Source organism: Mastacembelus armatus, chromosome 6 (genome assembly GCF_900324485.2).
Source record: "Mastacembelus armatus chromosome 6, fMasArm1.2, whole genome shotgun sequence".
In the NCBI taxonomy this organism is placed as follows: Eukaryota; Metazoa; Chordata; class Actinopteri; order Synbranchiformes; family Mastacembelidae; genus Mastacembelus; species Mastacembelus armatus.
Genome location: NC_046638.1, coordinates 18681093 through 18950078, shown reverse-complemented (window position 1 = coordinate 18950078; position 268986 = coordinate 18681093). Strand labels below are relative to the sequence as shown.

The window sequence follows — 268986 nt, the reverse complement described above, 5'->3', positions numbered from 1 at the left end:
GTGTGTGTGTGTGTGTGCGTGCGTGCGTGCGTGCGCGTGCGTGTGTGTGTGTGTGTGTGTGTGTGTGTGTGTGTGTGTGTGTGTGTGTGTGTGTGTGTGTGTGTGTGTGTGAGTGTGAGTGTGGCACACCTCAGGAAATGAATACACTGGGTGGTTGTCTGTCATGCACACCATAAATCTTCTCTTCAGCACTACAGCATTCTATATTTGGCTTTTAGCCTCCACACCAGCCTACTGACAAGTGTGTATAGTGTAATATGTGTTTGGAAAATGTCTCCTGAAAAGTTTTAAGCTAAACTTATGCATGTGATTCCCAGAACTCAGACTTAGAGTTTCAATGCCAGAGGTCCCTCAAATGTCAGCACAGACATGCTGGAAGCCTCCAACATGGGTTCTGACTAAATGCTGGCAAAACTCTCTGTATTCTGATTCCCTGTTTGAATTTTATCCACACATATCCCAGCTACCAAGTCAACACACTCATGCTTGTGTGTGCAATCTTGCATGGGTGGTGATGTGTACTTGTGCAGGTGTACAATGCTAAGCATTAAAAAGGAGTCAGAGACACAACCCAGACCCACATCTCCCCAGAATGGCCACCTCTGAGGATTTACAGAGCTCTATTAACAGACAAACCCTAGAGACCTTCTGAATACACTATTTTGTGTGTTTTCTGGCAGCTGGGGCCTACACATCCCACGATAGGCTGTTTTTTGACATCTATGCAGACAGAAAGTATTTTGTCTTCCTTCTGCCCTCATTGATGTGGAGAGGCAGAACTGCAGTGTCCTCTGAGCTGGAACAGGCCAATGTGTGAGAGGAATAATATGCATGATTGTGCATAAGGCATACATGTGTGTCTGGTAGCCAAGAGGGGAAGCAGGTGTGGCATGTGCATCAGGATTGATTAGTTCCAGAGAGAGAGACAAGATGTGAAGGTCCTGCAAAGTACTGACAACAAGTTCTTCTCCAGACGTATTTCCATTCACATCACATGGACCACTTGCATGCAACGGGCGAAAGGACTCTGTGGGACAATATTTTTATGTCAGTTGTGTGCAATCCAGTGTGGGCTTAAGAACTCCTTCAGGCAGTACTGGCTGCCACCAGAAGATCAACATCATGCTGTTGAAGGATCGAGAGGAGTTACTCATTTGAACCATAGACGGATGATGGGGGACGCTTATTAAATAAGGCTAAGGATCATTGTCTTTCTCATATGAAAACTATTTCCTGTTATGTTAAATTGATGTGCTAAGAACAAAAGTGATCCTTCTGATACTCCTTAATTGCTTGACTGCCCATTGAGGCAAATTTGTGAAGTTCTGCCTTTTTTATTAATGTGGTTTCTGATTCACTCAGACTCAATGTCGCCCAACCTTCCTCGGGATCCTGGTGCAACATCCACTGATGGACACTCCTATGTTCAAACATGGTGTTTGTTATGACAAGCTGTGACTAGCACAGAAGTCCAACAACAAAGCACAATTTAGGTTCAAATCGGGGAGGCCGTTCATTCCAATCACGCTGGTCCAAGTTTTGCTGTCATTGCGTTGAAGTCCCCCAGCAGAATGATGGAGTCCGTAGTTGGAGCACCTTCCAGCACCTTTCCTAGGAAAACTCCAGCACATGGTGGCAAAGCTGGAGAGCTACAAGCAAACCCACATCAGTCTGCTGCCTCTCACTGCAGGCAACTCCAGAGTAGAAGAGGGTCCGGCCCGAACCTGGTGGTGGACACCGAAATTAAGGAATGCCATTAAGCTGAAGAAGGAGTCCTATCGAGATGTTGGCTTGCGGGACTCCTGAGGCAGTTGAGATGTACCGGCAAGCCAAGTGTGCTGCGGTGGTAGCGGAGGGAAAATCTCATGTCTGGGAAGAGTTTGGAGAGGCCATGGAGGAGGACTATTGGTCAGCCTGGAGGAAATTCTGGCAAACTGTCTGGCGACTCAGGAGGGGGAAACATATGCCAAGTTTACAGTGTTTACAGTGAAGGTAGGGAGCTGTTGACCTCAAATGGCGACATTTTCGGGTGGTGGAAGGAATACTTTGAGGATCTCCTCAATCCCACTGGAGGAAACAGAGGCTGAGGACTCTGAGGTTGAGCCATCCATGACCTGGGCTGAAGTCACAGAGGTGGTTCAGAGGCTCTGGGAGTGGATGAGATCCACCCTGAGAATCTTAAGTCACTGGATGTTGTTGGGCTGTCTTGGCTGACATGCCTCTGCAACATCACGTGGTGACTGGAGCTAGTACGTCTGGATTGGCAGACAAGGGTGATGGTCCCTCTTTTCAAGAAGTGGGACTGAAGGGTGTGTTTCAACCATAGGAGGATCACATTCCTCAGCCTCCTTGGGAAAGTCGATGCCAGGGTACTGAAGAGGAGAATTTAGCCGATAGTGGAACGCTACGTGTCTAGGGAGAAGGACGTACTGTATCTCTCCTTAGACCACTGCTCTGGATAAAGTGGCAGGAACTGAATGGATGGATGAACGTTTTTTCTGATTGCTTTTAGATGTTTGAAAAGTCTTTAGATCAAAAGGATTTTCATTTAACTCTTCACAGCTCATAGAAATAGAGACACTATATATGAAAGCTGATAAGAAGTTTTTACTTTTCCTGAAGTAGAAAATGTAAATCTTTTGGGTACACATTGGGAATCAATTTGAGACACAGGCGTAATGCTGAGACAACACAGCACTGACTTGTGAATCTTGATCTTGAATCTAGTCCATCTAGTAAAGTAAGTGAGGTGCCTGGCAATAGAGCTTGTTTCCATGTTTTTAACCAATAAACCTTTAAGATATCAGTCTTTGTGTTTGTAAGCTGTATGCAACTCTTACTGTTTAGACTGGTTATATTCAACATATATGAGTTTCACCTCAGAAAGTAATTTAATGAAATTTAACTGTGCGAGGTCTTCACGCTCAAATCCAACTAAGTGTGTGTTACTTACTTTGACTGATGGCAGCCAAACACTTCTCACGAGTTCTGCTCCTTTTGTACTGTATGTACTTTATCATCGTATACGTGCAGTTAATATACACTGGGGGATTATTTGCATGTTATTTATCATCTTTTGTGTTTTCACATTGTTCTGCTGCGCTTCAGCAGCAGGGAGTCTTTCCAAGAGAAGTCTGCCGCCAAGTCAAACTGTATTGTCATCTTGATTTGCCACATGATGTAAGTGTTTCTGATAGAACTGAGTTTACTCATGCTCCAAACCACAACAATCTTTCCAGTCATCTGTTCTGTGAAGGCTGCACTCACAACACACAATGAGATAAGCAGAGAGCCTGTAAAAGTAATGTGAGCCAAACTTCAGCAATGAAAGAGTCTAGTGAAGTGTGGAGATCAATGTATTTCATGTATTTGTGAGCTGAATTATACAAAATCCCAGATTTACTTTACAGTCTATGCAAACAAATCTTCATTTTCAGCTAATAAATCATAATCTGACTGTTTTAAACTTTTGCTGCTCCCAGATCCTTTTCAATGGGTGATGACCATTCGGTGGTGTCCAATATGTGCTAATCTACATATTCTTTTCAATGCCAGTTGCCAGGGGATTTCTGATCCTACATTGGTTCTGATACTACGTTTGTGGATGTTTCCCATCTGTCCAGTGCTGTCATCCCTCCCCTGTTACATAATCTGTGTAAACCTCCAACCATGATGGATTATTGAGCCAAGCATTACAAAATATACACAATCTTAATACAAACATACATCAGCTTTAATCAAGACAGTCTGACGTGATTGACAAATGACAGGTTTTAGTCATATGACTTAAACCACCTGTGATGGACTGGCAGTCTGTCCAGGGTGTACCCCTGCCTTTCACCAAAAGAGAGCTGGGATAGGCTCCAGCAGATCCCTGTGACCCTAAATAGGAATAAGTGGGAATAGATAATGGATGATGGATTTGGATTTGGCAGAAAGAATTTTTTTTATTACAAAGCAAAAGAGAAAAACTAGAATGAGTGTAGACAAAAAGTATACTGTCAGTGTCAGAAGAAATACTAATTATGCTTCACACTTTTATCTCTTGGAGCCTGTCTATCTTATTGTTATGGGAGTGGGAAATTTTCACTGAACTGCAAACAGAAAATTGTCTTCCCACAAAATGTTTGTATTTACAATAATTAGTGTTTACAATGTGATTGAAATTTACAGTTTAAGTCTTGTAGCGTCTGTGATTCCTTAAATATACATTGAGGTGGCTTTTTTTCAGTGGTGTTTTTCTAGTTACAGTACATTATTACTTTATGTAAAAGAGGCTATACAGTATTCTCTTCAGGCTAGCATGACCAGAGTTAGTTGTTAACTGCAGTTTTGATTCTATCTCAACTTAAAAATCCATACCACTTATTTTTTCAGCCTTGCCTTGCTGTCTTAGTGTATTTTATTTATCTGAAAATGTAAGATATTGGACAGATTGTTTTCGACTGCAAAATCATTAATGCAGTAAGGAACGTACATGTGAGGATTGTGGCTACCTCTGCTGTTTCCAACCATCTGTTACAGAATCAATCAATACCTTCATGACAGCTGCAGCCATTTCTTTAAAGCAGCCACAGCTATATTCTTGTTCATAATCACTTAATGTACTTATCTCACTCCATAAGAGCATGTCTATTGCAGATTGTGACCTGTGTACTGATGCGTTCAGTTGTTTAAAAATGCTCCACTTCACTGTAGATATTTCTTAAAAGTGCTCTTGTCAGATGAATTTTTTTCTACTCAGGCCAGTTTCCACAGAAGATCAATGTACCATACTGTAGCAGCAGACCCCCTCACATAATATCTTGTACAAACTGTCACCAGCCTACATATGTGGTATGACAGAACAGACATCCCTTATGTTACCCTTCAACTGAAATAAAGATGCATTTTACAAAGAGTGTGTCTCAGTTTCTCACTCTTGATTAGGCTCATTATCTTGTTAAAGGAGGTTCTTGCTGTTTTTTTCCAAAAGTGCCATCATTCAGCTTTTTCTTGGCTGGACCCCCTAGCGCAGAGTTGACCAGCTTGTTATTTATCCTTAGCTCAGTGTGAATGGCTGATAAAGGTCCTCAGAGACCCATTAGAGTAGGCAACCTGTCCTTTTCAACTGCTGCCACCATTCATCATGCAAATCTAGAACACAGACGCCACACTCAAGTCTGCTTTACTATACCCTTGCGTCAAAATCCAGTAAAAAGTCTGCTGCTAACTACTCTGGACACTTCCTTTAAAAAAAAATTCCCATAATAACAGAAATGGGACACCAGTGGGTGACCTGGGAAGGAGCAGCAGGTCTCATATCAGTAGGGTTTGGTTAGCCAGCTTTGACACCCCTCTTAGTCCTGCCCCATATCTGTTCTCTCTGTGGTAGCTTACCCAAGTAGCTGGGTCTGGACAGGCAGTGGGCTGCTGTATGTTATTCTACCCTTGACTCTGGTGTAGTAGGTAATTTGCAAATAGGCTTCAGGATGCTAAGCACAACGGTCCCAGCCTAGAGGCCCCTGACAGGTCGGATATGAATTCCATTGGAAAATCTCTCAAAGCTGCGGTTTGGACATGACCAGTGGGTCTGACTGAGCTCCAGAAGTGTCCTGGGGCCTGTTTATTCTTATACCAACAGTATGCTTTCCCATTTTGATACTTTTTCAAATGTAAAATTCACTTGTGCTGATAATTATGTCTATGTTTACCACAGAAATTATGCTGAGAACAATAGAAACAATCCTTTAACATGAAGGCTTTTAAGGACATGCTATGCAGATTTTTTTTTTTTTTTTTTTTTTTTTTGATACATGTTAAAGCTAAAATTGATCTCTTGTGCTCTCATTTTTACCATCAACATTTTTTTGTCTTGGATTCAACTCCTATGACAGACTGTTGATAAGGCTTTTGGGTCTGGTCCTTTAAAGGTATGAGCAGGCACAAACCATTTAAAGCTAAAAATGTTGGCAAATGAAATTAAATAGCCTGCCTATGTTTCAATTTGTTACAGCCGTGAAGTATTTAATTCACTCAGTGCTGTTAAAGTAATTAACAGACATGACGACATTTTGACTTATTGTTTGCCAAGATGTGTCTGTGTTTTTCATCTGTTTATGCAACCTAAATGCAGCCTCACACACACGTATGGAGTCTCTCTACTCACACGCACGTGTCTTCTGTTAAAAATCCCTTTTCCCCCTTAACCCAGAGGCTTTTTGCAAATTGGCTCTTTTTCAAACAATGCCGATAGCTCCATTACATGCCTGATTGTAATTGATGCCTTTGATTGTGTCAGGCTTTGCCATCCATAGCCAGGCAAGTAGCTAGAGGCCACAGACCTTCGTCTGTGAAGAGAAATCCCAAGAAACAGCACGGACTGCTGGTTCTGTTATGTATCAAACCAGAAAGAGCAGAAAACGGACAAAGTTTCCATTGATACCAACAACACAACAAAATTGCTGTTGATGCTGTTCATTTGTAGCGAGACAGTAAGACTGATGAAGAAAAGCATTGTAAGCATCCTTTCAGTTTTGCAGTAAAATGCATGTACAGTACAGTACTCAATCAGACATGAGTTTTCAGAAATACAGAGTACTGTGCACAGGTTTTAGGCACTAAAAATACACAGGGGGTGATTTTAATATAAATTACATAAATTGTGTATTCATTCATAAATGAACTTCATACCAAATGCAATGAATGGAACCATACCTAAATCTAATCAGTATTTGCAGCATTCCCCTTTGCCCTTACTTTGCCCGGTACTTTGCAGCACCGTGGAGAACTTGCTGCAGGTCTTCTGTAGGTTCAGGCTGTCTAAGTGTTTCTGTCTCTTCGTTTGATCCCAGACTGACTCCACAATGGCCAGATCTGCTGCAGGAGTCCTCGTTCTTCTTTCCTCTGAGAATAGTTCTTCATGAACTCTAGTGGGTTCTTTATGGACTTGTTGTCATGCACACTGGGCTGCACAATGAAGCTGGGATCAATCTGATACCTGATGGTGTTGTGTGACAAGTATCTAAAGAGCCGAAAACGTCTGGAGAGTACTGTGTCCAGAAGTATACTGCATAGTATATATATAGAAGTATATATACTGTGTGTCTGTATATTTAGATATATAGGGTCCCAGGGATCTGCTGGAGCCTATCCCAGCTCTCTCTGGGTGAAAGACAGTGGTCCACCCTGGACAGGTCACCAGTCCATCACAGGGCCACATAGAGACAAACAACCTCACACACTCACACTCACTCCTATGGGCAATTTAGAGTCACCAATCAACCTGACATACATGTTTTTGGACTGTGGGAGGAAACCAGAGTACCTGGAGAAAACCCACACAAGCACAGGGAGAACATGCAAACTCCACACAAAAAGGTCCTTGACAGGTTGCGAACCCAGGCCCTTCTTGCTGTGAGGCAACAGTGCTAACGACTCAGCCACCATGCTGCCCTATAATTTAAATATTTTAGATAAAATGTAAAATTGTTGTCAATCAAAACACGTAGTTTGGACAACCAAGTATTAGATTAAACTGTTTTGCAGCAATAATAGCTGAGGGATTCTGCTGTTACTCTGGATGCCAGACAGACACTTTTTTCCCCCTTTGGAGTAACTTTATATTTTTCTGTCACCAGCCTTTTGGTTACAAAACAATGACGGTTTTTCTTTCATCATGTCAAGTCATCAAACGATTATTCCATTCTGCTGGACAAAAGCTAAACAGGAGATCTGGAAGCCATCAGAACATGTGTATATATTTGGCAAAACAATAAAAAAGTATAAAATGGAACTGAGGGAAATGGTAGTTAACCCCTTGCTATTGCAGCCACTGGGCCTTCACTTTTAAACCAGTTAGATTTCTTCATTAGCTTGAACCACGGAACTTTACCGAGCTTTGATGGCTTTTGATGATGAGAGTTGAAAACTTGGTGAGTGTGTGCACCACCGTGACCAGCGTCTTCCAGTCTCTACTTTCACACTTGTCAAGCATGTATAAAATTACATTTATGTGCATTTGAGTTTGTTTTCAGTGTTGGAAACGTTTTGTTCAACTGTTGTTATGAGATCCAGCACAACACTGAGCCTTAGGTACATTTTCCAGGTATATCACATGAGCACATGAAGCTGAAAATAATGTAGTAACTGGGATGTATTTTTGGTCAGCATAAGCGTTTATTATTTTTTTATTGGTTACAATTACGAGCTTGCATGTGGGTTCGGTCACAGATGATAAGTTAAGATCTTAGAGTAAAGAATAACTTAAATAAATAACTTCCAACTTATTTAATGTCACGTTTACACTACAACAAAACCTTTGGGCAGCAGGACCATGACAGTTTAGAAATTTCTAAACTACAAGAAACAAACTGAATCAGATTTTCATTGATCACTCAAACTAATTCTAATTGTGCTAAATTCAGACACTTTTGAATCACAGCTGTTATATAAAAGTTATCCATTCAAGCTGATGTGAGTGTGTGTATATGTGTGTTAGAAATGTTCAGGAAATTAATTAGGAGGATTTAGATGAATTCAACCTTCCCAAGGGCATGTTAACCCAAAGCATTACTGGTCACACACATGGAAGTGGATTTCCTCTCGATTTGCAGGACAAACACAGAAATAGCCTGTTTCTTAGCAGGTCACACAGGAGGTCAGACATGGTTTGTGTTAAACCTGCTTTATTATTGCCTTCTGTTTTGGTGAAACAATAATGATAAAGAGGTGATAAAAATGTTGTCGTAATAATGATGAAAAATTTAAGCAATGAAGATGAAACTGAAACAGATGTGTTTTTTTTTCTCTGAACAGTTTATACACTGTTTTCTGTTTTGAACCACTCCAAAAATTGAATCCTGTTTCGATGTAATTTGCTTACAATGTTTAAGCAGCAAATGAGTTTCAGACATTCTGACAGCAGGATATAAACTGAGGACTTTTGATCTGACTTTGTTTTAAAGCTCTAATACAATCTGGGTGTATAAGCATTTTATTCATCAGACACATGTTTAACCCAGACCAAAAAGTTCTGCTATAGTTAGAAACATATTCATCTTTTTAGCATCTAGCCAGTGTCCACTCAACGTGTTCACTATGTCCCCCTAAAAGAAGCATAATAACAGCAATGTGTATCAAAGATGCTTCTTTTTAGGTTTTTTCTCATCACACGACACCACATAAACCACAACATCTTTCAGATCAAAATCTTATACTACTACAATTTATGGTGTAAATCTTTGGCAGATATTGTGAATAAGATATTGTGGTATTCCTACACTGAAATACTACAATGAGCTGCTAGTTGTTCAAGGGATGGATGCCCAAAATGTTAGCAGTGTAAAGTAGTAACAACAAAATCATCATATGTCCAATCCATGTTTGACAAAACAGTTAGGAGTTGCTGCTGCTGTGATTCCCAGGATCACTTGTGTTTTTTGGCCATAGGAAACTTAGACTGCCTACTGAATTTACAAGCAGTTAAATTTTAGAGTGATCATTTTTTTAATTATTTGAACCTTTTTCAACACTCCAAGCCATCCAACAACTGGACAAAGAGTTTCATTGTTTGAGTGCTGCTTTGTTATGGTCCCAGGTACGGTGTGACTCACAGAGTAGCTCTTTGTGTGATGGACACCTGGAAGAAATACTAAAGGAGGCTAGAGGTGGTGCAGAGGCGGTACTGCTCTGTGATTCACAGACTGTTTCTCCTTCTTTCTTCTGTATGATTTTCTAGCTGGTTTATAGCTCTGGACATTATACTGGACAGTAGCAATATTGGACAGTATGTAAACATTAATTATGTGAAACCACAGTGGTCACGCAAATAATTTAAATTTGTATCAATAAGAAATGACAGCTATGCCATCACTTGCATCCAGTAGTCCTATATGATGTAAGTGGCACTCTGGTTGCCAGACCCCTGACCTGACAACAATGTCCAATGAACCGCACAGAGTTAAAAATGTTACCCCCGCAATTACATGTTCACCACAATTTCCTGAAATTCCCAGGAGATCATAAATCACTGTTTGGTCAGTCAACTAAAACACTTGTGGTAATAAAACATCAACAGCAAATGACCCTTCAAATGAACATCTGTGGGCCATATTGGACTTCCCAATTAGCTCCAAGTGCAGGAAAGGTGCATGTGATTCACAGCTGATTAGAAGAAAAGGGACAGGGGAGATGAAAAACATCAGATTTTATATTCTGCCACAGTGGGAGCAGGGTGCCCCACCTTTCTTAAGGATGATTTGATAATAGTTGCTGAAAGAAGATAGAGTTTTTATGTTTCCCCTGCTCTGTTGCTGTTGTGTCAAGGTGGTTAACATAGTGACCTTTTGTTCAGACACCAGGTGCTAGTAGCATAATGCACCTGAATTGCTTGCAAGTTTGATATTCTTGTCTGGCAATAAGATTGGAAGAATAGATTCAAAACTTTATTTCACAAACACTAGCTACATATGAGTGGTATGTGTGCATACTTTCATGGAAACAAAACACTGCAATCAGTAAAGCGTGATCCAAACCATCTTCCGTTTACGATCCAACTCAAATGGTTCAAATTTTGTAGAAAAGATTATAGAGTAAATCTGTAAGGTAAACATAAGCATTCAGCAGAGCCTGCCTCCTCCATTCTGGCAAATGTGAACACATGGTTTTTTCAGGGGGGATAAGTCCTGTAGATGACAAGAAGAAGGAGTGAGATGTGTAAGAGGGAAAGACACCAATACATTATATTTATCATTCATCATCTTTTTCCAATATTGTTTTTAAGGTTTTCTTCACGATATCCATCTTTCCTCATCAGCCTGCCAACTTGTCAGCCCCCTCTGCTGGGGCTTCATGTGAGCCAGAGATTATCCAAGACAAATTTATCAATCACAGCAAGATTATCCAACTAGTGAGCAAAGCAAGCCTCGGAAAAAATCTAGGTAGAACTCTGAAGACCTTTGATTTGGACGACTAATGAAGTTTGGGCTCATTTTAATGTTTAGCACTGGGCCAACACAGGTAGCAGCTGGAGTGCAGATCTTTTCCAAAATATAGATTTTACCATGTAATCATCCCTTCTGATCACAAAATAGGTTTTTCTTGGCACCATACATGAAGTGAATTACATTAACTTTCTGGTCAAAATTTGAATTCCTAATAGTTTGTTTACACACAAGAAATGTGAGCTTGAGCTTTGTTTATGTATTGCATTGGCGTCTTAACATTTTGCCAGATGTTGGAGCACTCTGAGTTCAGGTCTGGGGGGTAAATTTAAAGGGGGGAGTGGTTTTGGAACCCAGGCAAAATTTTCATCCATTACATTTAACAGTAAACAAGTGAAATATATTTTGAAGTAAACATGGAAGTAGATGGTAATAATTGTTCTTTAATATGGAAGTGAACATAAGAGAAGAGATTTTTTCTGTTTGACTCCAAGCAATATGGGTCTTAGAGTCTTTTTTGATAACAGTCGGAGAATATAGTAGTTCAACCCCCAGATCTGATGATTATCAAGCATGACTTACACTATCGCCCAGACTGCTGTCTACAGCATACGGCTCTTTACATAAATCAAATCTATGAGTTATGAGTCAGTGTAATCCTCACTTACCAAACGCACTTGTCTGCGCTATACTAAATGACATCATCAAGAATTTTACACATCACCATCTGTGTTTTATCATAAGCATCTTCTCTCTAGATAACTCCTTTCACTGCTCATAAGTTTTTCGATAAACAATCCCAAAGGTCGGAAAAGGGAGGGAAAAACAGGAACGCATGACAAAGAAAATCTGGTTTGGTAATCAGCTTTAACAGATGTCCACAGCTCTTTACCAGCAAAGAATGGCATTTGGGAAATAAATGCAGCTTATCACCTAAAAGGCCCCCAGTGGGCAAGATGCTCCATTTGTTATGAACATGAAAAAAATGCAGACAACCACTCATCCATCATGCCATTGTATGACAGCACAGCCAGTGGTCACACAGTATATGCAGACGTGAGAGATATTCATGTTTCATCACTGCGATATTTGCCTTGGGTTTAGCCTCCAATGGGCAGCAGGTTGATCAGTAAAAGGATCAGCTACATGTAAGGCATTGATGAGTCTCTATGGCAAACTTTGCCCTGTAGCTGAACAACATTTTCAGATAATACCTGAACATCACAGAGCAGAGAGTGACTGGTAAGTTGGCCATGTCTCCTTTAAAGCAGGTTTAAGAAATTTGGTACAGAATTCATGTTCCCTCAGAACGAACTGATGCAACTTTGGTGACTCTCCATTTAATTTCATCATGCGACACAACCTCAGCTAAAATGTGGTGTGCTGGCTAGCGAATGTTTCTAATGCTAATGGTACTTGCCTACTAATAGGTTCTCCAACCTAAATAACAATATGTGTCGCTCCTACAACCCACTGGACCTTTGTTGGCTTGTTTATAGGCCTACATAAAAACTTGAGCTCAGCAAAACCATTTAACAAAACAAACAAAAACAAAACCATTTAACTGTGTACAAAGCAGAATTTTTAACTGAGGTTTTACTTTTTCATTTTTATGTTCAAAATAATATTTTATATCTAATATCAAAATATATAAAAATATATTCAGATTTTTTTAAATCTTACAGTTCACTGTTATCTTTCATGAGTGTGTTCAAAATTAAGTTATTTTTGCCACTATGTGAAGCATGATGAGGCGCCAGTTTACAGTAATGTAGAAAGTACATGATGTGTAAAGCTGTACAGTACATTGGTTCGTTTCCTATTAAAAAAAAAATGAATGGAACTTTGAATCAAAAATGACTTATTGTCCTTACATTTCTATATATGGGTTTCAGGGATGTTTTTTTTTTTCTTGCCCAGACCTGTGTTGCTAACTGGCAAAGATCATAATACTCATGTCATATCATTCATCACAGAATTTACCATCCAACACAAGCATAGCTGAAGCTTTTAGCATGTTTGGTTTTCTCTGAGACCACATTCCCGTGTGGGCATTGTTCATTATACATATAATACATTTGAAATTAAACCAAACGTCTCTCCTCTCTCTTGTGTATGAGTCTTTGCAGAAAGCCATGTAGCTTTTACATCACTGAGAAAGGTCAGAGAATCATTTTCACTGCAGATCAAGAACAGAAAGCCACAGAAAGCTAGAAATCTTCCATGTTCGTTTAAAATTAACTGTGGTGCAGCTGGCCATTGCAACACTTGTTGCATTTTTTATCATTCATGAAAAATAAATAGACATGACAACAATGCTGAACATCCCTGTGAAGTACATAGAAATGTGTATAGTTTATATTAGGGCAGTCAAAAGATAATTAATTACTCTTTCAAAATCTTAACCTGCATTAAAATAAAATAAATTAACACCATTTACATCTTGTAAACTATTCTCATTCAAGTCACATATTGCCATGACTCTTACACTGCTGCTCAATGTCTTCAACCATGCAGGAAATGGACCCAGTAATTGCTTTTGAATGAGACCATTTGTGCTTCCATGAATAACCAGTTTTCAACCACGTTATATTAATACTTTTGGCTTGTTTTCTTCTGGGAGTCACATTTTAAGCTGTGAACTGTTGAGTAGTTTTGCCATGATAATTAGCTACAACATTTTCTTCATTTCAGTACTGTGTTGATTTACCCCAGAGAAGAAACTTTTTTTCAACTTACTCTTTGACTATGTTGCGTATGTCTGAAAACAAAAATCTTAAAGGGTTGACATTAGAGAAGATTGATGTCATTCTCACATCTCTGATGTAAATATAATGTTACAACCAGCAGCCATTAAACTTAGCTTAGCATTGGCTTGTTCACAACCTCCTGTAAAACCACAACCTGCTGTTTTACACTTTTTGTTTTTGTACGAATTAAACAGAAGAAATAAATCAGAAACAATAATTGGTAAAGAGACTCACTAGCTGTTTCATTCTGTTTTTATTTTTTATGCTAAGCTTAGATAACTTATAACTGCTGTAGCTACATATTTTATCATGGAGACAGAAGAATGGTTTCAATCTCCTTATCTCTCTTAACTCAGACTGAAAACAGGTGGAAACTTTGTGCCAATACTAAATCCACCAACTAGTGTCTCCAAAGTTTAACAGTCAGTACATTATAAATAATCTGTATAAAGTGTAAAAACCATAGGTCATTGTTTCATCAGTGGTTATGTGTCAGACTAATGTTAGCCCTTGTTTCTGGCCTTATAGCTGCTGGTGTTAACTTCATTTCTACTGTTCAGATCTACCTTTCAACAAAAACGCAACTATGCATATTTCATTTTCTTCTTTACAATGCACTAGGTGTAATCAGAACAATATCATATGGTGATTTGAAAATGCTTTAATAGTGTTCATTTTACACATACTCCTTTGTTCCTTGAATGCAACTGACACTGCCTGTTGTGAATCATGTTCTGCCCACTCACTAGGATTCTCTCTGTGTTAAAATAAAGAGCCAGCTTTCACACTTGTCATTCCTTTGCTAATTCAAGATCAGCCTTACACTCCTAATTACTCACTCATTCATCCTCTTCACATCGTCTTTCATCCAGTTTGTTTCGCGGCACCAGCGGCCAGGAATGCTGGGACAGTGTCCTCATTATAAGGAGACAGCAGTTTGGGAATAGTTCTTCAAACACAAGTTTGGTAGCTGCTTTATTTGCAGAGATACAATCGACCTTGGAGTGTCCCTGTGGGGGAAACTGAAAAGCTGAGTTAGGCGGCTGAGTGTGGGAAGAAAAGTGTAATAACTTTCACCTGAATGCCTCCACTCTAGCAAACACCATGGGTTTGTCATTCACAGGCGTCAGACCCCCCAGTATTCAGAGAAGGAGGCCTGCAGGGCTCTAGCACTAATGAGGCAGCAGGCATTTCTCTGGGTCGTTACAAACCACCATGTGTGGAGTCTTTCTCTTGCCTAGAAGCTGCACCCTCTACCAGCCACTATTTCTCAGAGTAAAAGGGATTCACAATTAATGATGCAATTATGCTAATGGGGTTGCCAGGCTGCTTGTTTGCCTCCCCTCCTACTAAGTATCAATCCCATTAAAGAATGGCAAACTGAAAGCGTCACTGCTCAGGTTCAGAGTGTACATTCACAGATGAATCCAAGGTTTTCTGAGGAATGGAAAGCAGTGTAAACCAGAACAGAGCTTATTATGGTACATAGACTTGACAAGTTTAGAGAATTTTCTTGAGATCCAATCAAGTTTTAGCCACAAAGTGCTTCATCTAATAAATGTGAAGATGACAGAATCTCTGTTGCTGCAGCCACAGGATATTGTACCCTAGCTATTCTGGCATGAATGCGCATTTTCCAACCTGTGTGATTCTCAGCAGACTATATGGACGCCCACTTGGCCGTTGAAAAAGCTCCTAAAATGACATGCCAGCATGAAGGGTTTAGTGACAAATGGTCATTTAAAAAAAGAGAGCTGTAATTGTCTGTAATTGAAGTTGCCATAACAGTGGCCACATTGGAAAACACAAGAATGTAACCCATATTTTCACTGGCATGTCTACTGTCACGTAATTAAAAATTAGGGTGTTTCTTATGTTTCCATTTAAAGCCTATGCATAATTTAATTCTGTGTCATCCTAACCTTCAGAAATAGCAACAGAACCAGCAGCTCAATCAAACTGAAATTTGCTTAAGATGAAGGATCCATCTGCCTGTATCCTCAATTGGTCCACTTTGTCTCTTGCAGTGGGCTGCAGGTATTGGAAATGTCTCATTCATATATAATATACATAGACATTTCTGAAGCTGTAACATTTCACATTTTAAGTTTAGTTACTGTTACCATATAGATAGATAGATAGATAGATAGATAGATAGATAGATAGATAGATAGATAGATAGATAGATAGATAGATAGATAGATAGATAGATAGATAGATAGATAGATAGATAGATAGATAGATAGATAGATAGATAGATCGATAGATAGATGATGTGTTCAGCTCACTACCATGAGATGTATTCTTTTGATATTGTTTGTTTCTTGGCTTTAGAATCATCTCAATTGTTTGATTGCCAAAACACTCACAGCTTGGAGACACGCAACTAGTGCCAAGCTTCTAATCACACCTTCTAATCAGGCAAATGATCAACAAATTCATTAAACACCTCAGCTGAAATGCTTTTTGTCAAGGCATACTTTTCAAGTGGATACAACATGAAGCTGATTGTAATGCACTAAAAGGAAATGATTATTTAAGCATCTTTGACAACATGCCACCCAGAGAATAAACAACTCACACTGCAGCCAAATCTCTTAACTATAATCCATTAACATGATGATAATGCTGCAGGGTGATTGTGTTCCAATTACTGCAGCACTGCTGTAAATTGCTACACCTGCAAGTCACAGTGTAATCATATTACTTCATATGCCAAGCTCTTTCTCCTCCTTATTTCATCAGAGACAAACTGTATTTGTGGGCATGAAGGCATTCATGTGATTGTTTTGCTCCACTGTGCACCAGTGAGTAAAGGTTAATTATATCAGCAATGCACAAAGAAGTCCTGTGTGTGTTAGAAGATAAAATGTCAAATTAAAAGGCTTTGCTTCTAACTGATATAATCCCTTGTAGTATGTGCATTTTGCACTATAAGTGTGTCAACTTATGATTTTATTGCATTTTGATACAAACTGTTATTTAATTTTCTCTTATTGCCAGGCTCCAGTGAGTCTGACTAACAATAACTGTCACATTATACAACCTCTAAAACCAAACTACACAACCTGAACAATAACTACCCAGAGTCGAACAATCAGTCAGTGGAAGAAATGAATACTAACTAATGGTAGACAATCCTGTCTGTCTTTGCAAAAGCTTGTAAATGTGTGGGGAAGTCTGCTGACGGGTTCCCAGGAGATTTCCAGCCCATGAACAATACCATGGCTGCCTGAGTGTTTGCACTTGTCAGTCACCTGCCAGATGACGACAGAGACAGACCAGCCAACAACAGCTTGAGTCAACTCCAGACTGTGATTAGAGATCAGTCATACAGCCTCCGGCCTCCACACTCTACGTGACAGCAAAGTAACTTATGTGAAGGTGTTACAAAAGTGAAAAGAGTTGTAACATTCGTAATGTTTTTGTGGATAAACCTTTTTTGTATTACCATAGACATGCAGGACAACTTTATCTGGAACATGTTTTAGCATCTGATAATCATTAGGTGCATATTTTAATTGTCCACATGTTTATGTTAGTTCCATTTGCTATAATTAATCATATTACACTTTGTTTTTTTCATATTGCAAGCATAGGTAATGAAGTGAAAATAACCATGTTGAAATCATAATAATCATAATATTTTTTTAAGTGGACTACAGCAGCACTGAGCACATTTCAGAGAAGGTGTTCCTGACATTCAGGGCTCACAGACTCTGCATGTTTCCTCACATAATGACATTTCATTTGTGTGACATGTTGGAAGTGGAAAATGTAACACAGCACTTGCACAGACAATTAATGTTGACAGTGAAATGTAGAATATTTGGGTAAGCTTCAACAGATGGAAAGAGTTTGCTGGGATACAAGGTGTCGTAATTTATGTTAGAATGAAGCTTCTATTAATGGTTACGTTTCTTTATCAAAGTGACTTGACAAAGAAAATACAAATTAAATGTTTTTTTCACACAGCAAGATGATGATAATGTCTGAGGCTAAAGCTAATGATACATTTTATCAAGTTGACATTAAACCGCTGATACGGCATATAGTATTTTGGCAGGTAAAATCAAATTTACCCCCTGCAGCAAGCAAATTCCATTGACACTCTATTGTCACTCACTGACAAAACTAAAATATATCAATAGAAAACTTAATACAAGTCCACAAAATACAGATGCATTTTCTTTTTCTATTTTCAAATACAGAATAATGTAAATGTATGTTTTGTTTCTTATTTGCTTATCAAAATAAATCAACTAAAGATAAAATTGTATTTATTTTCAATAACAACACGTGTGCACATTGTATGGCAAACCATGTAATAGTTACTGAGACAGAGGATTAGTTGGCTTCATCCACTGGATACCACAAATGTCTATAAGAAAAAGAACAATTAAAATCCATCCAACAGTTGTTGGTGTATTTTAGCCTGGACCAAAGTGGTGGACCGACTATCTGACTAAGTCATGTTACCATGCCTGGAGCTGTGCCATTAGCACGGCTGCAAAACACCATAAACAGTAACTGCACTCATGCAACAGAGCACTTATTCATTCAACCACAAAAACTCCATTTTCCTCTCCTTAAAGTGCCCTTCATTGTATCATGTACATGCCAGGCACTGCACAATGACATGGTTGGATAAAAATTTCACTTGACAGGGGATGAAAGACTTTATTCTACCATTACAACCCTTCAACTCAGTAGCTTGTCATCTGAATCCATCCACAGCAATTTCTAGAATATATAAAATACACATTTTCAGTCTATATTTACATCTATATTTAGATGGGGATGAAATCTCCCTCAGGATGTCTGCTCCCCATAGCAGTGGAATGATATATTAGAAAAGTGCCCTTTTCAGTTATTGTCTTTCTTTTTCACATCTACATATTTCTGCCCTAACAGGATTTTTTTTCACCACCTAATTTACATTTCAGTGGCAGTTCTAGCAGAAAGAATAACAAGGAGCTTTCAAAGCCTTTGCCCAGGGCTTCTATTCAGATGTGGTCCACTGTTTGACAGATGAAACACTGGTCAGTCCCCAGTTCATTCCCCATTTCTATTGTATTAACAGTGCACCGCTTAAATTTAGAGTAAATTGCAATGAAAGGATAATTGCTGTCTGTGATGCAGTGATGAGTTTTTACTCAACTTGCCTTTGTCATTAGACAGGAAAAACTGGTCTTCCTAGCTGTAAACCAGAGTTTAAATGGGCCATACTAAAAATGGTTATTATCTAGTAATAAAAGTAAGTATTTATCTAGTAATAAAATGCATATAAAATGTAAGCTTTCTTTTGGTTCTCACTGTAAATGCTGATCCTAAAGTCTTATGAAGCCAGCAGCAACAGGTGGCTCCATAAACAAGTATAAATCGTTCCCACAGTGGAGTTTATCACCATGTGTCCAGAGTAAATGAGTGGCCCCTGCCTATCCCATCAAATCCTGCCCCCCTCACAATATGACATTTCAGTCATGTCCTCCATAACAAAATGTCAGCCTGGGTGCTGTATCCCGGGCCATTAATCTCCTTAATTGAATAAAGATGAAGAGAAACCACTGTGATGAGAAAGGCCAAAAGAGTGTCTGGGGTGTGGTTTAATGAGTTGGGTGATTTATGGCAGAGGATAACACCCCATTTAGGACTGTGTGGGTGGCGCATCACAGGACAGCTCCCAAAAGTGTCCTTTTCCACTGTTCTCCCTTTAGTACTTAGGGCTAACACCCCTGCGTTGTAAATTTCAAGCTGACAAGAGACAGAAAGTGTGAAAAGTCCAGTTTTACCTGAATGAAAATGAAGAAAAGAGGGACAGAGCAGAACAGTTAAGGAAAGGAAAGCCAGGGACACAAAAAGAAGGGGAAAGAAAATGAGCAGGACCAAAAGGAAAAGGAATAGAAGTGGACAGCAAAGGAAAGGAAAGAGAATTGACAGGAAAGGACATTCAAGGGACACCACAAGAAAGGAAAAGAAAAAGAAATGGACAGGAAAGGAGAGGAAAGAAAATGAGCTGAGACAAAAGGGCTGCAGGTTGCCAGGTCAGTACTTACGGGGCCTGTTCTGTTGAACGCAGCATTAACTTGACAAATTAAAGGCAAACGTTTGAGGAATATAGTCTGTTTCAAGGCTCATTAGTGTACAATTACAATTGTTTCATATAACTAGTGTAAGGCACTTAGCTGCTGGAGTAGCTACTGTAAATATGTTGTTTGATTAATACTTCAGCACAGAGTCCTTTCTTGCCTCCTGTCTTATTTTATATATATATATTTTTTTTTTTTCATGTAGATTATTAAAAAGGAGTTACTTTAAACTACTTTAAAACTGCTACAATCTGCAGTTCATGGAAATCAAACATGCACATTGCAATTTTTAAAAGGCTCCTTTCTCTTATCCCGCCGTACATTTCAAAGGGAGACTAATGACATTCACAGACACAGTGTGATTACATGGCATGTTAACGCTCCCGAAGACAAAGTCATGTCTCAGGCCTAGAAGGGAAATTTATTTTACAGCAGGGGCAGCCAGACACAGATGTTAACGGAATCACAGCCACCACCATGTCCACATGCTGGTAAGTCATGGCATGTAGGTGCACAGTGACACTGCGCCATCACCTGTCAGGTCGTAATGAAGGAAAGGGTTAAACCTGTACGTAGACACACATATGAAGCTGAACAGACACACGACGGTATCATAGAGCACAGACACAGAGGCCAAGCTTCCTCCTTGTCATTTGTACACTGTATTCACACTGCAATCTATCACACAAAATGCAGTGACTGCAGGTTGGTGATTAATGAGCTTCTCAACATGCCTGAGCCTCTGAGCCTGCAGGTGCTATCACAGAAAGCATGAGGGTGTAATATTAGATTCTCAAATACAGCAGAAAGTCTTCTGTCAGTGCTTTACTGAAGTATTTTAAAACAAGCCCCTGGCTGGCTGTGTGGGCCCTTTTCAATATCTGTGAATTTGCCATTAATTCATTTATTGCTCCCATCATTTCAACCTCAAGACATCTGGCTCAGCTAGAGAAGCTGAATGTACAAGAATGTGTTGAAACAGAGCCATGTTGTTCACCATCCACACTCTAATATGTATGAAATTCAGTAAAATTCAAGTAAATGCAGGCAGCTCCTACATAGAAAACTGATGCCAGCATTGAGGATCAAGGACCCAGGATTAAGCAGGGGTTGGGTTTGGCAGAGAGGAAACCAGCAAAACCTGTGACATTGAGCAAGAAGAGAGCAAGGCACTGTTGCTGGATGATGCATTAAAAGCATTGTCATCTTATGTTGGAAGTTAGAAAGAAGAGGATAAAACGTTGCTTTACCGAAGACCAAGATGACTGGATGAAAACAAATGAAGCAAACCACCTACATAGCCATATGATCCGCATTATAACTCTCATGTGTTTCATGACAAAAGAAAAAAAAAAAGTCAGTGAAGCTTTAGATTCACAAAGATCTTACTGGGATTCTCCAGCAGAGTAATTGCCCCTCAGTAGCAGCTCTTTCCAGCATCTGGGAGCTCCCACTCTGCCACCGGGCCCCTTATTACCACATTTACATAAAAGGAACCATACATGAGTGACTGTGGGTGAGGAGAGAAAGGCACGGGCACCATAGAGGATTTATTGAATTTTCTGAAGCATGTTATTGCCATAAGCATATATAGCTTGTGCTGTCTTCATGTAATATCTTAAAAGGTGATTTGTGTCTTCTTGTAGAGTATACTACTGCATAAATATTAAATTATACTCTCTTGGAGAATTGCATTTTCATGCTAGTGACAGTTAAGTTTGCATATTCTGCATTTCACATCTCTGAAATGCTGAAACAGCCACAGTTGAGCCAAAGAGGGCCAATTTTACTGTCTTTGATTATCTCCTGTTAGAATTTAACTGTACCCTGATGCTGACCATTGTATTTAACAGTAGGCAATAATTAATAATTAATAAGTAAAGTTAAAGCTTTGCAAAAACATGGGAAATGAAAGTCCTTGTTTTCTAAGTGGAGCTGTTAAATTCATAGCCTTAGTGTGGTGCTGTATAACGGTGACCTGGTCTATGTAAATACCCAGCCTCCAGCTCTTCTTCTCTATATGACTTTTCTCTTGAATTCAAAAGAAACAGTTGACTAGAGTAACAGATTGTGCAGTAGCTCTCTGCCTTTGTAATAAATAATTTAAACCAACCATGTCAATTTAGAAAAGAGAGGAAAAGATCCACAGAAGGTCATTATTTACATTTATTGCCCCTGGTACTGTATAACAGTGACTCCACAGACACCACCACAACCATCATTGCATCTGGCTGCACTGACTAAAGCTGAACCTTCCAGGCTGTATTAAGTCACTCACTTTTAATCCTGATGTACTTCATCTAAAACAGAAACAAAACATAAAAGCCTTCTCCCTTTTTCACATTATAAGGATTTTTTTTTTTTAGACAGAATGGTGTTGGTTTTACCCTCAGTTGTACTTTTTTTGTCTGTTAATAGACAATATGTGTCCACCTGCTGGCATAAATGAGAAATGCATCATTAAATCTGGAGTTATATACAGTAGCTCATTACTGTACCAAACGTGAGACATATCACTCACATCATGGGGACCGATTATCCGATCTTCACACCCTCCGATCCCCCCTCTTAAAAAGAGGGACCACCACCTCAGTCTGCCATTCCAGGGGTACTGTCCCCGATTGCCACGCAGTGTTGTACAGACGTGTCAGCCATGACAGCCCAACAACATCCAGAGACTTGAGGTACTCGGGGTGGATATCATCCATCAAGCAACTCCGGAGTAGAAGAGAGTCCAGCCCCTCTCAAGGAGTTAGGTTCCAGAGCCCAGGCTGTGTGTGGAGGCAAGCCTGACTATCTCTAGTCAGTACCGCTCAAACTCCCGCACAAGCTCAGGCTCCTTCCCCCTCGGTGAGGTGACATTCCGTGTCCCTAGAGCCAGTTTCATTGTCCAGGGTTCAGGTCGTTGAGGTCCCCACCTTCGACTACTGCCCGATCCACATAGCACCAGCCCCTTACGGATCCTCCTGTGGGTGGTGGGCCCACAGAAGGGTGGCCCCACGTCACTCTTTCGGGCTTTGCCTGGCTGGGCCCCATGGGGGGAGACCCAGCCACCAGGCGCTCGCCAATGGGCCCCAACCTCAGGCCTGACTTCAGGGTGGGGCCCGGCACTGGGTAACGTCACGATCCTTGCTGTTCTCTTCATAAGGGGTGTTTGAACCGTTCTTGGTCAATCAGGCAGCTGCAGCTAATCCAGAATGCTGCTGCCAGAGTCCTTACAAACACCAAGAAACTGGACCATATCACACCAGTTCTTAGATCTGGTAATCACTTAGATCACTACACTGGCTTCCCGTTAGTCAAAGGATAGATTTTAAAATCTTATTGCTAGTTTATAAAGAACTAAATGGTTGTGGACCAAAATATATTCAAGATGTATTAGTTCCTTATGAGGTTTCCAGACCCCTCAGGTCATCTGGGACAGGTCTACTGTGTGTTCCCAGAACCAGAACCAAACAAAGTGAAGCAGCATTCAGTCACTATGCTCCTCACTTGTGGAACAAACTTCCTGAACACCTGAGGTCTGCTCAAACTGTCAACTCATTCAAATCTGGACTGAAAACTCTGTTGTTTACTGCTGCCTTCGAATAATTGTTCATCTTTGTTTTCTTAATGTGCTTTTATGTTTTATTTTAATTTACTTTACTTGATTTAAATTTATTTTACGTTAAATGTCTTTATTTTTAAATGCTCTTTTCAATGCTTTTAATGTAATTATATGCCTTGTAAAGCACTTTGAATTGCGTAGTGTATGAAAGGTGCTATACAAATAAATTTGCCTTTGCATTGGCCTTTGGTCTGGTCCGTCAACTAGGACCTGTTTGCCTTGGGAGTCCCTGCCAGGGGCATATAGCCCCGGACAACATAGCTCCTAGGATCATTCAGGCACATAAAACCACTCCAGCGGTGGTTCAGGGAGGGATTTATTTTTCAGAATCCAGTTGTATTTTTCTGAGACCAATTGTATTTTTCTGAGACCAGACATATTTTTCCAGACAAGATGTATTTTTCAGGACCAGATGTATTTTAAAGTTTTGATGTTTCACCCATGAAGGGAGCCAGCATCCAAACGCGCAGAAAAATTCTATGATGAAGTTTGACACTTTGTGTGATTTCCTGGGGGAGTGCACATAATTACCTGGCTCTCCTCAGATTATTTCCATTTGAACAGTGCAAAGCGGGATCACATTAGCTATTATGAGGTGAGACAGGAGAAACTGCACTGCTCCTTACTTTTATATGGATTACATAAAAAGAAATGATTTGTTTTCAACTTAAATTGTTTCATTTAAAAGAAGACATTTCAAGCTTTCTATGCATATATTTCTCATGTCTTTGAGGCAAGTATTTGCTGAGATTCAGGTTGTTGTCTGTGAAGAGAGATGACAGAGAAGACAGATAGCGCACCTAGTCTGCTTTCTTTATTTTTCAGTAGCACAGCACATTGTTTTTATTGAAATCACATTTCTAAACCATTCAGAAAGGGCTGATCCCACGAGGACTGTCCCAGTCATGGGGCTCTCCCCTTAATTACTTTTCTTGCATATTTCTAGCACATTAAATAATTGTGAATTCTGCCCTACTTTCATGACCTTGTAAAAGTCAAATAAATGCAATAAAAGCACCTTACACTATAGCAGCGGCACTCCAACAGAATTTTGTTGCTTCAAACACTACTCTGCGTCTGTAAATAAGAAGCACTGTCAGCAAATATTGGATTTATTCACATGGATGTTACATGACTATAAAGTATAGAGATAGAGAGCAAACACACCATCTGTTTGGCAGTAAATGGACAGCAAAAATATTCAAGGCAATGACATGGATACTGCTGCTCTTCCAGACATAAACTCTTTTGCCTAATGATTAAAAGTACTGGCCAATTTTGAGGTTTTCTAATCAAACTAAACTCTGACTCTTACATGTGTTAGAATATTAATCTGACTTTTGGTTTTAGTTCCACTGCACATCAAGGAAAAGCCCTAATACTAGATGCTTAATGTGGTAAGCTCATCTGAAGTCTCCATGCTTGTCCCTGGACATCATGTTTATTGAAGAATAGGTTTTGAAATATTAGAAACAGTCAGATAATCACTCAGTCACGGTAACCAAAGACTCCAGTATGACAGGCTGTGATGAAAGGCATAACCCCAGTTTCCACTTATACCCATCCATCAATATGTTATGATTCATAATGCTATAACCTGGTTCTTGTTACTCTTCTTTTGCTTATTCTCTTTCTCATACACTCACACGCAAACACTCTCATGACTACCCACTTACTGTAAAAGGTAGACATTAGTGTTTTCTTCTTGTTGAGTCATCACCTATTAAATTGTGTATTAGTACATAGAGAAAAACACTGACTTTTTTTTGTTTTGTTTTTGTCCCAGATAAACCAATACAGACTATTCCACTAAATTATAGATCTAGTCATTCATTCTCGAATTATGGAACTACTGAAGTTTTTTAACTGAGCAAAGTTTTAGGTAATATATTCCAAAAATAGAGAGAAACCTTTCCCTGCTTTATAACTGTGTATCAATATACTTCAGTATCCCATAAGAGGTAAAGTAAACATAGTTGGTGGATTAAAAAGAAAACTCCCCGAGGATAAATATGAAGACAGATTCCTTTTATATCTTGTGTGTCATAACACAACCAGGACACCTTCCTCTCAGCCTGCACTTCTCATAGATAACGTCCAGTCAAAAATTATTACAATGCTCTAGTTAGCAAAGCCACTGAAGAGATGAGGGACCAGCTGTCAGTGCTCACAGGGCACTGGGAAAATCAATCATTTGATGCAAGGAAGAGGAAAAGACTAAGGGCAGGGATAAGACAAAGACCTTTTGTTCCAACAAATTCTAGACATGTTCCCAGGTTTTCCAGTGATACCAGAAATGTAAAGACTGCTGTCTAGTATAATAAGACTTCAAGGAAGAACAGGAAAAAGTACATACAGAACATAAATGCATGAATGCAATGAATGAATGTAAACACATTTTCCAACAATTGTCTGTGCAGTCATGTAGTGGTGAGTTTATCTGCCAGGGTTGTAGCTATGTTACTACATAATATATTGGAGTGGAGGAGAACTGATTTTGAGCTCAATACATTGCAATGCATCCAATTGTTGTAAAACCATCCACAGCAAATGTGCTGATTAGTCAGAATAAGAGGGACTGGGATTCCTTTCTGACATGTTTTCAAATTGATCATCACAATTAAATTTCATTTTCATATTAATCTTTTCACTTTATCCCCTTTTATCAGGAGAAATATCCAAGCCTAAATAACTTCACTGGTCCAGTAAGGAAATTTTTGGTGAACTAATGTTTTAAAGGGAAGTTAAGGTTCCAATAACTTAGATCTAGTACATTTCTCTTTCACATTCTTAGTTTTAAACTTTTTATCATCTGTACATATCATAAATATGTATTTCTTGGCTATTTTCAATCAACCCAGTAGTCCCATTGGGCTTACATTTACAAAGGCAAGGTATAAACTCAAATCCAAGACATGTTTTATGGAAACCCTTTGGACCAAACACAAAAAACCTCTCCACAGCACTTAAAAACCAATTTCTTAGCATCCAACTAATGTCTGAGACATTCCACAATGGCCATGTGGTTAAAAACATCCTAAAGGAGTTCTCAGGGTGAGAACAGAGTGGAAGATGTTAAATCTTATTCCTCCACTATAATTCACGTATGACACACAGAGGACAAAAAGAGAGAGGTTAACCTCTTGAAAACAAGCCTCTTCCTGGCCACAAGAATGCAAAAGAGCAGTGTGTTTCCAATTATATGAAACCAGCTCAATCATAGGTTGCTTCATTTAGCTGCCTGTCTCCTTTTCAATGAATCCGTATAGAATATAAAACATGTCTTTGTTTTCCCACTGCTAATCAGACAGCCGCAGAGACTTGTCACAGGTTTCTAATTTTCTGATCATTTTGGATGTGGATTACTGGATTTTCATGCAAAAATAGTTTTCTTCCCTCAAGGCAAAATGTCACAGTATCAATTATAAAACCTGTGCTACAATATTACTGCATATTTTGGTAGCAAGACAGAGAATAATGTCAGTAAGACGGCTTATTGGTAAGGATCTAACATCTTGTAGACACCAAAAATAAATTACAATGTTTACAATTATTACAACATATTTCTGCATCATCCAAAAACAAGCACGGAGGACCAGCAAATGGTAAGGGATGTACAGGGATGGAGTGTGGTGGTTTTTCCTTGGTGACAAAATTTATTTCTTAAAGTTCTCTGGATTGTGGTTTACCAAACCTCCCAAAAGACACATAAGTCCAACAAATCTTTCCCAGGCTCCCTGAGTGCCAGATACCGATTTATTTAATTATTTCCCATATGAAGGACCTAGCAAGCACAATGTGTGTTATTATGCTCATCCACTGAGTGCTGGTTTTCACGTTGTGCCCCCTGCACTCAAGTTTTTCAGACTCCTTAATTTCCCCCGGGTCTCTTGTACATGGCTGTCAGTTTGACTCTGGCTCATAGTTGGGAAAGTGGCCACCTTCTCCTAGGCAGACATTTCATACCCCGCTTGCATTGGCTTGGAGACAGCAGTCTCCCAGTTCCCAGTCAAGTTTCCTGCACTCCATGGAGGGGCCAGTTTGGTGTGCAGCCTGGGAATAGAGAAGCTGGAGTGGGCACAGAGAGGAGGGAGCAGAGGCCGAGGAAAGAAGAAGGGGGCACATTTGAAAGGATATTTCCTTTCACGTCTTCCGCTCTTCTCATTTTCTCCTCATTATCAAGATGTCTGGGGCCAGACCTCCAGTTTGATCCAGCTGAGGTGAGAGATAAGATACAGAGCAAAGACAAAAAACTGGAAGTAGCAGTTCATCATTTTAAGATGAGGGGAAAATGCCTGTTCCTTTTCTGATGTCCTCCACCAGGAGGGGTTAACAAACAAGCTATTTATTAATCTGCCCATCTTTTTTTCTAAACCTCCACTCGAACAATCCCCACTTCTTCATCAGCAGCTTATTCATCTTCACATCTTAGCGTGTGTTGCACCTCCTAAACTTCAGCTGCCATGCTATTAACACAGGCCCACACTGGCCTCTGTACCTCCCCTTCCACACTCCCACATCCTTGAACGCAGATAGAGGTTTATCTGATGTTTAATTTACAGTGTGAACTGCAACTATACATCTACCAGCAGGCTACTGTCCTACACCAGGCCACAGCCTCTGCTGGCAGCCTTTGATGAGTGGTACAGCCATGGCCAGCACTTTTACAGCCTGCCAAAATAGTTTTGCAGACAGTATAATTGTGCTATAGGCAAAAAAATGTGTTAGGCTGCTGAGAGGCTGATTGGTTCCTCTGCTACAAGAATTCACAGCACAATGGGTTCATGTACAAATAAGAGACATTCCAGGCAACTGCATGCATCACTACAGAAGCAATCTGTCTTGCCACAGGTTCTTTCTGAGCTGTGATGAACATGATTTGATTTCAGTTCAAACTCACCTAAAGACATTTAGTATGTTCCATTATTATTTGTAAAGCAAGTTGTAAGATGTTAACATAAGTGAAGATTAATACTACCCTAAGATTTTTAAAAATCCATTATCAGTTTGCACAGCTATAATTATTCCTATGCAAACTGCACCTACCAATAGGCCACTACATGCATGCAAATAAAATTAGGCCTCCAGTGGCCACAGTAATTATAACAGGGGCAATAGTCACCTTCAGTGTTGTCAAATAAAGTGCAGCTCTGTTTGATTTTCTGAAGTCTAACAGAGTAGTGAGGCTGGAGGCATCGTTTCCTGTGAAGCCAGTGTGCTTTCTGTATATAAGTGCTCTGCATGGGAATACTGGACTCTGCCACTACCGATAAGAACTACTCACCCTGAATATGACTAAACTGAGTGGTGATTAAAGAATAAATGTCAACCGGTTAATCAAAACTGGGGTTCAATTTTACCGAAATCTTAGGGATTATAACTTTAAATTACTTCTGGGATTTTTGCTTGTCTGTGAATTAAAGGAGCAACAGTAGCAGGTAAGAAGTGTGCTGCAAAATCTGACATTGCAAACACTGTGCACTGACTTTTAAAGTGGAGTCACTGTGTGCTTTCCCTTGGCAATGGTTTTCTTGCATTTAGAACATAAGCCTCAGCGCTCTGCATTTACCACTGTGTATGAAAATGGATTGTATGTTAAATCAAAAATGACTCTCAGGAAAACACCAAGGAGAACCTGCTGACAGCCCACATATAGGCAAATAAAGACTTTATTGATGTAGTCCCCTTTACAGTCTACTTTGAGCCTTTAAAAGGGGCTTTTCTCTCTGGGCAACATTAATGAGCTTTACTAAACTCTACTACTTCCCTTATAGCTGAGAAACTCACATCATTAAATATATGTGATTATTTAAACCTGATGGGGAGTGTGGATAGTGTAATGGTGTTTGGGGTGGATGCCATCAGCCGTAAGACTACATTGTTCTGATGCAGTGGACTGTATATTAGTCTGTGAGACATTGATGTATGATAGCAGCATTTCTCCTAAATGCTGAGGTGTGTGTGTTTACTGTGATCATAAACAATATTTCTGCAGCCAGTCCTGTTTCCCCTTCACTGTAAGTCACTCTCATAGGTGCTGACATTTGTCCCTGAATATACACAAGTGGAAAAATTCATTGGGTCATATTGAAGCAGCACAAGCAACTTTGAGATGTGATATTTTGCAAATGGCATAGCGACCGAACAGCAAAGAGGAGAGAGAGAGAGTCATAGTCATTATACTGCCATGACCTCTGAGGGCAGAGGCAGGAAGAAAGCCAGCAGACACAGCACCAATCTGGAACAGAAGTTTTTTTGTTTGTTTGTCTTTAAACCAGCTACAGATAATGAGGTCCATTGTTCCATGCAAGAATGAGAAGGATAAAATGATCTTTGAAAATCTCTGCATACTTTATTATAACTGCTAATATTCAGGTATTTTATCTGTTATGATAATCCATGCAGCAATTCCACAAAGTGTATTATGTGGTCTATATTTACTGAGGTATAAGGTATATGAAAGAGGTCACTCTCCCACCATTGCATGTCCACAGGGAATATGTAAATATGCAGAAAGTACAATACTGCAAAATTCATGCCAGACCTTGAGTAAACTTCACTATAAAAATAAAACAAAATTCTTACACTGCAGCCGGATCCCTATTTGTATCACATAATGGTTCCTGAAAACAGGAAATGAAATGAAAATTTGGAAATGTCATTGCCTTTTACTATAATTGCATTTTTAAACATTACAATCACACGCATTATGAATTCCAACAGTAGAGAGTCATTGTAAATGCCTTGAAAACATCCAATTGGTTCATGAACTGAAAGTCTGTTTTTTATTGCCTGCAGTTGAGAGTAAATGAATGTAAACTGGTTGCATCTCCCATAACACAAGAACCAAGTCATTAATTGTGGTGAAGCTTCACTGGAAGGACTGACTGGAAAATGAAGGAAGGGACAGAAAAGGGAGAGCTGGACGGGTGAAGGAGAGAGGGGGGAGGGGGCAGGATGCAGTCTGAAGAGGGAAAACACTTTAGTTTAATTAAGACTAATGTGCATTGAGTAAGGCTCATGATGTTTAGGGAGGACTGGTGTGGAGAGTTCAGCCTAGCAGAAGAACATCACATTAAAAGTTTCACAGCAGATGAGGCATGGCCTAATGTAGCAAAATATTTGTTACCTGCAGTGTTGACCATGATCCACATCCAGCAGGAAAGCAAGGTCAGCAACTGTACTGTTAGACAAACAAGACTTAAGAACACATACTCATATTCTTGAAAGAAATGTACTTCTAATAAATACACTTAGGTAACACATTAGGCCTGCATTCAGCAACAAAAGCATTTACTTTATGTACAAATGTAAGTTTGGCCTGAGCTGTTCCAGTAAAATAATCTAACTTAGGAGAAAGGGTCATGCTGGATGTAGGGTGAGACTACATCGTTATTAAACACAGCAATTGTTATAATGATATAATGACTTCAAATTGTAATAGATGTGCACAACATTAGGCTCTAAGTGAAGCCAACACAAACTAAAGTCAAAATCCTTGTGAAAATCATCTACAAATAGCTGTTCCAACAGGAATATCCTCATAATGATCAACTGCTCTGAGAATGTACTTGCTTTTCTTTTGTCTTGATTGCAGTATTACAGAGAACCAGTATGTGATAAAGGTACTGGATCAGATTCAAACCATTGTTAGATTCTCCTCTCCGTGACCCTGACTGACCCTGACAGTACACAATTTTCCTGTCACCTCTAAATTAATACCAATATGAATGTAGGTAACTTACTGTGAAGTATGTGGATCATAAACGAAATAAGGAGCTCAGCAAGAAAAATGTGTTGACCGGTCGTGTTTGTTTAGGATGGATCCAGCACTAATCTCAGAGGATTCTGTCTCAACAGCCTAAAATTTCAGCCTCATATAGCAATATTTTTATGCTTATTAATATCTGTTTTCTAAAGCGGGAAGGAAAGGCAATGTCACTAATTTTCCAATTAATTGTTTTAATTAGTCTGATATTCTCCCATCTATTGTCAGTTATTATGTCAAATTTGCTCAGTCGGTTCAGTCCACTTCATCCAGACTGAATAGACTCAACATGCTACTAGACGAATTGCCACTATGAAATCTTGTACAGATAATCTTCATGCCCAGAGAATAAATCCTAACAGCTTTAATGATTAGTGACAATCAAATATCTGCAAAACTAATAGCATTCTCTTAACTTCAGCTGTACTTCTTGTATCTGATGTTTTGTCCTAAACATAAACTAACACACCAAGACAATAAACACTGTACCATCAGCAGCTTAGTATTGTCACTGTGAGTGTGCTAGTATGGATATGTATCTTGTATCTCACAGGAGTATTGTGGCCTAAATGCCTAAAGGAGTAATGTTGCATCACAAAACTTCAGCTGAGAGTCAAAAGTACTTGAATAATTATCTGTGCTTTAGTGATGGTAACACTGTTTAGCAGCAGATATATGGTCAATAACCACATGTACACAGACTTTAAGTTTTCAATTGCTTTTCCTGTAATGTGCTTCTGACCAGCTCTGTCTCCAGTGTATTGAGGTTTTAGCACACAGACAAAAGACAAGCCTTGTTGGTTTACAAATGTGGCAAACTTTCATTCCTTTATTTATTTATTTTCTTTCCCACTCCTTTCATGGTTACAAGGGTCTGGACTCTGTCCCAGTAAGGACTTGGTGGGAAGTCAGGTTGTGTTGCAAAATTTGAAGTAAGCAGTGTGAAGATTGGATTTTATTACAGTCTGTGTCTAAACAGAGTGAAACTTACTTAACTACTTCCTCCAGATTGCTTTTATTTTGTACATTTCTGCAGCAATTTAAATATGCATATTTGATACCTCAAACAGGAAGCTGGCACTGACCCAATCTGCTCAAGACATTTGTTGTTGTTGTTATTCATACAGTGTCTCATTTAAAATCCCTTTCAAATATGAAAAGATAGGAAACTACTAGTGTGAGAAAGTGCAAGAAAAGCATGGTTCAGGTGATGCAGGGTGAATTTCAGCAGAGTTTGATTTATGAGATTGTAATCCATGACACATATCCACATGTGTAAACACACGCAAACGTACACACATACTCATGAGCTGCTGGGATGCAATCCAGACAAGCTGTGGAGCCCAAACAGCTGCTCTCACATATCACCTTTCATTACCACACCAAAAGACTAGCTCCCCGGACCAGCCGACATCCATGTAGATACAATCAGAGAGGAAATGTCACGGTTCCAGTCACATTGTTAATTGAGCTCACTAAAACAAATACCTGTAGAGTCAGTGATACTGTGTAGTGATGCTCGACTCCCACCTTGGTAATAATAATAACAATAATAATGAAATAAAAGGCAGATGAAATAAAACATAATGGCATTGTGTATAGTTCTCAAACAGACAAACATGCTATAATTGGCTTTATTTAATTTTTATCTACATACGCAGTGAATTTTAATAACATGTAATCTTACTGCAAGATTACTGCAAGTTAGATACTCCCAACTTCATATTATATTGTATTATATTTTGAAATCATTATCCTAAGTATTCTACCCACTTAAAATTCCACTGCTTAAAATGGTTTTCTAAGTGTATTCAGTAATGACATTCTGCAGCAGATGAGGCCATTACTCAAAGAAATTATTTCTTTTTATGTTTTTTCTTTGTTTTGTTTTGTTCTGTTTTGGTTTTTTTTTTTGAGTAAAGTTTCAGTTGTGAAGAATGCACTGTTCTTCTTAACCATTGATTTCAAATACATGCTATGATTAGATGATTAGAAATTACTTATTATCCATGTCTGAAGCTCCATGTCTGGAGCTCCAGTTAAAATCTAAACTGAGTTTGCAGGCTTATGAAAATATTTTTGTTGTCTTTTTGTTTCACTAATCACTGTGGATGTCTTTCCCACTGAGTCAGCATTGATCTGCTCCCTGTCAGCACTCCAAGACAGCAGTGGTGGTGTAACTAGAGGTCAGAGATCCTGTTTTCACGATCACTGTGTTGCTCATATCCTCTTTTCTACCCTTGACAAAATTAGTCACAGTGCTGACCATTCGGCTTTTGCACCTACTGGGAGACTCATTGTCCATGATGTCCATTAAAAGATCTATTATGATGCATAGTACAATGTTGTTGCCTTACTAAGTCATGTTGTTTTAATATGCATACTGCACAGCATATGCGAATGAGCTGAGTAGGAAAAGAGGTGAGAGTGAAGGCTGAATGTGCAGCACTTTGCTCCCTGAGGCTGTGAAATTTAGCGGGTGACTCAAGGCAGTTATTTTCAGTAAGTACACTAAAACGCTTAATACCTGCTTATAAACTGAACCAAACTCCCCTTTTACTGCGTGACAGTGAGTCTGACCACAGAAGGAATGAGCCACACACCCGACATTCCCCTAGACACAAACGCTGTTTTGATTGAAGCTGTATTGCATGTGATGGTGGAATTATCCTTAAGACGGCACAAATCTGATTTCAGTAAAACAGTGCATCCTGCCACAAGGTCAGTGTAGTCATCCAAAGGCACCATTTTTATGATTAGTCATCCATCTTGAAAGGCTTTGGTGAAGCTGTAGATGTGGTCTTTTTTTGCATCATTGTTTACAGTATGTGCAATCCACAGAAATCTAGAATGTACAAAATACTGCACTTTTTAGAGTAAAATGTACTCTAATGTATGCACTTATTGCTGTATTTTTGTGTATGTTTTGTGTTTTTATGTTGTGTGCTTGCTATTTTATGTGTCTGTGTACTCTGGTATATTGAAACTCAAACTCAAGCATTGGTATGTCTGCTACAACGTGTTTAAGATGCACGTTTATCTTTATTGTGACTGCAATTATTCTGTTATCACGTAAACATAAGTATATAGTTTTGCCATAAAACTGTCCATATCTTCTTTTTAGAATGATGACAGCAGTAAATTTTGTAATGATTTTAGTAAGAATGAAAACATCCAAAGTCAGTGAATTGAAAGCATAAATCAGCACATTATCTCCCAGTGAAGTCCAACAAGCATACCAGCAAACAGGAACTTAAAATATGAGTGCAGCACAAACCTCATCACTCTTGCGGCATTAGATCTGGATCCCTGTGTTTAGCACTGCCTGGGTCTATGATTTCATTACAGAGGCTTGATTCAATACTAAGAACTCAGATGACTTCAGGTCAATTTCTCAGTGACACCACTGCAGGCAACACCATCAATCACCTACAACTAACCTTCATCTCTTCTCCCCTGTATATGCTGCAGCTCTATCTGTCCTGTTCACTGTTACACACACTATGAGTGTCTTTTCCTCCAGCTTGTCTAATACATACCACTCACTCCAGCATAAAGCATCCTCACCAAGCGTACAGCTGTGAAAACAATTGTCTCATACTTATTTTCAAACTATATTGGCTTAAAATTGTTTCATGTTTGAGCTTTGAGCTCGAATGGTATCAGTATATATACAGAATGGATGATCAAGATGCCATCTTATATACCATGGGTGGCTGTAAAAGAAAGAAAGTCATCACATTGACAAGATAAGGCTTCTCCTTTAAAAGCCCAAGGTCAAACAATAGCTTGATGATGGTGCTAATGAAAAATTGATTGCCAGAGTTTTTACAGACATGGCAATCCATCAAGTTCTTGTCGAGACATTTCATTCAAAACCACCAATTGGGACTTCATGGTGGCACTAGATGAAAAGTTAGGGAAGTCAGTAGGATTTATCACCTGAGAACAATGGATGTCGGGATCTAGCCATCTACCCAGTAGGTTTCAATCTGGATCAAAGTCGTGAACCAACCAAGATTAGTATTTTCATCCTATAGAGCCATGTTACTACCATGGCCAAAACAGAGGAAAGTGGAAAAGAAAAGGAAGAGAGAATTCAGGATCAGAGTGACAGAGTGGGAGGAAGAAAATAAAAGCTGAAGGGGACCTAATCTCCATCAGCTTGTGAAAGAGCTTGTATAGAAAATCAGTAGCCTTAATTATAACGTCAATGGAATCTGGGTCCATTATGATATAAGTTCAATGGCAAATAAACAGAAGCGACACACACCTCAGTCCCATATAGTCTGACTTGTGTATGTGCTTGTGTGTGGATGCCTCCGCAAGTTTATGTTTACTCACCAGTCTGACAGAAGCTTATGTTTTCCCCGTCTTTTCTTTGTACAATTTTGTTCTATGGGCCATAAATTGTTACAAGAATGATTTTCTTTTTTGATCACCAGACCCACTTCCCCACTCTCTGTAGGATCTGCAGTTGTAACTGATGTAATGGCCTTAAATTACAAAAGTCTTTGCAGTCTTTTGTCCAGACTTTGAGCCATTACTGCAGGTGGAGCAAGTGGTACCAACCCTTCAGATGGATCGAGGTGAAGCAGTTGCAAACTAAAATAACCTGTATACTACTAAAAAAATGACATTTGTCATTGCCCTGCATCTGTGCATTTTCCTTTTGATCTAACGTGAGGAGGTTGACAGTGGATGGTCAGTGTCAAGGTCAAGGCAGCAGAGCGAAAGCAGGAAAAACACTAGGAGCTAAAGAGGAAGAGGAAGTAAGAAAAGAAGCAAAACACTTGCATAAGATTTGTGTAAGGAACTTTTGTGGATTTGGCTGATGATTTGCAGGCGCACATAGAATATTCTAAAATTGCTCACACACACAGATGCATGCACAAATTCAAACAAAGACCCTGAGAAGTGAAGGCGAGTGATAAGGGGCACATTCAGGGCCTTGCCACTTCACAGCTCATCTGTCGTCCTCAGAGATAAGAGGAGGTTCCAGGTGTGATGAGTCCAGAATCTGAAGCCCACTGTGTCTCTGTTTGCTGGCTAGGCATTAAAGATTAAAATCTTTCAATAACCAATTTGAGTGAAACAGGCAACAATAACTCAAAACTAGGTATTGAAAGATTTGCAGTTTTTTGTGTAAACATTCAGAAATGTAATAGTTGGAAATATGGAATTCATTCAATCTAATGATATGAAAGTAAATAAGTAAATATTATATAAATATGGAAAAATTTGAATCCAAACTTAAAAAGTTTCCATATGCACATTTAAAATTGAGTATTGAGTACTGTCAAAATAAAACTAAAGCCAAGAAAAGTTTAGATATAATCTTTATAAGCAAAATCCCTTCTGTATTTACAGTACAATGAAACCAAATGTGAATTGACTTATAGAATTGTGAGTCCTGGATGTCCATATTGCAGCTTTCAGAAAAGAAGAGACTACTTTGTGTATACAGAAAATGCTATTCAAGTTTCATGTTTCTACCATCTGCAATTTATTTCCACAAAGAAGTGTTTATCTTTTTGCTTTCGACCATCAGAGCACTTAGATTTACTGTCATCATTCTGAAACAATGCAGTTTCTGTTTTTATGTCCTGATAGGGCTGAATATTTGCTGCAACCTAAACCTAAAGTGCAAGAACACAGGTCATTTGTCATTGTGCAGTAATTGTATTCAGTCCAGAGTCCATCGTCTGTCCTATTCCCAAACTGCTATTTTTGGTTGTGATTTGGATGCAGTCTGTCCCTGAAAGTCACGTTCAGACTGCAGTCTGTCGGGATTTCGAACTTCTCGATGCAGATAATTACAGTCATGGCTATGCTCTTATGCTCTGTGTCTATGAGGAACAGATGGACAACGGCCTCAACAGTCAAACTCAGTCATGTGTTACTGTGCCAACCAGAGACATGGTCGAAGAGTGTGTCCCAGAAGTCAGAGATGTTGAGGAATCAGTATCACTTCAAAAATGGGGTGGTTGACTGGATCATAAACTTGGTTTGGCCTGACGACAGCAGCATAAAACACAACTTTGTAATGCAAGATCATCTGTGAGCAACCCGTGATGTTTGAACTGCTCTGCCAAAAGTGTGTGTATCTCCAGAACCTGGCACAGACAATGATGATGTCTCAAATACAAAGTTTATATTAATAATATTTTGTTATATGTTGGAAGGTGTTTAAGTTTCACTGCTTTCCTCACTAAAGCAGAATTTTACCAGACAACCTATAGGCACCAAAATTAGACCTAAAATCAGAATGATTTCTGCTCACATTAAATATTAATTAAAGAATTAAATATTAAATAGTAAAGAAACTTGAAGAAACTTATCTACATCATGCTGAGGCTGCCCACAGTAATCTTTAGTTAATAAACATAAATGCTGCCATCTAGTGTATAATTATAGCTACTACAAATATTATGACAGATTTTTGGGGCTGTGTTGCAATACTCTTGTATTTTACATGCCACACGCGTTTTTATCATAGCTTGAATTTGTGATCTGAATTTCTGTCCACATATCCCTGGGGCATGCATTTCCCATAATGCTTCTTTTTATGGGCTCATCCAGCCTCATAATCACAATCATCTTGTCAACTCAACATCCTCAGTTCACCTTCTACAATATACAGTGATGGCCTTTGGGATGGAAGCTTTCCACACAGACTAATGCCCACTGTGCTGTAATGTGTATTTGATGATGCTGTTATCTGTTCTTGCAGCTGGCCTGACCATGTTGCCAACCTAAAGAGTGATTTTGATCACCTAGCATCTGCATACCTCACTCTCAACCAGACAAAGAGGGAATTCAGCAAGACTACTGTCACGTAACTTTGTAAGGTGGAAAGGACATGTTCATCCTGTCCGTGCCAATGTAACAGCTATTGTTACCTCTTCCGTGCCTACTCCCAGATCTGAGTTGTGTTGGTTTCTAGGAATGACTAGACTATCACAGAAAACTACCAATTTGTGCAGCCAAAAGCAACAGTGTGTCTGGACTGACAACTGCCAGCATGTTTGTGAATATGCAAAGCTTTGCTGTAAAATGTTCTGTGCTTCCAGATCTTTCATGGCTCTTTGAGGTGGAGGTAGGTGACGGCGACATAGGGTGCTGGGTGCTGAAGCAGTTCTCATCCAGAACAATGCAAAGGGAGTAAGTTATCTTGTCTGCTCCTTTTCTCACAAGCATTAAACAAGTAACTTAACGAATGAAAAGGAAACCCCGAGCACATCTGTCATGAATGTACAACACCAACCCATCTAATCTAATGAAGGGTGTTATATTGCCCCATAGGGGGAAGTTAGACTTGGATTACTGTGTGTTGTGCTGATCCTGTAGACTCTGCTCCTGGTTTTCCCTCCTTCTACCATTATTAGCTGATACCTGATCACCTGTAGCTTATTGTGATCCACCAGCAAATTAAGTCTTTTAGCTGAACTATTATTTGACTCTTTGCCATGAGGTTCTGTAGGGTAGAGCTGCTAATTTGTGTTTAGCTCCTTTTTTCCATTTTTTTTTTCTGAAGTCAGAGTCAGGCTCTAAGTTTCTTTTTGTTTTCAGGTCTCTCTGAACATTGGCTTTTTTCTAGTTCAAGGCTGTTTGATTTGTTGTTTGGGCCAAGGCTCCTCTTAAAGTTAATTTCAGTTGTCATGCTAAATAAAAAAAAGAGGAAATGTAAAAACAGAACAAAATGAGTCCTGATATTTCTTCAACTAATTTTATGTTACTCCACTCTCCCCTAGGTTGAACTGGGGTTATAACTGTCACACAAAACTGACTTTCTGTTGTTGCCCTTGTTATTTGTGGTGTTGTAGCTACAGAGGTTTCTCTTCTTGTTGTTTTTTATGTTTTAGTTTCGTAGACATTTTGACTTGTCATAGTAGGAAAAGGGTGTAACGTATTATGCATAATTAGTGATGACGCTGTTCCATTGGCATGCACTAAACGATGTAAGTCAGCCACGTCCACGTACGTGTATAAAGGCCTAACACAGGCACACCAAATGACCAGCAGCCATAATTACCATCATTATTTAGATCTGTGTGGCATGTTGAAGTGTCTGCTATGTGTCAGAGATTGGGGATACAAGCTGAATTGCCACAGACCTTAACCTATTCCTTATCAGTAGAGAGATTAGTTTTTCGAAGGAATCCATATCAGTGTTAAATTATTATTTTAAACAGTATTGAACATTTAGGATCGATGACTAATGTGTAAGCAGCATTTCACCCATTTTGAATGTTATCACACCATTCAGTGGTTATCACTTAGCTGTTTCATGTGGATTAGTAGGACCCTATTCTACTTCCTAGTCAGCTCAGTATCGTTGTCATGGTCAAAATGATCAGCGCAGAATGTGCCAGGTTTGGGGAATGTTCATGGTTTGGGTTAAAATAATGACTTTCTAAAGTAGCAACACTGACTATTACTTTGAAACAAGCAATGAACAGCTGTCACTGGTTTGAAAGCTATGTGGTTCAGCCTTTGCTTTATTATGTCTTTGTTCCAAGTCATTATTGGCTTGTGTTACTGTGTTAATGTCATCTTCAAAATGATTTGAAAGAGAACAAGCAGGATCAGTCCACTTTTTTTTGACACAGATTGTTTTTAAAACTCAAGATATCTCCGTAAGATGAGTCACATTTCAGACCTATGTGGACACTTTTTTTTTCCTGTTGTGTAACAACCATTGTCAGTCCACAGGCATGTCCTGTCCTTCTGACTTAGATTTTTCTCTTCAGCACTGCCAGTTTGATTTTTTTTAAGGAATGGTTTCAAGTGTGATATCCAATGTGCAGGCGCAGCCATCATCAGATATGATTTTTTGTTCTATATGTCAAGCCATGCTGTCCATCCTGAATACTGCCTCAGGATGACTGACCAGTTTATACTTAATTTTCCATGTTACTTGATCAAAAAGAGAAATTTAATCATAACATAGAGATCTATCCATCTCTAAGCCGCTCACTAAGTACACCAATTTAAGAAAGGAAATTATATGGAGCACAGCCTAAAATAACATGTTTGTTTTATTTGCTGGTAGAAAGAGTAATATGTTTGAGCTGTAATTCTTGGAGGTTTTGCAGAGGCCACAGTTCTTTTGCCAGCTTTAGCATTTTTCCTGTATTTCCTCTGCTCCAGCACGACAGCCACATCTCTCCAACTGTGACTGCAACAGAAACACATTTACCTTCTGTGAGAGCTAGAAGTATTGAAATGACACCTGAAAATAAAACTGAAATAAATAAAAATGTTAATGAAAAAAAACAATGTTAAAACAACTAAAAATGATTTTATATGGTGCACTACAGGTAACTGTCCCTCATCTTGTGGAAAAGGTGAATGTAATGGAAGTCTATGGTTTCTGTATATTTATTTTTCTGTCCAGCGCTCAGGGTGCATATAACTAGAAATAATCACTGAGCTGGGTTTCACATTCAAGCAGTATGGACTTTCCACATTTGTCCTCCTGAGGAACACAAATTATGTTGTTACTGGTGGTCATCCTGGCACCATCATGTGCACAGGGACCGTACTGCTGGTAAAAACAGAACAATCTTATGTTATTTACACAAACAGAGTTGTTATAAGGGCAATACACATCATCTCAAGCATATCCATTTCATCAAGCCATAAACAGAAACAAGATAAATAATATGACCTTCAACAGTTCTTTAAAAGCAAGCAACAATAATTGTGTTTGACAGACACATGTTCCATATAACAAGGAGGTTAAAATGACAGTGACAGATCACTAAACTGAGGCGAAGAATAATAACTATGTATGCTGTACATGATTACATGGTTTCCAGGGTTGCAATTGAGCATTATAATCATTCAAATTCAAAAAGATTATGGTGGAATAAACTGAAAAGCAATGGATGTGATGCTTCGACTACTGAGGTTACACAGGTACAGAATTGTTAAGTAATCACATGGAGGAAAAAGCTTTTTAAGACAATGAGGAGAAGACACAAATGAAAAAGATATTTGATGTGACAAAGATTATGCAAAAACGAAGAGGACAAAGACAGTAAAATGTTATTGGCATGAAAAAGTTAAACTCGAGAGTGGAGGAATGCTGTAAAAATGAAACCTGATGATCATTAAAATGCTGCCTGTGAGGAACACAGAGAGAGAGAAAGAGAGAGAGAGACAGCTCAGATGTGTATGGGAGGGTGACAGTAAGAACACAGTCCTGAAGACAGATGGAGTCAGAGAACTCAAATGTTAAAGAAGGGGTAAGGTGTCATTTTGTTCAAGAAGGAGAAGGAAAGAAATGCAACTGATGAGCACAATGGCAGCTCAAAGGTAGAGGCACAATAGTGGGAGAACTTGAGCAGAGTGTTGCACTGTAGTTACATCCACTAACAGTGTGACAGTGAATGAGCCACCATGCTGCACTGGAGGATAGTCGTTGTTCTTTTCTACTGCTGCATCAAAACAGGTTTTGCGCAATATCGAACTAAAGGTAGGACTTGGATCTTTTCATGCAAAATGGAATGAAAACTACGGTATATGACAAAGAATGTTGAGATTGCCTCATTTTTAACGAATATGAACATATTTAGGGTAATACTATTAAACAGAATAATCAGACTGTTTTATGTGTCGGTCTGTATATAAATATATACTATATGTATATAGTATATAAATATATAATGACTATATAAATTCTATCCATCCAAATTCTAAGCCTAACTTTTTATACCACAGTTAAATGAATCTTTGCCATACTGTCATATTAAATCAGCAGAGTCATCATCTTTTATTTTATTTTTTATTTTGTTTTTACTGAAAAAAAACACTAGATTGAATCTGTTATGTGTTTTGGACAAGGAAACTTACAAATGTATTTTTTTTATCTGGGAGCTCCTAGGCATTACTGCTCCATTAACACAGGTACAGGTCTGTGTGGAGGACTAGCACCCTTGTACTGTATTAAGAATACAGTAACACCATATAGCTTAATACAATAGAGTATAATGTCAAAATCACAATAGACAATAATCACCAATTATGTATTTATGGGTTAAATAGCTGTTGAGTTGTAGCACATTTCACTTCTCATCTAGCTACAGCAGCTGGTTCAGATGTTATCTGCACCTGTTTCTAATAGAGAAAACAGCGGCTAGGGTCCAAAGCTATCTGAGAGAGGAAACTCATATTCTCAAGTCAATGGAAAGCATACTGCTGAGATATTCAGACCAGCCTGGGTAGGGGAATTCTTTATGTCTGATGAAGTGTGACATTTTGTGATTTGATAAATGTTTTTGGTTTTTATCACACACTTAAAAAACACTGCAGAGAGAGAGTGAAACTAAAATGCATTAATGGCTACAGTACAATAAGTCTGATGGTTACAATTTTTGGTTTTGGTTACACACACTTGTCCACACACATACCAACTGAGACTGAAATCCGAGTAGAATTTAGGAACACTTCATTGTAAAAAGTAGGAACGATCAAAAGTACATACTTTAGTTGGCCTTTTTCATTCCTTTTAGACAAGGGACAGCTGGCAAATGTAAGCTTTGTGTGTGCACAGCACAGACTTAAGGGCACCATATGATCTAAAATCATCTTAATTATTTTGTACTTTTTGGAATGACAGCACCACTTATGATACATCAGTAGAATATGGGTCATTAGTGCAAACTTTTTACTGATTACAGCCTGGCTCAAATAGTTTCCCCTCAAATATACCGAGATGTCCACAACTAGATTCCTGCATGGTAGCACAAATGCTGAAATGGTCAATATTTTGGACCAGCTATGGATCGAATTTGAATTTCATCAGCAAAAAACAAAAAAAAACAAACCATTATTTAATCAACATTGGTGCCTAGAACTTCTCCTGATGTCATATGAAATGCAAACTGCCTCAAATTATATACATTAATTAAACAAGCCAGAAAATGTTGGAGATACTGTATTGTAAGTGAAAATACTCAGGTCGGTCCATCTATCAGCTTTACTAACAGCACAAGGAAAGCAAAGCTAGCTTATCTGATGGTTGGGCTGAATTGGCCAACAACAGACATCAATGTTCCTCCACTGACTTTAGTGATCGGCTGCCTGTTTTTTTTTTGGTGTCACCAGCTGGTCAAAGAATCTTCTTCTTATGTAATATTTTAACATATACATCATAAACAAGTTAGGGCAAAGGTTTTCTTTGACAGCACGAGATCTGCTGTAGGCTAACACCCTGGGCTAACCTGTGCTTGTGAAAGTGGTGTGAAGTCTGCATGTCAAAATCATCTGGAGCTTGTTGTATAATCCACATGTTACTCCGCCTTTGATTCGTTTGCTGCCTTTGAAGTTTGAGGTCATGTCTCATCCACTGCAAATAGAAGTCATCTGTAAGGTCAGAGATCACCGGTTTGGAAAGGCACAGTGTGCAGATAATTTTAGGATGACTTGGTGCAGGCCAGATGAACCTGGATGTCATATGTGCCAGAATGTCAGCACCCCAGTGAAACCTGTATTTCATGGTACCTGACAGTCTAGAGTTTGTAATTCGCTTGTCACAAGGAATCACACTTCAAGAGGTTTTTTGAGTCCAGAACAATAAATCAGGACAGGAGGCAAAACCATGTGGTTTATGATAATCAAAACTTTCTGTTTGTCCTTGCTTTCCTGCCACCTGTCTTTCTCATTGCCTCTCTCTGTACCTACTAGCCTTGTGTCCAGCTGCAAGAAGAATAAAAAGAGGAGCAGCAACTGTGGACAACCCCACTTTTCATAAATCCTTTGATGATGCTCATCTTTTATTTGAAGTGAGCAAAAATATATCCATAAATATAAATATTCTTAACCAAAAAACTGGGTAAACATCATGAATAACTGACTATTGATTCATTTCTTGCTTTCATTCTAACAAACAGATTCTTCTGGCTGGCGTAGACTTTGAGGCTAGTGGAGAGTTTGTAGTTAAAGATGCTGAGCTGGCTTCCCTTCGCAAGACAAGAAACCTGAAGGTCATCTGTGAGGAGACCATCCCCAGGAAGATAACAGACATATTTCAGCTCATCTCAGACCTTTCGAATCGCACTACTCATCTGGGTCAGCAACATTTTGAGCGCACTTTGCTGACCTTGGTGTACACTGCCCAGGAAATGGTCAAATCCACGACTGAACACCAAAAAGCTGTATGGGCAGAGTCTTTTGTAAGCTTGTATAAAGCCATCAAGCATGACCTGACAATGTGAAACTGAACAGGTACAGGTTTTACAATATAATGACTCCATGTTGAAGTTAGGAATTCAAGAAAAAAAAACTTTAGAAACAAATATAATTTGAGTGAGTCACCCAAGTATATAGACATCATCTCCTTCATCCTTGTAGGCTGCAAGGCCTGTCGAGAACTTTGGCCACAAATAGGTAATATGCCTATGCTAACAATGAAACAATGAAAATACTGACTATCACAACAGAAGTTAATTTGAACATGAGGTATAAATGCAGAATGCAACACTAAACAATGGATCTACTTACATTCACTTGTGTTTTTAGTGTTTGTTCACCTAGCCGATGCGTGTGATTGCATTTTAAGACTGAAAACTAAACATGAAGCTTTAAACAAAATAAATCATCAAATACACTCAACAGTGTTAGGCCCTGTGAAAAAGTTACTGCATGAAAAAAAAAAAAAAACTCTTGGTACCTTGCTAAGTATGTCCAACCAATTATACCCAAGATGTGTAAGGTCACTCCCAAAAGATCACATAAAATATTTCACTTCATGTTGTTACAGTACAATGTCCAAATTGAGCTGCCTCTGATGGTAGATATATGTATATATTCTTTTTTTCTTGTCTTTTCTTTTTTTGTATAATCCCCTAAAAGTGGACTATGTACACAACTCACAGAGCAACTCCAATAATGATTTGTGCAGGTTCTGGGTGTCCTAATGGCTGCTTAGGCTCCAAGGAATTAGCATCTGCTCTGGAGCTGTCCAAAGGTCTGGGCACACCAGAAGGGCAGAATGGTATATACCGGAGCCAAGAGGAAGAAGACAAGTAAGAGCTGATGCCAAAGGGAAGGCTGTATACTTCTCCACTCTCCACTGTGTTGCTGGAGTCATCCTCGAGAGCCATGTTCCAGGCAAGAATACCTCGTTCATGCTTTGATCCTGTGGGACATGTGTTAAATGTGTTAATCCACATATAACTAGTATTGCTTTGTAAAGGCAGGGCATAATCCATCCTGTTTTCAAGTTGCTTTCTGACTTATCTTGTTTGTTTGTTTCCCACAAAGCTTGGGAGTGCTGTATAATATTCCACAGATACAGTACTTTTTTCCTTAAATAGTATTCGTTTCCACTCCTTTCAGTTTTATTTTCTCCAAAAAATAGAGATCTCAGAAGTATTTTGAAGTTAAAGTAGAAATTCACTGTTATGTCCATTACTCAAACACAAACACTCTGGCCAAGATGGACTGCTCCTTACACTACTGTGATAATCACCTTACACACAACAGTCCGTCACTGGCCCCTCTGTATTTTGTCCTGTGTTATCTCTTTACTTGGCATTTTAGATCTCTGCTCAATTTGCTGTACCAAGATAATGTATCTCATATTTTTCCAGTCTGATTTTCTATATTGACACTGATATGGATACTTAAACTATTTAAACACAATAATTAAATCGATGCAATAATAAGTCAATTAAATGGAAAACTACCTGGGATGGTGTTGTCCAGTATGAATCCAAAGAAACCTCCTACAAACATGCTGGTTGTCAGAAGAACCTGCAGCACCTGATCGAGTTCAACCACACCTGAATGCAACACAATAATCAGAAGACAGTATAATAATATAGTGCATTTTATGGAAATGTACAGACTATACAGCACATATAATGAGTTTGTATACATGTACCTGTAGCAATAGCTCTGGGGTTCTTTATGATCCAGTTAGGAATGACAAGACCAGAGAACATGGAGAACCCAAAAATAAATATGTTTCGAGATGAATTCATATCTGCATACTGAAAAAGTAAGGGAAAAAAGTATGGACGGATACATGAATAAGACTTTAGTGCTTTAGTATTTAGGTTAACATAAGAGCATTCTGTGAAAATTGTTGTTTTATACCTGAAGATTGGAAACTCCTGCTGCAGAAATGACGCCAAACATAACCATGAACATCCCTCCCATCACAGGCGATGGGATAGTGGTGAATATAGCGCCCACTTTACCAAATATACCCATGGCAACCATCAGGACTCCACTGGCTACTATCACCATGCGACTGCCAACCTGCAAAAAAACCAAACAAAAAAAAAAACTTAAACTAAAAACTTAAAATTATCTTCTGTTTAACCTACATAACTAAAGATTATCTTACCTTAGTAATACCCAGAGCTCCAACATTCTCGCTGTATGACGTGGTGCCATTTCCTGTACCCCAGGCTCCAGCCAGTAGACAGCCCAGTCCCTCAATACCAATACCCCTGTTGATGGCATGTTTAGGGGGAGGCGGAGCCCCAGATAGCCTGGCACATGCATGGTAGTCCCCCACAGACTCAATCATGGAGGAAATCACGCCTGCGAGGATGCCAACCACACCTGCTAGACTCACAGTTGGTATCCCCCACTGGCCTACAATCAAATTCAAACTCAAGGAATAAAATAGCCTGGAATCCATTTTTATTCACATTTTAATCACTGAAAAGTAATTTCAGCTTTCTCACAGACTCTTACCTGGGTATGGAAAATGGAACCAGGGAGCTTCGCCCATAACGTCTCCCTTTAAATCAGTGCGAGCCAGATAACCATACTGGTCCGGTTCAGCAGGAAGTACATTGTAGGTTGTCAAAATATAGCAGATAAGCCAAGACAAAGTGATTCCAAGCAGAACCTGAAGAGACATTAAAAATTGCTTGTTTAATTGTTCTAAACAATAAATGATTATTAAATAATCATATTTTGTTCCCAGTGACGACTTGTTTAATACATACAGGGAGAATCTGAAATACGTAGACACGGGATGTGTGCACTTTTTTATCCTTGCTGTATGTAGGAAAGGGCATAGCTATGTGACGGAGGTACTGTGAGAACAGGATGATCAGTGCTGTGGTCCTGTGTGAAACAGGAAGAAGGTAATTAAAACATGCTTGTACTATAGGAGTGGGTGAATCTGATTTAACAGAACCTACAGGACATATTTAACTGTCTAAAATCACAGGAGCTGCATTTCATACATGCAACATAATTGGAAAGTTAATATCTATACATCCATTAATCACTGCAATCCATTATTTAAAATCCCCTAATGGAAAACTTGAACTAGACTATAATTAAATTTATTTTTGTTCACTGTAGCACAAAAATCCCTGTTTACCCACATGGCAGAGATGCCCCAGTGGTTGCCAGCACTGCTGCCAGCTGAGTCAAACAGTGACAGTCCAATGAGAGAGATGGTGGGAGCAATGGTGAGAGGTCCAATGAAGCGCATGAAGAGTCCAATGAGGCCAGAGAAGCCAACAAACATTTGGAAGAGTGAGCCCACCATGACTGATCCCTGGAGCTAAAGACAGACAAAATGGAAAAGATTGCAGGATTTCTAATTACCAAAAATGCATCATATGCAAATTAGACGCTGGCTGGAAAATTGGTTTTGTGCCAATGGTAATTTCAAGGCTAAAAACTAAATTTCTTATAAAGCTTTCTGGCTTCACATGGTTCTAGTTTTTATATACTTAATGAATTAGATATTGTTTTTCTATAGTCTAATATATTTAGCATCAGAATAAATTTACTATTTATTAAAATAGTAGTCAACAGTGGTCTCCTTTCTATGGGCTACAAACAATGTTTTACAGTATGTTAATCCCATCAAGCCCACTAGCACACAATCTAAAATGCATTACATAGCTAATGGTGAGCACTGATAAATTAAATGGTGTTTCACAATTGACATGGTAAATTAGGTTAATGAGCAATTTACATGTGAGCTACACTGACAGAGAAAAATCTATTCCTTGTACATTCAAACAGTCAGTATTTAAGATCAATGGATCTAACTTTGACACAATGAAAGCACCTAGTGAGACAACCTGAGTTACAATAACAGTGTTTATTCATGGCTAACGTGTCAACAGGCTGGAGAACGAGCTCATGCTACCATGAAACCTGCACACATAACATCACCCTTTCACGTCAATGAGCAAGTATTGTCTCAGCACAGGCACCACGACTGACTGAAAAGGTCATTTGAAACATTTTTTAAAAATGTTTTCTGAACACAACATTGCCACACAGAATAGTTAAGCCCAGTCTGTGCACATATCTTATGATCTTCCAGTACTTACTGTAATATCTCCTTGTTAGAGACTGCAAAACTAAAACACACTGCTGGTTTCAAATATGAAGGCTAGCCATTCAGGAAAGGATAACCCCATGATCCACAAATGGTGCACCAGCTACTTTTATCAAGCACACAAAGGCATCATGTTGCTGTTCGCAAATAAAAAAAAGTATCACTGTATATTACTGATCAAACACATTCAATCACTGAAAACTTTGTATAGCACCTTTCATACAGGTCAGTGCATTTCAAAGTGTTTTACAGAAAATGACAACTAAAACATGAGGGAATAAAACACAAGTGGAAACATCACCACTGTCAGCTGCTCTCCTCAGGGAGACTGTTCCTACTGTTGAGAGCATAAATACTCAAAGCTGCCTCACAAAAAGTTTCTGTCCTGCACTTTGAAACAAGTAAAAGAGTGTCTGTACTGGCTGCAGAAGCAAGTTAGACAAGTATGCTAGTTCAAGACTACAAAATGCTTTCAAAACAAGTCAAATAATTTAACTCAATATGGAAACAAACGGTCAACCGGTGTGAGGACTTTGTTCTTCTGAACCTGGTGATCACTCAAGCAGGTCTGAATCTATTGTGATGGATTTATTATTGTTTTTTTAGGTGGACCAGATAAGAGACCATTACAGTAGTCCAGTTTGCTTGATATATAAGTGAACAATAGTCTGTGTGTCACGTCAAGAGAGAAATGGACGCACTGGAGTAGATAAAAAGCATATTTGATGACAAAGCACCTATGAGCTTTAAAATCCAGCTCAGAAGTGGGATTTTTTTTTAGTAAGAGTTTCAACCATCCTTTAAGGTTCAAAACTTTATGCACAAAAATAGCATCCTAAGCAGAAACTATTCTTGTTCTGTGAACCAGCATTAAGTGAGTTAACCTGTAAGCTGTCATTGGAAAGTTCAGAGGGTTTACTTACGGCTCTCATTCGACTCTGCCACACCTCTATGAACTCTGTGGAGGAGGTGTTGACTAAGCTTGCATTTTGGGTCCAAGTGGGACATGTCCACTCTGGCATGGACAGCATTGCCATGGAGGGAGCCAGCAGTGTGAATGTACCACCTTGGAGAATAGGCAGCCTGGAAATAAAAAAGGCAAAGATTTATTTGAAGATGAGCAGGGAGATGGAAAATAGACAGGGGTCCTTGTAGGCAGATATGTAGACATAATGAGATTTTGCAGATAGACATATACATATATATATATATATATAGATAGATAGACATATAGATATTACATCAACTATAGGCAATTATCATTTTCTAAAAATTAAGGACAAGACAGAACTTTCTAGTGAAACATGATCAACTGTCTCTCACAGAAAGGTCGAAAGGTATTTTCGGGGAAAACGTAGAAATTCAAGAAAAGAGTAGACACATATCTAGTGAGTATCTTTTGACAGCAGTATAGCATTTTTCCATCCTGAGGAATACCAAAAAATACTGTATTTCTTGTAGTTTCTCTGGAGCAGCATGTAATAAACATGACGACTGTTTTCCTCACAGCTGACCTCTAGGTATTTGGAGAGAGACAAAAGAACATCAGTGGTACTAAGACAGGGGAAAGTGGATTTAGCAAGAACTAGATTCCAGACATAATAAGATGGAAATTCTTTCCCTAATCCCACTGTGACGCCACTATTCAGCCAAGCTGAATCTGCACAAGCATAGTGCAAGTTCAGAGCTGCAGAACATGGTTTGAGTTTCTCCAAAACATACGCAGCCATTACATCAGCTCAAGTCCTCTGTGTGTATGTCGTACTTATGTTACTCACTGTGAGAGAGGGGTCATTTCACAGAGACTTTTCTGGTGTTAACATTAGATTGTGGCATATTGTAATGTGTCAAGACTACAAAAATGATGTAAAATTACAGTACAAGGTACAGTATAGTGCAGGGTAAAGCTCAGTACTGTTGAAGCCCTCCAGTCATGGCTCAAAATACCTTAACATTTGCCAAGCATCTTAATGTAAAGCCATTCACAACTTACTTCTCTGATAATCCCTTCAAAGCTGTTCCTATTAACACAGTCAAATATTCTATTGTTCATGGCTAATCTGACTTTGGCAGGCCTCACAGCTCAAAAGACGTTAAGAAGGAAAGCTGAGAGGTTGTTCTGTTCTGGTTGTTCAATGAGAAGGAGCAGTGTTCAACTTCATTGCAACCTGGTGGATTTCTGTGACATAGCACAAACCAACACAAAATGAAAAAAAGCTTATCCATGGAATTAAGGTATATTATCCCTTGATGGATAACTTATTAACTACAACCATCTGTAATCAAACCAAATTTTATCTCCTCTGAATCCCACAAGCATGTTTTTTTCTTACCGTACGCCAAAGATAACTTGCAACAGAGTGCAAATGCCAGAGACAAAGAAGATGGTACTGATGAGGTGGCTCTGTGTGAGGGCATCATTCTGCAGACACAGCCCCTGAGACAAGATCAAGGGGATGGCAATGATCCCTCCAAATGCAGTCAAACAGTGCTGAGGGGTGGAACAATGGAAAGAGGTTAATTTATTGTAATCTGTGTATCATAAACAGTACAGAATAAATGCTTAACATGACATTTTACGCATTCAGGGAATATTCTACCTTAGATAGAGGGCAGTGTCACCTAAAAACAAACTGATCTTTACATTTTTGTACACGACTGAACTTGTGAAGCGCAGAGTGGACTACACATACACTTGGAATGACTCACACTAGATGATGTAAAAAAGGTAAAAGGATATAAAAGAGAAACGTGTATACTGTACATGCAAATATGATGCTAAATCAGAATTTCTGAGGAAACTCTGTGTGATCACAGACAAACTCTTACTGCAATCTCAGCTGTATCTAAAGCAATTTTCAGAGCCAAGCCTACATAAATGAAGCCACATTTAAGCGTCTGTGAAGGAAACATCAGATAGAAGCTCTCATGTGATACTGTGGTCACGTTTCAATTGTTATGTAACATCAGGAGCTAGACTACATGAGTTTTTAAGAAGTAAGTGGAGGCTCATTCTCAAGCCCTTCGCTGACGTACCTGGATGCCAAGGATAATGCACAGGTACCAAGGAGGTACATCTGTCACACAATATGCCAGCTTGTTGCTGTCATCATCCATGGATGAGTCTAGTTCTTCTCTTTTCTTTTTGTCAGGTAGATCACAGAAGCGTCCTTCAATCTTTATCCGATCAGACAGAAAGGCAGACAGGTCAGTTAATGCATGTCGAAGGATGACATGCTGCAAAAAATCTGTATGCCTTTGGGGTAATATCAAAATATCAGCATAACTTTGGAGCCTGTATAACTCTAACCCTAAAATAGTTAGAATTATAAGGACAGTCTTTAGTACTTCTTCCTATTTACTTTGCAAAAGTAATTTATCGTTTATATTTAAGATTTTGAACGGAAGCATATAAAAAAGGAAAGTTTCAGATTCTGCTTCTCTGACTAAACAGAGTATCACTTAACATTTCAGTAATGTGATTTTAAGCATAGAGGATCTGGAATGTAAACAAGTATATGTATCCATGACAATACTTTGCTTACACATCTAGCTGGTGTCAAATATTAACTGACCATAACATCTAGTTTGTACTGTGGTACTCATAGACAAAGTCGTCCTGCATGTTTGCATATGTAGTTTAGAGATCAGTGGAGAGATAAATTACAAAGTAATATTATTAATGTTTATATTATGTTTCTGTTTACGCTCACAAAATCTAGAAGCAAATCATTGTATCATATGTATTTATACTTTAAATAACTGGAAGTTGCTTTATTAAACAAGTAAAGTATGCCAATGTTGCATGAAGAAAGTAGAATTTATACTCACTGCAAATGCATAGTTGTCAAGACCATTACTTTCCCTTTCTGAAACCATCTCTCAGGTGGTGGTCTTCTGAGAAGGAAGGAAAAAAGTGAAAAAACATTAGTCGGAGGGGAGGGAACACACCGAGAGAGCAATGGAGCACCTGACTAAAAAGGGAGAGAGTCGGGAGTAATGGTGTAGTACTAATGGGCTGCTGTGGGCAGTGTGGTAGGAAGGAGCAGAGTTCAGATACAAAACTCTTGCGCTTGTTGATTGAAATAAGCCCCACCAGCAGCTCATGTGAACCCAATTACAACAGAAAAAGCAGCTGACCAACCAGCATCTGGCAGTCACGAAAAAGAGCATGCAATTTTTTTTCTCTTTCTCTCAAACACACTGTCTTTGCTGTCTTCATAACTCAAGGCCTTTAGGAAGCCAGAAATAATACAACAATGACATGTCCTTAGAGTGGGGTACAGCTATCCTTGGCCAGGAGAACAAGATCCTCCAAGGCCACTGATTGTGCTGGTCTGGTTTTACAGCCACAGTCAAATTTCTGTAGTCAAAGATACTGAATTGTTCAAAGCTAGGCCGCAGGGCATAGTTCATTATTCATATGTTGCCCTTACCAAAAAGTTTTCCCCCTTTAATTTTAACAAAAAATATTTGCTTTGATAGAGAATAGACCTCCAGGACTATCACATGTTCCCATCATGTGCTTTAAAGCCATTTGATGATGGATAAATGTTACCTAAATGTTAACTTAATTTACTAATTTACTGTATATGGTATTAGACTATATTAAATTATTAGTCTAAATTAAGAGTTTGATAGCAGCCCATGTCCACTTAATTAAGGACTAGTGCAGTGGAGGAGGCTGAGAGACTCACACTGTTGGCATCAGCATGTGGGGGTATTTTCACATCCTCTGTCACAAGATTGTTAATCTACATCTTTTCTTGTTCTCACACTGGCAGCTGCATGACACCAGGAGCAAGAAATACCAAATTATAGACTTTTAAAACGACAACAAATAAAAACCAAAAGCTCAAATACAAATACAGTCACAATGACTGCTTCTCCTAGCACCTATCTCACATAGCAACCATACTCATACTATTATTTAGGAATATTCATTATAGTTTTGAAAATGTGACAAAAATAAAGAAAACTTGAAAAATAAATTGGATTCAAAGTCTCCCAGTAAACTTTAGCATTCTTTAAACCTGTGTACCAACCTAGTAGGACTAATGTTAGACTTGAACAATGTTATGGATTGAGATTTTCATTGCACGTGTCTAAAACAAACTCTGTGGCTGAGCAAAACATTAACATAGTGTCACATTACTAACATGCTATGGATAAGCAAGTTTAGCACTAAATAAAATTACAAAAGAAAAAGCAGCTGACCAACCAAATAAAAAAAGACAGTTTAGGCTGATGGAAATGTATTTTTTGATGCAAGCTTTTTAGCCATAAACCAAAGTACTGTACAAATTAAAATTTAGGCTTGAAATTGGTGCTAGACATAAAAAAAATGTAAAAAAAAAAATTTAAAAAAAAAACACCCACAAACAAACCACAGGTAGAGGTGAAACCAAGGTGTAAAGTCAGAGAACTTCAACATGTCTGGCGGAAAATTAAAATTAGAGACTGATCATTATTTTGAATATTACGTTATTCCAATAACTGTTTCAGGCAAGTGATTCAATAGCCCAAGAAGAATCAATAATTCAAATAGTAGGAATGAGAGTTAGAAAAAAATGACCCAACAGTATAAGGAATAGGAGAAGGAAATTGAACTCACATGAAACAGCGTATGAGCACTGGGACATCATGCGGTCTATATAAAATCTATCACATCAGATGGTGAAGCACTGGAATTGGAGCCAGTATTCATTTATAAAGGTGAACGTTGGCCAGAATATTATTACAAATATTCATGTGTATGTTATCTGAACCATGCTTAGGATGGGTTTTATCTTTACAATGAGTAGTAACACTGGTGCTAATAAGCAATAAACCCACTGTTGTCATCTGCTCATTACAGTTTGCTTATATTAAAGCTCTGACTACCTGACCAGGAATGGATGTCCAGTCGCCCATGCAAGAAAGAATGAAAGCTATCCTTTCCTGCTTTCCACTGTTGATTGTGCCCTTCCTACCTGAGTCTATGGGAAACTGTATGGCCTCCTTTGTTAAATGCGTGTCCAGTAGTATTATTATTATCATAGCAAGATAGTTCCATGTTGCATTATTTCACTTGCTTTGTGCTGCAACAATACAAGAGACCAACTTTGTTTCAGTACCAACTTTTTTTGTCAGAATTAATTATATTATATTGTGATATGTTTGCCAAGATAAGACAGTCACTTTGAGTGACACATGGGGATATTGAGATCATTCCAAGGATGTTAAAGGCACTGTGCTTAAATAATTCATTGTGAACCAGACTGTAAAGCATGAAAAAATCTGACCTCAGACTCTGACTCTACACTGTCATCTCTCAGCAATCAGGTAGGTGGGTAGCATGACACACTGAACTAGCCTAGGTTTAACTACACACTATAAATGCATTTAAATAATGCATTTAAATATCACTGGAACAGCAAAACGATACAAAATTGTTTAATATCCCTCAAAAACAATGAAGTTATTATACTTAGAGAAGCATGCTGGGAAGTCCCAAGGGGAAGCAACGTGGGAGACTGTAAAGTGCATAAAAACTGCCTGTGTCAGAATGCTTGAATTTGATTTCTTCATATCCACTTTCATTCCGTCATGCGGTTCTGCTAATTTTACAGAATGTTCAGCTTTGAAAGCATTTAAACATGAAATTATGATAAGATCAGCCTTGTCTGCATGCTTGTTGATGATAGAAAGAGAAACGTTTATTCATAAAATAGATTCATTCAGCATCACATACAGGGTAACGTTATACTGTGTGGATTTATGTGTGCACATATAAGTGCACGTGTGGCTGTGGCAGTGATATATTACTACTGCAAGGTTGAGTGTATCCATGTCCTCTCTTTACCACTAGATGGAAAGATACTGAACACATACGTCATTATCTCCCAACTCACCACAAGGAGTCACTAACACTTTGTTTTCCTAGTGCGTCTAAAAGGTGAACAAAAGTGCAAGAGAATACTGAGGCGAAAGTGATAAGGTCTTACAATAAATCAGGTGATAAGAAAGAGAAGCAGCAATTTACATATGTTTTAAGGTCAAATGTTGTCCAGGGTGTTAATTAAGCTACAGAGCCACACAGACTCTGTCTGACCCTGGCCTTACGGTGCTTGTTAAACCTGAACACAATAAAACCTCAGAACAAAATGTTACAGCTGAGTTCTGCTAAACTGTGTGTGTACATCTTTATAAGGACCATTTTGAGCATGATTCTCTAAGGACATTTTGTTCGGTCCTCACTTAAACTCCTGTTTGAGGGGTTTAGTTATGAAGGTTAAGTTTGAGGTAGGAGTTTTAGAGAATGCATTCTGTCAGTGAGTGTAATCACAAATATAGAAGTGTGTGTATGTATGTGTGTATGTATGTATGCGTGTGTGTGTGTGTGTGTGTGTGTGTGATAAGAGCAGAAAATAATATCAGGAGTATAAGTTTACGTATTTACTATGAGCACACATTAAATTAGTAGTTTTCCAGGGACACTGAGGAAAAAAGCCTTACCATGAATGGATGCTAGTTTTCCTAGAATTACACTGACTACAGGTGGCTCCTCCCTGTGATGACCATGTGATGCAGGTCAAACACAGGCTGGCAGAATAGGTAGGACAACATTATTGTCCCCACCCCTGGGAGAGTAGAGTGTAACATAGAGACCAGTAACAAAAAGAAGTCAATTTTTTTTGTTTTAGCCTGAGGGCTGCTCATATGAGTAGAATTGTAGAAAAATAGAAGACACTGAAGATGTTGTGAGTATGTATGATAATACATGATAATAACGTGTATGCTATAAGGGGATTGCTGCTGAAACACTTTGCTGATGGAAGAGGCTAAATTACTGGAAATGTGGAATAGAGGAGACACAGAAAAAGACTCCTGTATGGATCAAGCAAGGGAATCTCGGTCATGCAAAAAATTAACTCATTCAATTGAAGAGATACTGAGGAGGCCCACATGTATCAGAAATGAGAAGAGAGTTCATCGTAACTGGTCTGTAATCAAAGAAAACACTGGAGTATCTAACCAGCATTTAGGTGCAGGTATGTTTTTTTAACTTTTATTTTTAAGCTCTTCTAAGAGAAGCTTCTGTATCAGAGTAGAACTTTCTCTTCGTCCCAGAAACTCCACAAAGCAGACTACAGGAAGAGGCTCCAAAATCCACCACAAACAGCATGAGTGAGTATTATACATACTATACATTTAAAGGAGAAGATAAATAAAGAAAATTAACTTAAATTGTTAAATATATATTTTCTTATAATGAAGATGACAGTGGAAATCATTTATTTATAGGTCAGAGAAAAAAGAGGCAAACAAGGATCACATTCACACCATTCCAGGTGCAAGAGCTGGAGAAAGTCTTCCAGCAGACTCACTACCCAGACGTTAACACCAGAGACCAGTTAGCCTCGCATCTGCACCTCAGTGATGGCCGAATACAGGTAGACCATAAATACAGCTCGTCATTAGTGAAAATTAACTGGAGCTACGGGTGTAATTGTGATGTTTACAGTAGTTTCCAGTGTGAATTCATGAATGACTTTGTGTGTGTGATTTTATCAACTTGTAAAAAAGCCAGAATATTATAAAGTGGCAATATTCAACAATAAAAAATTATTCAGAAGATGCACAACAGAAATTAAGAGGTATTTTTAAACATGTACCATAATTTTACTCCTTCTACAACAAACAGTTATCACATACACTGGCATTATTTTGCAGCTGATTAAATTTTGCTTATAACTCTAACTAAAAGAGTCCCTCAGGTTGTTAGAAGTTCAATGAATGTTCTCAAACAATAGACTGATTAAACTAAACAGTCATAATTGTCTTGGGTATACAAAGAGTTGCTTTGACCCAGTGTTATATTACTGTTGGATTACATGTCAAACTTAAAATATGGTTGGTAAATGTCACTAGGACATTGTTTTCTAAAATGGAACAACAGATTTGTGGCAGTGTCAAGGTCATACATGAGGCTCTTGTGTCTAATGCTACAATGAAGACAATAATATTTTAGTTTGAGCAAAATAATAATAGTTTAAAAAATGCACTCACACTGGGTCAAAACAACCTGTTGATACCGGATAAAGTTACCCCAGTACTGTTACTGTGCCAGTTATTTTTAGCATACAGAATGATTTATTCTCAATATAAAGAGACATGAATAGATATTTGTTTACTGCATATTGCTAATATTATTCCCATCCAATTAAATTTAATAATGTTCATTTGTGCTTCAGATCTGGTTCCAGAACCGTAGAGCCAAATGGAGGAAGGCCGAAACACTGAAGGACATAGAGCTGATGAACAGACGACACATTCAACCAGCCAGCCATCATCTGCTTTATTATGAGGTAACAAGCCACTAATGTAACTATCAAATGAGACCTTTAAAAAACATCTAGCTGAATTGGACTTTATGTGGCAATCTGCACTCAAAACCAGTGCACTCTCTCTTAATCTTGTCACAAATACAAAAAAAGACTGATTGGACCAGTTATCTAATCAAAAGTGATAATATTGTCTGACTATCACAGGTTAAAGTAGGGATTTCTTTGACATAACGTCTCATCAGTGTGCACTCTGTCTGCTCTTACAGGAGCCCCAGCTGCAGGCTGTATGCTGGCTGCCGTGCTGCTCACCCAAATTCTTTCAATCAAGGCTTTACCTCAGAGTGACATCAACACCGGCCGTGCAGATCAACACACATTCCCCAGATCACAGGACTCTGTATTTTGCCCCTCTGGGGACAGAAAGATAGCACCTTCAGTTTTCTTCTTAATGATGACATTAAGCTGCTAAAATTTTGTTTTTGATTAATCTGATAAAGGATCATAAAACAGAAGTGGAGATTTACAGAACTAATGTAGACTGTAATCCTGAAACCCATAATAATATTGTATTTTATGATTTATCTTAAATTGTCAAAATGTGTTGTATATACTGTTGTCCACCTAAGATAAATCTTATATGTATTTACCAATAATTTTGACATTTATGATAAAGACCTTATTGAGACCACTCTGTTGCCCTGTGATCGTCTTCACACGTATTTAGTTCAAGGTTTGAGAACACTCGGTCCTGCTGCATGCTTCTTGGTAAAGAGCCGTGTGTGTGCTGTGTTGCTGTGCGGGACAGAATTTAGACTTTTTCATGACACCACTCTTTCTTGTCAGAGATAAGATATAGCGTTGCCATAAACAGTTCATCTGTTTGACTTCTTGACAAACCCATCCTTATCTTAATTTGGCCTTGTAAATCAAGGTTATTGGAAGGTTAGCTGGGCAATATTAGAGAACTTGTCAAATTGGATCAAAGGGGAAATACAACCTGAAGTTATATAATTAATAGAAATTAGGGCTTTAAAAATAAGTATCCTAAAAGATTTCAGTGAAATGAATACAGAAACGGTGTATATTATGTTTCATTCATTTTCATTTACTTGTTAAACATTACATACTATACATATTAGGCTATTGTAAAAGTAATCACACATTTCCTAGTAATCATGTGGTGAGTTGTGCTTTGACTGTCTTCCATTCACCTTTAAACCTGTTTTGTGACAGTTATATTCTTCTGTAAAAAACAATGACATCAACTGCTCGCTTCTTTATTTCTTTTCCAAGGCAGCAAAGGCCATTATACAAATAATTACCAATTACAAGAAAGATGACTAATCATCATTTTTACTATCAATATCATAACCTATTTGATAGCACCTTAAATGATTACATTTAACAAGCCCCTGATCATGGTTAAACTTTTCACCCCACTCATATCTACTTTACTGCATGTGTTTGCTGTAAGATAAACTCTAGTCCTGGCTGCTGGGGTGGGAAAAAATAGTTGGTTAGAGGACATCAAACAAAAGAACCTTCACTGTGCTTGTTTAGTTTTTATATTGCAACTACAAATTGCCACCTACACAGAATTTGACTTTTCACCTCATAAATATGTTTGCAAACCGATGATGATATAAACTAAAATGGGACAATTTCCTTGTACATTTAACTTTTATTACATGGTAGACCGTGCAGTACAGTACCTATCAGTGTCCTGATAGGTACTTATTTTGGACAAAGATGATGATAGATGACATCATCTTTTAAGATGACATGATACAGGTTGCTTTTAAACAGGTACATTGTGACATATAAAGTTTGTAAAGATAGATAGATAGATAGATAGATAGATAGATAGATAGATAGATAGATAGATAGATAGATAGATAGATAGATAGATAGATAGATAGATAGATAGGCCTATACTAGAGACGCTATATCCCAAAGTGGCCAACAGGTGGCGCCGTTGCACCCATGAATAAGCAGAAATGATGCTCCCTGTTTTGCTGAGTGTAATAGACGAGACAACACTGACCTGATTTTCATCAATCAGCTTTTGCTGTTGTTTTATCTGCTATTAGGTGCTGATTGTTTTTCTGTTGATGCTAACATAAATATTATTATCTTTATTTTATATTTTCGTTGCTGCCTGCGCTGGCTCTCAGGAGAGAGGGCGGATATCTAGCATCTCCCCCGCCTCTGTGCCACTGCCCAAAGCGCTGGAACCGAGCACCGACAGGGGACAGACAGAGACACAGAGAGACAGAGGGGCGATGGCCGCTGATGGAGGTTGCGGGGAATCCGTGGATCAGTACCGGGCCGAGGTGGAGCGGCTCACCCAGGAATTGTCCGAGGCGAACCGCGAGAAGATCAGAGCTGCAGAGTGCGGTCTGGTCGTCCTGGAAGAGAACCAGGCGCTGAAGCAGAAGTATGCAGATCTGGAGACCGAGCAAGAGACTCTCAGGAAGGAGTTGGAGCAATTGCAGGAGGTAGGTGCACCGGGTTGTTGCTTTCTAACGCTGTGCGAGGCAAACGCACTGCAGTCAGGTGTGTGCGATCAGCTGCATCAGCCCAGTCAACACATACCACGAGGGATGCTTTGTTTATTGTGTTCATACAGTTCTTATCAATTTCCATATTTCCAAATACTGAATATACTATCAGACCACTTTCTTATAAAGAAAAGTTTTCTGTGTGATCACTTATATCTTTTAAAAATGGGCAGTATTTTTGAAATTGTGCCAGGAGTATGGAAATGTATGAGCAAAACAACATGGGGGATCACATGTTAGTGGGTGTCAACCTGTGTAACACCCAGTAGTTGGGCAGTGTGTACTGGTAGGGGGAGCAAAATGAGCAGCAGTTTAACATCAGTTAAATGTAATTGAATTGACAGTCCTCCTAGTGGTATGACAACGTCTATAGGTTTCCTGTATGAATAAGTTATACTCTTTTAAAAAGTGAATAATTCATGCTGTTTTGTCTATTGAAGCTATAGGGAATAGCACTGGTATTGCAAGGTCAGGATTCTGCAAGACTACAAAAACATCCCACTCCACCTTCCACAGCAATGTAGCCTATTGTTTCAAGAGTCCTTGCTTGTATGTGTATGGCACCAGTCATTACACACAGGAAACTGTCAGGGGATTCTGGGTCTTTCAGTGTTTTGCCAAGATATATTCTTTTTTTTAAAGAATCTCCTTAGTAATTGGATCTTCAGAGTTGTTCACTACAGTTTGTGGTGTGGCTCAGTTGTCTATTGATTTCAGTACTAAGATAAGGATTTCTATAAAGAATGCAAAGACAAAAGGACATCAAGACTGTGAGGATACAGGTTCTTAGATTAGACACACACATTTAGTCATGTTCTACAATAGTGTATTGCTTTTGTTATTTTGTGCAACTTTCAAAAGTCTACATTCAGACACTTTATGGTAAAGTGTTTGTGGAATCAACCATAATAAAGATTGTTGAATGTGGTTTTACTGTCAGTCATAAATGCATACAACAACAAGAGGTGGATGCTGACAGTGTTTCAAGGTCATTTACAGAGATGCTACACCCAAAGGACCAGGAGAAGGGGGAGCTGAAGGCTGTGTGTGTGTGTGTGTGTGTGTGTGTGTGTGCGTGCGTGTGCGTGTGTGTGCATGCGCACGTGCGTGTGTGTGTTTGAGTTCTAATTATGGGTGTACATCTGTCAGTTTAGTGTTAAGTCTTAATTTCACTCAGCTAATGAAAATGTTTTTAAACGTGTATCAGAGCTCCAAAGAAAGTTAACTAGCAACTATTTTTATAATGGATTTAAACACATTTTCAGACAAAATGCCAAATATTTAATGAATGACTTCAGTTCCCTGAATGTATGGATTTCATGATTTTCATAATCATACATTATAGTGAATTCACTTTAGGGTTTGGTCTGTTAGCTTATAGAAGACATGGAATTATTTTGGGTTTACAGATATTGTAACGGGCATTGTTCATTGTTATCAACAGATAATCAACCATCCAATTAATCAAGTCAGTAACTGGCAGTTTAGTGGTTAGTTTACAGTTCGGGTCTATACAACATTCTTAGGCCTCAGAAAATCCTGTTCCTCCTATCCTTTCTAAACTATTTCATTCTTACCCTCAAACAAATCAGACCTCTTTTGACTCCAGCTGCCATTTAGCTCGTATGGTAATGAAACACAGAAACAGGAACCATCTAGGCTGCATTTATCCCTACATGTATGAAAAAGATTTCATATAGAAATGAGACAGTGCCCTTTACAAAACAAGAAACAAAACATGACAAGACGGAACATTAAAAGTATAGTCATACCAGAGGTGTTTCTTGCACAGCTGGCTCATCATACATTGAATCAAAAAAAAAAAAAAATCATGACAGCTTATTTGGATTGCAACACTTGCCATGTAACATTATGCATTTGTGATTACATCTCCCACGCACTTTGCCACAGCCGATCGTTCCTGTGCTTGACTAGTTGAAACATTTGTTTTGACTCTCATGTACAATCAGAATGATCTTGGTGCCGCTCGCTAAGATGAAGAGACAGCCTGCGACTGCCGACATCAGAGCACTGTCTAGCTGATATCACACAGTTATGGATTATTGAATTATGGGTGGTGTGGCAGATGATGGGGGAAAATAGGATAAGACAGAGAAGAGAAAGAAGCAGAAAGATAAGGATGCTAGCTATGTAGAAGAGGGATCGAGTCATAGCTCATAAAAGATATCAGTATAACTCAGTAAAAAGTGCAGCGACACTGGTCTTTGTATTGATCTGTCAATGGTTAAAATCCACATCCTTTGTGTTGCTTCCTCACCTTCCTGCTTGTCTGCCAGTCTGTCTGCCTTCGCTCTTGCCTTAGAGAGCAGACATTCTCTGGAGGTGTTATGACTCTGACAGTTCCTATCACTTTGCAAACTTTTATGACTAAAAAATCTAAATGGCAAAGTGCAAACCTGCAGCTACAATAATGTCATATCTTCTCCCTCCATACATATGACATGTGCATCATAAAAGGGCAGGGAGAATGGAAATTGTAATAGCTTCTGGGACTGAGTTACCTGAGCAATTCTCAATGGTTGGTTATTCCAACAGAAACTCTCAAGACCAAAAACCTATTACAGAGTTTCATTTATTTGAAAAGAAACTGTATCTTCTGTTGCACTCAGTCACTAAGTTTACTGAAGATTTCTCAAAATTCTCAAACTATAAAAATAACAATTTTATGCCTAAACCCTGTATTTGTTATTGAGTTATTTATTATTATTATTATCATTATTATTATTGTTAACTGTACTGTAGATATCCAGTAGAGTATATTCTATTGTGTTTGCAGGTATGTATGCACAAGCAAGCCAGATTTGCATGGGTTTTCCTACTGTGGTTGCTAATGTTCTGTGGTCACACATATGTCCCACATGCTCTGATCCTCGACCCTCAGTCCAGTCCCAGCTGGTGGAGAACAGCTGACTCTGTTTGAACTACGCTCATATAGACGCAGACTGTACACGCTCAACTCACAGACTGCACATATGTGAAGAATTCACGGAGGACAGCGGTCCCTCAGCTGGACCCATATGGCCCTGTTGTACCAAACTCAGCATTTGTGTCTGTATCTGGGTGCAATATCTACCAGGTTATATCTCTTATAAAACCTGATGATATGACAGCAGAGGGCCATTGTGATTGCACAAAATTTTGTCCACTATTAACAATTATTTTTTATCAATCTTATCTACTAATTTTAATAAAGCAAGAATTTGGCCTAAAACTAGAATATGAAGTCAGTGAATCACTAAAAAGTACCAGTCACAATTTGCAATAACAAAAGAGAGTATTTGACCATACGTTTAAACCTTAAATAGTTTTATTTGAGCAGGTCCTGACATTTAAAAGCATGAGACCAGTTTATGTTTGCTTGCATAAACATTTAAATAATTCCTAAAATGGCTCCCATACAAATTCCAAAGATGTGACAAAAATCATTAAGACCATTTTCTAAAACTACAAAAAAAAAACGATAATATTTCTGTGACATGAAATGGCTTTCTCCTGATAATTACAACTTTTCCTGTATCATTTGTGCAATACATTGTTCAGACAAAGCTGTATAACTCACCTTGCTGTCTGCAGGGCCCAAGCAGAAACAGGAAGCTAACAGGGTGTTTTGGCACTTAGAGCAGAAGAGTCTTGTCTTCCTTAGTAGGGTCCTCTCCTCTCCTGTATATATTTTCCATTCACCCAGCTCTTTCACTCAGCCTCCCTTTCCATCTTTTGCGTTGTCTCCCAGACTAATGTATGTGTGCATGTATGTTATGTTTTTGTAAAGCTGCCTAAGCAGTGACCATTAACCTGTGGCTTTTTTGTGGTGTCTCCAGGCAGATCAACCTCAGATAGACCACACAGTTAGAGACCGATGGAGGAGGATGTTATCACTGCAGATTTAGAAGTTCTCTGTTTAATATCTCTGCAATATCCTGTCTAAAGAGAAATGTGAAAAATAAGTTGAGATACTGATGTGAGATACTGTCAGAACTCATCTTTTCAGATTTATTATATTGTTGACAAACTCTCTTAAATTACAGAATGATTGACATGTGTGATAGTTGGGAACAGGCAGTTCATAGGTCAGTTCTGTTCTCAAGGCTTCAGGCTGAGGAAAATGCCATCTGAGATCTGCATCAAATTCTTCTGCTTAAACTTGAAATACCTAAAAAGAAAGACTCTGTCATGACTCATCAGGTCAGAGAAACCTTTCCACTTGTAGAAAGAACATAACAGGCTGTGCATCCTTTTTCAGCTGTAAAACCTCAAGACTATTTTGTGTTTTTTAAAGTTTCCTGCAGCGGTGTAGACCAACTTTCTCCTTCACACTGTTCTCTCTAGTTTCTACACACATTCAGCTCACAGGGCAAAGCCTTTGACATGAAATCAGCTGCCAAGGTGAGTTGCCAATGACTTCTTGTCATTATGTTAAAGGAATGATTGACTTAAAATAGAAATGTGCCCCATAGTTAGATGAAAAGATAAATACTGCAATTGAAAACAGGACAACACTCCAAATATATGTCATTTGTTTCACAGGTGCCATGTTGAAACAAATTAAAGTATATATATTTATTGGTGTGCTGTCCTGGATTGTCCTGAATTATGAAGCTCACTTGAAGGACCTGTTCAATATCATGCTGTGTGCCATACAGCAAAAGAACAGCACAGGCTGTATATGTTGAAGTGATAAGCAACATTATCAAAAATGTTCTCCCTAAGTGTCACATCTGTGTCTTGCCTGCAAATGTACAGCAGCAAGGCATTTGAACCTGCCCTAAATATCTGTCTGAATTTATACCAGACTGTCTTACTCTATACAAAAAAAAAAAACAATGCAATGAAAAGAACATCAAAAATTTTATAACATTTTTACAGTCCCCTGGTGTGTTTGACCTGGGTTCATATCCAGAGTCAACAACCATCCCCCTCCTCATTTCCCATGGTTCTCCCACCATCCCCTGTTAACACACACCCCCCCCCCCCCCCCCCCCCCCCCCCCCCCCCCGGAGTGAAGTGGGCATTACATATTGATTTCTGATGCGTGTGATAAAGATATATTATGTCCGGGCTAAGGTGTGCTCTATTGTGTCTAGTGTAAAGTGCATTGTAAAAAAAACAGTGCATGTTGGTGAAATACACAGATTTGCTGTAATTTCCTCAAAGTGGATGACACAGAACAGTTGTTGAATCAGTCTTAAATGAAACTGTGTTTTGGCACCCTCTGGTGTCAGATCCAGCTAAATCTGTTTTAACAACCCTTAAGACACTCAGGATAACTCAGGAATATTTTCTTTCACAGTGATTGTGGTTATCCCAAAGTAGCCTTTAATTCATCATTGTATTGTTCATTCAACTTAAATAACCTTTCCAGGGAGCAGGGTATGCTGCACTGATGATAATAAATATGCTGCAAGTTAGGTGTTGACCAGTGACCCCAGCAGCATGCTCAGAGATGCACTGAGCATGTAGATAAGGACATGTCTGCCTTTGTGATTGGCCTCTGGTGTGTTATATGAGGGTGGTGGTGTGTGTGTGTGTGTGTGTGTGGACCTTGTATGGCCTTTTTCCGCTACTGTGTGTGTGTATAGCGAGAGTCGTGGGTGTGGATGTTGTGATTAAAACCAGAGAGGGAGAGGCGGTGGTGCTGGTGAGTGACTCAAATGCATTTGTCCTTTCTTTAGTCCCCATGTTTGAAATCGCATGATCCTCATATGAAAGGCCTTAATAAAGCTGTTCTCTCTGCAGAAACCCTCCAGGCTTGCCCAGCCCTGCATAGATCATGTTTTTCAGAAAGCTTCTTTTTGCTGCAGTGAAATACAGTAGTTGGTAAGAGGAAAGAGGGAACTGGACTCCCCTGCCTGCATGCTGCTGTATTGATTAGTCGTCTACTTTAGCTGTGTGTGCAGCAAACACCAAATGCGTAGCATAAAAGCAGCATATCTTCTCACAAGTAAAACCTTTGTGTTTGCTCACCCAAAGATCTAAATTTTGCAAACTTAAGAACCATGTTTGCACCATCTGTTGTCTGCCTTTATTGTTACTGTTCACATGAATTGAATATATATTTTTCAAAGTCAGTAATTCAGAGTATCACAGACTTCAGTTATTCTGCTTTGGTTGTTTTTAGACAAAGCACTTTAGCTTCAGCTACAGTCATGTCTGTATGCAGAGGGAGGGAAAGCCTTCTATCTAGATGACCAGAGGCCATTATATCCAGCAATGATGTAGAGCATGAAAAAGCATGATTATCTGAAATTCCTGCCCATCCTCTCTCTCATCACAGTTACAGTGCATACACACACACACACACACACACACACACACAATGGCATGCAGGAGCACATGCACACCCAAACATGCACTTGTAACAGGCATGTGATGTAGAATCAGGGTCAGAAGGTCTGTCTTTGTCAATTTTATACAGTTATATAATGTATAGACTCACTCGGGTATTAAATCATCCCCTAGTTAACCCATTTAATTAACCTTCTCTTATATCACAACAGAGCTGATGTCGATTTAGGTAATCAAGGAGCTAAGTGGATGAACTCATATACAGTACACTGTTGTGGGCCTTTTGGAAGGTTCATAAAAAACAAAACCTTAAAAAAGAACATAATAGATTAGGGGTGGGTGGTTAGCACTGTCCCCTCACAGCAAGAAGGTTTCAGGTTCAAACCAGGGGCCTTTCTGTGTGTTTCTGTGTGCCTGTGTGGGTTTTCTCTGGGTACTCCAGCTTCCTCCCACAGTCCAAACACATGCAGGGTAGGGTAACTGCCCAAACGTGTGAATGTGAGTGTTTGTCTCCCTCTCTATGTGTCAGTCCTGTGATAGACTGGTGATCTGTCCAGGATGTACTCTGCTCAATGTCAGCTGGAATTGGCTCCAAGCAAATATGAGAAATGTGAAAGAATAAAAATGGCCAACAAAGAAGCCCATGGTGCCCGTCGATGGCCATGTCCTGTCTATCAGTTGGACCTCTGCTGTAGTTTATTTACATACATTCATACTCTTCTGCAAGCCCTGGACTCCTCCTATAGAGTAACTACCAAGTCCAGATTTTAAATTAAACAGTAAAATATGTGAACCTCTTAAATACTCTGACTGACATAATGTAATGACATTGTTCAACTAAATGTATACATTTTTATTTGACAAGAAAGACATGGAATTGTGGTCATAAAAAAATAACTGCTTGTACATGCATACTGTATTTGTGTCGTATGAAGGGTTACCACTGAAATCACCTTGTGAGTAGCCTGTTTCAACAGCAGTGTGCCCAATAATTTCCAAGGATTCCCACAGGTCTGCAGGCTTGGCATGGATGCTCTTTGGACACAAAAGTACTGAGTCACCCAGAGGCCCCACGTGTCAACACCAAGAGGGGCACTGTGTACAGATGAGCCTTTCCATGGTAGCCTCTGTTAGTCTGGCTTGGCTGAGTCCTCTTTATCAGGAGAGAGCCACTGCGGAGAGAGGAGACAATGTTATCTGTTTATTCTGTCTCCTGTTGGTCTGTCTCCCTTTTTTCCTCCCTCTCTCTCTCTCTCTCTCTCTCTTTCTAATGTGCCACTGGCTGCCCCTCTGAGTGTTTGCTGGCACTGGCAAAAAATGCCAGTCAACCAGTGAGCTTTTAAACACCTCTGTCTTTTTATTTTTAAGTGTCATCCTCATAAATCCTGGTTGTCTTTTCTAAATGATTATTTTTTCTTTAGTATTAGGTCCCTTATCCCATGGATTATTTCTTCTAGTTAGTCAACTAAAGGGATGAAGGACTGTAGGAATAAGGGAGAGAGGTAGTGCGTAGGAAAGAGCAGACAGGGTGGGTTGATCTCTATGCTCTCTACAGTAGCGCTCTCATTCTTCTTTTCCCCAGGCAAGTTCCCAAACACCCAAATGACTGAGAAGACTCAGTGCTTCATTAGGAAACATAATAAGAATGTTCTGTTGTCATTTAGGAGGATTATGATAGAGGGACAAGGAGGGCTTCTGTACAGGAGTGACTAAAAATATTAGAAAAAAATGTGTCCAATGAGGGATTAGGAGAGGAAAACATGAAAGCCTTAAAGATTAGAGGAATTTAGTCAAATAGCCCATTTCTATTGGTATGATAAACCTAAGGAATCATGAACACTGAAATATTTCACTACATTATGTTTATTGTGCTGTACCAGTTTTCATGAACATCTAATCCTCTGCAAATCAATGTTTCTGCTTTTTTCTGGTTGTACTGTGAAGCAGAGGATCTGCCTGGGATGAAGCTTCAACTATGTCATTCATGTCATTGTCATATTCACATTCACATTCACACAGTTACGGCTGCACACACAAACATATGTTGCACAATTATACACTTTGGTCTGGAGTACTTCCTTGAAGTGGTATTTGGCTGTGGTTCGCATACCATGAATAAGTGCAAAAGCCTGCAACACTGAGGACTTTCTTTATTTCTCTTGTCCCCTATCTCTTCCTCCTTTCTCTTCCATCTTTCCTTTTTTGTTTGTCTGTGTTGAGACACTCATAAAGCACTCTGCTCTGAATTATAGCCTCCTCTCCTCCTTCTCGCTCACTGAATTTTTTTTATTTTCCATTCATGCCCTATGGCTTTTGAACTCAAAACAATGGCAGGAGTTGGGGATGAATGCCAGTGAAGTACATGTACCAGCATGCACCTGTAGCCATATGTGTTTTATGCATTTGTATGCTGGACTGACATAAAGGATAGGCTGTGTGTTTTTGTGGTCAACTTGCTCATAATCTCCTTGAGGTCACATTAACAAGCAGAGTGAAAGCTGCACACAACATAGTCACAGCTGGTAGAGTTTGTGCAATTTGTTCCAATGGGGTTTCCTACTGTGTGCCCCACTCCGAACATAGCTTACTATTAATGGAAAAGCATAAAATTGTATCCTCCTAATGACTGTAGATGATAAGCTGAGGAGAAACTTTAGAAGTTACAAAGAAAAATTCAGTGTACACTTCATCTGGACATAAGTGATGGACATGCGGGGAAAGAATCCAAGTATCTGTCTTATCGTGAACAGACTTGAACCAAATTGAATCACTTTAAGAAACAACACATTTTAGTAAACACAGTGTGTCCTCTGGCAGCCCTTTCATCTCCACACAGCATGAACTATGCACATTGTGCTGGTGAGAAAGCGACAGATGAGACACTATTGTGGATTTCTTGTTACTGACATGGATTTTCCACTACAAAGCACATTCAGGCATTTTCAGCTGTTATCCTTCATTTTTCTCCTGAGTGTCAGTAGAATAGCATATTGTTATCAAAGAGTAATAGGCTTCAGTGCTCTAACAAGCATTTCATCGAGGGGGGACAGAAAGCAGGGCAATTCAAAATCACCGTCTTTGCTATCTAAACATTCATACCGCGCTGGCTTAATGTTTATGTGGACAGTAATTCATGAATAGAAAAGCTTTACTGAGTGGGGAAAGGGGATTTAAATGGTGCAGTAGAGCATGTTTGGGCAATCAACATAATAATAAACTGTAAACATTCCTGTTGATTCAGTAGTATTCATGGCTTAAAGTACATGAACATATTCACAAAAGCAATGCTTGTAATGTAGCTTCTAATTTGAATTTTTTCCCTCATTTTCAACGTATAATTATGTAATTTCACCCTCCTGATGGACGATAAAGTATTTCTAATTATGTCATTGCTTGTAGTCATTTGTTCTGATTGTTATTTGTTAGTGTGACTGACCTCCATTCTCACTGGGCTATGATTACCCAGATTCCCCTTGCTTGTGGAAATGTGCTTGTGTGTTTCTCTTGACTTGGCAGTTTTCCCTGTGGCTGGGATGCACATAGGGACACTTGTGTGTCCTTGGTGAAGGGTGAAATATGCTGGGGAAGTGTTTCTCATGATTGGAGCTGCATGGCTCAACATGGGTGTGGCTTTTAAGTACATCAGAGTTACTTTGAGATATTAGTCACTGGAAGCAGGAAAGCAAATATATGTATTAGCGTCATTTGACCTCTCTGAGAGTAAGTGGCAAGTGTAGGATGCAGTATTTTTGGAGTTTGCCCTGTAAATTATGTTTTTTATAGTACTACAATACTGAACTGCCAGAATAGCCATTTAAAACATGGCTTTCTATTCTTGTTCAGACCAACAGTAAAACTCAGACTCTAGATTTCCAACCTCACAAAGAAGTGAAAATTTCTAGCACTGCAAGACAATGTATGTTTTACATTCATACTGTAGTATATTCTGCATGCAAAATAATGTGAAATGTATTCACCAACAAGGGAAATTGTATCATCCATTTCATTTAAAATTCAACATGTCAGACTACAGAGATACTGTGCATTTTGAGTTATCTCAATTTTTGCTTTTGTTCAGTTCTGCTTTTTACCTCCCCAGACTGCACTCTAACCATGTGCTTGTCAAAAACAGTGAGTGTTACTGAGGAGTCAATCTTTGTGTTTCATTCAGTCGCTGAAGGCTGGTGTGTTTGTGTGCGTTGTCTTGTTGTCACTGGAGGTTGATACATCTCATGCTTCCATCTGACTTGGGTCTAGTATTTGATTGTGCTTGATGCTGTTATTATGGTGATTATGAGACTCGGGGCTGATGTGTTCTGTTAGTTGTTTTTACAAATGGACTATAATAAGAAACCTCATCACAGTGCTGTTACATGCCATACAAATGATCATCAGCGAGTGAATGACCTACAGATAAAGAAACAACACACATGCATTAGTTTTTATTTAAGTGTGGAGGTGCAAATACTGCAACAAGAAACAGTCACTCTGCCTGAGCCAACTCCCTCTGTTACACACACACACACACACACACACACACACACACACACACAGCTCCCTACATGACACTGACAGCTGCATGGCTTCTCAGCAGCAGTCTGCATGTCTCTCTCCATGGTGCTGAAATCCCTAACATGGTTAACAATCTGTGCTGGACCCAAAAATCGTCAGCAGCAAGTAATTAAGGCTCTTATGTTTTATATGTAGAATCTTGATCATAAAGTGATTTTAAATGTACAGATTTCTCATTTTGTATGTAATTGACAAATAGTTGGGTTAGTGCAACCTATTGATTTGAATCTTTCTTTAAACCACAGCTATCATGATATGATCTAAAACTGCACTCTTACTTATTTTCTCATTATCCACAAATCAATCTAATGTTATGTAGTCATTAATAATTCAGTAAGGACATTGTGTCAGAATCTTTATTAAAATATTATCTAATTCAGATTATCTAATTGAAATCTCCATTAACTAGGACTTAAATAAATAAATTCTAAAAAGGCCTGATGGTTGTTACTCATACTCACTGTGTTCATATTTCTCCATGGTATGATAGTTAAAATCCTCTCTGTGCTGATCTGTAGTCTTAGCACAATTGCTTCGTCATAAAAGTTTGGTGTAGATTAATTGCTGTAAAAATAGACAAACAAGATCACACAGCCACAGGCCCTCCCCTGACTCCTCATTAGGGACTGCAACAGTCAGGGAAAGATTTCAGGCCTACACATGCATACTCCTCCTTTACAATGGTGCAGCGGTTGGTTTTCTCCCTCAATCTTCTCCTCTTTCCCTGGCCCCATGAATTAATAGCTATAGAAGGGGACTCTATTGTCTGGACTCCATCCACTGAGGCACAGAAGGCTTAGAAGCCTCAAGGCTGAATGAATTATGGGATTGGAAAACTGAACAAGCTGCCAATCAGTGGCTCCATTCTAATGTCATCTTTATCATCTTTCACAAGGTCCTTCCCATGTTTTCTGGCATAAATAACTGTTATGTTCGCCAATTAGGCCACAATCAGGGGCAATGCAATTCATCACTATAATGATACACTGTGGAGAACTGTCAGTGCTATTCATGTAATTAGCCTGAAAAATACAGACTTGTCATAGTGTTGCCGTTAGCCCACCTGAAACTATACGGTGCAGCAGCAACAGGGCAACCAGAGCATACTGTGCCCTTTTATGTGTAAATGTTGAGGCTCAGCCATAAGTCTCACTCATTGTGATTTGCATTAAGAGGAGCAGAAGGCAGATGGAGCGTGCAGACCTCAAGGAGCATGGCTCAGCCCATGAAGTACGGTTGTTATGAAACCATCTGCCTCTCATTACACATCCATGACCCACTGACTCTGAGTGGTTGAGGAACAGCTGAATGACCCTTTGTGCAGCTGAATGACTCTTTGCATATTTCCTGTTTTTGTCAGTTTCCAGTTGCTTTTTTTTTGTTTGTTTTTTTAGGTTTTGTAGAAAAGCATTCAAAACAGTACCTTTGTTTTGAATGGGTGCCCCAGAACATGCAGTACAGCCCAGTGGAGCCAGATTTTTCCCTCATCCTCTGGTAGGGCTCAGCTGTTGCAGTGAGGCCTGCTTGGATGCTGACACCCTCTCATCTGGAGCAAAAACGTGAGCTCATTCAGTTGCTCTCTGCTTAGAATTAATCAGCTGTTTTGTTCCAGGGGCCCTTCATCTTACACTACAATCACACTGTGGCTCCCTGGAGAGCGAGAGAGGGCGTGAGGGAGAAATAGAATGAGAAATAAGAAATGGCTGAGAGGGAAACAAAATTATAATTCAGTAGATTTTTCACAAATGCTTTCTAGTCAACTGAGCAAGTCCTTGAGTGAAGTTTTTGTTGTTGAATGTCTAAATGTTTGTGTATTTGCAGATGTTCTGCTGTAATATTGCTAGCATTAGCTTCCATTCATATGCTAACTGTAACATTTGTAATTCAAAAGAAAAACAAAAGGGTCTGTTGAATTCGTTGCAAATTAATATCCCTTATTTATAGCAAGCAGATGAATTTAAAGTTTATATTGAAAGGGCAGAAACAGATTGCTATGAGCACGAACATTATAAAAGAACAGCATTAACAGTGACTTGGCCTGTTGTTTTTGGTATTTGCTGTTGCTCTGTTGGCTGGTGATGGGTATTGAAACACTAGGTCAGATGTGACAGAGGGCGGTCAATAAAGCTAATTAGGTGGTGTTCAAATTTCTTTGCTGATAAATCAGTTCATTCACTCATTCACTAGTTTATTTAACCTCAGCACAGTGATTTAAAAGCTTAAGTTTGCATTATAGCAGCTAAAAATCCAAAAGACAAATCCATCCATCCATTATCTATACCTGCTTATATTTAGGGTTACAGGGATCTGCTGGAGCCTATCCCAGGTCTCTTTGGGTGAAAGGCAGGGGTACACCCTGGACAGGTCACCCTTTTTGGCACGTCTAATAACTTATACACACTGCTGACTTAACCTGTTCACGAATGAAAAGTAAATAGAAAAATGACTAGTGCAGTGGGAAGAAAAGACAGCTGCACACTGGAGCTCATATCTTTTCCATATAACAGATGCTGGCTCCTTTATAAATGATTCATCTTGGACAGAGAAATTGCTGTTATTATGGTGAGGCGGGATTAGGAAGACTGTGTGAATTATTAATATACCTAATCCAAAATATATGTCTCCCTTATGACTTAGACTGCATGGTTGATTTCATCGAGTACCTCTGTCCAGAAAATGCATCCTGAAGACTGTAATAACTATACATGCTTTGTTATTTACAGTTTCATGTGGCCGTTGTAAACCATAAAATATTTTTCAGACTAGGCAATATTGATCCATTGTATCTCAGAGGCCACAGCAGGCACCATACCCATTTTCTACTGCTGATCTGCTGAGAAAGTGAAGAATGGTTCATACAGGTTATTAAAAGCAAAACCTGCCTGTGTTAAGGAGTGTGCAGTTGAATGTCACGTAATTTTGCATTGTATGGCTATACAATATAAATCAGTAGATATTCCCCCAATCTTGCATTAAGTAACTGTATATATCTCCATATTTCACCTTGGCAGCAATATTGTCTGTTTGTATTTTACTGAGCTTGGTAGGCCTGTTTTGCTGTTGATACCTGCTTTGATTTTCTCAATCAGGCCTTGGACCCATTATCTTCACTAGTCAGCTTTCAATGTCGTGAAAACCTGTGTCAGGAAACTGGGAACAGTGTGTCTATTGATCAAAGTGAAACATCAGCCCACAAAGCAGGTAACCTTAAGAGGTTGAATGTGTCGATGGTTAAATACAACAGGGGTACTCTTAGTGGACATAACTGTGAACAATGTGCTGGATTTTGTCAGTGGGTGAAAATCCCTTACAGGGTTATATGACATGATTTGGATCAGTGTCACTTTTAATGTTCACTTTGCAAACAATAGTTGTTGTATATGTTATTCTTTTTTTCATATTATTATTATTTTCATACAGTATTTTTTACATCCTCCACAGGCATTCGGCCAAGCCTACAGCAACCAGCGTAAGGTGGCGGAGGATGGGGAGACCATCGAGGAGACGCTCCTGCAGGAGTCAGCCTCTAAGGAGGCCTACTACGTGGGCCGCCTGTTGGAGCTGCAGACAGAGGTGACTCTAAGCCGTTCTGTGGCATCCAACACCCAGGCAGAGAATGAGAGGCTCAACGCAGTTATGCTGGAGCTCCGAGAGGTGAGCTTGTCAATACACACAGTGCAGATGGATGGTTTATTTCTTTATGTTTGCAAAGGAAAACACAGCCCTCAGGAAGTTGGACATACACTGCTTCTAGTAGTACCATAATATTCTTTCATATTTTATTTTTTTAGCATGCAGCAAAAGGTCCACTCACTAAAAAAAAATATATATATATATATATTTATATATAAGATATTTTTTTATCATTGTAATTTCTTGAGTTTAAGGAAACTATTTTCTACCACCTGAATGTGAAAAAATCAAAATGTGCATACTTGAAAGCATGTGTTTTTGCATGCATACATGTCTGCAACAACTGTTTCAGGCAGTGCAAGGGTTCAAGCTGGGGTCAGACATTACAGCCACGACCCCATTGTGGGGGGCAAATCCGGTGCTAAGCTGGGGAATAAGTGAAATGCCCTGAGCTCGGCATATGTTTAGGGACAGAGTGAGCCTGGCTGCTCTCATCACACCCACACACTGGCACTAAGCACACTGGACTCATTCATTCACTATAAGGAGGGTGTCTTTAATTGTTTAATTGTTAATCTGTATAATTGCTAGGGTCTGAACTAGTAAAATATCAAATATCAGGGTGACTATATGCAGAATAAGGTCAAACCCAGGAAGTACATTAGTTGAGATATTCTATATATTCTATATATATTATGAAGCATATTGACCAAAAGCAATATATTAGTTGAGAAGGTATTTATCTGATAAGTCTATTTGACCCGTTCATGATGAGTTGTTTTTCTTCCACTGAAAGGTGACACCTCTTTGTATCATGATTGTGAGATTTTGATGATGCGTTCATCAAATGCCTTCTGTCTCTCTGGCATTCTCATTTGCATGAGTGCTGCACATTTTTCAGAAAGACTTGCCTTTTCAACCTGAGAAGCAGGTGTTGCAGCAACACTAGGGGCTTCATTTGTCACGGGTCACATCTAATCAAAACGTTTTTGTAGGTTCAATATTAATAGAAAAACTTTATTGTATCTTACCTAGAGAAAGTTGGCTTCATATTTAATACCAACATATAGATGTAGGTCTGTATGTTTGATGTGGTACAGACTCCTTGTCTACCAGTATATGTTCACATTAAAGATAAAATAACAGGCAAACCATACAGAATTTTTTCAAAAAGTAGGAGTCAATCATATACTACTGTACATATATTCTGCTAAAACACAAGGTGGGTGTCCTTCTGCTATGGTTACCACATTGTGTCATCAGTTTATCACAGTCAAACTCCGGGTCAGTGGTTGGGCCACCCAGCTCTGCCCTGTGGTTGGCTCAGAGCCAGTGTTGTACACCACACTGTCCCTGATCCCAGCTGCTGTAGCCCCTGATCAGACCCCTGCATTTTATTCCCAACTTGGGTTTTATTCCCTGCATTGTTATGAATACTGTACGTAATTGAACAACATATAGCAGCAAAAGATGACTACAATCTATAATAAGGATCCACATAAAATCATTTTTTAGAGCATCTGCTGAAGCAGTCCTACTATTATCCTATGGACTTTGCAGTTTGCCCTACATTAGCTTCAAAAGTATATTGCTGTTAACCACTGCACAAATCAAAATATTCAGTGTATCACAATGTTCTTTAGTTTTAGTCCAGTCGCCTGTCCTAAAACCACCCATGGACATACAGAAATAGGTTCTGGACTTTTAAAAACCAAACAAGTCCATATGTGTGCGTGTGTTCTTCGAGTTTTTTTCCTTCTGTGTAAGTATCAAAGCCTGACCTGTGTCTGGGTCAGCACTTTTGCCGTATGTACAGAAAGCTGCAGGGAAGCTGCAGGCAGCTCTGCAGTGATAGAGGTACACACATGCGCACTGTATACTGTAAATTATTCTCCATTCCACCATTGTTATAATGCTTCACCCCAACTGTAGTTGCACTGGATTGTACACATTTAGTTCATGTCTATCTCACAAAGGAACATTACTCCTATTCTGTTTTTCATTTCTGACTTGCCCTATTCAAGTATGCCATAATCCTAATTAACATAGCTAATCTTAGAATCAATCAATGTCCATTCTCTGTTACTACATAATGTAAAAACAAAGTGTTGGATTCTGAACAGTTGCAAATGCAGAGATTAGCTCTCTGAAAATGTATTTAGTAAAAGTAATTGAAAAATAATATGGATATTGTTTTAAACTGACTTGGTTTATACTAAAACAGAAGCTGTTTCAGTAAGATTAAATAGTGACATTAGTAGCTGTTTGAACACATATAGTTTTTCTGAGGTCTCAGTATATTCCCAGTGCTGCCACCTGCTGTACTTAGATTAATGACCTTTGTGACTGGGACATTTCTCCCATCAATAGTCTGGTCCAATATATGCTTGGGGTTCTGTCTGTGCACAGCAGGTGACCAAATAATGAATAATGAATTATCTTTCCTTCCGGCAACCTGAGGGTTCTGACACATTGCATTTAAAATAATGCCATTGTTTCATAAACTGTTTCATGATATCAAAGAGAAGAAAGATGAAGTGTGGACGTGTGAGGATTTTTAAGTGCTTTTGAGTAAATTCTACTTTTCTGTATCCCATTCTCTCATTGCACCCAACTTTGGCCCCTGCTCCCCTTTTGCTATCCCTCCTTTTTCTATGCCAGAGCAATGAAATGCTGGAGCTACAGAGGAGCAGGATGAGGGAGGAGATCAAAGAGTACAAGTTCAGAGAGACCAGGTTGCTTCAGGACTACACAGAGCTGGAGGAGGAGAACATCACACTGCAGAAACTGGTCTCTACACTCAAGCAGAGCCAGGTCAGTATGAAGACCATCAGCATGTTAGTCATGTCTCACTTTTACCTATTAAATTTGTTTCTCAGTTACAGCATGAAGCAGCATAAATTTGCCCCAAACAGATTTGTCATCACTTTTGATGATGATACACCAACCCCCATCACAGTTAAGATGTATGACTCACTTCTTTTCCCAATATCACTTCCAAATGTGGTCTCCCTTGTGCTGGAGAACCAGTTCCGGGATACGATGGATCAAACAATGTCCTCATCTAGTTATTCACCCCCCTTCACTTTCCATCAGGGTCAAATAGCAGTCATCCACATCTGTTTTGGTAGTACTCTGTAGAGGCCACAGAATTTCTCATACCGGTTTTGTGTTGTACAGTACTTGATTATTGTATGTATTGTATGCACTATATCAAAATATGAGTTTTTTTTTTTAAAGAAAAATAAAACTAAAGACTAAATATTCTATAAAAGCAAATAGTGTATTCTCAAAAGTGGTATGGTGTTTCATTTTACTAAATTAATCCTGCTCTTTTGCCGTTTCTGCCTGTCCTCTACACAGGTGGAGTACGAGGGGCTGAAACATGAAATTAAGGTGTTGGAAGAGGAGACTGTTCTTCTCAACAGCCAGCTGGAAGATGCACTACGCTTAAAGGACATTTCTGAGGGTCAGTTAGAGGAGGCCCTGGATGCCCTCAAGAGCGAGCGGGAGCAGAAGAATAATCTGAGAAAGGAACTAGCCCACCACATCAGCCTGAGTGACAGTGTCTATGGAGCAGGGGCCCATCTGGCTCTCACTGTCACTGGTGTTGAGGGCCTCAAGTTCCCTGATGAAACTAACGGAACAAACAGCACCAACAGCAGCAGCATCCCTGATGCTATTGGCAACAATGAGGACAGCAACCGTTGCAATGGTCACTTTCACACAGGCACAGGGTTAGCTAAGATAAATGGGGAGTATCGCCCAGGCCGGAAAGGAGAAGGTCTGCACCCCGTGCCGGACCTGTTCAGTGAGCTCAACCTGTCAGAGATACAGAAGCTCAAACAGCAGCTACTACAGGTGGGTCAGAGGAAACAGTAAATCTAAATGCCCATAACAACCAAGGTAAAACTTGCAGTCACAACAGAATAGTTGTTCACTGTAGGCTCATTTTCGAAGGCAATTGTGATGCCATTTTACACACTTGACTGCAGACGAAGAGACCAGCAACACACAGCACATTAAACAACAATGCTGATCCACTTTTCCCAAAGTATATTTCAGTTTTTATTACAGGGAGCTTTAAACAGTCTTGCTGCATTCTATGTGGGCATGCTTTCCCTAGAAACACCATGTTTGTCTGTGTTCATTGCTGCACCCATGTAAGCAGTCCCAGGCTTTACTGAGGGCTAGTTTTCCAACCAAATGATTATAGCACAGAATAATAATAATACTCATTAGATTTTCTATATGTGCATTTGATGCAGCATATTTATATAGATAGATAGATATGATGGATAGATAGATATTGTATTAGATATGTTCTGTCTCATTGGTGCGCAGCCCTCTGGGCTATCGCTATGGGTCATATCCCCTCTTCGCGCCTGCGCACTGAAGAGTGCCCCCCTCCCCCGAACTGAGTGCCCACACGTCCGCAGTGCCCACATATAAGCACTGAAAACAAGCTCTTCGAACAACATGACTTCGGCAGAAGTGGTACCGGCTATATCTTTGGGGATGACCTGCACCCCCGCTGCGTGGGCTGCATGGGAGCGGAACACGCCGGCACCCCAAGGGTTAACTGCGCGTTCTGCAAGCGGCTGCCCCTCGAGGCACTCCGCCAGAGAGCGGACTTTTTCATTCTTGCCGCTGAAGAGTGCTAGTAGACCGAGGAGAGGCCTCCTCCCCTGCTCTGTCCCCCGCTCCCAGGGTTCCCCCTTGTCTCTCTCCCCGCCGAGGAAACTCCTGGCCGGGATGACGAGCTCGAACCCATCCTGGAATTAGCCTTGGACCCAGAGTCAGACGACTCTGCCTCCTTGCTATGCCACTCCCCACTCCATCCCCTCTCCTCCGGGGAGCCGGTGCAAATGTCTGCCGCTAGCATGCTAGCTGAAGTGGGGTCATGTGGAGCCCCTCTGCCGCTTCGACCGGTACAACCCGCGGCAGGCGCCACGCCATGTACCTGTTTGGCCTCAATCACCTACCATCTCCGCTTACCTCTCCATGGCAGTGTCAGAGCCATACAAGCTAAAAGTTCAGGTATCAACCTTCTCCCCCATCACGCAGGTGGCTGACCTAACGGTAGGGGGTTTTCCCACGGTCCCAGCGCTGGAACAGAGCCTGGCCTCTCTGTTTGGGGCAAAGTGCGTGCTACAGGCCGGGCGATGGCCTGCCCCCCCGGCTCCGAAGGACGTGCTGGCTTCTAAGCTAGCGGACAGGTCACATCAGTGCGCCCTCCAGACCGCTGCTGCAGCTAATAACATCTCCGTCCTGACTCACTCCCTGTCCAAGCTCGCGGCAGACCCCGAGACCATCCCGCCTGATCGCTCAGAGGAGGTTAGGAAGATAGCGGGCCACCACTCCAATCTGCCGCAGACGAGGCAGAGAGGTTTCGACGGCATGTGACGGCCCCCCCTTGCACCCCTTGGGCACCATGATTATCGCCCGAGGGTGAGACGTCCCACCGGGTCCCGAGCTCCCGCTCCCGGTCACCGCCCTCAACCCCTCTGCTCCGGCTTCGACCCCTTCCTCCTCGGACCAGATGCCTCCTGCTCCTCGGCGGCCCCCCAAGGCTCCTAGGCTAGCCTACTCCTGGTCTACCCCGGCACCTGAACCTGCCAGCAAACAGCGAAGGTTCTGATGGTGCGTGGGGAATGTGTGTGGTGTCCTAAGTTCTGAAGAATGTATATGTCATGTTTACGGTTCTGAGGAAAATAAACACGTTTACATCCCCCTAAAGTGCAAATATTCCTCCGTAGCCCAGCCGACTCCTGCCAGTCACAAGGCAGCCATGGCTGTTTCACTCACATTTCCCACACAGTGCAGCCCTCACGCTTCCGAGCACGTGCCAGCGAGCATGCTACTCAGCACACTCAGCGGGGGTAATAGACACTTGCCTCGCCTCGTCATTCCCTTCAGAGACAGGGAATGAGAGTCCTGTTCTACGTCGATGACCTGCTTCTGCTGGCCCACTCCCCAGAGGAGTCATGGCAGCAGACGATGGAACTAGTGAATCATTGAGCTCTTTAGGTTTCACCGTAAAAGGAGCTCGCCCCAGCCCAGTCTGTCCATAGGAGGAGGAGAGGTCGGCGACACTCTCCTCCCTACTGCGTCACTTCGCTCCACGCAGACGCGTCAGTACTCGATCGGTGATGCACCTTCTCGGGATGATGGCAGCGGCTCATCCGGTGGTGCCGCTCGGCCTATTACATACGAGGCTATTTCAGCGCTGATTTATCCGACTGAGGCTCGACCCAGCACGTCACCAGCTGGGCATACTATCCCTCCCCCCATCAGTGGGCCCGGATCTGCTTTACTGGAAAACCCCCCACGCTCTGACCCAAGGGGTTCCCCTGGGCATTCCATCGAATCACGTGTCAGTGTTCGCGGATGATTCGCTGTCCAGTTGGTTAGAGACGTGCCTCTGCAGGGAAAAGAAAGGGGGAGTGGACGAGCAGGGAGGCGGCGCATATGAACTAGAGCTGCTCACAGTGTGGAAAGTTCTCCGGCACGGTTCTCCACTGTTGAGGGGTCGCCACGTGCTGGTCCGAACGGACAGCATAACGTCTCCATCCAAGCCTGGTGGCTCAGATATGGAGACAGCAACGCGCACTTCGCTCACAGGCCATGACCCCGTTACCTTCTTTATGCATTTCCCCCGATCTCCCTGATCCCCTCAGCTGCTGGCCTGGGTTCAGGATTGAATCACACAAATGATTCTGATAGCTCCGGACCAGCCCGGAGCATCCCGGAGGGAGGATGCTCTGTCGCAGGCAGGGGACATGGTAGGTGTTCAGTCACCCGCTTACAAAGCATTTTCTGAGGGGAGTGCGCAGGCAGCACCCCTTCGCACGTCCCCTTGCTCCGCAATGGGACCTCGCTGTGGTTTTACCTGCTCTCACGGACGCTCCGTTCGAGCCGTTTCAGCAGGTCCCTCTCCGTTTTTTATCAGGAAACCCTCTTCTGCTGGCGTTAGCCTCCGCAAAGAGGGTCAGCAATCTGTCAGTATCCCCGGAATGTCTTCAGGTCAGGGGAGGATCGCAGTGCGGCAGTTCTGCATCCCAACCCAGCATACATGCCTACATACATCACTAGTTCTTTCAGCTCTAGAGTGATCATGCTGGAGGACTTCTTTCTCCCTCCCCACGTACTTCGCAGCTTCTCAGCCCAGTGCTCTGGCATGTAATGTAGAACACACGGCGGAGTGACGTCATTCGGAGCCTGTTTGTTCACTACAGAGTGTTCGCTGGGATCCCCCTCTCTGCAGAGCGTTTGTCTCACTGGCTATGTGAGACCATTGCACAGGCTTACTCCGCGTTGGGCAGGGAGCCTCCGGTCTGCATCTGTGCACACTCCACTAGAGGAGTGTCATCCTCCACGGCTCTCCTGCACGGTTTGTCAGTTGAAGACATTTGCGTGGTTGCCTTGTGGGCCTCCCCGTGTTCCTTCAGACTCTTCTCCTGGGTGCCCGGGCCCAGTGAGGCATAGAGCATTTCTGGCTATTGTTTTGACCCATAGCGATAGCCCACACGAATGAGACAGAACGTTGGTTACGTATCGTAACTGAAGATTCTGTGAATTGGGCGCAGCCCTCTGGGCTGCGGGCCCCACTGGTCCCTTGAACCGGCTGAAGAAAAGACCGGTTCGTTTCTTAGGGAAGAGCCCGCCCAAACCGTCGCCTTATATATGGGAGCTGCGGACATGTGGACAATTGGTTTGGGTGAGGGGGGCCCACCCCGGGTGGGTGTGAATGAATTTCTCTTCAGTGCTCAGGCGCGAAGCGGTAATATGACCCATTGCGATAGCCCAGAGGGCTGCGCCGAATTCACAGAATCTTGGGTTACGGTACGTAACCAACGGATTTGGGTGTACCAAGGTGGGAATAATGAAGACTGCAACCAAGATATAGGAGAACATGGAGTCCAGCAATGCATTTGCATGTGTCATAGCAAGGACTGTCAGGGTAATTAGTGTTGCATGGGGGCAGATGCAATGGCAAAACAGGGATAGAAAATGGCTGCTTTGCTTCCAGTTTATACAGAAAAGGACACAAAAAGAGAAAATGTCATAGATTTTTTTTGCCACTGTATCCTTACATTTATACCACACTTAGTTCTTACTGGTGTGACAAGCTACATTAGATAGTCAGCAGTAATGTGGAGTTTATATAATACTGTATATGTATTATTTATTTTACACTGATTTATTTAGTCACCTACATGCAACACACATACAAGGAATATGTATATACATGATGTTAAGTGACATAAAATAAGAGGGATCAAGTTCATTCTAAAATCTAATTGCATCATTACTGTATATTTTTGCCCCATCTAAGTCCCAATGAGAATACAAATATTATATTAGTGGTTATTAGCAGTCTACCTTTCTCTGTAAGCACATTTACTCCAAAATTGATTTTCTTTTCCATGTTGATTATTCTGGGATGGATATAAACCCCAACAGCATGAGGTTTCTCATTTCCAGTTGAATTTTGTAAAATGAATTTTGTCTTTTTCACTGACACAGTTGGTTTAGGAATTAGTTTAGGTGTTAATTATCATTGTATTTAATGCTTACCTAATTGATTATCTGTTTTTGGGGATTGTCCAGTTTTGGATCAATAAAGGTTCACAACTTCAGCACAGGGAGAGCACACACAGCTCACTCCTCTGATGTGATGAATGCTCAAGGAGGAAGTAGACAGCACCTGAAACGAGAAATGTTTTACATGTAGAGTCAAAAATATAGATCAGCTAATGTTAGCACATTAGTATTGCATGATTTACATTTGTTCACTTGCTGCAGGTTACATGCTTTATTCATGATGTATTCATGTCTATTAGATTATTAGATTATTGAAAAATTCTGTACATTTATAGGTTAATTTATATTAAACACATAAATACAGTTTGCTGAAGACTTTGAATGTATGACATAAATTAAGTTATGTAATAATAAGTCAATAATAAAAGATAAAGGTTCTTGTGATTGTATGTCTTCCTGTTGTGCAGGTGGAGTGTGAAAAGGCAGCGCTGCTCATGAACCTGCAGGAGTCACAGACCCAGCTGCAGCACACACAGGGAGTCCTGACGGAGCAGAATGAGCGTGTCCATCGCCTCACGGAGCGTGTCAATGCCATGAAATGTCTCAATGGAGACAAAGAGCTTGATGACCCACAAGAAAGTGAGAAGCCTGATGGTGGACTTGTATCACCACCAGGCAATGGTCACCTTGATGCTGACATCCATGGGTTTGAGATCCTTGAGTGTAAGTACAAGGTAGCAGTGACTGAAGTGATCGACCTGAAAGCAGAGCTCAAGGTCCTGAAGGAGAAGTATAACCAGGCTGTTGAAGGGCAGGGAGATAGCCACAGTGACGACAAGGTCCAGGCTCTGACTGAACAGGTTTGTCATTTTCACAAGCAGACTTACATTTTTATTGCTGTGTTATTTTCAACCCGTAATATTTTTTATAAGAGAATATAACTGATTTCTATCAAGCAGGTAGTTCATTTGGAGTGCAGTTGTCGTGAGAGCCGTGAGAGGGTGGCTAGCCTGGAGGCCGAGCTTCGAGCAGCCACAAGCATGGCCACAGAGAGCCAGGGCATGCTGAATGCAGCACAGGATGAGCTAGTGACTTTCAGTGAGGAACTGGCACAGCTCTACCATCATGTCTGCCTGTGCAACAATGAGACACCCAACCGCGTCATGCTGGACTACTACCGACAGAGCCGCAGCACACGCAGTGGCAGCCTGAAAGGTTCAGAAGACCCACGGGCATTGCTCTCACCTCGCCTAGCACGACGCCTCGCTGCAGCATCTGCGGCTTACTCTTCTGAGTCACTACGCACTTCCATGGACTCCCCTTCCAAAGATACCCATCAAAATAGCGACACAACAGAAAACACAGTGGACTCTTCATCCTGCCATAGCAGCCCCACCCGCAACCACACAGGTTCTCCAGTTATCAGCATCTCTCCTTGTCCATCTCCAGTGCCCTCAGAGGCAGGTGGAGACCTGCGGAAGGAGCCCATGAATATTTACAACCTAAATGCCATCATTAGAGACCAGATGAAACACCTCCAGAGGGCTGTTGACCGCTCACTGCAGCTGTCCAGGCAGCGGGCTGCAGCCAGGGAGCTGGCTCCTATGCTCGACAAGGACAAGGAGTCATGCATGGAGGAGATACTCAAGCTCAAATCCCTGCTCAGTACGAAGAGAGAGCAGATAGCCACTCTCAGGCTGGTGCTCAAGGCCAATAAACAGGTGAAGAATGTGTTTTTTTTCTCATAATACATCTTGAAAACGTCATAGTATGTACTTTCCAAGGGAAATGAAGGGTTAAATCCAAATCGCTTCCTTTGCAGACAGCAGAGGTTGCGTTGGCTAATTTGAAGAGCAAGTACGAGAATGAAAAGGCAATGGTGACAGAAACTATGATGAAGTTGAGGAATGAGCTAAAAGCTCTGAAAGAAGATGCTGCAACCTTCTCGTCTCTCAGGGCCATGTTCGCCACAAGGTGAGAGGGTTTCTGGAAATGAGAAGCTACAACGATGTGAAACTATAAATGTAAAAGTGTAAAAATGTGTAAGAAATTTGCATCTGCTAATGTGAACAGTTAATTGTGTCTAAGCAAAAATCTCTCCTTTTATCTTTCTTTCTTTAGATGTGATGAATATGTAACCCAGCTGGATGAAATGCAGAGGCAGCTGGCAGCAGCAGAGGATGAGAAAAAGACATTGAACTCCCTCCTCCGTATGGCCATCCAGCAGAAACTGGCTTTGACGCAACGCCTGGAGGATCTAGAGTTTGACCATGAGCAGACCCACCGTGGCCGAGGCGCTAAAGTTCCCAAGATAAAAAGCAGCCCACCCAAAGTAAGTCACTCACAGAGGTGCCGTCACAGCTCCTCCCAGCCCTTCCAGGCTCCGCAGCCACTCCATCATTACCACTCACACCCTGAGCGTCCCCTCACCCTAAGTAGTCCTCCCTCTGTAGAGCTAGTCCCCTGTCCGTCCAGGTCTGCGTGGATTTCAGACACACTTTCTAAAACAATCCAGACTTCAGTGTCAACTCTGCCTCTGCCTGACTTGGGTTACCATAATTTGTCTCTGAGCCCATCATAATAGATGCTGAGTGGCTGCCCTTATAGCTCAAACAACACATTTGTTTAAGACAAGACATATATAAACTGTTCCCAGCACCTATTGGTCTGCCTCAGTATTTCCTCACCTTCAGCAACGGTGATGATTCATCATTATCTGTGCTGTAGTCTACACTGTGTACACAGATCCTAGAAGCCTCAAGATTAGGTGTGATACGGACAGGAGGAAAGACTGGTTTCACATGGTTATGGATTGAACATGTAGCAACAAGAAGGTGGCTCTAACAGCCTGATCCATCTTCAAAACTGCAAGTAGAAGTTTCTTATGAACTCCCTTATAAACTTGATATCGGGCATTTTCCCAGCATCCAAATACCTTAATGTGTTACATCCTACATCGATCTCAGTACTGGAAACTGTGGAAAAGTGAAATCCAAACAAAAACTACATACCATTGAGTCTAGTTATTATGTGTACAGGATAGTTCATACAGGTGATTGTTACATGTCTTATAAGGTCACACCTAAGGTTCTGTCAAAAAGCAGAATTTGAGAGGATTGAAGTGTTAGAGTGAAAGCGTTGCTTAGAGTGGGAATGGAAACCAGTCAGACCTCCTCTCTGTGCCTCAGCCTCCTCTTTGATTGTTCCTGTTTACTTTTGTTCTTACTTTGCATTGAATTTCAAGAGCAAAGAGAGATAACAAAGTCTATCTAATTCACATGCAGATCATCAGATCTGACAATACTCTCTTGTAGTAATGCCAGTTCTGACCAGCAGATGGCAGTGGCTGATCGCTTTTTGCATTTTCTTTCCTGTCAAATGCTGTTTGACCTCTCTTTCTGCATTATCCTACCTCAGGTAATCATACATGTCAGTAATACAGGGTACAGCCAGGTAAAATATTAAAACAGCAGCTGACAAGCTGGACTGGGCTTATTATATCAAGTGTTGCAGAGGTGAACAGGATTGGATTGTTCACCATTAGTCCCACTGTCGGTGTTTCTGTGTTTGGTGCTGTACAAATCAATACAGTATTTGATTTGTAAGTACGTGTGTGTATGTGTGTTTGTGTGTGTACATGTGTCAATATATCTGTCTCTTAGGGTGCTTTGTGTTCTACCGCCCCAATGCCTACTGTATAGCTGTGCAGAGACTGGTCCTGTCAGTGTGGTCAGGTTATCAGTAACATGCAAACATATTATTGACATGCAATAGAATCAGTCAGTAAGGTTATAGTTAGCCCTAAGTATTTTCTTCTGCTTCTTCTGCTCTTTTTCTCATGTTGCTGTTCTTGTTCTCTCTTCTCTCAGACAGCTGAGACAGTTGTTCTGTTCCAAAAGAGGACAAATCACATTTCCTATCCAAGAAAATTACAAGTATGAGGACATAGTGATAATCATAGGCATTATTGAAATATAATGAGGATCAAAGGGCTGCTACATTATGAAAAACAACCAGTAGTCACTCTCTGTCTCTGACAAGGCCTTCCCCTGTCTTGTCTCCCCTGTTTTCTCTTTCCTATTGTGTAACCCTGAGTGTCATCACTCTGTATATCTGTCTAATTTATCAGTTTCTTGTAGATTGTCAGCAGCCTGCTGCCTCACTATCGTCACTCTCCCCACAACTAAGGCGAGGGAGAGCCTCCCTAGCCCGCAGGTAACAACCTGTACAACCTGGTAGTAGTAGTATCGCCAGCATCTATCTATCTATCTATCTATCTATCTATCTATCTATCTATCTATCTATCTATCTATCTATCAATCTATCAATCTATCAATCTATCTATCTATCTATCTATCTATCTATCTATCTGTAATGTTGCAACCTGGCTATTTTAATGTATATACAGTATAGAGTTTTTCACATCTTTTTATAGTACCACACCTCCATAAGATAAACAATCCTGCATGCTCTTAGTTTTCACACTTTAGTTATGAACAGGTTATGGCTGAAATCCTATTACATCAATAATAAACGCTTCTCTCTTGGTAAGGGAGTGTTTTTCACATTGCATGTACAGTTTTGCATGGCAGTACAGAGTATATATTTAATATCAACCATAGTTTTATATTTGCAATTCAAAATCATCAAAAAAGTAAACATTTTGTGCCAACGTTCAAGGTTAATTTTTTTATGTATGATTAATAACCAATGGAAACAAGTGGAAGCATAAGAAGGGAAATGTTGCATAAAGCAATGTCAGGTAGCCAGCAACTGTAATTAGTAATTACCATTAGCTATACCTGTGTTTTCATGATGTCCACTGTGACGCCCATTAGCTTAAAAACTCCACTGAGTCAGATAGGGCTAGGAAACTAATGTTTGACCTTACCAACAGACTTGGTAACAAGTTGTGCATCTTTATTTTTCTCATTAGTTGGAATTAAACTGTGGAACTAGGGAGATGGTGACAGATTTGAGTCAATTTTGGTTGAAGTATGGTGCTGGTTGATTTTTCTTTCTAGCCCTGTCTTGTTCTGTCGATGTTCTTACAAAATACTTTGTCTCTGGGCTGGCTTTGAGGATTAGTTTGAATTTTGGGGGGAAATATGCTCATAAGCTTGCTTGTCAACAGTGAGATGAGAAGCCTGAAACCCTCTGCCCAGCAACCAATATCTGTTTTGTCTAATTCACATAAAAAACAAGTGTAAAACAACAAGTTGTTGGCCAGGTGTGGTAGCCTCCTGGACTGTCCATTAGCTCCGGCTGATTTTTCTCAGCTTCAGTGAAGCAGATTAGCAGTTTCCCCATTTCTCTAGTTTTAAGTTAAACTAACTGGCTGCTGGTGGCATCGTATTTAGTATACATATATGAGCAGTATCAACCTTCTCATCTACCTGTTACCGAAAAAAAAAAAAAAATCAAATAATTTTTTCCCAAAACTGGCAGTACAACCTTTCTTTTAGCAAACTACACACAGTCTTTTTGCCTTTGCCACATGTTGCATTTTGCTCTTTTTCCAACAACTGTTGTTCTTCTTCCATATCCCTTAAACTACTCGTCTTTTCACTTAATCTTGTTTATTCTTTTCTCCTATGTCTCATTCTTACAGTCCTAAATTTGCGGCAGACCTCAACGAACACCACGCAGCCCTGTCCAGCAGCAGTAGCCTTCTCTACCCCTGCGACCCACGTAACTGCCTGGCCCAGCAACCCCACCTACCCGACACCTAACCTTGTCGCTCCAGCTCAGGCCCTGGCCTCGGTGTGGTAAGAGTCAACCAGAGTTAGAAACACTCTGCAGGGGAGGGTGTTCCATCACTTCATCTCCCCCCAGCCTAGCAGTTCAATCAGGTGCTTACTGGACTCTGTCACCCACCTCCCCCACCACCCAAGGGCTACAGTGCCTGGCCCCAGCAGGCTTCCAAGTTACCTGGGTCGCAGACAAAGAGCAAGACGTTCTCATTGACATCCTGTCCTGTAAAGAACAGGACTAAGGAGTGAGAAATCCTGGGAATCTCTTCCCTTATTCCTACTAGTATTTATTTATGATTTACTGATTATTTATTTGCATATTGATTTATGACAATTTTCTGGGATATTTATTACTTGAATGTTTTTTCTGTGTTTGTTGGTTCAAGATGGAAATCAAGTCATGTTTTGCTAAATGTGTGTTGAAGGCTTCAGTGATCACATAAGACTTACCACAGTCAGTACTGTATACAGCCAATTTGCTGTTTCCAACAAAGGAATACCAATGCAACTACAATTAGGACTTCCTCTTTACCAAAGTTACTTGGCTAGTAAACAGATTGAAAGCATTTGTAACCTTACTGCATTTAAAACATTACTGTTTTCCAGTATAATAATCAACAAATATACACATTATGTCATTTTACATAGGGGTGTGAAAGTGGATTGGCCTGAACATTGCAAACAGGCTAATGAAGGTAAAGACAAAAAAATAACAGTTTCTTGTGGTGGTGATGGGTGGATTCCAACTACCTTTGTAAAGTCAGTAATCTTTCATAACATACTTGTGTTTTTATGCAAACTTATTTTGAAAGTCATACATAAAGAAAGAAAGATTTTATTCATTTTTTCTTTTTTTATTTATTTTCTACAACAGATTGGTGGTGTGGTTATACCTGCTACATAGCTCAGGTCTCTACATAGACAGTGATAGATGAAAGGATGAGTGTTGAAGATCAAGACCAGAGATGCTGATCTATTTTGTTGTTGTTGTTGTTGAGGATTGTTTTGTTTTGTTGTGTTTTTGGCCATTTGAGTTGCACAGGATTAGGTGAGCATAGACTGAACTAATCTCCTTCTTTTTAACATTAGTGAAGAACAGAGGATTCCCCAAAGGTGAGCCCCTTCTTGAGTTACCATCAGTGTTGTGTTTTCACTGTAATGTATTCTCTGTCCTTTCTTTCAGCATTTTCACTATACTGGTCACCAACTCATAAAACTATTATTGTCATCCTTAGTTGCCCATACCACAACAATGACAGAAATTCTTATAGTAGTATTCTCATCTACCCAAGTGTCATCATAACACTTCCCTGTTTAGCAGCCTTCACATCCACACAGTATTCTGTACTGTCGAAGCACAATTATGCACTACGCATTATAGCAATACAGTAACACTGGCCATAAAATGATATGGATAAGATTTACTTTGTCTTCCAACTATTTTTGTCACCATGAACTAACCAGCAGAGTGACAGGAAAGATAAGACTGCAAGAGTGTCCTCCCTCAACTTTCTTTTTAAAAAAATGGGGACAAGGGTACAGCTCTACTGTCAGTTTCTTTAAACAGTGTTTCTTTTTTCAATTACAGTTTTGATCACATCGGGGTGGGGCTAAGTCTGACTGAAATCGATGTAATGTCTGCTAATTATGTGACATTTATTTCATAATTTGAAGTTCCTTCTATCGTTTCACCGTCACTCTGTCTTTTATGTTGAGATTTTTCTTACTGCACTGAATACATACTTTTGCCACATGGATATGAAATGGATAAATTCAAACTACATAGTGTTTTAATGACAGATGAAAGAATTTCCTTTACAACTGCAGAGAATCAGTGGACTCTGTTCTCTGTGCGTTCATATGTTGGATTTACCTTTAACATTGTTACTTTTGCAGGTACAGAGTGAAAATGTTTGTGGTCCAAAGGTACTGTAGCTTCTGAACCCAAGCAGGCTCATTGGTGAGCTAATTCTCTTAGTTTGTTTGCACAATATAGCAGTGGATGGAGAGAGGCTTATCCAATTCAATGAAAAAACTCAGTAGTTTAAAAAGAGTCACTGTATGATGTATGATGTTTTACAGTTTCTCCTCCATTTAAAAGTGTTTAAACAGTTTCACAAGTAAATAAAAGACATGTCCTTGGATTTGTATGTGGCTTTGTATTTGTGTTTGTTTCTGTTTTTTTATTTTAAAGAACTTGATAGATTCAGCTGTACAATACTCACTCTCTACTTTTTGCCACCACTATAGTACCAAACAACGGTATAGTTGTATTCTGTGCACCTTGTGTAAATACATTATTGTTACGATAAAACCCTTGATGAATGGAGCTTGTATCTAGTGAGATAAGGATGCACTTCAGCCCCATCTAATAAATAGATTGAATGCACAGCCATACACAAATATATTTCTAGTGGTATAAATATATATATCACAGGTTTTTCATAATTATGATGTATGTTGATGTTTTACCATTATAACCCTCTCAAAACTATGTCTTGCATTATAATTTTCTCTAATGACAGTGATCATTTTGTTAACATAGAGGCTAATATGTGCTAATATTTTTTTCTTAATGTCACTTAATTGAGAGTTTCTGGTTCTACAAAGCACTTAAGCTATTAAGCAATAAAAAGCAATTTTCAAATGATAGCATGAGTAGCCTAACGTAGCCTCCACCTACAATTTTGTAGTATAATTATGATTTGCTATCTCACAGATCTATTACATTTAAGACTTTTAATTGTTTAATGTGTCTAAGATTATTTACTCATCTAAATTGTATGTTGCACTTGCATATTTTTATTTTACGCCACTTTATACATCTGCTCCACTACATTTGAGAGAGAAATGCTGACTTTGGTGTGACTTATTGCTTCAATTCATTCTTTTATTTGCACAAAGAAACACATAAAACCAAGAAAATAAAACAGAACAAATATGACAGGAGAGGTCAAGAAGCCACTCTCTTATACAGTTGACACATTCTCAATAAATATTTAAAACATGATAAAAGATACAAAATACAAAAAAAAAAAAAGGAAAAAAGATCCTTAATCACACTTGCTATAAAGAAGTGACAAAAGAAAAAGAAAAAAGATTCCTGAGTTAGATTTTTTTTTAATATATTATTTTTATTTTGTGACGATAATGAACTACTACCATAATATCTGAGAGAAAGGGAAGATGAAATATCAGAATATGAACCTCGGAATTAGATTGAATTCAAAAAGATGACTAAAAGAAAGTGAAAGAGTGCATGGCATGACCATATACTTGTATTTAAACAAATACATCTGAAAAATATTTTATACTGAAAGAATTACAAATCCTTTCGGGGGAACAGAGAGATTAGAGAGGTACGGAATGACTTATTAACAAAAGTACGAGACATGAGAGTTTTCTTTTTATGAGTCTGAAGGAGTCATATTTTTGTTTTCACGTGTATGTGTGTGTGTAAGGTAACCTACATTGTGTGGAGGTCTGCACTCCCAGTACGCATTAAAACAGAGAAGGGCGGGGCTTAGAAGCACCAAAATCAAGGTGACACTGGGATTAGTGGATGAAGTCGGCCCGACCGTCATTTCTGCACAAGTTATTACCACAAAGGAACTTTACCGGTTTGATTGTATTTTTTGCTCCGGCTGTTGCTTCAGATTTCTTACAGTCGCGCAGGGCCCGCGGACGCACCGCTGGACGCGGTCTTGAGTTCACTGCAGTGAAGCGACGCTTCTTAAACCTTTCATATTGAGGTTCACTTAAGTTATCTGTCTCAATGCTGGAGCGCCCAGGATCTCATAAAAGAATGGACGGCTTTAGCAGAGTCGCCTTTCGCAAGAAAGACAGAAGTCTGGAAACTGCAGAAGAAGCAGGTGAGTTTTTAAGGAACGTGATTTAAATACATTTTATCAGGACTAAGTTTCTCACTTGTTAAATATTGCAGAATTTACAGCATGGAAATCTTCATGGAAACGTAGTTGTGCGCTCTCAGGGAGAGACCTGTTGTAGAGTAGAATTTGAAGACTAATTACAGTGTAAAGGCGTTACCAGGCCTCATAGTGACTCAGTGTTATGATTTACTATCTGACTTGTGTCTTGTGCCAGCATATGTCTTTGACAGTCTGGTTAGGAAAGCATGGAATGACCAGACATGTAACACACCTACATGATCACCGTTGTTCACTGCTGACTTACTGGCTGCTCAGGGATTTTAACGGTTTTAAAGGCAAGTCTCTACTTGCTGCAGGACACATTTTTTTCATCCTGGAAAACACCACTCCATAGGTCAGGATGCTGTACTCAGGAATATGCAGACAACAGTTGCGTAACATTTTGTTTCACAGCTTCAGTTTTAAAATAGGATGAAAAACTCTGTTCTCGATGTTTTTAAGTGTGCAGATGGATCTTTGCAGAGCTGCTGTGTTTTCCATCAAACAAAGCTCCAAGTACATGTCAGCACACCTGCAGTGTGAACTGTCTGGGCATGAAGCACTAAGACAGGAGGCCTTGGCATGGCTTCATGTTATCTTGTAACTCTGCGGAGTGCCTGTGCAAACATGCAGCTGAGAATTACTAAACGCTGCTTACAGTTGTACGTGAACTTTATTCAGACTGTTAAAATCAGTCAAGGTGGGTTCATCTGATAAGGTTTGTCAGCTCCAGCCACACAGGTATGCAGGTTATAAGCTGTGAGTCATAAAGTGAGGGGAACGTTAGAATACCCCAGTATTGCTGCATCTGTTGGTGACTCACTCTGTCTTAGCAATATTGGAGTTAAATTCATGTAGCTGGATCTATCACCTGCCACTTGTACTGCACGGCCCGTCGTGTTGTTTCTGTAAAGTAAAATTAACTTTCACATGAATCGTGATTTAGAAAGTGAAAGCACCCAACAAAGCAAATAAGCAGAACGTGATTTCCCCATTTAGTCGTTTCTTTCATTTGTTCAATATTGTTTTAACAATGTAGCGTTTTTAAAGTGCGGATCCTGCATTTCTTGGACCACAGAAACGGTCTGAATGTCTGTAGGGAAGCAGTACTACACTTTTAATGAGCTATTATGCTCTGTCACTTTGACTTATGCCAGTGGAGTGGTCCAATCTTGGCTTTTGTGCCATTCTTAATCCATTAGTTTATGCTGAAGAAGATGCTTCATTGTGCTTAGGAAGGTCAGTAAGTCTGTTGCACAGTGGGTTACCTTTAAATGTAAACTGCAGTAGATTGTTATGCTGTCAGCTCTTGAGTTGGGTTGTGCAAATATGCAATACAAATATCAACACTGTTCTTTGGTCAGGGGCAAAAGAAAGTGACAATGTAGGATCACAATAAATTTGTATGTTTGTTGTGATGTGTGTTTTATAGTGTGCTATACTATATGTGGTTGATTGAACTATGTTTGGTGTTCCTGGATGTGTAAATATTATGTGGCTTCAGGCAACACTTTAAACTCTGAAGAAATGTGCATTAGGCTAAGGTTTGAATGAAGTTGCATACCATTGATATGCTCCTGTAGTCTGCAAGGCACCTTCTATTGTTCTTGGCTGAGTTAATGTAAGTCTTGCACAGCAGAGCTCACTCTCCTAAAGTTTGAGGGTGTCATCTAAAGTCTATCCTGATGGCATTATACTCTCTTTGGACGCCAGGTTGTTTCTGTGACTGCCCCATGTGTGTTGTCATGTTTACAGTAAACAGAAACAATTTGCTTAGATTGCAGTGTCACTGCTTCATAAACATCCACACCCCAGTGCCCAAGTGTGTATGTTATTGTAACTCACACGTAAAATTAAATTTATTTAGGGTTTGAAGTCCAGATAGTTTGGGGGCATGTCAGTCTGTGTTGGTGTGAGGACAGCTGTATCAATGTACAACAGAGCAGCTGTTTGTTCTCTGCTCAGTTAGAAGCAGTGGGACTGTATGAATCAGAAGCTGTGTTGCCTGCGAGCCAACTGTTGCTGGTATTGTTTTGCTGCACTAATACCCATTCAGCCTGAACTGAGCCCTCTCACTGTCCTGTGCTGGCTTTAACTCACTTCAGGCCATAGTGGTTTAGTTATGCAGCTCAGTTCATGAAGGCTTAAAGACGAATACTTTTTGTGTGCCGTGCACTGCTGTACCACATTATAAACACAGTATAAACTATCCATAAATCACAGCTTCTGGTACAGGGTGGAGTTGTTTCATGTGTGATGGGTATTTGGATTCTAGGTCAGTGTGAAAGGATTTCCTTTTCCTCAGAGTTCCAGTATTGTGAATAATCCACAAACTGAAGTGTCCTCTCAGAATAAAAATGTGAATCTGAAGATATTCTCAACCCAGGAGCCTATACACTTAAGTCAATAGATCATGTGTTCAGAAATGTAGCTCTCACTGCTATCTTATTTTAATTTCTGTGGTTTTATTATGATGGGAAATCAGCCAGTGATGCCGAATCTAATCAATATTTTTAACAATGGCAAACTTTGTAATATGAAGTTTTGGATTCTCTCTTGCTAATAAACCACATTGTCAGCTAAGATTTATAGATTTACAGAAAAATAATAGCAGTTTGACCTATGATTCTCCAGTTACAAATGTTTTGGGTTTTCTTGGGCCTGTTTTGCTAGTAAAAGAACAAAAATGGTAACAAAAATTTAGGGACAAAAATGGTGAGACAAAGACAGAAAATGCCAAAAAGAGATGATTTCAAAGACATTACATTACATTAATTAGATTCTCATTTAAATTACAATTAGATTTTAAATTCAGTATTGGATTAGTTATATAATTTTATTCAGATTTACACTGTGCCTGTGTGATTACATTTCTTCATAATTTTTTTTCCTGACACTTTCTTTGTCCTTTGAGCAGTGATCCAGACATGAGACCTGTATGTTTCAAGTGACACTCTGTGTATTGACTAAAACTTCATCATTTGACATTTATGACTTACAAGCTAGTGTATTTTGCATAGTTGTCAAAAGGGTCAGCTTTGGTGCAATTGCTGAATGCATACCATTTGTGACAGTGGTTTATTTGCAAATTGTCCAATTCTCGAAGTATTTTTTTATGGTCGTGTGCACAAAACTAAAGGTAGTAAAAAGGAACACCTCACCTGAGAAGATATTGATTTTTGTTAATGCATAACATCATATTACGTTAAAAGAATGAAGGATTACTTCATTTCCTTATTTAAATCACTATGTTTTCCTGAATTAACACTGTGTCTGATAAAGATGTGTCAGTGGGGACTTGTCTGTGATTGTTCATGGATGTGTGGATGAGCTTTTTGGTTTTTATTTGGTTTGCGTTTTTATTTTTTTGCTGTAACCCCTGAATTACCCTGGCAGAGGACCAATAAAGTGTCCTCTGATTTAATCACTTCTGATGTGGGCTGAGCTTAGCAGGAAATAGTGTGTTTTGTCTAATTTTGTGTAATTTCGGTGTAATCATCCTCAGGAATTCCATACATGCTTGCACGAGCACCAGAATTTAGATTCAGGTTTGAAGTTTGCAAATGTGCCAGTAGGTGGAGGTAACTCCTCAGAAATGTTTTACCCACCAACCAGCAGATGGCCCTTCATGCTCAGTATGTAATGAGGGCACACACAGAGTTGTGTACTCCTTTGCAACAAAGCAGCCATCCATTTACACTCTATCCTGGCATGATACCATGCAGTTGCTCCCAAATTAATTTGGAAAAGAATCATCATGCTTATCTCTCTGATTGTCTATATAACATCAAGTGTTCCTTCCATTTAACAGCATATTATTAGACCTTTCTCTCTTTGTATATTTACTTAGATTCACTAAGATAGGATGATTTAAAATACTCAAACCAATATCAGTCTAAATCTGGATACACACGTGGGGGACCACAGATATAAGGACAGTCACAACTGATTTATAACTATAAACACACACACAAAGACACTGATCCTCTGATTCTGGGAAGATAGGGACATTTCTCACAGCCTGCAGGAAAAAGGTGGAAGAACTAACAATTTCTTATAGATTTTGTGTTGTTTGACGCTTCATCTGTATTGGCAACCATGTTTTTGTGTGTAATCCTGTCATTTAGCTTTCGAGACTAGATTGTTCTCTCGTAGGATCTTTGATTTACTCTAACTCTGTAAACCTTATCAGCTGGGTTTGTGGCCAAACATTGTCAGTCTGAATCCCAGTATAACAAGTCAGTCGGAGCCTAAATATCTGCCGTATTCAGCCAGGATACAGTGTTTTTTTTTCCATGCACCAGCCAGGGTTTCCTGGTTGTTGTATGTGTCGTTTCCCCCTCCTGACTGGCATTGTTAGCTTGTGATGTTCTTCACAGAGAGCTACTGTAGTCTCTATCACCTTATGAGCTCAGTCTGAGCTCAGATAGGGAGAAATAAGAATTGTCACACCGGCCTGCTCGACAGTGAGGGCCCAAGGGATGAAGTAACTTCGCAGAGAGGAAGATGTGGTGTAACTATATAAACCAACCTTTTTTTTCTCACGTGAAAATGTGGACATCCAGGCTGCAAAACAACAGAAAGATGTGAAGGTTTCTTTTTCTTCAGTGCTGTTTTTCTACGCTTGAGCGGTATAGCACAGCGCAGTGTGCCATCAGAGGGGCTTCTCTACTGCTTTGTTTACTGGAGCTGGAGGAAGGAAGGAGAGAAAGTTCTATGCAGAGGTGTATTGTAAGACACTGTTTAAGTTTTCTTAACTGCATTTTTTTTCATAGACGTAATTTTCTCTATAATCTATTTTTAATACGGTCATCAACCTTGGACACAGCATGGACTGCCTGGACACTGGTTATGAGGTTATGAGGTCCGGTCTGAGACGTGTTTCCTCGGGTAGGTGATCCTTACAGTCTGGACAACACAGTGAGGATGAACATTGTCATTAGTTGAATATACAGTATAAATATATATATTTATATGTTAGGAGGAGATCTTGGGTTGGTATTTCCCTTTTTTTCCCTTTTTCAAAATTAAAGACACTGGACTAATGATGAAACGACGGCGCAAGTACTGGTTTTGGAGCCGGAAAGGTAAAAGTGCAAAGATGTGTCTGCTCTGCTGTTATGGTAAGATTTGAAGACTCCGTATTTAGCTTCATATTTAGCCTCACACTGAAAAATCAAGGATGTGTTGATGTTTAATAAGGAAAAGTATCGTTAATGTTAGTGTGTTTTTTCTTTCTGCTCTACCTTTAACAAATATCAGCTGTGACTCATCTCTACCATGACTTGTATCATCTTTGCTGTTCTGTTAGCCTTGTTTGACTGGCATTTAGATAATCTCTGTTTTCCACCAGAAAGTAGGATCCATTTTCTAATGCTATCACCTGGCTGCTGTCCCACATAGACCACTTATTTTCCACTCTGTTGTTGTTTTGGTATCCCCCCTGGCCGTGTGGTTTGCGGAAGTGCTACAGATGCACAACACAAGCACAAATTATTTTAAGAGTTTTTATTTTTAATAGTTTTTAGGTAGGTTTACTTCTTCATTTGTTAAATGTGAATTATTTGACATACACAGTGAACATGCAGTGAGTGTGTTGCTTCACTAAGCCGCAGCATCGGTCTCTGAGAGTGTACCAGCTTGCTGCTGTGGAGCAATAGTGCAGTGTGTGAGCAAGAATTTAAATCCACCATGCTGGAAAAAAAGACAGTTTTGTTCTCAGAGGCCTGGGAACTGGTCCCCCCTCTTAAGATCCTCTTCCAGCCACTCTGGGCTTTTGGCAACGTCCCTGATGGCCCATTACCCAACTGCGCTTATGTTATGTGTGTTTATATTCACAGTAGCAGGGCAACTAAAGTGTGTGTGTGTATATATATGCGATTTTCGAAATTAGAATTCCTCAACTGTGCACCACTGCTAGGCTGGAGTGTATTGTTGGTGAGCAGGGTTGAGTCAACCTTATTTAATAGTGTAGCAGAGGAAACAGTGTGAAGCATTCAGCTTTCATTCACAGTGGCAGGAAGGAAAAGGCTGGGAACACCAGCAGGCCCAGATCCTTTCAGCATGCTCATTGTTTTAGCATGGGAGAGGGTATCTCGGGCAGTAATAACACAACTTGTCATCAACAGTGTGTTTTGCACTTTTATGTTTGGATTAAATCTGTTTATACTGGAATCTTCAACAGATGGTCTAGAAAGTTTGCGAGTAGTAGTAATAACGATATTGACAAAAGGATAGCATATTTAAGCTGATTGATAATGATTCAATATTAGCTATTGCAGAAAACCTCATAGGGATATGTCAGCTGATCAGTTACAAGAAATGGCAGTAGAGAAATGGGAAATATTTTAATGAGGTAGTGTTGACACACTAGCAGGTTGTCTAGCAGGTTCTTTTTTTCATTATAAAATGTCCTGCTCAGCACTTACTTTGGTCTGAGTAGCTTGAGAAAAATATTTTTTTACATTATCAGCTGATATATTATTATTTCAAATCATTGTGTAATTGGTATTGTTACCACCACATTATTTTTCCATCCCTCCATCCATCCATCCATTTTCTAGACCCCCTTAGTCCTAACCAGGGTCACAGGGATCTGCTGGAGCCTATCCCAGCTCTCTTTGGGTGAAAGGCAGTGGTCCATCCTGGACAGGTCACCAGTCCATCACAGGGCCACATAGAGACAAACAACCTCACACACTCACACTCACTCCTATGGGCAATTTAGAGTCACCAATCAACCTGACATACATGTTTTTGGACTGTGGGAGGAAACCAGAGTACCTGGAGAAAATCCACACAAGCACAGGGAGAACATGCAAACTCCACACAGAAAGGCTGGGTTGTGAACCCAGGACCTTCTTGCTGTGAGGCAACAGTGCTAATCACTCATCCACCATGCTGCCCACATTGTTTTTCCAATACCTAAAAAATTTTGTGCCTTTATACAATACCTAATCAATATAATTATGTTTGATCATCATTATATTGATTGACTGCTGTACTACTGACTGCAATACGTTCACTGTTGGTGTTAGTCTCTATATGGGATTTGTCCTCATATGTGGTTTCCCACATTTTTCAAAATCATCTAGTGTGTAGCCAGACTTAGACTGATATTAGTTTGAGTATTTTAAATGATCATGTGTGAATCAAAATAAATATACAGCGAAAAGCATAATAATCTGCTGTTAAATGGAAGAAACACTTGCTGTTATATATACATCAGAGAGATAAGCATGATGATTCTTATCCAACTTTAAGACAAGGAAAAGGAAGAATCATAAAGAACTGATGAAGGTCCGTAACAGATGTAATGTGATAGTGGTGGTCTCTGGGCTTTAGCTGCATGTTTTTCCACTGGAGGCCAAGTGTTCACGGCTGCCCAGCAGTGATGAGAGTGAAGGATGTGAATGAAGCATAATGACTAACAGCTAAGAAATGAAAGCATCCTGCAGCCACTACATGATTACAGTGAATGACATTGTAGGTCAGATTTGATTATTATTATTATTCAATAGTATTATCCTTAGATGATACCTGAACTATAAATCTGCTAGTGACTACAACATTTTGCTGGTAGCTACAGTAGATAATGTCAGATGTCTCTGTCTGTGCAGCTGCCTGCCTGTTGCAGTGTAGCCCAGAAAAACGCCTTTGTCCACTCTGTTATGTCTGTCACTTTTTCATGTAAAACCCCTACATTTTGATCCATGATATGGCATTTTGAAAATACTAATAATTGGTTGTGGATTTTCAGGGTCCCTACGGGACAAATTAAGTATTTATATAACCACTAGGCCAACATTTATCGAGTGCATTAATGCTTCTAACCAGATGCTCTTCATTTCTCCTTTAGCTCCACTCTCAGGACATGCTGTTTTTTGTTATTTTTAGATTGTACACACATTTGTTCTGGCCACTATTTTTGTATTATGCACTGTACACTGTAGCCTTTGGAGGGTTGACTGTTATTAGCGTGGTTGCCTTCCTTATGTCTGCATTACTGGAATACCTGAACACCTGAGTCTGGAGGCAAACTAGATAATCCAGTAGCCAGGTGACGCGATGAAAATGATATGCTAAATTTAGTATTGTTATTTGTTTAAAGTTGTCTGAAGTGTGTATACTTAGTGAGGTTGTCTTCCACAGGAAGAAGGGATTTCTTTTTCTTTTTCCATAATCAGTTTTAGCCTCTCCCTTTGTCACTCTCTCTTTGTCTCTCACTCTTTGTCTCTCACTCTTTGTCTCTCTCTCTAACTCTCTCTGACTCTCTCTCTCTATTAATCAACATTCCTCACGGCATTCTTGAGTCATGACCTCATGCTCAGATTGTCACCTGTCAATGGCAGGAGATGTGTGTCCACACAGACAGATTACCTTGAGAAATTTACTTGTCAGAGAAATGCCCTGAGGAATATGGGTTATTTATATCTTCAACACAAGCAGGGAAAATTTCTCCAGTGTGTGCGCCAATACACATCCAAGTAAAGATTGACAGACTCTGTATGACATTGAGATGCTTCAGAGGCCAGCAGTGAGAAGACGTGTTTTCGCACTAGTACAGGGAAGCAAAGCAAGAAGTCATCACCAGTTTATTCATTTCCTTCCTGTCACCAATACATACACCGAAAGACGTTCTGCGTTCCTGATCCATTATGCGTTAAATTCTTATGAAGCATTTCTCTGGTTCTTCCTGACAAACAGGCCTCACAGATACTTTCATTCTGGATTGCACAGACACTGACGTCCCCATCTGTTCTATTGCTCTACCGTGTTTTTTCATTTTCATTTGATAATAATTTATTGGATCATCTCTCTGGGGCTGACGTTTTTTTTTTTATTCCGCTGTGTCCACCTGAGGGCTTGTGGTCAACAGTGTTGTCAGCTGGTCAAAGGCAACATTATTGCCACTGCCAGGCAACAACAGCCAATCACAGCTTTGTGCTTTAGGCCAATATTGAACTCTAGGACTTGTCATAGTGGGAAAAGCATGGGTGTACCTAATAACATTAATGATGGCTTTTTTCTGCCCGAGTGTTATAGTAATTCATGACCTTGTGACAGTGACAGTTGAGCCAGCACAAATCCAGGACTTTGAAAATGAAGCAGCTCATTTATTTTTACTATTGTGCTTGAGCATAAACATGTCAAAATGCCTTCTGCAGAAAATGCAGTTACAGACACTGAAGGGCTGAAATAACATTTTTAAAGGTCAATAATTGAACTTGAATTATTGAATCATTTGCCAATATCTTATCATTATAGAACCAATATCAGTAAAGGCCAAATATACCATTGATAGCTCAAGAACGTTGTTGCTATGGTTACCTGTATTCTATATGTCCTTTTATTCAGCATTAGCATTTTTTTAAATTTACTTGAGAATTCTTTTGTTAACCTTCACTCATGATGTGACATCACTTTGACATCCTGTTGAGCTTACAAAAAGGGCCTGTGGCCTCTCAGTTTATTATCTTTCCCTCAGAGCTAGGAGCTCTGAAACCCAGAGTTGAGTCTCTGAGCCTCTGATGCAGGCTACCGCAGGGGCAGCTGCTATGCCTGGGGCAGCTGACTCTCCAGCCTGCAGCAGAGCGCTACTGGGCACCTCTCAGAGGCTCTCTTGCAGGGTACAACAAGGACAGCTGCCTTGTTTCCTGCAGGTTCTGGGGTTCAGAGTTACCAGCTTCATGTGGGAGCAAACAACAAAACAAAAAAACAAATAATGTGTGTGGCCGCTGACCTCAGAACACCAGGTCAGTTGTCCTGGACCCTGTGTCAATGGAGGGTCCACAATGGCCCACTGACTTTTATAAAATCTGATGGAATAATTTGTGAAAAATACATATTTGTATTGTACATGTGACTTGCTGGTTCAGATGCTGTCTAACTTCCCAGACTTCCTATCACCAGTGAGAACAAAGCACCTGGCCAGTCTCGTCTGTAATGAGGCTGCCGTGTTGCAGTGTTGAATAATGAAAAAGGGAACATAGCCAACCCTGTTGGCCTGCCCATGATTTGTATAACCTGTACACAGTAGTAGTTTAAGCATAAAAAGTTGGGTACATACAGGACTTTCAAACAGCACTTACAGCACATGTCTTATTAAAGTAGTGCATGACTTGATTAACCTCACTTTTCTAAGACCAAGCAAAACAGTAGTTAAAACTTTCATCTTGCCATTTTCTGTTACATTTGTATGTACTGTGCACACATGCCCTCACACACGCACACACACACACACAGTGTCAGTGATGCACTCACAAACATGAAAATAATGAAGTACTTATCACTCTTTCTGATCCATTTCAGTGCTTATTGTTAATTCAGGGTGGATTATAGTGAGATTTACATTGTGTGTTTACTGTGAGGAAAGGTAGAAAGATAAATGGATAATGAAAGCATCCAATAACTTCTGAGCTTAAATAGCTTTCCAATACTCTCAGTAAACTAACTGATCAATATTGTGGCTAGATAAATACTTTTGTCTGGCTACAATATTATCCATCGTCCTGACCAGCTCTGTGCTGATTTTTCTGCCGGTTGTTAGGTCTTTATTTACAGCCACCCAGACAGGAGGGATGGCATGATGCTGCATGTGTGTCAGCCTGATTATAGGAACCACTCTTGTTTCTGTGATCTGAGCACAGATGTCACCCCATTGCTTGCCCTGCCCTCGTGACAGATGTACCCTGCTGCTATAGAAAAAATTGCTATTGCACCTTGTTTGTTGTTTCTTTGTAGCTTTTGTTCTTGAGTGTGTGTCTACAGACAATGCCCATCATTCATCATTGACCTTCATAATGTGTGCGGTGCATCGGTAGGAAGGGGGGGGGTGTAAAAAGAAGGGCCTCAAGTGCTGCGTCTGCGTGCCATTTTTGCAAGTGTGTGTGTGTGTGTGTGTGTGTGCTGGCCAACATGCATATCTGCTTGTCTTTTAAGTGATGTGGGCCTAATTAATGATATGTGTGTGTGTGTGTGTGTGTGTGTGTGTGTGTGTGTGTGTGTGTGTGTGTGTGTGTGTGTGTGTGTGTGTGTGTGTGTGTGTGTGTGTGTGTGTGTGTGTGCGTGGTAGACCAACGGTTTTATCTTTATAGAGATGTGGTGGGTAATGGCCTGGAGCCATGCTGCTCTTGTCTCCTCCCCTCTAGTCTCAGGCCAGAGAGAGAAGAAGGAGATGGATGGTGGAGAGAGGGATGGACTAGAGTCATAGACTGGTAGGTGGATGTGAGGGAAACACCAGCTGCAATGGCAAGGAGGTAGGAAAAAAGTGTGAGGCTGTGATGAGTAGGAGAAAGGTAGTGAGGCATAAAGAAGGATAGGACTGAAGAAAATAAACACGTAACATAAACATAACAACACAATAATGTGTTGTTACATGTCTGAAGGGGGATTATCAAAAGAGTCCAATTCACACTGTTCTTTGACACACTGACACATTATTACTGAAAAATCCCTGGTTTTGATAAATTTAGTATAGATAATGTTGACAAGCTCTGCAGGACAAAAAACATGTATCTATTAAATCTTTTATGTTTTCAAATTGTCCAATACAGAATTCTAAGCAATAAAGATGTATAGCTGACCCTTCAGTGACATCATTTTGAAGTATCAAGCTGATGGGGGGGGGGGGTCTCTGAGTCTCTGAGCCTCTGATGTAGGCTACCGCAGGGGCAGCTGCTATGCCTGGGGCAGCTGACTCTCCAGCCTGCAGCAGAGCGCTATTGGGCACCTCTCTTGCAGGGTACAACAAGGACAGCTGCCTTGTCTCCTGCAGGTTCTGGGCTTCAGAGTTACCAGCTTCATGTGGGAGCAAACAACAAAACAAAAAAACAAATATAGAAAGAGCAGGGTCACTCCCTTCCTGAAACAGTGGTTCCTTACAGTGTAGTGAGGGCCGCTGACCTCAGAACACCAGGTCAGTTGTCCTGGGCCCTGTGTCAATGGAGGGTCCAATGGAGGGTCCACAATGGACAATGGACACATTAAAGTTTATTTTTATCTTCCTTACTTACTTTTCCTTTTCAGAATGGTCAAGAACACTTTTACTTGCGATGTTGTTTGGAACAGTGTGATGTTTGTTATGACATCCACCCAAACCCTCCAAGCAGAATCGAACATATGCTAACACATTCACCATCATATCATCTTTTATTATTTATTATTATCACTAATTACAGCAACACTTTTACAAATGTGTTGTTAAAATGTTTACGCATGTATGTGTAATAGTCATCTGTGATGTTCTGTAATATTAAGAATATTAGGGGAAATGGTTGATGTAATTAAAAGGGAACCTGTGTAATGGTTAAACATACATTTATAGAGAGGGAATTAAATACAGTAAGTCATGAGTTCAGAGTTCACTGGACTGATTCACATTTAATGTTCTCCTGCTAGTTTGCCCAGGGGTGATCTAATTACCTATAAAAAAGGTATATTATCTATTAAAAAGGTATGATTTCCGATAATCAATGAGGACAAAATAAAAGGCTTACTTGGCTTTTTCCAGGTCAGTTCCACCCAAAATGTTTCTGATTCAACAATAAGATTTTGAGTATGTCAGCTCAGACATTCAGGTGAGTGCTAGCAAGTGACAGATTCTTTGTAAATGTTTAGGGACACCTACTGTAAATGTGCAAAGTAGAGTGTGATGCAGGCAAAAAACAAGCTTACATTACTCTTGAAATTTAAGCAGATACCAGCAGAGAGGCAGTTTGAAGTAGCAGTCTGTGCAAATACGTAGAGATGCAGAAATGATTCTTTAAGCAAATATTTATGTGGGACAGCAGGTTGGTTTGTGGTCATCATGCAGCAAGTAAGGGTTTATCTATCATGAAGCAATGCATGCATCAAATTTCAGATTCCATTTTTCTGAACCATAAACAACATGTATTCATGTTGGTGTTTCTATATTAACTTGCCTGGGTCTTCACGTGGTTGGATGGTGCCCAATGTAAATAACGTCCATAGACTTGTGGGCAGTCTTCAAGCGTGCGTACCTGCTTGATGGTGGTGTTTCTACTTGTATATATGCCTGTGCTTCATATTGCAAAATGCACATTGTATATTGGGAAACCTGGAGGTCCATTACTCATTGGCTATAAACTCAAGATACCTGACAAGGTTCTTGAAATAATGTTCTACTAAAAAAGTACTCAGCTCTTTACATCTATGCTAGATGTGATTCTTCAGTTGTTAGATCGATTATACTATTTCTGCTTATTGTTTTTAAGTATATTAATGTATATTTTCCTAAACAACCCAAATGAAGCTGAACATTGCTGAATGATGTGTTGCTACATTCACTCTCAGCTCCTATTGTGCAACAGCCTGACTGTAGGTTTTTAACTGAATTAGCACTGATTAGGCTGAGGGCTGACAGGAATAGTGCATTAGGATGAATGTAACACTGTCTTTGTTTAAGGATTTCTTTAAATATAATCAGTTGTCACTTTTGGTTATGATAGTGACTGAATCCAGCCTTAAACACAGTCAGTAGCACCTAATAGATTCATGGAATTGCTCCAGGTTTCATTTCAAGTTCAGATAGCCTTTTGACCCCTTTTTTTTCTACTAAAACCTGCCTTTCTGTGGCTATAGAGTTCCATGCAGGCATGTAAAGCCAGCATCTAGTCATCATAGTTAGCTCATTATTAAATCATTAAATTAAGTAACGTAAATTAAGCAAAGATATTTGCTTAGAATCAGTAGATGATCTTAGAGATAACAAAAGCAATATTATTGTTTTCACCTATATTAGTCAGCACTTAGATGCCTAATTGAACAGAAGTGCAGCATGCCATGTTTGTGTTGACCATGGAAATAAATCAATCACTTGACCTTATCTTTTAATACTGAATATTAATGCTGACTACATTCACATGGAGTCTGAATTTATTTGCTGTCCTGTTGCTTATTAGTGGCAGTTTATGACTGTTGCAGTTTTATGGGTCTTGACTAAAGAATGAAGAGCATCGCCTCTCTGCCTGTGTTCACATGGCTGCAGGGTATGAATGCTGGCCTGTTGGAGGTAATAGCCAAGGAGTTATAGGTCATTGTTTTGTAACCCCCTGATTTCCTACATGTGGTTTACACCCAGAAATTTGGTCAACAGTGACATGAATGAGGCACAGCACACATACTGCTGATGGTGAGTCCTGGATGTAGTTATTGCTGTCTTGGCCTTCAGGTTACTAATTACAGTGTTGTGCGATGATGCCTGCACAGACTCACAGATGCTATCAAGGTATCTGTAGCCTGTAGAGAGGTTACTTAATTAACCACTAAAAGGGCTTCATTGTAATTGGTGTCCCCATGCTGAATTTCCTGCTGTGGCAAAACATTTAGAAACTGCCAGTGGAGATAGAAAAGGACTGTACACATGACAAGGAAGAACTAGTCAATAAAGTAAAGAGTTTATTGAGTTTAGTTTTTCAAAAACCTTCTGTGCCACACTAACACTTACTGCTGCCTGTAGGTCAATTCTCCAGTCAGGTTTTACAAGTTGAGAAGAACAGAGCACTCTTTTCTCAACATGCCAACACTTTATCCATTCCAGCCAACCTACTATACTCAGCTGATGACCACTGTTCTAACAATGGAGGAAAAAGACACATGTAGGAACACATCTACTGCTTCTGTTTAGTGCACAGGGATTGTGTTGTTAATGTGAACAGACTGTCCTGCTGTCAGACAAATGTGTTTACATGAAATTTGGTTTTGGCATATTTTTATTTTTCACCTGAGCTAGAGGCTTAAGAACCTCTCTATAGGAGTACTTAGGTTTATGAAACCAGCTCAAAATCCCACATATGAAAAACATGCTTTGTCATCAAGCTAAAAAAAAGTGTTACTTCCTGACATTGAGACATATTAGAGGCTTTCACAAGATCTGTAAATTTCAAACTACAACTTGAGTCAGACTTGAGGCTTGAATTGGACTTGAAATAAACTTGAACTTGAGGAAAACTCAGGGGATCCCCAGAGTCTTTGGAAGGCGTCCTTTAGGGACAAATACTTCATAAAATCGATTCAAGAGTTTGAGTAATGCTGCCAACATGGGGAAACCCTATAGTCTGCAACACACAGCCTGAATACACTGGGGGAAAGAGTAAAACGTATTTACTATGATGAAGACATGCTTTATGGTGAAACATTAGCGCTTGCACCTTATTAAAAAGGTTTTACTATAACAGCACGCTTCAGATTTCAACATCCCAGGACATTTAGCTTTGTAACTGCATCTGATCTGGAACTTCCCAGTAGATTAGGCTCGATTGACTTGACTTGAATTTGCTTTTCTGAAATGACTTTCAAACGTGATATTTTTGGGTTTTTGTCTGTCTGTATGAAGAATATCCAGTTTGTGTGTGTGTTTTTTTTTTTTGTTGTTTTTTTTTTTTAAGTATTTATTCCTGTGCCTCCTCTTGGGAGTGTGTAGCCACTGGTTTAGTTGTCATGGGAAACGAGTGGGTGGCCTTTTTTCCAGTCTACAGTCTACATTGTGCTACTCAGTGTGAACCCTGGAAAAAGAGGGGAACATCGCACAAGCCACTGTGAGACACTGGAGATGACAAAGGGCAACTGAGATTTTATAAACCTCTACTCTCTAACAGACAGATCAATTCTTCATCATCTCCTTCCACCCCACCCACCTTTCCAATACCCAACCCCCCTCTGTCTCTCAGGCGGGGGTTATTTTGTGTCACACTCAGCACCTAGATCTGCTGTAGCCACCAGCAGCAGCAGCAGGGACAGCTGATGAGTGTGGCCATTGGCTTCTTCCTCTCTCACTGTCCCTCCCCTCAGCCTGCACAATGGGACTGATTGTCCATGCGACACACTCACTCACAGAGGGGGCTTTACTCTGGGGTCGCTCCCCCACCATATGCCCCGTCTCCGCTGGAATGTGATTATCTTCACTCGCTTGTAGAGAGGAAGACAGAGCAACGAGGAAGAAGGGGAGAAACAAGAGAGAAGGATCAGGATGGGAGGCTGAGCAAAAGGGCGAGTCAAATTGTCACTGACCGTCCTTGTGTGTATGTGCGTGTGAGAAAGACAGAGAGAGAGAGAGAGAGCGAGAAGGAAGGGAGGATGCAACCAATGCAGCGAGGCAGCAGTTTAACACAAGCCTCAAACTGCCAGAGCAAGCGACACAGAGCAGAGAGCGGAGCTTGAGGCTCTTTTTGCCTCAGCCTAGCAGTGTGTGTGTGTTTTTGTTTTTTTTTTGTTTTTTGTTTTGTTTTGTTTTTTTTTTGGTTTGTTTGTTTTTTTTATTTTTTCACTGGATTCCACCTTACTGCTCTCACTGGACACAACCTCCATTCAGGTTAGTGCTTCTCTCTCTTCAGATTGCTTTACCGGCACGCTTGTATCCACTGACTGCACAATGCAGCTGTGGGGCGTTGGGTTAACGGACTGAGAGACAAAATGTGGGTGGTTCATGACCACAGGGAGACTGAAACGCTGTTCGCTGTTCTTATCCATCACCTGCTGAGGGTAAAGTCTAACAAAGGGAGGAGCACACAGGACAAAAGACAAACCCTAGATCTTACCACAGGATGTTTTAGCGGGTTCTGTAGGTAAGTGTGGTGGTGTGGCAGTGGCAGTTGTGTGTGTGTGTGTGTGTGTGTGTGTGTGTGTGTGTGTGTGTGTGTGTGTGTGTGTGTGTGTGTGTGTGTGCGTGTGTCTGTGTGTGTCTGTGTGTGTGAATATGCTCTGTGGATACTCTAAGCAGTGGGAGCTGTGTTGGCTGGAGGGGACTATTAATTTCCTTAAAGGCATTGTGGACTGAGCATCTCAGCTACAGGCTGTGTCAAGATATGCACTACATATCTGCAGCTCACACACATACGTACACACACTTGCAAAAGCCATAGAGGCTACCACTGTTGATTACTGAAATCAACTGTTTTTGCAATGATTGATCTAATCGGCCTCAGCTGTTCACAGTGAACTGTGGGAAAATATGCAAGTCAATGTTTGTGTGTGTGTGTGTGTGTGTACATATTGTCTGCCATTGCAGAATCTTTTACAAACAAAACTATGACTAAGCCACCTTCCCATTACAGCAGTAATATGATCTCTTAATGTTAGACGTGATCTTAACTGCACATAGTGACTGCATGTCATACTAAATCCCAAAGTCAATAAAAAAGATGGCTTAGTAAATATTTTTAATAAAATGATGTACGTATGTTCTATGTGGTAATGACTTTTATTGTCAGACGTCTAAAGGAGGAACTATGCTTCATGCTTTTTTCCTCCTTACGCTTGAACTCAGCAAGTTTATCTCCCTGCTGTGTGCACTCACTGTAACTCATTTGGCTACACTATCTCTGCAGTTGAAACCATTAACTTAATCTGCAGCAATGTCTTTTCTGTAGTGATTCCTCCACTCTCTAAAGCCTGGCTCAGACCAGCAGTGACATGGCTGTTATCAGATGCTGTTTGTGCTGCAATGAAGGCCACCATTCAGCAGTCTTTAGACTAACAAGGATCCTCACTGGGTCTGTGTGTGATCCCACTCAGGGGGGATTCTCCAGGCTCCAGGCCAAGTCCCTGCAACAAATCCAAAAGCTCAGGTAGAAGCAATGGGAGGTTAGCTTCTTATTTACGAGTAGAGAGGGCTCTACACCTCAAATATAATAACATAATATATACATAATATAATCAACAGTTTTTTTGGGGTGGGGGGTTAACAGATTTGCAGTTGGCTTACAGTACAATACATGCTCTTTAGCACCTTTCTTTTCACTCATTTCTGTAGTCACAGTCCACCATATGCTATCTAATGAAGTGGAAATGTGATAAATAGCCTAGCTGACAAACAAATAGCCTGTCTTAGCTTGCAGTATTGCTGCCGAGGGGAAGGGGAAGAAGGCAGCCGTGGCCAGGTACGTGATTTGACCAAAAATAGGACAAAAAATGAGACATCATGTTGTTTCTAAAGTGAAACCAAAAAGAGGAAGGAGTGCTAAATGCTTTAATGAACACTAATATGCATACAAGGACAGACACTGTCACGTCTGCTTCTTAGGAGCCCAAGAAACCATCTTCTTGCTTATTTTAGCAGGTATCTGTATGTGTGTGTATGTGTTGTTTGTGTGTGTGTGTCTGTCTGTCTCTAACAGGGCCTACAGCAGCAGAAGGGGGCCTGAGCAACTAATCTGGGCCTTCTTTTCCAGTCATTGAAAATTATCAATATCTGGGTAATACCCAGTGTAGAAATTACCAACAGTATGCCTATTGAATCATAAAAAATTAATCACTGTGTAATATTGTTATAATATTCCTCATCATGTGTCCCTCTGGACAAGAACAAGCAGCACTTTTCTTAGGGACTTATGGACATATGTTGGATACTGCTGCTGTTGCATGTACTACATTGTACAGAGAGATGTTTCTACTCTTATCCTATCCTCATTGGTATAAATGGGCTCCAGTAGAGTAATATGCCTCAAATTAGGCTGTATTAGTATTAATTTATCATATCATATGATAATATATAGTGTTTTCTAGCTACTCACTATCCAGTTCAGTGTCCAGTCTCCCCAGGTAACAAACCTCCAGATAACCTTTCTGCAGGTCATATGTGATGCAGCAGCCAGAGCTGAACAAAGTATATTCATAGGTATATTCATAAAACATTTGCATCACAGTCATTGCACATAGACCAGCAATGTTGGGCTTCACTACTAGTTAAGCACCAAGATACAACTGGCCAAACAAGACAGAATTCACAATCAATCAAGCAATCTGCCAGAAAGCATCAACTTCTGCATCGCTTTAAGGATGTGCCGTCCTGTCTGCAATTTCAGTAAAGTATAAGTAACAACATCAGAGTTGCTGACTTATGCATTACACCAGCAGTTTGCAATCTGAAACTCTGTTTGATGCTGTCCTTACAAACACACAAAAAAAGTTCACACATTTTTTACTTAAATAGCTCTCTTTCTCAGTGTTTTAACTTTAAACAGAAATCTAAATAGAAATAAATGTTCAGTTTTAAATACCCATCCTTTTCTGTTAGAAGGAAACAGGCAAGATTTCTTTAAGAAAGCTTCTCTGCCTTAAGGTGTGTGTGCACCAGATTTTCATTTACTTTCCATGTTGCAGTAGTTTTGCAGACTGTAGCACATGGAGCCAAATATCCCTGGCATAAAAAAAAAAATCCACCGGTGTAACAATTTAACATCTATGCAATACCAGGTGTAATCTGCAACAGGCTGCATGACTAACTCGCTGATATGAAATGAATATTTGTTCATGCTGTGTTTTATTCTTTCTCTAAATGCTAAAGTTAAAGTGATGTGTCATCACCGGCTCGGTTTGTGGTAGTCAATCATCCGGTCATTTTGTCCACTCTGTGTACTGTTCGTCTTCCTTCTCAGCCTCCCAAGACACAGTGCAGAAATGCTGATACTGTTAGACACTTTATTCCTCTAGGACATGGATTATGTCTTGTGTTTATGTCAATGCAGGCGTACAGGACAGAAGACTTATGATGAAGAGTATATGCACTATGGGTTTAGATATGAAATCTGCAGATTTAGAGATATTAAAAAATATTTTTTAAACATCTAAATATGATGAAGAGGGGAAGGCATTTGAATTCAAGCATGACCAGTTAAAGAGGAAGTTCATGCCATGCTAAATGTTTGTCATTGCTCTCTCTCGGTCTCCTCCCTAATTTGTTCCCCAGCCTTGGCTCCAGGCTCGTCTGCAGGCTTGTTTTCAGGATTGCAGGGTGTTCTGTGCATTCCAGCTCTACGCTGAGAATATGGGCTCCAGTGCCTCAAGTCAGAAGGGCTCATTCATACTGAGCACAATGATCCTGTTTGAGACCCAGTCTTTAACTACGCTGTTTGATTGGCATTTATTCATCATCTGTTTACTTCATCCATAATGTGCAGAGTTAAATCTGTTTAGCATTAATGAATCTTTTCTTCCTCAGTCCACTGGGACCAGTAGGAGATAATGTTTTGAATTTATCTGACCATAAGTAAGGTCCCTCTTAGTGACTGTGGCTATGCTTGTTAGGCTTTCCCTTCTTGCATGGCGCATTTGTAATTTACAGTAATGACAATGTCCGATTTTAAAACTCAAAATTCCTTAAAGGCAGTCCCAAACAGAAAGAGATTTTCCACTTCTAGCTGCTGACTGACTTACATATTTTTATCAGCTGGGTATCAGCTAGCTAGCAACTGAACCCTGAAATATGCTCTGAATGAGGCTGAAGCTGCATGTATTCAACTAAAAGTCATTGTCCTCACACAGATCCATGTAGAACACATGAAATAAACAAACAGCATTAGTCTTGTTTTGCAGTATAGAGCTAATGAGTCCTACTATAAGTGAATTGAGTACAATAAATGCAAAATCCCAAACTGTAAATATTTGTGAATATACAACATTTATCTTGAGGCTCTTCTCTGCACTTCTAAGTCAAAGTCCTTGCGTGTCCAACACACTTGGCATTTAAATTGATTTTCATTCTGAAGTTGAAAATGATTCTGTATGCTTAGATTTGAATAAGCATGGTTGTATTTACAAACACTGTGTCTCAGTTTTAATGTTAGGAGTTTTAGGATGAGGTCTATCTGACCAATTTTGTATGGATAATAAGTTTTGTTGGAGTTATTGACTTGTGCACTTTCCATAATCTAATAAAGAGCAGGACAGAATAGGGTAAAGACATTAATCTACTCTTCAATATACAGTAGCAGCAGGTTGCTGTGTGTGTGTGCTAGATTTTAGCGCTTTCCTACCTGAGGAACCTTTTCGTAGTTCTTAGAATCTTTGGAGGAAGTGTCCACGAGAACTGAGAAAATTAATAGTTTTCAGAACGCTGATTTTAGTGACTTTTTGAGTTCCTACTCTGGAGTAGGTACTTTTCCAGTACAGTAGGAACCTTGAGTGATGTATATTTATGTTGATTTGTCAAACACCAACTCAAGACTGCTGCACAGGCAAACACCATTTTTAAGTTTATCTTAAGGCACAGAAAAAAACTCACATAAATTAACCCACACCCATGTCCATCCTGCCTACACAACAAAGAAAATTCCGAGAGATGAAATGAAATGAAACTGTTGTTGTTGAATGTTGTGCAGAAGTGACATAGCTATAGCAACCATCAGCCAGCTTACATTACTTTAGCGTTGCTACTGGCGATGTGAATGCAAAAAGAAAAAAGGCCCTCACAGTCTGCAGTTCTGTCTGCTCCTTAGTGGGATGGTTCCTAGAATGAAAGTGGCTTTGTCTTTTTTTTTTATGTAACATCTATAACCACAAAGTCAGAAATGCTTTTTGGCATTAGAGCTAACATTAAAAGTAATTATACTGTAAACTAGTTAATAGGACATGATGCATTTGCACTTTAACCCATTTCGTCTTGGTTTTGTGATGGCTTAAAAACAGTCACCAACATCCATACTTTTTATCGCTCTTGTTAGAGCCTTATACGTACCACTCATATAAAGTTTAACGTTATTTTTTTAAACAGTAAAATAGACCTACAGATTCACTGAGTAGCATAGGAATCTGTTTCTAAAATCTGTGTGCGAAATGTCCGTCCACTGTGACCTTTCAGAAATGTCATGCACTTTCATTTTTCCTGTGCACAAGGCATCTGTTGTTGCTCTTTGCCTCTTACTTGAATATTAGCAAGTGCACTTTTGCGTTTTCAGCATCAGACATTGTAGCAGAGATCAGATGAGTAATAACACTCATCGGCATTGGTTTGTGAGAATTTCTCATGGGGTTATTTTTGGAAATGGAGCTAAATTTTCACTTCAGGAAGTTATTTACTTTTGCCAGGCTGATGGAAATTTAAATGGTTATTTTTGTAAGCATTTTGCTTAACAAGGACTGTTTGGGCACTCAGTGGAAAACAGATTGTATAAAGGAATACCCATGGGGCATGTGGCTCTGCAGGGTTCAACTTCACAGAATTAACACAAATATAAGAGTGCAGATGGTTTGCTGGGGTTTATTGTATTCCATTGCTTTTTATAGACAAACTTTGATTGCTTTTCTTTTTTATACAAACAGTAATAGTCTTTTATGCTGCATATAGGTCACTTTGACATATCTCCATTTAATCTGTGAGACATTTTAAATCCATCTCATTCAGGCTTATCATAAAAGTCCGCTGTGAATAAGCACTGTTCATTTTTGAACAGACCAGTCAGCTGGGGACCAGTCAGACATGGTGATTGGGTGGACAGGATATTGATTGACACATTTGGGAGCTCCTGCCCAGCAGCTGTGATATGTTTGCCAGCGTAGACAGGCCAGTCACAGGGGATGGAGGATGAGATCGTGGGAGCAGGACAAAGAAGGTGATAAAGAGGAAAGAAAAGGGGCATAGTGCAAGGAGGTTGGGAGAGAGATAGTGGTAGAGAAAATGACTGCTGTCTGTCAATATTATTGCATGCTCTCACTTGCAACAATTGATCCCTGTCTCAGTCACTGGGGATCAGAGTCCACTATCTCTCTGCTGATATTTAGATCTCAATTATGGGACTCTCCTCACTCTCTTGCTCTCTGCCATTAACTCTCAAATCCACTAAAGGTTTTATTTCTGCTTAGATCAGTTATGGACCTAAATATGTCATCTGGACTTCAGAGACATTTATGTGTTCCATTATGGTCAGTTCTCTTTAGGAGATGGTTACACCTGCAGTGCCAATCGAAAAACATCAGTCTTCCTTTCCTTGTGTCTTCTCTGAAGTATGAACAAGAAGTGCCTTTCAGTTTCAGGATAACAACACATCCAGTCACCCACTTGTCCTGCCCTCATTAGACATGGGTGAGAGGGCATGTTCAGATCCTGCTAAAAGCTTATCTTCACACGCTGTGGCTGTGTAGGTAATAGTGTGGAAACCAGTGAGGAGATAGATGGCATATATATATGTATACGTTTGTAGTGCCCAGCCCATAGATAATTATCATCCAGCTCAGTTCCCTGCTGCTGCAGGCTGTAAAAAAAAAAAAAAAAGCATTGATAAATTCACTGTATGCTATTTGTCCAGCACCAATGGTTGACCGACAAAGTAAGCAAGCTAGCTGATGAACATAGTGGAGTATTTAGCAGGTAAAGACCCCACTGTTTCCCATAGGAATTAGTGGAGACTAAATAAACACACTCAATGCCAATGCTGCTGTGTGTAAATAGGCAGCTGTTTGTTTCCATGTTAATCATATCAATTTTATGGTTTCAGGTCAGTGTTGTGTTTACAGTTTGTTGTGTTGCCACCAAGGGGCCAAAATTATTAAATGCCCCTGCTTTAATGTGGATATTAGGAATATTTTTACATTAACAATAGATCATGTGACTGTTTGTATGTAAAGGGGGTTATTCATAACGATGAAGCTAAAGAGAACTGACCAAATTCTGCAGCCTAGTTTTCCATTTTTCCAGCTTGCAATTTTTTGTTTCAGTACACTCTCACTGAACTAATAGCACTGTTTTTGACTGGAGCAGGAAGCTACAAAGCTCTAAAAGCCCATTGTGCACCACCTGCCCAGTTCTGAATGGCAAAGAAAAAACAAAACCAAACTAAAATGAGTGAATTTTGGGTTTAGATTTGCAGGTGACTACATTGCACTGGGTCACCATAACCCTGGGTCACCATACAAGAACTCACAGCAGAATTGAATTGTTAGATGAACTTTGATGGAGATGAGACTACAACATATGTTCATATTTGATCTATGAGCTTGAGTTGGGGGGTCTCATCTGGTTACCTTGATCACATAAAGGCTTTATAAGGTCTTTTAATTTTCAGTCTATTATGTCTGTGGCAGACAACCATAACTCTTTGGTAATTGTCCATTATGAAGGGACGGGAGAGAAGGAGGACAGACGCATCTGGTCTCGTTCAGTAGCCGAATCTCTTTCACATCAACTCAGGCTCACACACACACACATTATCACAAGCATGAACCTCAGTATGATTAAAGGGGTGTGACTTGGCATATTAAAACACTCTCCCCTTTCCATTATTTATGAGTTGCATTTGAATGGTAGTTATCTCTGAGTCTAGGGCAACCATACAAATGAAGCGGAGGTTACTTTGCATTTTTGTGTGCCCTTGGATGGAAACAGTCATTTTTATATATATTTAACTAACTATTTCATTATAGGATGACAACTACCCAAAACCCTCTGTGATTTAGTTTGTTTTTTTTTTATTCAGGTTCTGTGATTCATTTTGTGTTGCAGTGAATCTGGATTCAGATATGGTATTTCTGGTGATTTGTGCAGCACAGCAGGTGAGAAAATACATTGGATGTGCCAGCTCAGAAGGAGAAAATGTGTTAAATAATGGGTTTTTTTTTTTTTTTTTTTTTTGGTCACACTGTAACTGTATCTTTCTCACCTCTCTATCCACACACCACTGTGCCTCCTTCCTCCACCTTTACAACATTTCCACCCAGTCCTTTAGTTTCTCTCCTCTTCCCATTCTCTCTGGGGTGACTTTGTCCTTGAGTGTTGGAAAACCCTTGAAACACCCTTATGTATATGAATTGTTAAGTGACAGAGAATCACGATCTTGAAGGACGACCTCTCCCTCCTCCCTTCCTGCTACACTCACTCTCCCCTGATACTCTGCTTCCAAGGGAACCGGTTTGTACACTGACAGGGCAGGTATTCTGAAGGTGTGATGTTTAAACGCAGACATGTACGAGACGACGAAGAAATTTCCGTCTGAAGAAAGGAAAGTAATTGTCTTCAAGATGCTGATAAAATTGCACTGAAGAGCATTTTTGAGATGGATAAATGTGTGGTAAACAGGACGGGGAAACCCCAGCTGTACTGGAGAAGTAGGTGTAAAGGTACAGTACAGATGTTTTCTTAGGATAAATGACCAAGAACCTCTAAAACATCAAGTTTATTTTGGTTTTGGTAACTGGTGTAGAGATGAGCACTTTCTGTGAACCACTGAGAAAAAAAATGTGGGGGAAGTGCTGATTTTAACTCAGAAACCCATACGCATAAATGCTGCTATGTGTGTAGTGTGGGTGCAGCCATCTTAAAAACATTCTAAACATGCAACTTGTCTGTTGAGGAGAAACCATGTAGATAATTACGCATGACTTGTACTGTGACGGCTGAGTTGAGCAAAATCTTTATTAAAGGTACAGTGACAGTCTAGAACTATTTTCAGCTGTGGATTACTACACTTTTGGGGCTCTGCAACACAAGAATAAGTTATATTAGGCTTTTAGTTTTTTAATGTTTAAAGCTTTTTATTAGAGCCCAGGGTGCAGGGTCTGAAATTGTATTTGTCCTCTTACTGGCATCTGGTTCTACTACACACAAGGAATCCATAAGTCGTCCTCACATCATAGTTTCTGATGGATATTTCAAAGCAGCAAGAAGAGAAAATGTGAGCCATGACAGTGAAGAGACTAGAATGTCATTGTGTGTGTGTGTGTGTGTGTGTGTGTGTGTTAAGTGAAGGTGAGATGTGTTGTAATTCATCTGGTGTTTGACTCGAGACAAACACATACAATGCACATACAAATGCAATTCTGAAGATTTGATAAACGTCACAACTCCAGAACTGACCAGTATAAACAATACTGTCGAAGTGAAGTCACCTTTGCACCCTTTCATTACAGCTTTAAATGAACATAAAAAGCTAATTAAGGTGGTAGTTTAATAAGAATGTTGATGGAGTGGCCTCTCGATTGTTACAGGAGAAGCATTCACAGAGCCGATTGGAATATAACTGAGAAATTAGACTTCCTTGACTGCCATCACTGGAGCATCTATGACACTCTTTCACCTGCGTTGATGTGTGTTTCATTTCTGGTGGTTAAGTAGTTGAAGTCCAAAGACAAACAGGAGGCAGATGTAAGATTTTTTTTTTTTTCCTGAAGGATTGTGTATAATATCTGACATTACAGAAATGTGTTACCTCTATATTCCATGTCACCTTTGCAATGCACACTGCAGGCTGTGTTTGATTCTCAGTATTCAGACCTTACTGTGACCTTTGTCTCACATCACTTCCCAAATCCTGCTCTCTAATAAACATTGTCCGATGCATGTGAATATGCGCATGTGATCCTACCCATTTCACAGTTGGCTGTGATCAGTTTTCTTATGCAAAGTTGAGACCTTAAGATTATACAGTAGAATATGAAAAACAGGAAGTTGACAGGCAGGAAGAGGAAGTTTGAGGTCACACCACGAGCTGGACCATTAAAGCCCTCCCTCTCATGCATCATCATTGATGCATAGTTCCCCCAAAACCCACGTCTCAGAAACCTATTCATTTGACATTTACACTTGATATGGATGTTGTCATTTATGTTCTGGCAGAGTCTGTGTGTTTTTGTTTGTTTGTGTGTGTGTGTGTGTTTGTTTTCTGTGTTGACATAGGAACATATCCCCCGCTTCAGGAAACAATGAGCTTATGATGATGCTAAGAGTCTTCTAGGGGTTGCACTCTAGAGATAGTAGGTTGACTCATTAGAGAGCTGTCTTATACATAGGCTACGTCATGCTTTTGATAAGCTGCTTACATTTGTTATCCTCTGAATCAGGAACTTGGGTAACAAATATTAGTGCAAATACTATGAAATGTGCATGTATGTAGATGTGTGTGTGAGTGTGAGTGTGAGTGTGAGTAAACACCAGGCAGGCCTGTCATGAGGAGTCCAGATGGTGGGTGCAGAAAGCCCTCCTTTAATCCCTGAGCCAGGGTATTGTAACACCCCCTGGACACACACATACACACACAAAGTCATCTGTAGCTCCTCTCGCCTGTCTGCACAGCCTCATGCTGAGTCTGTCCACTTTTCTTTTATATGGGCATTACCCACACTCCATTATGTTGTCTCAGTTCCTCACTGCTGTATTGTTATATTCTACTGTGCTAAATGCTTGGTGCAAATTTTAGGATGGCTCATGTAGAGAGATAACGATGAGTGCTGGATGGACACAATAATAAAAGATGAATCATGAAAAATGTATTAATAAACCCCGTAATGATGTGTTATTTATATTTTTGTTATATTTTAGGTGTGCTGCGTAAACATACAGTAACTTATACCAATTTTAATCAGTTTTTGCTTCCACAAATACAGTTTGTATCAAAAATATATGGTGGGTTTGATGAAAAAACATAAAATAAAAATGTATAAAAAATACATGAAAAAATTATTGCTGTGGCAGTTGATGTATGTTTGTGTAAGATGTAAGAGTCTACGGTCATACAAATGGCTCTATGAAGCTGTGCCGAGCCACAGTGGAGCTTTAGGCTAAATGGTGATATGTCTTAATCCTAAAGTATTGGTGTTTCATGGTAACTGTACCATATTAATGTGTTGGCATGCTAACGTCTGCTAATAAGTGACAAACACAAAGTATAGATGATTCTGATGGGATTGTCATTAATTTTGCAGATACGTGGTTATAAACCAAAGTCATGCTACAGGAAATCAAAATTTAATAGGATTCACCCTCTGGGAACCATAAGTTGTGTGCCGGTGCATCCAGGAGTTGTTGACATGCTGGTAGCACTAGATAAATCATGGGGCCACCAAATTCTTTAGAATCCTCTGCAGACCATAAATGTCTGTACCAAATCACATTGCAATCAGTTCAGTAGTTACTGAAATATTTCCATCTGGACAATTGCCATCACTAAAACCAAAACATTACCGTGGCAAAAAATAACACAGTAAAGTAAATTTTAAAAAGTAAACATAATTTAGATTATGTCATATTAAATAATCATTTAAAAGTACAAATCAATTTAAAAAACTATATCAAAATTAATGAGTGGATGTCTCTTTGTCATGGTCAACAGGTTGATTAAGAGGAAAAAAAGCTGAATGTAGTCAGGTCAGCTGTGTTGTGTATTGCTGCTTTATTGTGCTGTGTGTCACTTGCATGCTTTGTTGTATCTCAACTGCGTGTGTGTTTGTGTGTGTGTGTGTGTGTGTGTGTGTGTGTGTATATTTCAGGGCTTACTAATACTTATGCGAGCCCATCAGTTTTTATGGCAGTTGCTATTTTCTCTTTAATCTTTTATGTGCATATTAAATGGCTGTGTTGAAAGACTGTTAGCTCTCCCCACAGATGATGCCCTACATATCACAGACAGACTAATTAGGGTTTCTCTCTCCAAGGGGTGGTATATCCCTTTTCATTCTCAAAACAAACACAAAGTCTACTCCTGATCCTGAAAATGCAGCTACCAGAAGTGTGTTCCACTTGCAGCTTTGAATTCCTCCAGCTTTGTTATGTCAGCTGCTGTTGGAAAATAAAAAAGGATGGCATGCTGCTTCCTGCCTCATATTCCTCCAGACTCATTTCCATCTCCTCTTTCTGTACAAACCAAGTCAGTGCACCTCCTAAATAAAACATGGAGTTGCCTGAAATTGCTTGAATCACCTGCCTCAGATGCAGGTCAAGTAATTAAATATCATAAAATATTCTAGTTAGCTCATATTCCACAATGCATCAGCTTATTTTTACAGTGAGTCTTGTTTTGTTTTTGCAGAGCGAAAAGGCAAAGCCGACTGTTTCCAGTCCAAGAACGCTGATGAGGAGGCCTGCGTGGCAGTGAAAATTGAGCATTCCAGAGGTAGGAAGCTTCACATTCACTCACACCTATCATCATCATCATCATCATCATCACCATCATCATCACGTTTTCTCACACATCAAAATGCTCATCTGCTTCTATTAAAATATGTGTAGCTTTTCACAGTTTGTTTGTGTGTTGAGATGTGAGGAGGTTGTATATCCTGCAGTGTATTTGTGCTAGTCCTGACATAGTCTACTTTTTTGGCTTCTTCTCATCTCTTGATGTGTGGGAGTTAATGCTGTTTTAAGCCCTATTAATATGCAACTTAACCAAATCAAGCAACCAATCAATCAATCTTCGTGATCAGTGTGGCCACTGCGACGTTAAGGTCGAAGTGAGCATGCAGAGGGGTGTGCAGGATGAAGCTGTAAATTGTAGTAGGAACCTGTAGTTCACAGCTATGCAGGGGTGTGATGAAAGCTGTTGGTTTCTGCTTTATTTTTATACCAAACTCATCTGTGTGTGGTTCACAGTCTGCATCTTGGTGATGACTGGTACTTCCTTCCAGTCACCAGTCATCCTATTTTTCATGTTTTCTCATTTTCTCTTCTCTTTCATTCTATTGTGCTCTCTGGTACACCCTTCTTTTCTTTTACCTCTCTTCCATCTGGCTTTTCATCTGTTCTCAGTGCTTGTCTGATTTCATGTTCTTACCTTCCTTCTTTTCTGTCTATTTGATCCTAATTTCCAGCACTCTTGAAGCTTCTTTTTTTTTTTTTTGCATTGTTCTCATAATCTGCAAATACCACTGTACATACAGTGGGTACGGAAAGTATTCAGACCCCTTTAAATTTTTCACTCCTTGTGTCATTGCAGCCATTTGCCAAAATCAAAAAAGTTCATTTTATTTCTCATTAATGTACACTCAGCAGCCCATCTTGACAGAAAAAAACAGACATGTAGAAATTTTTGCAAATTCATTACAAAAGAAAAACTGAAATATCACATGGTCATAAGTATTCAGACCCTTTGCAGTGACACTCATATTTAACTCACATGCTGTCCATTTCTTCTGATCCTCCTTGAGATGGTTCTGCTCCTTCATTGGAGTCCAGCTGTGTTTAATTAAACTGATTGGACTTGATTAGGAAAGGCACACACCTGTCTATATAAGACCTTACAGCTCACAGTGCATGTCAGAGCAAATGAGAATCATGAGGTCGAAGGAACTGCCCAAGGAGCTCAGAGACAGAATTGTGGCAAGGCACAGATCTGGCCAAGGTTACAAAAGAATTTCTGCAGCACTCAAGGTTCCTAAGAGCACAGTGGCCTCCATAATCATCAAATGGAAAAAGTTTGGGACGACCAGAACTCTTCCTAGACCTGGCCGTCCAGCCAAACTGAGCAATCGTGGGAGAAGAGCCTTGGTGAGAGAGGTAAAGAAGAACCCAAAGATCACTGTGGCTGAGCTCCAGAGATGCAGTAGGGAGATGGGAGAAAGTTCCACAAAGTCAACTATCACTGCAGCCCTCCACCAGTCGGGGCTTTATGGCAGAGTGGCCCGACGGAAGCCTCTCCTCAGTGCAAGACACATGAAAGTCTGCATAGAGTTTGCCAAAAAACACATGAAGGACTCCCAGACTATGAGAAATAAGATTCTCTGGTCTGATGAGACCAAGATTGAACTTTTTGGCGTTAATTCTAAGCGGTATGTGTGGAGAAAACCAGGCACTGCTCATCACCTGCCCAATACAATCCCTACAGTGAAACATGGTGGTGGGAGCATCATGTTGTGGGGGTGTTTTTCAGCTGCAGGGACAGGACGACTGGTTGCAATTGAAGGAAAGATGAATGTGGCCAAGTACAGAGATATCCTGGAAGAAAACCTCTTCCAGAGTGCTCAGGACCTCAGACTGGGCCGAAGGTTCACCTTTCAACAGGACAATGACCCTAAGCACACAGCTAAAATAACAAAGGAGTGGCTTCAGAACAACTCTGTGACCGTTCTTGACTGGCCCAGCCAGAGCCCTGACCTAAACCCAATTGAGCATCTCTGGAGAGACCTGAAAATGGCTGTCCACCAACGTTCACCATCCAACCTGACAGAACTGGAGAGGATCTGCAAGGAAGACTGGCAGAGGATCCCCAAATCCAGGTGTGAAAAACTTGTTGCATCATTCCCAAGAAGACTCATGGCTGTACTAGCTCAAAAGGGTGCTTCTACTCAATACTGAGCACAGGGTCTGAATACTTATGACCATGTGATATTTCAGTTTTTCTTTTGTAATAAATTTGCAAAAATTTCTACATTTCTGTTTTTTTCTGTCAAGATGGGGTGCTGAGTGTACATTAATGAGAAATAAAATGAACTTTTTTGATTTTGGCAAATGGCTGCAATGACACAAAGAGTGAAAAATTTAAAGGGGTCTGAATACTTTCCATACCCACTGTATACTACTGTCTGTTCCTCCTCTATTATCCATTCTCTCCATTCCTACTGTATCTCTTTTACCTCCTCACAGCGCTGACTGTTTTGTCCCCTGTGCCTTCTAGTTTGGAGCAGACCAGGGTTCTAATCTCTCTCTGTCTCTCTGGATTGCGGGATGAGGCAGGGTTAATCTAAAGAAAGTCTGGGTAGTTGAGCAGAAACTGCTAATCCCCAATGCCTGGTGGTAATGGTTATCTGAGACACTGTCTCTCTCACACACACACACACACACACACACACCCACACATTAAGTGATGTACGGCACCAGAAATGGGTAGAAACTAATTTTTCTAAATTGTTTATCAATTTATGTGTCGCTTGCTATGTGAGTAAGGTGATTAGCACCTTAAAAACGATTAAATGTCTTTGATCAAAACACGTTGAATACATAGAGCACATCCAATAACATATGAAAATAGTGAACATGCAGTGTATGTACAGTACATGCTCACAAGTAGTCTAACCTAATTTTGTAAATTTTATGTAAATAAGAAACTTCCTCAACTGAGGCAAAAGGACTAGGTCAGCTGGATTTCTACTAAATTACAAATTTAGAAAAATCCAAAGCTCTACTTAATAAGACATTTCTGTAGCTTAATAGAAAATCCATCCGTCCATCCATCTTTTTCCGCTTATCCGGGGCCGGGTCGCAGGGGCAGTAGCCTAAGCAGGGATACCCAGACTTCCTTTTCCCTGGACACTTCCTCCAGCTCTTCCGGGGGGACACCGAGGCGTTCCCAGGCCAGCCGGGAGACATAGTACCTCCACCATGTCCTGGGTCTTCCCCGGGGCCTCCTCCCAGTGGGACATGCCTGTAACACGTCCCCAGGGAGGCGCCCTGGAGGCATCCGGAACAGATGCTCGAGCCACCTCAGCTGACTCCTCTCAATGTGGAGGAGCAGTGGCTCTACTCCGAGTTCTTCCTGGGTGACCGAGCTCCTCACCCTATCTCTAAGGGAGCACCTGGCCACCCAGTGGAGGAAGCTCATTTCAGCTGCTTGTATCCGAGATCTTGTCCTTTCCGTCATGACCCAAAGCTCATGACCATAGGTGAGAGTAGGAACGTAGATTGACCGGTAAATCGAGAGCTGAGCCGAAAGGTGAAGCTCCTTATTCACCACAACGGACCGGTACACCGACCGCATTACTGCTGCCAATGCCCCGATCTGTTTGTCAATCTCACGTTTCGTCGTTCCCTCACTCATGAACAAGACCCCAAGATACTTAGGATCTCTCCCCTGGCCTGGAGATGGCAAGCCAACTTTTTCCGGATGAGAACCATGGCCTTGGATTTGGAGATGCTGATTCTCATTCCAGCCGCTTCACACTTGGTTGCAAACCGCCCCAGTGTATGCTGGAGGTCCTGGATCGATGGAGCCAACAGGACAACATCATCAGCAAAAAGCAGAGATGAGATCCTGTGGTCCCCGAACTGAACAGAACCAGTGACAAAGGGCAGCCTTGCCGGAGTCCAACGTGCACTGGGAACAGGTCTGACTTACTGTCGGCAATGCGAACCAAGCTCCTGCTCTGTTTGTACAGAGACCGTATATAGCTGGTCCAGTGTTCCACGACCGGGACGGAAACCGCATTGTTCCGAGTGGGACCGAACTACTGCTGCCAAACTACCTCAGTGACCTCGGCTTGGGTGATGGATGGATCAGCCTCCGAATCCCCCAGCCCGTGCTTCCTTTATGGAAGTTATGTCGGCGGGGTTAAGGAGATCCTCGAAGTATTCCTTCCAACGTCCGACAATATGCCCAGTCGAGGTCAGCAGCTCCCCACCTCTGGTGTTGGCAGAGCACTGCTTCCCCCTTCTGAGGCGCCGGACGGTTTGCCCTAAACTCTTCGGGGCCGACCGGTAGTCCTTTTCCATGGCCTCACCGAATTCCTCCCATACCCAAGTTTTTGCTGCTCTCACCGCCGGGCCAAGCATGCTGCAGCCCAGGCAACTCGTCAGCTGCCTAGGGAGTCCCACAAGCCAAACAAGCTCTGTAGGACTCCTTCTTCAGCTTGACGACATCCCTTACCTCCGGTGTCCACCACCAGGTTCGGGGATTTCCGCCACGACAGGTACCTGAGACCTTACGGCCACAGCTCCTAGCCGCAGCATCGACAATGGAGGTGGAAAACATGGTCCATTCGGACACAATGTCCCCAGCCTCCCTCGGGATCTGGTTGAAGCTCTCTCAGAGGTGGGAGTTAAAGACCCTTCTGACAGAGGATTCGGCCAAACATTCCCAAAAGAACCTCACCGTACGTTTGGGCCTGCTAAGTCTATCCCGCCTCCTCCTCCACCAGCGGATTTAACTCACCACCAGGTGGTGGTCAGTTGACAGCTCTGTCCCTCTCTTCACCCGATTGTCCAAGACATATGGCCGAAGGTCAGATGACACGACTACAAAGTCGATCATCAACCTCCAGCCTAGGGTGACCATTAATGTTGGTTTAATTTTTTGTTGGAATGATCCTGCAGTTCTGTAATTAATGGGGAAATTAACAAATGGTATTTCGACTGGTCAGACTGGTTTGCTGAAAGATGAAAAGAAAAGACCTCTGATTCCTTCTGATCTTGCCCTGCTGACACATCACATCCATGCCAGTGTTTTAGCATGTGTGCACTGTTTGCACATTGCACATATAAATGTGTGGCATAAGCACACACAAATTTGAACTTTTAAAGAGAAGATGAAAATAACTATTTTAACTATTTTTAACTGTGTTGCAGTTTCTGCAAGATTTTTTTTTTCTTTTTTTTTAATTACCATAAGATTGTTCATAGTTGTGTAACCCTGCTGTTACTAAAAACAGTAACCTCTGATCAGCACAGAGCAGCTCTGCAGCACTGAATAGATACACAACATGGAGAAGCTTGAGCCACAAACGTCTAAAGAAGGTACATAAATAACCTGTTTCTGGGATCTTTGTTTCATTACCATATTTGTTCATTCAGATAATAGGAAGTTGTTTGATTTTACCATATCCACATTTCACATTAGTTTTAACTTGCGTCAGCTCAGTTTGACACTGGCTTTTCTCAGCTGCATTGCTTTTTAGGCCTTTAAATATTTACAAGTAATGTGCCTGAGGAGGAGAATCTGATGAGATCATGGTTTGAAATTATGGATTAAAATATGAATGATAAAGTTTTGACTTTAAGTATTAGCAGACGCATGAGAAAAGTGGTGCATAACACTGCAGGCTGTTTTCCTGTGCTGTTAATCATTGATTGCACTAACTAATGCGAGGGTTAGGCAGAAAGAGAAGTGCGGTGTTTGTTATACAGGCATATCTGTCCTGTTCCAAGCTCCTGTATCACATCCGACCTCGGCTTCATCTGTTTCCTCGTTTTAAGATCCGGCAAATCATTGTTGTACCTGAAAGGGCTGTGCATGCACTGTTAAATGTGGTATGCTGCAGGTCTGAATTTCATGTTGCCTGTTTTACTGCTGTTCATTTCGTGTGAAGGATCAAGAGAGAAATCTTGTTTGTGCAGGAATGTGCAGCTGAATTCTCAGTGCTGCTGTTTGGTAAAGTTGGAAAGTTGTGTGTGAACCTCTGGATGTGTGTGTGTGTGTGTGTGTGTGTGTGTGTGTGTGTGTGTGTGTGTGTGTGTGTGTGTGTGCGCGCGCGTGTGTGTGTGTGGCTCGGTTTTTTTGGAAAAAGCCACTTAAATAGGGGGTGGGTAAGGAAGAGTGAAGGCGGAGTCCTGTAATGCTCTGTGAGTGTCTGTTGTCAGTTGAGTCACTTAGCAGTGGTGCCTGCTCATGGAACCTGCACTGGGACACACACCAATTTTCTCACACACACAGGACATGGTCCTTCACTGAGGATACTCTTTACAACTGTTTTCTTATGTGTGTCAAGCAAGGGTGAGTTCATTAACAGGGATTTTCTTCAGAGTAATTTTTTTCCTCCATCTCTTTGGGTTTATGTGTCTCATTTCTTGCTGCAGTAGGTCTGTGTCCAAAGATTTTGATTATTTTACAGCACACTGCACGGTCATGCTTTGATAATCCCTAAAAGAAACATGCTGTTATGCTGACATGCCCTTATATCTGTTGATCGATGAGATATAATGTAGCAATATTTACACACCTGAGCAGGCTGAGCCTTAATATAGCAAATAGCTGTTGTATACTCAGACAGATAACTGTACACCACAAGTGTCAAACATGACATAACATTTGCAAGCTGATTTATAGCCAGCTGAAGCATGGAAGAGTTTTGATACAGCATCCCAGATATGGCTGTTTACTTCCAACACAGACTGAAATTTATTTCATAATTCCTCTTCTCTCGTGTTCCCTGGTGTTGCTGTAGCTGTGTAGAAGCCACTCGGGCAGTTTTTAGTGGATTTATTAAAAAGCAGAATTTCTAAGAGACATTGCTTGTGATCTTGGTATAACGTGCGTGGGGCTGTTTAGGCTTAGTTTCAGGCTGTGTTACTCTGTCTTTGTCTTGTGTGTCCCCACCCTGCCAACAGCTAAAAACACCAGGCAGAGGTGTGTCCTTTGATTTTTACCTGGAGCAAGAGTATAAAAACACATTTCGCCTGACAGGTTTTGGGAGGAGAAACAGAAAGAGAAAAACAAGATGGATGAAAGACAGGTCAGGTATCCCTGCTGTCAGGTGACACTGCTTCTGGGAAGTTATGATGTTATGAAAGCATTAGTATGTATGTTTTAAATGTTTGTTTAATTGTGTTGGATGGAGTGGAAATTAGCTAACTGGCAGAAATGTCCACTTGCAAAGGCATGAGGATTGTTTGTTTCTGTGTTGAAAGGGCATGGAGGTATCTGATTTTGCTGCACCAATTTGGTCCAGTCTGAACTCTCTCAACAACTACTGGATGGATTTGCATGAAATTTTGTACATCTTCTGACATCTCTCCTGATTTTACATCTTTTTTTTTTTTTTTCCATTTCCTTTGGTTTATGACCAAAAGACTCAGTGATACCTTAAATCCAAGGTAAAGATGGTACAGTATACCAGCATCAACATGTTATCATACAGTTCACATTTGCTGTGCCTAAAAACTCTGAGTCACTAACATAGTGCAGGTGGATACAGTCATACAGAGCCTGGCAGGTATTTGCTTAGTATTTTTCAATCATTTATGCACACAAACAGTCATGTGTTTTCTCAAATTACCTGGATGTGCCCTCAGGTATCTTTCCTTGTTGTGTGGTATTTGTAGAAGCTGGTGTCATTTATGTATTTTCTGGGCACTAGGACGGTACAAAATTTCAGCAAACCCATTTGCTTAGAGCCAGTGTTTGACAAACAAACCAACAGACCTTGTCCACCCTGGGGTCTGGTTATTTTAGGCCACTAGCTGGAATGATTCACTATTTGTTTTTGTTTTTTTCTCTTTGTGGGAAAAGATATTTGTGCCAAAGTGGTGCATTCCTTGAGACTTTTGTCGGTGCCCTCCTCTGGCACAGCTGGCAAGTTGTGGTGGAGGAGATGGTGGTGATGTTGTCAATGCTGTAGTGCCACCACTGCAAACACACATATGCACATAATCTGCGTGATGTCAGGTAAATCATAGAAAACACAATACCTTTTCCACTCAGTAGTGAAATAAATGTAGCATCTTCAGAAGGTGACAGAATAAGAGGATACTAGATAGCATCACATTCGATAAGGATCATGCCGACAGTTCTTGTCCATCAGAAGCTTTTGTTTTGTTGACACCCACAAGTGTCGGCCCCAGACAAGCGGCCTCCTTTCCCATCACATAGATGGAAGAGAAGAATCAGTGTTTCTAATTTACTGTCTACAGGAGTTTGTCACTTGTGCTAAGCCAGTATTACTGGGAAGATGCCAGAATGAAAGTGTTACCAGGAGCCCAAGTTCCTGTGAAGTGCTACAGTTCTGAAAAAGGAAGTAGAGTTTATTCTGCGTTTACTGTAACGGATCGCTTGATTTCAGTAATGGCTAGAATTTTTATTTATTTATTTTTTTTTTTTCTTGATTTGTTTTTTGTGCAATTGACAGAAGAATTGTTACATGTAGATCCAAATTTATTAAGTTTGCGTTTTATCTCTATTTATACTTCTCTTTTCTGAACTTGAACAGTTAACACTTAAAACACCTGCACAGCCCATTGTGGTTCAAGTGAAACTCTGCAGCAAAGAGGTGATTTACAGCTGAGAGACTGCTGTTTGACACAGTTAATAACAAGTCTGGGAAACAGAGTAAGGCTGTAGGGTTAACCCCCTGCAAATGTAAATTCCATATGTGGAATACAAACTGCAGGCTAAGACCTAATTTTGAGCCATATATGTGTAATGTGTACTTGCTGGATTGTTTATCTGGCTATAAGTACAAACCAAGCACATAATCAAGAGCAATTCCTGACACCGCCTTTAGAATTGATTGGCAATTTTGAGGACACTTTTAGAAAGTCTGTTTCCCAAACACAGTGTGAGACCATTTCCAGTCAGACATTTGCTAGAGATGTCTTTAATTACGGTCAGGTTGTAAAAATAGAACCTAACTATATGATGCTGTGGTAGTTATTTTCTCCTTCTCTTTCAGTATTTAACAGTAACTAAAACTACTACTACAAAGTATTTTGTAATGCAATATTTTTTTAAGTGGTAACAAATCCAAGCTAAAAGGCAAGTGAATGTTGGACTTATGATGGTCAGACACTAAATCCAAATACATGTTAAAGCTGCTTTGTCTGCTGTGTATTTTTCTGAAATAAAGTAAGCTTAGATTATTATCTGCTCTAAGTGTGGATGCTTTCATTCATTTTTTGGCAAAAGTAGAGTCTTTAAGGAAATCAAGAGGTCTTCTGAATGATTTATGATAAAAGGATGGAAACTTCCCTTTTAGCATCAGGACATGATTTTTGTTCGGTAATGCCTTACTGGGGTCCTTTATGAGTAAAAACAGAACAGACACAAGTGGCAGTAGTTTTAGTTTTTGTGAAAGTAAAAGCCTGTATGTTTCATGCTTCACTCTATAGATCCACCATCGCACTGCCCGCATTGTTCATCTGTACAAGTTAGCCAAGCACAAAGTTGCACATCGATTTCTGCATCCAACCTCTTCATCAGTGCCACTTGTTAAATCACACACATCGGTTTAAATGACCACCTTAAATGGAAACTAATGAACTAATAGCTTGGAAAATAATGAGCAGGCATACTGGTTCCTCCTTGTAATGTAGGATCATATATGGACATTTGCCTTTCAAGGCTGCAGGTCTGGGTACATGTCTCCGTGTGCCTCTGTGCATGTGTGTGCGCCTGTGTGGCTGTGTGTCTGTATGTGTGTAGGGCTGTGAGGTCAGAGAGAGGCAGATTTAGGCTACTGTAAAAACTCCCAGTGTGTCTGTTGCTCCATTAAATCAGCCTGTCTGCTCTATCTAAACACTGATGCTTTACCATCTGTGACCAGTGACTGGGTAAAATCCTCAGTGGTGCTGATCCTCACCTAGATCGTTAGCTGCATAATCAACGTAAGTGCCTGACACTGTCTAATATCAGCCTGCAGCTGTTTATCGCAAACATATTTTATATGGGTGTGTTTCTGAAAATGCATGTGTATTTTCATAGTATTTTCATAATGTAACTATGAAAGTAAAAATAAAAGTTATGGCAGAAAAAACAGTGTTTGCATTGATTTTACAGACTTAACTACAGTGTTTACATTTGCTTTATATTGCATTGTCCATTTCTTTTCTCACTATAGTCCCGCTTATTGTGCGTAAATCTTCAGATACACAAATTTTATTACTTGCACTACTGCATTGTTTGAAAAGTTCATAGGTGTAAATGAGGTATATCCATATCTTGGATTTGAAGAATGATGTACACAATAATTCTAATGAAGAAACCAAAATCCAAAATGTGCACCACATGTCCTCTCTGTGACGTAGGATGTGTGGTGCCCTCATTCATATGTATCCTGCTGAGATAATTTGGTACTGTCATAAATATGGGACGTTGTACCAATGGAACTGGCGAAGGTTTGTCATTATCACACTGATTTCACTGGCTGTGGAAAAAGACCTAATGATGAACTGATCATTGATGTTCTTTTAATAGACCTGCTCTACCTCTCGCTCTCTGTCTGTCCTTCAGCTCTAGGTAATAGTCCGACGTGCAGTCGCTACAGCCCACCCAGTGTGCAGGAGTGTCTGAGGAGGGCAAATAGTGGGGTGCCACGTAACAGCAGGGGAGGGGTCAATGGAAGAGGTCCCAGCAGTAGGCCTCAGCTACAGTGTAAACCACAAGGTGCATAATAACACATCACAATTCAACCAAACACTGCAGAGTGGGAGAGTCAGAACACACCACTGTCACTGTGTGTCGCTTTGTGATTCATATGTAAAAGTATGACACACCAGACTTATTGTTCAGCCTCAGTGTGACCTTTGTCCTGCTTGATTATTGTCCATTCGTGCTTGTTTACAGTGTAATTCTTTACAAACTCTATATAAACAGTAATTAACCTATTTCTGAGCTCAGGAAAGCATGAAAACAGGAGTGATGTAAGTTTGCTTGGGATTGGTGCACCCTGAACTATGTTCCTTTTTTATTTGAGCTGAGTAAGTCATTCTACACAGATACAACACAAGACAGAGCACATTTCTTTTTGTTTCTGCTTCCTCTGGAAATGCAAAAAATTCAAATGCAAGCACACTTTATGAGAAAGGTACACTAGTTTCTCATTCCTGAGCTTCTTTAACCATGTGCTACCTTTTTCATGTGTAATACAAGTCATTTTCCTGTCTGTGGCATCAGTTGGGATGGCTCATACCACCCCCTGGAGTTTTAAAATGAAATTGCAGTTAAATATTCAAGGATGTGACACTGAAAGAAATCCAGCAGCATTGAAGACATTCAGTCATGTTCTAACCTCTTCTCTTCCTTTCAGTGCCTCCAAAGCCACCACATCTCCAGAGCCCGGTGACGGAGCTCACGTCCCCGTTATCTCACATCCAGAAATCACCATTTAGACTGGGCATGGAGGAGAAAGATGGAGGAGGAGTTGGGAGAGGGGCTGTAAACCGAGAGAGACCCAGGGAAAAACAATCCAAAGTGTCAGACCTCATCAGCCGTTTTGAGGAGAACAGGTAGGGGCTGTTTACTTCCTGGTGGTGGTGGTGGTGGTGTGAATGAGACAAACTGAGGGAAATATATGCTTTTAAAAAAAGGAGTTCCTTTTTAAAATAAAAACCTGTTCTGCAATGTTTTTCAGTAAAAGTAGCTTTCCTTTTAGAAATATTGCTGATTCAACACATCATCACACAGTGACTGCTGAATCAGTGACAGTGACCAGCATAGCAGTTTGTGCCGTGATAGATTTAGTTGCAGCTGAATCCACCTACATCACCAAGTAGCTTTTGTAATGAAATGACTGCATTCAGTCTTTTGTAATAACAGTGACAGAAACCTTAGTCTTTCCTAATGTTTCCTTTACTGGCTATTTCAAGGAGGGAAAGCAGAAGTGTCTTGATAAAAGTCTTCAGCCTTGACTTGTTGATAGTAGCTCAGGCGAGAGCCGTAGTCAGAACAACTGGAGATTAGCCTGTGCTTCACAAGCCAAGTGTCAGTGAGGGGATGAACGAATACTTGTACAGACGAGGGGAAACACAGATCCTCATTCAGCTGTGGGACAGGACTCATTGCTGTGAGATAAAACCCAGGAGAATGAGGTAGGTAGGATCTTTTTGACTGACTTGGACCTCGTTTCCCCATAGTTACACAGAGATTTAATTATTGTACTGTGCAGTCACAGAAACTCTTTGAGGCTGAAGTGTCTGATTCCAATGTAGAAATAACTAAGAAGTTTCTTTCAAGCTTATAGGCATGTCTGTTTCTTCCCTTGTTTTGTGCATTACAATACATCTTGTTTTATTCCACGTCATGTAAGTTTTAATTGTAGCTGCAGCCGAGAGGGGCCCACTGAGAGTGGCTAGGGTCACAACAATGGTTCCCTTGTCCCAACTGTTCATACAGTAGCCCCCAAACATATTCAGTCTGCAATGATTCATACCCTCTCTTCAGTCTCTTATTCCAACTCTTGTGGACTAGCTCTCTGAAACAGCCTTACACACGTAGAATCTCAAGAATACACATTCTTGTGTGGGGTTCTGTGGGGATTAGCCCTGTAGTGGCTGTGCAACAGAAAGAAGAGAAAGACCCACAGCTTTGGAGAACAGAATTAGCCTACTAATAATACTAATCTGATTTGCATTGCACTTGCCTGCCTTAAAGGTGCCTAGGCTGCCACATGGCAAGTGAAGCTGCTCTTAAGTCAAATTGACGAGTTCAGCCCATTTTAACACACCGTCCTGTACTGGAGTGCTTTACTGTGCTATTAATGTGCACAGAGTTCCTGCTGTGTGCAACTGGACACTACACAGTGAATGTGTGTAGAATCACTATAAATATAGCATTAACATGTAAATATCTCTCACCAGCTAGTCATGGTAATATTGACTCTTCCCCTAAAACATGTACTGCAGAAGATAATGTTTAAAGATCTCAGGTGGCAGAGAACCCAGAAGTGAGTCATTTATGCAGTGTTTCACAAGCTTATTGTTGTTCCTCTGTTTTTTGCATACTTCCTGTTTCTGTCGGACAGTGACATTCTGTGCTACTGTGAATGTTGCTAAAAAAAAACACCTGCCTGTCTGGCACTTTTTGAATTAGCACAGGTCAGATTACAAGTGTAGCTTCTGTTGTTTCTTTTTTTTTTTTTTTTTTTGGTAATATTCCGTGTGGTGTTCTCGGCGTTAGAAGGTTTTCCGAGGTTTGATCTTGGCCACTTTTGCAAAAGAAGTAAGAGCTGCGAGAACAATACGGTAGCTGCTGTAAGTCACAGGCGGGGAAACAGCTGGACTAAGTACCAGTACACGATGTAGAGCAGCTGAAGGGAGACACTGTACATGCTTGTGTGTCTGTGTGTGTCTGTGTGTCTGTGTGTCTCTGTGTGTCTGTGTCTGTGTCTGTGTCTGTGTCTGTGTCTGTGTCTGTGTCTGTGTGTGTTTGTGTTGATCTAGCTTCCATTCCTGTGCTGTATATTAACTTGTCATGTGCAAACTGCTTTTTTCATTTCATTCATGCTGAAGAAAAGAAAGAAAGAGATGTTACAGAACATTATATATAGCACGTTCTCCATATGTGTGTAAGTAGGGCAGCATCTGTCTCTTGGGAGTAGTGTTGTACCTCTCCTTCTACTCCTCATGTCGTCCTTGTTACTGTACTCCATTCCTCCTCCTCTGTGCGTGCACACACACACACACACACACACACACACACACACACACACTTCCTCTGCATTACAGCAGCTCTCAGCTGCCTCGTAAGACAGAAGGAAGTTTATGCATCTCCACGGTTTTATTTTTACCTCTCACACTCATGTGCAAAAGCTCTCTGCTTACCGTCACGCCTCACACTCCCTGATCAACACACCAGCTTGAGCAGTTACTGGAGAACCTGCAGTCCAATTCTCTTAGTTAAGTTTTTATGTGGTCTTTCTGTGCTGAATGACTTCCTCCTTTTCATCTCTTCCTCCAGCAACACAGAGAACAAGAGAGAAGCCTCACCGCACAAACATATCAAGTCGAACAACTGCAGCCCTGCTTTCCGCCCTTACCAGAGGCAGACGGAGAGCCTGTCCTCTGTACCGGCCTCGCCACAGCAGGATGACAACAAACCGGCAGCTAATGGGGTGCTAGTGCAGATGGAGCAGGACAAGGGGAACAAGGAGAGGGAGAAAGAGGAGACAAATCAAAGTGTGAGGACAGAGACTGCCAGGCTGGTAAATGGAGATATGGTTGAGGGAAGCACAGAACAGTGTGAGGAATCACCTTCACACACACACAGGACTGGTAGAGAAAGCCTCACTGAGAAAGAGGACAGCGGCACTAAAACAAAAACTGAGCACACGAATGAAGAAGGGAGCACAGACCACAAGGTACGTGCATACCTGCTGACTGGCTTTGGTTTGTTTCACATTTTTAGTTGCCTTTGCTTGGATCCATGTATCTACATCCTCTGTGTCATATATTTACAACCTGACAGATCTGTCTGGTTTCTCTGACTCTGCAGTCTCTGTTAAACAAGCAGTCAGACAAAGTGGCTTTTATTTATACTCTGGGCTTTTGCTACAATTAAATCATTGGTACTGCTTCAAGTCTCGATCACTCTTAACATCGTAAGGATAGAATTGCAAGAGAAGAAGTGCATGTGTTCGTCATTTCTCACTTGCGTGTGCATGTGTGTGTCTGAGAAGGGTTATTTTCTAGGAAAGCCAAACAGATGTCAAATGCTCCGTCAGCTGAGTTTGTGCCTCAGCCTGTGGTGCCTGCTCTTGTGTACAGATTATAAATATCTTGGGTTCAAATTGACATCAGTCTTCTCTGAGCTGAAAACCACAAGTTGAGTTAATTTAGTCTACAGTTTCTCTTTGAGTTGGTTAAGTGGGGAAACAATTCAAAACTTTCCATTCTGCCAGTTTAGTACCCTTCATAGGTGCCTTTTGAAGTGGTGGAAAAAGTATTCAGAGCCTTTACTTACTAGGTCATGAATTCAAAAAGCACAGAAGTATTATTGCCAAAATGTACTTAAAGCAGCTATAATAGATTTTGATCATAACTCCTTGCTCCAACTTGTATCAATGGGGCTGCACCTAGTGATTAGACAGAGAATTATCACCTGAATCTGCAGCACAGTGAACTTCAGAAATATGTGCTGGATGACTAATGTTTGCTAACCATTTGAGGCTGAGCTAGTTTTGAACCCAAGTCCTGCTGCTCTAATTTCTATTTATTATTTATTATTATTGTTTTTCCAGCTTTTTGTGAAATAGAAGAAATTTAAAGAAAATCATTTGAGAAGTTTCACTCTTTGGTGGAACTCATAAACATCTAAAAGTGGGACACAGAGACAAGAAAAAGGGTTTTTGTAAACCTTCACTAACAGTGCATTGCATTTTCAAAGCTTATCTCATGATATTTTTAAATGTAAACTCCATCCATCCATTTTCTATACCCGCTTTTTCCTGGATCAGGGTCACGGGGATCTGCTGGAGCCTATCCCAGCTCTCTCTTGGGTGGAAGGCAGGGGTACACACTGGACAAGTCACCAGTCCATCGCAGTAAATGTAAACTCTTAATTTGAAAAGTAACTTGTAACTACACCTGTCAGATTAATGTAGTGGAATAAACAATACATTATAAACTGAACTAACTTTAATGTGAGGTAAAATGGAAATACCCAAGTAGAGTACTAGCTCAGAGTAAACATATTTAAAATTTGAACTTTTCACCACTCGCCTTTTGTTCGGTTCCTTCGAAAATCAACTGCAATGTACATAATCTCCACTGATCAGTGTCTTATTTGAAAAACTAATTAAAATGTGTTTATGTCACTCTGAAACATAGTGCCCTTTGAAAATAAGATTCTAAAACTCAGATAGGAATTAGGAACATCGTATATGTAGTAACAAATTATATGGAAATGAGGGGCTGATTGTTCTCGGGTCACACGAGCTTTAGAGGAAGATGCTGTTCCCTTGTTATTCATCATGTGAAATATTCTGCTGCCAGGGTCATTGTGGAGGTAAATTTTCCTTCATATGTCATTGTGCTTGTGTGATGACTTTGAGGCTTTACTTATTATCGGCCATACTAATTGCCACTCACACAGAGCTCTGCTAGATATTATGTCTGTAGTGTCATTTCCCTTCTTTAATATTTTCATTTCCTCTTTGAGAGTCTCCTGCCACACCACAGCCTTGATGACCACCGCTGCTGTTCAGCGCTACGTGCTGCTGAACAGCATTTAACACAGCAGACAAGTCACTGGGCCCAGTCTGTACAATACATGTCCTTTTTAGATCAAAGGTTCATCAAAATGTCACACATGTAAACGTTGCCACTATTGTGCCTTCTCTTGTCAGGAGACAAATGAGCAGAAGTTGTTTAAGATCGCCAGCGAACTCTTGCAGACAGAGAAGGCCTATGTAGCAAGACTTAACCTGCTGGACCAGGTGAGGAACTGAGTGAAAGCTCCAGTTCACTTCTCTGTTTTCACCAGTGTTTTAATTACACGGTAGAGAAACCTTGATGTGAAAGTGACCAGCAAGATGAAGTGTACGAATGTATTTTTATCTCTAAAATGACTTGCTTATCGGTTCCATGTTGCATGTTGGCTCTTTAGGTGTTCTGTGCTAAGCTGATGGAGGAGGCAAATAAGGGAACATTCCCTGTAGACGTAGTGAAGAACATCTTCTCCAACATCTCCTCCATCCATGCCTTTCACAGCCAGTTTCTGCTTCCAGATCTGGAGAAACGCATGGGGCAATGGTGAGCTTCAGCACAAAATGAAACAGAATAAAATCTCACGGGTTCAGTATCAAACCTACCTGATATTAAATCCGACACTCAAACTCTTGTGATGATAAAGCTGCTGCTGTTGTTAAAAGTAGGGTCAGTTTTATTGATTCCCTGTGTTTTGGTCTCCACAAGTTTGATTAATAAAGTCATACAACCCACTAAAAAGGGATCCACCTCCATCTCTCCTTTCCTGCAGGGAGTCTACACCTCGTATTGGAGACATCCTGCAGAAGCTCACACCTTTCCTGAAAATGTACGCAGAATATGTGAAGAATTTTGACAAGGCCATGGAGCTGCTGAAACAGTGGACCGACCGTTCGCCTCAATTCAAGGCCATTATTCAGGAGATACAGGTACGTACTGTTGACCAGAATCCAATCTGGAAAAATGCACTTTTCTCTCAGGCTTAACTGTTGTACTAATATGTTGTTTTTGCCAGTAGCAAAAACCAGTAAGATTTCAGTGTTTTTTCTGGACAGAGTCAAGAGGTCTGTGGCTCTCTGACACTTCAGCATCACATGCTGGAGCCGGTGCAGAGAGTTCCCCGATACGAGATGCTGCTTAAAGACTATTTGAAGAAGCTGCCTGAGGACGACCCCGACCGTCGAGATGCAGAAAGTAAGTAAAAAATAGCAACCAAAGTTCTGACTGCAAGGATTATTTTAGGATGTATTCATAGTCATCTACTTGTTTTTATTTTCCAGAATCATTAGAAATTATTGCCACAGCAGCTACCCACTCCAACAGTGCCATACGGAAATCTGTAAGTCGATGTTTGTCAATGTTTGAGGCCATTTTCTTTAGAGTTATGAAAATCTCTCCCACACATGAACATCAACTAAAATAAAAAACCCCATCATTGTTTAGGAGAACCTAAAGAAACTGATGGAAATATATGAGATGCTGGGTGAGGAGGAGGACATTGTTCACCCCTCCAATGAGTTCATCAAAGAGGGCCACATCCTGAAGCTGGCAGCCAGGAACACCTCGGCCATGGAGAGATACCTCTTCCTGGTGAGGGAAACTGTCAAGCACAAAAACATTTTCACATTTAATGAAGGACACTGCAGGGAAATATGCTGAGGCAAGATTTTGTGTGCACAGGGCAATTGAAACAAGTGAATCATTTAATGCTAAGAACACCTCTATGTGATGGTACATCAGGGGCACATGAACAGGTCTCTCAATTACTGAGATTGCTGGATGATGAGATTATGTTTTGGATGTCTTATTAGCTTCAGGCTGGATGTCTCCCACCTGTGTAATTCAGGTCACCTGCAGAGCTTAAAACTGCCTGCTATGGGAGAAAACAACGTCAGACCTGAACTCCAGTAGCGCTGATCCATTGTCTTATGTGCTCTAGCATTGGTACAAAGTTTCTTCTTTTTTTTTCTGCCAGTTCAACAACATGCTGTTGTACTGCGTGCCCAAATTCAGCCTAGGAGGGCCTAAGTATACGGTGAGAACACGTATAGGGATAGACGGCATGACAGTCCTGGAGACAACCAATGAGGACTACCCTCATACCTTCCAGGTGTCAGGGAAGGAGAGGACACTAGAGCTCCAGGCCAGGTATGTACAGACTTCACAGGTAGAAATTATTTCATCCCCTCTCGTGCTAATGAGTGACACTGTGTTATTTGTACCACAGAAAGTGTCAGGTCACATATATGGGAAACCACCCAAATGAGCACACTAAAGGTTGATTTTTCAATCCTGTAAATTAACCTCTTTGACCACAGCTAACTGCTATGATGGTGTAACTGATGGTGTCGTAAGAGGAACTGGGCCACTATTACATAAAGTTACTACAACTATATGTTATGACTGTTAGACATTCTCACAATTGTTAATGCTTACGATGATTTTGTTTTTCCTTCACAGCTCAGAGCAGGATAAGGCAGACTGGATTAAGGTACAGTATAATCACAGATTTTTCAGACCATTTTTCTTACTTGATTAAACGGGATTAAAGGGTGATTTGGAATGAGTCTTACTGTTTGTTTTCATCCTTCAGGCTGTCCAGGAGACCATCGAGATCTTCCAGCAAAAAAATGAGTCGTTCAAGAACGCATTAAAAGATGTAGAGGAAGTGTCGGTCAGTGTCCCATTTAGAAAATGCACACGCTGAGTTAAACTGTCCACACCTTTCTGCACTGCCACGCTGATTCATGTTTTTATTTCAATGTAGAAAGCAGAGCTGGGGAAGCGTGCCCCTCGCTGGATTCGCGACAATGAAGTGACAATGTGTATGAAGTGTAAAGAGCCTTTCAATGCCCTGACACGACGGAGACACCACTGCAGAGCCTGTGGCTATGTAAGTGAGCCTGATGTCATTGTGTTATACATGATGCGTGCACAGTAAGTAGAGAGAGCACTGGAGTGGGATAAATTCTCAAGAGTATAATTGTAAACACACGAAGCAGTTTCAGACCTTAACACCAATAAGTCATGTTATGTGTGTAAAATGCACACAGAGAACTAATTTAACCTGACGGGCTGTATGGTGGTTTCTAACACTGATGGCTTTGTATTCAAAAGGAAACATGCAGGAAGAGTAACAGATGAATTTCACTTTCACAGTCCCCATAAGTACGAGAGTATTACAAAGATATTTATTTACAGCTATATATCTAGAATTTTTGTGACAGTTTAGGCTGATTATTTAGCATTTTTAGTATATAGCATTTTGATGCTCCAGTTGTCCCATATTTGTTGTATACATGTCACAAATGTTATGACTGAAATCCACATAGTATAATGTGAGAGTAATTGTGAGAGTGATGGGGATCTTCTCTTCCTCTTTCTTTCAGGTGGTATGCTGGAAGTGTTCGGACAATAAGGTGCAGCTTGAATATGATGGCAACAAAATGAACAAGGTCTGCAAGGACTGTTTCTCCATCCTGACTGGGGAAACAATAACAGGGGGAAAGAGGAAGGGCATCCTGGAGGTAAAGCGGATGTGTGCATACATACATAAACAGATACAGGCCAGGATATCTATTAGGATTCTCTGTATCTTGTGCCGATTTGTTTTTGTATTCCCTGTGCAGATCGAAGCAGCTCAGTTCACAGGCAGCAGCATCATGTGTGGTTTCCTGCAATACTGTGAGAAGAATAAACCCTGGCAGAAGGTGTGGTGTGTCATCCCAGAAAAGGAGTGTCTGGTGCTCTACCTCTACGGCGCTCCGCAGGTAAACACGCAGAGCACAAAGAAAAAATCTGATCTTAAATGCTGATTTAACAGGCATGTATAGTGATGGCAATTCTTGCCCTTGGCCCATCTCTCAGGACGTGAAGGCACAGAGTACCATCCCTCTTCTGGGTTATTCTGTGGATGACAATGTCCGGCCAACTGATCCCCCAGCTACCTTCCGCCTCTCACAGTCCAAGTCCATTCATAACTTTGCAGCTGAAAGTGAGGAACTCAAGCAGCGCTGGCTCAAAGTCATCCGAGTAGCAGTGACGGGGGAGAAGCCGGAATGCCCTCAGACAAACGGCAGCAATGCAAACATGATGGACAACACACAAGAAGCAGGTATTGATTGCACATAAGGACATGTTAGTTACAAGCCAACTGCTGTTGGATTGGTCCTTAAAGATGGGCTGTGCAGCTGTATACTACAAACAAAATATAATCATGCCATTTCCATGCTGTCCTTGAATCTCAACCCTAAAGAGACAATGGAAAAATCAGTGCTGGATAAGCTGCCTTTCCCTTTCACCCTCCTATTCCCTTGTTTCCTCCTGGAGATTCCCATAAAACTACAAAAGAGCTTTCGAGTCACTGCTAGAGCTGTGCGAGATGACTAAATGACATGTCTGGTACAATCAACACTATAGCAGAGGGGCCTCAGGATTGATCAACTTCCCTCGTACAGGCATTATTATAGACCGCTCAGACTCAGTCTTCATGGACCTCTGTCAACGCCTATTGAGCCAGTGGACTACCACAGTGTCTGGCAAAGGACATAAATCAAAGCAAAGGGACAGTTCAAACTAAGTCTGCTGGTGTTGTAAGTCAGCTCATTGTACATGTACAGTATAAATGTTTTTTTTAATTTTGTTTTTAATGTACAGATATCAGTCCAGAGGTTTGTTTTTATAACACAGAAAAAACAACTAATTATGATTTTAAGTATTTACGGTATCCCCAAATTTCTTTACTTGAGAAGATGGCTCCAAAAGTGGGAAAACGGTTATGTGGTTGGATAATGATGGTCTCAACTCTCCTCTCTATTGAGTGAAAATTTTATCACTTGCCTAATCAAACTCTGGATGCACGTTGGCTGATCTGTCTGCCTGCTTTGCCAGCGATTGCACCGGTCCTATAATGAGGTTTGAATATACATAGATTACCATAGTATAGATTGTCATAACTACCAGCTTCATAATGGCCCAGGAGATGCAATAAGAATAAAATCTTATTTTATACTACAATAGGACTGCGTTTTGCAGTATAGTCAATGTTTTTCAGCATTTCAGTCGGTAAGTCTGAATTGCATAGAATAGGTGTGGTTATTGATAAAAATAACCAAATGTAAATGTCTTGTTTCATCTAGGTTTTCGATTACCTGACAAATCAATATTAATTATACTAGGCTAGAAGCAGCATAAGGTGCCAAATCTTTATAATTTTACAGTATGTTTTATTTGTCACAAAACCCTGTGGCCTGCTGTTTGAATTCAAATTCCACATTATAATCATGTGTATTCTATTATAGCATAGAAAATGATGGCTGCTTGTCAATTATATGCTAACCTGAAGATAAATTGCAGTCTAACTGTGGGACAGACATGGACCTCAGTTCACGTGGAGAGAGATGAGCAGGGATCCTCATTATCTTTGTGCTGCAGTTTTCTGTTTAGATGCAAATACAACACAATCATAGATACAGCAAGCTGCTGAAAGAAATGTAAATGTGTTAATGCTGTAATTAATGTTATTTAAAAGTAATTTATAGAGTGTCTAGAGCATGATCTGTTAAAAGTAGCACAAATTTGGTCCCTCACTAAGATGTGCAGTTGGTAGGTTTTATTTTTTCTTAGTTTTTCCACTAACTCATCAGTGTCACAACAAACAGCCATAGCACTGGATGGACTGTGGGGGAGGGGGTTTGTGCCTATATTTTCATGGTAAGCATGGTCATACACATGATCCCATTTGTTGAGCTCTTCTCACACTCTATGCTGATGTTCACCCCCTTCCTCAGAATTCACATAAAGGATTAAAGAGTGCTAAACTTCCCTGTCGGTTCGCTCTGAATGTATATCCAGGTTTATGTGTCCCTCATCCTCTTCCTAAAGGTTTGAGAATCTACGCACTTTACAGTCTTAAAGTGTACCTTCAAAGAAAATTAAAAAAGATTAAACATCCAGCCTGTTTGTGGTGTTACATTACTGCTGGAGTAGCATGGCCTATATAGTACATGTCAGTCTGGCACCTTGTCACTTTGTCTGTTACTTTCACAGAAGAACTCCTTGTTTTGGTTCCTGGTTTTGCTTCTCCTGATAAGATGTTTAAGATTGAGTCACCCAGGCATGCACATAAAAATAGGTAGAGCCAGGATTGCTGCTGGTAAGAGGTGGTCTAGATAAGTGAAGCCCTAAAATTTGTACTGAAGTGAAAATGTGCAACAGAATCTCAGTAAACAAGACTTTTCATTTCATACTGTGTATAGTCACTATAATTCAACACACACAAACTACAGCTGGCCATTGCCAACAATGGAAAAATACTAACAGTGGTGTAGTGTAGCTGGTTAGTTACTTAGTGAATGTGAACTACACAAGTTTTTAATAGATTTTTAAAAATGTTTATTTTCACAAAAGAAAAAAGAAATCCAACAATGAAATATAATCTTCCCAACAAGTAAAAATTTCATAAGTGTGTTCTGCAAGTTACGTCGCTTCTTTAAGTCAAACCCCTTTAGGACCACGTGTTATGCACTAACATGCAACAATAACAGGGAGGAGGTCAATAAAAAGCAGTGATGTTGGCAGAAAAAGCAAAGAGTTCTTGGTCATTTTCTAGAGTTGCTCATCTTTATGCTTGGCAGAGGTTTTGATTCAGTAAGAAACTGAGAATTTGGATCAGTCTTTGTGTCTCTTTTCTAACTTTTCGTCTGTCGAAGCAGGCCGCGAATCCTACGAACTAGTGCCTGGATGAAGGTGTATCGGGAGCGGACTTGGCTGTATAAGCTCTCCACCTCCAGCAGCTTCCTCTGCAGAGCCTCTCCAAAACCTGCAGCCATGTCGCTTTTCAGCTGCATGAACACAAGAGACAGAACAGAGGCATCAGGAACATTGTGCACTATGCTAACTTATATATTTATGCCAAGAGATTGAAAAAAAAAAAAAAAAGTTTGTCAAAGCATCTATTCCAAATACAAATGCATATTAGAATCTTGCAAGGAACATTTACAGCAAACAGTTTACAATTTCTTACCAAGTCCAGGTCTTGCTGGCTGACTCGGGAGAGGCCGAGTCCCCGACCTCCACTTGCCTGCAGTCCCCCTAATGAGTCTGAAGACAATGAATTTAAAACAATTATTACAGTCAAGTTATATTCATTCAGGTTTACAGCCAGAGAACAGCAGTCATCTGCCTGCTAACTGCCTTCTTGTCAGGTCTGCTCCCATCAATGGATTTTACTTATAGTTAAATTTTACAGTTTGTTTTTAAAGTGACTGTCTTATTGTAAACTTTGGATAAATGTGCATATATCTATAATATTTTCTTACTGTCCATAAGGCGTGATCTGTATAAACTGAGTCCAGGCAACAGGGAGTCCTTGGGGTCAGCGGGGGTACAATGCAACAGGTAGTACTCTAGGTGGCGCCACAACACAAACAAACAGGTCTCGATAATGTCTGAGAAAGGCAGGTCAAGGTATTTTAAAGTGCCTCATGATGTGCTGTTTCTACATTGTGTTATTCCAAAAGATAAAAAGACCTGACGCTGGAAAGGGCATGAGTGGATATTTAATGCTGGTATGCTGAAAAGTGGCAAAAAAAAAAAAAAAAAAAAAAAACTTCTTTAGTATAATAGTATAACCTGATCAGCTCTTTGAACACGACTGCACCTGTAAGCAGCCAAAGGATACAGAAGGACAGGGCCAGCAGCTTGGCTCTGTTGTTGATAAGCTGGACCAGTCGTCTCTTGGCCAGCAAGCTCCTCTGGACTGATGAGATCTTCTCCACCCCTCCTTGGCCTGACACCAGACCTTGGCACAACTAAAGATAAGATGTCTGTGGTTAGAACTGAAGACAAAGCATGGCATGTTTAAAAAAAAAAAAAAAAAAAGCTTTAAATCATTAAAACACAATTTACACAGGGTAGAAAGGTTTGCTCAATGTGTACAGCACTGCAATGAGTGTGAGGCAGTGAATTAATGCACTGATTCAATTGTACCTCCTTCAGCTCCTCAGGGGGCAGCTGATCCAGGCTCTGCAGCTTGCCCAGGCTCTGTCTGTGACTCTGGTGGAACCGGAAGAACTCTGCAGCACTGTTCTTCAACAGGTACAGGATCAGAGCCAGACTGGGGGCCCGGGAGTAAGTCATCGATGGCAAGGTTGAGGAGAGATCTTAAAAAAACATTAATAGCAACAGTTCAATCTTGTACTTACTAGAAAAAAGCAGCTACATTTTTGGTGAAATCAAAAGATGTGTGGAGATTTTGGATGTTTAAATTGATTTCACAGCACATTTCACAAAAGCGCAAGAGCTAATGCTATGCTAAGGCAGAAAGGTTAGCTGGTCCCTAGTGGAGGTCGACCGATTTAATCGGGTGACTGATTAATTGGGCCAATTTTTGCCATTTTTAACATAATCAGGATCAGCCAATGACAGAGCATACTGATTAACAGGCAACACGTATCTGAGTGCAGCCCAGTGTTGTTGTAATCTGACAGAGACATAAAAGCAATATAGAAGAAGTAGGTAGCGGTGGATTTCATGGGGGAGATTAAAACCACAAGTTGAAAAGTTATCTTGAGTTATCCAACTGTGAATAATATTAGGTTGAACTGGTTGTTTTTTACCATTAGGCGACTTAGCTGCACCTTACCCTCATAAAAACTGATGCACTTTATTATTTTAGTTCAATGGGGATGAAACAGCAAGATTGCACAGTATTATAAAGCACTGCAATTATACTTCATTTTCCCACAGAAAACAACCAGGTTCAGGTAAGAAAGTAAGGTCAAAATGACATTATCTAACTGCATTGCCCATAGCCACCCAATATTCAGTTAGAATAATGACAAATCAATGTAAAACAATTTAGACCTCTTATTAGATTATAGATTCTGTCATCGGATATTAAGTTTGCTGTTTGGTTGACAGCACAAAGGTAGGAGGACAGAGGGGGAGGGAAGGGGAGAGAGCAGGATGAGTCAGCACAAAGAGCACTGGGCATAAGGCTCTGTATAAATGTCACCTTCTGCTTAGGAGCTGAGCCCCTTTAAAAGTCAATGCTAGAATCAATCCTAAATTTCAGACAGAAAATGTGAGTCAAACTTCTCTCCTTCTTGAGTATTGGCAGAATATCACTGACCTGTGCGACCTGCATCCCTGCCAGCTGGCTCGCTGCCTGATGGGCTGAAGAGGCAGATGCTAAACTGTGCCTGTGCCGAGCTCTGCAGCAGCAGGGTTTGGCAGTACTCCATGATGTTTGCACACACCTGGGGACAGAGGACAGCACCACTCAGGTCGCTGACAATGCAGAACTGATGAATAATCATAAATATGGCTATAAGAGTCTGCATGTGTTGCTGCACTGACATTTTCATCCCTTTCATCCCACTGCTCAGCATTATACCTTTGAACTACCTGGTACCTTCCCACTGCTTAAAGGGGAGCAAACCACTGAGAATACACCTCAGGAAAACTCTCATAAACCAAACTACTGTGGGAGGAACAATTTAGCAAGTACCTGCAGTTGTGACCTCTGTTACCACCCATATTAACATTCATTAAAAAAAAACAAAAAAAACACTGCCGAACCTGTTGCATGGCCACCTCCATCTCCTCTCGTCGTTCAGTTGACTCTCCGGGTGCAGCAATCTCAGCCTGTTTCAGCAACCTCTCCCGCTCGCTACCTGCCACACGACCAAGCAGCGACAGACACAGACGCTAAAAAAGAAGAGGCAAGCACAATCAAAATGAGCAGCGACACAGACACCAAAGCAACAAAAACAAAATGCATATATATGAATTGTGTTGAAAACAATTTGCATCTGTCTAACCTGGAATCTGTTGATGTGACCCTGGAACTCCATAGGAGCTGCACTACTGACCTCGCCACCCATCTCAAGGGCACCTGAGACACCAAGCAATACAAGAACACCGATATGGGAATATGTGGCTTGCAAATACTATAGGAATTACTACGTGTGATAAAGTGAGTCAAATGAGTATGATCACTTCCGCTCAGCTTGGTGTGTTTTGTTGGTTTTGTACCTGGCAGAGCCGTCTTGCTGATGATGCCAGTAAGCAGAGAGAGCTCCTGCAAGGCTCCCATACTCAGGTCCTGACAGCGTAGCAGGGACTGAATAGTGTCTGCATGGACTATTAACCACTGGAGAACCTACAAACACACACAGCATAGAGCTCTGCAATTAATGGAATTTTGGTTTCAATTTTGGTGTCAAACAATCACAAAGACAATCTAATTAAAAAAAAATTAAAACAATTTTGTCACATTGCTTTGTACTTATTTTGTCTTGTGTTCTGAATGACACATGCACTGTCACCCCTCCTGAAGCCTAAATTCACTCAGCCTATACTGTCAGCGAAGCAAGTTGTGTGTAATATCGGGAAGAGTAATGGAAGTATTGTTGACAGGACATGGAACTTAATAAACACAAAAGAATGTCAGTGTTGTGGAGAAAGTGAAAAGAGGCCATAAAACAACAGGACACATTGTTAGTCACATTGGTAAGTTAACAGCTACAAAGACGAAATTAGTTGCCCTTAAAATTCTTATTAAACTTCAGTGGTGAAAAATGTTTGCTTGTCGGAATATAAATCACACTCGTTTGACTTGGCAAATGTTTTCTATAACATTTGCTAACTGCTAACCTGTCACTCTTTAAATTATTTATACAAGTTGGCATGTCTGTAAATCTTTTATAGGAAGGTTTTGCAGCATCCATGGGCTTACCCTGACTTTGGGCTATATAAGTAAAGTAATGCCACATCTCAATTTATGCATCTGCTTTGTTAATAAGCTGAAGACAGTTGAAGTTGAAGCAATGCACAGCAACGTAAATTGGGATATACAGCTCTTATTAATATTGTCATCTAAGTAACAATACTTATAAAACGGGGTATAGTATCATTTTTAACGCAATACCTTTCTAGTATCAGTATAGCATGAAATACTATTTGGTTAAGAAAACAGGGTAGAACCAGTTCCATTTTCTGGGGAAAAATAACATGAACTTCTCCTTGGGACTCTAACACAATGCAAATTCAAAAAGTCCACAAATGATTCAGAGTTTAGCTAGTGTCAACATAGACTGCTAAAGCACGTGGGGTAGCATTCACTGATGCAATGAAGTAATTCATAACAAACTGACCTTTAGGGTAAAATTACTTTAGAAAATCCACAACAGCAGCCATCGGTGCTTACCTGTGCTGCCCCTTGATGGTGATTCATGGTGGTAGAGGTCAGGATCACCTGAAAGAGCCTCAGTGTCGGTAAAAGAATCTGCCTGTAACGATCCATAGGGCTGGGGATGAAGCCTGATGGGTCCCTCATCACCCTGTAGACCAGGAAGCAGTGACAAATGTATGAAATTCAATAAATATAATTTAGTAAGACATTTGTAAAGACTCATTCTCCACATCCATACCTGTGTGCATCTCTGTCAGGTACCATATCAAACACCTGGCACTCAATAAGCTGTGCCACCACCCCACAGCGCAGCAGCTCCACAGCTCCCTGGCCTGTCTTAGCCACTCGAGTCAGTAGAGCCTGCAAACACAGGGTGGGGGTTGAACCTTCATAGTCCAGTAATTCCAGAGAGACTTCAGACAGACATACTAGTCCTATGGCACTTCTGAAGTCAGACTGGATAACCTAGTGAAAAACACTGGTGGTGTAGTACTCAAGACCAGTCTCGAGAACAAGACCAGTGGCAGGACCACTTTTTGAAAGTCTTGGTCTCATCTCAGAATCAACCTCATCTTCTCTGTCTTGGACTTAGAATTTTATTTCGAGACCAATCAAGACTACAGCTGTGGGGATATCACTAACATCTTACTGATTCATATAAAATTGTAAAAATGTGCATGATTGATGCTTCAGATGTGACCAATAAGTTGATTCATCTTTTACAATGGCTGTCATACAGACTCCATATCTGATGATGCTGTCTGAGAGAAGATGTCAGCCAAATCTTCTGTAATAAAATTTGGTTACTAAACCACAGAGTTCATCTGCAAAACACTGGCTGAAAGGAAATACTGAGCAGTATGTAAATTCTGCACTGCAACTATTCTGCACTGTAATACATATATACATATATATATATATATATATATATATACACATATATGTCTTGGTCTCATTACAAAACACTAAGGAGGCCCTCACCATCTTGCTTTCATAAAGGTAGAGTGGTTTGAGGAGAGGTGGCTGAGGTGTGAGGATGTTCTGCAGGGTAGTGTCATCCTGTCTCAGGCTCTCCACCACTGATCGCAGGTAACCACTGTTGCAAATATAAACCAGCCACTGATTCTGACGGTCTATGGTCAGGATCCGGTCCAGCACTGCCAAGGCCAGCATCTGGCAGACCAAAAGAGAAGGGTACCAAAAGAAACACACACAAAGAGGCCAAGTAAACAACAAAATACAAAGATGCTTGACAGTCCAGCATGTAGTGTATACTCTGGCTCTTACCCTGCTGATTTCATGGCCATCACATGCATCTCTACAAACAACCTCCATGAGAGCCTTGCCATAGTTCTCAATTATAGCAAGGTTCTCTTTCTGCAGTTTGGAGAAACCATCTTCAGGGGCTGTTAGGCGCTCCCACATTGCTTTCCCAGCTAGACAGGGATGGCATGAGAGATTTTATAAAAGTGAAAAAAAAGAACAATTATTTTTTTTGAGACACCATATTCAGGTTAACATTCTCTATAATGTTATTTTTTCTTTACCTGTCTGTAGAGTGTCCGGTTCTTCAGGTTTCTGGGCGATTTGAAGGTAATACAGCAGAGAGCCATACAGGTGAGCTCGGAGACGCTGGTATCCACCACCTTAAAGTTCAAAACACAGTATTTTAAAACCTAATCTGATCAAGATGTCTTCCAGAAGCACACCTATGTGAGAAATTAGGGTTTATGACTAAAAAGATTTTATGTAATAACTAACCTGTACAAAGGATGAAGTCCAGCAGCTTTCGGAGGATCAGGTGCAGGGCGGAGTTAGCAATGGAGGCAAAGCCAGAGGATGCTTCTAATCCCACACATTGCTGCTGCTCAGAGAGCACTGATTGGCTGAGATGGGCTGTGAGAGTGAAGACTGCCCCCGCAACAATGGGCATCAACTCTCCTGCTGCATCCTCAGATAACACCTGGACAATAAAGGGCAAGACTTCATCTTAGATGTAGATTTTTCTTACTGACAACAGAGTGATTGAATAAATTACTCCATCCAAACAGTGACAGCTGTTATGCATTATGGCTACAACCTGGAGTTTCCCTCTCCAGGTCACAAATGTCCTCACTGACCTTATCATGCAGGTCTAGCAGAAGGTCTCTGATGATTAGCTGTCTGTCATCAGCAGGTATGAGGTCAGCAGGGCAAGCTGTCAGCAGTGTCTCTACTAGGCTCCTCCAGGACTGTAGCGCATGTCGCTTTGCACTCAGACTTCGGCGGACGCGGTTACGTTCCACAACCTGCTGCAGGATGGAGTTCACCTCCTGGAAGAATACACCCAAAGACAGACATGCCTACATGGAAATCATGTTTGCTTCCAGCTTTTAACTCCACAAATTTAAAAGATTCAGAGAATTAGTGAAGATATTTCAATAGAGCAGCATTGGTAATAGTTAAGTCAGGAGCCACATTTCATAAGTTACAGTCCACTGCTATAAATTACATACAAATAAAAATAAAATCCAGGTTTCCTGTTTTGTTCACCTCCATTAACAGGGGCCTCTGTCCAATGGCTGCCATTCCTTGCAGTGCATTCACCTCTGCCACCAGCACTCTATGGAGCAGCTGTGTAGAAAACAAAACATGAAAAAGGGACAACACAAGGAACTGCTGAAAGAGCACATCGGGGAAAGAAAAGCCGACATGTTCAACCTGCAAACCCACCTTAATGTTGCACACAGTGTGCCCTTGCTCATTGACATGTTCGCAGTTGGAGATCACCTGCTCTATCTGAGTGCGCTCAAAGAAGTCCAGCTGCAGCAGCTCAGGCATGTCCTGACTGAAATCAATGGCATCGAGGACACTCAGCAACTTCCTGCGCACTGATGACATCAAGACAAGATGAGAGCAAAAACAGCCTTAAATGACAATTTACATTAAAGACTCAAAGACTCAAACATGAGTGCCTGTTTAAAGAGGACTTAATTAATGGTTAATTAAATTCAGCTAATATTTAAATTTAATTTATGTACAAACCTTTGGAAACTGTGTCAAAATGCAGGAAGCCACTGACTGATCTGGTCTCTTCCTCGATGCCTGATTCTCCATCGGCTACAAAGAAAAATGATGTTTGTAGGTTCATACATGAATCAGTGCTCATGGTAGATGGAGGTTTCAGTGTACAGGCTTAGACATATTGAACTTTTGTGTTTATATCTGAAACGTACTTGCCAACGACGACAATAACAATTACAGCCTCAATTTTGAGGATTTATTTTGGAGAATTCTGAGTTTTAAAGCCAACTGGACAACACATCCAGTACCTGTATGCTGAGTGTGCGGCTGGTCGTCCAGCAGTAGGCTGACGAGACGTTGTGTATGTGAACGCTGGCGGTTCAGTGAGGTCACTCTCAGCTCAATCGCAGCTGTTTTCATGAGCCAAGACATCTGAGAGAGGGCGGCAATCTGGTTACCTGAGGCAACGAGAAAAGACGATTCTCAGTCATTTGTATTTTATCACTGACATACATATCTTTGTAAAATAACAAAGGGTTTGTCTGTTTTCACTTCCTGGCTCTGTTTGTTTTTGTTTTACATTTATATCTATTATATCTATTCGCAATTTCCTTTCGGCTGTGACACAATACAACCACTAATTTCTATTAATGGTTCTGCATTTCCTTCCTTCCTATTTCCTGCCTCTGTTTCTTTCATCACATTACTAATAGTTTTGTTATATAAAATACTATAGAATTGTGGAGTCAAGATACTTCGGTCAGTTTCAACTTATCTTACAGATAAATGTGATATATTATTTAAGTGTGAGAGTGTTAATATTTTCAGCCATGACTGTAGGACTAAGAAGATCAGCAGGGATCCTGTGCTCACTAGGCAGGATGAATGGTAGGTGCTGCAGGTGAGAATACAGGAAGTCCTGACTGGTTCTCAAATAGCGCATGGTTGGTCCAGATGTGTTTGGGCAGGCACAAAGCTGATAGATGACCTAAGAAATTAGAAAAAAAACAAAACATTTTTTAAAAAAATCCCCCCCAAAAAATCTGATTATTTATACAGCCCACAAACTAATCCCATACATATTTTCATCCTATCAGGCAAAAAAAACAAACAAAAAAAAGTAATTGTAAATGTTTCCGTCAGTGCCCATATCTCTTACCCTATATCTATATATATGCACTTTAAAGAGAAGACGAAAAAAATATATACCTGGTAGCAGAGCTCAGCGAGGTGTGGTGCCTGCTGTGTGAGTACAGGTCCTGATCTCCTCTCAGTGCCTCTCTGCAGTAGACTCAGGATGGCGTGCAGGCAGCTCCGCAGACATCCCAAAACACCTAGAACACAGTGAGCATTTGTGAGATTAATCTGGCATCTGGGCATTTTGCCATCTCATCCAGACCTCAAAAATGATGGTAAAATCACAATATTCCAACCAATTCCACCAAATTCAACAAATCAACTCCTAAGGCCAGATCCTGACCTGGGTCTTGGAGGTTAGTGGAGGACACAGGCTTCTTGACTTCATAACCCAAGAGGTAAAGGGCCAGATTAGGCGTCTTCAGCTCCAAGGAGGTGATGAGCAAGTTCAATATATGGATCTGAGTTTCATGTCGGATTCTTGCGACTTTCTTCTGTGGATCTAGAAATGAAAAGTTAAGGTAGGTTTCAGCATGATGGTGCCGATATTGAACTTTGACCACAGGAATTAAATCAAATGAAGAAGATGATACAGTTCATGGACAGCATTACAAACAAGAAGTAGATAAGGAACAGGTCTCACCATCTCCTTTCTCTGTTCCCTCCTCTGCCTCTTCATTGTCCAGACACTCCACAAACCCTGCCATCAGCTTGTCACTTACAGCCTGAGGGACCGATACAACACAACAGGTTCCTCCCAGGTCACATGGACTGAAGTTTGCCTATTTTACTGTGAACTTAACTTGGCAATATATCTTATAAAAATAACTCCGGTTTTATGTTAATTTTATACAGAGGCATTACTAATACAGAGGATCAAAGTATTTTTGCAAGTTGACACACAAGTGTCTAAATCAAAAGTAGAATATGTATATGTAAAAATATATTTAAAAAAAAAAAAAAAAAACAGTATTACTGCTTTGTTACTGTTTTGTCTTGCTGACACACCATGTTGTGAAATATCCTTTACCTTTGTAGTGATAGTATTTTAGTGTTAAGAATCAGATTTGCTTGTACCTGGTCATGTGTGAAATCTCCCACCAGCCTAATCTGAATATTGGGGTAGTTGGCAATACGACGCAAGATCTTGGCACTTTGAAAGGCTGCCTCTGGGTTGGAGCTGCTGTGGTACAGATATCTGTCAGGGACAAAAACAATGTTTCCTTCTTAGTTAGACCCATTCTGAGACTACCAGCCCTTCAAATAATATAAAATCTGGGGTTTGACATTTCAGCTCTGCTAACAGATACAGCAAGAGCAGACATGGCAAAAAGCAACTAACTCAAACAAAAAAAAAAACTGCTGTTTAACACCTTGATATTCTTACCTGGCAATATTGACAATGTGATCGGCCCTTCGTGTTTGAGGACTGACCCCTTGAAGGAGCTGCTCCAATGGGGAAACCAGCAGTGAAGCCTGGCTCTCCCTGAGCAGATCCATGAACACCCCCTCCTTCTGCAGAGTCAGGTCCAGCAGGCAGAGGCAGTGCAGCACCGCCGACTCCAAATGCTTCTTACCTGTAATGGGGCCATAATGGAGTGTCAAACAAGCATGCACAAACCAATGACCTCTCTTTCTCTCACAGTGGCAGTATATATGTCCTCTTACCAGGAAAGGGGGCATAGGTATCCAGCTGGCGTACACCCTCCTCCAGCAGGCTGAGGCAGAGTGCCAGCATGGGTGAGTCATTGAGCAGATGGAACATGATGCTGTGGCCTGGGGGTTTGTCAGCATGGACCTGCTCACCCTGCAGCTCCACCATCTCCTGGACAAAGTCCGGTGGTTGGGGCTCGTAGTCCCGCAGTAGCTTGTGGAACACCTCCAAAACAGAGTCAGCTACTTCCCACTGAGAGATGGGGGATGGGGGAAAAAACGATACAAAACGAACACCTGTATGAATTGTTCAATGAGCCCAAACCACATACTGTAGCTACACACCCTAACCTTGTAAAGACATCCAAGAGTGACCTACACAGCACTTTACCTTCTCAGCAGGACGGCGATATGCTCTGGTTGGGAAAGGGAGGAACACAGAGTCACGCAAAAAGTTCAGGTAGGGCTGGAAGCCTGGGACACGTAGTCCTGCCCCCAAATTAACAGGCAGGCTGCTCTCAACCAATGTGCTTATGAGGTGACAGAAGCCTCGTGTCAGAGGGTACTCCTCGCAGCTCGATTCAATCTCATTCAGTTCAACCTGAGAGCAGAGGAAACATAAACTTTGCCTCCTAAATGTCCATCCCTTTGCAGGTTATATAACTTTTGAGCAAGCAGTTCTTCACAGCAGTGAGGGTCTTCACATAAAATGTTAATCAGCAGAATCCAGTGAAATGCCAATTTTTATCACAACATTTAAAGACAACTTTATCCGTTCCTGTCTCTAGTATTTTATTTCACAAGAACTCACCTCAATTCCAGCTGCCTGCCTCTGTCCCGGAGCTCGAACTGTCTGGAGGATCTGTTTTAGAAAGTAACAAAGCTTTACTGGATCTGAGACAAAACAATGTTGCAACTGTACAAGAATCAAGTGTTTCAGACAAGGATGGCAAACGCTTTGATAATCAAGTCTGCTCAATACTCCTACCATTTGATAGCTACTTGGGCAAAGCTAAATTTAAATGATAAAATGCAGCTGTAGTCATTTTTAAAAGCCTAACCTGTGTGTATTCCAGTGACTGCCACAGTGAAGCAGCAATCTCTGGTGACTTCCCAAAGGCAGCCAGACAGTGCAGGACCTCAGCTTTCAGGACAGGAGGAACACTGCACTGTAGCAAGCCCAACATCACCACAACTGGGGTCCATTGAGGATGCTCACACAATGCCAGTCGAGCATTTTCACTCTTAAAAAAAAAAAAAAAAAACACCCCACAATACAGATAAGACATAATAAGATAAGAATTTAAAATAAACTGATGTTGAAGATACAATTTTGTTTTGTGTGTGAGCACATAAACATTACGGCCCTTATAGGTAATGCTGCAGCATACCCATGTAATGATGGTGGTGAGTAGCTGCAAAAATGAGGTTAGTCCTTCCAGCTCTCTCTGGGTAATGCCCCTTAGTGGTGGGTGTCGGTAGTGTGCAGCATCTGGATTTGGAAGGTCTCTTCGCAGATTCTCATGGTAGAGCATAAGTGAGTGAAAGAAATGCTCCCAGGACACCGGGCTGCCTGAAACTCCCTGAATGTTGTCACCTGGACACAGGTAAATGAAATGAATATGTGTTCAACCAAATCTACAACCCTTTCCTCAGAGCCAAGAAACCACCACAATAGTCAATATTGTACTTGCAGAAAATCCTAACCCAGGTTTCAACAATCTGCTCTTACTGTGTGTGGCTCCATTGGTTTTAAGCAGACTGAAACAATAGTGAGCACACTGAGGACCATTGGCCAGGCCTTTCAGCATACGGAGATACGAAATGTAAAGTGTGGAGGGCAGAAGGTCTCCCATCTGGCGCACAAACTTGGACAGAACCACCTGCATCAAATCACAGAAAGAAGCGTGTATAAAATGCTTTTTTCACAACAGCCAAGTTTACATTGTTCTAACTTCAACATTTCAGAATTTGAAACCAGAGTCTAGAAAAAACAACCCTTACCTGTTTATGCGGAGGCCTTTGCAGTGCCATTCCCAGGTAGGATCCTTGCAGCGAGGTGTGTTGGAGAGACTCTGTGGGACACCAGAACTCCAGACCCAGCTCCAACCCAAATGTGTCCTTACTGTAAAACTCTCCTATCTGCAAAGACAAAGTAGACACCAACAATGTGACAAACTTAAAGCTCATTTTATTACTATTAGTACCTCCATTTTGGATAACAGTACTATTTAAACCCTTTAAACATAAAAGGTGATATTAGCTGATATGTATATCTGTAAGTGCATTCATTTGTATAAATCACTCACAAGGATCATGAGGTGCTCTAAGTCCTTGCGCACTGATGATGGAAGCTCACTGTCCATCTGTAGGGACATGTGCACCAGACGGGCGTCCTCATCAGCACGGTTACGCAGCTGCTTCACCTGCAAAGGCAGTAAGAACATGTCAGTTAAAACATGCAAAGCTGCAGGATGCATAATACCACATACACAACCTGATTAACAAAATAGGCGATGACTTATTTCTTACAAATCAATTTCTACTTCAGTAAAAATATTGGAAGTCGACACGTGTGGCATCTCTCACCTTCATTGGCATGAGTGCCAGGAAGTCTGTAATCAGAGAATGGAGGCGACGGACATAAAACTCTTCCTGGGCAAAGCTCTCGCATCCCAGCATGCCCTCCTTCATAAACAAGAAAACATCTCCCAGTAGAGCTTGGTCAGCCAGAGCCTCGTCTGCCTCAGTGAATTCCACCAATGCTGCATAACAAATTTAAATATATTGCATTTAAATGTCTACTGTCTTTGAAAACTCTATGTTTCCACAAAAAGGAATTCTTTAAACAGGTAGAAGTCCAAAGAAAACACTTACCAGATCCTTGTGGCAGCTGGGAAAGGACCCTCAAAGACAGAGCCCATGCCAGCCGGCACACAGCCTGCAGGCCCGGAAGCTTCCACGGTTGGCCATCCATCAGACGATTGTGCACTGCAGCCACATACTGCCTCTCTGTGAGCAACGGCAACGCCTGGAGAAGATCTAGAGAAACAACGCAGAGATAATCCTTCATGACCAGTAAACTTAAAACACTGAAACAAACAGTAACCTTCTATCTGCATAGGTGCATGCTGATACATTTACAAGGGCTTTATCTTACTTAAACCATTGTTATTATAGGTATTTAATATGCTCTCACCTTCTCTGTCTTCAGTCCCCTGCTCTACAAAGCTGACATCCAAGCAGTAGAGCAGTGCCATGACGAGAGCCAGGTTCACACTGTCTAGTGAGCCATCGGCTTGAGCTGTCACTGTTTCCAGGTGGCCAATGACAGCAAGGGTGTCGTCTTTAGTCAAAGGTGATTGGCAGGTCCATGAAAACAAGCTGTCCGCCAGTGCTTGCCGGCATTCTTTGATGAGGTCAGAAACCTGAACACCAGAGAGGGAGTTACATACCATCCACATTCCTCTCTGTATAATCTTCCACTACACTTTTCTACTTCAGTTACAACCAGAAATCTGCTGGAATTACACTGAGGTGAATAATAATAAAAATAACAAAAATAATGTAGGGCTGGGAGATAAGACGATAGTGATATACATCACCATAGACACACAATCAATATCAATAAAGATAAGTTTAATAGAGCATTCAATAACCTAGCAACTTGCGAGCTTACCAGGGAGCGAGTGAGTTTGTTCATGCAACCAACCTCTCTTTGCCTATTTTATCTTCTGTTTTTTTTTTTTTCAATGAACTTAAACATTCTATCAAAAGTATTTTTTATTGATATTGATTACGTGTCTATATATCACTATCGTTTTATCGCCCGGCCCTAATGTAATGTGAGTATAATGATCTTTGTTCCCACCTCCTTCCTGTGCTTTTCATTTCCCAGGCCACGTTCCTTCTGCAGCCGTTCAAACTCACGTGTCACACTGATCTCTGAGACCAAGGTCAGGATCCGTTTGGTCAGACCCTGACTCATCAATTCATCTGTAAAACGTGTTGTCAAAGCCACCAGCTCACCACTGAGTAAGAAGACAATAAGAAACTCATCACATGGAACTTTAAAAAAAAAAAAAAAAAAAAAAAATTTCTATTAGTCATATGTGCAGTTATTACCTTAGGTCCAGGGTGAAGGTCTTGCCGTGACGTGACTGGATGAGCGTGCGCAGGGAGTTGGCCACGCAAAGCTTTCCATCCCAGTAGAGCAGCACAGCGACTAGACCTCGTGTCAGACCTGGAAAATGGGGCTGCTGGTGCTCACCTGGAGAAAGACACATAATATATGCAAAGAATCATTTGTGTTCTACGGGACGTTAGGCAAGGGATTTAATTCAAATCACAGTTTTTGATCTAGACAAAACTATAACAAAATAGCTATTGTGATAATGTGTCTGTAACACCAAATACAAAGTCATCAAACATCCACATAACTTTCTTTTTCTTACAAAACATGTCCACTTCACCTGCCAACAGAAGCTCCAGTGCCGCCAACTCTCCAATATCAAACAAGTCACTGAGGATGAAGGCCTCTGTCAGAAGCTGCTCTGGAAGGAGTCGTGACCCCTGCTGACCCTGGATGGCGATGCCTTCTGTGCTGGCTTTACGCACCTTCTCTCTCTGCTCTGCACTTTTTGGCTAAAAAATGAAAAGACCAGACATCACTGACATGACAGTCTCAAAGAAGCCACACTGTATGTCAAAAATGAGTCTGTCTAGACCAAGAAAATTGAGGGGTGCACAAGAGGAATACTAGAAATCATAGCATCTACAAAGGCTGTTTCTCTAACCGGGTTCTTAAATAGTGAGAGAAAGTGTGGTTTGTTTTTCTTCAGCTGGAGGTCAAGGAGGTGGACACTCTCCTGCTGTCTCCTCAACACAGCTCCATCCACTGTCTCCCACAGCTCCTTCAGCGGCCCCCACAGACTGGCTCCTGAATGAATATACAAACTTTCAAAGATCTCATCTCATTACACATAAATGGACACAAGAAACAACTGTTTCTTACTTAAAATAACCAAGTGTTTCAAGAAACAGGTCAGAAACAGCTACATTCTTAATTAGTACATTATATCTTTTCTTACATAGAAGAGAGTAGGAACTGAATTTAGATTAAATAAAATGCTGTTGATCTTCATTCCTAGATATATAATGCATAACATTATCTGTTATAATTACAATAAATAATTATCTATAAAATATATAAATGTAAGATACTGTATTCAGTCATTTGGTACACTGTGACTGAGGATATAGAATTCAAGTCAACTTAATGTAAAGTAACCAATTCTCTAATGTGTTTCCGACATGTCTGGTAATATAGTGTCAGGTTCATTATTCAATCCCACTTTGTATTTAGAGCTTACTGTGTTACACTTCTCTAGGGAGGCCTACACATGACAGGGCAGCTCAGTACAGTACGTACAACTTAGTCTGGCTCACTAAGAGGAATAAAACGAAGTTAGCTATAGTTACGTTAAACCTGTACGTGAACTGTTGCACGCAACTGTTAAAACGCTGGACGTGGCACAACAAAACAAACCAGTAGCTACAGTAATGCCAAACATTTCTTTCCTTGTCCCCTTTCAGTTTTGTTTCAGGGTAAATAAACTCCTGCGCACCGTGTGATAGATGCTGCGTCTAACGATTGGCTGCGTGGCTTTAGTTTTACTGTGCACATGAGTTATGTGCAAACACGCCTGTTCACCTGCTGGACTAGATAGCTGTTTAATCAATGTTAAATCAATGTTTTATCAATGTTAGCCAGCCTGACTGACGTGACGTTAGCCAGATCACCATGTGGTCGGAACATAGGACATGCAACTCAAATGGCGCTAAAAAGCATATGTGTACACACTTGTCCATGAAACAACATTTTTTTAGCAGCTGATATGAATAAACGCGATCGAGTTACTCAATGAAACACATATAATTCATACCCGAATTTACCGCCATCTGCGCCGCCATGACACACTCGGACACTGATGGACAGACGCTTCTCGGGCTGCGCCGGTGTGAAATATAAAACTATGAATTCTGCAACCACGAGTTGGTTATATTACCTAAACAAAAATATCTATTTCTAATTTAACTGATATACTTTGTACTTTAAGTTAGTTAGATATTTTAAACACTGTCGTAATTTTTTTTATAATTTCCGCAGGCGAGGTCCTCGGGCTGTTGGTGCCGTCTAGATACATGGGAATTGTAGTTTGTCAGGCTCCTTGTTTATCAAGAAGTGATTTAAATATGTTTTTGCGAATTAGATCTTTATTTACATTTTTCTACTTTAGTTCTTAAATGTCGTTATCTACGAGACGACGATAAAGAAACAACACTATTTACCACAGCACAGTACTGTTGAAATTTTGCTGAGCCACGCGAACTGCAATAACATTTGTTCCGCCCTGTGTTTGTCCGTGATGTTTTGATGTTACACCAACATGTACATGCAGTTGGTAGCATAGACATATATAGCGTGTGACCGCTGTGATGGAAACTATATAAATGTCGAACTAAAATAATAAATCACAGACATTTTAATCAAAATCATGGCTCGGGTGATGAAAGTGTTTCGGACTCTGCGGAACCACTGGAAGAAATCCACCTTTGCGGTGTGCGTCCTGTCTTACGGGGGGTACTGGCTGTATGGCAAACACTGGTGAGTATGTGAGGTTGTGCTGTGGCTCTTTGTGACATGACTGTTGTGTGTGTTTAAAGTTTTTGTCTTGTACCTTGTTAGTGACAGTGTACTGCGGAGAGAGGCCTGTCTGGTGGCAAGAGTAAGGCATCACTTATTTTTGCTATCACATTGTAAAGCAAAGCCATAATAGAGTATAAACTAGACTTCCTTCAGTGCGTGTAGTCCTAATCATCATCATTATGACCTGTTAGGAATTTGGGCGTCAGCAGATAGCGCCACAGGAGCGTCTGAGGAAAGCGACAGTGATCCTAAACCCTGCAGCTTGTAGTGGGTAAGACGACCCCTCGCTGACAGTCTTATTGGAACCTCGGATACCAGGGTTTCGGGTGAAATGTTCAATGTCTTCATATCTAAATCTTTCACAGGAAAGCCAACAACTTGTTTGAAAAGAATGCTGCTCCTATTTTACACCTGGCTGGTGTGGAGGTCACAGTAGTGAAGGTATCATTAGGTCTATTTCCTCAGAATCGGTCAGAGCTATTGGTGGCCTGTGTTACTGTGCGGCACTGTGATCATATATATTGCGTGTCCCTCTACAGACAGATTATGAAGGCCAGGCAAAAAAGCTGATGGAGCTCATGGAGCAGACAGACATGTTGATTGTGGCCGGAGGGGATGGCACCTTGCAGGAGGTCATCACAGGTTTACTACGAAGGCCAGATCGAGTAGGTGTCATACAGCTTGATGCACAGTACATTGCAAAATGAGAAGATGACAACTTAATCATTACTTAAAAAAACATAATCTCAGTAAATGGTCCTTTCTGACTCTAGGACACATTCAGCAATACCCCAATTGGGTTTATTCCACTGGGCTCTCACAATTCCCTAAGTCCAAGTCTTCACCTCCTGAGTGACAACAAGGTTAAGTACGTATTTCATCAGTATCACGCTTAAATCATTATGCTTATGGGATTCCTAATAAAACAGACTTATTTTCCACCTTTCCAGAGACATCACATCAGCAACACTGTCCATTCTGAAAGGAGAGACAGTACCTCTGGATGTGCTACAAATCAAAGTAAGAAACTGGTCTTAGTGTTTGCCTTGAACATCGGCATTTGCTTATGTCACTGCTTGTTTTCAGGTCAACATCGGCATTTGCTTATGTCACTGCTTGTTTTCAGGTCAACATGCAATTTGAGAAAACAGTTTTAAAATAACACCACATTTTATAATATGCATTTTGTCATCAAACAAATGAAATTGTCATGAAAGAGCTTTATTACGACATTAAATACATTTTGTGACAGTACTTGGAGAGAAGTGAATTCATTGAGTGGGTTTTTCTAGGGTGAGAAAGAGCAGCCAGTCTTTGCTCTGATGGGACTGCGATGGGGTGCTTTTAGAGATGTGGCTGCAACAATCAGCAAGTAAGAACTGGTCACTTAGTAAATTATAAACTTTCTAAGCATAATGAACATGGCATTAACCCCCATACAAAAGCTTAATTAACCATGATCTTTCCATACAGATATTGGTACCTTGGACCCCTGAAGACAAATGCAGCTCATTGGTTTAGTACTCTAAGGGTAAGACTGTTTTTATTAATATTAACATGCTAAAGTTTGAAAAATATATTGAACCAGTGTTGGGCTTTTATAAAATATCTCACATTTGCAAGCCATGTTGGTTACTGCTAGTTCTCCCTGGTGATCTCTGACATATTTTATCAGGTTTTTTGCTGCATTTCATATGTAGTCCTGTTTTCTTGTTATCCATAAGTGTTTAATAAGTCTGCAGCTGCTGACTGATGTATTTTAATTACACATAGTGATATAATGTCCCTCAGGAATGGCCCCTGGTCCAGCAAGTTTCAGTGTCCTACTTGGCTCCCAGTCTTCGGCCCCCTGATTTGCCTCCTTATAAGCCCCCAAGACCAAATTTGATCTACCGCATCATCCGGAGACTAAAAAACTACTGGAACCCTCCTGATATAGGTGAGTGTGTGTGACTGTACTGATACCTGGGTTGTAGCATGGTGACATGACCCCAAATCCCAACAGTACTGCTGAGTTTTAGATTTGTGTTTTGGGGTTGTGTGTTTGTTTTTACTCAGAGCCTCCAAAAGTGGAAGAACCAGAGAAGTGGGAGGAGCAGCAGCTGTTGACAACAGAGCTGTTTATTCAAACACACAACAAAAACCCTGTGAAGAGGGTCAGTACAAAAATACATTTCGTGTATGTTCTTGCTGAACATTACACCTCATCTGCCTTGTTTTCCTTTTTGATTAAAAAAAAAAAAAAAAAAAAATTCTACATATTTTTCTATTCTGCTTGCAGCGTATAAATGACTCCATGATGATCTGTGCAGAGCCTGACAGCTTCACTGTGGGAGAGTTTATCAGTGTTGGGTCAGTAGTTGCAGTTTTTCACTAGTCTGCAGCAAATAGAAAGACCATGCAGATTATTCAAAAATTTTATGGTTATCTAAATTAAAGTAAAAATACTGTCAATGTTCTTTATTATAGAAATAAAAAACATGAGGACCCAACTGTATTCACTAAAGACTCTACAAAACTGGAAGCCAGTGCTTGCCGGCTAGAACTGCCAGAGGTCAGAATCAGATGACTTGTATGAAAAAAATACATTATATTATATTGTATTGTATTGTACTATATTTTATTTTAAACTATGTCTAAGTTTCTGTCTATATTTACATTTGTGTTGTGATCTCACAGGGGACTGGTGGCTTCTTCAACATCGACAATGAGGAGTATGATGCCACGCCTGTAGAGGTAAGGCTGTTGCCACGGAAACTACGCTTCTTCATCAGTGCGGAGCGCAGGGAACAGCTCCTCTCACCGTGATGAGAAAACATAAAACCAGAAAGAAGATTAAAAACAATGGGACAAAACTGATTTTAGGCAAAACACAAAAGATGAAAGAGCAGATGCCCCACAACTCGAGTTCATTTTGAATGTCCGCTTCGCCAGCCGTTGTAAACAATCATGACGTGCTGATGGTTTGAGCAGTCTGTTTTACTATATGTAAACATAAAATATTAATTTGAAGTTATTTTTAACAAATATGAAAAGGATTACATTGCCTGCTGCTGTATATGAAAGGACCAAGGCTTTGTGTTTCTAAGCCAATATCCCACGTACAGGTTGTTTTACAAATGGACTTATGTTTAGTGAACATCACATTTGACATGGTCAATAACAACAATGTACTAATCAAATTCAGCACAAACTTTTTATAACACTGACATTGTGCTGCAGGATAAAGCAGTCTGATCGGTGAGATGGTCACAATAAACTCTAACTGTGGTGACTAATAACTGTGTATTAAGATTTTACATACCAAGATAAACTTAATTTCAGTTTAACTCTGAATATGGTGCAGATTGTTTTGTTATTAAGATCTGTCTTGGGAGGCTACGATCCTGGTCAAAAATAGAGATAGGTGTAGGGAAGGGGGGGGGGGGTGTGAAGAAAAAGGCAGCAGAATCTGTATAACACTTAACCAGTATGTGTTTTATTGTTTTACAGTGGCAGTACAGTGAAATTAACAGTTGCTCATGCTATTGATTTTATGTGTACATTACTGACATCTCTTTACAATGTTTCACATTAGTAAAAGTGAAGACTTATTTGTTATTCAGTGAGTAATCTTGATTTACATTACAATCAAGAGGAAAACAGTTATACTACTTGGATGTGTTGCTGGATATGTGCAATACTTTTGCTGTCGTTGACATTCAGTAAAGTGATACGCTGTACAAACAATTCATATAGCTAATGCTGGTACACATCTGTGAACAAATCCACAAAGAAGGCATTTTATGCAGTGGTGTGTACATTCCCCTATAAAATTAACATACACCTGTGAAGCAAACACTGTCAGAGGCAAGAGAACACATGTCTGCCGACAAGGAAGTCAACAGTCTTTACTGGAGACAGTAAGGTAATTCTGAAGTGTTAAGGACAAATTAGTTTATCTTTTAGCACACAGTGGTCACATACATACAGTTTTGAGTTGGTCACTTTGTTGAAGTAAGATTTCCATAAGGCCTTGTTTAAGGCTTAAGTGCTGTCTTCTTTAATAGTTCACTATTTTAAATCAACCCAGAAATCAGTTTTGTGGGGTTCAAGTCAAACGTGGGCTATAAAACCAACAGCCCTCAGCCTGGGAATCAGGAGCAGAGAGCTTTTTTTTTAATTTGATAATGAAAAGTATTTGTTGAATGAATGTCTATCAGTTAAATAAAAAGATGTTTTTTTTAAAAAAAAACTAGTCTTTTAGCTTGCAGCATGTGGGGAGGGAGGGTTATATAGGAAGGCTGAGAACCACTAGTCCAAATTTGTACAAGGCAAACATCAGACTCACATGTTCCAACATGGAACAAATTATCACTCTGAGTGATGGCAGCATGATGGATGAATTAAACCAGTCTGTCAGGAGAATTCAAAAGACACATTTGGCCCATCTTTAGGGCTGGATTCACTGAATGGGACTGCAATGAAAAGACTGAGAGAAACCCTGAGCTGGAACAGACAGGGCATTTCTGTGAATTTCCCCATAGAAGAGGAGTTAAAGCTTCTGCTCATCCCTCAATGTGACATTACCAGATCTACATAAACACAAAAAGATCTTTGTCACTGACACAGACAAGCGGAGAGAATCTCTTTGAAGCTGAACAACAAGTAAACTATAAATGGCTCCATGAAGGACCCTTCGTTGAAAAACACGACCACAAGGGATTTATTAGCTTTTGCTGATGAACCAACCTCTCTTTGCGTAATTTCACACACACACATTAACCCCCCTACTAATAACCACCTGCTGGCTCAGACTGTACGTCATAAACATGGCCTAAGAAAAAAAAAACACTATGGTTGAGCATCACTGTGTGCATCAGAAAATAGTCCACTGCTTGACATGGTGCAGCATTCATTTTACGTTAGTGTTACAGATTTACATTCATTACCAATTACAATAAATTTAACGTGTAACACAAGACAAAGTTTCCAGAACGCACCCTTATCTTTTTCACCTGAAATACAATTAAACATGAACAGATGTACCTCGTGATAAAAGTGTATAAAAGGAGAACGTCTTTCTAGCAGCTTTTCCTTCCTTATACAAGTCAGTTTCATAACAATTAACTGTCCCCATTACAAAAGATGAGATTGCACTCAGTGACAAATATATAATCAGTTTTAGAGTACCTCACCTCTCACTTGCAGTTGTGAAAGTAATAGTAAAAGCTGAACCGTGACTGACTGTGAGGTTCAATATTCATGAAAAAAATGCTGATACTTTCAACACACTGATTTCTATTGCTTTCCTTTTGAAAGGCAAATAAAGTGGTCAGAAAGCTTTCATTCTTCTAACTCCAGAAGTAGCTTCATAAGAACAAGACACACAATCTGAACACCTAAGTATGTTTTTTACAGCAAAGGTTTTTTTCACATGTTACGGAGGCTAGAACTAAAAGGCATCACACAAATTCATTTAGAAAATGAAGTGATCACCAAAGCTGCAGGAGTGTGAATGTTTCACTGAACGCTTAATTGTGAAAAGTGCAGTGGACCAACGATCAACCATCAGGATGTGAAAACCAGACCTGATCAAGATTTTTTTCTATTTTCATCCAGAGCTTAAAATCTGGCCACTTAAGCCAGAATCACAGTCAGAGAAGCGTACACAAGAATGAATATTTCAGACAAAACAAAAACAAAAATAAAACAGTACTCAGTGACACAAGGTGTGAATGGCTATTAGGATCGTGCAGCTACCAAGCGGCACTGTCTGCTGGGCAGTGGCATTTACTAGCCACAATGGACTCAACATTTGTGTCCATATCACCTACACTGGTGGGAAAGAGTCTCCACAGGTCAGATGAGACACACACAGAGGGGAAAACAGACACCCAGGAAGGAACAGCAGGCAACAGATGAAGCCCCAGGGTGGAGGCAGTGTCTTCAGTGTCTTTGTGTGTGTGTGGGCCTTGAAGGCACAGATAATCCAGTGACACTCCGACTTTAGGCTCAAGAGCAACAGAGGTTGTCAATGACCAGCGTGACATCAATACCATACACCTCCAGTAGGTGGACCAGGAAGGAGCGATCGCCCTGAGGGTCCAGCCCCATGGCTCTCACATGCTCAGTGGTGAGGGTGGGATCTGTGCTCCCGGCTACCTCTGACAGGGTCTGGAAGATGCGGTTATTCAGCTCCATGAAGAACCTAGGACAGGATCAAAGATAATTGCATCAGTATATACATTAACTATGCAAATAATTTTGTAGTCCCTGAATGATAAAACCAAACAGTAATAAAGATAACATAACACTCTTGCCTTGTTTGAATATGAGTCAAGCACATTAGCAGCTAGAATTTCACTTGTCAAGGACTCACAGAATGAAAAGATCCTCTTCATTTGATGTGCAGTCTCCATCCACCTCCTGGGAGTACAGCAACATTTGTCTGGAAAAAAAGTCAGCATCTATTATGAAATATGAAAAATTCTTTGATAACAAGAACAAATTCATTTTATAATAATTAAGATGACTATATCACATCTATAGTCATTCCAGGCCACCAAATAAAGATTGGAATATCTGATTTTTAAATGTTTTCAGTGGTTAAAATGGGACATGCTAGAAATGTTTTTGGTGGCTAATAACTACATAACTTTATTTCCAATTGAAGGGGCTCCATTATACCTCTAGACACTAAACTCACAAGAGTGTGTTGGATTTTGCATATTAATTTAGGAGTATTGCAGCATACCTCTGTTCACTCAGTTTCCTGTACTTCTCTTTATCTGCTGCATTCAGTCGGAGCAGTGGCTGCAAATGACTTCTGTGTGTTTTCACATTCTGGTTATCAATGTAGACATCATACAGCTCCTTTTTCTCCTCAAAAATCTTCTCTGTGGTGCCTTAAAACATATAGAAAAATACTCATATATGTAGTGAATCATATACATAGATCACAAATGCTGGTCAGTTACCCATCTACAGTAAAGCCTCACTCACAGGCCACATATGAGAGCTCTGTTTCCAGGGCAGTGATGTCAGCTATGTTGATATAGAAGAAAGGCCGTAATTCAGGCACAGAGACACCGATTCCAGGGAGAGACACATTGGCCAGGCAGCAACAGCAATACACTGAGGGAACAGGAGTGCATTGGAAATTAGACAGCAAAGCAATTCACACTTAGCTTTAAATATTGACAGTATTTATTACACCCTGAGCCATTTGGTTTAAAAGAAAGACTCGTATAGGATCTGCACAACCACTAGATTGGATGGCTGATTATAAGTCTGCATGTGTAAATGTGTTAAAGCTTCTCACCCCTGTAACAGACCACACCTACAGGTGGAGGAGAGAAAATAAGGAGACGTTTCCTAAGCAGTGCAAACTTCCATAGCACCATTATCTGCTCCCCGAAAAACTGGATGAACTGGGACATGCAGCCAGCTGGGTGGGTGATCTGCACAGAACAAATAGCCACAGTTCAGATTTCTTATCTGTTACTGTTGTTGTTTTATGGTACTCAGGATCAAACAAACATATTATCACCATCAATATGAACATGTTCTGCTGCTTTCATACCTTCATTTCTGGGTGCATGCAGCGGTTAATAGTGGTAACACTCCAGGTTGGACAAGCATTGACCAGTCCATTTCCTGCAGGTGGAAGTACAGCCTTCTTATCCTCATAGAAGGCCTCCAGTGGGGAATACTGGCCTGGGCACTGCAGCTGGTGTCTGCAAAGCAATGACAGCAAGAAAGAGAACATGAGATCAGATGTGAGTCATCTAACTCTTTTACAATTATGCATAGCAGAACTGGATCATCTACACCTTATGTATATCAATCATGCATGCACTGTAAATACCCATGTCCTATTTATGCACATACGGTACATACTGTTACGTACATACAGTACTGACAGTGTTTTTTATTAATTTTTTATTTTTATATTTATGCCATCTCATTTTTAGTTTCTTTTGTCAGTTCTTCTTAAATTTATATAACGGATGCTATTCTGTGCGTTTAACTGTGTAAACTGCTTATATGCCTTGAATTGCCCCTAGGGGACAAACAGAGTTCTTGATTGATTGATGTTCTTAAATTACATTGTTGGATCATCTGAGGACACCTCAGAAATGAATTCAGATCCACTTTTATTTGATGGCAACCACAGTCCTGTATATTTGTAACCCAAAACAGTGTCTGTGAGCAAATAAGCTTTCATGAAAAGACTGAAGCACAATAGCAGAGTTACTGAAAAGAGAGGTGGTCATGGCTGCTTCCACTTTGCTATTTAGACTGCATAAAAAAAACAGCATGTAAATGGGCTCCTGTGACGATAGCTGTGACTGGGACTGTAGGTGCATGTTTAATAGATGACATCATTTTAAACAAAGAAGCAAGGACAGGAGGAATACACAGTTCATTGAGAAAGAAAAAGGGTATATAGAATAGAAATAGTGTGGTGGAAAGGTAACAAATATACATATATAAAAGACTGAATGGCAAAAGAAAAACTAACTCACACACATAACATGTATTACCTGACTTGATTCTCCAGGAAGTGCATGTAGCGGTAAAGCAGAGTGTAGGAGGGAGACAGAATTCCTACAGACTTCATCCTTGCTCCTCGCTCCAGCTCACTCTCCACAGGCATGTTAGCAAAACAGGCCAGCCCGAAGTAACAGCCTTTACGGAAATATCTAGACGAAGGCAAAACAAAGAGTACAGGTAAACACAGAGTGACAGATTTCCCACTAAAACCTGGATGTCATGGTGTTTAACTGGCAGGAGTACGTACATAAAGTCACTGGTGATCCTATGGGAACCGCTGGCCATTGACTTGAATTCAACTCCATCTAGATTGATGTCATGAGGCAGGCACCACTCCACCATATTCCCTGCCATTCAATCGCACATACACAATAAACCATGAAGTTACTTCTCATATAGTCTACTTTCATCTTGACCACTTCCCCTAATCCTGTATGTGTCTTGTTGAGGTCAGGGAAAGCACTGACTCAGCCACTAACCTCTTCCATATATCAAATTCCATCCTGGCCTTGTGCTGTTTTGACTAGGGTGATGCAAATAATACACTTCTATAAAATCATTAACTCATAAGGTGGATTCCTGTTTATAACTACTGGGGCTTCAGTTACGCAACTGAACACTGTGTTTGACAGACTGCAAAAACTGAGAAGCCAGTTAATGATTATTTTTATATTGTTGTTGTTGTTGTTGTTTCACCAACTGGAAATCTAGACTTTTGAAACCTTTGAAAACCCCAGATTGGTTGATAGCCCCATATAATCCCCATTGATCCAATACAATGCACTAAAGACAAGATAGATTTCATACTACAGGAAGCTTGTCTGGTCCACGTCAGGGGATTTTAAATATGAAAGCTAAAAGATCAGATGCGCGTCTGGATGCTTACCTGATCTTGTATCAAAAGTAACCACAAACACAGCCACTATCTGGTCTTTTTCCTCCCACTGATCGCTGAACGAAAGACCGGGGAAGGGAATGGTACGATCTGTACCGACAGGCTCCGGGCGATTCCACCTGTGCCCAGTCAGCTCTGATCGCGGACGGCCTGGACTTCCGTCCCCGCTGGCAATAACAGCTGTTACACTCCTCGTTGGGCTGCAGGTGACGGTGGTGGTGGTGGTGGTGGTGGCGGACGTGGAGGTGTTTGTGCTCCACCCAGTACCAGCCGCAGTGTCTGTCAGTGTGCACCGCCCGTCTGGCTGAGAACTTTTCTCCGCCGCTGCGTCTTCCCCCCGCGGCGGCGGGGCCGCCTGGTTCGGATCGGGCGGTGGGATTTCCTCCCAGTCCAGCAGCGGGGCTCGATCTGACTGCTCCACCATGGCGCTACTGCCTCCGGTGACTTTGGATGGGAGAAAAATAACGCAGAAGGTCCTAAGTCCAGTTGAATCGAGCAGGCTAAAGGCGCTGCTGGAGCCGGATCATGATTTCCTGCTGCTCACTGGGTTGTTTTCTATGTATTTGTACGCGCCTCACATCCAGTGACGGGCTGCTTTTCCTCGTCCTCTCTCACTGTTTTCATGACGTCGCTGACTTCCGCCCACGTGTCTATATTACTATTTCATACAGTGAGCTGATTTGGGTCAAGGGCTGTTTGTTTTACCATACATCTTATGCCTACGCTCACATAGATTTCACTGTAATGCACCTTTTACTCGTTACACTGTACAAAGCGACCTTATTCTACTGCACAGTCCTGGTGTTTCATTTGAATTATACTTTAATGTGAATTTGTAGTTTTCGCGTGATAATCCCGTGTATCAATATATGCCATAAAAAGAGGTACGTTGTCATGGCAACGCTGTATAAAATTGTTTATGCAATTAACAGCCACTTTGAAGTCAGGTGTGTGGTTATGAACAGTTCAGCCAATGACAGAGCTGGATGCGTTAATGCGGCAGCATAGTTTATTTAAACAGGAAGTTATTTACATACAAGGCGCCAATTTTAAGCGTGGTGTCGGTGGTGCGGAAGGCGACTTGTTCGTGAGTATATATACATCTATATGATGAGTATATATACATATATGTGTGTGTGCTAAAGGTAAACGACACCCTGCTGTTAACATTATGATCCCTAGGCCTAACTGAAGAATCTGAAGAATGTCCAGATAATACTGGAAATAATATTACAGCTGCTTTTCAGTTGTCCTCCATCATTTATTTGGCAAAAGTGGCAAAGGTTATGGGACATATATTGTGGTGGTGGAAGTCAACAGTAAACGTAGTGGCATGGTGGATAGATATCTATGTTTAAGACATTAAGTAAGATTAGCAACACAAATGTTTCCTTTCTTATCTCCATTATCTTCATACGGAGAAATAAATGCATAAATACTTGTAAAGCAGTATAGTGATAGTAAATGCAGAGTTAGTAAATGCACATTTTAATAGAAAGCTTTTCCAAACCTCAGGCCCCAAGCATGGCAATGTTGTTTGATGAGATCAGCCAGCAGCTGGACTTCTCTAGCTGTGGAGAGGAGGCGAGCAGCAGCAGTGACAACAGCTCAGATGACTTTGCTTCCAAGATCCCAAGCACCAGGATTCGCAGCCCAAGCTCTGCATGCACAACGCCCAGGGTGCAACGGCATCCCAGTAGAAGCAATGCCTTATCTTCGCCCTTGCAGTGCACCAGCCCCATACCTTACGCTTCCTGGAGGAAACTGAGGCTCTGTGACTCTCCTAGCACACCCAAGGTGGGGAATATTTCACATGAACTGTTCTTAGTGTGCCCCTGTGGTCTTGGATGTTTTACCAAAGTAAGATTTAAATGTCAGACCAGTTTAACTTCATTGGATTGAAGTTAATCTGTCTTCTTTTTCCTGTAGAGTTTGCTATGCAAGTCATCCCAGCCTTGCTCAAGCACTAAGATAAGTCACCATCAAAAGAGCCTGCGTTTCATCTCAGTTGCTGCGAAACTTATCCACGCACCTTCTGTCAATGTCAACCCTTTCACCCCAGACACAGCACACAGGAACAGTGAACAGCAGTGGAAAAACAGCTCTAGGAGTGACGATGATGAATATGGAAACAGGTGCTACTGATTTTGTGATAGCATTGACCTGTGAGAATATTAGTAAAGATTAGTGTTTCTCAGTATTATTATTATTAATAAACATAGATGAGAATTTCTGATGGTTGGAAAATGTATAATTTAAGCATTTTAATAAACAGCATTTTAGTACCATTACTAAATCTGTTTATATCTAATAATATAAATGTCCAATTGTCCTTTTTATTTTCCAGATTGAAACACAGCCTAACGTCATCTGAAGAAGATGATGAAGCCTTTCTCCCACCAAAGGTACAACTATTTTTAACCAGTGCTTTTTGGTGAATGTCATCCTCCCCATCAGATGCTTCTGATGTGATTTCATCATGTTTTGTCATCTAGGCCTGCCTCCTCACTGTTTTTTTTGTTTTTTTGTTTTTTTTTCTTTTGGTCCAAAATTACATGCTGTCAGTCTTACTTCCGGGATTTCTCTAAGGAATCTCCAGTGTCAGAATTTTCACATAACACTTTCACTTGTGGAAGCACTACCATATTTGGTGACACATCAGAGAAAAAGCCCGGTTCTCCTAGCTGCAAGAAAAGTTGAGACTGAGCTCTGTGACGTGGGTTCCTTCTTTAGAAATGTTTTTGGTTTTACCACAAAGCTCTCCGCCTGTTTATCTGGCAGAGGCGGGCTGTCCAAACCTTCATGCTGTCACGCTATGAGAGTGAGTTTCTGGAGCTGGAGTGCATTGGTGTGGGCGAGTTTGGGGCAGTTTACAAGTGTGTGAAGAGGCTGGATGGTTGCTTGTATGCAATCAAACGCTCTCGGCGACCCCTCGCAGGCTCTGCCAATGAGTGAGTCACCATCATCTTGCTCTTTGCCAGGAACCAATCGATTTTATTCTAACACTTAATACAAATTCATATTAACTGAATTGATGAAATTAATATGAATTGATCAGATTTATTTATAACCATCTTTTGTCTTCTCAGGCAGCTAGCACTAAAGGAAGTGTATGCACATGCTGTTCTTGGGCACCACCCACATGTGGTTCGCTATTATTCAGCATGGGCAGAGGATGATCACATGATTATTCAGAATGAATACTGTGATGGTAGGTTTCTCATTGATAATATAAGACGAATTCATTCCAAATCTCTTTAGCTAAGACTGTGTAGTTTTAATACTTTGTGGATGTGCATCTGTTAGGTGGAAGTCTCAGTGATGCCATTGTGAAGAAGGACGTGCAGGGTGAGCTGTTTGCAGAGGCAGAATTGAAAGATCTGCTGTTACAGGTGTCAATGGGTCTAAAATACATCCACAGCTCAGGCCTTGTACACATGGACATCAAGCCAAGTATGTCTCACTGAGCAGTTTTCACTATGCATTTCTTATTTTGTCCAGTCTAATCATAACCTCACACCTTAAAATGACCTTACTCTTAAAATACATTAAACTCTCCTCAGGTAATATATTCATTTGCCAGCGTGTCAGCACAAGTGTATCGGGTAATGGGGAGAGTGAAGAAGAAGATGATGAAAGCACTTCAGCAGGAGTCATTTACAAAATAGGTATTATGTTTGTCAGTAAATAAATGACTACATTAAATATTTGTTTGGCATTACTTCTGAATCTTGCCATTTTCTGCAGGGGACCTGGGTCATGTAACATCAATTAACAGCCCTCAAGTTGAAGAAGGAGACAGCCGCTTTCTGGCTAGTGAGGTTCTGCATGAGGTACAAATATTGTGTGGCCAGTAGAACTGAAAGAAATGTAGTTTTTAGATCTGAGTTGGTTGTTCCTCAATGTAAAGAAAAACAAATATACTCAGAAGCATTGTTTCAGGTGTTCATTTCAGTCATTTTTCTGTTTCCCAGGATTACAGCCACCTCCCCAAGGCAGATATTTTTGCTCTGGGCCTTACAGTACTGTTGGCAGCTGGGGCTGCTCCTCTGCCTCAAAATGGTGATGAGTGGCACAGCCTTAGAGAGGGGCAGCTTCCCAAGCTGCCACAGGAGCTCTCGGCTCCATTCAGAGGGCTGCTTCAGGTAAATTAAAACAAACGACAACAAAAAAAACAAAACAATGAATGACAACTTTTATATAATAATGGAAGCATTTCAATCAATTGCCTCTGGCATAGTTTGTTGAAAATGTTTCCTGTGTCAGCTGTTGCTAGATCCAGACCCAACAAAGCGGCCATCTGCCAGGGAGCTTTGCAAGCACACAGTGTTACGAGAGGAGAGGTCTGGTAGGCTGGCTGCTCAGCTGCGCAGAGAGCTCAATGTGGAGAAATTCAGGAGTGCTATGCTCGAAAGGTAAGGGAGGATACATGAAAATTCAAGCTATGTCCCTAATTCTGGGTTTCAGGCCACAGAAACTTTAATATTCTCAAGCATCAGAAGATAATTGACTGCCAGAGATAGCTTTATATCATTCAAATAAAATGTTTAGTGTGATAAGCTATCAAGGACTGTATTTGCTCTTTTTGCATACATGTTATGTCAATACAGAGATGATCTTTCAAAGAAAAGGTTATGGAAAGAACATTTTATTTCTGAGGCTCTGTCATTACGCTGACATACATAAATATGGTCAGCAGGTGGTGCAATTTCGTATTTAATTGAAATCTACTGAATGGCAGCTTGTATGGGTAGTTTTCATCTGATTTCACTTTCTAAATTGGGCCTTTAATAACATTCACTCCTTATCATTTTTTCAACAGAGAGCTCCAGGAGGCTCGTCAGGCAGCTTTGTCACCAATGCAGAACTTTCCTCTTGGGCGAAAACTTCCTGCTGAGACAGGGTCTGTACCCAGAGCTGGGAGGATGCTTGTTGGTAGGAAAGCAGCACGATCCATGAGCTTTGGTTGTCCTGGATATGAAGTGTAATGGGCCAGTGTGAGGACCACATGCCTAAGGACAGGCATAAGGTGATTCCTCAGGAAACAAGGTTTTAATTAAAAATGCAGCAAGTCTGTGTGACAAGATGGTTAACAAGCTGGTGCTGGGCTGGACAGACACTCCGGTACTTCTGGGGAGACTGGTGGACAGTTTTGGACAGCACTGGTTTTAAAGGACTAATGTCGCAAGTGATAATTTTGATGTAACTGCTGAAGACCAATGTACACAAATGGTCATGGGATCATAATTTTTTATCATTTTATTATTTTTTTAACTGTAAATAAACATTTTAAACTTTATCTGATTGATTTCCTGGTTTCCAATTTGGTGTTGTGTGTTTTAAAACCTCATTGAAATGCTACCCGACAGAGTCAAAGAGGGACTTTCCAATGTGGTATAGTCCTTATCTGTACTTACAGCCAACTGCATGGTTGTGACTGTGAAACTGGAAGGGTTAAGTTTAAAGTAACTGTTACATCATGTAAACATACAACGATCTTGATTCATCCTGCGTATAATAAAACATACTATAAATAAATGTCGCACAGACCGCCGCCTTCTTAGCCCATTGCTCGTGTAATAATTTAGGTATTTTTAAATATCAACTTTACAAAATGACTTGACGGTCAGTCAGTTAGGTTTCGATTACTCTGTGATTTATAAAGTTGGTTGGATGACTCAAACATGTAACGTTAGTAGACAGAGCCCAGTGTGAGGACTCCGGGCTAAAGGAAGAATGGATTGTTTGCCCTGGATGTTTCGCAGCTGAGTTACGGCGTCCTCCCTCCTCCCCTCCCCCGCCACCACCTCCATAAAGTCGGCCTGAAGTGGAGGAGCTACTGTTTGCGCCTCAGCCCCGGCAGCTGGCTGGTCTGCGGCGAATGTCTGCGGTGCATCACTAGTTAGCAAACTGCTCCAAACTGTTACCTGTCTAAAAGCTAACGCACCGACATAAGAAACGAATGTGAGTAAAAGGGGTCACGGTTTCTTTCTTGTGTAACTAGCTGTGGTTGTGGTTTTGGTTTTGGTGAACGTTTTCGACAGATTTTAATGTGTAACTCTAGTTGCCATTAGAGAAGTTATCACTGTTAGCTAGCGTTAGCTTAGACAGCTAATAGAATTAGCCAGTTAGCTAACGTTAAAAACGTTAGCGTTAAGTTCGCCCACAGGTTCATACGGTAAATGGTTTCTGCATGTTTATTAATGAACGTTTTACCGCAGGCACCTCATCTGCTTGAAACTTTTTGAGTGGGAGAGAACTTAGGTGGCTGTGACGTTAATTCATCACTTTATCGAGAGAGCGGATGTGTTGAGCTAACGCTAGCTGACGTTGTTTATAACGCTAGTTGATGTTTACAACAGGCCGACAGTGATTATCGTCATCCATGGACGGCCTGGGGAGTCTGACCAGTCAGGAAAATACGGCCCTGGTCATTTTGTCTTTCCTCCAAGTGGACTGTTACGTCAGAAACAAAGCTTTCTGTAAGGAGCTGCTGACTCTGGGCAATGACCTGAATCTCACACGGGACATAAACTGCAATGGCCGCAGGGTACAGGCCCTGGACGATGGAGACCTTGAAACCGACGGCCACCTGCATCTCTGGCTTCCTGGATGATATTCAGCCTTCAGTTGAACTGCAGTGGCCCAGTGAGTAGCTCAGACAATAACCCTGAACTGGATTATCATAGAGTTGGTTTTATAGTGGCACCACAGGCTGTTGGCAGATCAGATGCCTCACCTCATCACGGTTAATGGCTGGTTTTTCTGGGACCAAACGTAATCCAAGTCTTCTGTCTAATGTCGCTAAACAAATGCCAAACCTCGTTTGAGGTTATAGGCAGAGACCAGTCTGTACACACTGACATGACATCCTAAGCAACATAAAAATAACATGTGACTTAGACTGAAAGCAGGAAGTGATTTCTGTCAATCACTTGTCACTTTATATTAATATTTATAAACCTAATTTCTGTATGTTAGTTCATGGAAACATTATATTCCACTGAGCTTACTGTTGGATCCACAAACATTGTGATGGATGTTTTGTACTGATGTTTTTGGTAATTGTGGCTTAATGTAGGGAACCATGAAGAAGCAGCAGCCCTTCAGCAGATTGCAGAAGAACTGAGAGAGATAGCAGCCCAGCTCGAACACAATGTTGTGGCTCAGGCTACACAGAACCTGGCAAGAAATATATCCGCCTCCCGCTCTGAAGTGAGTGAGCTGGTCTAGGTGTTTTTGAATTGTTGTTGTCATGGTCATTGTTCTTAATGAATAGGACAAACTTCTATTTTTTGTTTTTAAGCTGAATGAAATGATCACTGAGTGGTTGTCCTATAAAGTATTTGCAATGTCATAACCTAAATTTTGTAAGTAAGTAGGGCTGAAATCAAGCAAAGGTCATTTTCAATTTGTAGATGATTTTAAGACGTTAACTGTCAAAAGTATATGTTAGTTGCATATCAGGAACTACAAGTGCCTAAGTGTTGTGTATTACCCATAAATATTTAGGATGTGGGCTTGACTAAAATGATAGTTACATTTTGGAGTAGTTTTTAACTAAAATGGACAGTTGCAAGAAAACATAATGGCACTGTTTGCAATTTCTGACTCAGGTGAAGATCTGATTATATTTCATGACCAATTTATACAGAAAACCAGGAAATTGTAAACAGTTAAATTACTTTGCTTGCAACTGTATCCAGGGTTTCTACAAAAAACTGTTTATCTGATGATTGCCTGAATAATAGCTAGACTGAGCTAAACAGTGCATCATTTTCTATTCATTTGGAAATAAAAATAAATTTGATTTCATAATAGAAAGGCGATTTTTTTTTTTTTTTTTTTCTCTCTCTCCAGGATACCCCACCTTAACATTGAAATAATCTTCCATTGCAAAATGTAAAATAGAATGTTTTTTTTTTTTTTGTCAATGGAAGTTAACGTTTGAGTAAACATGCATATATTGAGATAGGCTGAATGTAAGAATGACTTAAGAGTTTAAATTATTTGCTGTAAATTCTTTAGTAGCCTGTCTTTGCTAAATAAAGCAGAATAAACAGTTTGTAAACAACTTATACACCAGATTGAAACCCTCATAAGATATTAGACCAATGTGTAGGACCAATAGTAATGCCATGCACCATGTTGTGCTTGTGCTGTTGCTCTGATTACAATTTAAATACAAGGGACATGATCTTTGCTGGTCTAAACAATTTCAATACCAGGACTGTGTTATTCCTTTACTGTTTGATTCCTTTGTCAATCTCTTCTTTCAAACAGTGGATGAACCTTCTTACCGGGCAGGTGGAGTGGGTGATGAGGCAGGGTGTGGGTCTGGACCATCTACCCCAGGAGAGAGTCATTGTGGCTCTCACTCTGACTCTGGTGAAGGGAGTGTGTGAGTACTTCCCCCAATTGCTGAGAAATCTCTTCTACACGGCACTGCAGTTCATCAGGTCTTCAAGGTCCACGTGACTTTTGATGTGTCCTGAGAGGAAATAACAGCGAAATGTGTTGTGGAAGTCAACTGAATCTGTGGCAGGCATCTGCGCCTCCTGATCAGTCAACTGTGAAAGCACAGTGGTAACTTTATAGTAACAACGAACACTTTTGTAATTGAAGTGACAATGAATTTGAGTTTAGTCAGAGTTCTGAAAGCTGATTTTGACAGTTTATTTTCATGAACTCTAAATGTTTTTGTTTCCATTTACTCTTACTAAAAAATATCTTTTCATTTTATACTTGAAATGCATTTTTTTGTTTGTTTGTTTTAATTATTTTGCTTGTGTGATAAACTTGTATAATACCTAAAAACACAGTGCATTTCCATGGGATTTATTTTTCAGTCTTAAAGTACTAAGAAATCTACATTTTAACAAACTGCCAGAGAAAAATGGTTTAAGTGTATATTAACTTTTTTTTGTTACTTTGAAACTGAATCTTCATAACAGCGTTTTCTATGCATAAGTGAAACTATAAATGGGTTGATGCCATTTTGATTGTTGCTGGAGAACTAATTTCTTGTAATCCCAAACTTTCTACTCAGGGAGGCTGCAGTGTCGATAAACTAATTAGAAAATGGTCTCTGGGACATTTCCCAATAGAAACTGGTAGTTTTGGTTAAGTACAAGTGGTGGACAGGTAATAGAAATGAGGACACTACAAAATACTGAGGATTACTGGGAAGAAATGGTAAAGATATGAAACTAGCTACACATGAGTTTGTCATCCAGGCAAGTCCACTGAAATATGTTTTCATTAAAGGGAAGGTTGAATTTAAGTGCTGTGCATTCCTCTCTGATGCAATCATGTTTCATGTAGCGAACTCTAAAACCAAGGTGTATAAAAGTTGTCTTTTCAATGGTACTTTAAAACACCTTAAGAACATCTGAACAAAATAGTAAACCACATTTCAAGAACCTCTGATACCTTAGCCTGATTTAGACATTCACAGTATAGCCAGATTTACATATCAGTGATGATAAAAGTGTATAATACATTCAAACACAGCCGACCTTGGACAAAATCTTTTAATGCTTCAATTCAGAAAAACTAAAGCATGCTCCATGTAAAGTGATACAAAGTCACTTGTGCTAAATGGAAAGATGGGACATAAATTTGAAATATGCCTGTATATATTGACTTATTGTATGAGATGTAGTTTAAAAATAAAAATCTAAATAGTGGTGTCATTTGCATGTCATACATTTGGTTTCAAAATCACAGTTTGAGGGTGAAATATAAATGCCATCTTGCTGCATAGACAGAGCTAAAAAAAAAAAAAAAAACCTTTGACAGTATGAGTAAATTTGGACTTTGGGGTTTGCTTAAGATGACAGTGAATGTTTTTACAGAGGTAACATCAATCGAAACAATAAAGCCACAGACAATAGAAACCAAAAATAGGTTAAGGATAGAAATCCACATATTTCCAGTCTGATGAATAAGGTTAAATTGTTAAAAATGTAATTTTAAAGTTAAAATGAACTGAAATGAAGAACTGAGGAAGAAGAAAAACTGAATATGAGGAATATGGAGTGCATTATTTTCCCTTTTCCCCATCCCTACATGAGTGAAGCAGTCAGGACTCAGCAGTAAGATTGGGAATGAAGCCAGATTTTGGTTTGCTTTGGAGCATCATTTTCACAGATTTTAAATGTTTAAAAGTATAGTTTTTTTTTTTTAATTCAGCCTCACTTGATAAATCAAATACTAAGGAAAACCCATCGTGCTTGTACTAATACATTTTTGTAATTTGCATTCTACTCCCCTGAGAAAGGCACTTTTCTATTCTATTTCCTCCTGTACCTTACAAAAGCATATGCCATTACAGTGGCCAGGACCATCAGCATTACCCCTCCATAAAGCAGCACTGTGAGCTCTGATGCCGACTCAGGTGACACTGGAGGCTCCTCAGCTGGGACTTCCTCTGCAGCCTCTGAGGCCATGGGTGCAGCCAGCTGGGCCTGAGCTGGCTCTGCCACAGTATCTGGTTTTGGCTGGGGAAGCACTGCATCAGGCTCCGGCTGTTCAGGTTCCTGACCTGGCTCTGAGATGGCTTCAGACTCTGCTGGTGTGCTCTGGGTTTCCTTGGATAAAAATGGGGATGCCACCTCAGCAGGCACTGGGGCAGTGGCAGCAGCTGGTTCTGGCTCAGACTCAGGCTGTGGTTCTACTGCAGGAACAGTGAAAGGTGCTGCAGGTTCTGGTTCAGCAGGAGGAGGAGCAGTGGATTCTGTAGCTGGGAGAGGCAGCTCTGGTTCTGAGGTGATGAGGGAAGGCTCTGCTGACAAGCTTGGAGGTGTATCTATTACAATTGCCTCCTCTAGTGAAATCAGGGAGGCTGGGGCTGTGGGGTCTATCTGTGGTATCTGTTCCTTAAATTCCTCCCTGAGCTCAGCCAGGTCACTCTCTGTGCCTAAAACACTCATCATGCTCTCCTCAGTCGCTGCGACTTCACTGCCCTCCTCCAGCAGCTCAGCGTCTTCACGCTCTACGTGGACGATATCAGAGTTTGAGGAGTTGTTCTCACTGCGATCCTCAGCCAGAGCTATGCCATCATTGCTCTCCAGGCTCTTGACATCTTCATGGTCCATCGCACCAACCTGTGCCCAAGACTCGTGACCAGCTAGGGAAACAGGTAAGCTTTCTGTCTGCCAGGAGCTCTGCTCACTGCTGTTGTCTCCAGTGCAGACCAGGGACGATTGGGGGCTGAGCTGGTCAGGATGCTGCTCCCCTGACAGGATGTAAATATCGTTGCTGTCTTCAGCAATGGTCACACCTCTCTCCTCTTCTGACTCAAGTCTGAATATTGCACCCTGTGGTAGATGGAAAAAATAGAGATTGTATCAATCTTCTGTATATTTTGGTCTTTGAGAGTGACATTATAGAGGAAAATTCCACCCGAGAAAATCTATAGAATAGGCTGTATCAAAAAGCAAGTGCAACAGTTCAAACAAACAAAATCATATATATAAAATGACATTTTGCATAGTAAAAATCAACTTGCGCCATCAGCTACCTACAACTAATGGGTTTAGGTAAGGACAATCCTGCAAACTACTCAGTGTCAGTGGCTTTTATGCCACCTAGTGGAATGAAGCTGCTATCCAACAGCAGGTCAAGGACACATCTCTAATGCTCTCTCCTATTATGTAAGATGGCAAATGTGGACAAGAGTAACTTTCACAGAGATCAGCTTACTGAAGCAAAAACACATTTAAGCATATTTAATTCAACTGTAGGGTCTGCTGAATTATACATTTGGTCTTTGCTATCCTTTACTGTAGATTACCTTTCCTCAAAAACTGGATAATGATTTTGAACAGTAAGTAAGGAAGGACCTGGATACTGAAATACTCACTATGGTTAGGGCACACACTTCTATGTTCACAATACTGAATAATAAAAATATGTCACTAGTTGTTGACATTAATCATCAAACATTGGCAAGCAGTAAAATCCAACACGGTAATAAGGCCCGAGTCCAGAAAATGAGCTTCCCATTTCATGATGCAATAAGAACCAATCACATCTGTCTGAGTATGTGCATCTGGCAGTTGACTGACAAGGATGGATGTATGAGAAATAACTGATCTGGGTTCACATATAATGAACTGAGCTTGATGGAGCAGAAGTCAATTTGGATTTGTCATGAACAGGCTTCTCTTTTTTGCTGTGCGTGTCATGTAGGTGTGACTTCAACAGATGAGATTCAATGAGACAGCCAGCACAGAGGTGTTTGTCTAAAAAGGAGGGCGAGTCTTCATGTGAACGGTGAACAGAAAGGTTCTGACCAGCTCCCAAAGCAACTCTCTCATTTGAAAACATGATTTTAGGGTATTCTTATCAGAGTATCCCTGGCCACCAATTTGCATCACATATATAGACATGATATTTTAAATTACATGTTCATGCTGTGAAGGTTATTTTCCTTACAAGGACACTCACATTGCTGTACACACCAGATGCATTCTGGGAGGAAGGCAAGAGATTAAATCTAACAGCGTTCTGTCGTTATCCGATATTTGCTTTCTCCTTAAGCTGATTTGCATGTGGGAGAGCAAAAGTTTAACACAAAACCCTCACCCTCAGGATACAAGCTCCCTGTCAGCTAAACAGAGCAGGACATAGTTGCCCTGTGGTTTAACAGCCAAAGGTGATGGTATTCAAGAAAAATAACGAGCAATCCTTTTCCTGCGTTTGTGGTTTTAACTAATGAGATGTGACTGATCAGAAAAAGGTAAATTAAGTACAATAAAATGAGACTACCAACTACAGAATAAAAGCACCTATTATAAGCCACCTCTCATAACTTTAAGTGCAGTTTGGTGCTAGCCGTCAATACAAAGAAATGAGGATATAAATTATATAGGAAAAACATGCACCATCTAACTAAGTACCATCCAACTTTTAAACCTGCAGCAATGATTTTACAAAACATTAAGAATAAAAAATAAACACACCTGAGAACGTCATTCACTTTGAATTTGCTCTACGATTGGCCTTAAATGTTCCATGTTGTTGTCCTCCAGAACTGCTTAAGCTAAGAAATGCACTTCGAAGAGTTGTTCTGTTTGTCAGCTGTGTTCCACAATTCTTCATCACCGCCCCAAGACAAACACAAACTATTTAAAACACACACTTTCACACATTCTTGGGGTAGAGCCAAGGGTGTAGTCTACCCGTTGTTGCTTTATGTTTTCCCTCTCACTGAGTTACTACTGCTCTCCTGTAATACAACATTATACAGCTCTGGTATAAAACTCTGCACTGCACAAGGGACATCCATGGCATAATCACTGCCCAAACGATAGCTGTGAGCTTTTTGTCACAAGTACCTGCTACACTGGCACATGCCTGCCACTTACTGTCAATATGCTGCATCCTCCTGCAAATCCAAACATTAGATCTGGGTTGTTAAAAAAAAATAAAAAAATTAAATACTCCACAATTCTAAAGTGTCTAAAACTAGGTGTGAACCAGTAGAATTGAATTTTGGGATTACTTTGATCAATATGATATTCACTGACTCATGTGCACTCTGACATTTATTAGGATTATGTCATTGTTAATGGATAAGCTGTGTTGAATGAACTGATAAACTGAAAGGAACTGCTCACTGTACCTTTAAATTTATTTTAAAAATAAAATGAAAATTCAGATCTCAGTTGGACAAGAAACAAATTATTATGGCAGATATGAACACGCTGTGGGCAGTGGTCTTTCATATTTAGAGAGAAGCATGCCAAATGAAATGCCTCACCAAAGGAAGGATTTTAACCCAAATCTAATTTATCAATGTTTTAAATGCATTACTAGAATATCTATGCCCACACTTGTCTCCATCAACCCACAACAAAGCAATAAAATCTTTTAAATGGGAGAATATTGCTAAATCATCCACAAAACACTATTATTGTCTTTCTCCAATATATTTTTAGTTAATGATTAAAATGTAAATGGAATAGTTTCTTGTCTATGGGTGCACAGTTTGCATCAATATATATTGGTTTGTAGCCAGTCATTAACAGTGTTGTGGCAGCAGTGAGACTCATGAATAGATGGTGGGACAGAGAAATGGATGGATGCCCTGCTTAAACCCTGGCAGTCAGACAGTGTGTTGCTGCTGTAATAAGTTTTTACCAAGCTACAAGTGGGCCAGTCAAGCTCCTGGTGATGATGTTTTTGGACTATAAGAGTTATTTTGGGGCTTCCTGCTGGCACAGGCAATCTACTCTAGTTCAGTCTCATGTTGTTGCTGTGAAACAGTGATGCAGATTATTAGACCCTGGAGCTGGTGAGATAGTGCTTACATAACATGGGGGAGCACTGTTACACTGTGCAGCATGCAGTGTGACAAGCCCTGACTCAGCCCAGGCTGAAACCTGTACAGCACTTTGTCCTTAAAATATCATCACTACCCCTAAGCAGCATCAGCTATTGCAGATATAAAACAGAGGAACTGTAGAACTTGCCTTTAATGCTTTATAAGATAAGCTGCTTCGACTACAACTTTGCTATCAAATATGCTGCAGTAAAATATTATTTGCGTTCATTATCATCCCTCTCTCTTTGCCAAGAGGTCGGGTCCAATAAACCTCAAGAGTCATGTTACGTCACACCAGCAAGGACTGTATGTAATATGAAATGGCTGTGTTTTCACTGTTTGAATCACAGTCATCTGATTCCACAAGAAGGCAGCCCAACAACAGCACACAAACATTAAAACAGAATCGAATCTTTGTCACCATACAGGCCATTTTTTTTGGTCAGCTCCCCCCTCATCCTACTCCTGGTTTTGTTGCTGCCCAATGAAGTGTACATCATATTAGGGTCATAATTATCCTCATTGTATTCAGATGTAACACACTAAGACATAATGAGAAATGCTCAAACCTAGCATGGTGGATCATATTTAGTCCAGCCACAACAACATCCTGGAGAGGATGCAACTTTAACAGTGCAACATACACAAGTAACCATTACTAGTGTGTGTATGTAAGATTTTATTAGAGTCATTTAATTAAATAGTGAAGTGTAAATAAATAATTGAGAGATAGGACTGAAAAATGTCTTCACTCACCAGTCTCATTTTTCTAGCAAATAACACATATTTTCTGTTCTTAGCACTTTTTCACATTTCATAGACCAATATCATTGTGCTTTCTCAGAAAACACGCACACATACATTAACACCAAAGAGCTCACACTATAGTTGCTTCAACATCCCAAATAAACATCCTACCTCAGTGTGAAGTCTTGAAACCCAGGTTCACACTTGGACAGACGAAGCTCAATGAGTCCACAAGAGAAGAGAGTTGTAGGGATAGGGTGGAGGTAGAGAAGTGTGCGTACAGGCAGCTGTCAAACTAATGCACTTCACCAGCTTTCACTGGCTTACCACACCCACCCCTTTTCTCTCTCATCTGTCATACATCCCTCCATCGTATTCCCTCCCTTCCTATCTCCAGTCTCTTCATGTGTGCCCTCTCTTTCTCTTCTCCCCCTCCTACTTTCTCTTCATCCCTACATTGCTGATCCTCCCCCCCTGCCTTTCATCAGTTCATCCCCTGTGACATAACACAGAGCAAAAATGTAGCTTTGTTTGGAGGCAGTGCACCGTGTTCATTTGACACTGCACGAACATCATCACAGTGGGATAATGGTGATCAGAGCAGCAGCCAACTGTCCATCAACAGGAAGAAACTGAAGCTTCGCTAGCACCGTCACTGAATCACAAAAGCAAATCCGTAACCCAAGAAAGGTTGTGCGTATGAAAGTACAAAAACCTGTAAAGTGTGAGCATAGAGTACACTTTGAGAACATAATTCTGCTATCCCTTCATCTGAGTGGAGCGATGCCACACGAGTTGCTTTATATCAAGGTGTTTTCACCTGAGGACCTATCAGTCAACTTCCAAAGCTAAATGTTCAGCTGCAGATGAGTGGTTGACTAAGCATATTATGTAATTAAAAATGTTGCAAATGTTGATGATTGAATGTTGTGAACGGATATAATGTTCTAAATGTAAATTACATCAGAATTACAGCTTAGACTCCTGACTGAGACAGGGGTTGCTGGTTTAATTTTAAATTAAGCCTGTATCATAGCAAGAGAGTAAAAACTAGAAAAGCATAAAATAATATTATAGAGTTGTTCAACCTTAATAAAAATTTATAATGCTTACACTAAAATGAATCCAGGTTTTTTGTCTAGATCACCAGTTTTGGATTTATTTTAGTAATATATATTTCAGTGCCATTTATGTTTTAATTTTATTCATGTGGTCATGTCAGTCTTAAAAGGGATCTGGACTCTGGCGTTTGAATCATCATTACAGGTAGGTCACTGATGCCCTCTTCAGGCCATGTAAAGGTCTGTACATCTATTTCGGGGTGCTTAGCTTTGTACCACATCGCTACTTCCTGTTTCATTCATACTGCCTCTACCCAATCTTGCATATTTACCCTATTTTACCAAAGAGTCACCAAGTAGACATTGGCTGGGATTATACAATGCTTACACTTCACCATTTTCTTCAAATATGTACTGGGCGTAGGTATAACAGGCAATGTTTTTAATATATCTCTACCCTGGAATGCTCTACTGAATGTTTTTGTTAGTCGTGTGTATAAATGCTTTAAATCTTTAAGTGTCTGTAAACATGGTATTGACAATACACACATAACAAAACTTTACTGTTGATTTCCAGGTACCTAAAAATAAGATGCACTCATATGCATACAATGATTGCCTCCATCTCATACTTAAACTCACCCATCCTCCTAACTGGAGAATATAGTCAGCTTCATCCTGCTCTAGCAAGTGCACCCCCAGTTGCAACAGAGTTGTCACAGGTTGGCCTTCACCAAGTAAAGCCTGAAGCAGCACCAAAGGCACTAGCACCTGGGTCAGAAGGGAGAAAAGAGGAGTAGTTAAATATACATTATGAAAAAGGAACAGAGGGCAGATTAAAGGCTACACCTTTTGCATGTCTTCAATAATACTGTCCAGATTAAGATGACTAGTAAAACCCATGGCAAGCTCACCTGACTCCAACATCCTTGTGCATGTGTTGAGAGAGCCAGTGTTGCCTCTCTGAATCTCTGGTAGTCCAGAGGTCTGAAACAAACATTACCAACGGTGTTAAACACAAGCTTGGCATACAGTACAGCTGCTTAGGAATATTAAAACCTGAAAATAAAAATATATGTTATACTACTCAGTATGGGTAGTGGCTAAAAATGTATTTGGGTATCTATTGCCAAGATTTACCATCTAACTTATACACTAGCCTTGATTGAAACAGGTTTTGAACTTTGAACTAAATAGTCATCCAATAGATGTATTTACATTTTGTTGTCTAGACTTATTTTGTATTTATTTCACTCTCTGTGTATCCATGATTTCTATCATTACCTGTTTTCATGGAGTAACCTCTATGTTGATTTAGACTCGGTGCTTTCTAACAGTTCCCTTGTAGGCTAGTGGCTTTTGTAGCCACATCTTCCTCCTGGTTCAGATTGACAGTGAATGTCAGTCATGCCTAAAATAAAAGCTTTCACTGTTATCGCTATATTTAGTATAGTTGCAAATTTGTGTGCCTTGGTGTTCTTCCTTTTTTGTATATAAAAGTGTATCCAAAAGCCCCTCTGTACTCTCTGGTAGTTTCCTGAGACTGTTGCTCTTTCACAACCATGTCCAGTTTACATATTGGCCACTGTACTGAAGCAGCCATTTATTACATATCGTGCTCAATTACGCATCACTCACTGTATATTTAACTAACTTGGATTTATTAAATAGTTTAGTCTCTTTGCTATTACCTCTGTGCAGTCTCAGAAAAAGGCAAATAAAGGAGACTGTGGCTAGTACATATTTCCAACAAAGTGTAAACAGCCAACATGTTTGAGTTACGATTATGAACACTGTGCGATCATTCCTTTCCCAGCGATTCTTGACTTCTAGAGTTGTCTGGTTTCAAAAAGTGTGTGCACGTGAGAAAGAGAAAGAGATAAGTGAGAGAAAACTGCATGAGACTGCGTTGATAAAGGAAAACCAGGGTATAGATTTATGAGCTATAAAATGAATTAATGTGTCTGTTTACACTGCAGAATGCAAGTCAGCATGGCATTCTTAAATGCCAATCTGGCTCGACTGGTACCACTTTATATTTTCTGTCATTTAGTCATATCACTTCATTTGCAATCATACATTCAAAAACAAATGCTAACATTTTGATCAAATTCATGGAACACAGCTGGTTTGCACTTGATTGAATAACTGCTAAAGTTCAAGAGTTCACTCAGGAGATAGTGAGCTATTTCAGCAACATATATGAGCACTGTGTGTATTTATATTGTGATTGGGGCGCACACATTTTCCTCATACTGTATGTGTATTGCATAAATAGTGGAGGAAGAAAATAATATGTTGGAAATAATGTTTCCATGTGAGATATATATTTTGGATTGACCATTTAGCCTGGCATCTGTTAAGGCAGTCTCACATTTATCTACAACAGCAATACTTTACAAACGTTATGCAAGGTGTTTTTAGCCATAACTGACCCCTCAAGGAGTGTGTGTACAGCTGCTGCCAGGTGTGGGTCAAGCTCTCTGGCCACTCGGTCTCCCATTGCAGCAAGGCAGTCTTCAATAGAGTTCTCTGGGTTGGCTGGACTGAATACTAGTGATGTGTGGTGGTCGACACCTGTAGTGGAAAAGGCTGAAAACACACACACCAGCGGACAGAAGAATATTTCTCAGACAGGCAGTGCAGCTCATGTTTAGAAATGATTGCCTAAAAAAATGCTTTGTGTGATAATAGTGACAAAAGGTAAAAATGAACGAGTGAAAAATGAATGAATATAATTTTGAGAAAGACTTGAGACAAGACAGTTGACTCCAATCAAAGTCTTGAGACTGGAATATTTCTCATATTTTGTAACATTTAAGCATTAAGCATTTTTGGTACTGTGTGTGTATACCTATATAGCTATCTTTGTGAGTACTAATTTGAGCAAATTTCTATCAAAGTGAGGACATTTTCCTGGTCCTCACTTTTTTCAGACTAAGACTTGGTTTTATGGTTAGGGTTAGAATTAGGTTTAGGCATTTAGTTGTTCGGGTCTAGGGAAAGCATTATGTCTGAGTGTCCTCACAACTATAGAAACAGTAGTATGTGTGTGTGTTTCTGCATTTGTGTGGACCATTTTGAGTATAACTGCAGTACATTTTGGCAAAGTTAGGACATTTGTAGTCAATATTTCAGACTCCTGTTTGAGAGTCAAGACTTGGTTTTAGGGCTGAGGTTAGAATTAGGTTAGGGTTAGGTATTTAGTTGTGAAGGTTAAAGTAAGGCTAAGGGTCTAGGGAACGTATCATGTCCATGACTGGCCTAACAAAGACAGAAATATGAATTTGAGTTCCTTTGTGTTTGTGTGTGGGTGTGCCTACTTACACTGAGTGATTTCATCTTCTAGTTGTCTCAGCTCGTCTTCTATCTGCTTTTTAATGATTCTAGTCCTTTCTCTCTCATTCTGGGCATCTTCTGAAAAAGACAAACAATGATATATGAACCAACAGTTTCTTAATTAAATGTTGTGTATACTCTTACCCTCAGTTTGTCTATGCTTGTATTTATTAATATAACAATGTGTTTTATGCTGCCTTTTTGGCCAAGTCTTATTTGAAAAAGAGGCTGGACTATGCATCAGGAGCAATCCAACCTTAAAAGACTTGGATCAAAAACTAAGGGAAATTGAACCATTCCTTGATTCCAACAAAACAATGAGTCAATGATGCCTCCACACTTAACATGACTAAATATACAAACCAGTTGTGCATGTATAAACTCTACTTTCCAGGAGGGGAGAACACTGGTGAAGGCTCAGGTGCAACAAACATCAACACTCCTTCGTTTCAGGTCATTGAGACCAAGAAAAAAAAAAAAAAAAAAATTACTCTCCATAATTCTTTGCATAGAAGGCACAACTCAGGTTCAAGTTAATTATTTACAAAATTCAGTCTACAATGCTGGGGGTTTAATGAACCATGCAAGGGGCACAAAAGACACAAAGGCTGCTGGGATATATGACCATTCACATTCACACAAAACACCATGGGAGTGTAGCCATTCAAGCTGGGAGGGATCCAACAGTCATTTGATGAAGAAGTGTGACATTCTGCCTCTTCACAAGTTCAACTGAGTTATTATTTCCCTAATGATCGATGCAGTTTGGAACAGCACAGCTAAACTGGGGACTTACAGCCAGCAGTAATAAAATACAAATATTGTGAATGATTTAACTGGTGGGAAATTGAATATTTAACAGAAAGACAGAGGACACTCCATCAGCCTCTTTCCCACATTCTGTCTGTCTCTGTCACTGTATCTCATACGTGAACACCATGAGGACCAGTGTTGATTTTTCCGGGGCTTGGTGCTGTTTCAGCATTCAGCCAGACAAATAGCTGGCCAACAATTTTTCTTTGGTCTGTTGGCGTGTGAGTAATCCTGCAGTGATTACACATGACAGGCTGTCAGAAATTGGAAAAGGTCAAGCGGAAAGCAGGGATCAACCACTTATCTGCTCTTCTCCACACATTCCAAGCATGCACACAATAATAAAAAAGGACAGGAAATATAAAGAAATTCCACTTTCATCTTGCCATCTTTCCTTCTGTTTTTTCTTAGTTAATATGCCTAAGCATTTTTCAGATAGCTCTATGAATTTCCTGTCACAGAGGAAATGACATACCTGGCATAAAATTGTTCTCCATCAGAATTGTCTTTCAAATGCAATGTGTCTCTCCCCCTGGTAAGATTTATTTCTCCAGTGTCTCACTGGGGCCTTGGGTTCATACGAGCCATGACTTGCTGATAATACTGCTATAGGGGATTTAGTTTCATACAACATTTATGTAACAGCAAGAAACCCACATAGATTTATAAAACAATTACTGTCACATGTGAATAATGTGCTAAACACATAAAAAAAAAACAACCCTGCTGTTCTTTTTTTGTATGCTAGGCACATGGAGGAAGAGATGAAAACCAAGCTTGCTGCACGCCTGAGGTCAAGGCACAAGTTTGCAATAAAAGTCTCTGTACACCACATTGGAAGGGTTGCATTTGAGCTTATGGAGCTTCGCCAATGACATCTTTTTTTATTTTTTGTAAAGCACTGGCTACTTCATTCATGATTATTCACACCACATGTTGATGTTTAAATGGCCACACAAGTCTGGATGTGCTGCTCTGTCAGAAGGTTAAATGAAGCTGGTGAACAGGTGACAACCTGCCTACACACCCTGAACATCTGTTTTTCCTGTCATGTGTGCATGTGCACGCTACTGTTTTCTGTGTGAATGCATGAGTGCAAAGGGTACTCTTACTGTTTACAGGGAAGAACAGACTAAAATTAAAGGAGCAACATGATCTAGAATGTGCATGTGTAATGCATGTTCTAGATCATTTAAAGTCCATACTTGAGTTTCAGAATAAATCTCTTAAATCAGGAGAAATGAAATGAAAAAAAAAAATCAGTCTTTTTCTTCTCACCTTGAGCTGGAGTTAGTGTGTGTGATCTACCAGCAGGCAGCATTCCCAGGTAGTTGAGCACAATGTATTTGGTTTCATAATGGAAACCCTCGGGCACAGGAAGCGAGGCAGAGAAGGTTGAGCCCGAAGCAGCCATTGAACAGAACTCAGGCTGTCAGACTCTCAGGCACATTAATTCTTAGTCAAAGATGGACGCCTCACCTGAGGACAGTGAGAGGAAGAATATGAAGATCAGTGCAGTCTGCAGTACATTCCGGCTAAGGAAACGATTTAAACAAACATCAGGAAATGCACAGATTTTGCTTTAAGTCATTAAGTTTGTGTTTAAGTGTAAAAAAGATGTTACATTTGAAGTGACAGTGTTGTGTCAGGTAAATATCTCATCTGGTAAAGGACAGATGAGACAATATGACCATGTAATCTTTTTGTTGCTGTGAGAACTGATGGCTGAATACTGACGACTGCAGTCATTTTGTAACGTTACCTACACACGTGGCCTGAAAAGTACTTTAAAGATTCAGGCAAATGTTTGTACTGATGTAACGTTTGTTTTCTGCCCTCACAGACTTTCAAAGTACGAGCGTATCAGCAAACACTGTCCTGCAGAGATGAGCTGACACCATGTGGACCATAAGTTAGATTGGTGTCAGGTTTGCGGAATTTAAAAAAAAAAAAAACTTCCGACGTGAACTGTCAAAATAAAACCTCGGGCTGACTAATTATTTACAAAACCTTGTAACTTCAGTATTCAAAAAAATATTATAACGAAAATGGCGTTAATATGTAGAAAATTAGTAAATACAATTCTTCTTGATTTTTATAGGATGACAGCATGGTACTGGAATGCTAGGATTGCTATAAACGTTATTCAATCATCCTCGTTCATTGCCCAAAACTGGACAGCTAATCACCTGTCAAATCACATAAATGTTTGCTCCAATGAAAAGTCCATCTTTGGTCATAGAGTCGTCGGTGTAACATTAACATCTCAGTACACACATGCAGGCTATAGCTAGCTTAAGGTTGCACGTTGTGAGTGTTATTTCGAAGGCGCAAAACTTCAGTTTAACTTGGGTTAAGCCCCGCAGGGGTCCATTTCTTACCGTCCGTATCCAAAGGCACCCAGGTACTGACAAACCACAGGTCGAAGGGAAATATGCGACACAGTCCCCTGCAGCCGTAGCTGAAGAGGGCAAACCACCACTGGCAGGCAGCAGTAGCACCGCTACACAGTGGGCTCCAAGCTAGTGAGCATATAACACCAACCTTCCTGTCATAGACTTCAGAATAACACTGACTTAAATTTGGGGGTCGTCGTTACAAGTCTTTAAAGCGATAGAGCTGGCATTAAAGTGAACGTCACAATTATTTTTGCGATATGATTAATTAAGCTTTCAGCGTTTCCTAGCAACCGCACGTACAGAGCTTAAGCACGTGCTTATTCATTGTGATTTCTCCTCTATAAAAAAATCTAAAAATCATAAAAATTTGTTACCTGTTGAAAAAGTAAAACATCTAAGAATTCTGATGTTCATAACCTTATAAACCTCAAATATAAAACATGTCAAATGTGACCCAGAGGTCTGTCCAAATACACAAGAAGAAGCTAAAACAGTTTGGTTGTGAAAAATGTTAGTTTCCTTTTCGAAGGACTTGAACTATTCAACACGTCTGTTATTTTGAAAGTTAGAACCGGAAGTACTGTTCGAACTTATGACGGTAGCTCTGCAAGTACAAAACCTCTTCTGCGCGCTGTTGCAGTTTACTGGGCCGTGAAAACATTTTTACAAACATTTAAACATACTTCAAGGACAAATATGGCGCTCACCGATGCTGACGTACAGAAACAGGTAAAGTCTGCACTGCTAGGCTCGCTCCTGTCACACTGACATGTTTATTCTGTGACTGAAACTTTAGGTAGCGTTAAACATACAATCAAAACAAACACTAGCTGACAGGCTAAAACCTGAACCACCGTTACTTGTAACATTAGCTGTTACCAAAAAACACGCGTGTTTAAATTTCCAGGCTGCTACTGAACGCTCTGATGTTAATAATATGTTAATGTTACAGTTAGCTCATTTTCTCTGGCTTTCACTTGACACTGGTGTGGTAACATGACATTGTTATAGGTGCGGATAAAGTCTGAAAGTCGTGGGAATGGCTGCATTTTAAACTTTTCTGACATGTAAACACAAGCCGTGTTGATATTTGAACACAGAAATAGATCACAGGTGCATGTTTTACGCACATACAGAAATATTATTTGGTTAAAATCGCTATAATATGATTCGTACAGTTCTAGCTATGTGTTGTAATAATTGTTTCGTGTTTGTCTCTTGTGGCAGATCAAGCACATGATGGCCTTCATTGAGCAAGAGGCAAATGAGAAAGTTGAGGAAATTGAGGCCAAGGTAACTGAACTCTGTCTGCCTGCCTGTCAGTCAGTCTTGTGATTGTTTTTCTTCCCTGCAGTGCCCAGTAATAAGACTTGTCAATCCCATATGTTTACAGGCGGAGGAAGAGTTCAACATTGAGAAAGGTCGCCTGGTACAAACTCACAGGCTGAAAATCATGGAATACTATGAGAAGAAGGAAAAGCAGATTGAACAACATAAAAAAATGTGAGTTGATGATCATTTACTGGTCATAATGCAGTCATTGATACAACCTCATTGTTTCAAAGCCTTTGCATAAATAATAACGTGTAGTTTTGTATGCAAGCACATGCACTGGTGAGAGTGAGAGAGGATCACACACTTCATTAATATTCATTCACTCACTGAAATCTTAAGGAAACATACCTACCTCTGCTACCTTAAGATAATTTAACACGCTCACTTATTGTCTAGTTTGGCCTGTCTTTGTAAGGACATTGCTCAGTTTTTAAATATTTGAATTTTGAAATATTATTTTATTAGTGGCTTTTGGAGCCTTGACTTGTTGATGAAGGGAAGAAAACAAAGCAATGGATATATGAGCTCATTAACTCATTGACTCGTCCTTGCACTCCTCACAGCCAGATGTCTAACCTGATGAACCAAGCGAGGCTGAAGGTGCTGAAGGCCCGTGACGACATGATTGCGGTTAGAGAGCATGCTCATGTTTTACACATATTTACATATTTAGTTGATGTAAATATAGCTGATTCATGTAGTGTATCTGATTTACTTATTTATACCCACCGTTAGGATCCATGCATCATTATTTTAAGTCCTATTCATCCCTGAATTAAATTTCTAAAATTTCGTTCTATTCAAGTGAACTACCCCCATTAATATTGAAGGGAATGGATATTCATTTACTGTATGCTTCCGAGATCATAAGAATATAACATTCCCATTCACCACAGGGGAAGTTATTTCCATGTGAGCATAAGTACCTATATACAGTGATTCATAAATGTGTCTGTTTCCACAACATCTGAAATTGAGTGTGTATAAAAAATCCATGTGACTTAAAGTAATTTACATTAATCTGTAAGATTCTTTCTTCATTTTCCCCCTATGCTCTGTTTTCAGGATCTGTTGAAAGAGGCCCGTCAAAGACTTGCAGAGATTGCCAAAGACCCTGCTCGGTACTCCACCCTGTTGGAGGGCTTGGTGCTTCAAGTAAATTCTCTAGCTGCTCTCATTTTGAGATACAAGCAAATCAACAAGTGATTGTGTTAGTTACCTAAGTTTGTGCTTATCCACTTTTCAGGGATTCTACCGACTACTGGAGCCTAAAGTTACTATTCGCTGCCGACAGCAGGATGTAGAAATTGTTCAGGTGATGTTTAGCTGACTACAGTAATGCGATTGCATATGCTCTCCTAAATGACCTGTAACATGTCATTACATTGATAGCTCATAGTGCTGTGGTATTTTGTTTTATTAATGACAGGCTGCAGTTACTAAGAACATTCCTATCTACAAAGATGCTGTGAAGAGTAACATAGAAGTCAGAATTGACATGGAACGTTTTCTACCATCAGACATGTAAAATGATTTAATCTATTTTGATAACTCATATTTTTATTTTTTTAAAATATGTTGTCAGGTTACATTTTTTTTTAATTGTGACAAAGATTGAAAGGGGTGAAGAACAGACATACTTGAACTGAGTTGCGTTCTCTCATTTTGTGTCTTAACAGTTGCGGAGGAGTCGAAGTGTATAATGATAATGGAAAGATCAAGGTTTCCAACACTTTGGAGAGCAGACTAGAACTCCTGGCACAACAGGTGAAGTAACTTTGATAATATATCTAAAATCCAAGTCCTTGTTTCTGACGTTAATAACATACTAAAAGCAGTTTTTAGTACTTTCCTATGGAGGGCAGCACAGACCACTATGTCTTCCAGTGAGCCAAATGTAGCTATCCAACGATATGACATTTAAAAGTGAAAATCAGCTTTATATAATTCAGGCAAATTGTCATGCTAAATAAAATTTGCCAAATTTAATCTTTGTCCAGAGGTATGCATGTCATTAACTTGGATAAAAACATTTAACTCTTTCACTTGCACTTAGGTTTGTGCAATGGTTTCTGGGATATTGTGTCACCACCAATGTTGGAAATTTAACCAGGATATTTCATTTTCATTTATTGAACTCCTCATTTCAGTCCTGACTTTTACCTCCTGACAGATGATGCCTGAAATCAGAATGAACTTGTTTGGTGCCAACCCCAACCGCAAATTCATGGATTAACAGTGGATTTGGAAAGAGCAACAAACATTTTAATGTGACACAGATCATCACCTTAGTGAGCAAGACTCTGAACAATTCCGGTCACCATGGTCAAGGAAACCTCTTTTTTATGAGGTGCTATGGATGCAATTATATATCATTTTTATTTTTCTACTGATGGACAATATCAATTCAACAAGTGCACTTTTACTTATGTCCAAGTGCTCTCTACATCACCTCTCTGTGCACCTGTCTAAAAGACTGCTTTAAATTGTAAATTTGTGTTCCTTCAGCTGTTAAGGGAAGGCCGTTTGCCTACACGTACTTACTGTGGACTATAATGAGGTTAATTATCTGATATGTTTGTCAAACAGAACCGTTTGACTGTGTGTGCATGTGGATGGAGAAAATTTGTTTACATTTGTTTTGAAGCACTTAAAATACAAAAACCAAATAAATGTATATAACAGAGAAATCAGCAATTATGAGAAATCTATATTTAGAGCTTGTACTGTTTGCTCAAGCTTTGTTCACTCTACAGTGAGGGAAAGGTAGTAGCAGAGGTACACTAGCCACATCAAACTGTGTCTTGCATTAAAAATGTAAAAAAAAAAAAAAAAAGAAGAAGCTTTTAGCATCACTCAGTGGTCTTCAGCAATAGCCAACGGTTGGTAAGACAAGGTGCCATACTCCCTTCCTGGGTCTAACAAATATAACAGTCCTCAAGTATTCAAGGACTCAAGTACCAAAACAATGTTCCAGCATCACAGGTTCCATTTAGAGCTTTGATACTTTAGAAATTAAACACAGTAAGGCTTTAATTTAATTTTTTAGTTATTGTGCGCATATCATTTGAAATAACACATTTTTATGTGTAACTAAGCAATAAAGTCAGCAGTAGGCTTCTTCCAGGTTTTATGTAAACCCTTCAAAGCGGTACAGAAGAGGATGTCAAGGCTATGAGACGGTGGCCCATCAGTCTAACCTGTGGCCTGTGTTAGAGTATATTGTATGCTAATACAGGGATTAAAGCATTACCAGCAGATTAACAAATGTCCTTAGAGACATTGGCAGGCAGCACTTCCCAATCCAGTGAAGCAATCCGAGATTACAGGTCAGACCTCATGTATGTGGTGGGAAGAATGCATAACAAAGTAGACAAAGTGAGATCACTGTCCTTTTCCAGCGGAAAAAAAAAAAACACTAAATATACTCAAACTAAATACACAGTTCAGACTGTGATGTCAAATATTATGTAGTATTAGCAATATTATGGTAATGACTGAAAGGGGAATTTGTCACTTACATTTGATGATACACAGGTCTTCATGGGGACCATACAAATGGTCAGATTGGTAGGCATTTTAGTTAGTAGCCTTAAACAGCATACAACCAGATAGAATAATCTCTCCCAGGTGAATAGAACAGCTCCAGACGTATTCCATTGAGCACACTGGGATAACTCAAGACAGTTTGGGGCACATGCCCTCAGGTAACTCACACACATACAGGACCTTGACCAACCTATGGAACCCTGCTGACAACATGTAAAACCCTACACAAACATGATTAGTGTGAACAGGTTTGTCCACGTACTAGTAAATCAAGCTTCTTCATGTCTCAGACCAGTCCTCTTCCTTTGGTTAGCAGATTGTGGTCATTTTTCACTTTCTCTGTATTCACTGTTCACTCAGTTGTCTCATTCATTTTACTGCAGATTAAAGCAGCAAATTATATGTACAATGACAAGACAATTGCCACCACCAATGCCAAGCACTTCTATCCAAGGAAACCTAGCACCATCTCCCCCACCCCAAGAAAGTAGACACCCTGTGCTATGCCAAAAAGAGGAGCGATGACTAAAGCGCGACATGTTGCACCCTTTAGGAATGCTGATGGACCCTCCCGGTTCATGATGCGCCTGCAAAGGTACACAGACCAAACAATGGAAAGAAAGAGGTTGAGAAAAGTCATTATTATTTAGGGTGTTGCATATTATTACATTAAAGCAAAAATTTTTTTTATTAGCTGTTGTCTTACCGTGTGCAGTCAATAATTCCTCTGTACGTGTCCTCCCCCTCACCCTTTTGCAAGGTCTGCAGACGAGTCTTGATGACTGCAAAGGCATTTAAAACACACAATACACTGTTGTTACATATACAGATATAAGTTACGCCAAACAGCAGCTACTGTGGCCACAAATAGCTGTCACAGGAAAATGATAAATGCTAACATACGTGTAATAAAAATAGTAGCACAGGTATAGAAGTCCAAAACTCAGAATTGTGCATTCCACACAATACCTGTGGCCAGAACAACTCACTGCTCACTATATTTACTGTCCACCATTTTATGTGAGTGTCTGAATTCTGCTAGATGAGAAGTAAAAGAGTAAAAGGATGGAGACCAAGTGTCTGAAATCTTAATTTACTCTTAAATAATAATTATTATCTATGTATGTACAGAGAAGTGAAGGAGGAATTAATTTCAGACACAACCAATTATCTATGTGAAGTTAGATTACATCAACCAACCTTACCAACTGTAAGCTACTGACCATACCAGACTAATGGATGCTGTAGTGAAACCTTTGAACTGAGGGAGCATTTTATTGCCTATGAATTTAACTTCACATTTGTAAGAAGAAGATTGTTTTATGTCATTTTTCAAAGGTAACATGGTCACACTTTAAAATGCTAAAGAGATTTCTTTCTCCAACTCACCGTCCAGTGGTGTTACAGCCACAGCTGCCACTGAGCCTGCAGTGCAGCCTGCAACAAAGGACTGCCAGAATGGTGCCTGGGCCTGCACATCACCCTGGCCAACTACCGTTTCCCGACCCAACACATTAAGGTTGGCAAACAGTGGGAAGTAAATCATTGAGAAAGGGACATCCCTGAAAGAATGGTTTACAAATTCTGGATTAAATATAGAAAGTAAGGAATCAGAGAGTAATGCTGCAGTAATGTCTGAAGGAAACAGAAAAAAATGGATATCCTGAGAAACAGTGCAAGCAATTAGTAGAAGGGTGAAGTCATAAGAGAGAAGTTTGGAGAGAGAAAGTAACGTGGCCCCATTTAACTCCAGCATACCAGCCAGACATAGCTGCAGGAATATATTGATCAGTGTTGATTGACTGTCAGGAAATACAACAAATGCAGCATGGCTTACACAATCTAACATCAATTCATTAAAACAGCAATGTCAGGGCTGAATGGGAGAAGAGACAATGTGTGATGTACTTGAAGGTTTTGCAGCCTGAGAGCAAAGAAAAAATGTGTAACCCCAGCAACATGAACCAGAAACAAACAGAAATAAGTGTTTCTTACTCGTTTCACTGAGAACATTATATATTTTACTTTAGCTGCAAAGTATATGTGCAGATAGATTTGAAGTAAAAAAGAGACGAAAAAGCTCAGGAGCTATTATGAATGTGCATGTGAGAGTGTGATTAATGTCTTTATGTGTATTACCTCATTAAGGTGGCTCCTGCCCCCCTGTATAGGCCAGCCAGGCCACGAGTCCTCAAGAGCTCCGCAGTGATCCCAGTGGCAGAGGGCCGCCTTACAGGGGTCGGCCGAGCTTGTGGTGGTGGGCCCACTAATGTTGGAGCTGGACCAGGAGCAGCAGCCTGAGCTGGAGCTGGGACAGGTCTCTGTGCAGCTAATGGATAAACAGACTGACTGAGGTTAGAAAACAGACTAATGCAGATCTGACCTAAACTAACCCAGTGATGTTCGTGTGCTCTTTGTTACTCAAGAAATGTGGTACTGCAGTTTATTTTCTGATTTATTATGAAGCTTTTACAGTAGGCCTATACTTTATAGAAAGCAGAAAGGGACTATGGAAAAAGATGGATACACCATTTATCACATTCAGATGCAATGGGTGAATACTGACACTGAATATTTTTGAGAACACAGTATACAACAAATATATCACATCCTCTTACAGTCCTATAAATACTGACTAATTGCACATTAATGATTGCGTAAACTTGTGTAACAGCTTTTTGTGAAGTGTTTAATCCCGTCACCAACTCACCAAGCCTTCCTGCATCCTGAAGCTGAATCTTGAGCATCTCCATTGGAGTGGTAACCACCACCTGACATGTCCCAGCCCCACACCCTGCTAGCACCTCACCCCATAGGGGCAAATGCCTAAAAACAGTAGCAGCAACAGATATGCAGCATTAACAACTATATGCTTCTATAATATTAATTTTTTTTAATGAAATTTGTTTTTATGTTTTCCAGACAACCCACAGCTCTTTACTGTAGTGTCATATACAGTATTTCAGGGTAGGAAATGTTTCAACTAGACCTATTGTATGTCTTGAGATAATTTGGATTCATCATATCATGTATCAATGAGGGTGAAAAATCAAGTTACCCATCCTTGGAGAGCTTTTGTCTAAAGACATCATTGGCAGCCAGCTTGATTGCCTTTTCTGGCGTAACAAGTGTGAGGTTGACTGCTGCACCTGGAAAAGAGAAGCAGGCTGATGACAGTGACACATAATAATTTCCACTATAGTACAGAAATAGAATAAATCTACATAGCAGCTTACGGCTCAACACTATGGGCTAATAGCAGTAGACACTTATTATGATAAAAAGATTTAGGGCTTGCAAGGTAAACAACAGCGTAGGTGGCCAGATTAAGCTTCTAGTAAAGCTCAGTTGTAGTGCTGTTTATCGCAGGGATTAGAAATGCAAAAAATACCTCTGTAGCATCCAAAATATCCCTCTGAGCGTATCGTCTTTGTCAGACAGTCCAGCCTATAAACACATAAATAAAAAATAGTTGGCATTTTGTCTGTTTTTGTTTGGTTTAATCTTTCCCCATTAACTCCACTGACATATATATGTATATATTTAGGTCAGATCTGTAAAATTATGTTTTATTTGTTACTACTATCGCCAGCCTGGCCTTTTGCCTACATACACAATGGCCCGTCCTTCCTGTAACAACAAACTTAAAAGCGGCAGTGATGCCAAAGAACTGTGTTAACAATTCAAAAATTCTCTCTTTTCTTTGCAGGGAGAAAAAAATCTGACTTAATCAGTAGGCCTTGAGGAGAATAAGTTATCCAACCAATTTTTCCACTGTGACTCATAGAGGAAAACCACAGTCTTCTGAACACAGGAAGGCCACACCCAGTCGGCCAGCAATGCTGATGCCCACCAGATGTGTGCAGTTAAAAGTTCTGGGTAAGTGCGTCGTTTGAGGACATAGAGTGTGTCTTTTTCCCTGCATTGCTTGACTTTGTTTCTGAACAGAACTTAATGATGCAATTGAACTTAACTTTTAACCTTTGGCAGGATTCAAATAAATCAGTAAGGACAACAGTTGATTCACAATTACCATCTCGAATCCAGGCCATCAAAAGACACACTGTATACAGATATCCATTCAACTAATATGATCCCATGAGGGAATTTTCTACAATTTTACTAAATCGCTGGACTAAATATGGGAAAGTGTCTTTAGCTCTGCTGCTCCTCCCACTGAGGTTCAGTGGTGAAGTATGAGTCATGATGAAATTGTTTTGTGTATGGTTCAAATTAGAGAACCAGAGAGTGCATGGAAAATAGTTTATCAGCAGAAGGATACAGATATTTTGAAAAAGTTTTACAGTTTTCTACTTCAATGTTTTTGTACATATTGCCATGCAGAATAAAATAAATAAATACTTATCAGCACCCCTCCAAAATATAGTTCATGGATACTGAGACAAAAAACTGCAGTAGCATGATAGATCTTATCTTTGTTTGAGATTAATAACAGTAGTGGATTAACAGGTGCCAGGGGACCCCTACTCACATTCCTTTATAGATTTGGATGCCCTGCTGGTTCTGTAGGCGGGTCTTGGCTAGGTCAATAGGAAACACACATGTCACACCAACCAGGCCTGCCACACCCCCATTAATCAGCTTAGCAGGGAGGCTGCAAAGGGATTGACATAGACACATGCATCAATGCAGACCCATTTATATGTAGTCACTGACACAAGCTATGCAAATGACACATCCATTTATGGACAAAGATGCACAATGAGTTCCTCCCTCCAGACGTACACAAAAACACTGTAAAAGACCAACATGAACAAAATTGCAGTTTACAGTAAAATATTTCTTCATTTAGCTAAACAAGCAAGGCAAAGATACTTACCTAACTTTCTTCTCTGCCATCCTGCTTGTGCTTCAGCTCCAGGCTCAGGCCTATTTCTCCTCTCCTCCTCCTCCCCTCTCCTCTTCCTCTTCCACTTCCTCCTCTTCCCTTTCCTCTTCCCTCCCACACTTTGGCAAGCAGCCCAAAGATATCACCACAGCTAAACCCTCACCTGCCCACCCAGGCCACAAAAGCAGCTCACTGCTTCTCCTTCTGAGGCAGCAATGGACTGCCTTCTCCTTCTCGTGCAGCACGGGTAGGCGTCCTTTTTCTGCTGTGGCCAAAACCATCAATGCTGGATCTGTGTCTTCCAGCCAGACTTTCTGCTTTGTTGTACCTCAAAACCCAATGTCTCTCCCACTGCCTGGAGCAACAAACACAAACAGTTAATGTGGACAAGATGCTTCTAAAACATTCAAGTGAGACCAGTATTTCTCTGTTCTATATGTCACTTAGGTATTTTACCTCCCACAGCTGTGTTACACAGACATTTCGGATGCATTTATAAGGATGATAGCAGGCTATGTTTGTGATGACACGCCTTACACTGAATATCAGGGTCTATAAAATACAGACTTAGTCCTTCATAAATATAAACATAGGCGTATACCAGCATGACCACACTGAGATAGAAGACCTTGAGTCTCTTTAATCTGCCAGCAAGAAGGGATTTGATCGACAGGAGGGCAGAACTGAAAATGTACAGTTTACCACTATTCTTTTTTCTGCATTTGAAATCCAGCATTACAAAGGACTGAAAAGGAGATATGAATGGTTAGACAAGTTTTTTTTCCCTTTCAATAAGAATAATACTTTATAGTCTAGCCTAAGAAGTGTATTACAAATAATACAAATGGTGTTGAAACCCTATCTAGGGTTCACAACACAATTCTTTTACTATGTTCTCAATTTCGTCCATTCCTTTTCTGCCCTTTTCCTGCCTGGCTTCCTTCCTTTCCCTCAACTCCCTAATTAATCTCTCTTCTAAGCTCTACACCTCTATTCTGTCTCTATTTTTGCCACTGTAAACCTTCACTCTATCCTTGCCCGTTTTCTCTTCCGAGAGTAAGGACATTTTCCACTGTGCATCTTTTCATCTTGATTTGTATGTTTTGTTGTCATTTCTTCATCACTCTAACTTTTTTATCTCCAAGTATTTCACTTTGAAATACATGTTGAAATACATTTTCTTTTTGATGAATCTGCTCACATTCTACACATGCCTTTCACTGAGCCTCTTTCTGTGAAACTTTCTTTCAGCTCAGCTCCATTCACGCACAGTAGTGACCCTGCCAAAACACAGACAAGGATGTCTTACCCCAAGCCAACCTTCAGCTCCCAGATCTCTGCTGCCCTAAAAACGGCACCAGAACACTCTGCTCACACAGTTCCAAAGGCACAAGCCTCACCAGGCATCTTTCAAAAAACTTCATTTTCTTCCATCACAGAGACATAGCAGCGGGGAAAAGGGGTCTTACCTCTCTCAGTGCATCCCACAGGCAGGATTAAGCTATCCACTTTCCTTTCATTTCAACAATGCATGAAGAAATGGTAGTCAAGCGAGAGCGATCTGAGAGAGCCAGCCACCACTCAGGGGCCATTGCACAAACACCAGCATTGTATTGCTGCCTAAGTCCCACCCTCTTGTGGTGACTCCCTGTTTGACACAGCCCCAGCAACGCGGCTCTGCACTAACACAACTCGACATAAACTCATGCTTGTGAAGCTGCTGCCACAACCCATGCACCAGACATGGCAGAGGCATAGAATTTCCACAATTATAGCACAGTGTGTATTGCTTCTAAGGATATTTATATACAATTTGAACAGAAACAAAAAACAACTACCCCTCAATAAAGAGCTATCCATTCAACAGCCCTGGTATTACATAATACCCCAAAACAGTGAATACCATAAATATTTACAGGATAACAATTATAACCAAGATAAAAGCAATAAACCAGTAGGATTATCACTGTTTAGGACATTTTGATATAGCAAAGTGTGTAAAAAAAGATAATTAAAAAGACAAAGAGTTATGTAAGGACATCACCAATTAGGGCATGTGATTACCACAGTAACCACTCACTGCCCCGAAACATTTTTTTTTCGCAGCCATTGATTCTTGTTAATGGAAAAACAATTGATGTCAGCAATAATTTCACTGATCAATAATGAAAACCTTTGATTAAAGATGGATGGTGTTCATAACATTTATACCACGTGGCCACAATATACACTGTTAAAAAAGAAAGTATTTGTCATGAAAACAGAAAACTGCTTGTGGCCACAGTTCTGTATCAATATGTTGCATTCACTTGGGTAAAAGAGTGCCTGCCTTTGTCTCCAAATCAGGAAGGTTTCGCAACCAGCACAAAATTATTCATGCTTCTTTGGCCCGAGGTTAAAGAAACATTAAAATGACATCTATAAATACTAGTTCTAGTCAAGAATACTAGTTCTTACACAGCACCTTACAACATCAAACTATCCCAAGAAGGGAAACAAAAATGTTATAATAACAGGTAAATTGTGGCTGACACCTGGGTAAAGATCTAATCAGCAGATTAACTGCCAGCGTTATGAATTTTTGTTGTAGTGGTGTTTCAGTATTTCATTCTGAAATGTAGTGAGGTATGGAGCAGAATACCATAAATTCTTAACCACAAATCCTACTAAAACCCAGTAATACAGTAAATGAATTTTATTACACTCAACACTGGTGTCCTGACTTACAGATTGAGCTATAAATACGATAATAAAAAGTTAGATTTTGGGTCACTGTGTATGTATGATTGTTCTACAGTGTCAAAAGATTTCTCTCAAATTCTAAAGCCATGTAAATAGACTACACATAACACTGGAGTCTTAAAAATGACCACTGGTTTATTTGTAGCTGGGAATAACTGACAAATCAAAGCAAATAAAATAAAATCAAACAAGGTGCTTGCTTGTGTTCTGTACACTCTGTAAACTAACACAAATACAAAATTGTATTGCTATGGAAACAATTTGGGTCCAGGTTTACTTAATGGCATAGAGGCTACAGCAAACAGTGAAGGGTCTATGGGAGTTGGAAGTGGTGGACCGACAGAACAATAGTGTTCTTTGTATGTGTTTTTGGCAAGTGATTATTATTGAATGTAGTCAGCACATACTTTATATTATATGTGTATGTAACCTGCATACTGTATTATGATCATTTTAAGCTCATAAGAGGATGAACTCATGTGCTTTCCTCTTGCGACACCTACAGGTCACAATGTCAACTTACACAGAAAAGTCTAATAATGTAATAATTTATTTCAGTTGAATTTTATGCCACTAGAAGTGTTGATCGCAGCACAGCACCGTGGTTAGCTCTGTCACTTCACAGCAAGATTGTTGTTTTTCTACTAGTTTGCATGTTTTCTCCAGGAACCAGGCTTTCCTACCACGCAGACGAGCAGGTTAGGTTAAATTGTCAGTTGGTGTGAATTTTCCATGGCAGACAAACACCTGAGCTATAAGGTCTGAGTGTTACCGTCTGATTTGACATGTTCTGGGATATAATGTAAGATATCGCTGAGATAACTTTTAAAACAGCCTTGTACAGCTTAGTGTAGCCTATTATTGTTATTCACTATCAGCACCCCTGCTCTCCCATGCACCTTTCACATGCAGCCCTATGGGGGGAGCCCCTGTGCAATGTATTGGCTAGAACTTTCACGGCAGTGTTGTTTACAAATTTTGAATGTACCTGTGAGTTAGTGTAGGCGATAACGATCAGCTAAACGAGCTTTTAGAGTTGTTTTAAAATTGTTGTACATCTAAAGAGTGTTGTGTTCAAACATGAAACCAAATGAACGAAAATATAGCGAATAATGCCAAGAAATAAACCAATGAAACAAAAAGAGCCCGTACACTGGTGTAACTTAAAACAAGTTACCCGATCTATACCTGTTGTTCAACTTTTCACTTTTATATTCATTCACCATTAGCAAGCAATCCCTTTAAACGGCCACCGCACTATCTACCAGGTGGGGTACTGTTGACCACGGGCGTTTGCGGGTGTAACGAATGGACAGATCCAGTTGTGAACATGTTTAATACTTAGAGGTTACTGTCTTAATAGATCAACATGCTCGAAACTCCGGTGACTACCAGTGCTTGCATACAGTTTAATGTATAGTGCTAAGTAATCGCACCCCCCTCCTCGGCGTACGATGGTATCGTCCTTCCCATCTGTTCAGCTCCGGTGAGACTCTGATTGAAACAGATTGTAACTCTCTCACCGGGTCGCAATGGCAACTGTCCCGATAGGACGGCACCAGCAAGTTTTATCGCGTTTGTAATGTTGTTGAGACATTATAAGGCACCTAAGAAACTACTTTCTAATGTGAGAAACAAACGTAAAATAATTTCTCCAGTCCGAAAATGTCCCAGGGATGTACAGTTTCTGTGGAAGAGATCCAGTCTTGGTGGGAAGTCCCCGCCATAGCCCACTTCTGCTCGCTGTTCAGGACAGCGTTCAACCTTCCAGACTTTGAAATAGAGGTAAAGCAGAGTTGTGCTTGTTTTCAATAACATGACTGCCTTTCATTGCGGAAACGAAAAGTTGTTTGTGTCAGCTTTTCTGTGTACGCGCGGTGCCGAGTGTATTTGTGTAGCTATCTGTTTGGTAACCAGCTTAACAGCGTCCCCTGAACTTCTCCTGTGTACTAATACAGTTAGGCTCGGTAACGAGCGTTAGCTCTAAAAGCTAATTACTGCTCCTCAGAGCTGAATCACTGCCAATAGAGGAGTCAGCTGAAGGTGGCATTCACTATATAGTGTCATGGTCCGACGTCCATAGTAAAGTTACATGTTGCACTATATCCAAGTTAGATTAAAGTAATCATGTAACAGAGCCATGTGCCCCTCGCTTGTTTTCATTTGGACGGAGCCCACTGCTCGTGTTGAGGAGCGATATTAATTCACCACATTTAAATAAAAAGTAGTATGTTCTGGATGAGAAAGGAAATAAATAGGTAAAACCTACGAGCATTTAAGTGTTTGTCTTATTTAGATTATGTTTATGCGGGTGTAGATTAACGTTATATGTATTTAAAGAGAGAAACGTCGTGCATTAACTTGAATTGTGGCTTGGATTTAATTGAGACTGATACGTTACTGTGCTTTTGTTTATTTTTCTGTCAGATAAAGTTAAGTTCATGGTGTGAGGTTCGAGTTTATTGTCTTGCAGTTGCAAGCCATCTGGCTTGGGTGGCCATAGGGACGCAGATGCTGTTCACGTATTGTTTGCTCACCCAAGTCCCATTTTGTCGCAAGTAGCGTTGGTTTAAATGTTTGTTTCGGGCATCAGCTGACCACACCAAGTTCTAGGATGAAAAAGCTACGCCCGCCCTCTGTTCTGTCACTGAATAAACCACATTTATTACACCACGATTCTATTATTCAACTTTATCATTCGACCATCCGTTTGGCCGGAAAGGTGGTTGGAGTTTACGGAACAGCTAATACATCTATTCACGTATTACATCATAGCTAATGGAGATTGTTTCATCCATCGGGGAATGATTGCACTTTAAAGAAATTGGTAAGGTCAACATCACGCATCAACAGTCGCTATCATTCATTCATCCCCACCCCCTTCGGGAGAGAAACAAACGCAGGCATTGCTTTGTTATTAAACGAGGTGCAGGCCAGATGGGGGATCGCAGTGCGCCTTGTTCACGCGAAAGTTGATGGTCTTGTGCTGTTGCATTTTCAATTTGGGTAGCTTTGGATCATTAGTGTTCAAGCTAATGATAATTTATCCAGTTCCACAGAACTGATTGTTTGAGCTGCTTGAATTTTAACTTTACAAACCTTTCTGTCGACCAGGCAAATGATGAATTTGTCTTTAGCCGCATCACTAAGCAGATCACATGTGCGGATACACCCTCTCAGCTGGATTCCCAACAAATATTGAGATCGATGTAGTCGTCTTATACTTTGACATATTAATCAGGCACACACGTATACAAACTCATAACTCCTTTGGTTTTGAGTTCAGTTTTCCAGAGCTGCACTTACAAGGGCTTGATAGTAAATTTAGGATTTTGACTGATAGCCATTGGAAAGCTGATGTTATGTTTAAGCGAATTTCATAGTTAGTAATGTGGAACTAGTTGTCAACTCAAACTTCCACTTTATGTGACGCTGTCTTGTGTGAGAAAATTAGTAGTAAAACACATGGCACCAAGTTCATCTCATCCTGTTGCATATTTGTGGTACCACCACCAAGTATAAATCACTGGAAGCACTTTGGTAGCCCTGCCGTTGATTTGGTTTAATGGGACATGGGATGGTTCTGAGTGACATCAAAATGACTGCTTGACATTTTTGGGTCCTATTTTATGATGCTCCACCCAGAATCTTGTTTTACAATCTATCATGCTTGTAGGCCTTGGCAACTGATATTTTGTGATCATATGTGTGTGAAACCTACAAAGCATTTGTATTGAATACTGTTTTGTGAAGCACAATCACCTTCTAAATTCATTCTGACTTACAGTCACAATGTTGTGTGAAAAACTGAATTGCTAACAAAAAACATCCTTTAAGTCTTTGCATGTTGACTCTTTGCTCGAAGTTTGGTATTACATCAGCTGTTGGCTTTCAGCTCTTGACAAAGTATTTTTGTATTTAATATCAAAATTGTGAATTACAATCTAAAGCATATGTTTTAATGTTTGCAAACAGCATATAACTTGGCTAAACATTGTGAAATGTTTGTGTTGCTCTTACTTTCCAGTGCTTTCAGCACTTAGTGTACAACTGACTATATAAAGCTGACTAAATCTACTTAAGTAGGCGTGTTTATATGGAGACTTTTACTCCAGGTAAGAACTCAATCAGTGTTGATTATAGTATGTACATGGGTGTCTCTGGTCTTGTATTGACATAGGGACTCTAGTGGAACTCACTTAAGATACCTAAATGGTCTTTTTAGATAAGTTTGCATAATGTGGTGCAGGTACCAAGTTGTGGCTATCTTCATAGGTGGTATAAGAAGCTGATTTTCATGGTAAGGAAAGGAATTGACATGTACAGTTAATAGACATAGTGTACTGTATATAGTATAGTGGAGTGTAATTCAGAAACACAGCTTACTTTTAAAGAGGGGTCTAATTGATCAGCTTATACTGTCACCGTTTTGGTCCTGATTTTGGTCTCTCTCCTCCTGTCTTTGACACCCCCTCTCCTTGGGGAAACAGTCTGCAGAGTGCTTTTACACCTGTGTGCACCTTAGCATTTGTTGTGTCACGCAGGGTGTTGGACAGATGCCAGTGTGAGGATGTAAGAAAACGTAGGTGATGCAGACCATCTTAATCCAACCTTGTTTCTTATCCACTGCAGATACTAACAGGAAGGATTTCTACAAGTCGCTCCACTTAGGGCAGTCTGAAAGCAATCAGCTGGTTTTGTCTTGTCCCATTATTCTGGTTCATGTTGTTTTGTGGCTGTGTGACCTTGCAAACTTAAATAGTAACACTGACTTCTGGTGCTCCAGTGATATGGAACAGGAGTCAGCAATGACCCGTTCCAAAGTCTGGATATTTGGATTTAATCTGTTTACTTTCTGAGGACTTTGTGTTGTAGAACTAAGAGGAAACTGTCAAGCTGATATGTTTGTTTTGCTTAATGCCACATACCAGCAACAAGACAAGCTGGCCTGGGCACTGTCATGAGTATAATGGTTTGGGCTGACTTTCATTTACCTTTGCCTTTGTCTTGACATGTAAATGTTGAGTCACTTATATTTAGTAGTAAATAAGTACACATTTTCTGAGTTGTTTTTTTGTCTTTTTAGCTGTGTTGGTATGAGAATAGTTGGGCCAAATCAGTCAGCCATTGCAGTTCTATCCAGTGGACATACAGGTTGAATTGCTCCAGAATCAGGGGTGGAACAAGGGGCAGGAAGTGGCCGTCACTGGTCCTGACAGAGTGGGAGGGGGTGTCGAGGGATTTCATTCTGGCTTGAGCTTTAGTGTCAACATTCTGACATGCCATCAGTGGTTCCTTGTGGACATAGTGTCTTATTTTGGTGGCGTTGTCATCCTGTGTCAGTCTTTGCCATCCTTTGTTATAGACAGCAAGAGACAATATTGTGGGTTGTGAGGACTCAGCCAACTGTGAGTGTGTGAGTATTTTGTTGTTAAACTTCTACTTTGGTTTTGTCATCTTTGAGAGATGAGTAAGAGAGGGTGAGGGGAAGCACATATGCTCAACTTTAGTTTACTGTGGAAGTCATTAAAGAGTAACTAGTGTGAAATCTAGTTGCCTGGTTTATCACATTGAAGACATTAATTAGTTTGGTAGAGTGTTTAGAGATTTTGGAGCCATGGAATAAGTGTGGAAAAACACAAGATGACTGAGATAACTGATTGTATGGCTCCTGTGAAGTGTCACCCAAACACTATTTTTAATTATTATTTTTTTTGGATAGTGAGGGCTTTTGTCATGGCTGCAATGTTTTGTACCCTCTGAAGCTGCTACCGCCGTGGATATTGACAAACTGTTGGGGCAGATCTTTTCTTTCTACGGTGCTGAGCAGTGATAATGGAGTCTCCTTCAATCTCTTTGGCTAGCCTTACAAAAGAAAATCCTCCTGCACATTGTTCCTGGGCTGATGCACTTCACTGTCACTGGTTTCCACTTTCCTTGGGCAGTAAGCAGGGTGATGGGAAAGCTGTCTGTGTGGAGGAGAGACTTGAGTGGGTGAGATGGAGAGGAAAGAAAGAATGAGTGGATGGGGAAATGGAGAGCAGAAGCAAAAGCACATTAGTATAAAAGAGTGAGAGGTTGATCTGCAGGAAGGAGGCCTAGGGTCAACATGGCTGTCTCCCTTGCCTGGCTTCTAGCATATGCTTGATTTCTTGGCTGTGTATCTGTGAAATGATGCCTGAAATTCCACAGCCAATAGGTGTAGCAGGCCCCAGATGCTACATCCTCAGAGATGTGCCTTTCGTTGCCAGACATGCCCTTCATGCAAAGGATCCTCTCTGTGTCATCTTCATACTCCAAGCTCTGCACCTCATCAAGCATTTATTCTATGTATTGTCATAGGCTGCGTGTCAACATCAATGTTGTGAGCCCAGTCTTAAATTAAGTCTTAAGCCCAGTCTTAAATATCTTTGATGGATATTTGTGACATATTAATTACATTTTACATCTAGTGCCATCATCCACTCAACATTTTAATTTTACTTTTTTTCATTTATGAACACAATACCTGCAAAACTATTGACATCCTTATCAGCCTCAGTTGTATTTTGTTGTTTACTACTAATTAGAAAATGTTAGTTCAATTTAGATGGTAATTGTGGTAAACATTATACCTTCACAACATCATGTTAATATTCTGTCACTGTGGACATACTAGCTCACTGGAGCTAAATACTTTAAAACACTGCTATACCCAAAAACAACCTGACAGCTGCTGGCATGACTGTTAACTCTTAAGGTTCTTGATTAAAAATGAAGGGCCACCTAGCTTCTCAGTTTTACTGTGGGAAAGAAATTATAGCTTTTTTTCTGTGATGAATGTAATTGTGAATTCACAGGTTTTGAATGTGAAAATGTTATGACATAAGCTGGATCTAGGTTTGACCTTGCGTTGTAAAGTCATGGGCCATTTGCATTATAGCAGCATTTCTTCCATGGCTGGTGCAGTTTAAGGCATGTCCCAGAACACTCATTTTACAGGGCTCATCGCCACCCTGATGTGAAAGGGATGGTATCTACTGTTCCCATGTGCTGCAATTAAGGAAAATATGTCACTTTCATGCTTAGTATTTATCAAAATTCATGCAGATTATTTTCACTTATCAGTAGTTTGTCTTTTATCACTACTGTAACCTGAATGATGGATCCTGGGGTTTTAATGTGCTGTTATTTTTTTATTTATTAAGAAACTAATTTATTTTTTTATTTTTTATTTTTTTAATGAAATTTTCATCCCAATGTTCAGCTTGAAACCAGAAAAGTAGCATTTAAGAAAATGGGTGTAAATCCAGTGGCAGTTCATTTTAACAATTTAGGAGATGTGTATTCTCTGCAGTAGCATTAAAACAAATTCACATACCATAATAAGATAACCACCCGGAACCTTCTCACATATTGTCAGATTAAGGATGGGATGGTTTTTTTAGCTGGAACTTTTTCATTTTGGTCTTCATTGAGGAGGGAACACCATTTTTATTTTGGTTGTCCTGATGATGGTGTAGATCTCAGTTGTTAAAGCACACACCCATATGTTCACCCACACGGATGTTTTGACTTATGTTACCTGTGTGGGCAGGTACACTGTTTGATTGCTGGCTCCTGTGGTCTCCTCTTAGTTTTATTGCACCTGCTAGAGTGCTATGAGTTACGCAGTTAGCATTGTTGTTAGTTAGTAAAGTTAGTTATATCACTTAATTACCAAAAAGTTACAACATGCTTACATGTGAAATCACTGGTCAACTTTTACCTTGTTCCTGTTGATTGTGAAATATACTCTCTAATCATTATGTTACAATCCAGGTTTATCTCCTTCTCTTTCCTCCAGACTTGTTTGGCAAGTCCATACACTCTATGTGCACATTTTCAGACTAGCCTGTTTCCCTTAGGTTGGATTCACACAGACATTTGCTCCATGCTGAAACAAAACAAAGGAGCTGCGTTGGCACCTGTGAGACAATGACAGATGATCTGTGAGGTCCATTTGGAGCAACATATTTACATCTTCAATGTTTTTTAGATGTCAGAACACAGCACAAACGTTAGGAACACTCAGACAGGATTGTACAATACTGGAAATCATGGCAGCAACTGACAGTCTTACACATTAGGAATATGGTGCAATCCATCAGCATTGTGAACTTGCATGTATGCCACTGCAGCACCTGCCCTGAAGGAGTTTTATTACACTGCCTAAAAAGTTAATCGAGATCCAACTTTTTTGCTGGACTATGCTGTCATTTTGGGTGCCTCCCCTTTTGATAGGCCCATGCTGCATCTCCACACCCATTCAGTTGTATAGGCAAAGTGTGTTTTTCATGCAGTGGAAGACTGTACTGCAGGCCTTACTCTCCCCAACCCCATCCTCATTGCCATCACTAGTCTCAATACCCACCCCATACCCATTAACAGTACCTCTACCCCATCCCCTTGTCAAACCCCAGCAGTCTCCCTTTCCCTGAGCTCCAGCCCCTGGCATCACCATGACTAAACCCCAGATGGTGGTTCTTTCTTTCCCTTCCCCCTGGAGAGTGGAGGCTCTTCACTCTCACTGGGTGCTAGCTGCTGCTGCTCTTCTGGGGAGGGGACTCCTATTTTTTGTAAAGCCCCCAGTGTGATTGTAAAAGAAGATTTAGTCCTATTAGATCTGGTAAATAAGCAAGAGCAGGCTGCCTGTGAGCACGTCCTTGTTTCTGTTGTCTACAAAGCAAATGGATTAACAGGGGGAATGGGATCAAGTCGTTAAATGTTGCTCCACCATGGCCCAACTTCAGACAGACACACATTGTTGCTGGTTCCGAGTTTTGGTGGATTATAAGAGCACATTGCTCTCACTTAATATGTATTGCCAGTGTGAATTGAATATAAGGGCTTTGATGTGAGGGCCAAAGGTGATTGTGGTAAGTATTTGGCGATTTTTCTTTTTAAAAAACAAGAGCTCAGGGATTTGTAGTTGGTGGCTTAAATTATTGAAAATATGTTTACCTTCAACCAAGGCCAGCTTTACCTTGTTTATCAATTCCAGGAAGGACATTGGAGAACTCACACACAGCAAGTGATCCATTTTCATCCCAGATCTGTGGTGTTTACTCATCCCTTGCATCCTTTTCTTTCTTTCTGTCCCACATGCTGACACATCCCCAGCTCAGCCCTTCTTACACCCTCAAAGACATCAACCTCTGACACTTTGCTTTCCTGATCAGGCTACACATAAAACCTTCAAAACTTTTTCACACTTTTTGAGTACCCTTCATAGATCAAGAATCTTTTTGCACATCTTTTTAATACCCTCCCTTCCATGCACTGAGGGCAGCTTTGTAAGCGCCTTCTGCCCCTCCCCCAGTTGTGATTGACAAGTGAGAGCAGCAGTACATGCATCAGATGGTTTCACATGGGGAGTGTGTGCACAGGGGGGGAGGTAGAGGGGCATATACACTGGGGTTTGTTTCAGCCAGCTTCATTGTTGTCGCTCCCCATGGTTCCCTCGCTCTGTCTCCAGTCTGGGGCGGCATCCATCCACTGTTGCTTTCTCACTGTGTGTTTGCGGCTGAATATAAAAAGCGGATGTGTAGACAGAGACAACCCAAGTGATGAGAACCAAACCAGGTCTCATCCAGTAGGAGCCCTTGAAGGCTTACTGGAGTTACTGTATATATGGGTTTAGTCTGCCAACAAACATTGTTTTTGTGTGTTGGTGTGTGTGTGTGTGTGTCTGTGTGTGTGTGATACATCACAGTGAGGAGGTAATAAAATGGGATTTATTCTGGAACATGCTGATGTTCTATAGGAAACAAAGAGTAGAAAAAGAAAGCACAATAAAAAGAGAGAGGGGGCATTTTGGAATGCTGCACCAAAACTTAAACTTGAATTTTGAGTTGGAAAATAGTCTGAGAGCTGCCACAAGAGGATGCAGAGGAGGGCTGTGGGTTTGTGCAGGTTATAGGGGTTACAAACTGGCACACACTTGGCTAGCCACAGGCTGAAGTAAAGATTTCTGGGTACCGCACTGACACACCTTTTTGACCAACACAAACTACGTGCTAGTTCAGAGCTGGGGTTAGAGCCAGTTCAGAGTTGATTCAACTTGCGAACCATCGAATCAGTTTCTTTTGACAGGCCCATGTAATTATGTCACTTTCTGCTCCCAGTCAAACAAGCTCCACTGTGTCTGTTTTCTAAGTTAAAAAAGCAGTATAACCATTTTGTTAGCATTGTTTTAATTAGCGCTCCGTTTTTCCAGTGTGTTATCTGCAACCGTGTGACACAGGCTGTCGGAGCCTATAGGTCGATGTTAACATTATCTACACTGCCACAGGACTAGTCAGAAAAAAACTCTGCTGTTGTTACATGTCTAAGAGGAAAATAAAAAGCAATTAAGATTATAGTAAACTACATCATTAAACTAGTTAATGGAAAAAAGTAATCTAATAACAAAATGGTGTTCTAGCAATGTACTACCTTTATTCAGTTGCTGTCTCCTCTTGTCTTCCTGCACACGATACAACACAAATACACACAACAACCACCAGCTATTTAATTTATTTTCATCCCCAAAACAAATAATTTTAACAATATTTGTTCAAGATAAATATTCATGAAAATTTGCTATTTATGCTTTGCCGAATACCATATTCTGATTTGGCTCCTGTTGGTAGCTATCAGCTCCCAGCTCCTGATGTAAGCGGTTCTTACTTCTAGGCCAGTAAAGCGATAGGGCCAAGTTAGAACCAGTTTACCTGGCCTCTTTCTGTCAAAATGGAAAGAATTGATTTTTTTAAAATTAGGCACTGGGTATGAACTGGTGGAAAAGGGGTATGAGTTGTTCTCCCCAACATATCCCTTTACACTTTTTGTTTGCTAAAACTAGTGCTAATATACGTAGTCTCACCTGTTGCTGCAGTTTAGAGAGAAAGGACCTGTGTGGACGTTCAGCCCAAAAACAGCTGTATATTTAAAAAAAAAAAAAAAAAAAAAAAATGCAAATGTGTGAACATGTTCCAGTTACCAGTGACACAATGACACAACACAAAATACAATCCAGAAAGGTTGGTTTTTATAATGGGCTCATCACTCTGAAAGTTATTCTCTAAAACACAAGTTATCAAGGTGTCCTTGCTTTATCTTTTATTCCAATGATTGCTAGGTGAGTAGGAGAGATGTGGCATTTATGTTACAACGTAATGTTACAGGAATAGGTGATTACATATTAAGTAGTCAGCACAGCCCCTCACCAGATGATGCAGCACTGCATTCCAGCAAAAGCTGCTCAGTGATTCTGTTATCACATTGGTACCCCTATTGCATCAACAGAGTGGCCTCTTCCAAATGAATTTTGAGGCTAGGTTTTTTTTTCCCCCACGTAGGGCTATTATCAGTTTGAACATGACCAAAGTGCCTCTGAAAGTATTGCACCATTGATGCGGACATAGCAGTCTGACTTCAGAGAACCAGAGCCAACAAGACCCATACCACATCTTCAGTGAAATGCTGCTTTTAAAACATAGGTAATGGCCAGATGGCAGAGGAGCCAGGAATACAGTTTGAAAATATTATTTTGAAAAAAAAAAAGCAAAGCAGAGGTATGGTTTAGCTTCACATTGCTTTGATTCACTGATTTAGTAAACTGAACAGCTAGTCTAAGAGCTCACACTTTTCTTCCCTTGTTGCTAGTTAAGCTTACTGAAAAAAATGCATTGGTCATCAGTGCAGCTTTCTCATCTGTAAATAAACCCAGTTATACTTGTTGGGATGCACCACCAATTTTGAGGTGTTTCTGCCCCTGCACCATCTGCTCGTCTGACATAATCACAGTATTTAGGAGTCTTCACCACTGAGCAAAGTCTCCTAGGGTCAACATACATTTTAGAAAGCGATTTATTTCTGTCTTTATTGTGCCGTTATAACATGTTCTTTTTTCTGTGTAGTATCATTTCCTCTGCGTCTGTGTTTGTATGTTTTACCTCCCGATCTCCAACCCATGTGCCTTATTTTATTTTCTACATTTCAAGATGCCTCCCTTTGCTGTCCACAACCACACTACTCGGGGGCTGTTTATTTCTCCTCTGGGCCCGGATCTGTTTGTGCGTCTGTATATGTGCACGTATATATAGGTGCATGTCTATGTAGCCAGTGAATGTGACCATGGGGATGTCCGCTGATGCAGGAACCTCTAGTTTAAATGAGGAAGTGGATGATGTGGCTTCCTCATAGCTCGGAGTGGAAGTATGAGAGGTGCTGCTACATTGGGTGGCCTCCCATCTCCTGTGCTTAATGGTCCTGACCCACATGCCAAAAGCTAGGCCAAGGCAAAGGGTATATGACCATAGAGAGCTTGGCTGACGAAGCATCTCTCTACTGTTTATTCCTCACCTCCCCCACTATCTCTTTTCCAGTATGGCCCGGCCACCTGTCCCACCTAGCCCTGACATTAACACTGTAATAAAACTCAGCTGAAAGTTGAAACTGACCCTTCAGTTGTGTAGTGTATGAGTTATATTTAGTGATTATCATTGTCCCCACATGGCAGTACAACTTATTTAGAACAACCTGTAGTTATTCTTCTTATTTGCATGTTCTCATGAACACGTCTCCTCGCCTGAAGGTCTAATTGTTTGAATGCGTCAGCATGGTAGTTGAGGTAGGTGTGAAGGACTCTTCACTCGGGCTCAAACAGACATGTCGTAAATCAGGAATGATTATACAGGCAAGTTTACCATCAAGTTCTTGTTTTGATGAAGTCAGTTATGTCTGGCAGCAAGTCAAAGATCTTGATGCTTTCCTCTGATGATCAGATGAACGGCACATCCTGAGGATGCGAGGGCGTTTTCCTGTGGTGTTATGGCTCTGTGTGCATGTTTGTCATGTGGCAGGAGGTGGTTACGTGTGGGGGTGGAGGGTGTTGTCAGATGATGGCTCCTAGAGGAACCATGTGTGCGTTGAAAGTGGGAGGGGAGTGGGGGAGGAAGAAATAAAAAAAGGAGGAAAAAAAAAAGAAGCAAAGGACAGGCAGGAAGAGAGGAGCCTTTACACAACAAACAGACCTCCCTTCCCCCTCCAGCTATCCATGCATGCGCCTTACAACTGTTGGTGATATAGCCCCGCAGGAGCTGTTAACAGCAGCAGCATGTCTGCAGTGAGGGTATAGACAGAAAGGTCAACCCCCGATACTACAGGCTCTGTGAATGTGTCACAACCTTGGAGCTGCAGCATTGCTTATCAAAACCCCATTCTCTCTCTCTCTCTCTCTCTCTCTCTCTCACTTTACAGCTTGCTTTGGCCAGACACACATGCACATTATATCTCTGCTTTTCTCTTTCTCACTCTTTTTGCAGATATGATTGGGACACTTGATGGGGCCTTTGGTGTCCAATGAGAAAAGCACATTTCACTTGTATCTGCAAATGCAGATGGTCTGCTTTGCCTTGACGTCTGTGAGGAATCTTAAGGGCATCAGTTTAGCTTTGATATTGCCTCACTTCTCAGTTCAATTATGTAACATTACTTTGTGTCTCATGCTTCCTAAAATTTACCAACCTGATCATCCTTTGCATCATTAAACGCAGCATGCATGATGCAGGTTTGCTGAATACAAACTGGACCTACACTACCACATGAAAAAGAATTACAACTATAGCCTATTAACTGTACCAACAAGTGACCAAGCTGTGCAACTAGACTTCTGTTATCATTCATAAATTATCAAATGGCACATGGGTAGTACAGGATATAGTTACATTGCCCTAAAATGATAAATACTTAACACGTTCCTTCTTATGATTTATGCGTCTAAATTGTAATGTTAGCATGTGTTAGATGACAAAACTTGCCATCCATATAGCACCACTTTCCAAGCCTGGTCTGTGACTGGAGGCAGTACAAGAGGCTGCTGTTCACAGTGATGCTGATAAAGCAGCTGTGTGTACTGAAGAAATCACACCAGCTGTCAGTCACACATGCAATCCTAGCTCCAGTATATGGCAAGGGAACATAATCCTCTGTATATCGGCTGTATTTTTTGATACAGTTGCAGCTGCACAGATGCACCCAGGCATGACCACTACCCCAGTTTCAATGTGTACAACTTTACAACTTCCAAAAAACAGCAATTTACCATAATGAGAAATGGTGAAATACAAAATAATCTCTAGCGATAAAAGATCTGTCTAAATTTCAATTTGTCAGATTTATTACCACCTACCAGAGTTCCAGCATTGGTTACACTGGTGTGCATAGCCTTTTTATTTAGGTGCCACACCACAAAATTTAAGTGCACCCAAACTTTTGCATAACAACTTTAGCATCACAATTACACATTTAATGGTTTATTTTTTTGTCCTTTCCCATAGCTATGTAAATCACTGTAAGCAAGAGTAGCAGTGCTCGTCTTTATTTGAACCACATAAACATGAAATTGAAAAGTTTCATCATTTTGAAACTAAATTAAGCCAAGCCTAAATGTGCTTCATGCCATGAAATGATGATACACTCCTTCATGGAAATGTATGTGTTCATATCAGTCATAATGTAGACGTAATGCCATGTACAAGTTATTGGTGTTTTCAATAGATGTCTTTCTTTTGTGATGTAATCTGACATGAAAAAAACCTCCCACTTTTTCATTTGAATTTCCACCCTGATGTCTCATAAAATATGACCAATTAAAGATTTATTCTCCAAATGAAGTAAACATTTTAAGTGTAGCCTGCAATTTGCTCTTTAAGATTCTGTTTCACTTCTGTTTTCTTTTTCTACTTGTCTTTCTCTGTCTTACAGTCTTTAGCCTTGATTCTGAATTTTTCTGAATCGGCTACTTGTAGATATGTGTTAAGTCTATAATCACTGCTGGTTGAGACTAAGACAGCAGTTTTTCAAAAACTTCTGGAGTGCATAAATCTGAAACTGCCATCTTTTTGTTATAGTGTGTACAGAGAAAACTAAGCTCTGTTGAAGCAGTTACGCAAGTGACCAAACAGGCAATGCCAATAGCAGACATTTTGTTTTTCTTACTTAATCGTGAAGAGAAAGAAGAAACAGTGACAATAACTTAACCATGGATGCATTAAGGAGGACTGTATATCGGACCTTATGACGGCAATAAATAATTCCTCCTCTTTGCAGCACCTTGGAAAAGCTGCTGCAGGTCTTCTGTAGGTTCAGATTCAGTTCTCCTTGCCTCTGAGGATAGTTCTTTATGAACTCTAGATGTTTTTTTAAGGACTTGTTGTCATGCACAGTGGGCTGTACAATGAACTTGGGATCAATCTGACACCTGATGGTGTTTTGTGTGACAAGAATCTTAAACATCTAAAGGGCCTAAAACTTCTGCACTATAAACAGCATTAATAACTATAGCTTCTTCTATAGTTTTTTTTTTTGTTTGTTTTTTTTTTTTTTGGGTGTGTCTGTGTGCTTTGTGTGTGTCTTTGCACAGTAGGAGAAGAATGACCTGTTTTGGTGTTTTAATGTGGATGGTGTAAATGCAGATTTGCTAAAATGGCTAGCATGGGTGCATGTTGTCTGTAACAAAAAACTGTTTTAAAAATTACTATCTTAATATAGATGTAGTGTAAGGGTGTTAGAAACATTTCTCTTGACAGCTTTCAGCCTACTTTGCATTGTAGTAATGCTTTTCTTCTCATGATTTATGTTTACAAATGTGCTGTGCTAGACTGCTATTTTATATGGTTAACAGTGTTGGCTCTGCCTAGCTGGAATGAAAAAATGAACAAACAAAGATTATCTGCATAACTGAACCTACACCTTTCTGGTAAGAGTATGCAGGTGCAGACTTTAGACAGCAGTTTCATGGCAGGAGTTAATGTGTACATAGACATGACAGTAGTGGTTGGAGCTGACTGTATCAAATAAAATTACTGATCAAAATCCATGCTGGTGTTTCCATACCACATTATGTAAAACAGCAGGAGTGTTTCCCAATCCCTTTATGACATTATTTCTTGGTCCTTGGTCGACTTGGAAGTTGGCCCAGTCCAACGTGATGAAGGATGTCCTCAAGCTTTTATTTCTTATCTCATGCATGAGGAGGCTGTCTGGGCAACTTATAGCTGAGGATGTGTCTGTCTGTAAGTCTGTAACAGGTTGACACACCCCTTTATCAGAAGTCAGTTTGTCATTGGATGCGTCACATTAAAGCTTGGAGGAAAGGATATCTCACGTCAGTTAAAACATGTTTTCTCCAGTCCTTTCTCTTTGCATTTTCATTTTGCATGTTTTTTTTCCTTGCATTTAAGGTGGACACAAAAACACAAGTGAGGGAAATGCAGATGTAATTCTTGGAGCTGAGAAAATGACCTATGCAGTATTAGTGCCATGTCTGTGTGTAAATGATCACATAAGATTAAAATAGTCTTTATCTTTACTCTGAAGATTCAGACATTCTATTTTGTTAATGTTACTTAAGGTACTTTAAGCGTGATAGGTTGTGAGAAAAAGAAAAGGACAAGTGGCAAGCTGTTTCCACACCACTGGTGTTACTTCTCACACCTTTTGCCCTTCTGTTGAATAGTGCCCCAAACTCTTTAAGGTATGTTATTTTCAGTGGAGATTTTCAAATATGTCCAGGCTAGACAGGGTAGGCTAGTTTTCTTTTTGTTTTTCAACCTTGTAAAATAAAGAATTTGGGCAGAATCACTGTCAGTCACCAGAAGAGTCTGCACTGTCCTAAGTTACAATGAATCCAACAATTGACTGAAGCTGGGAAAAGATAAAAAAAGATTGAGACCAGAAGAGTGCGGAGTGGGGTGAGGGTGTTGTCAGGGGAATAATAGAATACCTCAGAGACCCTCACAGACATGGAGCTGCAGGACTGGGAGGAAAATGGTGTGGAAGAGAGGAATGAGAGGTTAAGCCAGTGAAAGAGACAGAGAGAGAGAAACAGCAGGGGAGTCGGTTGAGAGAAATGGCAGATACCTTCAGGGTGAATTGCTGATTGCAAGCCGGGCCTACAGAGGGGCTGTGGTGATGACACACCTTTTGAATAAGCCTTGACTCACCCTCAAGTCTTTGTCCCAGTGTGTGAATACGAATAGCCTGTTTTGTTCACAGCAGTAGTTTGTGATAAATCTGACAGTTTAGCTCTATGATTTATATTCCTTACATCACTTAAACCGCTCTCTTATCTTGGAGTCCTATTGATCATTAATGTGAAGTAGCCAAAGTACTGCACCATGTTTATTCTGTTGAGACGCGTGTATGAATGAATGTCCGTAAAAGCGTGTTTTTTTTTGTTTTTTTTTTCTGTTGTTGACTGCTAAAAGGTTGTCAGCTGTGTCCTTGTAGTGTGTTATTATGGTCACTGCTTTTTGTATGCAATGTTTGTGGTTATTTGAGGGGAAAGGTTTCCATAGGGTATATCCAGCAGCAGCAGAGTGTCAATTGTAGCGCTTCACCAAGCTGAGTGTTTGTTAGTGCCAGAGGGTTTGGTCAGATGGATGGCTAAAGAAAGGGCACACACACCACATTAATTCCCCTTCCCTCTGCCATCTGAGGTGCTGTGTGGCACTTCAAAGGTGGAGCAGGATAGTGTTAATCCAGGGGCTCCAGCAAGCCCTCCACTTTGCTCTGTTGGTCTCAACTCTCCACACTTCCCCTGGCAGTGGCCCCCAGCTTTTTCGAAGCGTGATCAAAGTGCAGTTTGTCTCTGATGGATGGACTCACTCTGGCCCAGAGGCTGCCTGAGAGGGGACCAGGAAGTGGAAGGGAGTGTGACACAGGATCTCTTGGCATCCTATGCACATGCTCTTGTATGCACACACACTATCTTTCTATCCTTTAATGAACTCAGTTCATGTCTATGACAGAGCTCTGCAGCTGGGTACCATACGAATATTTAAACAACCCTTAACACATGCCAGCTTGAACAGCTGTTCTAATCTTCAGTCTGTCTCCTTGTTGCTAAAGCTCTGTTTCCTTTGTCATTGACTGAAAGTACAGTATACAGTATCAGAGTTTAGTTAGGTGTGTCAACCAGGTTTTCAAATTATGGAAGTCATAGCGTACAAGCATTGTTGCTCACATTAGTGTGTGAAGACATCATTTCTGTGTGTGTGTCTCTCTATACTCTAGGATGTCCAGATCCACAATGTGTTGTTGCGTTCACTGTTGCTCTTGTAACTCTGAAATGTACAATCAGGTGAATTGTCGCAGTTGCCACTGTGCACAAGCAGTAGTGCAGCAGTAGCCTGAATCTAATGTGGTGGTATCTAATCCTGTTGACATTGATCAACTGGCTGTCAACATGGCCAAATTCTATTTCTTTGCACTTTTGTGCTGAACATATGTAGGCACAAACATTTCAGCCAACTGATGTGACACTGTTTTAAACGCCATAACAGGAAATTGATCCTTCATCTTTTCATTAAATTGGCAGCTGACATAAAGAATGCATTCAGCACCTACAAGTTTAAAGGTGATTTTGTTTTTGTTTTTTTTTTTGTCTGTTTTTCCATATATCCATGCAGAGACTAAAACCACATTATATGGTGTCTGACATTACAGTACATTGTTTTTATCTCTGAATGAGTAAATAAATAAAAGCAGAAAATTACCAGCCTTGTTCTTTATGACTTAAACAGCTGGTGTACTCCTGGCCTTTCTCTGAAAATGTGCTCATAAAAATGAATGGACTATTCTTCCTTCGAGTCATGGCACTAAGCTGACTTTTATCACCTGTCTGCAACTTGCTCTCCTGACATGTTTTTTTAGTGGCTTGAGTAAGAAGCAGGAAAAAACTCTGAGTTTCTCCCATATACTCTCTTCTTTTGTAACTTCAAGCAGAAACATTAATCTTATCCTGTTTTTCAACTTCTTTCTTAGACTCCATTTGTCCCTCCCTGTGTGGTTTTCATCACACTGACCTGTTGGCTTTTGGCTTCTATCATTCTCCAAGAGGTGTGCTTGGTGACCTTTGCTGACACCAGAATTCACCCAGAGGCAGACTGAGGAGAGACGAATGATGCTCAATAATTAAATGTCTCTCTTTGTCCTTGGGATAATTTTGGACCATTTTTTTTCTTCTTGAATTTGGCAAGAGAGGCTACCATATAGACAACTACAGTAGTACTTTTGTGACGCTGAAAAGCAACACAGGATTGTTGAGTGGTCAGCTGCAGACAGTCATGTTCTCTTTCTGCAGAGTGACTGGTTAAGCTTCAGCCTGAAGGGGCTGCTTTGCATCTTGTTAAAGGGCTTAAAGTGAAATGGACACTTGGCTGATGGAGCACTTGGATTTGCATTTCTGCCCTCTCAGCCTCCTGTTCTCTCTGTCTCCCCTCTTGTTCTACTCCAGAGCCTTTGGGTATCACTGCAGAGCGCAGTGCATGCTGGGAAGCTGTGTGGGGTGCTGCGTGTTGGTTGGTCAGCATAGGAGAGGAGGGGACATGGCTGTGTTGCAGCTCTATGCGCCTGCTGACTGTCATTTCTTGGTGCTTTCAGGCCTTTGAGTTTGCTTTGCTGTTACTGCCACTTCATAAAACCTCAATGGCTGAAACACAATGTAGAGTAGAAGAGGGGTCATGGCTGAACTTGAACCTCTGCTCCAGCCAAGCAGCCAATGGCAAACCAAGAAGCCCCAGTGAGACAAATTAAAAATTCCAACCATCCCTTTGCTGTCTATTTCATCTTATCTAAATCCATTATCAACACTGTTCAACATGCTGGGAACTTATTAATGTCTTAATCTTTTAATGCATCATCTCACAATTGAGGTATTGCCTTTTCTTTGTATTACAATGCTCTAATTGTTGTTGGTGAGCGTGTGTGCACAGTCAGCATGCTCATAGTGCCACGAATGCATACTTGAGTTTGGGCTGCATGTGAATGCCTGCACAGAGTTTGAGTAGAGTGTCCGGACTGAGTGTATGCATACCCCTGACAGTTGAATGATCAGCAGCTCATCTGTGTAGAGTAAAGTAGAAATCATGATGTATACTTTATTCATGTACATTTGCAGTGAATAAAGGTACTTGTGTGGTTGACCGCACTGTATCTTTTGTTGTGTCCAGGAGCTGGAGAAAGCCCTGTCTAAGCAAGACTTGGACTTCCTTGGGGACCTCATTGCCTGTCTATTGCAGGGATGCTACCAGCGCACTGATATCACGTAAGTACACGAGAACAAGTCAAGCCTTCTTGCAAGGGCTGTTGATACCATTGCCACTATACTGTTGTGATCTTTGTGTTTACATGGCATCAATATTAGCTATATGAGATCTTTAGTCAGGGTTGAAGGAAATGTTGTAGTAAATAGGAAACATGGCACAGGGAATTAAAAAAAATCGCAAATGACATGTTGACCAATTGCTGGTGACACTGAAATGTAGAGCTATAGAGATACATTTTTTGCTTTTCACTGTATACATACTCATATGTATGTATTCATACTGAATAAGCATTCATTTCTGTTTTGCTAAACAAAACCCCACCAATATAAAACAAAAAAATGGTTTGAATCTAATTCTTAAACTTATCAAATGTGAAATGGCTTTAGTGTGTCTTTTGGTCTTTTCACTACATCTGGAAATAATTTGAAATGCTTCAACAGATACTGATATATTACTGATACCTTTTTTGAACAGCTAAAATGTAAATTAAACTAATTACAAATTAAACATTTAGTCACTCCTTTTTTATTTTCATTTTTTAAATTTCTTATTTATGCTTTGACTATGGACTCATCAGTCAGCACAGAAGTGCTGGGAAGGTCCAAGCCCTCTTTCCAACACTTTCATTTCATTGTTTTCTCCTATGGAGTCTTTACTTGCACATAGTTTCTTTTTACACAGTGTTCACCTCTATCATAAAAAAACTGTAAAAATAGTATGGCAGGGTTAGGCTTTATTAGAATACCTTCATCAAACTATGAATCTGGCTAAAAACTTTATTGGATACCAGTCCCACATGAAGGAGAATGAAGGAATATACTACCAGACAACCCACTTCCTGCTGTTTAATTCTGAATAGTCAGTTGTAAACTTAGTGATTAGTCTTGTTGAATTAGGTTTAATAGACTGAGGTATAAGTCTTAACTTTGCCCTTTCAACATTACCTGGAATTTTTGTTAAATGAAACAGTGGAAAGAGGGACAGGTTGATTTGTAGCTCTGAAGATAAAACCAGTATTTCCATCAATTTCAAATTAGTCATTGCACTCAGGAGCCTTCATGGGAAGTGTGAGTCATTGTGCCAATGAGTCAGAATTTACTCACCATATGGTAAGGTAAGGTTTGTGGTGAAATCATGCTTTACTACTAGTGGGATGTGTAAAAGCAGCATAGCCACTCAAACTAGAGTATGCAGCAGAGGTGGTTATTCAAATGCACAGATGAGCACAAACAGCGCTTTATCTTCATGGGGCTTCCCCCTCTTTACACCTACCCTAGTCCGTCATTAGAAAGTAGTATTGTGGTTCCTGTGAACTGATAAGCAGAGAGGCAAAAATGCTGCAGTTTTTCCACCCAAGTAGCTGGTAACCAGAGGACAACCTGCTTTATTGGACTGGACAGGCGCTGGCATCCTGGGGGTAGCTGCTCAGCACTGGCCTTTCACTGAGCTGCCCTTTTCATCCGCACGCGTTAAACGCTTTGCCGGAGTGGGGGAAAGGAGGGAGGGAGGATGTTGGACAGAACGAGGGACAGAAAGAAGAGAGAGATGGGGTGGGGTGGTTTGGAGCCTGCAGCTGTGTGAAAAGTCCACGCTGCTCTTTCAAGATAAGCCATTTTTTTTTCTGCCCCTCTTTCTGTGTGCTTTTGCATAGATTCTCACCCCTGCCCAAAGCCCTTGTTTTGTTCATCTGAGTTAAAACTGAAAGGTACAGAATAATTAGCTAGACCTGAACTGGAACCAACATGTATTTACCAGCTGCCAGTGATAGGAGAGATACAAACCAACTCCCATTCAATGAAATTTGTGTTTTTTTGCCCCACCTCTAGTCTGTTCAACCTTTACGACAGTTTGAACTTTGTTTGTTTCCTAAGCTTTGAATTACCTATTGATATTGAAACTTGGTATGTTAGCTCATGACATGAGGTGTGAGTGTGTGAGGGTTATGTTTTGTAGGTGGAGCAATAATAGAAAGATATGTCAATATTTTTGCTTTTAAAGAAATTTTATCTTGTATTAAAAATGTTTTATTGCATTTTTGGTCGTGTGAACCATAGCACCTGCCTCTTTTATACTCTGTCAACATCTCCTGCTGTTTTGCTCTGCTCTCTAGGCCCCAGACATTTAGCAGTTACCTGGACGACATCATCAGTTACCGTTGGGAACTGGAAGAGGGGAAGCCCAACCCACTGAGAGAGGGCCCCTTCGAGAATCTCCCTCCTCGCACTCAGGTGGAGCTGCTGCACCGGCTCTGTGACTACCGTCTGGATGCTGCTGATGTCTTTGACCTGCTTAAGGTACACCCCTCATGGATATCAACTAAAAAATGTGGATATACTTGTTTTCTTACAGGCAGTTTGTTCAAAAATCGTTTTATGCATTACACTTTTGTTTTTGTCACAGCTGAATTGAAATGATACTAGGGTTAAAGGGTTTATTTATTGAACCCACTAAGGCTATATTACTTAATATGCAAGCACAGAATGTGTATGACAGTAACTAGTTGGCAAGCACAATATCCCATTAACACTTTGTGGTTTCTACTTGCTACTACTTTAATTAGTTTTCACCTTTTAAATTAGTAGTAATTAATGGGACGTGTGTGCTTTACACATAGTGTAGTCTTAGGATTTATTGTTTTTAAGAGTTTTATTTTCTTCATATTCAATGAAATCATCAGGACACTCCTGGTGATATCTGGGTGAATTTGGAAGCACCATAAGACTTTTCATCTTTTTCAGTTATTTATTAATACTACTGCAAGGTTTTACTGTAGGCTGTGAAGGCACTGCAACATTTAATTTACATTTATGCATTTTTTTGTAGCAGAATGCTGGCAATCTACTACATATAAAGACCTAGACAACAGTTCAATATTGGAAAATGTATATAATGCATAAACTAAGGTGTGATTAATAATAACCTGACAGTTTTATCTCATACTGCCAGTTTATAATTTCCCTCTAATATATTTTACTATTCTCTCATGAGATAAGATTTTTTTCAAAATAATGTATCAGATATATGAATTCACTCAGTAACGTGTTGATAGTGCCTTATTCTTGCATATGACTCACAATCAGGTAGGCTCAAAGGATTGAATGACATCACCCACTAATGACTGAAACACAGTCCTACACATGATTTAAAAATGTCATACAACCCCCTCTTCAGGGACTGGATGCAGACAGCCTGAGGGTGGAACCACTGGGGCAAGATGGAAATGGAGCCCTCTACTGGTATTTTTATGGCACTCGTATGTACAAAGAAGAGCCAGTCAAGAGGAAAGCAGAGAAAATCAGGTAAATAGTGTATATCATCTTTTCTCTCTCTGAAGCACAAAAGTGAATGCTCTGTCTGATTATATTTTCTGTGGTTAATTAGTGCATGTGGGAAGTGTGTAATTGCAGTGACAGTTATTTATATGGTCTCTTTGTTAATTAACTTTGTTCAAAGGCTATAATTTAAAGGAGTTTCTGCTTCATGTTATTTTTTTCAACAGTGAAACCTTTGAACTGACACTACCAGAGAAAAAGAAAAGGGGGAGACCACCAAAGAAGAGAAAGTTGGAAGACGCTCAGCTAAGGTGAAAAACCTTTTTTGACAGTGAAAACAACATAGTTGAGAAATTAGCTGATGTGTAGGTGTACTTGTATTGCAGATATGTACTGGTTACTTTGAAAGACTGTGTGCTTTTAACTGCCACAGCTCATGCCACATCAGGTTGGTTTGCCTATAGACATATAACACTCAGCCAGTTGTTGACTGAACTGTAGCCTACTGCTAGACTTGAAATGTAGGCTATGTACAGTATTTTCCAGTCATTCTGATCACATTCTACACTATATTTTGATTGGCAAAATATCATGGACCTTGTCATTTAATTTATTGTATACCTAATTTTACTCTATTGCTGTGACTGCATAGTTGAGATTGTACTCAAGTCAGAGGAGGTTGAGAATGAGCCGAAATCCAAGGAGCAATTTACTGCTACATAACATGTTTCACAGATGTATAATATGTGTTTCAAATTGTGACTGATGTCCAAAAACCTAAAACGTCATTGAAACATTGTTTCATTCAGGTGGATTTATAAAGGCTCTAATTTATTTATTGTTTTGTCATTCTTTTTAGTGAAGTAGAAAGTGAAGTGTCAGAAGTGAAGCCAGAAAATGTATTGGAGGATCCTCCACCAAGCACAGGTGAGAGGATTCCATCAGTGGAAGGAATTTATTTCACCATTTTCCATATCACGAAAATCAGTTTATTTTATGCTATTTAAGTTTAACCACCAGATTCACAGATGTCTCAACACATTTTCCATAGCAACAAAAAGCTAATGTCACTTTTTTTGCTTTTACCAGGCCGTAGGCGAGGCACTTGGTCCCTTGTGTGTGATACAGAGGAACAGTGGGTCAGTCTGGCTGAAAGCATCAAGGACAAAACTTCCCCACAGGACCGCCACCTCCACCGTGTCATCAGCCAGAACTTCCTGCCTGAGATCAGCAGCATGATTGAGCACAAGGTCAGACACCAAAGTGACAAAGGCATTAGTTCTCATTACAACAGTTCACACAGATGTCCAGTCTTCTGTATGTTCTGTCATTTGGAATCCTGTAGATTGTCTAGTATGAAAGTAATTTTACACACACATTTCATATTTTATCAGCTACTATCCAGCACAGTGTGCCTCAAGAGTAGCTCATAAACCACAAGTCCAACCATGGTAGATGTGTCAGTGAAAACATTTAAAATGTACACAACTTGTAGGCTAATCTTTATTGTTAAGTTTTTACTTCAAGATGCATGACATTGGTGGTCCCTACTGCTAGCATGGAAAACATATAAAAAGTTTGGGTGCTAGTTGGGCGGTGGGTCATAACCATGCTTTTTAGTATCAATATAAAAAAATATTGTTCAATACAACTTGAAAAATTTTGCTTAATCTATATGCAGCTGCTTTTTTTCTGACGCACTGTGCTGTTACTGCATATAAGATCCCAGCTGTGGAAAAAGTAGAGTGGAGGGAAGCTGGTCTGTGCTTGCCCTTAACTCTGTACACCAGCTTGAAGTTGGCCTTAGGCCTTTAACTTGAGCCTGAACATGAAGAACAGCAGTCTACTTTTTTGGGCTGAGCCACATCTTGAGTCGCACTTGAGTTGTCAGTTATTATGCTCTGTGTGTCAGCTGCCTTAGCAGGAGATTAAAGATGTAATTTTTGTCCTGATCATAGGAAACATGGACCAAGATCAACACCTCAGTTTTCCTTCCAACTTATTTCTACAGTTTGTAATGGAATTCATTTCAGTCACCCATGCTACAGCTATGCAAAGCTAGAGTAGCTCCTACCTTTTATATAGAGATGATTGGGTTCTTTCCACTCCTGGGATAATAACCAGCACTGACTGTTGCTATAGAAACCCTTTCAGCCTTTCTCCATCATCATCTGCAGTGAAGTAAAGAATCCTGCTGGCAGTTTGATGGCAGCACAGGGGTCACAAACACCTAGTGAATGAATGTGGTCTTGTTCATGCACTCATAGTTGTGTTATGTATGGCATTCAGCAGGACCTCTATCTACAGCATCTATTAGTACAGAATATTATTAAAGCATTACGGTGATTCTTTGTACTGAAAGCAGCATTACAATTGCTATATGCTTTTTTTCTTTTTTTTTGTATTTAACGTGTTCCTTTCAAAGCATGACATTAGACTAGAGCATATTAGACTAGAAAAGGTAGATTTACAGTATGTAAAACTAACCAAGACAACTTTCTACTTTAGTCACTATCTAATATGATCACAGAATGAAAAAGAAATAATTATTTTATCTTTTCTTAAATAACAGACCCAAGTGATGGGAAATACCTTTACCTAATCTTCCATGCATAGAATACCAATACCACACTGCAAGAGATCCCATTAAAATTCCATCCATAATAATTATATGCTCATTACATCAACATGTTTAACTGTGATACAGCGTAGAGTCTGTCCTTTATTTGATGTTGAACATGACAATTATATTCAGCAACCAGCAGTGAATGCTATCAAGCAAGGAATCTTTTTTCCTGTTTGTTATTGAGCAGCATCAAATTAAAATGATTTTAACTTTATTATTTTCATTTTTGGACTACTTTTAATCTTCCATAATCTCCTAGTTTACATGAATTTCTGCTGCTGAGGAATGACAGATTCCCCACAGCCTTTAGTGATGTCCATGAAATGTATTCAGAAGAGTCCAGAAGCTAAATAAATTGAATTTACAATGATAAAGAATAGAGAAAGCAGACAGTCCTTTATACTAAATAAACTGGAACCAGTAAATGTTCAGTATTTTACCTGATGAACAACTACAATTGTTTACCATTTATTTAACATTTATCAAAATGCGAAATGTAAGCACACGATATAATATATATCTGGAACACAGCTTCTTCCAAATCCTCCCTTCCATGTGTCAGGCTGCTGTCATCAGCCATTTCATGGGCATTGACAGCAGGCGAGAGCTCACCTTGAGGCATGTTGAATGACAGCCCTTGAATGACAGCCCTGCTGTGATGCAGGATTCTTTTGACCTCTCTAAGTGGTGACCCCAGAGGCACTCTATTTTATGGGGGATTTAGTGCTTCTGGAAATGTAGAGAGGAACAGTGGACCCCAGGATACACAGTGCTTCCCACTAAGACGAGGGCAGTATAGATCACATGCACATTATTCTTCTCTTTTCTCGCTGTCTTCTCTTTTTTTCCCTACTTTTTCCACCTAGTCCCCACCCATATCTCCCATATCTCCCACATCTTCCTTCCTCACCTGCACACATACACAAGGTAATACAGTTTCTGCCACATTTTTAGATCTCACATAGCTGTTTTATGGATGATCAAAATCCTGCCTGTGACACTTCTCAATGCCATCGGCTGTGTTATTCACAGTCCTGCTTCCCTGATGAACTCTGACATGAGCTGTAGAGGCCAGTTCCTGATATAGACTGGCTTTCAAGGGATCTGCTTAGAGCTCTCTGGTGGCTGGTGTTTTTCTCCTTTACTGTGCAATATATCTGGATCACAGACATGTTGGTTGATGTAGATTCAAATGTAGTGATATTTTAAAAATGCATGGTGTTGCATGATTGTCAATCTAGTGCAGTATCACTATGCAGTGCAGTTGTAAAACCGGACAGCATGCCTTTATACTACCTCCTATCATAATGTTATAAGTTTAGTAGGATCATGGGGATTCAGATATTTTTTTCACTACCCCTAGCTTGGTTGTCACCCCCAGGGAAAGGTGGGGGAATGTAGAAAACAGGAGAGAGGGTGAACCGGGGGTGGGGAGAGCAGATCCAGACCTGTCAATACTAAATGCTCATCCACAACTCCCAAGGCTTTTCTGTGTGTTGGCTTCTGTGACGATGATTTGACCTGGAGGGTCGATTAGTAATTCATCTATATAAATTGTAGGCATATCCACATACAGTATGTCATTCAGAAATTTGTTGTAGATTAAATGAGAAGACCTGAACTTTCTTTCTTTTTTTCCTCTCAACCCTGTTAGGAGCGGGAACAGAAACAGAAGCTACTGGAACCAACCCCAGTACGTACATCACAGCGGTTCTCCGTAGAACACTTAAACCAACAGGTGAGTGTGTGTGTGTTTCTTTGTGTACATGTCTTTAAGATGCTAATGAAGACTGAAAATATACCCCTGCAGGTAAACTGCTTCTGCTGCAACATCAGATGTCCAGATTTTTTTTTTTTAAACATCAAGTATTGTACATTTTTTGTTTTTAGCCTTTGCAATATATTTAGGTTCAGTGAAGTCTTTGTTGAATCTCTAGCAGTATTTTGTCTAGTCTGTTTTTCTACATTTGTCCTAGTGTTGTATGCGTAAGCTTCTGCAGCATCCAAGAGTCGTGAATGAATTAAAGGGTTTGTGTATTGTGTATTCAGGACAGCATGAGGGCTGTTACAGCAGAGGAGAAGAAGAAAGACGAGGAGCTGGAAAGGCAGGTCCTCTTGGCTGAGCAGCGACGAGAAGAGGAAAGGCTTTTGCAGGAAGAACGACAGAGGGAGAAGTTGGAGAAGATTAAGGCTGTGGAAGGTAGGATGGACAGTTATATAGATATAAGTGGACCACAAATGGAAACAACTTCTGTTTGCAAAGTAACCTTTATTTTTAATGAATAAATCTTGTGGCACTGCAGCAACCTAGTTATAAAATTAGTAGAATATGGAGGATGGTTATAAAATAGAAATGAAGTTAATGGCCAGACGTCAAATATCAAGGAGCAGCAATAGTTTCACCATTTTTCATAAATGACCTGTCAGCAGCATGTAGGGGGCTTTCATGCTCTTGTTCAAGATCAAGAAGTATGACAGTATGAAGAGAATGGATTGTGAAGGGCACCCCATGCCCAGGCTTTTACATTTCCATTCCTGTGGTGTAGCACTAAAATCTGCAGCAGCATAGCAGCACTTGAAGCCATGATTTATGTGTCGTACACAGGGACTGTGAATGTTCAGGGCCTTTAGTCACAGGTTCCCTTCTCTTTTTGTCTCTTCCTCTGATGTCATCTGTCAATGTTTAATGAACTGCTGATTGCGCTTCAGTGGAGAAGCTTCATTAATGTATTATAGATGAACAGCAGGACCAGGGCTTTTCTCTGTGTGGATTGCATATGTGGAATCTTCTCTCAAACATTTTTAATCCACACGGCAGGGGGGAAGGCCTCTGCCTTTCATGTTAAAAGATAAAGCAGCGATACATATGCACTCTCTCTTCTCTGTTCTGCTCTTTGATCAACTGAGCTGAAGAAAGGATAGTTGATGAATCTTTCTCTTTCTACTTATCTGTGCTGCTGCAGTCTCTGCTGACCAAGGCCTGGTTTTCGTTGGGTCTCTTGACACAGACTCAATGCACAGCAAGTTAATTTAAGCTGTAACTCAAGCCTGAAACAGCAATTAAAACATTGTCTTCCTGCTGCCTTGTGAAACTGTTTTTTTTTTTTTTTGCAGAACGTGCAAAGAGACGGAAGATGCGAGAGGAAAGGGCCCGGTTACTGTCTCAAGGAAAAGACTTACCACCTGAACTCCTGCATCTGGATCCTTCTTCCCCTGTCCAAAGAACACGCAAAAATAAAGAATTGTAAGAGACTTAGTACGTTTGATGCCAGCCTTCACTGTCTGTTCAAATGAGACAAGTTTGATTATTTGTAACTTTTCTTGTGTTCAACATTTCAGCTATGACATTGATGATGACTACACTGCTCTATACAAAGGTACGAATGGTTACTGAAAGCTGTTTCTTTAGCTCATTTCCCATGTCCTGTCTGATCTCATTTAATCTTGCTCTTCCAGTGCTTGAGGCCCTGAAAGCCCATAAAGATGCTTGGCCTTTTTTGGAGCCAGTGGATGACTCCTATGCCCCTAATTACCATGAGATCATCCAGGTGCAAAATACTTGTCATTGTTGTTGATAGGAGTTTGCTTGTATGTGTTTGGTTCACATCCTAACTAATCTATTTAGCCAGAAATATTTTATCGCTTGAGGTTTTATTGTCTTATTGTATATCTTCTCAGTCTCCCATGGATCTATCCACCATTGAAAAAAAGCTCAATAACGGGGAATATGTTGCGAAGGAGGAGTTTGCTGCTGATGTGAAACTCATGTTTGAAAACTGCGTCGAGTACAATGGAGAAGACAGTGGTAAATAAACACGGTTGCATGAACACAAACCAGTTCCACCCCAAAAATTCAGTTTCTTCTAATCACAATTTAGTCTCTGTATATGACCACTGTATCAAAATCCATTTTAAGAAGTTTATGTTGTGAAAAAGAAGTGCATACACGCTTTTTTGGAATGAGAGACAGGCTGTCAGTGTGGGAGAGAGAGCAAAAGAAAGGGGCTGGACTTAGTTGTGGGTTGGGGCCAGGGACAGGGCAGCCTTGACAGTGATTAATGGGGAGTGATTGAGCTGTGCTCCAGTGCTCAGGGGGATCTGAGCCCTGCAGTGCCAGAGAAACATTCCAGCCCCAAAACCCCCTGTCTGGATCCATCCATCCAACTGAATACTCTCCCCAGTGACAGGGGGAGGAGAGTGGTAAGGGGGCCCAGGGTGAAACAGAAGGAGGAGGAAAGGGTTGGTGGAGCAGGGGTCAACCTATGCCCTCTGACCTGGTCAGTCAGCAAGTGATGTGCTGAGAACAGATGACCAAATGTGTGCTCTGTATGAGTACATGGCATGCATATCAGTCTGTAGTGCTTGAGTGTTAGGGAGTGACTGAGGAATGGGGTGCGGTGGTGTTTGTGGGGGCATGTTTGACAGGGAAAAGGAGTTATTTGCAGCATGCAGATTAAAAAGCTACAGGTATGTGTTTTTAATGTGTGTAAGAATCTTTGTGTTCATAATGTTAGCATCGCTGATGTTGATGTGTGTCTGTCCCCAGAGTACACTATAATGGCAGAGTCTCTTGAACGGTGTTTTACCCGGGCCCTCTTAAAACATTTTCCATCAGAGGATGGCGACACAGACGAGGAATTTCACATCAGTCGAGAAGACAAGGAGCGGAAAGACAAAAAGCGCAACCGTGCCAGTAAACACTTGGGCCCTGAAAGTCTGATCAAGGCCACTGAGCAAGTACAACGTAAGCGAAGCTCCCAGGGGGGAAAGGGCAGCACACCCTCTGAAGAAGAGGACAACAAGCTGATACGACCTCCTCCACCTCCCCACTGGGTCAAACGCCCCCCTTACCCCCACAGCCTGCCTCCAAGCCAACAACACATCCATGAAGGAGACATCAGGGCCATGTACTACCCAGGGCAACAGGTATGAAAAGGATACCTTGTTTTTTTTTTTTTTTTGTTTGTTTGTTTGTTTGTTTTTTTTAAAAATAGTTTTTCTACATTTTTAGCCCACCCATGTCACTTATCTGGCATAATACTTTAAGTAGTAATATGAACACATTATGCTTTTTTTTCAAAATTTGAGTACAAGACAAACCTGAATAGTAAATTAGTAAATTTCCTTTATAATCCAGCTCCGTCGTCCACCTGGTCCCCCTGGTCCCCCCGGTCCGCATGGTCCTCCCATGTATGCTCAACGAATCGCTATGGATCCTCGCTTTGCTTATCCAGGGCACGTTCCCAGGCCTGGAGACCCTAACTTCAATCACTTGCCCCACAACTTCAATATGCAGGTATACAGGCCCGCTTAGTGCTAGTTCAAATGATGTCTAAGTTATCATATTTACCAAAGGGCCACCTTATTGTGTTTTTGTGGTTTAATGAAAGGTCATAATTGGGGGTCTTTGTATATTGATCCTAGCATAAACAAAGCAAAAAAAATAACCTTAAATACCCTAACCTGTTTTCCCCTCAGCATCGAATGGTTGAAAGACATCACATGGGTTCCACGTATCCGATTGTCCAAGATCCTAACCAGCAGCAGGCTCCACACCAGCAGCAGCATCCCTACATGGGTCCAACTCATGGCCCGTCTCTGGGCCCACGTCCCCTTGCCATCCAGCCTGGACCTCCTCCTGAAGCCAGCATGTATCCATCCCATCACCGTCCAGAGGGCCACACTATGCACCCCATGGGCACCAGATTCCCAGTACCAGAAGGACCACCTAAGCACAACTACCCAGGCTTGAGGCCTCCTGGTATTGGCCTGCCCAATATATGGACTCACCAGGAGAGACCAAATGGGATGCGCATTCAAGACCCCAACATGATGAACCAGCGCAGTTTTAGTTACGGTGGAGTCCCACCTCCAGTGGGGCATAAAACATGGCCAGAAGCTGCTGGATACCCCCACCCTCCTCCCAATGCCCAGTATCAAATGTCTGCAGCAGGCAGCTCCCCTGGGCCCATGTCTTCACGTCCCCCTGCTCCCCACCCAGACTCCTCTGGCAGGACACACTTGGCTTCCATGCTGGAAAGCCCAGAGATGCTGGCCCTGCAGCAGCTGTCAGCCTGTTCTGGACCCCCTGCTAGTGCCCCTCATCAACACATGGGCAACTTTCAGCAGCCTGGGCCTCCAACAGGAATTGGCAGCATCCCAGCTCACCCCTCTCAGCAGCCTCCCCCTGCCCCTGAGGTTCAGCTGCTGCGTCCTGCTAGAGACAATGGGCCAGACAAACACCCTTCCCCACAGACAGACATGCAGCCCAAAGGTAGACATGACATTCTATTGCAGTATTTTACCATCCTTCTGCATTCTGCATGAGGAAACACAAACTCAAGTGTTTTTATGCTTTTTGATTGTAATATTTCTTCACAGTAAGTGGCAATTTGAATATTCATTAGTTTAATAGAGACATTTCTTGGTGGTTGTTTTGAGGGTACAAAAAATGTAGTATGTCATCAGCTCAGCTTCACTAGCAAGGTTCCAAAGTGTTTCCATTCTCACTGTTAACTAATTGTAACAGGTAAGGCCAAATTTTGATTTGCTAGTTTTGTATTGTGTGTTTAATTGATTTGAATAAGTATCATAAAATGACACACCCAAGTGGCTTTTCCTGTTCCTTTCTTTTTATATTAGTTATCTTTAAAGCTCAACTATAATCAACTTTGTTATATTGTAGTCAAACAGTTGTCAATGTTATCCCTGCTTGTATTATTCTTTTATGATAACCTTGTTATTATTGTTCTTTATGTTAACAGACACAACATCAGAGAGCAAAACGGCTGCCAGCAGTATTTCTGATGAAGCTTCATCACACAAAAACGTCGTTCCAATTAACCAAGAGCATCTTAGCCCCACAGGACACCACAGTGGGCCAGCAGAGGGAATGCACAGCCCCTCAGCCCCTAACTTGGGCACATCACAGGAGAATCGGTCTAGACATGGACTCCCACCGAGTTTAACAGTGAGCCACAAGCAGGAGGTAGATGACCAAAGACAATGTGCCAGCCACTGTCCTTCTCAACACAATAGCGCCACTACTGTTTCATCCCAGCTCAACACAAATAACAACAGCTCCACTAATCCCATTCCACCCAGCCTCCCTCAGCATACACAGAGCAGTCCACAGCAAAAACCTATGAGCCCTGCACTTCCTCTACAGAATGTACCACCAATGCATGTAGCAACATCTCAACAAATTTCAGAGAGCAACTTATTACACATGCAGAATGCACATCAACAAAGTGAACACCAGCAGAATATCCAAAAACAGCAGCATCCACCTCAGGCGACCCAGAGTAACCCTTCTCAATGCCACCCTAAGGGCTCTCCTCAGCCCATGATCCAGAACAGGCAGCAACAAAATTCTCTGCTACCTTCTCATCATCTCCCCCAAAGCATCTCTCCACAAATTCCAACACAGAACAGCCCCATGCCTGGGATGCCACAGAGTGCCACACAGGGAGCCCAGCCTGGGCCACCTCAGCCAGTCCCTCTGACATCTATGCCACCCAGCCATCCTACCCCACTATTACCCTCTCAGCCCAGCCCAGCAGAACATGGAGGTCAGAGACCCAGTGAGCCTACAAGTAGACCAGACACAGAAAGCACTGCTATTCTTCCGCAACACACCATGATGAAACTGGGACCTCCAAATGGTGTCTATAAACACCAGGAATTTACCCCTAGTCAACATCAAACTCAGATGGTAGGTAGTAACCTGGAAGCTATGCAGACACAGAGAGGGCCCGCACCTGGTCACAATCCAACCATCCCTCCTCACTCCCAAGGCCAGGTAAATGGAGCCATGGGTCCATATGGTATGGGGAGCCCTCCACATCCACACTACAGTCAGACAAACATGGCCAGGCCTATGCCACCATCTGCTCACCAGCCTTATCACAACCAGGCCATCAACCCCCTCCAAAGTCCTGCTCAACAACCCAACTACCACCAGCAGGGGGGAACTGCCTACTCATACCACATGCCAGGCCAACAGCACCCTCAATCTCATCCCAACATATACTCACCCAATCCCTACCAGCAGCAACACTACTACCCCCAGCCACATATTCAAGCTCAGGCCCATAACCAAGCCAACAGTAGAGGGGGTTATCCTCCAGAGGAATGGCATCGGTCTCAGTATCAGCAACGACAGCCAATGCCCCCAGCTGCCTATCTACCTGTGGCCAGTGCCAGAGCCAGCACACACTCAAAAGAGAGGAATATATCACCACTGGGCTCTGAGGGCTCCACTGGTGCTGTTTTGGTTTCCCCTGGCCCTGTGTCTGAAGCAGGACCTCACCAAGGAGGCCCAGAGGAAATGAAGTGTGAAAGCAGGGAGCAGGTCAGTGCAGACAGCAGCAGTGGTGGCAGTTTTGCAAAGAAGGCTCATCCTGAGAGCTCAGAGCGACCTGAAAGCCCTAAAGAAATCCTGGATCTCGACAGCCATAATGCTGCTGCCCACCGCCGTAGCACCCAGCCACCTCAGCAGCAACAACCTCCTGCCTCTGCAGTACACATGGCTTCTGGCTTTATGTATGACCCTCGTGCCATGCAGGGTGGTGTTCCTCCACCACACATGATGTCCCAGGCTGGAGGAGTCAGAAATGGAGCACCTTACCCTGGCCAGCCATACCCAGATCCAGGATGCTATGCTGCCCAAAGACCTCACCCACACCTGATGGAGGCTCTGCAGCGGCCCCAGCAGCTGCCCTACTCTCTGGGTCAGGCACGCATGGCCATGTACCGACACCCCCAGCCTGCAGGACACTTCCAGGGCATGATGGTTCAGCAGAGAGGCCTGCCATCAGAACACTTTTTACACCCAGGGTAAAATAGTACATGAACTTTTGACCATAGTTTGAATTTTTTTCTTGAAACATGCAAAAAGTTAAAAAAGTTGAAAAACTTTAAAAAACCCCCAAAAAACACATTAAGCATTAACATCATTTTTTTTTTGTTTGTTTGTTTTTACGGTCACAGGCAACAAATGATGGCTGCTCCAGGTGGCCCTAGCAGTAAATAGGGAGTGTGATGATCCCCATGTGATCAGGTAAGTAAATACATCTTTTTACCTGATTGTAAAAAAAAAAAAAAAAAAAAAGAAAGTAAATATTCAATATACCAGAGTGCAAAGGTGTAATATTAGATTTACTTTAATCTTCTATCTTTTCTTATCTTATCTGATTATTATCATTATAACTCCATGTTATTTCCCACTTTACCGTCCTCCCTTAAACATTTCTTTGCAGTGCTTTGGGTGTTTTGTTCTTAAGACAATGACGGTCCTCATACATTTCTGAAGGGACATAGAGCTGATACCATGACACTGTTGAGCCATATTTGTGCTGTATGTTAGTTCTAAATGTGCTAAATTCTAGCTTTTTAAAACACATTCTTCTTCTTCTTTCCAGACATGCTATCATCAATGAACATGGACAAACTATTGAGCCAAAAGAAAGAAGATGCAGAAATGCTGACAGACATTTTAGAGGGGACACTATGCTCCACATGCATCTTTTTTGCTGATATTCTTACACTGGAAAACAAAGTTTGGCCATGTTTTGCCCACCACTGGACTTGAAGATCCAACTAAGCACCTGGTATGAGTAAAATAAAATATGTGAAATGTGACTGAGCCCTGAAGAACAATTCTCTTTTCACTTTCCCTAAACATATGGTTCAAAGCATAGAGGTAGTTACAGAATAGTTATGTGCAGGATTCATTCAGTTGCTCAAGGAGACTTCACAATAGTTGCTTCCCAACATGAGTGTTTTGAACTTGGATCCTCCAATGAAAGGGTGGTGTCTTTAACCACTAGTTCAACCAGCCTTCAAGAAAACTGGACAGCCTTTTCCTCTTTGAGGACTTGATACATGGATGGATTAAAGGCCACTGAAAAGAGCCTGCCTATCCTGTTTGACTGTGGTGTTTGGTGGAACTGTAAATCCACTGACAGAACTAAAGACGGATGAAGAGAAAAAGAACTTGTTTTTTTAGTTTTCTGCTAGAACCATATCTTTGAACTCAGGTGTAGAAAAGGAGGTACTATGAAACTGTCACCATAACCCAGTCAATTTACAGACCTCTAACTGCCTTGGTTTCCTTTGAGAATGTATGAGTGAATGTGTAAGTGCAGCACAGTAGCTGCATAGTAAAGGACGCAAACACCGATCATCTGACTAAAGCATAAACCATCCTCACAAAGGCCCAATTACTGTTTATTTCTACCACAACTCTTAACAGTGTTTTCTCTGCTTCAGGAGTAAACACATTGTATATGCATCTTTCAGAGCTGCCTTCACTGATGAGAATGTGTTTTTGACTAGCAGAGAGGGACTGGTGTGGATGGTGCTATTTGTATCTGACCACACCTGACTCTCTGTTATGCACTATGGATTTTGGTTGTCTGGACATCTTGGAATCAAGTGGCCTTGGATAATCTTATTTTAGTCAATGCCTTTTAACAAATGTAACTGAACATATATATATATCTATATTAGTTACAACCAACCCTTCATAGAGACTTACCTCTTATCCCAGATGAGGATAACCTAAAATTCTTACCAGTACTCTGACGTGTCCTACACATATTCCAACTAAAAACATACACACTGAATCCTGCTGTTTTGTTAAGTGTGACCTTTTTGCATTCCATCTACAAGTTTGTAGATTTAGTTTGTTCTTTATTCACAGCCCTGCCCTTTGCATGGTTGGTTGGTGAAGTGCTTCCTTTTCCACATGTCAATACTAAACATATCCTCAGGGCATACAGGTTCTATATACGGGTATTTTCTGAATTATTATCTGAAGGAGGAGCAGCATGAGGAAAACACTTAAACTGTGGCAAATCAATCCACCCTATGTTAAGAACATAACTTTTAAAGGTGTGTAGTCATTGTCCTTCACAATACTTGGCTTTGCACACTGCCAAACCTTTAAACCCCTTCCCTGTTTTGTTTTCTATTTTCATCTGTTGTTGAATATGGGAGATGTAGTTTGAGTTATTTTACATTCCTCTTGAGTTGACACCATGATTTATGGCCTCACAGTACATCTCAGCTTTGTTATGACACATCTTTACATGCAACTGGTATATCTTCTTAGAGCTGGCATGGAGTGTGGAGGTTTCTGTCCCCCACCCCATCCTTTCAATGTTGCACCTATGAGCCCCTCTTGTGCAGTTTAGCAATGGCAGCAATGAATCTACCTCATCGAGCCAGTCAGTGGCATCTATGGTCTCTTTTGGTCCACCAGACTCCAATGGGTCACCATTTTATGACCTGCTGATGATTCTTAGCACCACTTTTATTTTAGACTTACACAGTTCATATTGAAAAGGCCTTACTATTCTTAAGAGAAAACTTTATGTTGTGCCCCAATGTGCCACTGGCTGATCTCAACACGATGCTGTCATGATTGTTCAAAATGAAGAAATCCTGTGCTGACCATCTTTTTCATGGGACTTTACTCTCATGTATACTCATTTTTGTTTATTGTCTTTATTAGGACAATATTACATCACATGTCTGAAGAGGGGCATAGATATATAGATTGCAGGCCTTCCTGCCTACATGTTGTTAAAACTAGACAAAGTAGGCCGTTCCACCTAGTTTACTCTAATAGGCTGTGTGGAGTTGTTGGCAGCATTACAGTGTCCTTATTAATAGGTAACTAAGGCACTGTAGAAAAGTGGTGGATTAGGAAAATGCTAGAAATCGTGAGACAATTTTATAAATGTGTCACATGAGTCTTGTATATTGGATGACTTGCTATTTTGTTAAAATGGGGAATTGTCTCAATATTTACTGAGCATAATAGGGCGACTTTGGAGGTAGTGTGCTGTCTAATATATGAAGGACAGTGTCAGTTTTAAAGGTCTGTAAGGTTGTGATACTTTCTTATGTTGTATATATGTGATGATTGTGCGCGCGCGTGTGTGTGTGTGTTTATTTCTGGTGTGTAGAACTGGCACCAAGATTATTGGAAGTGTGTGTTCTGTTCAACTCTCACTTTTACTCTGCTGTCATCTCTCTGCACTAGTGAAAACCATTTAGACGTGATTAAATGTGAATCATATTTATTTGCTCTTTTAAGATTTTTGTACATTTTTGGACTTGTTTTAATATAAATATGGCATCTGTTTCTTTTTTTCTCATTGATGCTTTTAAGCAGTTGTCTTTTACCTCAGTAGTGTGGTGGTGTTGAAAAAAAAGACCTGTACGTTTCATTTTTAAGTGACGTTTACAAGTTCTTGTCTGACTGACATAGGTTATTTTGGAAAGGGAATGGAGTATTTTCTATACTTTACATTACTTAGAAATAAATAACTTTTCTGGAACAAGATTTTGCTTTATCACTTTCAATAAAGAAATTCGAAAAAACACACTTTTTTCTTCTACTAACCACTTCCAAAAACAAAAGATCGGTACATTTTTTTCCCCCTGTGCATTTGACCTCAAAGTCATTAATTAAGATTGCTGTGAATGCATAGATATAAAATGAAGCTATGTCATTCCAGGCTATTTATCTGTAATTTGAAGAAGAAACTGAAGGCCAAAAGTAATGAAATACAAACAGACAACACAAGAGGGACAATGCAAGACGTCGCATTAATCTCTTGCAGCGGGTCACACCATCAACTTCAATTAATGTTTATCCTCTTGACAAACACCCTCCACAGATTGTAGGGTGCTTTGTCTGACCCATCTCAAGTCTGCAGGAGTCAGTGATGTGATATGACATCAGTCAAAGGAAAGACTTCTCAGGCTTCAAGGGGCTCCTTGTGCACTAACAAGTAATATATTCTTTTGTTCAGGACTAATGAGGACAAAATTGGCAGCAGGAAAATACAGATTAGGTATGTAATTAAGGCAGATTATCAAGCCTAATTAATCAAATTGTACAACTACATTCTAAAATTGAGAAAACAGGACAAAATGTAATAGTAAACAGTTTAAAGTTAACAATAATTGTTTTCATCTCATGCTCTTAACCTGTAAGAATCTAACTGGAAAACATAATTGGTCTGACATATTAAAATCAAATGTAAAATTTTATACGGGTATTACAATTAATTGTTTCTTTTAAAACAAAATCAAAGATTTTTTTTTTCCAAGCAGGGGAAACAAAACACTGAAAGCATTTGTTGATAAATTGAATTATATGAATTTTATCTGAAAAACAAACATCAAAACACTCAATTCTCATTAATTATCCCATTTAAGATATTGAAAATGCTTGTTTAAAAATTAGTTTTATTGTAAGACTAAACTTAATTGCGGGTAGCTGCTTCATAACTGGAATACCTTGTAGTCTCTCATCTTCATATTGTTGTGACTGAGAGGGGACCCTGTGGGCAGGTTTAATATTTGTAGACTCACATGTCTGGAATAATTAAAAAACCTTACATGAGTTTTGATAATAAATGCTAATAATAGTGTGACATATTTTATAGTTTGCATTTTTTAAAATATTGCGTTTTTTTATGGTTGGTATAGTTTAATAAACGTGAAATTGTGAAGTATAGACAAAAAATGCATATAAACCCTTCTGCTCGTAAAAGTTTTAAAGTTATCCAAACCTTTGTACATTGCATCCGCCAGTTCGGGTCTGCCTACAGGCCTGGAGCACTTCCGGTGCTTCTCTTTTGCATGTGTTTTGGCTGCTGCGACGCGTTTGCCCTTGTCGGCCACCGTAGAGGCTTCTCATATCCGACACTGTCGTAATAAAAAGGCTCTTGCTAACAAAGGCATATCTATAATATCAGCTGACGCCGCCCAGCAAGGTTTGCGTTTTACAGCAATTGTTATTTGGTTTGTTTACAAGGTGGTCGTGGTCAGCTGTGGATGCGACCCATTGTGCTTTTACTCGTTACAGCGTTACTGTTAAAAGAGTAGCGTTATTTCGCCTATATTGACTTAACCTTCATAACCTCTAAACTCATTTTCAAAGTAAATGCTAATGTAGTTTAAGACTGTGTGTCGAGGTCTGTTTAGCTTGTTGACACGCTGCGTTTCTCGCTTTTTATTTATTGAACTATGAGTCTCCAGGTTTGGACATGACGTTAGATGTTTTCATCCCTGTGATTGGGGGCTTTAATATATGAACAATGATCCATAGTTCATCAGGGCACGTGTAACCATGGCAGAAACACACAACAGCACGTGGCACTTTGTGACGTTATTCCAGCGTATGTTGGACTAGTCACGTGTGTTTTTACCTCACTTACTGTTGTCAAAACCAGCTTTCCTGACTTCTCTGTGGAGGCTAATCCCTGTGATTGTGTTTTTTTCTCATAGCCAGTTCCACACGAACACACACACACACACACACTCCCCGCACCATGTCAGTCCACCTACAGCGCCACCAGGCAGCTGTGGTCTTGTTGTTGCTGGCCTTCCTGCCCAGTGGCCTGACCATCCCAGACCCCAGGCAGAGAGAGGCTCTAATGCAGCTGGAGGCCTCCATGCAGACAGGTGGGCAGACGGTGCTGACTGATGCTGAGCTGCAGCTGGACACTCTTCTGTTTAAAATGAAGCAGGAGGAGATGCTGAGAGCAGACTTCCCTCCTGCCATGCACTTCTTCAAGGCCAGGCACCTCATCAGGACCAGTCCCATCTTCAGTCTGCTGCAGAAGATGCCGAAAGGTATGTTCAGTTAAGGGTATTTCTTGCTGTTTTGTCAGCGTTGTGGAAACACCTCTGTGTATATAATGACAAGTTTGTTAAATTTCAAAGTGAATCTATTCAATAATTCACTGTTTTAGGGGGAGCTCTCCATGTCCATGACTTCTCCATGGTTGATGTAGAGTGGCTGGTAAAGAACGCGACCTATCGGCCACACTGCTACATGTGCCTTACTGACAACCAGTCCATCAGATTCATCTTCTCGTCTAGAAGGCCCAGGCCTCTGTCACATTGCTCTCCCTGGAACCTGCTGGAGACGGTCAGGGCCAAAATGGTCAACACCACAGAGCTAGACAACAGGTGACTTACTCTTTGATGCTGTTCAGAGAGCACAAAGATTTTATTCAGATAATATTGTAGAAATTAGAACAACCTAACACTATGTTTATCACATCCTGACATTGGGTTGTTTTGGAAGCTGCACATGGGAAATAGCTTATGCTTGTCTGCATTGCATATTCTGCGTGTGTTACGGCCACATTTAACAGCACAGACCAATTTTTTTGTAATGTGACATTGGCCAGTAAACACTTTACCAACGCTCGTTCCAGTGACATTTTGGATTACTTGGTTACCCACAAGTAACAAGATGGACCCTCTATTGTGAAATGTTGAGTAATATAATACACATATCACATCAACCTCAGTGAAGTGTAGGTGAGATCGTATAACGGTGCTAAATAACATCGACTTCCTGTCTGCACACTCAGCATCATGGCCAACCTGACACTCTTCACTCATCAGGATCCAGCAACAGTGTACCCCAGCCAGGATGTGGTATGGGACAGGTTTGAACAGATCTTCTTAGCACTGTGGGGTCTGGTCACCTATGCTCCTGTGTTCAGAGACTATTACTACCAAGGCCTCACCGAGATCTACACTGACAATGCCATGTATCTGGAACTGCGAGCTTTACTCCCAGAGGTAACTATATGTCATGTGTAGTGCACAGTCACTGGTCTGTTAACTTATCCCAGCTGTAATGTTGTAGTTTTCTCCTCTCAGATATATGAGTTGGATGGCAGCACTCATGATACAGCCTGGACTCTGAAGACCTACCAGGAGGTCACTAGGCAGTTCAGAGCAGACCACCCAGACTTCTTTGGAGCAAGAATCATCTTCACTGTCCATAGGTGACTACTTAGAAAGCCTTTGAAATGGATGTTGCACATTAGTCTGAAATGCACATCTTTATTTAGCTCACCAATAGACAAAAACATTGTTTTCTTCAGGGGAGTAAATATATCTGTGATGACTGACGCTGTGGAAGAGGCAATGAAGCTGCGGAGAGACTTCCCAGAGTTCCTAGCTGGCTTTGACCTGGTGAGAGGTCATTAGACTGATAACTGCCTGTGGTGCTAAATGTTGTTTGACTTGACTGTGTTGCTCATGACAGTGCAACTCATTAAATCTGTTAAACCAATTTGTGAAACATATAACTATATAGTTTCTGCCATGTACTTTATTTTGACACAATATTATAAAAAAAAGATAAAATTTATCTAGATATATTTAAATGTTGTGAACTGAATAAAGTGGGCGTACAGTCAATCAACAGCTGCTGACCAAATGTCAGACTGTGGTGCAGTTTATTCCACATTCTTCTCATGTAGCATCATTCTCAGGTCACAGTTGGCACAGTTTGTACTGATGAATTTCTGTTTCACTTAGGATGCACAGAAAGGAATTTAACACAAATTACGGACAACTTGCTGAAAGAGCACTTAAATGTGACAGTAATTTGTTGACAAAAGCTTTTACTTTCTGTCTGTACAGGTGGGCCGTGAGGACAAAGGCAGACCCCTGTGGTACTTCAGAGATGCCTTGTCACTGCCAGTTGAGAGAGGAGTCACGCTTCCTTTCTTTTTCCATGCTGGAGAGACAGGTGAGCTCAACACCACCTGATCTGTAGAGTCAGTTCAAACAATAGCCTGTGGCTCAGAACCAAATTTCAGTGCAACAATAATTAATACATCTGGGTGTAAATTTCAAGCAGAATTTTAAACATGTATCGTCAAAGTGTTTACATTTAAAACGGTCCCTAATAGATCATGGAGAAGGATAGACTCTTATTTAGTGTTTGAATGTTTTATTAATCACACGCCCAAGAAATACATTTTTATTAGGGATTAGTATGGTGAGTTGAAGAGTTAAATAAACATAGGCTAGAACTTGAAAACAAAACTGTACTTGCTGTATCCCTAAAACAAAATTTAAAAAGTCATGCAAATAACAATATTTTATCTGCTAGAAAATCCACAGTATGTTTTTGTCCTATTCTGCTGCTCAAACTGCTGCAGAACCAGAGATGAAATCTTTTCCAAGATTAGAACTCAGGAACAGCAAACACAAGTCATCTAAGAACAATTATCCTCTGTTATATATCCTCTGCATTTTTGTTTTCTATTTCATGTAGATCTTGAGGGCACAGAGGTTGACCAGAACTTATTGGATGCCCTTTTGTTGAACACTTCACGCATCGGCCATGGGTTTGCTCTCCTTCGCCACCCAGTGGCCAGAGATCTGTCCAGGAAGAAGGGGGTTGCTGTGGAGGTTTGCCCCATCTCCAACCAGGTAGGTTGGACATGCTTGTTTTGTGAGCCATACTGTGCTATTAAATTATACTTGCATTTTCCACCTACTGGAGTGCATTAATATAAACAAATATCTCCTTTCATATTTTCATGTAGGTGTTGAAGTTGATAAATGACATGCGAAACCATCCAGCAGCTGCTCTGATGTCAGAGAACCATCCGGTAGTTATCAGTTCTGATGACCCTGCAATATTTGGGGCCTCTGGTCTCTCCTATGACTTCTATGAAGCTTTTGTGGGGTTTGGTGGGCTCAGACCTCATATAGCCTTTCTAAAAGAGATTGCCGTAAACTCTATTAGGTGAGGTTCTGTTGAGATTTACCAATTTCCATTGGTCTGTGTGTGTTCACATGCTTTAAACCATAGTCAGCTGACTGCTCACTGACATTTCCCTGTCTATCTTCCAGGTATAGTTCTTTGGCCCCAAAGCAGCAGGAGGAAGCACTGGCTCTGTGGCAGAAAAAATGGGATAAATTTGTCTCTGAGATAACACAATAAGTTTGTCTTGGACAAAACAAAAGCCTGGAATCTTTGTAACATTGTCTTTAGGGCAATATTTAAATGCCTCTGTGTTTCTTTTGAGAAATGGCTGCCATATATGAATTATAAATGGAAAATTTCAACATGTAACAGTTGAGAAAGGGCTAAAGTCAGTAATGAATGATGAATTGGCCAATGTGAATCAGGCTGTTACTAAACATATGAAACATCTCCAATCAAAAGCGTAATTTAATTAAAAATTCTTTGCACTTTAAAAATCAGGTTTGTCTAGGTTTTGGGGGCCAGTAACTGCTAAACAGCAGTGGGAGCTGGTTGAGGTGCTAAATGTTGTTTGATTTTGACTTGACTGTGTGTGTTGGTGACTTAGTGTAAGTTTTATGTTTAAAACAAACTTTTAGATTTCATAGATGTAAAAGATGATGGCACAACTCATTACTGCGATATGTAACTATATCATTTCTGCCATATACTATTTTTGACAATGGTATTAAAAAAATCATCAGATTTATCTAGACATATTTAAATGTTGTGAACTGAATGAAGTGGGCGTACAGTCAATCAACAGCTGCTGACCAAATGTCAGACTGAAGTGGGTGTACTTAAAAACAGCTGTTGATGGAGTGTGTGATGCAGTTTATTCTGCACTCTTCTCATGTAGCATCATTCTCAGTACTTATCCGCTGTAATGAGTTATTGGGGCAGTATTTCCTCCATCATCTGCTGCAGGAGTTGAATTTAGAGAAGAAGCTGTTGTCAATGTATCCTCTTTCAATGTCAGGTTTCCTTAAAATGACATGAATTTAGAAACGCAGTGAGACAATATACTCTGTGTGGACTTTAATGAAGTGGATTGTTTTCTAAATGGTACTGACTGTTGTTTGTGTGCTTCGGCCAGTTTCATGTTGGTGCTGTCCAGGTGTCGTCTCAGCTCCTTGTTCAGTTTTGCCTGCTGCCTCTCTATTAGCAGAGCTGTACGAGCCGAGTCCAAGCGGATCCGATCATGTTGCTCCTTTTCTTGCTGCTTCTCTAATTCCATTCTCTGAACATGCACAGATGACACACACACGCGCACACACACACACACACACACACAATTAGTGAACAGGTTCCTGTTGAACTGCTTTTTAAATTATTAAAAACATAATGTGTTTGAACTCATTAGTTCCAGGTGTACCCTTTTCTCTTCTATCTGATATTTCTGGAACTGGACGATCTGCTGCAGGCTCTCTGGAGGGACTCTCCTATCGTTGCTGGGGCAAAGACCAGGCACTCCCATCATCCCCATGCTGGCCTTATTGTCTTCACAATTAAGCTCCTTCACCTGATGTTTCTCTTTAGTCTTCGCCTGTAACCAGCAATAATGTGAGTAAAATAGAATATGGCATCACTGCATCTCATAGTTCAGTTTGAATCCAAAGTTTAGTTGCACTTTAAAAACATCTAATAGAGGTTAATGCCACATAACACAGACCAAATGCATCATGCATTATTAGAAGTGGGTAGAACCACCTCATCTGTTCCATTCATGCACCAACTGAAGTGTGCTTAAGTGTATTCTGTATGTTTAGAAATTGTGTTCTTAAGACAATCTCCATTGTTCAATGTCATTCATACAGTTAAAATGTATGGCAAAGGCAAAGGCAAATAGCACCTTTCATACACTATGCAATTCAAAGTGCTATGCACCTCCTGGTGTTCTCCACCTTAAGGCCTCCTTTTGTTGCCTTTAAGGATTTCACCTTAAAAAGCAAGTTTAACCCCCTTCATCTGACAAAGAGACAAAGACTCACCTTAGCCAGATTGTACTCTTTAATGGACATGGCTGCTGCTTTTCTCCTCTCCATCTCAAGGCTCTGAAGCTGCAGAACTTTATTGTCCAGTTCTGCTCTGCCTTGGTCATGGTGCTGCTCTGTAGACCAGTAGAGAAGTTGAAGTGAGTATGTATGAGCTGAGGAGTGTGTATAGCACCTCTTTGAACAAACCTACCTTCCAGTTGTTGTTGGTGCCTCTGTGCTGCATGCTCACTCTGCTGCTGGATGAGCCACTCTCTCAGCTGCTCTCTCTGTTTCTTTAGTCTGCTTTTACTCTCCAGGTCCTCACCCACCAGCCCAGGGGGCATCATCTGTGCATCACCTATGTCTGTTTTTCTACAGTGGTCTAGGTTGTTCAGGTCATTCTCCTGCTGGCACTGATGCTGGTAGTTGACAATAGCCTTTTCGATTGCACGCTTCTCCTTCACTTGTCTGCTATGGAGAATGGAAGCTACTTTGCTGTTATGGAGCATGTCAGCAGCTATATAGAGATAAAACACATCGCCACACATACAGCACAATTAACTCCATTAGAAATTATGCATTTCCAAAAGGCGGATCTTAAAAAACAGAGACTTCCTTTTGTCATTGGATATCGACTGTTTGCTATCGTTGAGTGATAGAACAGTATTCAGTTTGCTTGTTTTGTTAACTGCTAGGCTGTTTTCTGTGAGAACTTATTTACCCAGAACCCTAGATGCTTCAATAAAACAAATTTAAAAAAATCAGTGAAGTCTGGTAATATTAGGTAATGGCCTTTAACTCACCATATGCATTTTGTTTCTCTTTTTCAGCCTCTTCTTGTTTCTTCTTCTCTTTCACCTGCATGTCAAGGCCTTCCTTGTCAAGCTGTGAAGCAACAGCACAGACACCTTAGATGTCTGTTAAAATGTTTTCAGATATGTTTAACACTGAGCCTCTGACTGGCCTCTCTGTCTTCTCTCACAAACCCATCTGTGTTCATGTTCATGTTCATTTTATATCAACACTTTTTTCAATTTTCATATGTTTTCATTAACTGTTTTATCATTTTCCAACTGTTTACATTTGCAACTAGGAAATGGAAACTTGTGTCTAGTCAACCAACCTCAGTTTAGTAGTGTTAGCATTTAATTGGCATTTAATTGAACATTAAGCGGAATTGTCAATATTGTACTTAGGTGTTATTTTCACAACAAATTGTCACTTACTATGATTAGTAACTTGCATGTTAACATAATTAAGATGGAATTGGTCATCCTATAAAGGAACCTATTTATGAATAAAAAAATAGCTGCTGAGTGACCACAGTATGTCCATATTTCACAGAATAATCAAATATGTTTAAAAGTTCAAATATTCTTGCTGTAAACATGACAATCACTGCTAGATTCCTGATTAGTATTGGGACGTCATAGCACCCAACTATTTTGAGATGAAGACAGAATCTGAGCAGAGCAAAATGAAATACGTTTCAGCAGAGTTGCATCTTTCACTCCATAGGATTCAAGTGTAAATAATGATTTTTAAACATTCACTGCCCCAACACTCACTTAAACATTTGCACCAAGACCAGTCCTAATTACATTGTCCTACTGGAACAGATTGTTTTATGGGCACACATTATTATCTTCATCCTGTGTGTTTTGAAGTCATGGCCATGGAATATGTTCTCTCAATGTCAGCAGAAGTACTGTGTGTACTGGTGCGTTTGCAGTTATAGCAGAGCAGAGGTGAAGCTGTTAGAGATCAGAAGACCTGGAGCAATGTGAAAGAATGTGGCTCTTGTGAATAAATAATGGTTAATGCTTTACTTTAAATGATCAGAGGGCAGCATGGTGGATGAGTGGTTAGCACTCATGCCTCACAGCAAGAAGGTCATGGGTTTGCAACCCGGCCTTTCTGTGTGGAGTCTGCATGTTCTCCCTGTGCTTGTGTGGGTTTTCTCCAGGTACTCTGGTTTCCTCCCACAGTCCAAAAACATGTATGTCAGGTTGATTGGTGACTCTAAATTGCCCATAGGAGTGAGTGTGAGTGTGTGAGGTTGTTTGTCTCTATGTGGCCCTGTGATGGACTGGTGACCTGTCCAGGGTGTACCCCTGCCTTTCACCCAAAGAGAGCTGGGACAGGCTCCAGCAGATCCCTGTGACCCTGGCCTTCAGGAAAAAACGGGTATAGAAAATGGATGGATAATACCAGATTTTCATTTCTCATACAAAAAAAATGTAAGTTTACTTGCACTTAATAACTTTGTTTACAATTGGGAATTTAATACAACATATTTTGAACAGAATAAAGAAAATGAATACATGCAATTAATTTTGCTTTCATTTAAATTTTTAATTAAAATTATTTTCTAAGTTTTCATATTGAATTGTCAAACTTTACCTTATTTATTTTGTGCCTTGTGGCTGCTGGTTTCTGTGAGAGCTAAGACAAGTTTCAGTGACAATAATCTAATATCTTATATCTTCTTTTATTTTATCTTATACCATCTTATCTTGGTGTCATGGTGTCCTCACTTTTAATAGTAGGACTACTGGGGGGAGACTGACTTACTGTGAAAGGGGACGGTAGACTTTCAGGACCGTGGACAGAGACCCAGGCCTGCACCAGCAGGAGGCCAACTCTCCTTTCATCAGTTTCATCATCTGTTCATTTATCACTGTAATATCATTGACCTTCTCAATAAACCCTGTGTAATAAATCGTCTTCTCTGAGGACTGTTTCCTCTTCACAGCCACTTTGTCGGTGATCCTTTACCTCTCTCTAATGTTTTGACTCAGCGCAGTGTCTCTGCTATCTAACCTCTGGCCTCTAAACAGGTCAAAGAGTCTTAAGATATAATCAGCATCACAACTCCTCCATCTTAAAGGAAATCCCTTAGAGCCCCTCAACAATCACACTGAGCCACCAACAGCTCATACTGTAACTTAAGGAGGGCTCAATGATTCAGGTCAACTTTATACGAGTCTAGGTCCAACACAGCAGAGAGATAAAGAACAAGGACAGGACAATACACACAATGAAATGATAAAAATACCAAGTTGGTGTAAGTTTCTCTTATAACAGATAATTATTGACCGAGCTTGGTTGTGCTTTTAACTAATTCGTCTGATCGAGCTCCGCGTCGTGTTTTGTGTTGCAGGTCAATGCGGAAGGCTGACGTTACACTACGATAGAACTTAGCATCCTTTGCTAGCGTTAACCTAAGCTGCGGACACTCACCCCAATGCTCCGGACTTTGTCATTAAAGATCCGTCCTTGTCTCTCAGTCTCCGTGTGTCGACGCCTCCGCAGAGTGGCCCTGTTGTTACAGTCTGAGGCTAGTTCAGCGTTAAGCATTTTGACGTAAACACTGAATAAACCGCGTTAACGCTGCAAAAGGACTCGTTCTTCCCGAGACACGACTAAACTAAAATTTCAAACACACTGGTTGCTAAGAGACCAGACTGAGCACATGTTTTAAGAAAGTGAGTATCTGGAACCACTAAAAAAACTGCAGGCAAAGTTGAATAGAAGGGTTAGGATGCACAGGATAGGAACAGGAAAGACATCTTAAATTAAAATTGGATTTATATCTTTATATCAGTGTTATTTTAAATTGTCTGAGTTGTAGCTCAGTTTTAGTTTTTAATATTAACATTGTTTTGACCTTCTTCTGTTTGTAAATTACTTTGTTTATTTGTGTGTGTATTGGAATATATATATATATTTTCTGAAACTTGTATAGCTGCTGTCTTGGCCACATCGTCAATGTAACAGAAATTCTTAGCCTCAATTGATGTCTACCTGGTTAAATCAAGATACATAGAGCTATTAAATTTAACAGGATTAGTGTCCACAATAACTGCTGCACATTTCCTAGTTTGGGTGTCACCTTCTGATACCCAGAGAGAAGAATGAACAGAATATATTTGTTTTAAAAATACCATCTGTTAAGACAAATATATTCTGTAGGCTACATTATTTTCTCTGTAAAACACCTTTTGTACTATCCACCTTTCATTTGCAACTTTCTGACAGAAAAATCTGTTATATATTATATATATATTTTAGAGGTCCTGACCATTGTATGACCCAATAAAGCTTTTGGCTCTTATTTTCTGTTAGAATTAAAACATCAGCCAGTTTTATAAATCCATTTTATTTCCAACTTGATAAAGAAAAAACAATTATTTGAAAACATTTGCTGGCCCACACTGAGCAGTCCTGAAAATAATTTTTTTTGAGAAAACAACCTGAATATCCCCATGGAGAAACAAAGGCTATTCGTTACTTTGGTGCAGCAAGCTCGCAGAAAACACCAAGATCCATTATATACTCAAAATAATATGCAATATACTGCACACTCAAGTCTTTATGCAGTACCTCAAGTACTGTTAATTCTACACAAGTGGAGCATTTATTTTGTTTCCTTTAACCACCCACACCATGTTTCAAAGCAAATAATCCAGATCCATGAGAAACACAACACTTTCACACACATGAAAATTCTATCTGACACATAAAATGTGTCATATCAATAAACCATTAAAATACAGTTGGGTTTTAAACAACTAAATGTTATTATATTGTATAAAAGTAACTGGTCAGTTATGAGATGGCTTACTGTAACAAAGCTAAGGACAAGGGGATTTTATATTTAATAGGTACTGATAATTACTATACAAGTAAATTCAATTTAACCATCTATCATGACTCTTACAAATATTCTCACAAGCACAAGCCTGAAAAGCCTGTTTAAATAACAGGTTATGAAAAGTGTTAAATTAAAATAGTTTACTAATTTATCCAGGTCTTCATGGGAAGGGTGAATTCTATGGCCTTCCCTGGTTACACCTCTATACTGATGAATTTCATATTGGGAATTCATGCTCAAATTTCAGAAAAAAACCCATTTTATTTTCTCTCAAGCCACATAACTTATAACTTCACTGGCCTTTCCTTTATTTTCAGAATGTATTGCTGGCCTGGATTTATGTGATAATGTAATCTGTAAAAGACAAAGTTGTGTTAATTATCTGTCATTGTCATAGTGTTAGACATAAACAACAAACTGTTGTCCTATTTAATCTGATCAGCACACCTGGTAAAAACACACATACATCTAATCATTGGTTATAATTTTGAACCCAGAAACATGAACAGAATCAAACCCAACACTATGGGATTTTTTTTCACTTCTCCCAATTTACATATTGTAAAATGAAGACATATGGAACTTTTATTATTGGAGCAAAAGACCATTTAACATCAGTTTAGGCTTAATGTAATCACTTAATGTATTAAATGTTTAATAAAGTAAGCAGTTAATCAAAAATGTCATAATAAATAATTATTTATAGCTTTATTTTGATAAATAAGGTTTACAAAATGTTTTAAGGGAAATGTCAGTCAAATAATCAAATAACTGTTTAATAATAAACAGTTGTCACACTTGACTGACTACATTTCCCATATTGTGGTATGGTTAACCACTGACCTATGAGCTGAGAAGTGCACTTGTTGTTGCCCACACAGATGTTTTAAAAGGCTTTGATTATGTTTTGGATTTCCCATCTTTGGCCAGAGCATTCCTGTATTAGAAGTTTTCCCTTTATAATCTCCAGACATCTTTTTGTCTGTCTGTTCTTCAGTTCTTTACCCTAGAAAAGAGAAAGGTGTCAAAAATACTGTGGTGCAGTATTTGCTCTTTTCATACTGACACAGCCACAGTAAAGACTTTTAAGCTATATGGTCAACTACACCTAAACTAAACTATGCTCTAATTGCAGAGAGGCAACAGACACTTTGTTGACCCTTTTATTAACGTACATATTTCTTCAGCATTTTCTGTGACATCAATATACGACTTGTATTTTATATTACCTGAGTGAAGTCCCAGTATATCCCCATTCCTTTCTGCAAAGCCTCTTTGCAATTGTAAAGGCCCGGCTCAGTTTCTTTATTGCCGGGGTCACTTAGACACCTGTTGTCACTGTTCTTGTGGGACTTGATGCCGCCGATGTAGAGCTCACCGTTTGCACGATAATAAGTAAACTAAAAAGAGAAAAAGGTCAGAAGGTAGATTGCGCAGTAGAAAGAAGGATTCTGATGATCTAATATAATCATCTTAAGAAAACCCCTTAGCTACATAACTTACCTGAGGTCCATAATAGTGGCAAGGGTAGGCGATGGGTGTGTGACCTGGTACTGGACCTTGGTCTAAACACATGCTGGCATTAAGATTCTTCATCTGTCAGTGGGGTAATGAGGCTTGTTGTCAGTGAAACTTGTCATGAACACCCACCCCCCAGTACCAGCACTTTAACTCAACTTACTCCTCCATAGGCAAGCAGGTTGTCCCAGGGATCTAACTTAGGATACACATTTTCCAGGTACCATTTAAAAGGTTTACATTTTAACCTCTCTCTGAGTTTTTTCCTCTCAGAGATATCTCCTATGTCAATTCCATGATTCTGCAGAGGCAAAGATTTTTACTATTATTTTACTTAAATTGAAATTATTATTTACAGTCAGTCATAAATATCTACTTAAAAGTGTGTAAGTTTCATGTCATAAGAGGATATCATAATTTTTGCTCAGTACCTCAAATGGCAAGTTCCAAGCCAAGTTGACGTTGTGTTTGTACTCATCCATCCAGACTTCTGCTACTCTCAGAGCATTTCTTTTCACAGCAGGATCCAGGTTTAACAGGTAGGGTTTGTGGAATCTCGCAATGTGTCCGATCTTGGAGCATGGAACTACTTCAATACTCCCTCCGCATGTCCACACCTATTTGAGTGCGAAGTATGAGTAAAAATGGAGCTACTTATACATTTACAATCAGTGTGCAGTACTGCCAATTCATATTTGAATGATTTAAAACAATTTGTTAATCCCTAAACCATGACACATGGCAGCCATGAGACCACAAGGAGTTACCGTTCCAAGTACAATAAAAAACACAAAATATAACCACAAAATATTTTCACACTTTTTCAGATTTACTAAGCTATATAAAACAGCTTACATTTGTTGACTTGGTTGACTTGTTGACTTTTGTTGACTTGACTGGTGCTGGTAAGTGGATTTTGGTACCTGACTAGCCATTTCCCACTGGCTCTTTCTATTTATGAAGGTAAGTTAACTGGCATTAGCCTTATTTTTCCACAGTTATGACAGTGATTTTGAGAGTGGTATTAATCTCAACAAGAGAGCAAATAGATGTTATTTCCCAAAATATAAAACTAAGCACTTAAGCACAAATATCTGTTGCACTCATTACAAGTGTTTATGGTACCAATGTAAGCTAAATGGCTTCCAGTTATATTTTCATATTTACCCTGCAAATATTAGATAGGTAACTCTTAAGAAACGAAATCATTTTAATTCTCAAAACTGATTTCTTAAAGGATTATTAGCTTTCTGTAAGCTCTGTAGCTTTCTAGGAAGGTGTATTTTAGAAATCCATGGGTTTCAAAGCTTATCAGATGGCAAACATGCACAGCTGTTAATAAATAATAGTTTTACAATAATTTTACAATGCCAGAAAAATATTATCCTTTAGTGCAGTGAGTGATTTTTCTCTTGCTGCAACTTGCTGACATTAACTTACACGAATTCCCATCTCAACATTTTCTCCACCGTAAATTTCCATTCCTTCATCTAGGACTCCAATTTCCCCAAGAAACTTCCTATCAGCAACCATTATTCCCATGAGTGATGGGCTCCTGAGGAGACAGATGAAAACTGTCACTACTGTACCTTTAAGCATCTTTTACATAATGTACCAAAACTGAACTCTTGGATCATCAAGGATATCTTGTTATCCAAGACCCTTTTGTTTTATTTATTTATAAATCAGAAGACTGATTTAACTTACTTCCCAGGCAGTGAGCCATCGTTGACCTTGTAGTACTCGGGTGAAAAACTCTCATACATGCACCACAAAGCCCAGTCGAAGCCTTGTGCTGCCGGATAGTAATTTGTAACATTGAGGTCATCAAAGTTGACTCTGTCAAATACAGGGGACACCACCACTGTTCTGTCGTCTTTGATACGTGCCAGCAGTGGTTCAGCCCTGCAATTAGGAGAAAGGAAGATAAGCCATTCACACATCACTGCAACAAACACCCTTAGTAACATTTTTTAATGTGTCATTACTGAAGAGTTACTGGTGAGACCTCTGGTTCAAAATGTCTATCTTCTTATGCAACATGGTTGTAACTTATAAACAGGCACAGAAAGTGTTGGGTGATTGAGCTAAAAAAAGGTTCACTACTGATGCTTAGATGTAGCTAATGTCAATCAAATAAACCAAATAAATAAAACAAAAAAAGTTTTTTCCATATAGCATGCCACACTGCTGCAATTGATTGCCACTTTACAAATGAGTCTGTAACTAGATGGTTCCTAGGCTGAGCAACACTCTCATTACCTTCTTATAGCATCTTTAATGTCCTTAGTATCAGTGACAGAAAGTGCTACACTATACAGTGTATACAAGCATGTGCAATAGTTTAGCCATATTCTCACCACATCTCATGGACTTCGATGTGTGCATCCAGGATGGCCACCACGTCAGCAGTAGCAGCCCTCCACCCAGAGGCTCTGGCATGAGCGAGCCCTCGCTGCTCAGTGTGCCTCACTCGAGCAATGCGAAGAGATGGGTTCTGCTCCTCAAGCGACTTCACGTATATGTCAAGTTCCCCCTTCAGGTTTTCTGAGTTGAAGGAGAATATGGACATACAATAGGGAGAAAGAGTTTAACAGAGGGGAAAGCACAGTGGATGAGTGGTTAGCACTGTTGCCTCACAGCAAGAAGGGTCTGGGTTCACGACCCATCAGGGGTCTTATGTTGGGTTCTGACGAGATGAAGATTTTGGGAAAATATACTTACCTTCTCTCTTGCTGAGAGGCAGATGATTAAGATCACTACCACTCTCATATGTGTCTTGTAAAATAAGGCTATTGCCAGAAACCAGTTAGCTTAGCAAAACAATTAGAAGCAGTTGGAAACAAGCAGTGGGTAATAATCACCTACAAGAACCACATGAGGCCGATTATGTGCTGAAGAATTCCAGGCTGTGAAAGTGCAGGCAGGTGTTTTTTTTCTTTCACTTTGGACAGAACCAGGTTAGCTGTTTACTCTGTATGTCATGTATAGTGTGTTCGTATTCGACCTGAAATCTAATATTAGAGTGCTGTATGCTCCTTTAAATGGCTGATTACTGTCAATGGTTTGCAAAAACTGCATAGGAAAATCAGTAGCAGTGACATTTGCATAATAAACCTGTTTTTCAACATCTCCTGCCTCTGTCTATAAACACTACATGAGCTTGTCTTTAGCTAATGTGTGTTTACACAATCTGATCTGTTTACAACCAACTAACTAACCATTAGAGCTGTTGTCATCCACCATTATTATCTCCTTGAGTAGGTTTTTAGGAGTGCGGTCAATGATGCTGCGCAGGGCTCTTTGGATGACAGACAGGGCTTCATTCAGGTAGATCAACACCACTGCGAGACTTGGCAGGTCCTTTGGATAGCTCTTTTTCAAACACCTGAAACATCAACAGGAAGGTGAAGGCTTTAATTATCAAACTAGAACTAAAACGGTCTAACTGAAAGACAGTAAATATAAAGCCAGTGTACCTTGGATCTCTGGTTTCTGGGAGAGGTCGATGTAGGGGAAGGCGATCACTGAGAAAAACATTGTATCCATACTTCTCAAAGAGACTCTGTGCCTCTTTTTGGTCATCCTCAGAAAGATTGTTCCCCCACTCTGACCAAATGAAGAGAACAGAGTTGGGGAACAGTTTTTTGGGTGTTTTCTCTTTGGGGGTCTCTTCTTTGTTCTGGATGTTTGTCTTGGGTTGCTCATTCTGCTCTGGCTGCTTTTGGACAGGTGGTTTTTGGACTGCAGCTTTCATCTTTCTGTCTCTGTCATCTTCAAGCATTTTCTGAATGGCATCCTGCTTTTTCTCAATAGCTTGGAGTACAATGTCTTGATACATTTGAGAGAACATGGGTGACAGGGAGAAAACAAAATGAGCCAGAAGCAGTATCCTTTAAGCAGTATCCCTTAAGCAGTATCCCATCACATAAATGAGATGTTATCATAAAAAGTACAGTATTTGGTGAAATTGATCCATGTTGAACTCATTATGGAAACATCATAGGTGTATTGGATGAACTGGTAAAGTCAGGGGAGGATTAAATATTTGGTGAAATGCAGTGCACATACAGTATCTCACAGAAGTGAGATTTTTGTAAATAATTTATTTGATCTTTTCATGTGACAACACTGAAGAAATGACACTTTGCTACAATGTAAAGTAGAGAGTGTACAGCTTGTATAACAGTGTTAATTTGCTGTCCCCTCAAAATAACTCAACACACAGCCATTAATGTCTAAACCGCTGGCGACAAACGTGAGTACACCCCTAAGTGAAAATGTCCAAATTGGGCCCAATTAGCCATTTTCCGTCCCCGGTGTCATGTGACTCGTTAAGTGTTACAAGGTCGCAGGTGTGAATGGGGAGCTGGTGTGTTAAATTTGGTGTTATTGCTCTCAGTCTCTCATACTGGTCACTGGAAGTTCAACATGGCACCTCATGGCAGAGAACTCTCAGAGGATCTGAAAAAAAGAATTGCTGCGCCACATAAAGATGGCCCAGGCTATAAGAAGATTGCCAAGACCCAGAAACTGGGTTTCCTCAGAGAAAGACAAAATAATAGATCGCAGCATCTACTCCAAAAGTTGAAACATTTTTTTTTAATCGAACCATTAACCAAGTGAAGAGCGACCCGACCAGCACCAACATCCCTCTGAAGCTAAATCAAATTTAATCATATTTTATATGATTTTTATACATTTTTTGATTTTATACATCTTTCCAACTGCTATAAAGTGAGTAACTGGTTAAACCCAAAAGGAACTTACACTTTGGTTAGAGGAGAAATAATTGCTGTTACTCACAGAGATTGCTTTCTTCTTCTTTAGGAAAACTCTCGGGGGCTGTCCCACGTGGCTTATCTGCCTCTTTTTCGGGCGATGTTTTGCACTCAGAGCCGCTTTTTAAATACATTCCCAGGTAAACCAAGAGCCCAACGCCCCCTAATATGAAGACTGACCGCTGTAAACACACTGCTCTCATGTTGGAAACGCACTGACTGGCACCCAGCAGAGAGGGACACCTGGTATTTCATAGGCGGGGTTTGCATCCCCTACAGCTGAACACTGTCAGCACATTGAGTGTAGGTCATATACATTTATATCACCTATTCTACACTATTTATTACTAGCTGGGATGCGCAAAGATATTGACTTGTACATTCAGTGATTCAGCTCTGTGAGTACTTAAACACAATCAGCAGGTTCAAGTCAACTTCTAACAGCAGTTAAACAAGAGCAGCACCCGCCAGCCGGCGAGGCAATGTGAAGACACACACACACACACACACACACACACACACACACACACACACACACACACACACACACACACACACACACACTGATTCCATTCTCAGTGAAAAATATGAAAGACAGACAATACCATTAGAGCACTAGAGTGGCAGGACAAGTAGCTTTATGATGTTAATGGCTGTCTGGAAAATACATAGAATTTTTTTTCTTTCATCTGCTCCCATTCTTGGGAACCACAGCGGATCAATTTGTCCACATGGTCGATTTGGCACAAGCTTTACTCTGAATGACCTTCCTGACCCCATGTCTCCCATCCAGGTATTGGCCAGACACAGCCACACTTAGCTCCCGAGGCTATCAGTGTTACGGTTCTGCCAGGCTTTTCCTCTGGCAATCATCACAATCAGTCTCACCTGTCCCCTAGTCACTCACCTGCACCTCGTCTGCACTCCCCCTCCTGTGTATATATGGACTTGCCTAACTCCTACTCTGTCTGACCTACGTAACACTCCCTTGGACACACCGTTCCTGGTTCCTCTTTTCCCATACGTATTGTGAGTGCTAAATAAAGAGCTTAAATATGTCTCTTGTTCCCGCTTCCTATGGTGTCCGTTACAATCAGGCGCTCGGCTACTCTAGAACACATAATAAAGTAAAATGCAATTTATAATACAACGACATCAAAGATTTTGAATTCAATTCAAGATTTAACATAGTATTTATTGTTATATTATTATTGCATTGTTTTTGTTGTTAAACACCGCAGTGAGATTTTGTTAATATAGTATTGAAAACATAACACAGCTGATCACACTGGTTGCTTTACAAACTGCAACACTGATTTTGGCTTTTGTATCTCCTCTTCTCTTAGCAGTCCATTCAAACATTGTATGAAACCTCTGATATCAATTCCACAAAGGAAAAATACTCCAGTTTAAAAGTTCTGAATTCAAAATATACTTTGAGTAGGAAATTAGTACACTTGAACCTTTTTATAATCCTGCTTTTCTTGCTACATGAATACATTAGCTTTTCACTAACATCACACAAACTATGTTTTATGTTGTTTTTTTTTGTATGTTTGTTTGGTTTTTAAACTGAAAACACAGTTTGTAAGAACAATGGGGAAGTACATACTCATGATTCATTGTTGTATCAAAGCAAACCTGTCCTGGGTTCAAACCTGATGACTGCATTATCTATAGGCTCTTATCAGTATGTCTACAAGTGAATACATGCTAAAATGGGTGTGTGCCTTGTAAAGTCAACAAAATCACATAATGATGCCTGAAGATGTATTCAATGCAATGGAAAAATTCCCTTGAAACTAGTTCAACTGCCTCAACTGGTTGGGTTATAGGGATAGAAGAGACAAGCCATCAATAATATAAAAAAAAGGACAGAGAGACAGAGAGCACAGACTACAGGAGAGAGAAGGCACAAAGTCAGTGACCTGTAATGATGGCACAGACATATGAGGGGGGAGGAGAGGACTGAGGACAGGGATGTAAATGGACGAGGAGAGTAGAGAGGAGCTTCATGCATCATGGCGATCCAGTCAAGACCATTATGGTTCAGGATCATTTATGATCTACTATAATTTACTCTACGCTCTGATCGAATATTTTCAATTCATTCCTGTGCAGGTGGTCACATAGCTGCTTGGCAACAGCTTTCTCAAGGCTTTCCTCTCCGCAGTCACTAAGTGATGCTCATGAGGGATTTGTTGGGTTTCTTTGTAAAGTGCCTTGAGATGATTTCTATTGTGATTTAGTTTGGTTGGTTTGGTTTGATTTGCAAATGAAGTGCTGCAAATTCAATGACTACGTATCTTAAGCTCTTCATTGCATGAGAATTTAAAGCTAGTTTATGTTCTTGCCTAATTGCTAAGTAACTGTAAATAGTCCTTCACTTTTATTACCATTTTACTTATTGTAGCTTCTAGTGGTGCTAATGAGAGATCAACAAGCTACACTTGGTTGGACTAAGCTTCAGTTGGAGGTGGACTGATTGATTGATTGATGATAGGTATCACGTAAGGAGTTTTTACAGAGGATAGACAGTATTCAACAGAGAGGCAACACTATAACAACAGATTGGCCATGAAAGACATTTAGACCACTTTTATATTTTGAAAAGCTGTCTGAGAAAATGCTATTTTTGTGGAAATAATGAGAAATTGTAACTTTTGTAAACATATTTATATTTAGGCACCCACAGTAGGTATTTAATGACAAAATCCTGGATAAGCAGAGATCTGTTTTCTTGTTGGCTCAGACTTAGCCCCCGACCAGAAAAGGAAGAGATGGATGAAATGGTGGAATCGATTAAGGAGTCAGTCAGTCAGTGATGGAAGTGGTGGAGGAGACAGTGAAGGAAGCAGTGGAGGAAAGATTTGAGGAGTCAGTAAAGGAGACTGTTAAAAAGTAAAGTGCATTAAGTGGAGCAGCTACCTATAAGTGTAACTCTAAAAGTGAATAGCAATAACCAAACAGCCATTCTTCACTGTAGGCACCACCAGGTCCACCAGTACTGCCATGGTAAACATTTAAAAACACATATGGGATATTAATGGGTTTTTGTACTGCAGCCTACTTTTAATTATTGTTTTTAATCACTGGTATTAACTGCATGCTATATATTCATGTGTTGATTCTGTAATTATTTTACAAATTCTATATTCAGTATGTTTTTTGTTTATATTTCCAATCATGACCAGCTGGTGGTAGCTGAATTGTGTATTAGAAAAGCTGGAATAATGTAAAACATTACTCTCACTTGGAGTAAGTTAACCGAAGTTAAATTGTAAGTTGGATAAATGCAAACCCCAAACCGAGAAGTACTGAAGTTATTTATTGTTATTTATCTTCTACTCATACAAAAATTTAGAACTTGCAAATAGACAATGAGATTTTACTAAATGTTCTTCCTTATGTGACTTTTTTTGCTTTAAATTCAATTCAATTCAATTCAATTCAATTCAATTTTATTTGTATACTGCCAAATTACAATACAATCATCTCAAGGCACTTTACAAAAAAACCCCAACAAATCCCTTATGAGAAAGCACTTGGTGACAGTGGAGAGGAAAAACCTCCAGAAGAACCAGGCTCCGTTTTGTGGCAATCTGCCTCAACCGGTTGGGGTGAGTGAATAGAGGAGAGACAAAAGAACAGCATGTTAAAGTCGTGTAAATGTTAAAGTCCTTTGACTTGATGGTTTGATATGAACTGCAAGTATGAGGAAATGAACCAGCTGTCTGACAGCTTCTGCAAACTCAACAGGAAGGGAGAAACAGAAACTCAGTCTAAAAACAGTCTAACTCAGGTTAGTTTCAAAGTGTAAGTTACAATGGTGACTGATTACAAGTTTAAATGATTTCTGTTTCTGAAACAGTTTCCTTCAACTCAGAGTTAAACTACTCTGAGTTTTCACTAAACCTTCTTTCTGGAATACCCCCCAGGTAAAAATACACTAACTAAATGAACACAGGTGAAAACAGTCAGATATTTATTTATTTTTGACAAATCATTCCAGCACATTATTTAAAAGACAGTGGACATTTTTGGTCTTGACCCAGGCTTCCCTGATGTTGACAGCTCTGCTCCACATGCTCAGTTAATGGACATTCAGATGCCAAAAGAACATTTACCATCAGTTTAGGCTTAAGTATTCATATTTTTCACTTATGTAATAAATGTTTAATAAGGTAAGCAGTTGATCGAAAATGTCATAATAAAAATTATTTATAGCTTTAATTTGACAAATAAGAAGATTTGCAAAATGTTTTAAAGGAGTCCCTTTCACTTAAGAATTAAAAAATTCAGTTATTTGTTTTTTCACCCAAGTAACAGAAGAATCAAATAATTAAAATACTCATATAACAGTTGTCACACTTGACTGACTACATTTCCCATATTGTGGTATGGTTAACCACTGACCTATGAGCTGAGAAGTGCACTTGTTGTTGCCCACACAGATGTTTTAAAAGGCTTTGATTATGTTTTGGATTTCCCATCTTTGGCCAGAGCATTCCTGTATTAGAAGTTTTCCCTTTATAATCTCCAGACATCTTTTTGTCTGTCTGTTCTTCAGTTCTTTACCCTAGAAAAGAGAAAGGTGTCAAAAATACTGTGGTGCAGTATTTGATCTTTTCATACTGACACAGCCACAGTAAAGACTTTTAAGCTATATGGTCAACTACACCTAAACTAAACTATGCTCTAATTGCAGAGAGGCAACAGACACTTTGTTGACCCTTTTATTAACGTACATATTTCTTCAGCATTTTCTGTGACATCAATATACGACTTGTATTTTATATTACCTGAGTGAAGTCCCAGTATATCCCCATTCCTTTCTGCAAAGCCTCTTTGCAATTGTAAAGGCCGGCTCAGTTTCTTATTGCCGGGGTCACTTAGACACCTGTTGTCACTGTTCTTGTGGGACTTGATGCCGGCCGATGTAGAGCTCACCGTTTGCACGATAATAAGTAAACTAAAAAGAGAAAAAGGTCAGAAGGTAGATTGCGCAGTAGAAAGACAAGGATTCTGATGATCTAATATAATCATCTTAAGAAAACCCCTTAGCTACATAACTTACCTGAGGTCCATAATAGTGGCAAGGGTAGGCGATGGGTGTGTGACCTGGTACTGGACCTTGGTCTAAACACATGCTGGCATTAAGATTCTTCATCTGTCAGTGGGGGTAATGAGGCTTGTTGTCAGTGAAACTTGTCATGAACACCCACCCCCCAGTACCAGCACTTTAACTCAACTTACTCCTCCATAGGCAAGCAGGTTGTCCCAGGGATCTAACTTAGGATACACATTTTCCAGGTACCATTTAAAAGGTTTACATTTTAACCTCTCTCTGAGTTTTTTCCTCTCAGAGATATCTCCTATGTCAATTCCATGATTCTGCAGAGGCAAAGATTTTTACTATTATTTTACTTAAATTTAAGTTATTATTTACAGTCAGTCATAAGTATCTACTTACAAGAAAAGCTTTAATTATTTATCTCTTGACTATCATGCAGTGTGTAAGTTTCATGTCATAAGAGGATATCATCATTTTTGCTCAGTACCTCAAATGGCAATTTCCAAGCCAAGTTGACGTTGTGTTTGTACTCATCCATCCAGACTTCTGCTACTCTCAGAGCATTTCTCTTCATGGCATGAGTCAGATCTCGCATGTAGGGTTTGTGGAGTCTTTCAATGTGAGCGATCTTGGAGCATGGGACTACTTCAATACTGCCTCCACATGTCCACACCTATTTGAGTTACAATGTACTCTTTTCACTTATCCTATTCATTAAAATGGACTACACATAAGAGCACATAACCCTCTGTAAAACCATAACACACTGGGACTCTTCAGATTTTGTTAGTGAATTTAGTATTAAATATGCAACGTTAACTTACACGAATTCCCAGCTCAACATTTTCTCCACCATACACCTTCATTCCTTCATCAAGGACTCAATTTCCCCGAGAAACTTCTATCAGCAACCATTATTCCATGACAGATGGGCTCCTGAGGAGACAGATGAAAACTGTTACCACTGTGCCATTTAAAAACATTCATCATTTCCTATACCTGCCTATGCCTATTTAGACTCACAGGATTGCTGGAGCCTATCATTTCAAAACAATTAATAAGACCATGACATTATATTTATTCATAATCAGAAGACTGATTTAACTTACTTCCCAGGCAGTGACCCATCGTTGACCTTGTAGTACT

At 40.3% G+C, this 268986-nt stretch overlaps 16 protein-coding genes across 28 annotated transcripts; 8 read left to right on the top strand and 8 right to left on the bottom strand.

Moving 5' to 3' along the window:
* Positions 1 to 41332: 41332 nt before the first annotated feature.
* LOC113133517 (protein FAM180A-like) lies at positions 41333 to 44375 on the top strand. Its single transcript, XM_026312371.2, has 3 exons — positions 41333 to 41619; positions 43830 to 43927; positions 44036 to 44375. Exons 1-3 carry the CDS (start codon positions 41544 to 41546, stop codon positions 44357 to 44359), a joined length of 498 nt encoding a protein of 165 aa, XP_026168156.1. The 5' UTR covers positions 41333 to 41543; the 3' UTR covers positions 44360 to 44375.
* Positions 44376 to 44995: 620 nt separating this feature from the next.
* Positions 44996 to 52537, bottom strand: slc23a4 (solute carrier family 23 member 4). 2 transcript variants are annotated; one of them, XM_026312369.2, is made up of 12 exons: positions 52303 to 52537; positions 51508 to 51648; positions 50805 to 50962; positions 49395 to 49554; positions 47498 to 47679; positions 47111 to 47231; positions 46854 to 47010; positions 46498 to 46751; positions 46245 to 46409; positions 46030 to 46138; positions 45833 to 45928; positions 44996 to 45282 (listed from the first exon to the last, which is right to left on the bottom strand). In XM_026312369.2, exons 1-12 carry the CDS (start codon positions 52348 to 52350, stop codon positions 45014 to 45016), a joined length of 1860 nt encoding a protein of 619 aa, XP_026168154.1. In that variant the 5' UTR covers positions 52351 to 52537; the 3' UTR covers positions 44996 to 45013. The 2 variants fall into 2 exon arrangements, with proteins under 2 accessions (XP_026168154.1, XP_026168155.1); XM_026312370.2 differs by having other exon boundaries at positions 46498 to 46697.
* A 7545-nt stretch (positions 52538 to 60082) lies between these two features.
* bicd1a (bicaudal D homolog 1a) lies at positions 60083 to 91162 on the top strand. Of its 3 annotated transcripts, none has more exons than XM_026311514.1 (10): positions 60083 to 60298; positions 74678 to 74890; positions 77531 to 77683; positions 78233 to 78730; positions 83884 to 84276; positions 84376 to 85137; positions 85239 to 85390; positions 85538 to 85748; positions 87556 to 87631; positions 89028 to 91162. In XM_026311514.1, the coding sequence occupies exons 1-9, from the start codon at positions 60083 to 60085 to the stop codon at positions 87601 to 87603; spliced, it is 2646 nt and encodes an 881-aa protein (XP_026167299.1). In that variant the 3' UTR covers positions 87604 to 87631; positions 89028 to 91162. The 3 variants fall into 3 exon arrangements, with proteins under 3 accessions (XP_026167299.1, XP_026167301.1, XP_026167300.1); XM_026311516.1 differs by having other exon boundaries at positions 87546 to 87631; XM_026311515.1 differs by lacking the exon at positions 87556 to 87631.
* A 1635-nt stretch (positions 91163 to 92797) lies between these two features.
* On the top strand, positions 92798 to 143888 carry fgd4a (FYVE, RhoGEF and PH domain containing 4a). Of its 7 annotated transcripts, XM_026310846.1 has the most exons (20): positions 97800 to 97822; positions 97927 to 97988; positions 98132 to 98221; positions 121628 to 121711; positions 132245 to 132397; positions 133041 to 133239; positions 135689 to 136088; positions 138075 to 138164; positions 138335 to 138480; positions 138707 to 138863; positions 138990 to 139128; positions 139215 to 139273; positions 139378 to 139524; positions 139910 to 140082; positions 140395 to 140425; positions 140528 to 140608; positions 140702 to 140827; positions 141324 to 141461; positions 141564 to 141704; positions 141802 to 143888. In XM_026310846.1, the coding sequence occupies exons 1-20, from the start codon at positions 97815 to 97817 to the stop codon at positions 142063 to 142065; spliced, it is 2688 nt and encodes an 895-aa protein (XP_026166631.1). In that variant the 5' UTR covers positions 97800 to 97814; the 3' UTR covers positions 142066 to 143888. The 7 variants fall into 7 exon arrangements, with proteins under 7 accessions (XP_026166632.1, XP_026166631.1, XP_026166633.1 ...); XM_026310848.1 differs by lacking the exon at positions 98132 to 98221 and having other exon boundaries at positions 141802 to 142065; XM_026310850.1 differs by lacking the exon at positions 98132 to 98221 and having other exon boundaries at positions 97810 to 97829; positions 141802 to 142065.
* A 424-nt stretch (positions 143889 to 144312) lies between these two features.
* On the bottom strand, positions 144313 to 160897 carry nup205 (nucleoporin 205). Its single transcript, XM_026311767.1, has 42 exons — positions 160870 to 160897; positions 159721 to 159863; positions 159397 to 159568; positions 159050 to 159194; positions 158796 to 158955; positions 158124 to 158352; positions 157802 to 157966; positions 157514 to 157689; positions 157234 to 157350; positions 156929 to 157066; positions 156657 to 156807; positions 156316 to 156521; positions 155986 to 156168; positions 155736 to 155786; positions 155316 to 155525; positions 154940 to 155177; positions 154659 to 154848; positions 154349 to 154469; positions 153915 to 153996; positions 153615 to 153773; positions 153344 to 153468; positions 153008 to 153122; positions 152443 to 152592; positions 152156 to 152230; positions 151844 to 152001; positions 151664 to 151744; positions 151252 to 151443; positions 150893 to 151094; positions 150679 to 150777; positions 150419 to 150567; positions 150113 to 150304; positions 149370 to 149491; positions 149147 to 149279; positions 147973 to 148099; positions 147759 to 147832; positions 147517 to 147645; positions 147068 to 147194; positions 145924 to 146096; positions 145616 to 145745; positions 145254 to 145382; positions 144959 to 145035; positions 144313 to 144776 (listed from the first exon to the last, which is right to left on the bottom strand). Exons 1-42 carry the CDS (start codon positions 160895 to 160897, stop codon positions 144624 to 144626), a joined length of 5976 nt encoding a protein of 1991 aa, XP_026167552.1. The 3' UTR covers positions 144313 to 144623.
* A 444-nt stretch (positions 160898 to 161341) lies between these two features.
* agk (acylglycerol kinase) lies at positions 161342 to 165010 on the top strand. Its single transcript, XM_026311510.2, has 14 exons — positions 161342 to 161591; positions 161673 to 161712; positions 161825 to 161904; positions 161999 to 162074; positions 162173 to 162298; positions 162407 to 162501; positions 162584 to 162653; positions 162926 to 163005; positions 163107 to 163164; positions 163425 to 163572; positions 163692 to 163789; positions 163915 to 163985; positions 164103 to 164187; positions 164313 to 165010. Exons 1-14 carry the CDS (start codon positions 161482 to 161484, stop codon positions 164439 to 164441), a joined length of 1266 nt encoding a protein of 421 aa, XP_026167295.1. The 5' UTR covers positions 161342 to 161481; the 3' UTR covers positions 164442 to 165010.
* A 79-nt stretch (positions 165011 to 165089) lies between these two features.
* Positions 165090 to 171702, bottom strand: dennd11 (DENN domain containing 11). The gene is made up of 9 exons (XM_026311981.1): positions 171058 to 171702; positions 170419 to 170518; positions 170162 to 170320; positions 169198 to 169351; positions 168937 to 169075; positions 168618 to 168749; positions 168370 to 168520; positions 167995 to 168063; positions 165090 to 167823 (listed from the first exon to the last, which is right to left on the bottom strand). Exons 1-9 carry the CDS (start codon positions 171488 to 171490, stop codon positions 167628 to 167630), a joined length of 1533 nt encoding a protein of 510 aa, XP_026167766.1. The 5' UTR covers positions 171491 to 171702; the 3' UTR covers positions 165090 to 167627.
* wee2 (WEE2 oocyte meiosis inhibiting kinase) lies at positions 169388 to 176365 on the top strand. Of its 3 annotated transcripts, none has more exons than XM_026311980.1 (12): positions 169388 to 169393; positions 172582 to 172863; positions 172996 to 173201; positions 173414 to 173471; positions 173848 to 174017; positions 174156 to 174277; positions 174373 to 174519; positions 174630 to 174734; positions 174814 to 174899; positions 175041 to 175211; positions 175333 to 175481; positions 175889 to 176365. In XM_026311980.1, the coding sequence occupies exons 2-12, from the start codon at positions 172591 to 172593 to the stop codon at positions 176052 to 176054; spliced, it is 1653 nt and encodes a 550-aa protein (XP_026167765.1). In that variant the 5' UTR covers positions 169388 to 169393; positions 172582 to 172590; the 3' UTR covers positions 176055 to 176365. The 3 variants fall into 3 exon arrangements, with proteins under 3 accessions (XP_026167765.1, XP_026167764.1, XP_026167762.1); XM_026311979.1 differs by lacking the exon at positions 169388 to 169393 and adding an exon at positions 172119 to 172153; XM_026311977.1 differs by lacking the exon at positions 169388 to 169393 and having other exon boundaries at positions 172448 to 172863.
* A 4219-nt stretch (positions 176366 to 180584) lies between these two features.
* Positions 180585 to 193905, bottom strand: bcl2l13 (BCL2 like 13). Its single transcript, XM_026312095.1, has 7 exons — positions 193740 to 193905; positions 192637 to 192837; positions 190534 to 190623; positions 189642 to 189798; positions 188121 to 188193; positions 187849 to 187977; positions 180585 to 182387 (listed from the first exon to the last, which is right to left on the bottom strand). The coding sequence occupies exons 2-7, from the start codon at positions 192770 to 192772 to the stop codon at positions 181362 to 181364; spliced, it is 1611 nt and encodes a 536-aa protein (XP_026167880.1). The 5' UTR covers positions 192773 to 192837; positions 193740 to 193905; the 3' UTR covers positions 180585 to 181361.
* A 452-nt stretch (positions 193906 to 194357) lies between these two features.
* Positions 194358 to 197782, top strand: atp6v1e1a (ATPase H+ transporting V1 subunit E1a). The gene is made up of 9 exons (XM_026311526.2): positions 194358 to 194486; positions 194985 to 195050; positions 195151 to 195260; positions 195656 to 195722; positions 196158 to 196247; positions 196339 to 196407; positions 196522 to 196616; positions 196772 to 196859; positions 197266 to 197782. Exons 1-9 carry the CDS (start codon positions 194454 to 194456, stop codon positions 197326 to 197328), a joined length of 681 nt encoding a protein of 226 aa, XP_026167311.1. The 5' UTR covers positions 194358 to 194453; the 3' UTR covers positions 197329 to 197782.
* Positions 197783 to 198123: 341 nt separating this feature from the next.
* On the bottom strand, positions 198124 to 205097 carry slc25a18 (solute carrier family 25 member 18). 2 transcript variants are annotated; one of them, XM_026311525.1, is made up of 11 exons: positions 204960 to 205092; positions 204800 to 204835; positions 203482 to 203845; positions 203134 to 203256; positions 202033 to 202088; positions 201700 to 201790; positions 201352 to 201467; positions 200781 to 200970; positions 200031 to 200203; positions 199348 to 199423; positions 198124 to 199228 (listed from the first exon to the last, which is right to left on the bottom strand). In XM_026311525.1, the coding sequence occupies exons 3-11, from the start codon at positions 203499 to 203501 to the stop codon at positions 199087 to 199089; spliced, it is 987 nt and encodes a 328-aa protein (XP_026167310.1). In that variant the 5' UTR covers positions 203502 to 203845; positions 204800 to 204835; positions 204960 to 205092; the 3' UTR covers positions 198124 to 199086. The 2 variants fall into 2 exon arrangements, with proteins under 2 accessions (XP_026167310.1, XP_026167309.1); XM_026311524.1 differs by lacking the exon at positions 204800 to 204835 and having other exon boundaries at positions 204960 to 205097.
* A 2653-nt stretch (positions 205098 to 207750) lies between these two features.
* cecr2 (CECR2 histone acetyl-lysine reader) lies at positions 207751 to 244654 on the top strand. Its single transcript, XM_026311676.1, has 19 exons — positions 207751 to 208017; positions 226251 to 226345; positions 228457 to 228640; positions 229518 to 229645; positions 229846 to 229929; positions 230478 to 230545; positions 230708 to 230868; positions 233899 to 233982; positions 234294 to 234444; positions 235359 to 235488; positions 235584 to 235621; positions 235701 to 235792; positions 235923 to 236049; positions 236791 to 237170; positions 237382 to 237540; positions 237723 to 238518; positions 239009 to 241082; positions 241236 to 241305; positions 241667 to 244654. The coding sequence occupies exons 1-18, from the start codon at positions 207898 to 207900 to the stop codon at positions 241276 to 241278; spliced, it is 4914 nt and encodes a 1637-aa protein (XP_026167461.1). The 5' UTR covers positions 207751 to 207897; the 3' UTR covers positions 241279 to 241305; positions 241667 to 244654.
* A 1260-nt stretch (positions 244655 to 245914) lies between these two features.
* LOC113132993 (adenosine deaminase 2-A-like) lies at positions 245915 to 250902 on the top strand. The gene is made up of 10 exons (XM_026311486.1): positions 245915 to 246040; positions 246555 to 246902; positions 247022 to 247241; positions 247652 to 247865; positions 247947 to 248074; positions 248174 to 248264; positions 248718 to 248826; positions 249358 to 249515; positions 249632 to 249834; positions 249942 to 250902. The coding sequence occupies exons 2-10, from the start codon at positions 246599 to 246601 to the stop codon at positions 250030 to 250032; spliced, it is 1518 nt and encodes a 505-aa protein (XP_026167271.1). The 5' UTR covers positions 245915 to 246040; positions 246555 to 246598; the 3' UTR covers positions 250033 to 250902.
* On the bottom strand, positions 250686 to 255248 carry ribc2 (RIB43A domain with coiled-coils 2). Its single transcript, XM_026311488.1, has 7 exons — positions 255054 to 255248; positions 252614 to 252695; positions 252022 to 252327; positions 251826 to 251944; positions 251210 to 251380; positions 250908 to 251074; positions 250686 to 250818 (listed from the first exon to the last, which is right to left on the bottom strand). Exons 1-7 carry the CDS (start codon positions 255168 to 255170, stop codon positions 250749 to 250751), a joined length of 1032 nt encoding a protein of 343 aa, XP_026167273.1. The 5' UTR covers positions 255171 to 255248; the 3' UTR covers positions 250686 to 250748.
* A 2024-nt stretch (positions 255249 to 257272) lies between these two features.
* LOC113132992 (probable polypeptide N-acetylgalactosaminyltransferase 8) lies at positions 257273 to 262969 on the bottom strand. Its single transcript, XM_026311485.1, has 11 exons — positions 262792 to 262969; positions 261465 to 261816; positions 261207 to 261373; positions 260346 to 260532; positions 259693 to 259890; positions 259426 to 259540; positions 258417 to 258602; positions 258149 to 258286; positions 257971 to 258063; positions 257697 to 257867; positions 257273 to 257473 (listed from the first exon to the last, which is right to left on the bottom strand). Exons 1-11 carry the CDS (start codon positions 262967 to 262969, stop codon positions 257354 to 257356), a joined length of 1905 nt encoding a protein of 634 aa, XP_026167270.1. The 3' UTR covers positions 257273 to 257353.
* A 3298-nt stretch (positions 262970 to 266267) lies between these two features.
* On the bottom strand, positions 266268 to 268712 carry LOC113133183 (probable polypeptide N-acetylgalactosaminyltransferase 8). The gene is given in 9 exon segments (XM_026311804.1): positions 266268 to 266368; positions 267183 to 267345; positions 267569 to 267634; positions 267636 to 267698; positions 267700 to 267738; positions 267844 to 267936; positions 268023 to 268160; positions 268328 to 268513; positions 268665 to 268712. Coding segments are annotated over 8 exon segments (747 nt in total). The 5' UTR covers positions 268707 to 268712; the 3' UTR covers positions 266268 to 266368; positions 267183 to 267225.
* Between the last annotated feature and the right edge of the window lie 274 nt (positions 268713 to 268986).

Coding starts and splice junctions, on each gene's coding strand:
- wee2 (XM_026311977.1), top strand. CDS start 172,546: ATGCACATTTTAATAGAAAGCTTTTCCAAACCTCAGGCCCCAAGCATG. Junction 173,202..173,413: donor GATGATGAATATGGAAACAG/GTGCTACTGATT, acceptor TTTATTTTCCAG/ATTGAAACACAGCCTAACGT. Junction 174,018..174,155: donor CTCGCAGGCTCTGCCAATGA/GTGAGTCACCAT, acceptor TTGTCTTCTCAG/GCAGCTAGCACTAAAGGAAG.
- LOC113133517 (XM_026312371.2), top strand. CDS start 41,544: ATGCTGCACTGGAGGATAGTCGTTGTTCTTTTCTACTGCTGCATCAAA. Junction 41,620..43,829: donor TGCGCAATATCGAACTAAAG/GTAGGACTTGGA, acceptor TGTACCTACTAG/CCTTGTGTCCAGCTGCAAGA. Junction 43,928..44,035: donor ATGCTCATCTTTTATTTGAA/GTGAGCAAAAAT, acceptor TCTAACAAACAG/ATTCTTCTGGCTGGCGTAGA.
- dennd11 (XM_026311981.1), bottom strand. CDS start 171,490: ATGGTGGAGCAGTCAGATCGAGCCCCGCTGCTGGACTGGGAGGAAATC. Junction 170,519..171,057: donor TACTTTTGATACAAGATCAG/GTAAGCATCCAG, acceptor ATTGAATGGCAG/GGAATATGGTGGAGTGGTGC. Junction 168,521..168,617: donor AGAGCTCTCATATGTGGCCT/GTGAGTGAGGCT, acceptor ATATGTTTTAAG/GCACCACAGAGAAGATTTTT.
- cecr2 (XM_026311676.1), top strand. CDS start 207,898: ATGTCCCAGGGATGTACAGTTTCTGTGGAAGAGATCCAGTCTTGGTGG. Junction 208,018..226,250: donor TTCCAGACTTTGAAATAGAG/GTAAAGCAGAGT, acceptor TGTTGTGTCCAG/GAGCTGGAGAAAGCCCTGTC. Junction 235,622..235,700: donor CTACACTGCTCTATACAAAG/GTACGAATGGTT, acceptor TTGCTCTTCCAG/TGCTTGAGGCCCTGAAAGCC.
- LOC113132993 (XM_026311486.1), top strand. CDS start 246,599: ATGTCAGTCCACCTACAGCGCCACCAGGCAGCTGTGGTCTTGTTGTTG. Junction 249,516..249,631: donor TTTGCCCCATCTCCAACCAG/GTAGGTTGGACA, acceptor ATTTTCATGTAG/GTGTTGAAGTTGATAAATGA. Junction 249,835..249,941: donor ATTGCCGTAAACTCTATTAG/GTGAGGTTCTGT, acceptor TCTATCTTCCAG/GTATAGTTCTTTGGCCCCAA.
- ribc2 (XM_026311488.1), bottom strand. CDS start 255,170: ATGCTTAACGCTGAACTAGCCTCAGACTGTAACAACAGGGCCACTCTG. Junction 252,328..252,613: donor AGAGAAACAAAATGCATATG/GTGAGTTAAAGG, acceptor ATCTCTATATAG/CTGCTGACATGCTCCATAAC. Junction 251,075..251,209: donor ATCAGATAGAAGAGAAAAGG/GTACACCTGGAA, acceptor GTGCATGTTCAG/AGAATGGAATTAGAGAAGCA.
- slc23a4 (XM_026312369.2), bottom strand. CDS start 52,350: ATGGTTTCAGAAAGGGAAAGTAATGGTCTTGACAACTATGCATTTGCA. Junction 46,752..46,853: donor GTTCCATTTTCCATACCCAG/GTAAGAGTCTGT, acceptor ATTTGATTGTAG/GCCAGTGGGGGATACCAACT. Junction 46,410..46,497: donor GAGCTCTGGGTATTACTAAG/GTAAGATAATCT, acceptor GTTTTTTTGCAG/GTTGGCAGTCGCATGGTGAT.
- agk (XM_026311510.2), top strand. CDS start 161,482: ATGGCTCGGGTGATGAAAGTGTTTCGGACTCTGCGGAACCACTGGAAG. Junction 163,573..163,691: donor CTGGAACCCTCCTGATATAG/GTGAGTGTGTGT, acceptor GTTTTTACTCAG/AGCCTCCAAAAGTGGAAGAA. Junction 163,790..163,914: donor ACAAAAACCCTGTGAAGAGG/GTCAGTACAAAA, acceptor TTCTGCTTGCAG/CGTATAAATGACTCCATGAT.
- atp6v1e1a (XM_026311526.2), top strand. CDS start 194,454: ATGGCGCTCACCGATGCTGACGTACAGAAACAG. Junction 195,051..195,150: donor TTGAGGAAATTGAGGCCAAG/GTAACTGAACTC, acceptor ATATGTTTACAG/GCGGAGGAAGAGTTCAACAT. Junction 195,261..195,655: donor ATTGAACAACATAAAAAAAT/GTGAGTTGATGA, acceptor CACTCCTCACAG/CCAGATGTCTAACCTGATGA.
- fgd4a (XM_026310846.1), top strand. Junction 136,089..138,074: donor AAGGGAGCACAGACCACAAG/GTACGTGCATAC, acceptor TTCTCTTGTCAG/GAGACAAATGAGCAGAAGTT. Junction 141,462..141,563: donor AGAGGAAGGGCATCCTGGAG/GTAAAGCGGATG, acceptor TTCCCTGTGCAG/ATCGAAGCAGCTCAGTTCAC.
- bicd1a (XM_026311516.1), top strand. CDS start 60,083: ATGGCCGCTGATGGAGGTTGCGGGGAATCCGTGGATCAGTACCGGGCC. Junction 77,684..78,232: donor CTACACTCAAGCAGAGCCAG/GTCAGTATGAAG, acceptor TCCTCTACACAG/GTGGAGTACGAGGGGCTGAA. Junction 85,749..87,545: donor TAAAAAGCAGCCCACCCAAA/GTAAGTCACTCA, acceptor CTAATTTATCAG/TTTCTTGTAGATTGTCAGCA.
- bcl2l13 (XM_026312095.1), bottom strand. CDS start 192,772: ATGGCTGCTTCGGGCTCAACCTTCTCTGCCTCGCTTCCTGTGCCCGAG. Junction 189,799..190,533: donor AGAAGATGAAATCACTCAGT/GTAAGTAGGCAC, acceptor GTGTGTTTTCAG/CCTTTTCCACTACAGGTGTC. Junction 187,978..188,120: donor CACAAGGATGTTGGAGTCAG/GTGAGCTTGCCA, acceptor CTTCTGACCCAG/GTGCTAGTGCCTTTGGTGCT.
- LOC113132992 (XM_026311485.1), bottom strand. CDS start 262,969: ATGAGAGCAGTGTGTTTACAGCGGTCAGTCTTCATATTAGGGGGCGTT. Junction 261,374..261,464: donor CCAGAAACCAGAGATCCAAG/GTACACTGGCTT, acceptor TTGATGTTTCAG/GTGTTTGAAAAAGAGCTATC. Junction 259,541..259,692: donor GATGGCTCACTGCCTGGGAA/GTAAGTTAAATC, acceptor CTGTCTCCTCAG/GAGCCCATCACTCATGGGAA.
- slc25a18 (XM_026311524.1), bottom strand. CDS start 203,501: ATGGCAGAGAAGAAAGTTAG. Junction 203,257..203,481: donor ATGGCAGAGAAGAAAGTTAG/GTAAGTATCTTT, acceptor ATCCCTTTGCAG/CCTCCCTGCTAAGCTGATTA. Junction 199,424..200,030: donor GGCTGTAACACCACTGGACG/GTGAGTTGGAGA, acceptor ATGCCTTTGCAG/TCATCAAGACTCGTCTGCAG.
- nup205 (XM_026311767.1), bottom strand. CDS start 160,897: ATGGCGGCGCAGATGGCGGTAAATTCGG. Junction 157,967..158,123: donor GGGGACTGAAGACAGAGAAG/GTGAGAGCATAT, acceptor TTGTTTCTCTAG/ATCTTCTCCAGGCGTTGCCG. Junction 152,231..152,442: donor GCCGCACACTCAGCATACAG/GTACTGGATGTG, acceptor TTTTCTTTGTAG/CCGATGGAGAATCAGGCATC.